The sequence below is a fragment of the Micrasema longulum genome, unplaced genomic scaffold (genome assembly GCF_059751315.1).
Source record: "Micrasema longulum isolate JH-2025_06_02 unplaced genomic scaffold, ASM5975131v1 h1tg000256l, whole genome shotgun sequence".
Classification (NCBI taxonomy): Eukaryota; Metazoa; Arthropoda; class Insecta; order Trichoptera; family Brachycentridae; genus Micrasema; species Micrasema longulum.
The window spans coordinates 1-241,998 of NW_028277461.1; the positions used below are offsets into that span (position 1 = coordinate 1).

Sequence of the window (241,998 nt, forward strand, 5' to 3'; positions counted from 1 at the left end):
TGAGGTTCGACACCCTCTCTATCATAACTTATGTTTTATTTTCAACCCAAAGAATCATAATACTACGTACGTACAAGGATCGCGCAGCGTTCGCGTTAGTTTTGGGAATGCGGTTTTGTGGCCTCAGCGCATTAAGAATATTTTTTTTGTAAAATTCATATATCTCACTCATATTTACTAAATTCAAATTATTGCACAGCAGAGAGTTTGAAAAAAACACTTTGGTAAATGTATTGAAAAGGGATTATCTAGTTATTTAAATCTTTGTTTTTACCACAGAAACTTGATGGTGTGAGGGAACGATCTTGAAAAAAATATATAAAATAAATTGTTATTTAATTCGTTAACCTATTTTTAATTTTTTTTCTGTCAATGCTTCAATAAATTAATAAAAATACTAACAGGTTTTTAATTAAAAAAATCAATGTTTCCTAATTCTTGTTCATGAATATTCTGGATTGCACCTTCAAAGGATTTAAAATATAACTACAGAAATTGGAGACATTCGAGATAAGAAAATTTGGAATTCTAGACATTGACATGGTTTATGATCTGTCATAGGCTGATTAGAGTGGCCTATTTACACCATACCGCCGATGTTTGAACATCCATATTTTTTCAGTTTTACCACCTACTGATTTTTGTAAAGTTTGTAGAAGGATTCGTTATTCAAAAATATCCTGATAAGAGTATTTTTATTTAATTATGATACTAACCCAAAGGTGCAATGTCCAGCGGTCAAGATGACAGTCGGGCTAATGATAGAGCCACCACAATATAAGCTATAGATGGCCACGGACTGGTACTCCAAAGCCACCTGCCAAGGAGCATCAGTGATGCTAGCCTGCTCACCTCCAACAATGGGAGCTTGGCCAATACCACGAACTGGGCCAAGGGTAGCCCCTAAAACAAATATTTTAATATTTCACAATCACTTAGTTTTTGATAAAATAAAACCAAAATGTATTACAAAAATGAATTTCACGTGGTGACGCGAGAGAGAGAGGCGCAAAAGTTAATTCCTCGATAGCTTAGAAAGCGCATGAACAGATCCAAGATGGTCCAACAAGGTCAACCAACACACACGTTACTAAAGACGTTTTCTGCCACTTAATATGCAATGGAAATCGACTCACCTGTGTTGAAGTGTTCCCTCTTGCTCCACCAGATATTAATGCGGGAATGATGCGGATGTTAGGTTCTTTCTTATTCTGCTTTGTGCATCAGTTTTTTTGGATATTGTGGATATTGGATGCGGTGAAAATAATAATGCTGACACTTAAGCGGTTACTTTATATAGCAAGATAGCGGTACGAATATTATTTGTTGTTGTTAGTTTATAGTGCGGATCACAGAAGACATTATTTGTTTTAAGAAAAAATACATCTGTCAGTTTATTTTTAAAATGGAATTTGTGAATTGTTGCAATGCGGTAGGTACTGCCAGGCTGCTCAGGTTCCTACTTCTCAAGAAAAAGCCGACAACCAAAACATATAAATGGCAGTAAATATTCACGCATAACCACCACGTACGTTTAAATACATAAATACAAACCCAGCTCTTTTTACATTGATTTCTTTTGTTATTCATGCCCTTGGGTTGTAGTAAAAATAATAATTCGGAAGTATCTACTAGTAAATAACATTATTTTTCCAAGGTTAATAGATAACAGAAAACTCCTTTGGGGAGTTTTCTTCATTTTACAATAAGCAATAAATTTATCCTTGGATTTAGACGCCGGCTCCGCGCCGCCAAGAAGAGACTTACCTACCTACGTAGAATGCGGTGTGCGGTATGATGACGTAATGGGTAAGATACTTTTAGATCGTGTTATAATATGTATTGTATATTTAATTTGATCTAATAATAATAACAAGTAATGCTTGAAGCATATCATATTTTGTACCTAATTTTCAGCTTAATAGGAAAACAATTGTGGAAATCATATTTTTTTTATTCGTTTATTATCAAATTATTTGACTCGAAAAAGATAAATAAACAATTAAAGGATTCTGAAAATATGTTTGACCTTTTTCAGTAGAAAGAGTCACAAGTATTTTGAATTCCTAATTCCTAATTTAGTATCTATATTAATGTACTGGTAAAAACTTTTTTTCAAATAATTTAGAACTTTAGAATGTTCTACTTTTTTGTAGTTTTTATTCACTCTTTCGATTAAAACACAACCTCAAGCAAAAACAAAAACAACAGTATTCTCAGCATGTCATAATCTTTGTAAACAAGTATGAGATGTTTCCTCCTTTATTATTATATGTATAATTTTTTGCACCACAACAGGCCCTGAGGCCCAATTGCAGCGGAAAATTACCGGAATTACGTTGGCTTGAGAAAAAAAAAATCGTTTTTATTGTCTTCTCTTCAGGAATCAAACCTGGAACCTTGAGTGGTAATTTAAAAGTAAACACAAGCAGAATAATGAATGTCACATGAATGTAAAGTGAAACAAACCCAAAAATACAATCCATAAACTCAAAATTTTTCTATTTTAATATTCTATTGATTTTTTTTTTCTTGTTTTATTATTTATCATTTAAAACCATAAAATCGATAAAATGAAAAAAAAAGTTTATTTCGCTGCGTTAGTTCTTGTATGTTCGATAGAACTTTTTTTAAATTGAGTTATGAATGCTTATATGTTAATTATTTTATTACGCGTTCATGTAGCTAAATAATGACTTTTTTTCCGTTATTAACCAAATAGTATTTTCAGCAGTTTTCGAGTGCTAATCTCCACTTGCTGATTATACTTATTTGAATTTTAAAACAAATAAAATGTCTTTTGTACAATTTGCGAAATGGTCTATTGAACATACAAGAACTAGGGCAGCGATTTGTATTCTAAAAAGTAAAAAAAAATTACCATAGGCTACAGCAAGGAATGAAACCAGAAGCACAGCACGGAACATTTTGTCAAGTGATGTAAGAAAACGATCTTAATTGACTATATATGGTGAATTTTCGTTAACTTTTATCTTACTAATTATCATCTTAATTATTTTAATCAGGGGGTTTTGCCAGAAAAAAATAATTGTTTTCAAAGAGCTGTATTTTGATAAGAATTATCTTGTATAATAAGATTTATCTCACTCAACTCAGGGATTTTTTTAAAGCTGATAAATCAAATGTTTCAATAATTTTTATATTGTTTCTGTGTAATTGATGGAATTAATTTTTCAATTTGAATATGATTTTAAATTTCCTCGTCTTTTGTTTTTTTTATAGTGTAAATAAATGTTTATTACCTTTTTTTTTGCATTTTCTTTTGCACCACAACAGGCCAGGAGGCCTAATTACAGTGGTGAATTACATCACAGGAGTACCCAGGCTTGAGAAAATTCACATTTTAATCTTTGAGTTCTCACCGGGAATCGAACCCGGAACCTTCCGTGCGTGAGTCAAGCATCTTAATGGCGTAACCTGCACTATTGAAATGCAAACTTCAATAGGCGTAACGACGCCGTGAAATATTTTTGCTGGGCCGTGAGTGAGTCTGATTCGTCGCGCTTTCTAAAGCGAATGTGAACTGAGCGCACTCTAGTGAATCCATCATTTTCTGGTCAAAATCAGGGAACGCAAAGATTTTTGTTTCAACTTGTTGTTATAACATTAACCAAAATTTGGTTAAATGGTGGCGTTTTCGACTCTGAATTGTTTGATAGTAATTTTAACAGTAGTAAGACGAGGTCGTGGTGGCCACAGGCAGGGTGGGGGTGTTTATTGGCTGTGAGAAATAGAGAAAACTTACAAGATGTCTGGGTAAAACTGACATACTATTTCGATATTAAGTTCATCTGTGTATTGTATTTCTCTCTGGAGAGTGAGATAAATAATAAATATCAACTGTTTAACTTCGATAAGGTATTATCCAGCTTATAGCTACTTCGGGACAAAAGTATCAATATATTGGGAGACTTTCACCTATAATCAGCAAAAAACATTAAGAGTATTTTATTTATTTTATTTACTTCATTTAGTTCATTCACTTCATTCATTTACTTCGTTTATTTCGTTTATTTTGTTTATTTTGTTTATTTTGTTTATTTATTTTATTTTATTTATTTTATTCATTTTATTAATTATATTTATTTTATTTATTTTATCTCTCTATTTTATCTATTTTATCTATGTTTATCTATTTTATTTATTCTGTTTATTCTGTTTATTCTGTTTATTCTGTTTATTCTGTTTATTCTGTTTATTCTGTTTATTCTGTTTATTCTGTTTATTCTGTTTATTCTGTTTATTCTGTTTATTCTGTTTATACTGTTTATTCTGTTTATTCTGTTTATTCTGTTTATTCTGTTTATTCTGTTTATTTTGTTTATTTTGTTTATTTTGTTTATTTTTTTTTATATTTTTTTTTCATTATTTTTATTTATTCATTTTATTCATTTTATTCATTTTATTCATGTTATTCATTTTATTCATTTTATTCATTTTATTCATTTTATTCATTTTATTCATTTTATTCATTTTATTCATTTTATTCATTTTATTTATTTTATTCGTTTTATTCGTTTTATTCGTTTTATTCGTTTTATTCGTTTTATTCGTTTTATTCGTTTTATTCGTTTTATTCGTTTTATTCGTTTTATTCGTTTTATTCCTTTTATTCGTTTTATTCGTTTTATTCGTTTTATTCGTTTTATTCGTTTTATTCGTTTTATTCGTTTTATTCGTTTTATTCGTTTTATTCGTTTTATTCGTTTTATTCGTTTTATTCGTTTTATTCGTTTTATTCCTTTTATTCGTTTTATTCGTTTTATTCGTTTTATTCGTTTTATTCGTTTTATTCGTTTTATTCGTTTTATTCGTTTTGTTCGTTTTGTTCGTTTTGTTCGTTTTGTTCGTTTTGTTCGTTTTGTTTTTTTGTTCGTTTTGTTCGTTTTGTTCGTTTTGTTCGTTTTGTTCGTTTTGTTCGTTTTGTTCGTTTTGTTCGTTTTGTTCGTTTTGTTCGTTTTGTTCGTTTTGTTCGTTTTGTTCGTTTTGTTCGTTTTGTTCGTTTTGTTCGTTTTGTTCGTTTTGTTCGTTTTGTTCATTTTGTTCATTTTGTTCATTTTGTTCATTTTGTTCATTTTGTTCATTTTGTTCATTTTGTTTATTTTATTTAGGCCAGGAGGCCCAACTTCTGTGGTGAATTACATCACAGAACACCCATGCTTAAGAAAAATCACATTCAATTTTTGTGTTCTCACCGAGAATCGAACCCAAAACCTTCCGTATGTGAATCAAGCGTCTTGACCACTACACGAATGGGAAACGTTAATGTAAATATAAGTATTTAATTAATGTTAAAAAATGTATTTGGTTGTAATATTGTATTGTATTTTCCGACATACAGGACCAACTTGCCAATGATTATGCCTGTTGGAAGGTCTACAGCTATGCTAAACAACGTCAATCTGAATGTTGATCTATTCCATGTATTCAAAGGGGTTTTTCGGAGCAGGATTGTCCTATTGCTTTGACAAAAGTCTTTTTAATGTATTTTTTTTATTGTTAAAATATGTACGCCTTAAATTTTAGTTTGTAATGTACATGCTATTTTTTAATTAAATTAATAAACTAAAAAAAAATACTTCTATTCTACCACCCAAAAACACAATTTGTAATGTATGATTAACAATTAAAAATAATACTTAAAAACAGGGAGGGGGGTTCCATTCCACGATTCAAACCAGAACATGTGTCGGCTATTTATCAGCTATCATCTACCTCTCAGACCCTTCGCGACAAATTTCAATGTATATATATATATATATATATAAATACGTATGTATATGGATGTGTGTGTGTATATATGTATGTGTAAATTTATTTGCATTTTTATTTCTTTTTTTATTGTTTCATATTTACTTACTATTTCTTCTTCTTCTCTTCCTTCCCCGTTTTCCTATCCCACTTCCTTTCACCCCTAGTGAACTGTACGTATTGTTTTTTTTAAATATTTAAATATTTTTTCCTACATAAAACTCATAATTATTGGTCTTGTTGTTTGTTGTTATTATTTAAGTTTTGTTTTTAACTTTGACTGTGTTGGTTTGAAAAATAAGAATAAAAAAATTTAAAAAAATAAAAATTTCACTAAAGAAAACAGCCATTAACCTCTCGAGGCTCTTACATCATTTTCACAGTTCTGGCATTATATGACATATTTTTTTGTATAATAGTTTGTATTTATTGCTCGTGCCGTTATGGTCAGCGCGTTTGCCTACCATGCAAGAGATTGCGGGTTCGATTCCCAACATAGTTGAAATGAGATATTTATTTATAGGGTGTTTTCACATCGAAATATTTCATAGTCCCTGGACTGGTACCTGAAGCGTAAGACTGATCATCTTACCTTCAAGTAACATTTTTTTATCAAGGTGCGCTGCGACTGGAGTACTAATGCAGTACCCTTTGCACTATTAGGTGCGAAAAGGGAATTACGATGATGATGATTTATGGCATGGCTGGATGTGTATTTTCTGCACCCGAGCGGATGCAGCAAGCAAACAGTTATGTGTGTGAAAATTGATCGTGGTTTCTTACTAGTAAAAATAAGTCGATTAGAGATAGCTCTATCTTGTTGCGAACTGATGTGCGCATTCGCCTGCCATACTTGAGTTTTTTTCGAAACGGCGCTATGTGAGTTATTAATTATAATAATAATAAATACAAGTTTTTGTAGTGAGTGTCCCGACGAAGAGACGGGTATGTCTCCAACCGGTAGGCATAAAAAGTCGATAAATGATCACTTACATTAATCTAAAGTTTATTGTCTATTAACTGGCCGAGCGCAGGCGAGTGGTAAAGCTGTAAACAATATTAGACGTAAAACAAGTCTAAATATTTTGTGAGGTGCTGTTTGCATTACTTTAAATGACAGACTCTTCAATATTATAATCTGACCGCTCACTAACCGAACTTTTTGCCTGGATATTTAATAAGTCTGAATATTTTGTGTGGTTCCGGAAGCATTACTTAAAATAACATTTCTTCTTTAACATACCTTATTATGGGTAGAAATAAATTTCCAGGCAAACACAACTAATAACACATTTTTCTTTATTTAAAACATTTTTAACTTTATTTACTTAATTCCCATAAATGCCCGGAGGGCTTTTACAGGTATGGAAGTAGATACAATATATAAATAAAAAAATTGACAAATCTGCTTTCCTTCCATACCTTTACTTTTATTTCCTTTTTATATGTCTTGATATTTTGATGTGTTTTTATTATGTGTTTTGTTCGATTTAATACTCACTCTTATTTAGCATATTATTTTTAACTCCTATTTCTCACTATAGTCTATCCTAGTGAGTTTCTAGAAACCATATCTCAATTATAATTTTAATTATGTTTTTATATACACATATTTATTATGCAAATATTTCAACAACCATTTCATGATATTTACAGCAGCTATTGAGACAAAAATACTTGTCCAGGATTATAATTATTTTACACACAGAGCTGTATTCGTAATCTGACCTGACACAAACCAATGAAAACGCGTTATCAAAATAAAATTTCAAATTATGTTTATTTGCGTTAATTTTTTTTTTTATTTCAATATTTTTTAATAAAAGCATTTTATTATGGATTTTATCATACTAACATATTAAGACAAATTTTTAGTAAGAGGTATTTGACAAACATAAGCCATATTTGCAATATAGAAAAGAAATGGAAATTAAATATAATTTATATCTTGACGTAATCACAATTCATTTTTAAAAAAACGTTTAAATATTTAGAAGCTTTTGGTATACGATAAATAAACAAAAAGTTATTTTTATGATTTTTTTATATCTACCAGTTTCAGGTTTCTACATATTCCCAGTATAAATAATGGAGTATGAGTTCACACACTAAAGACAAAAATATGTGATGGGCCGGGCCTATGATAAAAAATACATTATTACAGATAAATGTTTTTTAATTAAAAAAAAATATATATTAGTTGACACAATTATATTTGTATAAAACTTGTTCTTATTCATGAATTATTTTATTATAATCCATAATCAAATAACTGTATTGTGTATGACTTTTCTTCCAAATTAATTAAACATTTAATAATAATGTAAATTGGTGAATTCCTATTTTTAAAATAAAGGTTTTTGGCAATCTTCTAATAACCGTTTTAATTTTTTAACACTGGGAGATATTTTAAAAATTGTTTGGCAAATGAATTTCTAAAATTAAGTAAACACTAATTTTAACTGTAATTATATCAAAATATAAATACCGACTGTCAGCTGTATTGCCATTGTGATTTTTTTCGGTTTGATACAAGTATATACATATTGTAAAAAGAGTAACTTGTTCTCGTGGTGTGTAAAAGATAATATTTATGATATATTTAAATCATGATCAATTATATTATATCGTAATATGAATTTGTAATCCACTGATATGCTGATAAAAGTATTTTGATTCGTTAATTACATAAGAGAGCATTATACGTTAATCGTGAAAAAAACTAATTCTTTATTTGAGGTCTTTGCAGATAATTTATCATATAAGTAATTAAATCTTTATCATTATTTGAAAAAAAGTGATTTGTGACGTTTTTAAAAGTTTTCTGTTATCTAAATTTGGTAATGCTTTTATATTAAAAATAAAATTTGTATTTTTTCATATAAACAATTATACGCAATAAGAAAATACAATGTTTTCTTTTTTTATCAGATCGGGTTTTCCCTTAAAATATTACAAATATTAGATTGGAACTCTATCAAGATTTCGGACCACAAGAATGCTAAAAAACGGCTTAACACCCATAATTTATTTGTGTTGTTATATTTTCCTTTTATCATAACTTTTCATAAAATTAAAACAATGTAATAAATTCATCATTATCATTCCCTACCCGCACCTAATGGTGCATAGGGCACTGCATTGGTACACCAATCGCAGCGTATCTTGATCATTTTTGTAACATGAAGGTAAGATAATCAGTCTCACGCTTCAGGTACTAGCCCAGTAAAAAACCCTATTGAATCAATATTTCATATTAACCCTGTCGGGAATCGAACCCGATACCTCCTGCATGGTAGGAAAATGCGCTGACCATTACATCACGAGGCCGATAAAAAAATAATAAATTACTTGGCGTCTAACTTTCAACAAAGCAATTTGTTTCAACATACCAAAACCAAACCTAACAATAAATATTGAAAAAACATGTACGGTCAATAATAATCAACATGACACTCATTTCCAGTATAGATTAAAACAAATTTATATTATTCATTATAAAAAACATAGAATACTATCAATATTAGAATAATACCTTTTAAAAAATCGTGACACAAGCTATGATTTATGTGGAAGACGAATTGCATGAAAAGGGCTGAACGAGAGTAGTTGATATTTTATAATATTAACAATATTATATAATTCTATAAAATAATGAATGCTTAATGTTTTCAGAGATAAAAACGGCATAATGATCATTGTGCATTTTATTTAATTTAATTTGAGTGCAAAAATATCGAATGACATCGTAATTTTAGCTTTTACAGCCAATGCCGTTAATCGTGGAGGTAGAAAATATATTTAGGAATATTTTTGCATATTGGATATAAAAACGACAATTTAGGTCTTGTTCCATTGTTTTTACTCAGGTGCGATATGAAAAATTCAACTTCTTTAGAACAAGGTCTAAAAAAGAACAAATAAATATGTCTACTGCCTAACTAGGGTTGTCCCTATAAAAGCGTATAAAAATACGTTTTGCGTGTTGACTATAATTATTGTTTAACAAAGATTTTAATATGACGTACATTTACAATTGTACTTGAAGACAATTAAAAATAGTATTAATCCATTAAATAATTCCTAGGAATATTGGTTTATCATGCAAGAATAGATAACCTAATTGTATTTACATACTTTAAAGTTGATAAACAGCTTATCACAAGTAGCAAGAAAAATCTTAATAAGAGTAATGTTGACTAAAATTATCAAAAAGGATCTTTAAAAAGTGAAAAAAAACTACAAGGCGGTCCTTCAGATGAGGCCTGTAGGGCCATGTAACCGAATGTTATATATGAGATAATGTATTCGGGTTTGTTTTTCACTACGACTGATAAATACGAGGTTTCCGTTTCACGCGCTCAGTGAATACAAATAAAATTTATTTACAGTAGGGGCGTCGATTCAGGAGATGTAGAAAGGGAGGTAGAAAGCTTCCTCAATAGCCTCATACGTTATTCAGGGCGACAAGTGTGAACAGCGCCGGTCAGCGGAGGGTGCCAACCACCGCTAGTAGTCGCTGAGAGGTTTTCAATAAGTGGACAGGAAGACTTATGTAGATAGATCTCGGCCGGATACTGGAAGAGGTGAAATCCAATCCACTCCAGGCATAATTTAATATATATTGATGTTTTATTTACAACTAATAACGAAGATGCTTTTATTGAGCTTGATTTTTGAAGTAGAGATAAATAATTAGAATTAATTCAATTATTCTATTCATTTCTGAATTCAGAAACTTATTTTAATCAATGAAGTTGTTTTAAGAATGAACAATAACTATATACAAACAAATAAAGAAGTTTAGCTCTAAAAGTATTTTAAAAACAGTATTATGACATCAAAACAACATTTTGTCACTGAAATCTAAAATATGATATGTCCTTTACCCATAAATTTGTAAAATACATAGTATTTGTTCCTTATTATCAACCGTGGAGTTAAATTCAATTATTAAACTCTTGTATTGTAATGCCCGTACTCCTTTATGGATGTGAATCTTGGCACTTTACCAAAGTTTAAAATACGGAACTTTTGAGTTTTGAGGAACTTTTTTGCTTGGGAGAATATTGGGCATAATGTGTTTCAATTTCATAAATCATTGAAGTTCGAGAACGGACGCAGCAGCTTCCTATGACAAGCGTCCCGAGGATGCGGCGGTGTCCCTGGCTTAGAAACGTGCTACGCATGCCTCAGGACAACCTTAACCCAAGTTGCCTCTTATTTATACCTGCGGGCTCCCGATACTCTTGAAGGCCGCCGATGACGATCTTTCGGCTTTATTTGGTAGAACTTTAGGAACGCGGGATTGACGTGGGAGGAGGCGAAAGTTTGTGCTGGCGATAAAAGAAGGCGTCTGGTGATGTCCACATGGTAGGGATGTGCAAAAAATAAGAGTTAAATATGTAAAATTCTTGGAAAAAAACTAACCAGATTTAAACATGGGTATTTGAATTTAAAAAATATTACGGTAAATTTACCATATTTTCCCATAAAATTAAGGTAATATCCCCAGTTAAACAAATGCTAATATACGTTTTTTTTTGTGATAATAGGGAAACATCACATTTTTATAGTAATAAGGGTCTATAAAATACTGTCCTATAAAATAAAAAAAAACTACTTTTGATTATTTTGACTTAATTTTGAATTCTCGCAAAAATGGTCGTTGCATTGGCCACGCCCTTAATACCTTACGATTCATGATAATTTTTAACTTTGTTCCCAACTGTTCAAATTTCTATAAAACATCTTCACAAATCTTGACGTAACAACTATCTCAGCCAAATTGCCGTGTTTTTCTAGTGACATATTTATTCATTTTTTTTTTAAAGTTATAAATGAAAGAATTTCTCTACAATATCCATATTGATTTTAAAAATACGATTTATTATTTTAAATCCATTTCATATGTTTTTATTGGCATTCGTATTATGTTATATTTCCATGTTATTTTTATTTTTCCAAAAATTATTTTATGAGCAAGCGGGCATTATATTTTTTTGCATTATAGCATATGTACGTACGTGTATAAGGAATAAAAATTAATTGTGTCGGTTTATATTTTACTTCATTAAAAGCCTTTAAAATGGAATGTTAAATAAATGAATGTGATGATTCGCTCTGTTAGCGTTCAATCGAGGGAATAAAAAAAACAAATAGGGAGAATAAGTTATTGTCTAATTTGTTGCGATTTGTTCTCTTGTTCTTGCGATTGAAAAAAACCGATACAACTTATGCTAACACCCGTACTTGAAGGTTTTATAGTGAAACTTTAATAGCAGATTTCGAGAAAGACGTTCTTATTTTATACCGACCCCGACCATTCTCCTTCATTATTTTACAACAAATTAATCTTTAATGTATTTACTTATTCTTCTTACTTGCTTTCTTTTTTATTTTCTCATTTCATTCTGAATGCTTGTAATCAATTAAATAATACACGTAAAGTAAAACCTAATACAATGTCATTTAGAAAATAAAGTTTACTTTTTAATGACAAATAATCTTTTTTATTTTGTTTTAAATTTGGTGCTTATTTTAAAAATTGAAAAAAACATACAACTTATGGTACCCACTATATATATTTTTTTTAAATCGAATGTTTTATTACAAAGATGGTAATATAAAAAAGGATTACATTAATTGAATACACCAGTATCTAATAATGACATGTTCGAATACCTAATTAACATTTTTTAAATTTTATAATAAAAAAATAATCCGTTGATTAATATTTCAAGCGATAATTTTTTATCTTCAGATTTGAAAATAGATGCAGAAAAATCTGCTATAAATACCATCACAATGCAATTGTTGCTATCACTTCCAAGATGTTCAAAATCCTTGTATTGGCTTCGCTTCTTGCTTTGGTCCAAGGTAAATAAAAAATCTCTATGATTATGTGATAAAAATCTGTTCAATGCTTTACATTTTATTTTCTATTACAAGGTGGTGTCAGGCCCAGGATCATAAATCCTCGGTATCGGCAATGCTCCTATTGTAGGGGGGGAGACTGCTAGCATCACTGAAGCTCCATGGCAAGTGGCTCTCCAGTATTCTTCAACTGGAACTGCCTTCAGTCTTCGTTGTGGTGGTTCCATCATCAGCTCTACCGTCATCTTGACCGCTGGACATTGCACCACTGGGTATGAATCAATTTAATTAAATTGATACTACTGACACATGTTTACTGCTGCAAACCAGCCAGGTTAATATGATCTTACGAGACGACAATTGTTAGTTTTTCAAAAAGGTTGTTATTTTGATTTCACTACAAAATATTAGGAAGTATAATTATTATGAATAATAGAGGAACATCACATACTACAAATACCGATAAAAATATGTGAAATGAATTTAGAAAAAATAATTTTATTTCCATTGTGGAGAAATTTTTTCATGCACAATTATTTTGAAAATTAAAATTTATTGAGATTATGCCTTTACAAAAACGCGACATATTTAGCCTTGACAATTGTGATTCTAAGATTTGTGACGGTGTTTTACTTAAATTTAAGCGGTTACATACACAAAATTCAAAATTTAACCGAATCGTGAAGTGTTAAGATCAAGGCCGATGCAATAAACAGTTTTCGCGGGAATCTGAAATTATTAATTCAATAATATTTTTTATTTTATCAATTAGTGAAAAAAAAATTTGACGGTATTTCATATATCCTTATTTATTTAAAATTCTAAAGTGCTATTTCCCCATGAAATACGAACACAACTTGACAAATATCGCGAATATTTATTTATTCACTGGCTTTGAAAATAACATTTTTACTGAGTTGCATACATTTCAACTCTTTTGGTTAACACTGGCTGAGGTAAAATATTGAACAGTAATACTTTTTTACCAAAGTTACCTACGGATTTGATTGTAAATCATATCGAACGTTTAGTACCGAATTCATGTTGAGGAGGGGAGTTCATTTACTAGTTCACCATATTTATTTATTTATTTATACTTTTACATTGTTTGTATTCTTTTTTTATACAGAGCAATGTTCCCTCACTGGGGTGTTCCAAACCGGGGGAAACATTTTACAAAATGTGAAACATGCCTTAAATTAGTAATTAAACAAAGTTAACATAATAATAATAATAATAAAGCGTAATTAACCTAATTATCATTAACATTATAAACAATATAAACTAAAATAATAATACTAAACAAAACTAATGTATTAAGACCAGTAGACCAAATTTTACAAACAGTATAAATTATTAATTAATTGATAAGCTATTGATAGGCCGCCAATATAAATTATCATTAAATTGATTTATTTCTAATTACTGTGTACTAATGGTGTAAAAAAGACTGTTGTTTAGATATCGTTATTGCTATTTTTAGAACCACCGCTTCCCGCTGGCAGATTCGTGCTGGATCAAGCAACCATGCTTCTGGAGGTTCTACTCGTCTCGCTTCTAAAGTCGTTACACACGAGAGATACTCTTCAGCCACCACTGACTACGATGTTGCAGTGATCACCCTCGCTTCAGCTCTCAGTCTCGATAACACCAACATGAGGATCATCCCTCTCCCAAGTCAAGGAGAAAGTGTCGCTACAGGAGCTTCCGCCCTCGTCACTGGATGGGGAACTACTTCCGTAAGTATTTTAAAACTTAATCCTAGTTTATTAATTTAAAAAAAGGTTTTTGAAAGATCGCATTCATTGATATTAGAAACTACTACCTTAATCTAGCTTTGCTTTTGCTCAAAACTTCATCATCTACCATGAAAGATCAGTAACAGTTATAAATTCGATGAATAAAAAAAACGAATTGTAAAAGTAGAAAAAAAAAATATTAAAATATCCAGCCATAGTTACTAATAAATTGGAATTTTGGATTCGTTCATGATTAAAATAAAACGATGTACTAACCTAAAAAGATGTGTTAAGTTTATCAAAAACCAAGAATATTTTTACTCCTGTATGAATTTGCCTCATGAAAATTATTTAATTGTTTTATTATTTCTTTGTCCTTAGTCCGGAGGGTCTACCTCTTCAGTTCTTCGTAAGGTCACAGTCCCCGTTGTAAGCCAAAGCGCATGTGCCGCAGCATACGGCGGATCCAGCATCACCGACAGGATGATCTGTGGAGGTTTGGATGCGGGTGGTAAGGACGCCTGCCAGGGAGATTCAGGTGGCCCATTCGTTGTTTCTGGAAAAATCGTCGGAGTCACCTCCTGGGGTAATGGATGCGGCAAGCCAAAATACCCCGGAGTATACGCGAGGGTTCCATTCTTCGTTGATTGGATCAAAGGGAAGATGTAAACATTGATATTTAGACCCAGGCCCACTCCACAAAGTAATTTTCTCCCTTTAAATTTCCATAAAACGCAATAAATTATTGAACCTCTTACCAAAACCTGTATTTTTATTTTGATTTTTTTTTAGAGCTGTGCTCAAACCGAAAGCACCAATTAAAATTTTCATAATCAAATTTTAAAGTAATAACTGTAAATTGAAAAATGCTTTTTTTTTTTTAAATGAAAATATTTATCTATTTATAAATCTTAATTACTCTTTATTTTCACCTGAAGTTGTTTCATGGACATTTTTTAACACAAACAACGTGTAAAAATGTATAGCGAAACGTTGTTGGAATATTCATAAATTATTATAAGATGAAAAAGGATTTTGATATTTACGAGATAATTTGCGCATAAAATATTAATTATAATAAGGCCAACCAAAACAATATTAATTGGTACAAATAAAAAAACCACCTCTACTTATGAGTTTGTAAACTTTTATAAAAAAATATGTTTGTTTATGAATTAAGTAAAAAGGCATTTTTTATTATTATTTCCGTATGCGAGAGGTAAGTTCAGAAACACAACTTTACAAATTAGAGATAATTAATGCTTAATTAAACATCAGATATTTTTTGATAAGGGGCTTTAAAACAAATAAGTTGTTAATTGAAAAATAATTTATTTTTGTTCTTATTGCTATATCTTCGAGTCATGTTTATTTATCTATATATAATGGGCAATTTTTGTATGTGGGTCCTCAATAGACTGAAACTACTGGACCGATTAACTGCGGTTTTCAGCGAAATATAGATCTTTGACGTTGGCATATGTATAGCACTGCTTAATAAAATCTTCAATTTATTAAGTCGAAAAAAGTGAGAAGCGTATTTTTTTATATTGTTCGTACAAAAAACTTTGTTTTAGAATGTTTGTAAACAACAAGCATTTTTTATGGATCCCAATCAGATTATTTCCTTAAATCCCTTATAATTTCAACACATTTATTTCTTTTTACTAGATTTTTGGTAAAACTAAAATAATATTAACTGACATTCAATACATTTTTGAAAAAAGCATTCTTAAATATGGTGCACCCCTGTTGGTAAGAAGAACAGCGATTGATATTTGCAAAAAGAATTCTTCATTTGAATATTAAAAAAATTTTGTTTTGGAATTCAAACCTAAACAAGTACTTAGGTACCAACTTAAATTCAATGTTTCATTTAATTTTTCTAAGATTTTGAATTCAATCATAAACAAGTAACTAGGTTCATACTTATCAACGAAAAGTTTCACCATCTTTTTTACGTTTATCCAAACAATTTTTACACGTTTTCTTGCACAATCAGGTATTTGGATTTAAAATAAAATGTCCAGCCCACGTTAAAACCAGCTGGCCATTAAAAAACGGCTTAATTTGCTTTGACCATGACTGAAAGTTTGAGCATGACTAAGGTATCATAATTTAAGAGGGCCCAGAGTGCGTTTATGTGTACTAATAGGTCAATGGTTTTATTTAAAAAAACCGAACCCATTTCTTTGGTAGCGTAAAAGCATAACGAAGCAATCTTTGTAAGCAAACTTAAAAATGTTTTATCTTGAGGGGAAATGCTGTCTGACTTTTCTTCATACAAATAAATTCACGTATTTTTACCCTAGGTTATGGCACTAAACATTTTCACCATGAAGAGCTTATTTTATACAGATAAAATAAAATTTTACTATGTCTAAAGAAATTACAAAATCGGTTCAGTTTTGAGGTGCAGAAAACGGGACGGCGAATAACGGGACGGCGACACGTCATTTTTTATATTCTAACAAAAGTCTGACATGCAGTTGTCTTTTTCGCACAGTATCGGAGAGGCATCTGCAATACAGTGACAAGAAGACAGTAATAACTATTCCCTGTCCCCACAATTTATTTAAACCGAAACACAAAAATAATAATGAATATGTACATGTCTATTTAGACTAAATACAATAATTGATATCAAATTTTCGATAGTATTCATTTTTTATTATTACTATAACTTTATTTTTTGTTAATAGAAATATTTGCGTGTTTATGAATTACCCAAATATTTCATTTTGAGGGCAATTTTCAACGAGTTAGTAATGACTCACATTAGAAAATGGTAATCAAGTTGAGGTAGAGTGGGATTCGAACCACGGACTTTTGATCCGTGAATCCGAGACACTAGCACATGACCATTTATTTATTTAACTTTTTGTAGAAAATGTAATTTGTACATTGGCGGGCTTATTGCCAAATGGCAATTTCTTCAACCGACCATAACCCGATTCAAAATCTATATACGATTTATAAAATCTAAATACGAATATGTACTCAAAGTAGGAAAATATTGGCCATTCCGAATAAAATAAACTGCCCAACGAGCTGAAACACGAAAACTAATAAAAAGTCCAGAAGTGTCGCAATGAAAAAATATTACTTAAATATTTTGATAGTGATAGTAATTAATGTTATTTATATTAAAGTGTAAAGTCCTAGGTTTTATGTTTCTTATACAATAATGTTTTCTTACTATCTCGGATGTATTAATATGTATGGTACTATGTATTGTCAAAAAATGTTTTTTTTTATGTACGGTCCCAAATGAGATTCTTTAATCACTCCCGGGAGTATAATATGTAATTTTTGTATTTTATGTTTTATTAATAATAAAATATAAAAAGAAAAAAAAGAGTAAAATATTGCCGGATTCAGCTCGTTCATTATAAAGTTCACTGTATTTATACGTAAACAATTAACAGTTAGGATAGAATATGTCAAGCTTCCATATCCCATGTCAAGCTTCACTATTGGAATTTGCTTTTGCTACTGCGGTAAACACCTTAGCTTGTTGTAGATTGACTTGCAGTACTTTGATGATGTATTTTTAGGGGGTTGGGAAATTGGAAGGGTAAGAGTTAAACTGAATTAGTTACCATAAATTTGAATATTTTTTTTTTTTTTTTTGAATCGGCATTCACTTCGTATCACTTCATTTTAAATTATCATGAAAATAAAACTGTGTTATTGTGTTACACAATTTTATTATTTTACAAGAACACTACTATAGTTTCGGGAGAGCACTCCTCCCATCGACGTGTGATATAAAACTAAAACTAACACAGTGTCCACAATGTCATAGAATTTAAACAAAAAATAAACAAATTAATCAGTGAAACTTAGAGCAGGGGGGTTTTTTTCCCTTATCTAAGTGTTAGCATATGAATGGATGTTATCTAAAGTACAGATATGAAAACATGACCAATAAGGGACAGGACGTTGAGTAGAATTTATTTCTTAAAATTTATCACATAAGTGGACGTTACAATAATTAAGTCTTAGATGTAATGGGTGGGAAGACATCGCTCGGCTAAAGAGTGTTAACAGACGCGGAAAATTTTATTTTCATAAAAATTTAATATTTATATTAAAAATGGTGGGACGTAAACTATGTACAACGCATTAATTGTTGTTTACCTCTTATGTGGTATCGAGCTACAATTTTATATTATTTATTTATTTGGTCAAATTTGAAAAAAAAATACATTTCGCAACCAGTTGATAAAAATTAAATTCACTTTTTTTTCAATGTGTAAAACGAATGATATAGTATATAACATTATTTGCCGATTATTTTTTAGAGGTTTTTTATTTTATTTATAATCTACCCGCATATAGAATTAAGATACGATTTATCATTTTACATAAATGGCGATAATTGAAAATGGTATAAATTGATAAAATTAAAAGTAAGAATGGAATAATAAATTATAAAATGTGGAAACTTATAATATATCCGCTGTTGTCGCTCTTGCACAAAGTAAGTTTTTATTATTGAATAATTTTATATTAAGGTACAAATACTCATTGTTGCAAAAGTAAAATTGAAATAGTTATAATATATATTTATTTATATATTCAATCAAAAAAACTTCAATGGCCATCTTAATTTACCCTTATTCACAGCAGATTGTCCCATAGGGCACTGCATTTGTACACCAAATACAGTGTACTTTGATCCATGTTACATAAAGGTGAAGTTACTGTCAGTCTTATGCTTCAGGTACCAGTCCATGAACAATTAAACTATAGAAACAAAAAAAAAACATTTCATACCCTCCATGCTAGGAATCCAAATCAGAACCTTAAAAATGGCAAACTTATCTTCACTTCATTTCCTTTTTCAAAATTTTTATCTGACAGTAGCCATTGAGTCAAAAAACGCTAGTCAATGATTTTTGTTCTATTTTACACAAATAACTGTATTCTTCATCTGCTTGACACAGAACAGAAAAAAAAATAACCTTTCACAAGCAAAAACAGTTTTTAAGTTCAAGGCATCAACGGTTCATCATAATTTCAAATATATCATGTTTTTCGTTCAGGTTTTGATCATGGACCAGTTAAAGGGATTGGATCTTCCCCTATAATAGGAGGTGAAGACGCCAGTATCACTGATGCTCCATGGCAAGTTGCTCTCCTATATCAATCCGGATAGCCTTCAGTTTTCATTGTGGAGGCTCCATCATAGGACCAAGCGTCATTTTGACCGCTGGACACTGCGCAGCCGGGTATATATTTTCTAATTTCATTATAATATCTCACCTTGACATGTAAAATTCTTTCGTAAAGCCCACTAATGGTCTCAAACGATATTTTAGTGTTTCTGTTAGAAGTTTAAATAGTTTATGTATATGTGAGTAAAATTAGTATATTTGTACGGTATACAATTATTAAAATATATGTTTATCAATAAAACTTCCCCACCATTTTCTACTAAAGTACTCCCCTGAACAAAAGTATCTTTGGGACCGATAATTTTTATTTTTATTTATTTTATTTTTGCACCACAATAGGCCAGGAGGCCCAATCACAGTGGCGAATTACATCACAGAACACTCAAGCTTGAGAAAAATCACATTTTTAATTTTTGTGTTCTCACCGGGAATCGAACCCGGAACCTTCCGTGCGTTAGTCGAGCGTCTTGACCAATACACCACGAAGGCCGCCATAATCTGCCGTTTAATATTTTTTAATGTGAATCAGTTATTTTATTACCCACTAAAAAGACCTTCCTCATAAACCTGAATAAAATCTGGCAGTAGTAAAAAGTATTTGACGTATAAAAGAAAATTACTTAAAATTGTTAAGTGTTTTTTTATTTTTTTTATTTCTTACAGTTTATAAGTTATTGCTATGTTTGTTTAAAAATATGAAACATAAGGTCTCAAAGGGTGTTTTTTTTATAATTTTCGGAAATAAATATCAGTTCCAAATAGATACTTCAATAAATTTTATAGAATAAAAAATAACAATTATTTTGAAAACACACAGCAATTTAAACATATTAATGATGGATTAAGGTGTGTTCAGAAAATAACGGCAATTTTTAAATTTCACGGGTTTGGAGAGTTCAATTGTTAATTTTTATTTCTCATAAAAAGAGAGCTCATAAAAACACGTCTAATCTTAGAGGCTGCCACAGACAAAAAATGTAAAAAATGAGTACGTCTAAAAATTTAAGCATACTTTAGGGGCATGTACACTAACATAGTAAAAAAAAAAAAAAATCTAAGTCTCAAAACCCGTGAAATTAAAAACTTCTCTTTATTTTCAGAGCACACCCCGTAAGTCCAAATACTTGTAGATGGTTCAGATTTCCTCCCTAGAGAGATATTTAAATCAAAATGTTAAACATATTTATGAGAAGGGAATTAAGGTGTTAAGGCATTTGCAGGGCTTTAACTATAGTGACAAGCCCGGATATTAACCCTGTTAATCCCTAGACATCCATATTTCTTTCTCATAAAATATTACAAAGAAAAATAATCACTAAGAATACAGATACGCATCAATAAAAGATACACAATTTTAATCAACAATGTATGATTTAGGTATTTTAATTTGACGATAATGAATTGATGCACTGCCTTTTGATTTCCAAGAATTTAGTTCAATAATAATTTTATTGATGGCTTTTTATTTTTCAGTCTTGTAGCACATCGTTTTTCAATTCGCGTGGGTTCCGATATGCATGCATCAGGAGGAGAAGTATTCCAAGGATATAAAATTATTACCCATGAAAAATATAACTCCTTTACTGTTGACTATGATATTGCTCTGATTTCACTTTTTGGTGAAATCAAAATTGATAATATTAACACGAAGATCATTCCCCTTCCAACTCAAGATCAGAAAATTTCTACTGGATCTGCAGCATTAATTACTGGCTGGGGTAGCACTGTTGTAAGTCAGCTTAATTTGTGATTTTTTTTTAACTTTAACTTTTAGTCCATTTTCTAAAATTTCAATTACAGGTAAAATGGAATGAAAACAGTTTCAGGTCAATCATTCAAGTCAATCATCATTATCATTCCTTTTCCGCACCCAATAGTGCATAGGTGAATCATAAGAAAGCATAGATTTCTTTTTTTAAAATATATTTCAGAGTAAAAGTACTGTTGTAAAAATTGACAGAAATTGAACCCGAGACCTCTTGTATGGTAGGCAAACCGCTGACTACACTACGAGGAGGATAGTGATTCAAATAAAGTTATACTGGTAAGTGCATAAATGCACATTTGCTAAATAACTATGTTTATTGTTTTCAAACAAAAACACATAGAAACCTTAATATGTATAAGAGCAAAAAACATACTAAGAATGTTTTTTTTTTAATGTTAATTTCTGAGAAACCCACTTGCTTCAAAATGATAACTTCGTACTAACGTTTCATCGAAATAAAATTACATTCATCAAAAACTCTTAAAACCCGTTGGCTCATAAAAATACGTGCATTGTGGTGTTGTAAAATTAGACCCTGTTTTAAATGTCGCCTTTGAGGCATTATCGTGGGTTTCATAACATTATTCTTCCATCGCAATATGCTTTATATTATTGAAAGTCGTGTGGTAAAGTTTAGTATGCAATTTTTCATGATTTAGTTAAGAAAAATTATATTCGAAAAATACTTTTCACATAATCGGTTTTACAGTTTCGAATTACACAATGGGTCTAATCGGACCCATTTGCAGTAGGTATATGTTAAAAAATAATAATAACATTATTTTTTAGTCTGGAGGGAGTACTTCTGCAGTTCTTCGCAAAGTAATTGTACCCGTCGTTGATCAAGCAGAATGTGCCAAAGCCTACGAAGGAAAAAATCCCATAACCGACCGGATGCTTTGTGGTGGACTGTTGGGCGAAGGAGGCAAAGATGCTTGTCAAGGAGACTCTGGTGGACCATTCATCGTCAATGGAACTATCGTAGGAGTCACGTCTTGGGGAAATGGTTGTGCTTTAGCGGAATACCCAGGAGTCTGGACGAGAGTTCCTTATTTTGTTGACTGGATCGAGGCCAATTTGTAAATAAGTAACTCATGTCATATTATTTGCTTGTTTGAAATTTTTATAATTCACGTCATAAATATATGAAATAATTATTATTTTAATAAAATAAATCATTTGTTTAACTTTATTCGTACTTATACTTCAAAAAAAATTCTCCTTTATCTGAAAATTAATTTCTGCACATAATAAAGTATGTTCAAGAAGAACTGTTATTTTTAGTAATGCTACCGAAATCACACAAAATATTCAGAATTATTAATCCAGGCACAAAAATTCGGTTAATTAGCGGTCAAAATGTAATATTGAAGATTCAGTAATTTCAAATAATGCAAACAGCACCTCATAAAATATTTAGACTCGTTTTTATCATCATAATGTTCACAGCTTTACCACTTGCCTGGGCTTAGCCAATTAAAAGATAACAAAGTTGTATTTATTATTATTATAATTGACAACTTATAAAGCACCGTTTCGCGTACTTAATAATCTGAAATTTAATTGCCGGAAAAAGAACTTCAAGGATGGCAGGCAAATGCGCTTATCAATTCCCAACAGGGTAGAGTAATCTCCAATTGATTTATTTCTGCCTGTAAGTTACCATCACGTCGATTTCAAATGATAAATACAATGAGTGAAGAAAAATTCATGAAGAAGAAACTGCCAATAAGTGGATCAAGCAACTTTTAAGAAGCACAGACGAGGCTAAAACATTTTGGAAGCATGAATCGCCTACATATGAACTAACTCAGGCTCTTTCGGGGCATAGATGCATGAGGGAATATCTCCATTGTTTTGGACTGCGAGACGATAGTTGCTGCTCATGTGATGGAATCACTGAGCAGACTATAGAACATCTTCTTAAATACTAGCCAATGTTCGTTAGGCCGAGATGGGAGCTTGAATGCAAACTAAACACTCGGATTGCTGCGACAAATAACCTAGCTGAGCTCCTGAACTGTAATGATACACGAAGTTTGATTCATTATAGGGACGATCAAACAAGCTTAGTTATTTAATTGTCGTATTGAGGTCTTTTTGTTATTTTAGTGTCCAACCTTAACGACTATTTTTTATTTCTTGTTAATGTAATATTTCAAGTGTTGTTTTATTAATTCTGATTCTGCTTTTATTTTTACTACTGTCATTTTTGGTGGAAATAGTCAAAGTCAACTGAATATATCTTCAAGATAAATACAAAATTTAAAATATTCAATTATTACATAAATAATATTCAAGATAGATAAATATATTCTAAATAACCTTGGATATAACTAAAACAAGGTACAAATAAGTTTCAACTATAAAAAAATATAATTTTAAAAAACCATCTCGTCGAAACACTTTGTTTTGATTTTCACACACATAACTGTTTGCCCCTTCTGCCCGGATACAGAAAGTACCCAACTAGCCATGCAGTAAATAAAAACCAATGCCCAAAAAATATATAATATAATGCCAGAACCTTGAAAATGTTGTAAGACATTCAAGAGGTTAATGCGAAGAGTCTGAGAGATTGATGATACGCTAATACGTGTTCTTTTTTGAATTGTGTAATGTAACCCCTCTCTTTTTGAATATTTTTTTAAAATTTAATACATGAAAATAAAATCACTTTGTTTTTATGTACCACTTATGTTTTTATAATTTGACTACCAACTAGTTTTGGCAATACTATGCTTTCTTCAGGGTTAATTACAAACTAACATAAAATTTATATAATTTTTTCACGGTGACGGTAGAGTGCTCGTGGCTACGGAAGTAGAGAGGAGAGGGAGTTTGTGTGTGGATTTAGGTAGAGGAAACATTTTTAAAGAAAGGACTATTACTAAGATTTATTTGGTTGTAATAATATTTTTATTTTTGTTTACAGCCTTTCTCATCTACAATATTTCAAAATAATCAAGTGCATATCCTTTTTTTGTTTGTATGTAAGATTTTGATGCCATCTTCAAAGTTGAATGAGTGACTATTTGTTAGGATATGTTCAGAGAAATCAGTATTTTTTTTGTTTTTAAAACATCTTATTTATTCTTCAACTCTAGTTTTAAAAGTACGTGATGTTTTTTCTGTATAAAAGACTTACAGTCATGGCACATCAATTTGTAAATGCCTGATCGATCTAATTTATCAGTTATTTGTTTAGTGTTTTTTTATTATACTTCCTTTATTATTAGCTGTGTAAAATGCTGGATTTAGGTCATCCGGTAAATCTTTTAAAAAATTATTTAAATAATTCTTAATGTATGAAAATCCCCTCTACCGTCTATTAATGTTAAAATCCCTGTTGTTTGAAAACAGGAATTGATTTTGATTAATTTATTTTTGGTTTTTGATTAAAATATTACCTCTAATATTTGAATTGTAACCATTATTAATAGAACTTGCTTTTATTGTGTTTAGTTCAATATGAAAATGCAATTTTGACATCGGTATTCTTAATTGACGAATTTAATACAAAAACAAAGCGGCCTCTTTCAAAAATCTACGCATCCTTTAAAAAAGAACGTCGGTAAAAAATCTGAGCCAAGAGAGATGGTATTATTTAATTTGTCTATGATCAGAGCTACGTCTTTTTATTGATATTTGAAATAACGTACGTAGCCATACCAACGTAACGTACCAACGTAGCACACTGCTTAGCAGCTTTAACGTAGAGAAGTCAAGAAGCGTAGGTTCACTACGTTTTACAGTTTTGAAGTGACCTGCAAACGCTTCCTCAATATCAGATAAATCATAACCGAAAATAGAACATAATCTAAAAGATTGATTACGACAAAATTTATCAAGATAAAATTCTTATCAAAATGCAGCTCTATAAAAACAACGTGTTTGTTTTGGCAAAACCTTCCGATTAAAATAATTTTGATAATTCGTATGATGAAAAGTTACGAAAATTAACCATACATATATATGGTCAATAAGGATCGTTTTCTTACATCACGGTTTAAATGTTACGTGTTGTGTTTCTGGTTTCATTCCTTGCTGTGGCCTATGGTATTATTTTTTTTATATTGTAGAATACAAACAGACTTTATTTAGGCCAAGTTCCTTGGTCCACGCCTCCGTAGTAGGAATGATGTTTATAAACTGCAGGCCTTTGATCTCGTTGTTATGAGCAATACTGTTAGACTCACATAATATGTTGTGTTGGATTCAGTAGAAAACGCTGACTTGCTTTATCGGTCGTCGCACTATGTGAATCGGCGGCCTCCGTGGTGTAGTGGTCAAGACGCTTGACTCACGCATGGAAGGTTCCGGGTTCGATTCCCGGTGAGAACACAAAAATTTAAAAATGTGATTTTTCTCAAGCCTGGTTTTTCTGTAATGTAATTCACCACTGTAATTGGGCCTCCTGGCCTGTTGTGGTGCAAAAAAAAAATGAAATGAAATGAAAAAAAGTGAACATAACATTCACCTAAAGGTGAAATAATTTAGAACATGTGTGTGTCATTGACCGAAGGACTATGGACCCCACACATATAATTTGTTTGTTCATTTTAAACCAACGTTGGCATATTGTCTCACCTACCTTGTTTATTGTTAAAATTTAAAAATCATTTTAATACATCTTATGCACTGCATTTTGTAGTTGCCTACCGTATTTTATTTGACTTGTTGCACATTATTCATTCAAAATTTACAAATTAAATTTAAAATTAAAATGATTTATTCAGATTACGGTTTTGAAACTTACTATACTTGTTAAAAATACAATCGAAACATTCTAACATTTATAAAGAAAAATATTTTTTAAAAGGTTTCAGAAGTAGGTATAAACTATTTTTTTTATAGTCAAACTTCTTACCAAGTTCTCTTCTATACCCTTTTCAATATTATTACACGTTGTAAATGACTTTTTTTTTACTTACGCACCTCAACACATGTACCTTCACACATTCATTCACACTCCTTTCTATACACGCACATTAATATAAACGTCGCACACATATAATTTTGTAAACTATTTTTAACACATTATGTGTTAAAAGATTGACAGTGGGTTTTTAAAATTAGCTCTAGTATTTTTACTTTTTTTTCTTATTTTTTATATAATAACTGTAAAAATCCGGAACAAATAAAATTTATAACATTATTACCTTTAAATAATTTTATTTTATTTTTTTATTTTATTTCATTGGAAAGCCAACAGACATTTGTACATTTATAAGAATCAGTTATACCATAAATACATATCATAAAGTCCAATTAGAGGCTTCCACATAATATTGTTATTGTAAATATTGTCACATAAAAATTATACATAACATAAAATAACTAATCATACAAAACTTATAATATTACTAGAAATGTAAATGAATATAATAATACAACTATAGTTGACCATACAGTGTTCATTTATTATGTGCCTACATACAGAACTGCACATCACCTGCATAATATAGGCTGCGGATTCAAGGCGCAACATCATAACTTGAATTATTTTTGGAAATTTCACTTTTAAAGGAAGTTAAAGATAAATTATTAATATCAATACAATTTAATTTTTGATTACACATATGGCAGGTTCTATTTACAAATGAATTTTGAAAAGATTTAGTTTTACATTTAGAAATTTTAAAAAGAGATTGGTTTCTGGTCTGCGTTACTGGGACTCTAAAATTAATAAGTGACAGTATCTTAGGGCAATCTATCATGTTATTCAAAGTTTTATACATAAAAATGGCATCAGCCATGTTCCTTCGAGTTTGGAGAGTTTGGAGTTTAGGTAAGTTTATAGACTCATCTGGACCTGTATTCTGAGTCAACCGTCTAAAATTGCAATACGATAAAAATTTTGATTGTATAGATTCAATTCGGTTAATGTATTTTTTGTATTGAGGGCTCCAAGCGGGAGATGCGAATTCTAATTGACTTCGAACAAATGTGAAGTAAAGAGTTCTAAGAGTGCGCGCATGATTGAATTCTCTCCCTATACGGAAGAGGAAACCTAACATTTGGTATGATTTTTTCACAATTGAGTTGACATGTGCCTCAAACGTTAACTTATTGTCAAGTAGAACCCCGAGATCCCGCATCTCATTAACTTTAGTAAGTACTTGATAGTCAAGGCAATAATTATGGATGATTTTAAAGTTGTTCCTTGAAAATGTGAGCACAGAGCATTTTTTAATATTCAATTTTAGTAAGTTTTGTTTACAATATAAATTTAATCTATCGAGATCTTCTTGGAGTTTGACACAGTCTAAATTAGATTTTATTTTTAAATATATTTTCATGTCATCAGCAAAAAGTAAAAAATTTGCAAATTTAAAGCACTTACCAATGTCATTGATAAAAATTATAAATAGTAATGGCCCCAAATGCGATCCTTGTGGAACGCCTGAGGGTACATTTACAACATCGGAACTAAACCCGTTTACGACTACTGATTGTAGTCTATTATTAAGGTAAGACGTCAGCCACCTATGTAGATTACCGTGGATACCCAAATTCCATAATTTATTGAGTAATATACTATGCGTAACAGTGTCAAAAGCCTTTGAATAATCAGTATACACTACATCTACCTGAGTTCTTTCGTCCATTGCTTTTAAAACAGATTCCAAAAATACAACAAGATTAGAAGTGACGGATCTAAATTTAACAAAACCATGTTGGTTCTCGATGATAGTGTTTTTGACAGCATTATAAAGTTGACTGTAGACTATTTTTTCAAAAAGTTTGCTGATAATAGTTAATTTTGAGATTGGACGATAATTTTTTATATCATTTTTTGAACCAGATTTATATATGGGTGTTATAAGGGCGCTTTTCCACATATCAGGAAATATGCCTTCACTTAATGATAATTGAAATAATAGAAATAATGGTTTGGCGATTTCATAACAACACATTTTAATGAAATATGAAGATATGTTATCACTACCCCCGCTTGTACTATTTGACAAACTTTTAATATGACCAATAATCATCCTTTTTGAAATTGAAATAGAAGATATGTTGACATGATCATCAGTTTGTATGTTTGTATAAGGTAATTGTGTGTTGGGGGTGCAATGATTGAAGGAAGTAACAAAATGCTTTGAAAATAACTCACAAATATCACTGGGATTGTCCGCTGTAATATCATCAAGAACCATAGATTGCGGCAAACCATGATTTTTGTTTTTACTCTTAACAAAATTCCAAAATTGCTTTGGATCTTTACTAATTTTAATCTCAGAGTCATTTACAAAACTTTTAAGGCAATCTTTAGCCATTTGTTTTTGTCTTGCGCGCAGAATATTAAACTCAATCTTATCAAGGGGGTTATTAAATTTCTTCCATTTTTTGAAAATTTTGTATTTTTCTTTAGTGAGTTTAATTAATGCTGGACTATACCATACAGGATACGAGTTATTTGCTTTGCATTCTCTCGTGGGAATATTTACAGATATAATTTCCCTTAAGATGTGATAGAATCTATCCACAGCAGTGTTACAAGAAAGATTAAAAAATTCGCTATCCCAGTTGATATTCTGAAGGGAGTTATTAATTGTATTATAATTTGCCTTTTTAAATAATGTTATAGTACGGGAGTGATTAGGCATCGGTGTAAAAACGGATAATTCAAGTTTAATACATATAGCGATATGGTGCCGACACTCAGGGATGAGAGGCTGGCTAATCTTGGAGACTTCCAAATTATGAGAACTTACGACTAGATCGAGATATTTGTTGTTATTATTTGGTATACTGCAATACTGTGATAGACTAGTAAACGATAATACATCTGAAAATTTAGCTGTAGTAACAGTTTGATTACTATTTGCCATATACATGGTCCCATCGATACTCTTTTGCCAAGAGGCTTGGGGCAGATTAAAATCACCTATTATAATAAATTCATCATTGGGATGTTTAGTTCTAATATCACATAATTGGTCGAGAAAGATTACAGAATGAGATAATGTTATTTTGACTGTATAACTGTGGTTTGTAACACTATTCTAAGGCAGTCAAAAAATGAACAATATTATTATATTGATTATACTTCATATAGTAGTATATTTGTTATAACAATGGGTATTTAAATAGTACTTTTCGTTTGTCATTATAATTTTTATTGAAAGTTTGTTTTATTCAATGCAGTAAAACTAATAATCTTTATAAAGTTGATTCGGTTTATGTAAAATGATTAATTTTGAATATAACCGTTTTTATCATTGCTGTTTTTTGCGGGTGAATGAACTTCAGCCTGTTTTTGTTTACACTTTATATATATATATAAATAACTGTCACGTTTGAAATAGCATCAAGCATTTTTGACATCAGTACATACATGTTTACATACGTATTTTAATAGGCACAGGTTATGGAGAGTGTTAAAATGTTTAATACTGACACGATTGCTATGACAATTATAAAAAAAAGAACGAATCGCTTTGTTGTTACAGCGAAAGATTTTGTAATCTAGTGTTTGGATTATTTTTTGGTTAGATATTCACGCTTGTGGTGATTTATGACAAAAGAAGGAAGTTTGATATCAAAATACATTAAATATGAAATATTCGGATTGATATGTTTTGAAATGACTCACCACAAGGAAATATCTTGCCCCGGATGTCGACTTTGATTCTTTGCTTCAATTGTTTGTGCACTTGTTGAAATTGATTTTGTTCACTTCATATTTTTATATATGCACATTTATTTTGAGTTGATTTTGAGAAGGTACGATGTTTGAGAGAAATATTTTTACATGTGGATGTGATATTGTTGATTGCCGTTGAATTTTTTTTGTGTGGAATTTTTTTTTATTAAATATTAGGTGTAATCGTGTTATTGTTGTAATTAATAATGTATTGTTGCTCGTTATGAGAAGTGCTTTGACGTGTTTTTTTTACGCGCGTTTTTTTTTTCAATATGAAATTTGGAGTTTTTAAATTTAAATTTTGAGTATCGAAAAGACCATTTTGTATAATTTTAAAGTCCGTGAACATGACATTTAACGTATTTTTTTTTTACAATATATTGAGTTTGTCCAAACTTTTGTAAACAAGGATTGAATTCAACCACCTCTTGCTGTTTTTGTGTAGATATATTGTATTTGTGTGTTGTGTATGTGCAACAGATGGAATAATGAAAGACATATAGATGTTCAAATATAAGCAGAATGGTAAATGTTGCCCGGTGTGTAATGTGACCACTGAAACCAGCCGACGACAAGTCATAAGCCCTGTAGATGTCTAAACTTCCATCTTCCCTTATCTAAAACATTCATTTTCTCTGTTGTAATATGTAAATTATAATAATTACTTCCTAATCGATACGTATAGTGGAAATAAAAATGAATTGAACTAGATCTGATATATTCAATCTAAAAACATAATCGTTTGTGTTCATTTTAGTATGTTTATACTGAACTTATCTTGATTTTACCAACTTAGATGGATTTGGTGTCAAAATAATGTAAAGTTTTATATCTAACATTGAGCCTTAATAAATCAAGAAACATCAATTTGATATTTTAGATTAGGTAATCGCTTCAATCAATTATTAATAATCTTATCTTTATTTAAATAATCAAAGAGTATTTTTTTATCCTTATGATTTATGTTTATACGTTGAAATAATGTGCACACAAAGATAGGTGTGATTTAAATGATAAAAAACTTATGATGGTTGACATTTTATAATTTTGTCTTTTCAAAAAAAAAAAATGTCAAGTTTCTTCGTTTATGTAATACAGCTTGATAATTATTCAAAAAGCCTTAAGAGTATTTAAATTGACAAAATAAATAAGTTAAACATAATACAAAAAAAAAACATAAAAAAAGTACACAACTGAAAAAACTTAAGTTACTCATTAGGTAGAAAATCCAGCCTGTCTTAAAACATTTGGACATGCTCAAAACATTGTCCAAATTATAAATTTTTACGAATGTCTAAAATAATGACTTCAACCTGGCAGTAAAAGGTGAAAGCAATGTAAATGTCGAGACTTCAATACTCCCATATTAAAAACGTTCTCCATTTCTAAAGTAATATAATTTAATTTCATGAAATCCTTAAGGAATCAAATAATTACTTGTTCATAAACATTTTGCTATACGGTTTATTATTAGTACTGTAGAATAGGGTATTATTATAAACTGGGAATTTTAAATGCATTGAGTATTTTAAGAATATTTTTATGATTGCGAGCATTTAACTATTATACATCTGAAACTAATGTTTTCATTTATAATTTCCTATTTAAAGTATGGAGAAAATGAAACGGCCCGTAATTGGCCAAAAGGTTGATGACGTTACGCGTGACTTGTGGATTCTACGTTCACTCAAATTCTACATGGAGATCGTCTGACGCGGGACTTGCAGCTTTTTATTTGTTTTTTATAATTAAATTTCGTCTTTTTCTTCAATTTTTTTTTAGTTTTCATTTATAAACTTCCATAGCATTATGACCGACGTTGTTTTTTTATAAGGAAAATTTGATAACTTGCCCAAAATAGATATAATCACAATGAGTATTTTTGTCTCATCCAACACAAACGTTTTGCGTACATTTAGTGCAAAAGGGAAGGCGACGTTGACACAACATAACTTATAAAATACCATTGCTTGTAAACATTTATGTTGCGCAAGTGCGTGTTAATGCCTTTTTTTATTAAATTTAATTTACTTATTAACATAATAAGCTAGCAGGGGCGAATCGTCAAAGTAAGCGATTATGCACAGCTTACCATTATATTTGACTTTTAATAATAATAATTTATAGTAACCATGTTTATGCGAAAATAAATAAAGTTATTGTTATTTATTATAAATCACCGTTTATATATTTCAACAAAAAAAATTCTATAAAGTGCGCCCAGCCCATTCTTACTGAACGATGAAACTAGCCGATTACCTCAGCTTATTCTTCCATACAAAAAAGTACACTGTATTTTTCGTCTTTAACCCAAGTCGGCTTTTTTAGTACTAAAACAAACTTGCAGATTACAAATATAATTAGAAGATTCTCTATTTGGAAACTAGTATTTCGAACATTATTTTCGAAGTACTATTTTTCTTTGATGGGCTACCGTTGACATATTATGTATCACATAGGACAGGTGGCGTTCGCAGTGGCCGTTTTAGGCGTTATTCATTTAAAAAGAAATCGGCCAGTGCTCAAGTCTTGATAGTACTGTCAATGACAGAGCATAATAGAAATATCTGCGGAATGTCATTGTGGTATTTGTTAATAAACTTTTGAACAAGTATTGTATTAAAATAGTGTAGAATAAAGCCACGTTTATCGCGTGGTTAATAATAATTGTTGTTTGAGTTGATTTTCACAGAACCACAAAAAAATAGTCATTTATAATTACAGTACTTACATGTTATGTAAGTACTTATATGTAGTACAAATTAATGAATATTTTTAATAGATTACCTATAAAATAAAGCACGGCTCGCCACTGTAAGCTAGGGATAATTGCGGAGACAATGCCATGGGCTACATTCAAGTTAAATGAACGGGTGCTATTTGCATAGTAAAAGGTAGTCACCCCAGAACATAAAGTGAGAACCAAAGCGTGTTCGATGACGTCGATTTGCAAAGACCAGGAAACAATAGAGTCCTGCAAGTGTAAAGATTGTCGTCCTGCATCTCAAGGTCCGTTACCATTTTATTAATACAATAGGGCTATGTATAGCGTGTGAGCTCGCCAATATATGACAGTAAAAAAATTATTGTCTTTGAATTTCCTAGAGTTTTAACCATCGAAAAAAAAGAAGATTGCAAATAAAATCAACAGACAATGGAAATTTGATGTGTATTATTTCAATAGATTGTTTATAACAGAAAAATACATAGAGAAATATGCATTTTTATTTTTTGTAATAAAAACAGTCTAGTAAATTCGAATAAATAAAAATACGCTTTATATTAACAATATTAATTAAAATGCAAAAATAACATTGAATACTTGAAAAATAAATATTACTGAGTGTTACAAACATAATTTAAAAAAACGGATAGCGATTAAAAGTAAAAACTATCTTTAGTTTAATTCTTATAGCGATAAATACATAAACATTATAAAACAGGAGTTATACAAATACAAAAATAATATTGTAACTAGGCAGCTACCTACACGGTTAAATTTCGAAACACCACGCAATTTCTTATCTCGGCTACGCTATGTAAAATGAAAAAAAATATTTAAATTAATAATTTCATCACGTCATGAAGTCGCCCCTGGGTAGCGCCTGCTAACGTCAATCAACAAAAACATCCTCGTTTTAATTACAATATTTCGGCTACGCCATAAATCTCTTTTTTTAAATAATTTCTCACGTCACAAAGTCGCCCCTGGGTAGCGCCTGCTAACGTCAATCAACAAAAACATCCTCGTTTTTATAACAGTATTTCGGCTACGCCATGAATTTCTTATAAAAAATATCAAAACGTCACAAAGCCACTCTCTGAGTGTCGCTACTGACATCATTTACAAAAACATAATTATTTGTTATTTTTTCAGGTACGCAACATTTTTTTTAAATACACCTACCTAACCGATAAAATACTATTAGTAATTAAACCAAGGTGTGCTTTAAAGTAGTTCAAGCATTGCTGCATTCACGTTGCTTTACTTCTGAGAGCTCAACTGCTATGTTTTTCTATGGTTATGTTAATGTCATCTGTCATGTATTGGCGAGCTCACAGGCTATACTTACGCCATACAATAAATTTCACAAATAAATAAGTTGGGTTTTCATGTGGTAATTTTTTAGTAATTTTATTAATTATTTATTTAGAAAACCAATAATTCTACATATTTATGGTTTAAGAAATATTGCATATACTCAGAACCAATAATAGGTTTCCACTTATTTAACTTAGTAAAAAAAGTACAGAAATTTAATACAAATATAAACAATAATCAACTTTCAAAGAATAAATTATTTGCGTATTGTAGTACCTGTCAAGCTGAATAAGTGCGAATTTCAGTGCTGATAGTGTATATTTGTACAGTCTATATTCTACATCATTAAATTTAGTATTGTGTACTGAACAAGACCTTCGGAAAAAAATATAGTAGTTTGTTTTTTTTACTACCTCGGTTCATAACGTTCAACCATTTTTTCCGCATTTACATTATTGGAAATGGAAAAAAGCTTTATTTGGCGTCTTTACCGTAGTATTTATGCACATCGGAACTAAACAATACTTGTATCTTATAACTTTAGACATTTAATGCGCGTTAATTAGTTTAAACAGAGTAAAACAATCGATTTCAACAAAAACAGCACGCTGGCTATACACATTTGTATGAACCGGTCGGAATCGTAATGCGTGTCGTCACAAGCCCATTCGGCATTCATATGGTCGTTTTGGCGCCATTACAATATATACGTTTTTAAACCGCTCTAAAAAGTTAACGCCTAAAGATAAAATAATAAAAATTGTACACTCACCATCTAAATTTTTTTCTTTATTTTTTTTTAAATAAAAAAACGTGATAATACCCTATTGATTGATTGCGTCTGTTCCTTATACTCGCGCACATGAATTTGAGCCTTATTATCATGGTATCAAATTAAAGTCATTTTCGTCTGTTAAAATATAATGTTTGAACGAAACAATAATTCATATTTCTATTATCATTCTTTTTTTCCACATCTGCTCCTAAGTAGAACATGTGGACCAGTTGCCTCCAGGAGACCCTATCGCCAGCCAGCACTCTCGCTTCCACCCACGTCAATCTACCACCCCTAAAGCTAGGGTTTCCTAGGACAGCGGTGCCCGTATTTTAACGGCCGTAGTGAACGGTGATGCGGTGGATAACCGTCGTAACGGTGACTAGAGTGTGGTTTCCTAGGAAAACGGTGTTATCAACACCATTTAACACCGTTTCACTAGGAAACCACTCTCTAGTCGACGTTACGACGGCTGTCTACCGCATCACCGTTCACTACGGCCGTTAAAATACGGGCACTGCTGTTCTAGGAAACCCTAGCTTTAGTTCCACCGAATAAAGTCGAAAAATCGTCATCGACGGCCTTCCAGGACGGCATGAGTCTTTAAAAACAGGCAACATGGGTTTAGGTTCGGACAGTTTTACACACTTGTAAATTTTACATATTTATTTATTACCTTTAACAGACTTTACAAAGTATTAAGCTGAAATTTCTTCAGTTTTTTTTTCAATTGAAGACCTTTCACGTTTAATTATAGTTTTGCGGAAGATCATTGAACGACCTTAGAAGAACGCAATTTAATGTTTGTTCTCCGAAGTAATTCGGAAAATAACCAGACAATTTTTTAAATCTATCAGTTTTAAATCTAGTGTTGTGAGTGTGGGAAACTCTTTTTTTATATTCCAGAACAACAAAGTGATCTACAACTAGTTTCAAGTCACAAAGTTGTTTTGCCGTCAGGACATTGTAGAATTTTAAATATACACCTTCATCTGCAATTAATATAGTGTATCTGATATCCTAAGTTACCCTTTACATGACATCTGAAACGAGGTGGTTGATAAATATATCACCAGAATTGGGGTATTTATTTACAAATATTTTAAATATTATTATTCTATAAATGATTCATAGTGCCTGTCATGTACGGGCCCGTTTCACACGTTATTTTATTATTTTATTTTTTAGTTCTATTTATTTAGTTTCTACTCGCGGCTGAAAAAGAAATAAATTGGAGATTAGTCAGTCTCGTGGTGTACTGTTTCGTGTGTTTACCTACCTATTGTTTACCTACCAATGTTTTTTTAATAAATCCACCCAACGTTATTTCATTGTGCCTTGCTATGTTGAGTGATCGACTTAATTGGCGGATAGGAATATAAGCTCTATTCTTTAAATAATTTAGATTCATTTTCACCTGTACAAATTCAACCTTTAAAGCTTAGGTTGAAGTGATCCTAAACTATAAAAACACACATGTGCCCAAAAGCGCGGTCTCTCTTAGTAATTCATTAAATATTTTACACCAGACTGGTGCGACAGAGACAACGTTCTACAAAGTTGGAGCTTTTTTCATTCCTCATGTAATTTATCAACTGTCGACGCGTATACATACGGAACACACTATCCAATATTTTAAAGTTATATTTGTATTAGTGTTTTATAAGGATTATTTTGTTTTCTTTGAAAATTTTGAGAACTGTAGTGATATTTAAACAAAAAATTTTGTGACTTTGTAATGCTGAAATTATAAAAAGATACAAGGTTTGTCTTTTATATAAAACAGAATACTGTTTCACCCTTGAAATTTCACAGTGTCCGAGATTCTAATTAATCAACTGAGGTCCGAAACGGCCAAATTCCTTAGCATGGAACAGTCAGCGATAGCTGCTAATTTTGCTAATTTTGTATTGAAAAATAAGTTTTATTTTACAATAGAACCAGGTGAATAAGTCTTTTAATCAGTTTTTTCAAATGCAACAAATTTATTAAAATATAAAATAACACATTTTGTTAGGTTTTCAAGAGGCAAATCAACAAAAATAAGTATCCCATAAGAGTCCCAAGGCCCTAAAAGCCAATTAATATTTTGATAAGGCCATTATGACAAGTTTATTAAGGCCAATAGAGCCGATTTAGTAATATTTAAGATTAATATCCTTGAGAACCGTATTTAATAACGTGTAACAGTTGGCGACAGCTGTTTTTATTTTTAGTTACAGATTCTACGCCATAAAATTTAAATCGCTTACTCAACAAAATTTTATATGCTTTGATATGCAACGTAGTAATTATAATAACATTTGTATTGATATAACTGAGGCCCATAGGGCCAATTCAACGAGACCAAGAGGACAAATTTATTAAGGCTGACTAAATGAAGTCTATAAGTGCCGAATGTACCAGCATGTAATTGTCGGCCACAGCTGACTGTCAAACAAATTCTTAATATTTTTAATAAAAACAGCTTATTTACCAATCTAAAAAGGTTAATTAAATAACCTGTCGATTTATGCTGTAGTCTCTGTGAGCATTTTTTCCAATTCATGTTATAGCTTAATTTTAAGATGTATTTTTCTAAAGTGTATTTTTGTAATTATATTTCTATGTAAATAATATGTGTGGAAAAATAAACAAATAAATAAATAAAAAAATTAAATTAATATTTTAAAAACGGATACTTTTTTTTATTTTTTTTTTTATTTATTAATAAAACGTATAAGACATGAATATCATGATATTATATTCCCAGGAGTTGTACGAGAAAACTCATTTGGGACGGTACATAAAAAAAATAGTACATTTCTTGTAACAATACATAGTATACATTTAAACAATAAAAATTTAAACAAATTTTAACAATCTATGAACTTAATATTAAAAAAGGAAAGAAAACATTTAAACAATCTGTGAACTTAATATTAAAGAAGAAAATAACAACATTCAAACAATCTGTGAACTTAATATTAAAAAAGAAAAGAAAAACAGAAACTTTTTAAATGCAAATATTCAAACATGTCATTAAAACGGTCAGTATACGTTTGCGAACAAATTGTTTTATGTAACGAAGTTTCTAGTCTCAAAATAAAATGTCACAATTAATTTGTCCAACTTTTGTGTTTGTGGTATGTAACATTTATGTCCCGGGAAATTGCAGTTTCCCATTGAATTTATTATGCGTTTTTTCGGCTGTGGCTTCGCGCTCAGAGACAAATGGAAAATTTTATTATTCTTTCCTTTCATGATAAACGTGCTGACTGCAACCCTTTGTACAAAACAGAGAATAGGCGGCTATGAGTTTTATTTGTCACAAATTATTACGAACGAAAATTCGAAATACGCTATCTGTTATGAATAGTAAAGAGAAACTGGTGACAAATTATGCTGATTGGTACAATTTTATCTATATAAAAAAAATGAAATCGTGAATTTGAATGTCTCACAAACGAATTGGTACGATTGGTTTTTCTAGAAATAGTATTTACTAATGCAGGGTCCATTAATAATTAAAAAAAAAAATTCAAGTATTTATACAATACAAAAAAAATATTTTAATATTTTTATAATATTTGCATACTTGTAACACGTAATTGTTTTTATTTTTTAAATATCTATACTTTCTGAAGTCTTTTTTGTTTGTTTTAATATTATCAATATGTATAGTGCCTTTTCTGTGTCCGGGTGGATGAAAAATACAGTTCTGTGTTCGAAATAATATAACAAGAATCCTAGACGAGTATTTTCAACTCGACGACTATTCTCAAGTGAAAATCCTGAGAAGGAAATCAAGTGCGAGATAAGTCCGCCTCATAGTTAAGTGGTTAGTGCTTTCGCCCACAGTTCTCAAGGTCATCCTAGGTTCGATTCTTGGCAGGGTGAACCTACACCTTGCCTTCCATGTAACACATAAATGATCTGTAATTATAGAACCGAAACGGTGCCCTGTTCGCTCCTGGGTGCGGATAAGGAAAAATAAGTATTCCATAAGAAAATGCGTAATCAGAGCTATATTGTGTCAATTTTTTTTTTAAACTGAACATTTTCATTTTGATTTATTTATTTTTATATAGGTAAATGTTCAAAAATATAAATATGTACCTAAGTATTACATTAGTCTGCATAAAAATCGGCCCTGACAACATTTCTCCTGATTCCTATGCAAAATAATTTCTTGAATCCGAATATAACCCCAATTACCCACCATTTTTGATAAATTTCCCCTCCCGCTCCACCTATTTTGAGCACCAAACCCTCGGCTTTGAGCCACAGCCTGGACCATCAAATGATACGTCCACGGTCAAGGACCAATTATTTTATTTTATTTATATTGATTGGGTTGCAGTGTAGCTGACACTGGCAACTAAATAAATATTCTTACATTTTTTAACGTGTCAGTTCCTCTAGCGTTTCCGTGGTTCATAATTATATTATTTAACGCTCTCTTCACCATCCGAAAATACTACAGTCCACTGCTCTAAAAAGACTTATGACCTGCCGACGGCAGGTTTAAGTGGCCATTTTATGCATTGTGTATCTTTCACTATTTTGCCTATATTTTAAAATCCACATTTCTTCAATCTTTTGGTTTTCGAATAAGTAAAAAGCATCAATAATGATGCGGGTGAGATTCATCTTACTGAGTTATTTTATCTACACATTGCACTATGACAAATAAATTGACGTAGGTACTTTGTCACATATTTTTACACGGGTCACACCGGTTTTATCTCTGATGCGCGAGAAAGCGCGTCGTACTTTCTGTTCTATGGTTTTCGAATAAGCAGAAATGCGTTGTGCAAACGTCAGACACCGTCCGAAATTCCAAAATAAGTGAACCCACGTGTGGGTAAGTATATTTTAAAACATTGTTCTCAACCATTTAAGGTCATTCTTGTAACCAATTACTAAAATGATTTAAATTTGACAGGTTCCACTCATTTTCTCCATATATTTTATTCTTATTTATGTTCCGAAATGCGCGATGACGCGACTTGCCATGCAATCGCACATGTCTTTTGTTTAAATATGTCGCCTTTATTGAATATGGATCCTGGGCATATCTGATGACCTTTAAATTAACTTTTGGCTTGACAAAATGTCTCAGCCCAAGTCTGAACTGCCGCTTTCTTGACTCATTAGTCGATAGAAACGAATCAGCGGCGGATGATGACTCAATCACCTCGCAAAAGAACTTCTCAAGTCAACCGAATTTATTGTTCTTACTTGCAAGTTGATGCTTTTCCAGGCATTATTCATTTGTTCAATCAGACGGCAAGCTCATGACGGCAGAAATTTTATCACAGAAATATCAAATTGATTTCTCATTTCATGCCGATGTGTAAATTCAAAATCTCTGTCATGCGCGAACTTGTAAGATAGTTTGAACCGACCCCGCACGTAAGCCGCCACAGGAACATATACATAATGTCAAAATTTAAAGGTGATGAACTGGTATGACGATCGAGTCTTTTCTTTAATTTATCGCCTGTAATGCAATTTCTGAGTAGAAATTCTATTGTACGAACCAAACATTCATTCAATTTTTTGTTGTATTTAAAAAAAAGTCAAATTAATAATGGTCCAACATTGTTTATAAACTATTAATGTAAGTAATTTCTTTTTTCTGGAAAGTAACTTCAAATTTAGGATTAAAGAAAATAACTTACATAGAAATGCAATTTGAGTAATTTTTTTTTAATTCCCCAAAACACTTTATGTAGAATCAAGTTCTTGTGCAATTATGGTAATCGTACGAGTATCATATTTAAACATTTTCGATATAAATATTATTAATATATTTTTATCTTCGTTGAATTCATATAATGTTTCATATATGTTTACTTTTTTATGTTATTGTTTTATAGTATAGGACTACTTACGCTCTAAAGAAAAAAAATCTCCATCTTAGAACAGACTGTGCCATGTTAGATGGAGACTATCATAAACAGAGAACACTCCGTTTTCATTTTACATTAATTAGTTTTATATAGATTCCCTGTTATTAAGTATGTTTATTATTTTTTTGGAATAAATTTAAAAATAAAATAAAAAATAAAAAAGTCAGTGTTATACCTACTATATGCATTTTTTTCTTCGTTGAAATCTGAATTTTCAAGATGATTTTACGATAAATAAATATTTAATTAGGAAAAAGGTGTTTTATTTGAAGATTGACGTGGTGCATAGGACATATGTGATGAAGGGGGCATATTTTGGTAAAAGCCATTTTGGTATTATGTTTTACTTGATTAATGAGGTCGGTGGATGAGAAACTTCGGGTAGGTGCTTCGCCCCTCGAATTTTCACATCAAAATACCTACTGCCCAACGCTCAAAAACATTTTTCAATGTTTGTACTTCTTTTTGTGCTAGTTGGTTAAATCAACAAACAGGTCATGAGCATTTTAAATGCTTAGACTTCCATAATCTTTTCACTCAATTTTTAAAAATATGTTTATCTTAATAACTCCCTGGGGGGGTAAAACGATTAAAAAATTTGGACAAACTTTGATCACTGTTAATTTTTAAAGCACCAAAATCAGAATAGGGTTATGTTTTCAACATTTCAATAACCGATAGAGTTTGGGTGAATAGGGTAAAATAAATGCTTGATAAACGATCCTTCTCTTTAATTGAAAATGTTTTTCCAGGGCGGATTGAAGCGCTTCATACTAGACACATTTGCGAGCGTTTTTCCGATAAATTTAATTGTTTAGTGCCAGCAAATACCGTGTTCTCCAGGTCTATAGGTTGTTTACGTCACAAACTGTAAGGGTGTTTCATAAATCACGTCGAGAGGGAAAACCGACCCTTCTACTTCAGCAGACCGCGTGGCCCGGACGAATGCGGTACACCATGTATATACCTAGATTATTACTTGACTACGAGTTTTGGAAAGTTAATTCTTTGTGATTTATTCAGAAACACAATTGAATTTATTTGTTTCGATAACGTATTGTTATTGAAATAATTTAATACAGTGCAAACAGATAAAATTCGTGGTGTAATGGTAACTGACTAAAATCACGCATTGAAGGTTCCTGGTTCGTTTCTTGGTGAGAATGAAAGAATTAAAAAAAAATCATTTTTTTAACCCTGGATATTTTGTTTGCAATGGAACGTAGTGTTGCAGAAAGCGGTCACTCCACAAATCTGAAAAAAAATGGGATATTGATGTTATCGGGTGCAGTAAGGTCAATTCCATGATTTGCTAAAAACAGACAGGCCGGTTTCATACAGAAAACTGAAATTATCACCTTCTGAAAATAGTGTTGATCACAAAAACGGCATTTCTCAAATCGCAGAAAACAACTCACGGCACTAGAAAAATCTTTCGGTACTTTAAAAATCATTAAACCCCGTCAAATACGTAATAAGATTCTTGTTTGTAGAATAGAAAAAAAAAATATCATTAATTGTTTATCATTATTTGTCAAAAGTCGAAAACATTCCAACTGTTGTGTAGATTTGATTATTTACTCTTTTCACAAACGTGCTGTTATCTCAGAATTCATTTTTAGGAAGAAAACATAGAAGTCAAAGCATTTACAGAGCTAGTGAGCTGTCATTTGCTCTTATTAAGTGGCTTTTAAAATCCGCATTTCCTCAACTCTTTGAAATAATGCAGCCAGATGAATCTCACACGCATCAATTAAGGTTTGGAGAGTATTGCTTCACAAATGTCAACAGATATATGAGAATACGGCATTGTATTAGCAAACCAAATGTAGCATATTTATAATTTCTGTTACAGGAAGCTTAGGCGATAGTCTAACGCTTAAGGTGCCAGTCCAAGTTAATAACAATATTGGATATTTAACAACTTTAAAACAAGTATATAACGTTAACCCAGCCAGAAAATTAACGGGGCATCAAGCCTGGTAGGCAAACGTGCGAACCTCTATACTACGGGAGACTTGTCTCTATTCGTTTTCCTTATTGAGCATTTTTACATAAGAGTAGTTATCGAATCGAAAGCCCTCGTCTAGGATTCTGGTGCGATTTCACTCACAGAACCGTATTCTTAATCAACCCAGCCCAGACCAATAGTAAAATTTTTATTTATTTATTTATACATATTGTTCTAAGCAATTACATTTTTATGCATACTTTTTTTATTTTAATTTAAACGCCCTAGCCGGCATTTACATTATAAAAAATACCCTGATATGGTAATTATGAAGTACATGGTGATAGCGAGTATAAAATAAAATAATACAAATTCAATTAAAAGACATTGAAATAAATAAAACCATAAAAACAATAGGGATGCAAACACAAAATGACTTAATGACCCAGTAAATTATTTCATTAATAAAAGTCTTTCTTTAAATTTGGATATTGAACAGCTATCAATACAGTAAAAGATTTCAATAGAGCTAAATTCATTGCCAAGTTTATATAGTCTCTGAACAGGCGAGTGTATATAATACATATACTACTAGATTTGTTTATATAAAGTAGCGTTTTGTTAGTCTGACGGGTTCAATGTTATGAGGTTCATTAAATCAAGGACGTCCAAACAGCCATTTCAAATTATATACAAAATCATCAGTTCACTTACTGTCCGTCTACTAGATAATGTTTTTAAGTTAAGTTTACACATTAAAGAATTATAATCAATTTGCTCAAGAGGAATACATAGTTTAAAATTTATAAATCTTAAGAATTTACATTGTACTTTATCTAATTTATATTGGTGAGACATATAAAATGGAGACCAAATTGTAAAATTATTATCTTAATTATTATGAATTAATGCAACAAACAGCATTTTACATAAATTTAGTGAACTGAAATATTTTGTTGTTCGTAAGATAAAACCTAAACATTTTATGGCTTTATTGGTAATTTCATTACTATGTGAAATAAAAGTAAGACTTATCAAAGAAGATTCCAAGATCTTTAAAATGACAAATGAAATATAAACTTACTAGTATTGATATATACATATTACATATATATATATATAAATATATACATACACATATACATATATACATACATACACTGTCATACACACATACATACACATACACACATACATATCTCCATGCGCATACACATACATACGTAGATATAAAATTTAATGAATACATGCGAAATTTCATGATTGCCTTTTCCATTTCTTTCATTATTCTTTATTTTTATATTTCATTTTCAACATCCAGTAAAAAAATTAAATCCGCAGCATACACCAACCCTCTGACTCCTTACGACCAATCTTATGAAAGAGTGAGGTCAACACTTTCTTCGACAAGACAACATTCCTGCTTTTCCATAATTCCGGCAAAAAACTATGCACCTTCTTGCCAACATAATAGTGTTGCCTCGATGCCAGAACAGTGTTGACTCCTTCACATCCTTATTGGAGTGTCTTGTATTATGATTGTGATTGACGCTTAGGTATCTGTCGAGGTAGATTATTTTCAAAATACGTAATGCTTTAAGTGATGTCCTATCTCTATTGCAATCTATTTCTTTTTCATGTTCCCAATCATGTCACCAGTCATCAAAATCTGATATTTATCAAATCTTTTGAGAGCAACTTTTGTTTTTACGAGTATGCCTAGTCGAGAATGTGAAGATTAGTCAATTCGTCACACAATTTAGAATTCTTATAGATAGATCTTCCGGCTTTAAGTCATTTGTTTTGCCATCAACACAGTATACGAAGAATATGGATGGCATAGGTTGGCTCGAAGTCTTGTTTGTTGATCGTGTTTATTAATATATTGTTTGACCATTATTTTATTGCCTTTTGTTTTTGCTACATATTTTAAAGTTATTTGTGTTCAGTTTCTTGTACATATGTTTCTTCGTTTAAGTGTTGTTATTGGCTTAGGCCATGCATATAATAAATAAATTAATGGTAAAATATTTACTATCGCAAAAAAAATTCTAAGAGACCATCAATTTTTTTTTCATAAAATGATTTTATCCCAACCAGCTGATTGATTTTTGTTCCAAATTACACGTGTATCCAATTTGAACTGCAACGAAATGTTGTTGGATCGTTTCCGCTATTGTAGTCGATAGAGTGTTGCTATTATATCGATATGTATATTATGGAAGGATATCTGGGTCAGTTTGATTGCTTTGTAAAACACGTTCCGTTACTTTTTTAGTCGAGTTTTTGCTGTATTTGCTCGCCTTAATGACACAGAAAGAGAGTAGTGAATGATAAATGACAACAGAAAGTTTTCAAAAATGTAACCTTAAAAATGTCGATAACTATTTTTCACCAAGCGGTGAATGTTACGTAGTATTGTTGTAAACCAACATATGACAAACAATGTCAACTTTGTAAATGTCTTGGTTAGAAGTAAATACGGATATTTATTCATATGTACGCCCAATGGGCATTTTTAAGAACAAATTTATACATAGAAAATTATTATGAAGGAAAGTAGAAAGACACAATGGTATATAGTAGACTTGGTGGGAGTGGAAGCGGGAGAGAGGCGTTTACAATTGAATTTGATTCAGTGATCGTTTGAAAAAAGACAACTTGTTTTAAAAGAAATTAAGACTGGTTTGTTTGCTGGCAGACCTAAGAATTCTGGGCATAGAGGAATGATAACCATAGTTGTTAGTTCAATGGTTATCGGTATGAAAGAGTAAGTTTTGTCTGGGGTTTTTAGTTGGGATATTTAATTTTATTGAGCTCAGTAGTTCAGGTGCATCATAAAATGGATTGAGAATTTCAAGTAGGATTAGAAGGTCAGATTTATTTCAACGGTCTTGAAGAGAAGATATATTTAAGGTAGTTTCTAACTCAATAGGTATATTGGTCTCTGGATAAGCCCAACCTTCAGTCTATATGTCTTAAAAATCGATGTTGAAGTGATTCAATATAATGGATATAAGGCATATTTGTGAAATATATGCATCTTTAAAAGAATCATCATCATTCCATATCCGCTATCTAGTTCTTTTTATTTTATTTTTTTTTTTTTTTTCAATAAAAATAACATAAGTGATAAAACAGAGTACTCAATAAATAAAGCATAATAACACAGCACATATTAATAGTAAAAATAGTAAACAAAAATCGCACAAAGGCATGGCCTGTTCGTGGGTATACAAGAAAATGTTAATGAATTTTTGCTCCTATAATAAATAATGGACAGTTTTTTTGTGTAACATAAGAAAAAATAAAAAATTCCATACAAAATATTATGGTATTTTTTTTATAGTGATTAAAAGAGGAAATAAAAAATATTTTAAAAAAACACAAAAATTTTCTTATTATTGGTTTAAGCGTATCGTGTCAACAAAGATTCTCCAGTTTTGTCAACTGCCAGCTCATGTGCATCCTTTCAAGTCAAATTCACGTCCCGTAGTTCTGACACGAACTGCCGACGAACAGTCAGCAGTGGGCTTCCAGGACATCAAGATCCTAAAGCCTTGTAAAGTAAGCAAGCGTGGTTAAGCTCTCAAGAGGCATCCGCAGTACTTGGCCAAGCAAACCGTATCGCCTCCACTTGATGACAGTGTCATCAGAGTTCCGTCCGTTCTCTTATCACTTCATTTTTTTAAAAGTCAATAAAAAAAAGTTTGATAAATAATCGCACTGCACAAAGTCACACAATCAAAACTCCATAATGTAAAAATAAAATAAATCCGATGAACGCATTCCTACCGTTAGAGAAATAAAATATACTTATTATTCCGTGAACGTCATATCCCCTTTTTGTCTCTAACCACTTGTACGTGATTAGGGGTAAGTCCGACCAGACACAGCAACCAGCGTATTTATTGCATCTGAGATAAAATCAACCAAAAATCCAAACCTGCGAGTAGAATTTACTGCAATCCAGATAGCTCCTAAATACCGTCAAAGATAAACTTTATTTGTCACTTTAAAACGTTAACTTATATTTTATTATCCAGTTAAATTTAAGTATGGTTCTTGAATACTTAATCATTAAATTTTGGGGTCGGAAATGATATTAAAATTTACATTTATGTATCAAGTAAAACCATTCGCCTTATCATCTTTCATTTGAGAGCTTTATTTATTATTATCCATTGATGATTTTTATTTTAAAGCGTGCTCTTAAAAGTTAATCGATATTGCCATTTTGCGGTTAAATCAAGTCATTTTCTATATTTTTTTTAAAATCATCATCGTTTCCTCTTTCCACACCTATGATACACGAGGCACTGCGTTGTTACTGGGCAGATTATTCGGATTATTTGTGTTATGTGAAACCTAAGTTGTGATGTTAAAACTTTTAAAATACTGTGCTGAAAAATCAAACAGTGTTGAAATGTCATCTTACATTAAGCTGTAGGATTTGGTTGTTGAGGGTTGGTGGAGCTCCTACCCCAGTTAGAGATTGACAGGAAACACGAGTTTGCTTAATGCGTATTTATTACATGGCGAATAATAAATTATGTCAGGTGAATGTTACGGCGGTGAGGAGTTGAACTGGCTGCACTTGAACGACATGATGGAACTGAGTGACTGCGTTAAGCTAAGTCTTCGGTCTAGCCGAGCTAACTGGTTGTTGCTACGCCCTGTGGTCTCTTTATAGGCCACATTCCTTTGTTCATGTCTCTATGGTGTTAATGTACAGTAAGACATCGTTCTTATATCTTGCAGAATAAAATGTATTTTTTTTTAATGGAAAACGCTGAGTTTCTTCTTGGAGTCGTTACACTATACATTAGGTGAAACTATTAAGTACTTGTGAGTGTTATCGATCAATGAACTATAAACCCCACAAAAGAGAAGACAAGATATTTTGAAATACAGATATTTTTAAATAAAATTAAATATACATAATGTACTGTCTGATAACACTGTGGAGGATAAATTTTGTTGACTTAGATCTGACACTTGTTTTGACTGATTGTTGGCTTCTAAATCAAAAATGACCCCTGATTTTTTCTATCATGTTAGCTTTTTGGGCTACATGATACTCTCTCTTTGTCCCGAAAATCATTCAAATTTCGTCGAAATAGATCTGACACTTGTTTGTTATTAACTTTGGGCTCTTAAATTCAAAAATAACCCCAGCTATCAAGTCAACTTTTTAAGCCGCATAATACTCTCTGTAAGTTCAAAAAATCATACAAAATATGTATTCGTACAGATCAAATGAGAATTAATAAAAAAACATACTAAATTCACCGTTTACAAAAAATAATTTCATTCATATCATGCTATAATAAAGTAAAGTTCTTTCACCAAATAAAAAACAAATATAAATGTAAATATTTTTGCTTATAACTCCACTTTGATCTTTCGAAGAACAATAGTTTTTTGTTGGAATTCCCAACTTCTTAATTAAACCGTGCACGTTACGGCAATACACAAAGCGGCAATAACGTCACTTCGGAAATATTGCAGAAATGCACTTAATTTTGGTCGAAAATAAGACACCTTAGCTCTTTAGTTAGTTATTTAGTTTTTCTAGTGCATTCCTGATGCCAAGAATTTTGAAGTCTTTTTAGATAGTCTCACATCTCATGGCAAATCATTGAACTAATGCTAATCAAATCTCTTACGAACGGAGTCATCTTCAATTTCAAAATCTTTATCGTCGGTGTCACTTCAATCTACTCGTATTTTTGTGTATTTTGAAATAGAAAAATTCTTCACCGAGATAAATGAAACACTGGACTATGTTCAGCTGAAAGTGAACTAGGATAGTCTATTTTACTATGGTTTTCTTGTATCCCGACGTTTTCAGAAGACAAAAGTAGCACTGACATAAATTGATTACGTGTCTTCTTCATTCACATCTCTAGACACACTGCTTGTACATCTTATAAGGGCTCAATATGTATCTTAATCACCAATTTTGAATTTAAAATGTGCGAAATAGGTTCGCCTGATAAATGACGCTTTATGTTCTATTGCATAGACTTATAGCCACAAAAGAGTTGAGGTTGAGGTGCCAGTCCAGAAAAAAGGGAAATATTGCAGTGTGAAACGATTCCTAAAACGAATATTTTACATCCATCATGATAGGAATAGAGCCATAAGCATTGTAGATCAATGCGTCAATCAGCAGTGGTTGATAAAAACCATCCAGTAGAAGACACGTGTCTAGGATTCTGGTTTTATTATACTTACAGATTTAGATTAATCCTCCCGGATACAAAAATTACTATGGTGAATTGTGTAAATAAAGTGTACCTTTAAGTATTAAAATAAATTTTGTGATAGCTCACAGTAAGTTAATTCTCCAAACTGACAATATAAGCTAGTGGATGTAGCTAATAATCCATTAGAAATGTACTTAGACCAGAGAAAATCAACACTGACTAACCTGGTGTTGAGTCCTCTTCTTGTCGGCGATCAGCTCACGCTGTCAGGGAAATTGGTGTTCAGGAACACTGCACACACACAATTTCATCTGAAGAAGGCGGATGATAAAGAACGGCGATAGATAATGATAAATTTGCGGCTTTGCGCAAGTTTAATACCAGATATGTAATTAAGTTTTTGAATTGAGGTATAAAAAAGCCATTTTTTTCACTTGTTTCTTTTACAACTCAATTGAATTTCATCTTACTTCTTTTTAAACCACGTACTACTAAATCCTGTTTTTGCACAAAAAACTGTATAATTTGGTTTTAAACTCATTCCCCTACAGATCCGAGGCACTTCTCACTAGAATTTAGAACGGCAAAATAAATCATGAACAATTTTGGGTCTCAAAATAATTTTAAATGAGCCTGCGCATATTGATTTTTTCACTCTTCAATTAAGTCGTACCAAAATCGAATTGGCTTAACACACGTAAATTACATTTTCAAAAGGGGGATATGAAAGTCTGGGCCATCGAAGGGCTGTTATTGACTGTTTAAGTGATCACATACTCACTGTGAAACATTTATCATTCTTCCTAAGTTTGATCATTCATAATTATTTAATTGATCCATCTTTTGACATTTGTGAAGCAAAATGTCGTGTGTATTGTTTATTGTTTGTGAACCATAATAAATAAATCATTAAAATAACAACCTCCCATTAGAGGATTATTTGTCGTCATTACGGAAGAGTTAAAAAAAGAATACCAGAATGTTCTGATTAACGTAAATGATAAATTAAACCAGCATAATGCCATGCGTCCTGTAAATGCCTTGACTTATTACTCCCCTCAAAAAATATAAAATATCAGAATGCATTTATTTTTATTGAAAAAAAATAATCGGGTAACCAACATATTGTACAACAAGTCATGTCTTGTCTGATTAATAAGTGTATCATCAGCAAGCATTTCAGTATTAACATGTACTTCTTAATGTTGATTTAAAATTTGTCTCCAATATAATTTTTAGTAATCGGGTAAGTCATTATAGTGTTTAAATCCATTGTAAAGTATTGTTCTGCATTTTTTCTTGCTTTTTAATGTAGTATTGTTTTTTTTGTCTGGTATTATATTTGTGTATGTCAGTATTTTTAGTTAGTGTTATGTAATCATCTTGTACAATTGTGTGTTTAATTTTTTCAATTTTGTCAAGTGGCGTGTTTTTTCGTTCAGTTCAATCGTAGGGGTCAAGTAAAGTAAGTTGTATATTAGTGTTATGATTTTATTATTTTCTCTTCGTATCCTTGTATCCTTGTTATTTTTGTCTTATAACCGATTTCCCAGAAAGCGATCACAAAGCCCTTTTTTTTAACATAAGCTTGATACATTATGATTTTTCATCATGTTTGATATGTGGCCATTATTTTGGTGAGTCCATCCATGTATTTTATCTGCTTTTATTGTCAGTTCACGGTAACTCTAAAGTTCGTCACGTATTCTAGCTCTTTCAGAGTTTTCTTGTTTATTTTCATGTTCATGATATGGTCTTTTCTTTGTATTTCGAAGTGTATTATACAATAGTTTTGATATAATTTACATTATGTCAATCTTGAAATCTTCCAAAGGATTGTAATCTATTTCTTATTTACAGACATTTTGGACATCAAAAAAATACTGTCAAAAAATTATATTAACTGTTGATTTTTGAAACTGATTCAAAAGTTTATTTGCAAACTTAAACAATTTCCGAACTTACCAATGTTCTTGGTATTGTGCTGGTTTCTGACTACATTTCATCATTATTATGCCGCTATCCGCAACCGATTGTACACAGGGCACTACATCGGAACACCATATATAGAACTTGTTGATGCATCGAGCTATAAATTTATATTACAAAGAAATACCATTAGAAATAAGAGACCAATTTTTTAAACCTTTAAATATGATTTTAAAAAAACATGTGTGAAGCAGATTAGTTATCTCTTAAAAAGTAATCGTATTTGGGTTAGCTTTAAAATTGTTTTTTTTGTGTTTTTATTAGAGTTGATGATTTTGTGAACAAATAGCATTGTTTTGAATGGTTGCCTTGTTAACAATGCGTAAATTGTTTTGATTAATTCAATATCGACTGTACCCTTGTGTATTTGTTATTTTTTCTCGGGATTATTTTTGGAGATTTGTTTTGTAATATGGTTTATATGTTTCAAATGTCTCGTGGTTTGAGTAGATAATGTGCTGCTATGGTAGTAATTGTATGGTTCAGTGATTATGTTGTAGGTGCTTTTGCATAAACCTCAACAAATTGTTCTTTCCAGAATTTAAAATGTTTTGTTCTCTGCAATATTTTTCGTTATAACCTTAGTGGTGTGATGAAATATAAGTTCAAGTGTTTATATTATGTGGTTTAGAAGTAAGTGTTGATAATAATTATAATAAGATATAAGTTAATATTAAGATAACAATGTTTTGAGTATGTCCAAATGCTTGCATACTGGCTGGGTTTTCTCCCTTGGGAGAAATTATTAAAAATAATATTAAGATATTCATATATTCATTAATTAGAATATTTAGACTATATTAAGACCAAACAATAAAAAAGATGTCTTGATTATGACGGTGAGGTGGGATAGTGCAATATTGCAGTTTAAAAATAGCTTTAAAACTAATATTCCGCTTCGACCCTGCCAGGGATCGAACCCGGTACCTCAACATGGGTAAGCAAATACGCCAACCACTATCACCTATCACGTCAAAAACACTAGTCCTAAAAAACGTTATTTTCGAATAAACTAAATCCCATATACTGAATAGGTCAAGGAACTCGAATTCTGTTTCTTGTATCTGCCTGCCATACAAACAATTATATTTTAATGGATTTAGTTCATAGAAACAGGATACGAACATTTGTTCAGTTCTGATTGGGGACGAGATTATGTAAAGTGATTGAGTAAATTTACTGATTTTACCCTATTTTAGCGTTACAAAGCGCTTTCAATTAACTTGCATGTACTAAATCTATTAGGTATTGTTTTTCAACCACCTAATTTAATTTTCAATTTACATATCTGCAAAAGAAATATTCATATTTTCAACAGAGGTATGGATATCAGCAAATAATAATTAACATCTGTCTGGATATTATGCTGAAAAATATTTTATAAGATTTTATATTGAAAGAGTTTATTTCAGTGAGTATAACTGCATTGATTTCATTTCTGATCAAAACACTTTTTAGAAACACAGTGGAGTTTCAATATTCATATCAACCAATTTTGACGTAATTAGAGTAAAAGAAATAAATCACGTAAATAATGTCAACATTTTAAATATTAAAGTGAAAAAAAATAACAAATATTTTAACATAATTGCTATTTATCGTACTCATTTATCAATAATTTTATATTGTACAGATGAATTGAAAAATATACCAATTGGTTTTAGAAATAAAAATAACATTATTGTCGCCGATATAAACTTAAATATTTCAAATGACTATTCATCAAATGACAAAGATCATTATCTCAATATGCTCGCGGAACTAAATTATGTATATATCGTGCATAAATTCATTTACTCGGAATGTGCAAGGTCAACGACCCTCATGCTTAGACCACGTATTTACAAATATTTTTGATATACATAACATAGTAGCCGCAGTTATTCACACAGCAATTACCGATCATTACTCCTGCATATTTAAATACACATACAACAATTCAAACATTACTACTCCTAAATAAGATAATTTTTGCAACCCAAAAATAAAAATACAGATGGAAACATTAAAAAAGAAATTAGCAGATAAAAATTGGACAGATTTATACCTAAATAAAAATTTAAATGAGTGTTGCACAATGTTTGAAGAGATATTATCTAAAATCATTAATGAATCATCATCCGATTTTACACATCAAATTAAAAAATCTATAAGCCTATCAAACCGTGGATTACTCATGGTCTACTAGTATCTATAAGACACAAGGAAACGCTTTATAAATCAACTTCTAAAAAACCAAATGACGAAAATTTGTGCAAACATTTCAAAAAATATAAAAACAAACTATCTTGTTTAATAAAATATACAAAAGAAAACTATTACAAGAAAAAACTTGAATTGTCTGAAAATAATAGCAAAAATGTGTGGAATATCATTAACGAAATAATAGATAAAAAAATGCAAAAATAATGAAATCGAGACAATATTACATGAAAATTCTAAATTACATTCGAATGAACACCCACAAAAAGTTGCAAATATATTTAATAAATACTTTTCGAACGTTGGAAAAAATCTTGCACAAGACATCTCATCAAAATCAAATATAACTGATACAAATTTGTACACTAATAATGAACGGCGTAACACTCTTAATATATTTCAAAGCACCTCAGAGAGTGAAATAGAGGTAATTATCAAAAGTATGAAAGGAGGTTCATCTCCGGGTTTCGATGGGATTTCGGCTGACACATTAAAACACATTACTAAACAAATTTCGACACCTCTAAAACATATAATAAATATAAGTTTCAAAAGTGGTATATTCCCATCCAATTATAAGAAAACTATTATTACACCAATATTTAAAGCAGGGAATCCTGAAGAAATAACTAACTACCGTCCTATTTCAGTAATTTCAAACATAGCTAAAATATTTGAAAAAAATATTAAAAAAAGGTTGAATGAATTTATAAAAGACAATAAATTGATCCACCATAATCAATTTGGTTTTATGGAAAATAGAAGCACTCAGAATGCTATTGCAAAATCATCCTCATTTATTCATAATTTATTGGACAAATCATTAAAATGTATTGGTATATTTATTGACTTAAAAAAAGCATTTGATAGTGTATCACACAAAAAACTTGTTTCAAAATTAAAAGATGTGGGAATGGGTGAGAAAACCATTGAATGGCTAGCAAGTTATCTATTGCAACAACTACAAATGGTAAAAATAAAATTTGCGTATAGTCAAATTGAGACTTGCGATTTTGGAATACCTCAGGGTGCGGTGATAGGTCCGGTCCGCTTTTATTATTCTCTATGTCAATGACATATTTTGTTAAGATTTAAATTAAAAAATAATATCATATGCCGATGATACGGTTGTTTTAGTTGAGGGAGTTAACTGGAACTCAGTAAATTTAGTAGCTAATGACGTTATAAATAAATTGAAATTATGGTTTGACAAAAATATATTATCTTTAAATACGGAAAAGACAAAAATCATCCCATTTTTTATTAACAAAACACACTTAGTTTCAGTAGTAAAAATAATTATTCACCAACACAATTGTAACAAAACTAACTGCGATCTCACATGTTCAGTTCTTGATACAACAGATAAAATTAAATATCTTGGTGAATACATAGACCAAAACTTAAAATGGAAAAACCATATCAGTGAACTAGTTAAACGAATTAGAAAATGTATATAAATATTTATTAGATTAAGGAATGTTTTAAAAATCAATCATTTAAAAATAGCTTATTACTCAATTGTACAATTTTTGTTACAATATGGTATTGTAGGATGGGGTGGTGCATATGCCAATATATTAAACCCTCTTAAAATAGTACAAAGATTAATTATCAAAGTAATTTTAAAGAAACCCTGAACATTCAATACCCAAAGTCTATTTAAATATTTAAAGTTCATACAGTAGACACTCTTTATAAAATAATTTCTATTATACAAATATATAAAAAAGAAAAAATAAAAGAATTTGAAATGAATAAGTCACTCAGATACCAACATTAGGGTGTCCCAGACTATAAGGGCATTTTTTTTTTTACAGATTGAGACACGCATACCCTCTTATTTTGTTCCATTTGACCTAAATAACTGAAATAATAAATATTATTGCAATCGGATAGCGATAACCCGTGCCGACTTGATGTCAAACTTTGAATATAAAAGTTTGTATGGAAACCATAGTAAATTTGTTAATAAAACAATGGTACTTTGATTATTGTATCATATTTATTATGTATTATACATATTTATTATTTAAAGGACATTTATTATTAAATTTTCTTTTTAAGGTTTGTTTTTTTACAGTCAGGATATACTTTTTTGTGTTCTTGTACGCAACGTAATAAATATTGTTTTTGTTCCTCGTCCACTGTGATTAAGCCATGAAAGTCTTGCATCAACTTAACAGCTCTTTCAGCCGTATCATTAACTGCTTTCAGTGACTGCATTTTCATTTTAGCGTGTTGAAACGAAGCATTAGCAGGCCACAAAGTAGGACACTCCATGAGAAAACTGTCATCAATTTTAAGTCGCCTGAAAAAGGATCTGCTGTTCATGGAAACAAAGTCATCGATGTTTTTTTCGAAAAGAGGCCCCACACAGTTTTCCCTGAAGATGGCTCCTGCAATGGTAGCCGAAACGTCGGCCTGTAATACTCAAGTTTTTTATTTTAACTTTTCTTACAATTATTTCGTAAAAACTTGGTAAAACCTAAGAAATAAGGAATTTTATTTAAGCATATATAAAAATAATGAAAGAAGTAAAACAATGAATATTTCGTAAAAATTTAGTATCGTAATTTTATTCAATAAATTACATAGTAAAACATGTATTTTTACATTAACTAAATGTACACTGTTATGTTTCCACCTATTTATTATACATTTAATAGGTGTTTAATACAAACGTTTTTTTTTATCTCATATTTAACAATTTACCAACAGATAATTCGAGATTATGGAATTTAATCCATTTGCTATTTATGTTTTGATACAAAGTATTTTAATATATATAATTAAATCACATACCTTAATGTTATTATTTGATTAACGCTATTTATGTTTACATAATCGTACTATATCACAAAACGTCCTCAAAGGATAAGTTGTTTTTTTTTATATCAGTATTTATTATTTAAATTACAAATACATTATAAATTATAACACATGACTTATGTGTTTATAAAATTTACTTCATGAAATTAATTATGAACCAGTTATGTTAAAGTGGATGTTAAATAAATAACAAATACTTCCATATAACCAAATAATATTTTTAAGTACCATGAGATTTGTGTACAAAGTTGTCAATTCTTTTGAAACACAGCATTTCAGAAAAAAAAAAAATGAAAGTAAAATTTAACATTTAATACCAGATAAATAGTACATATCAGACTCCCAATTAGGAAAGGGGCAAAATTATATTTTAAGTAAGATGGTAAAAAAAAATTACGATGTGGAAAAAAAAAACATTATGCAAGAAAATTAAAACAATATTCAAAATTCAAAATAATGTTTGTTTAAATATGAGTTACAGATAAAAACACTTTGTAATATTTCACTTATTTATTTGATAAATTAGCGCTTTAACCATTTAATCATTGACAATATTATATTGGAATATTGTTTTTTTTTTAAACTTTATAGTAGCGCATTTTGGGTTATTTTTAAAGAACATCAAATAAACCTCCGTAAATAATAATGTAATTGCGTGTTGAAATATTTTTTCTATTAGTCAAACGGATATTTCTTGAATCTGGACTCTCTTTTTCTGTGGACGAAGAGTTCCAGTAATTTCACTGGTTAATATCTGTAAAAAAAAAACAGTTTATCAACCACCACATATTTACTAACAGCAGATGTATTTTGCCACCGTAAAAAAAAAAATATATATTCCAACCCAGTAGTCCCAGTCCAGTGACTAAGAGGTGAAAATAATTTTATTACTAGCAGGAAACAGTTAACATGCTAGAAATCTATCGTTGATAACAATCAGTAATACTTTTTGAAAAATCGGATATTCCGACTAAGATGATTTCCGAGTAAGGACAAAGCGTTTTATTTTTGAAAGCATACAATTTAAAATTTTATTTTGGAGCCTTAAATGTGTGCAACAAATATTAAAAGTCAACAAAATATTTAAAATGCATTTGTTGTATTAACGGCGTCAAAAAAATGTAGGTTATATTACTCGTTAAAGGAATCTTATGAAATAAATATGGTTAAAGAATATTATAAATAGAAAATTAGAACATAGAAGCAGCCCTAACAGCATTTAACAAAATGAACAATCTTCTATGTGATGATAATGTAAACCTTAAGCTGAGACAACGAATGGTCAAATGTTATATTATATGGTCTATCTTACTGAACGGTAAAGAGGCGTGGACTTTTAAAGTTAATATTATAAACCACCAAGTATTTGAAATGTGGATCCACCGTAGAATGTTAAGAATATCTTGGACCTATATGATAACTAACAATGAAGTATTACGTAGAGCCATACTAATAAAGAACTATTCACCACCATTGAGATCCCTAAGATTTCATATTTAAGCCATGTGCTGAGAGATAATAAATATGCCATATTTCAACTTGTTATCTTTGGGAAGATTGAAGGGTGAAAAGGGGTCCGAAAAAAACAGCTTTCCTGTCTTCGAAACATCCGAGCATGGACCAGGATTAGAACTGTGGAAGAGCTGTTTTGCACTGCTTAGGATAAGGAAGCTTCCTCCCAAGTGGTCGTCAACGGGGGACCTAACATGACACGTGAAGAAGAAGAAGAAAGAACATTAGAGCACATCATACCTTAAATGTTCAATATGTTACCAAATGATTTAAAAATGTTTCCAGAGTTAAACCAAATGTTTATGTTGCGCAATTGATTGGAAAAGAGATTTTTTTAATTGAAACGAACAAAGCATCACGCCGTTTCCGCATAGAGAGGATAGAATGCCATATTACTATTATTGTCTTTGCATACAGACCTCGTTTCATTTTAATTCATTTATCTTCTCATGCACGAACGCCGATTATTCACATTTTCGACATGTCCATCTTCAAGTATTTGTTGGATTTTATCGTGCCATGTCTTTCTCTATCATCCTCGTTTTCCAGATCCATCAATATTTGCATCATTATCCTTTTGGCTATTTTTTCGCTGTTTATTCGCTCTACATGTCAAAACCAACGCATCACCCCTTTCTTGATTTTGTCGATAATGTTTGTAATGATAATGCCTTATACAGTCCACGGATCTCGACATTCGTACGCCTATCTACTTTTTTTTATTATTGATTTACATATAAATTGTTTATTGTGCCGCTTGAACTTAGATGGTAATGATAAATAGCATATTAAGGCTAAATTTTCCTTTTAAACTTTTGATTTTATACACTTTCTTTTTACAATTTGTAATACCCTATCTAAAATGTTCTTTGTGTCTGTTGAGAAAAAAAACGAATTTTGATAAACCCCCTAGAACTGGAATCGATTATTATTCTAATAAAACTTGAGCATAATTAAAATATAACTATACAAATTTGTTTGCATCGCTGTTGTTTGTGATGTACGTAGGGAATGTATAAAATATACAAGGCATTGATTTATTACCCAGGTAAGTAAAAGTTTCTGCCCTCCCTAAAAGCATGACTTACAGTTTAAAGTTTCTTGAAATAAGCTTAAGTTGCGGATATGTACGGCTGATAGAACGGTTAGCTGCATTATCGACAAGCCACTCAACAGATTAATAATTCTCGGGCGAGTTTCCGCGCCCGCCTAATTTACCGAAAGTTGGCCAACGATCGGACGACGGCCGGTAGTGGCAAAACTTTGATTAACAGAAAACTTGCAGACTAATTATTTCAAAATTCTATATCAGAGAGAGACACATTTATCAAACAAAAACACAAATTTATTGTTCTAGATAACTTGAAATTATATTTTAAAACCAGGTGGATGGAGAATACAGCTCCGTGTGTGAAATAAAACCATAACGCTGGACGAGTGTCATTGACTGCATGTATAATCTCAGGTAAATATCATAGTTCATTTTAGTATATTATTTACATATAATTCATTAAATCACTTATAAACGTCAATAAATTACAATTATATATATATATATATATATATACATATAATTCAACAACTAGTAAATTAAACTCAACAATCGAATAAATTCAAATCAACAAAATAAAATCAATAAACACAAATCTAATGCCAAGCTGGTTTGTCTTGTTAATATTCTTTGACTTAATATTAGCCCTTTCCAAATAGCCTGTGCTTGAAAAGAAAAAAAAATTGTTGGCAAAGCCTGAACTTCAATAAATAACTTGTTTTTAAATTGTATGCAGTTTAAGGCAAAATAATTTTTAAAATTGCAGTCTCGTAGCAGGCACAACTAGCAGATCTTTATTTCTCGTGTTGAACCTATGTAAATCTCTGTTCCTTTCAAAATCATCAATATTTTTACACACATACATCAAGTTTTCATAAATATATTGACATGTGACTATCAATATATTGATTTCTTTCATGAAAAAAAATTGAATAGGCTTCGAAGTATAGTGGTTGGACAAATCACCTACCCTGTTTGAGGTTCCTGGTTTTATTGCGGCAAGGATGACGTAAAATGTTTATTTGAAAAGTGATTAAATATATTTAACAATATTTTGAGTTTGTCCAAATACTGGATTCAACTCCCTGGGGAGCTGTTAACATTAACATATTACCATAGAGATGAAGAACATTTTAGATAAGGTAATATAGAAGTCTAGGCATCTACAGGGCTTACGACCTGTCATTGGCTGGTTCCAGTGACCACTTTACACACTGTGTATCATTCACCATTCTACCCATATTTGAACATCTATATTGATTAATACAAATCAGGAAAACAAATGTACAATAGTGTAAGAATAAGTACAGATGTAAATATGGTGCTTAAAAATATATTTTATTTCTTATATACACCCAGAGGGCTTTTACATGATAGATACAAACGTTTGTTTTTTTTTAACGGATTATTTTATATTTTTTAGAAAGATATCGGCGGCTTCGTGGCGTAGTGGTCAGCGTCTTTGCCTACCATGCAAAAGGTCTCGGTTTTGATTTCCAACATGGTTGACACGAAATATTTATTCCAAAATTATGTTATTGCACTTTAGTATTTTACAGAACCTTGAATTGCACCTGAAGCATAAGACTGATCATCTTACCTTCATTTGTAAAAAATGATCAAGAAACGCTGCAATTTTTATATCAAAACAGTGCCTTATGCACCGTTAGGCGCAGAGAGGAAATGATCACAATGAAATACAGAAAGATAATATGTTACATAAAAGTAGGTAGTAGGTACATAATTAAATATTGTCTAAATTTAAAACAATTTAAGGCAAAACAAAAAAGGAAACAGTAGGTATTATTTTAATGTAGGTAGGTAAAATACGGAAGTCGGTGACTTTTACAACATTCGAATAGTGTAAGTTATTTTGGTTTTATCGCCGTAAGAAATCTAAAAACCGATAATGGAAATCAAAACATATCAATTTCTCCTTACTCGTTTTAGAGCCGGTGTAGTCTGACGATTGGAGAATTAAAAAATAATTCTGTCTACTACGCGCCACAACAAAGGTAGACTGCAAACTATTACATCTGTTTGGTATTTTGATACTTATCATTCTCGTCAAATCAGGGACGTCCAGTGTGCCGTTCGCCATTTTATAAAAATTGATTCTATCATTAAGAATTATTTACTTATAAAGGGATGACAAGTTTAAAGGGCTAAGCAAAAAGTTAAAATTAATCTTTTCAGCAGGAAAATTAAGTTTATAGTTGATGAATCTAAGAAATTTATTTTGGATTTTTTGCAACTTCATTACATGGATATTGTAAAAAGGTGCCCGTATTGTTGAATAATATTCTAAGTTACTCCTAACTAAGACAGTTAACGATGTTTTAAAGGAGTGGATGGAGTTTAAAATGTTAACAGTTCAAAGCGAATATCCAAGTCATTTTATCGGTTTGTTAGTAATATCATCAATGTGAGGAGCAACGACAATTGAACGTAGTTATGCAGAAAGCAGCCAGCCACACAAAAGTGAAACTGAGATAACAGCACCTTTATGAAACGAGTGAAAAATCAAATCTACACAACAGTTAGAATGTTTTTGACTTTCACAACAATGATAAACAATGAATAGATTAGTTTTTTTTGTATTACAAACAAGAATCGAATTTTGTCTTTGACCAGTTTTAATGATTTTTACAGCACCATCAGATTTTTTCATTGCTGTGGGGTTTTTTGCAGATTGAAAAATGCCGTTTTTGTGATTGACCCTATTTTCAGAAGGTGATTATTACAGTTTTTTGTATGAAACCGGTCTGGCTGTCTTTAGCAGAACATAAAATTAACCTTACTGCACTCGAAAACACAGAATCCTATTTTTGTAAAATTGTGGACTGGCTGCTTTCTGCATAGCTATGTTCAATTTATCATCAAACGGTTTTATTATTGTTTTTAATCGTTGTAGGCAGGCAGCTTTTGCTGATGCGCCTATATCTCTTTTGTACTGCTTTTCGCCTGCTTTATTCTTCCTTCAAAAAAGCATACCAACGATTTTTGAACTGTTTAACCGAAATGGAATGGACAGCTAGGCAAGGCAATTTATTCCAGTCTGAAACTACCCCGCTGGAAAGGAAGCTGTTTTGGGGATTGAGGTGGAAATGGGGACAACAGATCTTCCTGTTGTGACCCCGTTAATTTGCGTCGGGATGTAATTGATTCATCTCATGCAGGGGGCGGTCAAAATTGGATGCAAAAAATGTTTTCTTACACGCGGTAAAAATTAGGACATTTAAATGCGCAATTATTCCCAAATTATTTGTGTAGCACTTACACTAGTAAGCTGAACTATCAATAAAATGATTGTTACAGGAAAAAAAAGGTTTTTTGTTTCGAGTAAATATTTATCGTAGAACTTCATTAATAAAAATAAAATAATTAACTTATTTAAAATACGCACATTGTTTGACCAAAAAACACTGAATTATTGACATTTTTGAAATTAAATTCGAAATTTACGCAACTGAAATTTTACCAACCACTCTTTGCTTGTAAAATTATTCTCCTTAAATTGCTTTTTCAAATTTTAAAAATAACTTGCTAAACCTGTTATTCTTTCTTAATTCTGTCTTTTTTCTCTGCTTCATTAACATGTTTTTATACTTTTAAACTACTTTTAATTACTTACATTATTTATGAATATAAAATCAATATATTGCTGCTCTTACTATAATGTGTCATAACTTTTTGAAAATGTTATTAAAATTGATTTAAATTTATCGTCTGATATTTCACTAAAAGATTCTTCACATCGTTTCTTTTAAACCATTAAAATATGTATGTGTATATTTATGTTTTTCTTTTTTTTTTAATTTTATTTCTATTTGATTTTATTTTTACATCTGAGCATGTTTTTTATTTTTTATTTTAATTTGTAACTTTTAATTTCTTTTACAAATTTTCTTCATTTTTAATATGAGTTCCATTTGTAAATACTAACTACACATCTACAGGGCTTATGACCTGTCAATGGCTGGTTTAAGTGGCCACTTTATACACTGTGTAACATTCACCATTCTGCCTAAATTTGTACATCTATATTCCTTCAATTCTTTCATCTGTTTATGTTTGTGAAGTCAAAGAATGGTGAATGTTACACAGTGTGTAAAGTGGCCACTTAAACCAGCCATTGACAGGTCATAAGCTCTGTAGATGTCTGGACTTCTATATTACCTTCTCTTAAATGTTCTTCATCTCTGTTGTAATATGTTAATACAAACAGCTCCCAAGGGAGTTGAATCCAGTCATTGTCTACAAAAATTTGGACAAACTCAAAATATTGTTACTAACTACAACCTACAAACATTTAAATAACTTTTTTTACTATAAATTTTAAATTTTAATAATCTTATATTTTTGTTTTTTTATCCTTCTTTTTTTTGTACTTTCATTGATAACCTTACATATAATTACTTCATAATATGGAAACTTCACTGGTCCATTAGAGTAAAGACTATTTGTGTAAAATATAAAACTAGGTAACTGGACTGTATGTTTCCTAAATAAAAAATTAAATTAATTAATAAAACTACGCATAATGCGAAACTTTTAACATGTTTTTCAAATGCGCTCGACAAATTTATTCACATTTCTGACAAAATTTGGAAATTTTAACAATTATTTAAAACCTAGGTTGCGATAAACTCCCTTTAAAATTCGGCAAACATAACACAAAACTTAAATTTAACGGGAAAACATTTTATGTCGAAACTACGAACCTCCGCGAAGTTTAACAACTCGCTATGAAATATGTTGCAGAAATGCGACGTTTTAGTGGGATTACACGAGTATGACTTTGTTGAATCCCGGGATAGATTTCCCGGAAAGGGAAAAAGTTTATTCTGAAAAAGAAATGACCAATCGTGATTGTGCCCGGAAAATAAATTGACGCAGTTTATTTACGTTGGAGATATGATGGTCAAATGAAAGAAATAAATTTTGAAGAATTTTAAGCAATAAAACTTGTTTATTATATTTTGGCCGAAATTTTTTTTCTTTTTAAAAAAAATATTCACGTATTACATAAAGGTAACCCTTTAGGTTCCAGTCCAGAAGCAATGAAATATTGCAGTCTAGAACCACCACCTTTAAAATCAATATTTAACGTCCACCTAGGAATTTAATCTATAACTTCAAAAGTGATAGGCGAATGCGCCAATCAGTACGAGGCCCACTTTTCTTTAAACGATTTCTTTTTTCAGATTTTTACCAAAGGGGTCATCAGGTCACAAAGAATGGTATTTTTTTTCCACTAGAACACACAATTATTTGGTTAACCCTTTGTTTCCTGACGGAACAAATTTGTCGTAAAGTAAAATAACGCACAAAACTCTTATATGATAATGCATTTCATGGGTATTCTGTAAAAAATCACTAAGTCAAAATTTTGCTTTTTCGACTTAATGCTGAGGTTATATTGTTAAAAAAATACTCTACAATCTGCAAAAATACATTTCTGTGTGTGAAATAGAACCAGAACCCTTCAACTTTTGATTTCGACTGTTTTTAGGTAAAAATCACGAAAAAGGAAATCGAGTGGAAATGAAGGCGCCTTGTAGTTTAGTGGTTGGCGAGTTCACCTACCATGCTCTAGATCGATCCGGTTCCTGTCTAGGTGGGTGTGAAATATTAATTTGCAGTATTTTACTATCCTCTCTCCCCTTGCGAAATTTGTCTTTGGATTCATTGTCTCTATTTCTCCAGGGACTCTTTTTTTATTCAAGGCTGATCTCTTATTGTAAATAATTGTGTTTTCAATTCTGTTTCTTAAAATGTGTACGTACTCGTACCTTCATTTCGTTTCTTTGTGAATATGTAATATGTTTTCTTTCTTGTTTACGTATTCGTATTTTTGTATGTTTTCTTCCAATATATTAGAGTGGGCTGACGATGTATGAAGTTTTTTATTTTTTTAGATATCAATGTGAAACGGATCTAAAAAGATGCATTTTGAATCACATTGAACATACAAAAATTATTTAAAAAAATATTCCATATTATTTTTGGCCCTCAACCGAGGTTTGAAGTTTATAACTGCCTGAATATTTGGTTATTAACTTTATTGATAGAATTATTTTTTTGTTAGTAAAGATAAAACTTAATCACATAGCGAATTCGAACACGTTTTAAAACTACCGAAATGCAAAAAGTTTTCACTCCGCGCAATATTGACGAAAACAATGGCTCATTAAAACAAAGCTACTCATTTTTTACAAAGCAAAGTGCAACTCACGCCCTTAGATGCTTATTTAATAAGATTTAATGCACATTATAAAATTCATTTGGACTGATTTTCTTACTTAAATATGAAATAACAGTCGGTTTAGCGCATAAAATTGACTGTTTCTAAAATTTCAAGCTCTGGTTGAGGGCCAAAAGTAGAATCAAATATTTTTTTTGCATTCCGAGAAATTGAAAAGGCAACTTTTTAGACCCCTTTCATTTCAAAATTCCGAAAAAAAATATCAGCCCACCCTAATGTATATGTCACCACCAAATAGTTTAATCAGCCTCTTAACTGAGCAGCTAGGCTGTTGATTTAAATGCCGGTATTCACCTGAATGGCTACGCCGTTCGTTAAATGAATCAAGGTAACTCAATCATCAACGCGTTGGCTGGTTGAAAGCTAGCCCTTTGAAACGTTCGAACTAAAAGCCGCCGGATTGGGTTAAGTTTGGTTGGGTTGGGTTAGGTTAGGACAGACAACACCAACTTGGAATATTCCAGAAGAAGATATAATTCTAGTTACTCAAGCTGAAGTCACAGGAGCCCTGAAAAGTGAAGTCCCTAGGGCTTGATCGAATTCCAAATAAAGTGCTCTAAAGAGTGATCGAAATTTGTCCGGAAGCACTCACGCTATTTTGCCTATGTTTAAACATCCGTATTCGAACCCAAATTGAAGGAATACGGATGTTTAAACACAAGCAAAATTGCAAATGTTACGCAGTGTGTAAAGCCCCTACTGAAACCAGCTAAGCGCAGATCATAAGCCCTGTAAATGTCTTGACTTTCACGTTCCCATTTCTAAAATGGCATTTACCTCAATTGTAATGTATTAAAAAATTTAATGTGTATTATTTTTGTTTTTGTAGGTTTTTTAAAAATTTTGTACATGTTTTATTACTGATCTTCCCCCTCTTCCCTCCTTATTCTGCATAAATTTTGTTTTTCCAAGCAATATTTTTGCTAACTTTTCTCTATGAGCAGCTAACAGAGTCCCCCAAGACTAAACCAGCTACAGGTGGATGGTGGACTTTAGTACCCTCTCAATGCAAAATTTTATTGTTATTGTACTAGAACCTGAAGCGTGGGACTGACAAACCTTACCTTCACGTAACAAATGATCGAAATACGCTGTTGGTGGAGAAAGACACGTATAATTATTCAATAAATACAATAGTTTGCCTTTTATTTTGTCAAACTCTAAAAAAACTTAGGAATTTATCCGTACGAGTACGAGCGAGACCATATAGTCACAGTGGACGCTGTTGCAAAAAACTAGTTTTATTTCTCCTGTCAAGTCAATATGGTAGCGTTAACTTTATTTCAGCCCCTTTGCATTCACACTATCACTTCACGACAATATTTTCCCACTTCGCCTGTTTATCTGAAAGAGCTTTTCAAACCTCTATCACAGGATGAACTGTGTCTGTGTTATAATAACGAGATAACCCTTTTAATACCGATTCACTGCTTATTTTTTTTCTTCCTATTTTACAATAGTGGCTGCGTAATTATAGAATAATCTACCCACTAAAGTGGGTGACGCTCGTTCTTATATACATTTAAATTGTGATTGAAATATCACTCTCTAAAAAAAATAAGTAATTCATTTCTACTCCTCAATTTCTTTTCCTCTAGAGAAGAGAGACTTTACAGTAAAATGAAGATTTTTAGTTTATTTTTTTATATTTATATAACAAAATATAAATACATGAAAATATTTGTATGAACATTTATGTTCTGTTTTGTATAAATTATTAGATTCAATATTATTCGTATTATTTTTTATGTAATCGAGTAAATGTTTTGCTTAATCAATAGCTATGTATGAAGTATCTTGATGTATGGCTGCAAGACATGGTGCCTATCCGAAAGAGATAAACGGAGACTAGAGGCTTTTGAGATGTGGTCCTATAGAAAACTACTAGGAATTTCCTGCAGAGATCACATTACAAATGAGGAGGTTCTCCAAAGAATCGAAGGTGGAAGACACCTGCTCAGGAACTTGTCCGAAAGGTGAGCGAGATGGATCGGCCATGTTATACGTCAAGAAGGCCTCTTGCATGTCATATTGGAGGGGATGACCGAGGGGACAAATTTTAGGGGACGCCCATGCCGAGAGTACCTGAAGGACCTATTAGAGGACGTGCGCTGCTCATCATATGTTGACTTTAAAAGAGCCGCACAAGACAGGGGGGAATGGAGGAGAAGAATGAATGTAATTGCTGCCAGCCAATCCCAGGATTGAGACCAGAGAAGAAGAATCAGAGATTGATTGAATTTATTAAGTCTCCCACCAGTCTGACGACGTTGGTCACGACAAAACCGAGTCACTGATGAAAATTATAAATAAAAGTGGAAAAACAGCAAACTATCTGACTTAAATCAGTAAATTAATTAAGTAACAACAATATTTTTATGTAACAATAATATTATTATGAACATTTAAATTTTTTTTTAAAAGACAACCGCTGTTATGTATATAGTAGTAAAAGTAAAAAAAACATATACCTTAAACCTTCTCTGTAAATCCGCCTTCAGGCGCTTTTCCCCATTGTTTTCAGTAAAAAAAATAAAACCGTTACGCAAATCAAACGAAGAACTATTTATTTGCGAATCAACCTCAAATTGTAACCCATAAATCCCTGAGTAGTAGTGAAATGGTTTTCAAGTTAGCCGTAAAAATCTTTGCCAATTTCCGCAGCTAACTTCGATATGGATAAAATTTACACCATAAATCAGCTAAGATAAAAATCTCTAATACCAAATATACTCGTACACTCAAAAACGGTTCTCACGGAATTTCTCCCAATATTATTCACAACTCAGATCTTATTAATTTCTAGCAGAAAAAACTTATAGCACTAAAAAGTTTTACGACAAAATGAAAAATTGCTTAGAACAGTTATTTTTGGATGTTTTAGTTGTCTTCCTTAAAACCATGTTTTCTTCAAAGCATTAATTTTTTTATGGTGTCAAACTTATTGCGAAGTATGTTATCAAATACTTATGATACTTTTTTATGGTAGTTTACAATTAATTGTAAAGAAAAAACATTATATAAATAATCACCATTTTACTTAACGGTACATTCAAATATAATTAATCTTTAATTATTACTTTTTAGTTATTTTCTGCAATTTACACAAGTTATAACAATTATAAACATGTTCTTTTCTGCACCCTTTTCTGTACATAAGGTACTAAATTGGTGCACCAAATATCAATTATTTGTTACATATAGTTAGATGATCAGACTGACGCGACAGGTGCTGGTCCAGAGACGGAGAAATATTACGGTAAACTACCTTAAAAATTAATATTGTAAGCGTAATTGGTAAACGCACCAACCGATTCACGATGGGACAAACGTATCTGCACTCGATTTGTTTTTTCAGAATTTTCACCAGAGAGTAGCCACCATGTCGAAAACGCTAGTCTACGGTTCTGGTTCTTTTTCACTCACAGACCTGTATTCGGTTACGCCACATTTGCTTTGTTGGATGTATTTGCTGCATGCTGGGCCCTGGTTAAAATGTTGCGTTTTTACTGTGGGTAGGTACCTCATTTTTGTCTCCGGCCCAACATATTCCATATTCAAATGTTTAGAAAAAAAAAACAATTGTTAATATAACTAAACTGTCTGTGTTTATGTGCTCAGATAACTTTTCTTCTTCTTACCGCGATCGCGAACCAGTTACTTTATCCACTGTATCGTGAAATAGGTTATAATCAAGAAACAATCTCAAGTGCCTCTTCTTCATGACCCACGTTCTGATTTGATCCTGACTGCCGCGAGACAAATCACAAACAATAAGGTACCAGAATCTCAGTGCAAGGTAGGAATTGCATTCATCAAATAAGTTTTCAGTAGCAAAGCATAAAGATACACAGCCCGCGAACCAGATAATTACGAGCGTTCATCTGCCAACAGGCAAGTGGCGCGATCAGTATTCTTTATCCGCCTGGACACGGAATGAATTTAAGCAGAATAATATTTACTAGGTTTATAGGCAGTATAAGTTTTATTAGGTCTGTTTGTGATTTATCTAATAGGGACTTCGTTATACGGAATAAGTTCTTGATGTTTCTCGAGAGATGGTGTTATCTTACCTACTCAGTTTTTTTATATCGGGCAATAATATAGCCAACTGTAAATAATATGAGAAGTTTTCCATATAGGTTTAAATTGAGGAATAATTACTATTGTCCATGCAATGATATTTCTTCACAGAGTATCGAAGATCTGTTATTTCAGTGCTCATTTTTCAGTTTACAACGCCTTAATATTGTAGCAGAATGCAGAGAAGATAGAATATTCTTAACAGATATTCACACTCTCGTTAAGAGTAGTTTTCACCATCATCTTCTTTGTCATCATCATCTCTGCTCTGCACCATGACCAGCTGGGTGTAGTATATCATGAGCTCTTCAAACGCAACTAAATCATCGCGAGAGATCGCTATCGACTACAATGTGGAAGTATAGTGGTTTTGTCAATGTTTTATTTGTTAATTTACTATTAAACTAAACCAAAATAAAAAAAATTGTGTATCGTATTATCAGCGCAATTATATTTTAAAGTTTTATATTTCTGAAATTACTCCGCGTGTGACGTCTCAAGTTCTCTTCCGCTTCTTCTTGGTCAGTTTTGCCAATTAGTCCGTTGACGGTTAGTAAACCGGAAATCTTTCACAACTCTCTTATCATCAGTTGATTCATATGAACTAGTGACATTGTTTGAAGTAGTTCGCTTTTATTAAAATAGTTTTTTCGTACGTTTTCAGAAACTTTGTCGTATAATTTAATGCTCTGATTTTTACCGCGCGTAAGAAAACATTTTTTGTCTCCAATTTCCCGTAGGGTTGAAGTTCCTTATCGTCATTCTTTGTCCTACGTTACTATTCATTCTCTAAATATGTTTCAATTTTATTATTATTTTACAATTTTATATAAACGCAAGTCCGTAAAATTTCCCTTAAGATTATGGCATTTTAGGTGGCAGACAATTTTATTTTAGTTATCGAAATACTTTTTTATTTACATTATTACTAACACCTTACATATTTCACTTCTTAATTCTGTAGTAAAATCATTTGTTTTTTATCTAGGAAGTAAGGTAATGAGATATATCGAATAATAGAGTTTGTGAAATAACCATATTTTTTTGTTTACCTGGTTTTGATTTTGCTGCACTTTTGCTCGATATAGAGGAGGGAGATCCTGTGTGGGGGTGGTAGAAACGATGGTGTTTTCAGATCCTCCATCCCTTAGCTGAATGCTTGCTGTGAACAAAAATCATATATAATATCCTGAAACTTATACCAATGGTATTTCAAGGGTACAAAATATAAAGGATGAATGTAAAAAATATATAATGTTTGAGATGGAACGTATTTAAGTTTTTAAATATCTTGGATATTTAAATAAACTTACAAACATTTTTAAAAGATCAACTAAATGTAATTAGCCTTTGTTGTTTCTGATTATCGAAAACGGTTTTCATTAATTTAAAATTATCGATTTATTCCCAGTATTAAACTGACATCCTGACATTATTCCCTGAGCCCTTTTTTTTGTTCTGGTCTCTTGGAAAATGAAGGCCTTTGTGTCAAATTTGATGTAACAGAAATCTAGATCATATAATTTGCCGTTTGATGCAACTTTTAGTTTAAAACATATAAAAGTTGACGTGCATCCTTTATATACTGTATCCTTCATTTATTTGACTTAAATATCGTCAAATGTGTTAGTTTTGTTATAGAATAGCTAACACGCTAGCATACAATACATAAGGCCCGCTTTTTCTCGCTTCGAAAGCGAAGCTTTCGTTCCTGAGAAAGTTCGCTTCCTGACAATGTGTTTAGGCAATCAGGCGTTTTTCAACTATTGATTGAATCGTCATTAACTTAGTAACACTTTGTGACGAAATATTTTTTTTTGTTTTACACGTTTATTTTATTGAAATAACACAACTATAGTTTCAGGAAAGCACTCTTTCCATCAACAGGTGATACAAAATTATTATTATAAATAAAAAATATAGATATGGAAAATAGTTCAGAGTCATCATTAACTATCATACCCACACTAGAATATAGTTATAGTTTCCATTACTGATTAACCGGATATTTTTTTTAGAATGATAAACGTGTAAAAAAAAACCAAAAAAGGTAAAAACAAAAAACCCGATCATCTTTATACCATTGTAACAATATCTGTCCGTCTTGTGGTCAGCGCATTTGCCTTGCACGCAGGAGGTCTCGGGTTCGATTAGTTACATGAAATATTTAAATGAAAATGTGTTTTTACACAATTATATTACATATATATATAGCAATATACGAGTACAAGAACCTACTGACGAGTTGTTTGCTTACAATTCGGCAAGGTTTTAATTTTGAGATGATTGTGTAAATGTAAGATCATGGAGTTGATTATTTAGAATAGTTGCTAGAATAGTACATCTTGAGTGGTTTATAATATACAAATGTACTGCACGTAATGTGTGTTTGTGTGTTTTATTATATACATGTAGACGTGAAAACGCAAGCGTGTATACGTTCATTTATGTGTGCATGGATGATTCACAGTGTGCATTCGGTATTTTTATTTATTCTTTTCTCAAATAAGTATTTTGTTTATTTATTTTTTGTCACATTTGAAGTTTACATTTAATATTTTACTTAATTTATGAAAACTTATTGGTCTTTTTATGTTCAAAAAAACTCCTTATTTTTAATATTTATTTTGTATTTCTTTTAGTTTTCTGAATAAAATAAAAAATAAAAATTTTGGAAAAATTTAACAAAAAATCAAATAAGTTATTTCTGGACTGGCACCTGAAGCGTTAGATTGACCATCTTACCTTTATGAGACAAATAATCAAAATATGGTTTATTTGATTTGTACATTATTGTTTTGTATTGTGTTTATTTAAGATAGTTGGACAAATAAAATTTAAATATCTAGTTATCCTTAACTAATAAACAATAAATACGTTAATATAAAAATAATTTTAAAAACAAAACATTTTGGTAAAATCCAGACGCTTTCCAATGACACTCTACCCATATGATAGACTTAGCATCCCTCATCTATTTTGGCAACTCATTCAACATCTTAAATCCTTTATGGTACAGATTGTTTTGAGTTGCCTGGATTCGTGTTTTGGGGAATCTGAAACCCTCACCTCCCTTCGGAGAATAGCGATGAATGATGAATTATGTTTCCTGTGCACCACTGAATGTGAAATAGGAGAAGGAATGAGTAAAGATATGTTTTATTATTAATAAAGCATTACATTTCAATTCGTTTCAAATCTATTTTTTCTTGATATGCCTCTATTTCACCTTCACACCATAGATTTCCTAATATATTCTAGATTTAGTACACCCATGAACAAGCCAATCTTGGATTTCGTTTGGTAACTATAGTCACATATGTTAATATAAATGTACTTTAATCTTAACAAAAATAAAATAAATAAATAATGTATTATTGTGTTCTTAAATACAACTTCGTTTAAAATATTAAGGGATGTAACGTGACTTTATTTCCAATATTTTTACATGTTAATCTTCTCAAACACAGCCATTTAATTATTTTTTCCTCAAAAATATAATATTTATATTAACGTTGAGTCGGGTTTATGCTCCTAAATAAATGTTTCGGACTTCAGATCAAAAGTTAGGGGCTTAATTTTTCACTTCAACAACAGTTTACCTGTATTTTTCGGTACGCATTAAAATATAAATTTGAACACTTGGGTTGGTAAACAAAAAAGCCTAGTGGAAAAATGCCTAAGCACATTTTTATTCTTCCAGCCCTTATCCACCTTTAGTGGTGCATAGCGCACTGCATTAGTATAACACATCGCGGTATGATTCAAACTTTGGTCAAGTAAAAGTTTCGTATCCCCGTTGTTTTTCGTTAATCGCTATAACTCCCTGGGTGGTGAAATCCAGTATTTTCTCTTCAAACATTTGGACAAACTCAACATATTCTAATTAAAATAACTGGTCCAAGAAAAAGTTTAAAAAAAAGGAAAATTTCAGCTCTTAGAAGGATTGAAGAAATTCAAATGTTTAAACATAGGCCAAATTATGATTATTACAGTGTGAAAAATCGCTACTTAAACCACCAAATGATAGGCCATAGGCCCTTTATATGCATTGACTTTCATATTTTCTTCTCTGAAATATTTTCCATCTCTGTTGTTATTTGTTAACAAATATTAAATATTTGGACGTGACATAAAAGCACGTCCAAATATATAATATCCACAAAAAGCGGATTGAATCTATTCAACGCAAAATTGTCAGAACAATTGTCTACCCACTAAAACGGCTTAATCAATACTTTGGATAATTACATGGATTTATTGGAATATTTTCATATTTTATGCTTGAAATTTAGATCTTAAGATTGATAAATGATTTGATTCTCTCCGTGTCTAGGCTTTTTGACTCGAAGGCTACTATCAGGTAAAAAATCCTGAAAATAAAATAGATTTTTCAAAAATCCGTCTCTTAGTGTAGTACTTGGCGCGTTCGTCTACCGTGCTTCAGGTCCTGGGTTCGATTCCCGAGGGGTTGACATGAAGTATTTATAAACATATTACGTTTACATATGTGGTTTTACACTGCAATATCTCGCTGTCCCTGGACTGGCACCTGAAGCGTGGGACTGATCACCTAATCTTCCTGAACAGATGATTAAGATATCATCAGTTTATGTATTTGTAAAACGTTCTAAATCCAGGTAGCAAAAATGTTCAGGAAACACTTAAAAAACTCAAAAACTTTTAATGTTAACCAAAAAAAAATTCTAACATTGAATTAATTATAAATTTCCATTTGGTTCCTTAACATACATAAAGTTGAGTTTTTGTTTTTTTTCCTTTTTGAATTATGTTATTTATAGCTTAAAAACGTTTTTGTATTTTTCTTGTTTTTTTTGTTTTTTAATTTCTTTTTTTTTTGCACCACAACAGGCCAGGAGGCCCAATTACAGTGGTGAATTAAATCACAGAACGCCCAGGCTTGAGAAAATACACATTTTAATTTTTGTGTTCTCACCGGGAATCGAACCCGGAAACTTTCGTGTGTGAGTCAAGCGTCTTGACCACTACACCACGGAGGCCGCCAAATTTAAGGAAATAGTGGTACAAATTTGTACCGTCAGGAAATAGCAAAATTAAAAGTCGATGTTTTTTCAGTACATTATATTTACAAAAATAAAGAGCTGAACGCAAAACTGATCCCCTGGAATAATTTTATGTAATAAATTATTTCAAAATGGCCGAAACTATTGAAAAATGAAACTATTTGAAATAAATAAAAAATATAGTGAAATGGCCAAAACTATTTAAAATCATCCGAATATATGTTAATTGGGTACATTTGCATCAAATGCATTCTCATATAAGAGATATATGAGTCATTTTTTACGATTGGTTGCGGATATGGAAATGATGACCGTCTAACGTTCCAGATCTTGAAATTACAAAACATCGTTATGTATACCCACCATAAAAATCGGGTTTTTTGTTTTACGTCCACCCAACAAGAAATCGAACCCAAGACATCAAATCATGGAAAGCAAACGCGCCAGCCAGTACGCAACGAGGCAAACTTATCTTCACTTGATTTCCTTTTTAAGATTTATACCTGAGAGTTCCCATCTAATCAAAGACTCTCGTCCAGGGTTTTAGTTTTATTTCACAGCCTTTTAGTTTTTTTTCTTCACCCGCCCGGACACAGTAACAACATGATGAATATTCCTATTTTTTAATTATCGATTTCACTTTTATTACCTTATTTTCAAATCTCAAAGCTTTCTGCATTCCGCTTCCAATTACGAAAAAGGAAATTCAACGACAATCAACTGAAAGACAATCGCTTATGGAACAAAATTGTCACTTACTGTCCGAAGTATCGGAGTGGGGAGAGGCGTGCTCCGCCCCTTCGCCCTCTCCGTCCCGCTGCGACCCCTGGCTTCGCCTCCTTCCCCTCTGGTAGTAAATTCCAGCGAATATTATCAGGTTCAGTACCAAAAGGAAACAACCGATTCCGACGGTTATTCCAAGAGCAGCGGTGTAACTAGGGACAAATTAATTACACAACAAAATTAGTATTTAGTTACCTTTACGTACCCTTTTTTATAAATTGCCTTTTTTTATTTAACGTCAAATTGATTATTCTATTTATTTTAATTATATAAGAAAAAAATTATTTAAATTTATAGTTTTAAAATACACTTATATACACAGGTTGGCCAGACACTCGAGGTAAAAAAAAAATGTATGATGGAACTCAATTAGACCTGCAAAACAAAGATAATTAATCATATTCGGTAAAATGTTTACTATATTTATGTTTTTTGTTGATATTTCTTGATAAAACTCCATAGTTAATGATTATGATAAAATTATAAATTAACTTATCAATGAAACTTCATGGTTTAGTTTTACTTTTTATTATTTTGACCAACGAGCGCTTTCACCTAAGTAGGCATCTTCAAGACTGGTTGCAAGCGCTCGTTGGTCAAAATAATAAAAAGTAAAACTAAACCAAGAAGTTTCATTGATAAGTTTATTTATAATTTTATCATAATAATTAAAACGTTTACCATTTTCAAAATATTAAATTCTTATTCTTTTTTCCCTTGATTAGCTTAAGTTACCTACAATTATATTTTAGTGGATAAATTATTTCTTTTTCGGAAAAAAACGGACACAATTTATGTGGACACCTAAAACAGTACATAACCAAGTTTTTAAAAACATTGTTCTTTTTGCTTTCCATATGGAATTATAATATACCAGATGGCAGGTAGAATCAAGTTTGCATACATCACACTGTGTCCAAAAATTGCCAAATGTCTTTATTTAATTGATTTTTAGATAAACTAATTTATTACAAGCACGCCCGTGCAAAACGTACTGAACTATACCACCTCACACTATAGAAAGTAGTACGTCCTCACCTCAGTGAGAAGTTCATCCTCACCTCACAATTTAAAAATAGGTAAACGAGTAGTTTCATCATCGCGGAGTTAGTTCGTCTGGGTAAGGCGAGTTCGCTGTGATGCGAAAGCAATATCCGGATCGGCACCGGAACAACAAGACGAAACTAAACAAATGTTGGTAGAAGCCCCGCGGAACTAGCGTGTAGTTGGTTCAAGCAGACTCGGAGACACACAATGATGATATTATATAAAGTTTCTACGTAAATTTTGGAGTATTGCAGGGAATGCAACTCTATACAAAATGCAGAACTCATATGTACCTTATAGGATAAACCATGGGAATCACATTGAACGAATTGTTCACGAAACAAGATTTAGCGATTTCGCGATTTCTAAAACATCATAACTTTTTAATCAAATGAGATTATTTCTACCTATAAAGAATTCGCAATGTAAAATAATGATTTTTGTAACAAAAAAAGAACATATTAAAGTAGCGTATCTGAGATTACTGATATATTTTGCATTTGACTTCAGATTTGTGATTCGGAAAGTGGATTTTGGTATTTTATTTACGTATAAAAAAGCTTATTGCGATAATTTATGCATCTTTAACTTCAAAATGGCAAAAAAGTGGACTCCCGTGTTTTGTCTTTTAAGGTATGTTTTCGGAAATAGTCAAATGATTTATAACAATTATTTCAATAAATTACAACAGAGGTGAATACCATTTTACATAAGGGAATATAAAAGTTTAGGCATCTACAGGACTTAGCTCTGTAAATGTTTAGACTTTTACAAAATGTTTTTTATCTCTGTTGTAATTTATCAAAATCAATAACTTCCTAGAGGGTTGAATCCAGTTCTTGTCTGCAAAAAATTGGCTCAAAATATTATCAAAATTAATATATATATATATTTATACATATTTTAACATAGTAAAGTAGTAATTTTTAGAAGACACATGACTTTACTGAAATATTAATGTGCTAGCACAAAGTATAAGATAACAATTTTTTCATGATTAATTAAGTTTTTTGTTTATTATATTGTGAATTAGAACTATTCTTCTAAAATAAAACAAAATACAAAAAGACAGGCGCTTTAGTGCAGTTGGTAAGATAGCTTACTGCAAAATTTGCGTAGCGGGTTCGATTCCCGCCAGATGGAAGAAAAAAATCCTAGAAAGATTATTTCTCTATTGGTCAGGGTATTGCGGTGTATTGTCAAAACCTCTTTCCACGTTCCCTTTTTTTCCATCTTCTAACAAGCCACTACAATAGAAGCTACGCGGGTTGTTCTTTAAAATAAAAAAAACTGTAAATTCTCACAGCCTAGACTTATATTATTTACGAAAACTTCCTTCGTCTTGTGGCGGGCAACACCAACAGCCGTGAAGTTGGCAGGTCTGAACCCTGCTTTAGCCCACAACGTGTAGTCCGCTGCAACGTCAGCCTGGACGACGCGACTACTTAACACCGCACATCGAAATAACTTGACACATTTCATTTTGACAACTGGTGTTGTCTGGCCGCAAGCTTTCCACCAGTGGTCGCTATTGTAAATTCCTTCTGTACGAAATAATAGGATGTGACCCGTGTGTAACTATTTAATAAATAACTTCAATTATAACCCATCTCTCTTATTTAACCTCAAATATTCATATGAAGAAGGTGAGCAAGTGGATAAGGGGTAGACCTTTTTTATCCTGTAATTATTTTCATGACTAAAAATTGTGACGCTTTTAATTGCCAAATACTCCTTATTGTTTTTATGCATATTTTATTTTTACTTTTTATGTTTATTCATTTACATAATTTTAAGTTTTTTTATTAATACTAGTGTTTACACGTATCTTTAATTTTCTAATTATAAATTGTATTTTCTGTAATTTATTTTTGTTCTTCAATTTTTAATTATTAACGATATATTTTCAAATATGCTTATTTTTATAATTATCGGTATGTTTTCCAATTTATATTTTTCTTTAATTTTTTTATTATTAATGTTAAATTTAATAATGTGTATTTATGCTTAAATAATTATTATTATCGGTATGTTTTCTAATTTACAATAATTATGTCTTATTTCTTCACTATTAATGGTATATTTTCTAATTTATTTTTATGATTCAATTTTTATTATTATTATCTGCATGATTTTTAATTTACATTTATGTTGTTTATTTCGAATGTAATTATTATTCTTTCAATTTATTAAGCTTCATTTAATGAAAAAAAAAAAAAAACACATGTAAAAAATATGGTCTTTCCTAAACACAGAAATTTTCTAGCTAGTCGGGACCTGAAACAAAGAAACTCTGTACATTTTAAAACTGTGAAATACATAAATTTTTAAAAAATCAGTCCACGCGCACCCATCATATAGTCTGTTAAATATATATTTACTAGATTAAACCCTCGGCTTCGCTCGCGGTGTATTAGGAAGAATGTAGTTTGTTAATGAGTTTTGTCGTTTAACAAAAACGATTTTTCCGATCAAATGATATATTTTTCAGGATAAATAAAGCCTTCACTGACCGTTGGTTTTCCAACTATTGCTACGCAAAAAAACGACGATCCGTTAGTCTTTGACGACGAAGAATCGTTATTTTGTTTCAGTTTCAATTCATTTTCCAGTAAGAATTCCCTTTTCCACTAAAATTATTTCCGAGGGAGTGTTTTTTTCTTGGGTGAATCGTTACACTTGTTAACTATCCGGCTATTTTTTTATAAAAATCATCTCAATTGGTCGCTCTGTTGTGACGTGAAAGACGATTTTTTCCGTGGAAGTGATATTTTTTTAGGAATGAACAGTAGCCTTTGACACGTTTCACCTCTCCGGCTATTCCTTTGCAAAAAATCACGTTGATCGTTTGCTCCATTGCAATGTTAAAAAAACACAAGCAAGTAGCCAAACATACTTTCACGTTTAAAATATAAGTACGCATTTTATATTACATCAAAATACAAATCGGGTCGTGGTCCCGAGGTAGTATTGTGGACTCACGGACGAAAGGTCCTAGGTTCAAATCCCACTCTACCATAACTCAATTTCCATCTTTCCAACTCAAGTTATTTACGACATTTAGGAAATGGTCTGAAAATTTAAATATTTGAGTAAATAATAAGAATTCTAGTATTTTTCTTTTTTTTTTAAATTTTCAAAAATACATTTCGTCCAAATAATATATACATTCAAACGTTAACTCTTGTAGACCTGAATCAAGTCCTGTGGTTATAAAATATTTTTTTTTATTCTGTATGTATCAATCTTATGGTCCGCCTCGTGGTCTAATAGTCAGCGCATTTGCCTGACTCAAGAGGTCTCGGGTTCAATTTCCGACATAAATGTCCTGAAATGTTAATTTAAAAATTTATTTTTAGACTAGAATATTTCAGTCCCTCGAATGGTATCTACAGCGTAAGACTGATCATATTATCTTATCTTCATAAATCTCGAGATACGCTGTTGTTGGTATACCAATAAAATGCCCAACGCATCATTGATTGCCGATGAAGAACGAAGAAGAGACAAATGACGAAGAAAACGATGATAATGATGTTCTAAAGCAGTGGTTCCCAAACTCTTTTGACCCACGGACCCCTTTTCATAGTCAAAACTTGCCCACGGACCCTGAGTGAAAATCTACATGAATGGCTTATAAAAAATTACAAACTTAACTTTGATGTCTTGAATGGTAAACGGTGGCGTAAAAATAAAAATACAAATAAAAATAATGACTTGGGTAAACCTGATGGGATATTATGAGTGTACTTATGTCCGGCTTTATGTTTGTGAGTAGCAACCGCAAATCCCCACGAGGACAAATTTCTAGTCGGTTTCTTTGTTTTGTGATGGGGCTCGTCGAAAAATCTTTTTAATTCAGTAAATAACGTTTTACCTTAAGTATTGGTTTCCAAACATTTAGCAAATAACATTTCTTGGAAATTTTTTTCTTCTTTTTTTAAAGCTTAGATTTGCTTTAAGTAAAGCTTTGTTTCCTGGTAATGCTGACTCGGCAAGCTGTTTAAAGAATTCAGATGTTTTTAAGTAGTCACGTTAAGAGTTTTCTACTCACTGAGCATTTTATTTTATATTAATCTTTGCGTTGACCCCTTGAATGATCCCGGAAACCCCTGGGGGTCCGTAAGGACCACTTTGGGAAGCACTGTTACAAAAAAACCGTTTGAAAAAGGTAAAGTTTTTATTTATTTATATTTAACATTTATGGATAAGATGTATTATACTGTACTGATACTGTAGTAGCATTTTATTTTTATCAAACAAAGAAAACATAGATAAACTAACTGTATTACAAAATAAAGCCTTTAGAATCATTTTGAAAAAAAACAGATATACGAGGGTAAAGTCGATGGTAAATGAAATGAAATTATTTACATATAAACAAAGAATATTTTACAATACAATGATATTTGTTCATAAAATTGTAAACTCTAATAAAAAAACAGAATTTTGGAAAAAAAATTATCGGAACCAGCATGAACACGATCACAATACTAGAGAAAATAACAAAATTAGATTTCCATTTAGGAAAAAGGCAAAGTCACAAAATTCAATTTTATTTAAAGCAATTAAAAAGTATTACGAAATGGAAAAAAATATTTATGAAGAAAAAAACATATCAAAATTTAAAATAATGATCAAGACATATGTGATAAACAATTTATAAATTAAATATATTTGCAATGTTATTATTAGAACACACATAACAATATGTATGATATGTGTGCCCTACTTTAAGATTTATATAAAAAAAAAAAAATTATATATATAATAATAATAATCATAGTGTTTTTTACAAAAATAGCAATGACTTTGTCTACTACATACATACTTAGGTAATAAATTTCTCTGGATCATGTCTAGTCTGCCTAACTAGGTACAACCTGTTTTAAGGCAGACATTTTTATGCAAAAAATAATCAATTACATTTCTACCTACTTGTTAATTTACTATACAGTTAAACAATATTAATTTATTATTAAAGAATGTATTTTAAGTAAATTTTCCGATTTTTCTCGATCTAAACCCAGTTACCAATTTTCACAAATTTATTCATTGAATCCGGGTCATGGTTTTGCAATATTTGGGTAAGATATTGAATATTTTGGGGCCCAGAAACCTGACATTTCTTTCCCCGAATTCAGAGTTTGTGATATACCCCATGAACCATCCTCTAGTTGGGCTTCTGGTAGTATGTTCCTTTAGGAATTTGATATGATAATTTACTTTCACAAATATTATTTTTCTAAAAATATTTGATAGCCTTCTATCTAAGATCTCAAATTCCTCAAATTACTTGACGCTGGGGTACCTAAAGGGCTTTTTAAAAATTATTTTAATGATTGATTTTTGAGCAGATTCGAGAGGTTTTAATATCGATTTGTTAGTTCCTCACCATTCTATTAGGCCATAAGTTATAATTGGGTTACATAAAATAAAATATAGTTGTTTGAGTTTAATTCGGGATAAGATGTTACGTATCGACTTGAAGATATGGGAAAGTTTTCTAATTTTTTGTGTTATATATTATATGTGTTCTGTCCATTTAAAATATTTATCAATAATTATTCCTTAATATTTTATATGGTGTACTGATTCGAGTATTTCAGAGCATATTTTTAATTGAAGATTTTGTTTAGGCTGTCTCACTGTGGTTTAACTAAATGTTGTATATTTTGTTTTGTCAATATTTAAAGGTAAGAGATTGTTATCCAGACACATTTTTATTATATTGACACCGTTTTGAGCCGCAGAATAAGTTTCATTCCATTTGTCGCAAGTATTATACATACATGAATGATATTATACATGAAAAACTGCGTCTCAGACTGATGACAAACTGACGAAGTTTATGGAACATGTATTTATTTATTATTATTTTTTTATTATTTATTTCTTAAGTTAGCTTATATTAAAACTTATTTAAACTATTATGTACATTTACATCATCTATATATATTTACATTTCCTTACAGTAATTTATACATTTATTTTTAAATTCTTTCAGACACTTTTCATTCTTCATACATTCAGGCATCTCATCATACATTTTTAAACCCTTATACATCAAACAATTTTGCGACTCAGCTCTTTTCAATAATGGTAGTCTTATTTTATCCTTTTGTCTAGTAGCATATTCATGACAATTTTTGTTTAAGACAACTTTATCCTTAAAATATTTTGGTAATTGATCGTGAAAAAATTTATGTATAAATATCAACATATTAAATTTAAGTCTCCTTCTATGTAACAAAACATATTTATTCGCTCGTATTCATTTTGTTTTCTACATCCGGTCTTAAGCAGAGCATGTAGATATAACCAGACGCCTTTGGGAGACCCTATTGCAAGCCTGCACTCGAGTATCATCCCACGTCAATCCTGCGTCCCTTGGTTATCGATGGCTTTCAAGGACGTCGGGAGCCCGCAGGCGTAGGTGTGAAAAAATGGCACCGAGGATCCAGGCTCTCTTGAGGCATCCGCAGCGCGTGTGCAAGTCAGGTCCACCGCAGCCAAAAGGCGCTCGTTATGGGAGCCTGCTGCATCCGTTCTCGGTCTTCAATGTTGGTTATGAAATCGAACCACTTTATGTCTAATATTCTTCTCAAGCACAAACTCGTACAATTCAGAAGTGTGGGGTTTTGATTCGGGATTTGCACCCATATTAAAATACTGGCGCTATACCAAAGTCGAATAATCGCCATTTCGTTTTGACTAAATATAGACTAGAGTTCCAGACTATACTCACCGTGTCAAGTAAAATTCAATATTCCGACTCATAGATTGAGAAACAATGAAGTACAGTTCATCGATCAGCATAGAACAAATCCTGGCCTAAATTCACCAATGACCCGCTTTTGTCGTATTGTTAACTCAAGACAAGATCTGGACTTTTTTGGTTTAAGTTTACAACGATTTAAACGAGCACTAAATAAATAGTCCAGATCTTGTCTCGATGTCCCTTATGTTTGTCAATGCTTCTTTGCTTTTTTAAAAAATGTTTTGAACTATTCTTTTATTGTCATATTTAAACCTTTTAAATTGTAAACATGTACAATGTCCGTTAATAAATAAATGAATAAAAGTAGAAATTTATTTTTAAATTTCAGAAGAACGAAAAAAATTCCCCCCAAAACAAACAAACCCGTCAGAAACCAGCTGTCAAACTAAAACATGATTTTTTCTGAATGATGCTGCCTTATTTAGTGATACCAAATATAAAAATTAACTCGCAGTTTTTATATTTCGGTAGGTGCACGGGCAAAAAAATAATGAATTTCGATATTTTTAATTGATTTGGTATTTACTTCGTAACACTACAATTTAAAACCACGGACCTTTGATCCGTAAGTCTGAGACACTAGCCACAGGACCACAACTTGGTTCATTATATCAAATAAAACATTAGTGTGAGACGATTTTGTGATTTGGAATGAACAGTACTAATGCTTCAGAAAAGCACTCCTCTCATTGATGGGTGATATAAAACTATTATAGTACATACAGAATATTCTTCACAGTGTACAAAAAACAAACAAAAAATCAGAGGTAGAACCAAAATCAGGGCAATTATTCGACATATCTAAGGTGTTATTGAATGCATATCGAGCTATAATCGGTAGAACAACGTAAGCGACATTTTTGGCGAATTGCAATTTTTTAATTAAAAATGTTCCTTATTGCCCCTTGCACAAGTGTTTAAAACATCATAGCTCTATAAAATTCACCTTCCAAATTTAAGGATATTTATTTATTTTTATTTAATTTATTAAAAGAAAATAACAGCCATTAAAAAAAAAAACATATTTACAAATAAACCAAGATTAGATGCCATATATAGTTTTCTATGTATTATTTCACTGTTAAAAATAATAAAAAAATAAATAATATGTTGGCATATTATTTTTAAGCTAAGAAAAAAAACGTAACCGACGTCAATGTAGGCGGTTACGCTAGCTCGCGCCAGTGTTAGAGTTATAGGCAAAACAGCGTTTCCGCCACTTTCTTAAAAGCGGAAGGTATTTAAACAATTTGGCAATAATCATTATAAATACCATTTACCAAACAATTTTTAAAAATATATTTGGAACAAAAATTTATTAAAACCTTCTCCTGCACAATTCACTATTTGTCGCCTGCGTTGTTCTGCCTATTATGGCTCGATATATATGAATACTTGTCTGCAGGTCATATAAGGAAACATGATCAATGAGGGAAATGACTGTTGAGTGTAATTTAGTTCGTAAAATCTAGCACACGAGTAGATGCTACAATGACAATTATTAAACTTAAGATTTGGTACGTGGGAAGACATTCACTTGGCTAATAAGGTTTCATCAGACGCGAGTCTATGTCTACGGAGGGAGTAAGGGAAGTGAAGAAGGTATCACATTGCAAAGGGAACATTGTTAATAAAAGCGAGAGGTGGTAAACTTGTGTGACACTTATAACAAAGATTTATTTTTCATAACAAGTTAATTCATTTTAAGTTTATTTAAATAAACTTCCGGGCTGATAGAGTTAAAGAAAAATGTTCCTGCAAGGATAGATTTTCTTTTGCAAGGTAAATATTTGCTTCCCTTGTTCGTTTGTTTAGCATTCTGAATTTCTCTAAGCTTTTTATGCTAGAAAAACATTGCTTCTACGTTATCAAATACATAATATTTGAACAATGAACAGTTTTCCTTCCATTAATTCCAATAACACCGGTGTTTGTTAGTAAACAAGTGACGGATAAAAAATAAATTAGTTTTTTTCTCAATTAATTTAAACCAAGCAACGAATTCTACCGTTACGTATATATATTGGTTGGTTGGAAGATATTGCCATTTGGCAATAAGCCCGCCAATGTACAAATAACATTATGTACAAAAAGTTAAATAAATAAATATATATATGTAATATTTCCATTCATATATTTCTCGATACAATGTTTATCAGATATGTTTATAGACAAAATATCGATATTGCAAAAAAAAAAACAAAGTTCCTAAGCGACATGTAGCAGCTTTACAAAGCCAAATAAAGTTTTTTGGTTATTATTAACTTAAATTAAAAAGACCTATACCTTTTTTTTTTATTTTGGCGAAACTCATACGTATTTGATTTTTTTTTCAATATATGACGATTTTTTTTAATAAAAAAAAAATAGAAAAATACATGACTTCTGTAAAATTGGCTACATGTTGCTTAGGAACTTTCTCTTTATTTTTTTTATTTTTTTAGTGCTAAGCTACAGTACACTTTTTTAGTGCAGGGCCGCTATGTAGCAGTCATAATATACCATGATGTGGTGGGCGTGACAGGACCAGAGATGTTGTGATGAGTGGTGTCGTAATCTAGGAGCTGTGTGCACCTAATTTTACCTACGCATTTTTTAAAACTGAAGGCAGGATAACGTTGTTACGTCGTGTTGTGGAGTAGTGTGTTCGGGAGCTATCTCACGCATATCGCTTTTATGTAGTTTATATGGTCAAAATTACATTGCAATAAATAAATTAATCGAAACGAAAGCATGTATTTATTTTTTCTAAATTTAAGGGATAAATTTGTGAATTATATGATATTATGTTTGACATCCATATAAAATTTGAGTTTTTATTGAGTTGAGGTTGATAAAAACTTTACTCGAAAATAGCAACGTTAACCATAAAATTGTATCTAAAATGACGTGTCCAAATTACAGGCCTCCACGACTCATCGTTTCGGAAATGTGACGGACAAACAAACAAACTCAAAACAGGACTTTGGTTCCATGGAGTTGGGTTTATTGTCTCAATAAATGTAACATTAGTTTATTGTGAATAAAATGAATATATGAATAAAAAAATAAACACACACACGTATTTTCAGTTTTATAAAATAAATATAGGCGAATTATAGAAAAATAAATGGGAATAACCCTACAATAATAAATACACAGGTACATATTTAAAAGTATATAAAATGCAAATTAATATCCATTTGGCAATTCTCGACCTGAGTATGGCTCATTGTTTTTCTGCGAACTGTAGCTAACTTAATATCCAATAGTCATAGAATGATTTTCCTACGTTTGGGCTCCTTTCTGGGTTACGCATTATTACTCTGAGACTTTTGTACATAAATATCTATATTAGTTTATACCGTCTCAGTATATACCGATGAAGATAGCCGTTCATAATCGCGGTTCTGGTTTATGGTACATATTGTTCTGATATTCTGGTATTGTGTCTATGTTTACAATTCTTTTAAAGTTTTAGTTTTTTGTCAATTTATTTAAAAAGTTTTTTTATGGTTGACAGCAAAGTTAATGCTTTCAAAATCAGTAATAATTTAAGATAAACTTAATTTAAGCATCTTTTTGAAAAAAAATCGCCCGTTTATATAAGGAATTGTAATTAAAACTCAAAGATACTTTGTGCTTCTTCTATACTACTTAAGCCGTAAACAAACATTTTTAGTGAGCAAAGGCTAATTTAACCAGATTGCGGATGTTTGTTTTCTTGTAAATATGCTACACGACAAGATGTTCTCAGCCTAAAAGCTTCCAGGTAATTTGTATATGGCATTTACAGCCCGTGTTTGCCCCAGTTCTAGAGTAAGTATGTAATCCCGGAGAGAAAGGCGCTCTTTTCATTTAAAAGCATTACAAATCAAACGGTTAGACAAGAATCGAGATAGAAGAATAAAATCTCTTCGTAGTTTTGTAAATGTTTTGTTTGGCCTTAGTTTTAAACCCCGAGAGACTTTCGAAACAGTGTTTACACCACGCGAGTTTAGGCTTGTAGAGAACCAAAGCGTTATTCTTTTCAAATATAATTATAATTCTTTAGCGGCTACCGTCATTAAGTGGTCACGACGCTTGACCCACACACGAAAGGTTCCGGGCTCAATTCCCGGTGAGAATAAAAATTAAATGCAATTTTTCTCAAGCCTGGGTGATCTGTAATGTAATTCACCACTGTTATTGGGTCTCCTGGCCTGTTGTGGTGCAAAAAAAATGATCCAAAATCTTTTATCAAATCTTTATTTCTTTTAGAAAATTATTGATTAAAAAAATTCATACACATGAACATTATTTTTGAAGTTGTATTGACAGAGTCTGACACATATTGTAAATAATTTTGTATGTATATTTTTTCTAAAAAAAATAATAGTAATAAAAATTTATTCGAATAATGACGATTTATATTATAAACGCATTAAGCCCAAAGACACAAACTACCCGGCCGCTGACGCTAGGTGCTTTATATGTACTCACACAGTTCTACAGCTCAACTTATATTTTTCAAAATTTTAACAATTCAACTGGCATGCGCCCAGCTGAAAGTATTTTTCCAAACTGACTAATAAATTAAAATATTGGGTTTTTTTTGAGGACACCGTGTGCAAATATTCCAATACAAATTTCTATGAAGACAGAAGATTCTAGTATTTCTAAATATTTCCTGTGTTTGATTGAATAATAGTGAAAATAAAATTCGTTTGAAGTGATTTCAATGCATTTATAATGTTATTTAACACATTCCCTTCTTAAAAATGTTTTCTCTCTATGTTGCAATAAGTTAAGATTATTTTATCAAATGCAGTGGTGGCCAGCATTTTGTATACCATGCGCCAATTTTTTCACATACAAGGTCAGATGCGCCATACAACTCGAACTTTTTTTACCATATTACGTTCACGTTTGGGGTTGTAAAATAGAGATAGGAGTAGGAACTGCTTCGCTTATGAGAGGAAAATGAATTTCTCAATTACTGAATTCAATTAATTAATTAACGTCATGGCGCCTATTTTAAAATAGTGGCCACAAGAATGCAATGCGCCACCAGTGATTGTTCAATGCGCCACGTTTTGCGCATGCGCCACTGTTTGGCTACCACTGATCTAAGGTTATAAAAGGATTTTTTAATAAAATGTCTAAAAAGGCGCACGGATCATGACAGAAAAGGCTTTTTGCGAGTTTTTAAGTAAGATGTGTTTATTTCTAATATGATTTTAAACAGTTTATTTTGATGTTTTAATAACTCTACGATTTTTACGATTTACTTACATATCTGTACAGAATAATCAGTTTTATCATCATTTATATTACTTTTGTTGAAATTGTACAAAGTTGGGTTTCTAATATCGGTTGCTTAAGATGTGAAGATTTGTCTTATGATAAAATTAATTGAATCACAAATTATTATGTTTTCATTTTGCCATGAAGGTAACGCTTAAATATAACAAAATTGTACACGTTTTTCAGGGCCAGACCGTAAAACTTTAGAGGAACATTTCTCATAGTAAGCTTTAAAAAAATTCTAACATTTTTTTTCCAAAAAGTCATTTAAATTTTTTTTTATCTTGAAATGTAGTAAATCATTAATTTTTCCTTCAAATAGTCCCTCCACAAACCCCTACCTCTCTCCTACCCAGCTGTTTCCCTTGTCTGGTGCGTATTGCTTCGTTGGTAAAGTACGTTTTTACCCCATTTTTTTTCGTCGGGAAAGATAGGGGTTCGTGGAAGGGATTCTAGTCTGAGAGATTAAAGATATACTCAATTTTGAAATCAAAAAAAAAAAAAAAAATTAAATGATTTTCTAGAAAAAATTTAATGGGATTTTTTTGAAAATTTACAATGAGGAAAGTTCCTCTGAAATTTCGCGGTCTGGCCCTGTAAAACCGTGTATATGTACAAAAACCCGTAATTTAACTCCGGTTCAACCTACCGGATTTATCTTTCGGAAAAAGGATTGGCTTATAGTACCAACAGAATATAAATTATAATTGACCCTTATACCTAGAGATAGCTAGTGTAGTTACCCTTTATCTATCTTAATACCTATTTTCCTCACAATAATCTTTCCATAATGTAATCAAAAATTTAAATAAAATATTTTAGTTCCCAAACACCCCTATCCGTAGTGCGTTAGCCACTGGTCTGGTACGACAAATGTGGCGCATTTCGACCGTCTGTTACGTGATGTCAAGGTAATCTATCTTTCGTTTTAGATGCCAGTCTAAGGAGAGTAAAATACTGTAGTGATAGCATTTCCTTTACATGTCTAAAAACCGTTATAATACCGTTATATACCGATCTCAATTATATGTCTTCCTGCAAAAAACACCCCTTGCTTACTTTAAAAGATCGCCGTCTACTGTTGGACATGGGGGTGCTTCATGACATACTCAGTGGACGCCTTGATAGTCCGGCTCTTTTGTCAGAGTTATCATTAAATGTCCCCGGCTACCGCACCCGTCACACGTCGAGCTCTCTATTTCATGTGCCAGCAGTTCGTACGAACTATGCCTAGAACTCTCCACTTATACGTTTTGCTAGTGAATATAATTTGAACTTTCCCCTTATTGATCCATTTGATTGTAAAAAAATAACATTTAAAATGCGCGTCTTAAAACATACTTTTTTGTCTTATACTTAGTTTCAATAATAAAGTTTTATTTTATTTTATTAAATTTTATCTCTTATTCTTAATATTTTATATATATTTATATTTTCGATACCTGACACCCTCTTTCCAATATAACACCCACACACCCACCCTCTCACTCACTTAAACTCACACAAACACACTAGTATGTATTGTACGTGTATTTAATGTATTTCTGTGGATATCTGTCATTGGTTTTATTATCTGTATATGTTATTTGTTATATTTTTATTACATGTATTACTGTTGATATCCCCAATAAATAAAATGAAAAAATAAAATAAAATAAAAAGACAATCCAACCAAACCCAAAATTATATTTTGACAGTTTTATTTTTGTTATCAAATTCAAATATGCACGAAATTTAATATTTATATACTCATGTACCTACCGATATTAAAAAGCGGGAGTTTGATTTAAAATTACTGATATCTTCAGGTGCGTCTCTATTTTTTTTCTGCTTGTGTTGACAATCAAGATTACTCATAATAGTAAGTTGTTGTTTTGCTTGTCAGCTGACTGGTTTGTTCGTTTTGCAGAAAATTAATGTTGTTCTTCTGAATTATGTTTCAAACAAGTTTTAATTATATTTTTATTAACTAAATATAATTTGTTTTCTGTAACATATTTTTAGATAATAACACATGTTTTAATGACTTTATCGATCAGTTTGTTTGCCATTTTTATTAAAAATAAATAAAAATAATTTCCTTACTACGAAATATAAAAAAAAGAAAACACCAATAAAATTTATTGGCTTACTTTTTATCTAAAAATGTTTCCATAAAGTCATTTAAAATACCAGTGATTAAAAAAAAATTAACTTTATGTTCATTCTTGTTATTTAATCAATACTTTTTTATTTACATATGTTTTATTTAATACTAGTTTTTATACGTGACTTTGCTCGCGTGGTAATAGAAAAAAAATATTTTCGTCATTTAACAATAAAAATTTTCCCGGTGAAACGATATATTTTTTCATGAAAAAAGTAGCCTGTATTGAATAACGACCCTTTAATTATTGCTAAGCAAAAAAAAACAACTGCTTGTAAATCTATGACAACGTGGCATCGATATTCTATTTTTAAAATGTTAATTTATTTTCCACTAAGAGTTCGTTTTCCTCAAAGAGTTTTCTCAAAAGAGTGACATTTTCCAGGGTAAAAAGTAACTTTTGACACTTGTCAGCTCTTTGACAATCTCTATGCAAAAAAAAAAAAGATCTGTTGCTCTGTAGCGACGTAAAAAAAACAAAGGAAACAAACGCATGTACAAGTATACAAAAGTATGGATGTTACAATTCCAAAAACAGCATAAAATATTAGATTGATATAGATAAAAAAATTGAAAATTAACAGATAAAACATTGATTTCATTAAAATTTGTCTGCTGGTTGATATTTATTTAGAAATATGCTTTTACTTTAGAATATTTCATAGCGCATAGATTGGCACCTGAAGCTTCTGATTGATAGAATTCAAGATACGCTGCGGTTGGTGTACCAATGCAGTGCCCTAAGCACCATTAAATGCGAAATGGAAAAAGGAAATAATAATTAGTAAAAATAAATATTTAAGACGGGTTGTAACTCCGTGGATAGTATCGTGGACTCAGAATCAGAAAGTCAGAGGTTGTTTCCCATTTTCCAACACGGTAATTTTTGACGACAAAAATTCAATGGTCTGAAAATGGAAATATTTGGGTAAATCATAAAAACGCAATTATTTTTTTTTCTTTAAGAAAAACGTTCAAAAACATTTGTAAAAACATTTTGAATTGCTTGCCGATTTTATTTCGTGCTTTCAAATTTTTTTTTTTTTTTGTGTTTTTCTTTCAATGCACGAACATGGTCAAATCTACGAGTATTACCAAGATAAAACAGTGTTTGAAAATATCTCACCTATAATAATGTTTATTGGCAAGCTTGAGAAGCAGATCAGCCTCCCTAGCAGTTGGCCCATTCGCCCCCCCGACCCCTCTCCCCACCGACCCGACCACCACTCCATCGTCCTCTTCCTCCTCGCCCCCCTCTTCGCCCTCTTCGTCTCCCGTGACGTCACTCCCCCCCACCCCGGCACTGGTCTGGCACTCGGTAGGCGCAGGGCGATTCGCAGCGGCGGCCCTGTGTCCGTACACGAGAGTGAAGGACTCGGGACGAACAGGACCTGAAAGAAAAGAGACGGTAATTGTAGTTTTGAAATTGAGTGGATACATAATAACGAAAGTACTTTTTGTTAGAATCGCTTCATTTTATTTGTGCGTACAGTATTTATAACATGCATGTAGCATTTTTTAGAATATTTGTGCTTGTGTTATTTAGGCAAATATTAATAACTGTGATAGAAATCACAAAAATAAAGTTATATTAGAGCGGGATTCGAACCAAGAACCCCCTGATTTGAAGTCCACGACACTACCCTCGCCACCACGACCCGTCAAAGTTGGTTTCATTTAACACAAAAATAAGAATTTCAAAATAAATAGCAGGTACAGTAAAATTTCAATAATCCAAATTAACGAGTGCCAGACGTCATCACAAAAAACCTTATTTAAACAGTATTAAACATGTCCAGCCAAGTTTTGCTTTGACTAAGAAACGCGCTGGCTGCCAATGCCCTATTTTGTTTGTTATTATTACTTCTTTATTTATATTTTTTGATGATAATGATCATGATATTAAGCAATCCGGATGACTGAACTGCGAATAAACGGACTTCTAATGTATTTATTTAAAAGGTGTTTCTTTTTCATACATCTTTGAACTACTCACATAACTTAGAAGTTTTTGAGACATCAATTTACTAAATGTTATTAAATATTTGTATATAACCACTTACCGACTTTTCTATGTCTACCGGTTTAGAGACGTACTCGTCTCTTCGTCAGGACACCAATTAAACCAACATGCAAACCAACATGCAAAACTCACTATACACCTTCACCATAGTTTTTACACAAAAATATAAAACCAACACGACATGCATTTTAAAAAGCACTTGCACTGATTAGAACAAACATGCACTGATTACATAATGAAAATTATTGGTGTCCTGACAAAGAGACGGGTACGTCTCGAAACCGGTAGACACAGAAAAGTCGGTAAGTGGTTATAAACAAATATTTAATAACATTAAGTGTAATGTTTGACCACGAACATTAATGCTTTAAATATAAATAATATTACATCAATTTAACTCTCAAAATTGCGATTTAATCATTTTATTTTCTTTGTAAAAAATATTGTAAAATACTATGTATTTGGTACACTAGTGTAATGTTCAACATCATAATTCAGTCCAATCCAACACCAACACCAATACGCCGAATTTAAAAAAAAAAATACAAGTCTTCTGCTTATCGCCCGATGATGGGTTTGATTTAGTTTATATACTTGCATAATCTTGAATTGTTTAAACTTTGAATACTGTAATTGAAATATTTAAATTTTGTTACCAGTTGCAGAGTAAAAAGGTTAGATAGAAAAAAAAGGTGCCAAAGAGAACACATATACGTGTATTTTTAAACCCGGTTTCCCCGAAAGCGATTATGTAGCTCAATTTTCTTTTAAAATAAGCTTCTTACATCATGTTTTTTTTTTCCGTTTTTGGTATGAGGTCTTTAATTTTGTAGAAGAGGCTATGTATTGATACCATTACTTGGTGAGTCCGTCTATACTTTTCGTATATTTTAGTCGTCTGTCCATGGCAAGTCCTAAGATTATCACGTGTTTTAGTTTTTCGAGAGTTTTGTTGTTTATTTTTATGATCTTGTCATGGTTCTTTTTTATGTTGCTATGTAAAGTGCATATAATTTTTTTGGCATAGTGTTAGGTAGGTTTTCCATTCTAATAGTTTTTGTTCGTCTTTGTTAGTGGTTTTAGTTATAAAATTATATTAAACAGTATCGTTTATGTTTTAACAGAACAGTTCTAAGCATTAATTGCCCTTTTGCCAGTTGAATTGCTGAGTATTTTGTCATTTATGTATATTAAATAAAACAAGGGTCCCATTATTTACCCCTGGGGTACTCCAAACTCCATTGTTCTTATTTAATTTTTGTGTCTTTCGATGCTTTTTGTACGCTGTTTTCTTCCTTGTAAATAGTTATTAAACATTTTAAGCACTTGTTCTTTAACTTCACATGTTTAAATTTATTAAAATCTCTTATTTATACTGCGTGTAAGAAAACAGTTTTTATAAGTATCTTATTTCTTTAGCACTGAATTTTCTCATTATTTTATCTTTTTGACAAAAAAACAACATAATGTCGATGGAAAAAATTAAGAATGAAGTAAAAAAAGAGGTATAAATGTTCAAAAGAAAAAATAAAAAGTTGAAAATAAATCATATTTCAAGTATTTGTGAAAACATGAGAACAACAACTTCTCTTTATCAACGAAATTTTGTATTTGTATTATAAAAAAAATATCAATGTTATATTTTTCTTCTTTTGAGCAATTCATGGGTATATGATCTTACAGCATTTTGAATTACCATCAGTTGATGTTTTCATTTCAATTCAACTTTTTATATGCAACTGAGCCAAAGGAAACGTTTTTTTAATTCGTAAGACATATTATCTTACCCGTATAGAAGTGAGGATCCCTCTCCCTGAAGTGATGGTGCCTCATGGAAACATCAGAAGCCCCCGGCTGATGAAGTTGCGGGATAAGATTAAGCCAGAGTGCCATTTTGTGGCCGCGGTAGTGACTTTTCATCTTCGGTTTGAGACCTATAAAAGAAAAATCAAATGAAAAAATATTTCAAGGAGAGGCAGTAGGCAAGCGACTACGCATGAGTTGGGCATTTTATACGATGAACAAAAACACGTTTTTTGAAGGTAGATGTGTAAAAAATACCTCAAGCGACGTACTTCTGTCCAGCTCCAAAGTTCATTTCAAACAAAAATTTACTAATTATTCATTCGGTTGAATCTATCAATTTATATGAAAATCAATGAAAATTAATAAATAACAAGATAAATAATACACATTTCTTTATTGGCTTTGTAATAATTTCCTTATTATTAGCTTGAACATTTAGATACAACTTTGAAGTTGACATCCTTAAAAAACTTAATTGGGCCTACAGCTCAGGTATTTTTTGCGGTTTTACCCATAGATGTAATTTTCTTTATTCGAAAATAATTAAAAACTCTTAGGGATTAAAACATTCTTTAATAAAATATATTTATTCAAACTCTATTATTAATGATAATATTTTTAACATCTTTTGTAATTTTGTTTATTGTACAATTTCAGTTCCTGATTTATAAGTCTCGGTTGTCCTTGTTTCGTTTTAGAATATTTTTTGTGATATTTTTCTATTCTGTCCGTGTTTATTACATTTTTTTCAAGTTTTAGTTCTTTATCTACAATTACATTTATGAGTAATTTATAAATTAGTCTTAACGATTCTAGTAGAAAAAGTCCAGTTACATTTAATTATAAACTTTTTTAAAAAAGTTCTTTAGTTGGTGTTAGATAACAGAGGTCATACACTTACATTGATATTTTATTTTGCTGTTGTTGAAGTCTGTTTATGTTCTTTGTATTTCATGTTTTCCATAGTTTAAATTCACCGTTTATATAAATTATTGAATAATAAAGAAGACTCTTTTAACTACTCTCCAAAATTAATATTTATTTCAAGAATAAAGTATTTATTCCATCTGCCAGTCTGTAGCACTAAATATGTACAACACTCTTTCCTCTATCGTTCTTGCTCAAACTATAATGCTTTTCTTTCATCTATTGATATATTTAACATGCCTTTTAATTTATTTTCAAATTAATGATGACTCATTCTTTCTGGCTGTGACGCGCTCCCACTTGCTATTTAATGATACTTACGCTTACACACACCTGAACACTAACTCCCACACAAACATTTATACAAATATACACAAACACACCCTTTTGTTGTACCACAATTTAATACACGTAATTTTTTTATTTGGAAACTTCGCTGGTTTGTCTTTAAACCGTATCTTCTTTATGTTATTATAATATAATTGTTGATCGTTTGTTTCTGTAAAATAAATAAATGGCGGTTGCGTAATAGATATTTAATATTTAACATAGGCTTCCTACATTAAATTTTATTTCCGTTTTAGGAAAAATGTTTTTCAATGCAATTTTCTGTAATCACGTATAACACTTATATACATATTTTTTAAAAAAATTACTGCTTTTTCATAGCATAAATACATATTTATTAAATAACTAACTATATGTCAATAGGTATGCGCACAATATACCTTGTTTACCTATTTGGCGCCCTTTAACATCCAAAATAGCTTTTGGTAGACAATTTGCCTAACCATACGGATAAAAATAAATTTTGTTCGTTATTAAAGTAATAAGCCGAAGAACAAAGTTTATGTGAAATATGTTAAGTTTACGTGTAAGAACGTAAATTTACGATCTTGAATGAATTATATTTGTTAACTGGTTTTACTTTATTTATTTTTTCTGATCGGGTTCATATTCATACAAAAATAAACGTAGAATTACTTAATGAACAGATAACACATGTGCATTCTCCATTACTTTACCCATTGTAATATAATTTCACCAATGACTTTTTACCCTTTGTTTTTCAGAAATCATTATTTAGAAAACCACACTCACGAAGGATGGTACACTTAAAATAAAATAAAATACTTAAACTCATTAAAATAACATTATATCAACTCATTAATTAACCCAAAGAAAATTTGTTGATACTGATCCTTAAGATAAAAATAACTTTATTTAATTTACTTTCATATAACTTTGAATTATCTATCCTTACCTCTGTTTTGTATAAATACATTTAACTATTTAATAAAGATACCAGTCTCGAAGATGTCGCGAAAGCGATGAAACCGGTCACTGGATATTCCAAATTTGTGGATTAAAGTACCACTCGTGTTTTATTTATATAATAAATTACAATGAACTTCCATTAAGAATTTTCAATTACAAACTTTAATGTTTTTTATCAATAATGGCATGAACGAAAAACATATAAATATTATATTATATTCCTACATTATAATATTCCAGAGCTAAAATTTGCTATTTTGTTGGATTGACAGTATTTTAGTTGTCATTTATTTTTTCTTATCATTCTTGGTTTTAAATAAGATTTTATAATATTGTTATTTCAACTTGGATTTTATTTCATTAAATTGTATTTTTTAAAAAAATTACAAGATTCCGTTTACCAATGTTATTTTGTTGCGTTTACTCAATACCCATGCCGTGTTGTCACGTGGTTTAATTTGTTCTGTGTTTTGACGTTTTCAAAGTCACATTCCACAGTGTAACATAACCATTTGTAAAAAATGAATAAAGTACAGTATTAAATTTTTGAGCTTTGGAATCGAAAAACCACTGGTTACATTTTAGTATAGTCAAAATGCGGGTGAAACAACGCACTGATAGTAGAACGATAGTAAAACCAAAATCGTTGGTAAATTAAACTATGGTAAAACTCTACTTTTACTAACGATCAAACAACCGGGCCTAAGTTACTAATGTATATTATGAGACATTTGTAACGGAATTAGTTAATCTTAAAAAGAGAAATAGCAGTCAGATTTTTTTTTTAAATGAAATAAGAAGACTCAAATTAGTGTTTGATTTAAATATTTAAATGAATATGGTTAGAGGAAAGTTCCAAGATTGTATATAATTATATAAAAAAAATAAAATATTTTTCAATTTATAAATAAGATTTCCTATGAGGCACTGAACCAAACAAACGAGTATATAAATAAGCCAATACTTAAGAAAAAAAACACAAATAAGCTAAAAACCTATAAAGAAGGTACTCATTAACTAAGTTTCTATAGGCATCGTTTAGTTATGTTCTGGAACAACGGTCGCTAATTAATTCTGGTTGCTAGCCGTATGAATACGTCAAATCTTTAAGGGCTACGAGACCGTCGGTGCCACTCGTATGCACGCCAACATGACTAATTTAAAACCAAATTGATTTGAATTAGGAAAAAAACAGATATTTTAAAAAAAAAACAGTACATACTCAAACATCCAGTTAAAATTTCTGGAGGAGTGGAAGGGTGGAGGAATTGAGGAGTGGAGGAGTGGAGGAGTGGAGGAGTGGAGGAGTGGAGGAGTGGAGGAGTGGAAGAGTGGAGGAGTGGAGGAGTGGAGGAGTGGAGGAGTGGAGGAGTGGAGGAGTGGAGGAGTGGAGGAGTGGAGGAGTGGAGGAGTGGAGGAGTGGAGGAGTGGAGGAGTGGAGGAGTGGAGGAGTGGAGGAGTGGAGGAGTGGAGGAGTGGAGGAGTGGAGGAGTGGAGGAGTGGAGGAGTGGAGGAGTGGAGGAGTGGAGGAGTGGAGGAGTGGAGGAGTGGAGGAGTGGAGGAGTGGAGGAGTGGAGGAGTGGAGGAGTGGAGGAGTGGAGGAGTGGAGGAGTGGAGGAGTGGAGGAGTGGAGGAGTGGAGGAGTGGAGGAGTGGAGGAGTGGAGGAGTGGAGGAGTGGAGGAGTGGAGGAGTGGAGGAGTGGAGGAGTGGAGGAGTGGAGGAGTGGAGGAGTGGAGGAGTGGAGGAGTGGAGGAGTGGAGGAGTGGAGGAGTGGAGGAGTGGAGGATTTTATAAAAATTATACTGTGACGAAAGATAATACGAATTGAAACGGCATTTTAATACAGAACCTGCTGACTACAATACTCGTTTCCGTGAATTTTCTGATTTACGAAAAAAATAATGTGAAATCCTTGATTAATGGTCAGGCTGTATGTACTAAAGTGGGCCGTTCAGAATCTGAACAGGAAACCGCATGGCCAGAAGTGAGCACTTCGAGGGCCAGATCTGGCCCGCGGGCCTCAAATTTCCGATTGCTATTCTAGAAGATACTCGCAATTCAGTTTGAGTTACATAGTTTTGAATACTCAGAATGATGATCCTATTACTGTCTTTACTTGCATACTGTAACTACTAGCAAATCAACAGACCCATCGCAAACAATTATGTTAACACAAGATATTTACAGTTAGACCAGCAGTTGCAGAGTTTCATCTTATGGTGATACTCGGTTTGAGATCTGACTTCTGCTTACGTGGTCCAGATTACTTGGGGTAAACAATTTCCCTGAATTATTCATGACACCCGCCAGTCAACCATCGCATTGGTTAGTTTGGGACCAAACTGGCTAAGATGTGATTGGAGGCCAGATTTTCAAAAGAGTACGTTATTATTATATGTTCCTGCAACATACCTAAAGGAACAAAATTAAAACTTTAAATGCGAAGCGAGCAAATCCACATTTTTGTTTATTTAGGCCTCTCTTCCAAAACATTATCATGCCGATGGAAAAAAAAGAAAAATATTAATAATGTTGATGAAAATATCGATAAAAGTCATTGGGAAAGTTTTCCTTTTTTTTTCAATTGAAAACATAGCATACATAATATTCCCAAGAAAAATATTTCATGTAATATTTATTTGACCCACTAGCGGTTTTGCCTAAGTAGGCATTTTCAGGACTGGTAAATCGTTTCAAACATTTATTTTTTGACAAGGTTTGGGAGTTAATTTGAATCAATTCTTAGCATGTGATGGAAAAGTAATATGAAAAAGTACATTATTTTTCTTAAATTAAAAAGTTAAATTAATTTTATGTCTTTATATAATCACTTTGTAAAGCGCCCTTGAGATATTATATTACGAAAATGGGGCTATTTAAGTTATCCATAATTATTATTAATAAGACCATCAGGTTAGTACTTTATATTATTATTATCGTATAATTAGAATTACAAGACAAAACAGTTCATTTTTACCATAGAAAAGTTTGTTATTGTGTTTAAATTGGGATGAAACAATATTTATAAAATAACTATATTGTGTATTGAATAAACGCAAGAAAATGGAAAAAAAAATATGGTGTAAATAGAAACAAATTTTACATTCAAATGTCTGTTTTTTTTTTGTTTATTAACAAATTTTATAACATCTAAATTCTAAGACGTAGACTGACGATTTTATTCAGCATGTCGCTCTTACATGGGCCTTTCAAAATGTTTTACGATAAAACACGGCTAACATAACTCAAAATAAAACTCTTGTGAATGTTATGAAAATAAACAAGAATTTTAAATTTCAATAAAAAAAATAACAAGTTTTATGTAAAAATTATTAATTATTTTCTTCCCGCATGTCGTTTTAGTGAACACAACTAGTCGCTTTTATTCTTCCTAAAATCTGACATCACCTCACATTATCTAGTGTAAATCTTGTTTTATCATTTGTTAAGTTTTTATTTGTGATTTATTTGGAAGAAAATTAAAAGACTAATAAATGTATTCAAGAAATAGTTTGTCACATTACCTTGGATAATCCTATTGAATTATTCAAAGTTTTTTCACTAGCGTAAAACCACATACTTTTAAAGATATACAATGATAGCGTAAAGAGCAGAAAAGTGCTTAAGAAGTATTGATGTTTGCAGTCCGCAGAAAAAATATTTTTATGCTTTCAGGTGCTGACAAGAAATTTTGCAATTATCTTGACGTGAGTTGCCGAAATAAACAGTATTAGTTTTAACAAAATTTCCTCTTTATAATCCCTTAGTTGCGATTCACTCCATATAAGGATAGTTTTTTTTTAACTGCTTTAAACACATAAAATTATTTAATTTAAAGTTCATGATCAAATTCATAATGATAAAACAGAAATTTAAATCATTTTGAAAAAAATTATCTTTTAAAGATTTTTTGATGTTCATTGCGAATAACTGGACTCCAATAGAAAAACCCAGTTGATAGTACCTACCTACGAGGAATTACAACACCCTAATAAGGTTATCCTTTTCGAGATCTCCCCATTTTACGAAGTCGTTTCCTATCGTCAGCATTTTCGTTTAGGATTAAAATCTTTCAAAAAGTCGAAGAAAGTAGATTAAGCTCACATTTTTCAATAAATCAGAGAGCCAATGAAATTAGAATTTTATATGAAAACAAATCTTTGAATAGCGAAAACATTGTTTGAAGTTTTATCGCGATTCCTTACTTTAAAAGTTCGAATTAAATTTATTGTTTCCAGAGCAAATACAATCAGTTAATTAATATTTTAACTAATTTATAACCTACATTACTTTCTTGATTAAATGTTTTTGTTCTGATTGATTATTTCTTTTTTATAGATCTTCAATTCGCATTAAAAATACGTTGCTTATCTTATGCAGTTTATTAGATTTTCTGTGAATTTTCCAGTTGATATAAATTACTTACAGTATTTTAAGAACGTTCAAAGCTTTGTAGATAAGCACTGGTTTGAAGTCTTAAGTTATTTGAAATGAATCAATAAAGATGAGTTTATGTTTACAAATTTCAACAAAGAAGAAAATATTTTAGAGGAAGAAATATGGAAATCAAGGCATTTACAGAGTTTATGACTTGTATAAATATTACACGTGTGTAAAGTAGCCACTCAAACCAGCCAATGACAGGTCATAAGCCCTATATATGTCTTGACTTTTATATTTCCTTATCTAAAATGTTCTCTATCTCTGTTGAAATTTGTTAATTTAAATGACTTTCTAGGGGATAAATCCGGTCCTTTATCTACAAACATTCTGACAAACTCAAAATATTGTGACAAAACCAACTGATCCAAGAAGTCTGAAATTGTGAAATTGTTTTCTGGCGTTGCATTGTATGTAAAATAATTCAATCATTTGAATCTTTCTAAAAGAACCAAGCATTCAGCTTTTTTTAGATTTAAGAAATTTGGATGTTCAAACATAGGCAAATTGAATAGAATGTTTAGTTGTGTTCAAAGTCACCACTTAAATCAGCCAATGACAGGTCATAAGTCTTGTTAATGACTAGACTTTCATATTTCCTTTTCTAAAATGTTCTTCATTCCTGTTGAAATTTGTTAATATTACTAGGAGCATAAATAATTCAGCCAGATGTATATCACCATCATCAATAAATATTTCAGCCCTTTTACTAGACAAAAGTTGAAATATGGATGGGTTGAGGAAATGTGAATGTTTGAACAGAGGAAAAAGAGTAAAAGTTCTCCAGGGTATGCTTGGCTACAACAGTTTAGAGAATAGAAGGTAGGTGTATTTAACTACACATTTTTATCAATTGTTGCGCGGTATGATCGATAATTCTGATATTATGATGAGCAGTGGTTTGTGTGTTCCTGATTATTACCTAAGACAGCGTCGGCATAGATTGTTTCATATTCCGATAAACAGGACAAACCTGCCGATGGTTATGCCTGTTGGAAGGGCTATCTCTATGCTGAACAACATCGCTCTGGCTGTTGAAGGGGTTTCCGGAGCAGGATTCTCCTACTATTTTGACAAGAGTTTCTTTTTGTATTTTTTGTCTTTTTATAATATGTACGTATTCAATTATAGTTTGTAATGTATGTAAATTAATTGAATTAAAAAAGGTTACACAACTTGTTAAGGAGGAAGGTTGCGCAACTCCACCAACCTGCTGATGCTGATGCGTGACTAAGATGTACTATACAATCCGCGTGGATGAATAGTTTATATTCTAATAACTCAGGTTGGAGTTCGATTCCCCACGAGGTCCATTTTTTTCGAAATAATATTTTTTTATTCTTACATTAATTTGTTAATCAAATAGTCATTTTAAATTCAAAAATATGTTTACTGTAGTTACTAGCCGCTAGAGCTATTTGCTATGAATTATTAATTAAATATAAAATAGACTCTCTTTAGGATGTACAATACCGATGCTATGGTCATTTTATCAGAATTTTTGCACCTTACCAATCTAAAAACTCACTGCTCGCTACTGAAACATAGTGTGCAGAGTGGCCATTTTACCCAGCCAATAAAAAGTTTTAGGCCATTTAAATGCCTAGATTTTCGTATTCCATTCTCAAAAAGGTTTTTCCTCTCGGTTGCAAAAAAATTCAATCATAGGCAGAATAGTGAATGTTTCACTCTAAAGTGGCTACATAAACCAGTCAAAAAGGTATCATCAGCCCTGTAAATGCCTAGGCTTTTATATTTCTTGCTAAAAATGATTTTTTTTCTCTGTTGCAATGAATTTAAATCTTGACAATTCCCCAGGGAGTGAAATCGAGCCTTGTCAAAAATATTTTTGTTCATAAATATAAATTGAAATAGCTGCTTCGGAAAAAACTCATTTTAACTGCAAGAAAAACATAGTTGAGTCTGTATTTTTTTCATTGATGTCTGTCATAATGTTACTAATGATTTTTAATACATGAAAGTTAATGAAATCACTATGTTAATTTCGGTCCAATTGAATCGTCACTGTTTGTTCAATGATTTAATTGTTAGTCTCGGTAATTTGGGATGATTACACCTTGTTAAAATATTGGTACATGAACAGCGCGTGAAATAATACAATTTCAAATTTATCATTATGAGAAACTTTATTTTTTTATTTTTTATTTTATCAAAAAAAACGTACAAAATTTAAAATACAAATTATCAAGTCCTGCTGAACTGCATAAAATGCAGTTCGTCAGCAGATGCTTATAGTTAAATTTTAATTTATATATACAGTTTACCCTGAAGATGGCTCCTGCAATGGTAGCCGAAACGTTGTAACAAATCTAATGCACACGGTATTACCCAAAAAACAAACATATTGAAAACAGTGATCGTGAAAACCTTTGCACCTATTTTATACTTCTCTTTCTACCATTTAGTTGAATCAACAACATTTTGAGTATGTCCAAATGTTTTCAGACATGGCTGAATTTCTCTCCCTGGGGAGTTATTAAGATTGCAATATGGAGGGAAAACATTGTAAATAAGAAAATATATATGTCTAGGCATTTACAAGACCTAGAATCTTAGACTCACGGGTCAAAGGTCCGTGGTTCGAATCTCAGTCTATCGCAACTTAATTCCCCTTTTCTAATAGTGAGTTATATACAACTCGTTGAAAATGGCCCAAAAATGAAATATTTGGGTTTATCTGAAGAACGCTAGTATTTACATTTTCTCAAAAAAGAATAATTAACGAATTAAAAAAAAAATATTTTTCACGCAACTGTGTGATATTTTTAAAGCTGTGAAACGTTGAGTCGTTTCCGGGTGGTTTCACAATCGGATTTCTCCAAAGTTTATTTCTTATTTCTGTAAACTAATCCAACTTTCGCAAAACTCCTGGGAAAGGGGATTCAGTTGTTTGTATTGACCAACAAACGAAAGTATTTCTTTGTTTGATAACTAATCACTTTAATACGGATCGTTCTAAAAGACACAGAAAAACAAGTTCTAGAAAACGGAATATTTCATGTTAACTCACTTTAAATAAATTCGCCCATTTCAAAGTGGAAAAATTATGAAACATTTTTATTTATCTTGATTCGACGTTCTTTTTTAAATTTGATGTGACAAGGGTATGAAAGGGGTTAATTAAAAGCAAAACAAAACTGATATTTGTATGTATCAACTTTTATAAAACTCAATTAGGAGAATCATGATAGCTTAATTTGAAAACACAATACTCATTTTGAAAAATTTACCTTTGATTTACAGTATCATTGCGCCATTTAACGACAAGTCTACAGCAAAAAAGATTTACAAGATATTTGTTTGCTTACTATCATGACATGATTATTCTTAAACTTTTCTTTTTATTTAAAAATGTTTTTTCCTTTTTTGTTTTTTCATATTTATGTATTTATTTCGTTATTATTTTTGGTTGCTTTTATGTATTTACCTGCTTGTTACTATTGTTATAGTTATGCAATTTTTATAATTTTTTGTTATGTTTCTATATATGTATTTTTTTAATTTTTTTTTTCATATTTATGTTCAATATATATTAAAGGCAATTTCTGCCGTTTATGTAAAAAAATAAATAAAAATAAATAAATGACCGTGTCTACTTAAACTCCGAACACCTAACGTTCTTACGAACCTCATTAAACCTTGCCATCCTTCGATTCAACAAACAATTTTAGAGGTGGTTATTTATAGTTAAAAATATTTATTTTTGTTATATTTATTAGATACATTTATGAAGCAATGATGATATTGAGATAAAAAATAATTTATTTAAATTTAGTCAAAAACGGATTTTTATTATGGTACCAAATTTTAGAGCTTGGAAAATATTAACGTAATAAGTATTTGTGAAACTGCAATAACTGACATATACCATATTGATTTATATACGTTACAGACATTATAATATACATTAGTAATGCAAACCGAAAAAAACGGGAGGTGAAATATTATTTTATGTTAAAAATAATCTTGAATAAATAAAAACAAAAATTGATTGCGCTGATAATGTTTGTTAATATGTGTGTGTTTTTAATATGTTTTTTTATAAATTAAATCGAAAACGAAAGGGATATAAATTTTAATCCTCTGGAGTGCAATGATGCAACAATTTTACAATATAAAAATATGTATTTACCTACGCGTTTTCGTCTATTCGACAAAGGTTACCTAACCTGTCTAAGGTTAATAATATTTTGTTGAACCATATTATTTTTCCCAACTCAACACAGAACCAATGGAATTAGAACGTTTCTACCAATAAATGTAAAAAAATCAGTTGTTTTTAAATGAACAGCGCATAGAATTAAAAAAATAGTACAAAAACTGCATACGCGCATCAAACAGAAGACGACTAAACTACTCTTAAACGAGTAGTTTTATGTTTTGACCCATTAGTTTCTTTGTAGACGTCTCTCAAAACGCAACTCCCGATTTTAATTCAACTGTACCGTGCTATGTCGTTTTAAAGTATAAAAATGCTAATGAGATCAACAAGAAACAGGATGGGATTACATTTCATGTATAAGTAGGTAGCGAATGCATGTGTAAGTAGCTAATGCACTCAAAATGTTTATTATTTTCCCACCTGTTAGATTGTCAAAGAAAACAAAATGGACATATTGTTAGTGTTGTCAGGGAAGTCAATTTTTTTACGCTTCTTTTTATTAAAAAGAACATCAAATATTATTTTAAATTAAGTGAAAATATCCGCATTATGTAAAATAAAATTTGTTTTATATTTAAAGTTCATTAATTCAATTACTCTTATTATATGATCCTTTATTTATCTACTCTGTTGTGTCAATCAATGTTTCCGCGTGTACTTTAAAATTTTAGAGAAATTAACAAACTGCTTTTTTTAAATATATCTATCTTACATTTGTGTTTTGGTTATATTTTTCTCAATTTGGCAACATAACGCGGCGACTTCACGCATGCGCGCGGCGAAAGTGGGGCAAAGTGGGGGAATTTTCGAACACAGTCCGATGTATTCAAATATGATTTTCCGCTCCTTCTGGACTATTCTTAATTATATTGAACAGGGTTTTCAATTGAGGGCGCATAAACTTTAAATTGATGTTTTTTTTATATTATTCGATCGGCCCATGATCCCGTCAGACCAAAATCCACACCGTACGGCATTTTCCGGATGCATTTGCCATTGATGGATCTCATATGGTCGTGATTTAATCAAAAGTGCCAATTTTACTTGTTAACATAGATAGCCATTCATCCAAAAATGGTCCTCGTCGCTGAAGATGATTTTCCGTCTGAAACCTACTTAGCGAACTGAGCACATATTTTAATAGTAAAATTAAATGATTTGCACTTCCTGCACAACACTGTAACTTTATAACTTGTTCAACGTTAATTATTAAAACCTTCAAATTTGACAGCTGTAGCTCTACCACCATGGCCGCTTACCACTGACAAAGGTCAACCGTCCCTATTGAAAAATCCTATATAAATAAGAAATAGTTTCTTTGTTTGGTTAATCAATAACACTTAATTTTAATTTTAAATTTAATCAAATTGTATTTTTTCAAATGTAAAAACAAACAAATGAAGGTATTTGAAAAGTACAAAAATTGAAAACAAAAAAATATTGAAAATTTTGGCATGAAAATTAAATTCGTATTTACTTTTTTCGTTAGACGACCATGGTATCATTTGATAAATAAAGGTGTTTAATGGGTTTTTTTTTTACATAAAACTGAAAAAAAGTTTACTCTTTCAAATAACTTTTATAACAGCTTCAAATCTAGGAAACCGATGGAAAAATATTTTAAAAGTTTACTGTTAGTAAAATCGTCGATGAAGACTGTTTGAGTTTTATATCAATCTATTGAAAGCAAATCTAAAACAATATAAAGAATTGTAAGTCGAAAGAAAAACTAAAAGATCTTTTTTTTTCTTTACCAACTCTTTGGATATTTTATAAAATTCATACAAAGTTTTGACATTATTTGAATAAAATAATATAATTCATCTGAAAAAGAACTAAAATAATACTGACGTTTAAACATAGACAGAACGATAGTGTAAAAGTGCTAATTTTAACCAGCCAACAACAGGTCATATGTCTAAGATAATATGTATTTATGCGTTTTAAGACATTTAAAGATGTATTGATTCGGCTAACCACTGTTGATTTCAACTTTTAATGTAGCTCTTTGAGATGAAAATATGGAAGTAGTGGCATTTACAAAGCTTTTGACCTGACGTTGGCTGGTTTAAATGATCACATAACACTTATTTGTTTATAAATTTGTATAAACCACTTAATTTTTTTTTAAATTACACTTCGACCGGTTTCGAGGTTACTACCTCATCGTCAGGAATTTAACTAACTTATAATTACACGCGTTGCTATTTATATAATAAAATATTGTATGAAAGAGACAGAAAATTGAAAGAAAGAGAGAGAAAGAAGATAAAATAAATCATAACGGGAATAGTTTTAAAAGAGGACTCGAAGTTAAATTTAATTGATTATTTATTATCTGAAGTTTTTGATTAATGGCTTTACTAATTTCTAATCGTTCTAAATTATCTAAACGAAAACCATACATGTCTCTTTCATACAATATTTTATTATATAAATAGCAACGCGTGTAATTATAAGTTAGTTAAATTCCTGACGATGAGGTAGTAACCTCGAAACCGGTCGAAGTGTAATTTTTAAAAAAATTAAGTGGTTTATACAAATTAATAAACAAATAAGTGTAAAATGTCATACCACAAAGTGAAAAATATTTTTGATAACAATAATAGATCACATAACAAACTGATGAACTTTACATTTATTACAAAAGAGATACAAAGCATTTTTGAGATGGTGAAATGGGAGTCTAGGCATTCATAGAGCTTATGATTCGTGATTGACTTGTTTCACGAATCACTTTGTACACTGTGTAACATGCACCATTCTGCCTATGTTTGAACATACATATTTCAAGCATTTCATTAATCGGAAGAAAAAAAAGGTTGCCCTCAGGTAAAAATCCTGAATATGGAAGATGGAGATAGGTCTGCCTAGTTGTGCAGTGGTTGATGTATCCGCTTACCATTCTTGAGGTTTTGGGTTCTAATTCTGGCTGCGTGACGAGAAATACTGATTTTGAAGATTGTTTAAACTACACAACACTATTGTTCATCAACTGGCACCTGAAGCGTATAACTGATCACCTTGGCTTCATGTAACCGATAATTAAAATACGCTGCATTTGGTCTACCAATGCAGTACCCTGTGCAGTTACGATGATGATTTAATATGTTGACATTTTTTTTCTTTATTTCACTTACTATGCAACAAACCGTTTAAAAATACCTAATACTACCAATATGATAACCAACAATGAAGTATTGCGTAGAACCACTACGAATAAAGAACTATTCACCACCATTAAGCTCCGTAAGATGTCATATTTTGGCTTTGAGTTGAGAAGGTGATGAATATGCCACACTTCAACTTGTGATGAAGAGAAAGATCAAGGGACGTAGAGGGATGAAAAGAAAACAGCTATCCTGGCTTCTAAACATCCGAGGATGGATGGACTAGGATAAAAATTGTGGAAGACCTGTTTTGCACTGATCGGGATAGGGAAACTTTCTCCTAAGTGGTCGTCAACGTCAGGGGGACCCGAAAAAACACGCGAAGAAGATGGAAACATAATTATTTAACAGCATGTCCCTATGTTTTTTTTTCAAATGTCTGAACTTCAGAATATTATGTCTTTTGCTTGAAATAACATTATCTTACGTCATCGAGTGTAAAGGTATTTAGCCTTTTAAGAGTTAAAAACCGAATATGTAGATTCAAACTATGTATACACTTTTATAAAGGCACTAAGGTTGGTCCCGCGTGTGGTCATAAATTCACGCCTATCTACATTGCGAATAAAATATTAAACACACGAATCATAAAAACCTTAATAAACAATCGGCAACCTATAAATGTGAAAAAAATAAAATTCCTTCATTACACGCCGCTCTGCGCCAAGTTTCCCGAAATTATACTTAAGCCATGTCTTTTTCTCATTTGTCATTAATGGCATTCCAAAACTCACGTTTTGGTTCGGTATTACTAAAAGAATTACGTTTATTCCCGTTCTTTGTTTAGATCTGTATGATTTCCCTTTTTTGGTATTGAAATTTCCTCACGTGTAGATATGTTATGTTCTAATTTTTATTTTTTAATTTTTATAAGAAACCATGTTTGTAACATACCCTAAAATAAACAAATAGGTAGTATAACTACAAATATTTAAATAGAAGTAATAATTGTTGCCAATAATAATGGTAGGTAACGCCGAGTAGTAACAAGGAAATACATGGATACTGTAAAGCCTTTCGATAACATATTCTGGTATCGACAAACTTTCTCTTCTTCTTTTCCACATCCGTTCCTAATCGTAGCATGTGGACCAATTGCCTTCAGCAGACCCTATCGCCAGCCAGCAATCTTGCCTCCTCCAACATCAATCCAGCGTCTCTTCGTTTTGCCGAATAAAGTCGAAAGATCATCATCGACGGCCTTCCAGGACGACCGCAGGTTTAAAGAACAGGAAATTTGAATTAAGGTTCTTTTGAGTTATAAATATATTATGTATACTTTTGTTGAAAAACGACATCCGTTATTGTTTCTACTAATAATGAAGTTCATGCAAAAACGTTCTACAAATCAATTAAAATATGTGTGAGTTATTACAAAATAACGAAAAGCCCCACCATTTACCATCAAATACCTACGAGTATGTTGGAAATAGATTAAATAAGATAAATATTACAAGTGTATGACTTACCAAAGGATAAATAACGCTGCGAGCTTGGTTCATATAGTGCCCAAGGAACCCCTTTATATTGAGTCCTTTCTCTTCCATAGTCTGCATACTGAGGAGGGGCTGGGTCACCAGGTTTGGGATTTGGGTCTCCAGTCTTAGCGTAAGTGACTAGCAGAGAAAGCAGAGCCTCAGCAACAGCACCGTCTTGGCGACTATAGTTAGCGGGGAAGTATGGCAAACCCCCAACAAGAGGAAGTCCAAGAGCGTAAGGTATCTGTTCACCTCTTACGCTCCCAAGTCGCTAAGAAAAGAATAAACACAAATAAACTTTTTTTTCGATGTTTCATTGTGAATTCGAAATATACAATCATACATGATTTTTTACATAATCAATTGTTGATTTTTAGGGTAATAAAAAACAAAGTTTTCACCAGTTATATCACAAAACTCGAAAATGAATAAATGATAGAGTAATTTGCTTTTACGTTTGTAAGATAAAAGAAAATAAAGCGAAAGTCGGAACGTTAACGTTTGAATGAAAACATTTCTGTTAAATTAATAATCATTGTGTTTTTGTCAAAATTAATAAATTGGTTGCCTTAAATGATAAGTTCTTTATTTTAACAAAAATGCAACAATTGTGCCCAACATTCTTGCTACTTTATTATAATGTCCTCATATTCAAGATATGTTCTTTTTATTAAATTAGAATAGGAATATATTTCTCATATTACGTTTTCTATATACATTTATTTACTTTTACATAAACGATATAAATTGCCATTAACATAAACGTAGAATAATGAAAAAAAAACGTACGTACGTATATATACATATATATAAATACATCATCAAAATGATAAAATTGAATAACTATAATAGTAGTCACAAGTAAATACACATAAGTAATCAAAAATATTTACGAAATATATACACAAATATGAAAAAGCAAAAAAGAAAAAAAAGATACAGAAAAAAGTTTTAAAAAATTTATAGCGAGAGAAAAAAAGAAATCAAACTAGTTTTATAACTGTCAAGTCCAGAACCAAATATATCAGCCTTATCCTTACACTGATAACCATATCTGTGGAGCCTAGGGATAGGTGAGTGCATGGGATAGTTGGTCTTGGAACTTGCAGAAAAAAAGGAGATCTGTGGAGGGTATGACGCCTAGGTACACGGAAACAGACCAACTATAGCCAATCTGGACAGTCAATTAATGAATTTATCACTTTACAAAGTAATATTACGCCTGTTCAAATTCTTCCGAGAAAAAGTTTAAAATATTTGCCAAAGATAACAATTGATTGTTATTCAATAAAGCAGCTAGAATATTTAGTTAAATATGCATATATTTGATCAATTTCTTCCGGACGCCCTCAAGTAAATCAGAAGGTATACTGTAATAGGGCAACCAGACTAGAGGAATATATCCATGTATATATATTCTAACCGGAAAGCAATAAAATGACATTATTTTTTAGCTTTTTTCGCGCCAGTGGTTCTTAGTAAAAAAGGTTAAAAATATATATTTTGATACTTTTCGCTGCGTATAAATGAGTGAAAAGATAAATAAATTTGTTTAAGATGAAAAATAATTTAAAAAAGAGATACAAGAGAAAAAAAAATCTTGCCGTTTTTGACACTTACCTGTGGATAATCGCCATCTTTTGACTGATAAGCGAAATGAAAGAGATAAGTTGTAGCTCCTCGCCGCGCGTGCAGACCAGCCACTCTCAGTAACGGGGCAGCCGTATGGCCATCACTGAGGGCCTCCATAGTCGAATCTCTGATGTTGATAGGATGCTGAATCGGCTTCTCCCAGTCCGTGTACTCATTTCTCACAGCCGCGTAAATTTCATTTAGATGATAAACAAAGGAATTTCTAACGAAAGTTCTTAACACTCTATTTCTATAGTCTTCTTCAAAACCATATTGTATATCCGTAGCACTGAAATCGTAGTAACTTTCAGTAGTCGTTACACCTAGAATTAAACTACACGTTATAAAACTGTCACTCGCCACTTCCATGGCATAAACTGGGTCGGGCATATCTTGCTCAACTGGGTGAAATGGACCCCATCGTGGAATAAAACTGGCTTCGTCGATTCTAACATCTAATAATGCTTCTAACGGTTTATCTTCAAGGCATGTCGTGATATCTTCATCTTCGGGCGTAGAACCTTTGGCTTCCAATTCTATATTACATCCTAATTGTTCGGCGACTGCAGCTCGTTGGGAGTCTGGATCTTGAACGAGAGCCCAAGGGCTCAGAGCACTTCCACTAAGCAAAACGAGCCGATGGATGAGACCTAAAATAAAATAAATAAAGACAATTGATTTCAACATGACGTATTATGTTCATGTAATATTTATTTAAACGTTTAACAAACGGTATTGGTAAAGTTCATATACATAAAATTACCTCTGGCTTCATTAGTGAGTAAAAGCAGATTTGCTAGAGCTGCTCCGTGGGCATGTCCCACGAGAGTAAGACGAGAAGGATCTCCTCCGAAACTTTCTAGATTATGTTTAGCCCAACGCAAAGCTGCAGAAAGATCCCGTAAGGCTAGATTACCCCCAGTGTTGCCAGGTCGGTTACCCGGTCGAGTTTTCAAAAATCCTAGCAAAAAAGAAAACGTATAAAACTTAAATAAAAGAAACATGTTTGAATTACAAATATTTTATTTTTGGTAATATTTTACCTAATAAACCTAATCTAAAATTTAGAGTCAGAACGATGACGTGTCCATGCGATGCCAAAACAGAGCCATCGTAAGGATTACCGGAGCCCCACTCGTAGGAGTCTCCGTGCACCCACACTAACACAGCATAAGGAGCTTCCACTCCTCGGTTACCTGTGAAAAAAATAATTAAATTAATTAAAATATTTTTACAAGTGATGGAAAACCTTTTTAAGTATACAATATGAAAGTCTGAGTACTTATAAAACTCATGTGACCTGTAATTGGCTTTAATATTACCTTGAAACAATTTTATAACTCTGTTGAAAATGTTGAATTTGAACTGAATAAATATTTGCACAAACTCAAATATTTCTCCTTTTCATTTAATATTGTTACCAATGGCAATTTTTTTTCCTCTTTTTTTCAAATTAAACCCCAATTTAAACTATTTTGGATAAAATCTTGTAATTGATTTTGTTTGCTATGATGTTATATTAATTCTTATTAATTAACCGAGCAGCAATTAATTTATTGAACAATTTGAGTATTTTATCCGAACTTTTTCGTGAATGCCGTACATAAGATCTTATATAAGTATTTATAAAAACACTGCCTATCCGCACCTAATTATGTATAGAACACTGTATTGGTATACCAACCGCAGCATATCTGATATTATTTGTAACATGAAGGTAAGATGACCAGTCTAACGCTTCACTTTCCAGTTCATTGACTGTAAAATATGAAAACAGGTTTTTAAATATATGTTTTATGTGAACCATGTTTGAAATCAAACTCGATATATCTTGCATGAAAGTCAAATGCACTGACCAGATAACATATTTTTAACAATGTTTTAAGTATGTCCAATTGCTTGCAGACTGGCTGAATTTTCTCCCTAGGGAGTTGTTCATATTTAAATTTGTTGTAACAGAGAGGGAAAACATTTTTGAGGAGGGAATATGGGAGTCTAGGCATTTTCAGGGCTTATGACATGTCATTGGCTGGTTTAGGTTTCAGCTCTTTTACTTCACAAAAGCCAACAGATGGAAGAGTTAAGAAAATATAATAATCGGGTTGTGGTCCCGTGGCTAGTGATGCGGACTCACGGGCCGGAGGTTCGAGGTTCAAACCCCACTCTACCGCAAATTGATTTACATTTTCTAATAGTGAGTTATTTACAACTCGTTGAAAATGGCCATCAAAATTGAAATACTAGGGTAAATTATTAGAACGCTAATATTTCTTTTATAAAGAAAAAAACATATGGATTTTCAAACATAGGCAGAATGGCGAATGTTACACAGTGTGTAAAGTTGCCATTTAAACCAGCCAATGACAGGTCATAAGCCCTGTAAATGCCTAGACTCCCATATTCCCTTCTCAAAATGTTTTACCTCTCTGTTGCAACAAATTAAAATATTATTAGTTTAAAAAAATTACAGAAGTTTTTTAAAAGTTTCAATAGGTTTAATTTTCCGTTAAGTAACTTGGTTTTTTTTCTTTGTTTATGATTGGTTATTTTTTAATCAAGCGTTCTGCTGACAACACTTGATTATTTTTATTAAAATATTTAAAGCATAATCTATGTCAACAATGTTTTGTAGTTTGAATTTCAAATATTTTTGACCTAATGGATCAAATTTCACCCCTTAGTTTCGCCTACAATTGTTACGTAAATTTTCATTTGTTGGCGTAATTATGACGCAAGTATATAATTGGATTTTTTTGTATGGTTGTATGATCAAACTTTTGTTTCATTTAGACTCGCTGGAAAGGGATTCGTCTATTCAATGCCCAATACGTTCATAGTTCACCTTTCACACTTTCGTCCAAAATTAATTGATTTCAGCCATAGGTCTATTCAATAAGTTTGATCATTACGAATTGAAAGGTGAACCGTTACATGAAATACGACAAAGGCTGATTTAATCAGAGTTAGCTAACCTGTTACGGAAACTTAGTCTACCGCAACGGAACAGAATTCTACTGAATCAATAAATTACACGTACAGTAGAAGTCAGACATTCAGAATAACACGTGTTATAGGTGTATTTATTGAAATCATTAATTAATATTTTTAATCAAGCATTCTGCCATAAGAATAGTCCAGAAACCAAATACGCACATCAAACAGAAGGCGACTTAACTTTTCATAAATGAGTAGGTTTACGTTTTAACCCATTAGTTTTTTTGTAGACGTCGCTCAGTATGCAACTCCTGATTTGAATTAAACTATGCCCATTAACTATGTTCTTTTAAAGTGTAGAAATACTGCTAGGATCTAAAAGAAACAGGTTGGAATCACATTTCATGTGTAATTAGTAAATGAATGTGTACGTAGCAAATGCATTTCTTAAAAATGGAATCATTTTTCCATCTGTCAGATTGCCGAAGAAACAAAATGAACATTTCGTTAGTGTTGCCAGGGTAGTAACTTTTTTACCCTACTTTGCTTATGTAATGAGAGAACTAATGAAAATTGTGTCTAGGATTAAACAACTCCATCGTGGACATTCGACCAACAGTATCTTTAAAACATCAAATATTATTTAACATGATATAAAAATATCCGTTTGATGTAAAATATAATTTGTTTTATATTTTAAGTTTAATGTCTATTAATTCAATTACTCTTATTAAATGACCCTTTACTTATCTACGCTGTTGTTTTGATGTCCGCGTGCACAAAAAAATTTTAGAAAAAAATTAACAGATTGATTTTTTTAACTTTCATTTGTGTTATTATTATATTTTTCCCCATCGTGCAACATTATGCGGCGACCATCACGAATACGCGCGGCAAAAGTGGGCATAGTGGGGGCATTTTTGAACACAGTCCGATGTATTCAAATATGATTCTACGCTTCTTCTGGACTATTCTTAATTCTATGCATTCTGCAATCAACGCTTCTTTACATTTTTGTATATTTAAAGCATTAACTATATAAATTCAATTAATTTCAAAACATTAATGATAATTTATTTATTTATTATTTTATTTAAATTTTTATTCCAGTAAAATGGCTATAAAGTGCAGAGCCAATTCTACCATATGAAGATATAAACATGAACATAAATATAAATATATACAAAAATATAACAATAAACATAAATATAACAATAAACATAAATATAACAATAAACATAAATATAAACATAAAATAAAATTTTATATTGCAGCACTTATAATGATAATAATTATAATAAATCTTTATTATCCATAACATAGAATGTGATAATTACAAAAAAAAACAAAGGTATGTATGGTTGAATGTTGGACTTTTTGTCACTTGCAATTTCTTACAGCCTGACATACAATAATTAAAATAAAAAAGAATTTTTAAATATAAAAAAAAAGAAATTAAAAAAATAAAAGAGATGAGAAAATTTAAAATGTGTCATTATTGACACAATTGACTGAATTTCACCTCCTAGAAAATGATTAAGATGGGGACCTAGAAATATTCCAATAATTTAGACACGACTGATAGAAAATCGGGTTGTGGTCCCGGGGCTAGTGTTGCTGACTCATGAATCAGAAGTTCGAGGTTCTGAACCCCATTCTACCCTAACTTGGGTTTATTTTCTAATAGTACGTTTTTTACAACTTGTTGAATATGGTCACCAAAATTGAAATATTTGGGTAAATGATGAGAACGCATAAAGGTATTTCTTTAACAAAAAAAAATAGAATGAGTACAGGTATACAATTTTGGATACTTAACGACAATCGTCTTAATAAATTGGTATGATATTTGCTATCTTTAATTTTTCTCGAAAAACATCCCGTGGGAAGGATTGATTAACAATTACAACAAGATGAAGAACATTCATTCTTACTATTTTTAATAAAGATGAGGTAAGAGTATCTGGTCCAGGAGCTGCTTTAGTTTTCAGGAAAGAAGTTCATTTAGTGATTTCGTTTCTTTTTGTTTGTGCCATAAAGAGTGATTTATACAGCTTTCGGTTACATTTAGATGGTGTTTTAGTCAAACGACGTACTATTAACTCAAAAACACTGTGTTAGAAAATTTCTTTACACGCGGTGATGTAACATCGTGTTACTTCAGTGTTACCTCAGGCAAAAGACAGAATATTCTAGAGTTCAGATTTTTTACATTAAAAAAATATGGGGACATACTGTTAAATATTTCTAAATCTGATGTGAAAATGTCAATTTAAAAATTACAAAAAAATACAACTTCATAATTTAAATAAATAAGAGAGATTTATAGTCTTGTATCTTATTTAGACTCGAGTTACACCATAGCTAGACGAGAGTAAAAACCAGCGTTTTTTTTCACATATTGACAGAAAAAACTTATTGGGAGTTGTAGCCATTTGTTAAAAATCAGTATATATTTTTCCATTTGCATTGAGACAGTTACATACATATTTAAATTAAAACCTATCATTGCAGAAAATGGGATTGATTTTTATCTAAGTTTTTCGTGGATTGTACATATTTTACTGAAATTGTTGAGTGTAGCAATTAACGTATCTTATTAGATGATATAAAGTTGTTTAGGTAATTTTTGACATCATTGCGACATCCAGTATGGTTATAAAACTCTCAAATATTTAGATCCTAGCACTAACAGCTCTGTTTTCAAAATCACTAAAACTAGTATTATAAGAATTGATTGTACGTGCAGAATATTGTTTTGTTTTATAAGTAGGCTTAGTTTATTGTTAAAGCAAAAAATATTACTAAGGTGTTTTTCTCTCCATTTCTAGATTAAATTGAGCGTTTGTTGAAGACAAAAGCTTGTCTGACGTATTCATCAAAATTATTATAATTTTCTTTGATATTATTTTTACGGTTAAATCCAGGGCTTTAAAAACAGGTTTTAAGTTTTTGTTAGTCAAACCATGTACTATCAAAATGTTTATACTCGGTGTTTTAGGGCTAACTGTGATACTTTGAGGTAACATTTGTCATGGTAAATTTAAAAAAGATTAAATCTTTTTTTTTTCCCCTACAAAAAAAGGGGTAAAAAACCTATTTGACCAACGAAGCTGTTCGCACCTGGCGCTGACAACAGCGGTGGTAGGAGAGGAGTAGGGGTTTGTGGAACAGATGCTTGTCCGAGAAATCAGAGATTTGCTGCACTTTCAAATTACAAAAAAAAATAACATGAAAAAAAAATTTTATGTTTTTTTTTTAAAGTTTACTATTAGGAATGTTCCTCTAAAGTTTCATGGTCTGGCCAATAAACACGTGTATGTTCTGTTGTTTGGGAAAATTTTTAGAGAGGTTGAATTTATTTATTATCTTAATACGCCCAGTGGGCTTTTTCATGAAGGGTATAAAATAAAAAATAAAAGTTCTATTGTAATACAAGTAATATGTATGTTCATTAGGGTTGGCCGATATTTTTTTTCTAAATTTTGAAAAAAAAAGTGTCCTTTTGGATTACTCGATATGGATATTTTTTAGTTAGTTCTTTAAATATTTGATATAACTTTTAGCTATCGACCAGAGCTTGAGTTTGTCGAAAAAGTCAATTTTTATACTCTAAACCAGCTGTCATTTCGTATTTAAGTAAGAAAATCAGTCCAATTAAAATGTTTATTGTGCATTCAACCTTATTAAATAGGCATCTGAGGGCGTGAGTTGTACTTTGTTTTGTAGTAAATGTGACATTGTTTTAATGAGCCATTGTTTTCATCAATATTAGCCGGTTGCTTAACGGAATTAGTTCCGCGGAGTGTAAACTTTTTCCATTTCGGTAGTTTTAAAACCTGTTCAAATTTGTAATGTGATTAAGTAATATCTTGTAATATAAAACCAACAAAAAAAAGATTTATCAATATGGATAATTAACAAAATGTTCAGACAGTTATAAACTTCAAACCTCGGTTGAGGGGAAAAAGTAGTATGGAACATTTTTTCAAATAATTTTTACGTTCAATGTTATCAAAAATCCAACTTTTTAGACCTCTTTCCCTTTGATGTATAAAAAATAAAAAACTTTATACATCATGGGCCCAATATAATGTACATATCTAATTAACAACAAATTTAAATAAAAAAGTGTCGCATGACGTAACATAAAAAATATGACTATAGAAATAGACATAAAGATGAAATGCTGCGTAAAACTAAGTAACTTAAGTATATAATTAAATGTGAATGAAAAATTAAAACGGTTTAAGGAAAAAAGTAAGTTAACTCTAAATATTATATAAGTGTAGATAGGTAAGTAAAATATAAAAAGTCACGGTGATTTTTAAAACATTTAAATAATGTAAATTATTTTGATTTTATAGCTGCAAGAATTTTTATCTAAAAACTGAGAAAAAAAAACGACACATATCAATTTCTCCATACTCATTTCCTGTCTGACAATTGGATAATTTACAATCGTATATGGTCGCATAATTGTTTGTTTAAACAACTAACTAATATTTGCGATAACTCCAAATATGTTTTTTGTTTTTGATATAATGTGAAGAATCAAAGAAGAGCGGTTTCGATAAGTGTGTCATGATTGTTTTTTGCAAAATACTTAAATATTCATCATCATTTTCCTACCCAGTGGTGCATAGAGCATTGTTCTGATACTTCAACCAAGTTTGATCATTTTTGTTACATTGTTTCTAAGGTGATCAGTTATACGCTTCAAATGCTAGTCTATAAACAACGAAATGTTGCGGTAAAGAACCACATCTAATGCACCCTTCAAAAAAATCAAACCTAGCACCCCAAGCATGTTAGGCAACGCGCAAACCTCTACGGCTTCTTAAAAAAAAACAAATTTAACTTATTGTAAATACAAATACAAGAAAAAAACAATTAAGTACTTTGTTTGTACAATGTTTCGAGTTTGTCTATTTTTTTGTAGACAAGGACTGAATTCAATCCCCTAGGGAGCTGTTAATATTAAAATATTACAAAAGAGATGATGAGTTTTAGACAAGAGAATATAGAAGTCAAGGCATCCACAAGGTTTATGACATGTCATTCACTGGTTTAAGTGGCCACTTTACACACTGTGTAACATTCACCATTTTGCCTATATTTGAACATCCATATTCCTTCTTCTTCCCAAGAAGTATAAAAATTGAAAAATATATTCAAGCGTTGCCTATTATGTAGGTTAAAATAAATCAATCCTATGAATCTCACCCGCAACAATAAAGGTTTCAGCTTTTTAAGTTCACAAACGTCGCTAGATGGAAAATTCGAAAGAATATAGATTTTCAAATATAGGCAGAATAATGAATGTTACACAGTGTGTAAAATGGCCACCTAAACCAGCTTAAAAAAGGGCATTCCTGTAAATGCCTGTAAATGGCTAGACTTCTATATTCCTTCTCTAAAAATTTCTTCATCTCTGTGGTAATATGTTACTATAAATAAGCAAAAAAGTCTATCTTTATTAGTACATCACATATTTGATGAAAAAAAAATATCTTTAAAAATATATAATACAAATTCGCGGGATAACTACAACAGGTAGATAACTTCAAAATTTTCGCTAAGCATTTATGGCTAATCTAATAAAACACTTTTTTATTCCCCTCAACGAATGCTACAAATAGACGCCCATGCATTTAAAGCATCGTGATACGATTTTAAGCTAGGGTTTCCTAGGACAGCGGTGCCCGTATCATAACGGCCGTAGTGGACGCTGGTGCGGCGGACAGCCGTCGTAGAGGTGGCTAGAGAGTGCTTTTATTTTTTAACGGTGTTATCAACGCCGTTTTCCTAGGAAACAACTCTCTAGTCACCGTTACGGCGGCTGTCCACCGCATCACCGTTCACTACGGCCGTTAAGATACGGGCACCGCTGTCCTAGGAAACCCTAGCTTTGCTGAATCATGACTTGCCCATTTATAACATTCACGGTGGAAAATATAAATATGTAGTTTAGTGATAATTCAAAAATGCTGATTTTGAAGTAACCCAGTTGTAGCATTTACCAGACGAATAATTTTTATTTTAATCATAATTCCAAGTAAAACTTATCAATCTCATAAGTATTAAAATGTTAATTTTTTGGTTGTACCTTCTAGAATTTTCATTCTAGTTTTAACCAATTTACATTACATACAATATACAAAGTGTAAGCTTCCTTGAATCTAATTCTTTCAATATATTTTCCATCTACGCTTAACAAGCCCACTCAGTCTCATGCGAAGAATTATGCGTAGGTAGGTGTTTGTCATATCACCGAGTACACGTTATTTAATCTGTTGCAAAGTAACAAAACATGTAATGAAAGGCTAAAACAACACGCAAATTTACCTAACTACCAACACGATGTGTTGAGAATTTCTCGGGAGGAAATTGTGTTAAAAGATAATGACACAGAGCCGAAATTTTTTTAATTTGCGAAGACAAAAGGTTTGAATGCCATAAAATATTCAATAAATAAAATAACATTACCTATAAAAACATTTTATCGACACGCAGATAGAGCAGACTGTCAAAATTTCTTTGAATTGAATTTTTCAAATACTTTCTTATTAATTTTATTATTGTACTTATGCTCAGTAAGTGAATTGAAAACCTTCAAAACTCTAGGTCAATCAAAGAAATTGTATACAAGAAACAAAGGTATTCCCAAAAATACGAAATTATGTAAAGTATTGGCATAAAAATGAAGCTTATAAAATTCATAAAATAAGAAAAGGAATATTGCCAAATTAATCTGAAAATAATGAGTTCTTACATTATTTTTCAACAAAATAATCTTTAAATAGAAGACTCAAGATAAAATCAAAAGCAATATCACATAGAAAAAGTATGTGACTGATAAATTTTGATAATTTTTTTTTAAATATTATTAAAAAGTTTATATTAGTTTTCAGGATGTTATGAACTAACTTAATGCGGAATAAATAAATAAATAGCTGCCTTATTTATAAATGAATAAAGTGGTTTTAAGGTATGCAAAAAAATATATATAATAAATTATAATAACGTTTGTAAAGTAACATAAAATTAGTTTTTTTATTTTATAAGTGACAGTAATGTATAAAAAAATTCATAATTAATTTTTAAAAATTGATAAAAGATTGCATATACACCTACATAACACGATGGTGTAAATATTTCAAAAAATTAGGACAATTAGTGCGTGTATACAACTATATTAATGTAAATATTGGGTTGTTTATGTAAATATTGTAAAAAACTTTGATTATTACAATAGAACTAAACTAAAAATATAAAAAATTAACCTACCGCTTTTTACTGCGTTCTTTTTTAAGAGGTGTTTTACTTTATTTGTAGTTTCAAATTTATTAAGCGGACAAGACCGATGTTTTTTTTTTCATTATTATGGCCTCTACCATTCTTGGTAATACTAGCCAGAAACAGTCAGTGTTTACATATGTTAAATAGGAGCAAAACAATATTACAAACAAGCCAGAAAAAACAGATAAACCTTTTACATTTTTAAAATACATGGAACATAATGGATCTTGAAATTAAAATTATAACAATTGGAAATAAAACAAAAATCACAATTATAATAAAATATGCCAAGGACGGTTAGGTTTGCTGGTTTTTAGTTGTTTTAAATTCAAATCTCTATTTATCTTTGAAAAATGGAAATTTTAATTTAAAATTTTGAAATTAATATCGGTGGTACTTTTTTATTTTATTTATTTATTTATTTATTAATGAAATCATACAGTCTTTATATAAAACAAGGTACAAATTAACAATTTTAAAAAGTAAGACCAATTACAGATTTCACACTAATGAATGCAGGAGGAGAGGGGAAAAATAATTTAATTCTAAAAAAGTAAAAATAAAAATATTACATAAAAAGTTCATTAAAAGGAGAAGACATTGTAAAGCTACTCTACTTTCCTCCCTCTCTCTCTGTTTCCATGAACATTTCAATTTAATTGTTAAAAAAATCACAACTAACTATAAATTATTTGATGCAGGTAGTAGATGTAGGTAAGTATAAATTAAGAGTTGAAATCAAATGATTAAAATTAAAAGTAAAAGTTAAAATTAAAATGAAAAGTTTAAATTTAAATTAAGTTTAAAGTTTAAATTAATAGTTAAAATTAAGAATTAAAATTAAAAAGTTAAAATTGAAAGACAAAATAAAGAATCAATTTTCCAGATTTTCCTAAATTATTTGCCATATTTGTATACCGTACACCCAAAAACAGCAGAGAAAACTAAGCACATTTTTTTTTGTTTTTGGTTGGTTTCTTATCCTATTAGAAACAATTTATCTAAAAAGCAAAACAATAACGACACGCCAATAGTAAATATCTATAATGTGCAAAAAATCACGGCCATTGTGCAACAATCCAGGTAGAAAATGCGTAAAAACGTTTGTATGAATAAAAATCAGACCGTTTCTTCTTAAAACTTTACTCTCGTATGATCAGCAGAAAGTTAAGCGTACATTATAAGTAATTACCCTAGGCGTAGACATAGTCCTGAGCAAAAAACAACTGACGGAAAATTTGCAGGTCTATTCTGTTCCGATTGATTATAGAATTTAAATACTATTTGCAATTGAAATAAATGAGAAGGTTAAATAATTCCACATTTAAAACCCTTTTAGTTTTTATATTTATTAGGGGTGTGAAAATAGACGGTTTCCGAATCGGTACTTACTTTCAAGGCCTTCGGTCAATAGCCCCGTCTATGGGCAATAAAACAAATAATAGGTATTCAAGAAACGGTGGGCGTAAAGGTCACCCCTATAACCAATTATATTCGTATATATTATTTCAATGGTACCTAGAATTAACATATTACAACAGAGATGAAGAACATTTTAAAGAAGGTTATATAGAAGTCTCGGCATCTACAGGGCTTATGACCTGTCATTGGCTGGTTTAAGTGGCCACTTTACACACTGTGTAACATTCACCATTCTGCCCATATTTGAACATCTTTATTCCTTTAATTATTTCATATGTTGATGTTTGTTTTTTTTTTAACATTTTTTTTGTTTATGAGTAGGTACTTATAATACAAAATTTGTCATGAGTATATTTTTATATGACCAAATTGTTTCTGAAATAATGTAGGATTTAAACTGTATTTGTCATATTTATGTAATGTCCTAGAAAAAAAAATCTTTTTTTTTTATTATTTATTTATTTATCTATAAAAATATAATAGCGTATCCCTAACTTCATGAAACAAATAGCCCTGTTTTGAGTTGGGAAACAACATAATTGAAAGAGGAGGCATACATATTATTTAAAAGTACAAAAATAAAACACCATGAACAACAGTTTTATGCGCTTTAAACTTTAACATTGAAATCCTTATAATCTAACATTTTTTTAAAAAATGTTAGGACGTGAAAAGTTTTTTTAACTTGTTATAAACTAGTTTTTTTCTGAGAGCAAACTATTTATCTTAGAAAGCTGATTTTTAAAGAGTTTTTAATCAAGACTTTATATTAAATTTAAAGAATTATATTAAAATCTGAAAAGAAACAAGCATTTCAAAAGTAATTACCACTTCCGGGAACGTAGATATTCAAGTACAGGCAATCCTCGCTTTGGTTCGTTAATAAAGGCGTCATCTTTTTCAGTTGCTGAAAGCGCCCTTTAGGCATTTTCAGGAGAGCAGAAGTCCTGAAACAACACGTGTAGTAAGGTTGTGTGTACTTAAAGTGCCTAGTTCACAAAATTTATATCCCACTATAAAATGGGTCGTTAACCGTGTTACCCTTTGATGTTATTATGCATGCGTTCGAAAAATAAATATCAATTTAGAAACATGTGCAAATTTCGGCGAAATAACACATAAAATAACACACTAAAAAGGCTCTTAATCAATAAACACACAGATGTGATTTTCTACTAATATTGATGGTACCTACTGATATCATTTGTTCTTATAGTACCTTTAAATCAATTAGATTTTGTTAAAAAATAATATGAGAAAAGGGTAAAAAAGGTATGTTCCCAAACACACAATATTCAAAAATCAAACGTTTAAATATATACACGTTGATCACAAAGCAATGTTCTTTGCTAGGTATGGAAATCATTGTTTTGACTTGTTTATTGTCTAGAAGGTTCTTTAAGAGAGTATTTTTTTTTAAAGAGAGCACATCTTGGTATGCGCCAATAACGATTTTTGAGTGTTTAGAAAAATGCCCAAGTATTTTACATCCTGGTACCATATATTACACTCACCTGTACTGATTGTGATTAATTTTTTTTCGCTTAGAATCAATCCACTTGAGTTTCTACAACTTAATTCTTCTTCTTATGGTTTCTCTCCCCGATGGAGGTTGGAAATCATCATTGCGATTCTTACTTTATTGGCAGCTGCCCTGAACAAGGACTGAGTGCTGCAATGGAACCAGTCGCGCAAGTTCTTAAGCCAAGAGATGCGCCTTCTACCTGCACTGCGTCTCCCTTAAATCCTTCCCTGTAGAATGACTTGTAAAATTTTATATTTTTTGCCTCTCATCACATGCCCAAAATACTCAAGTTTTCTTTTCTTTATGGTCTTCAGTACCTCTTTATCTTTTTCCATCCGTCGGAGAACATCATCGTTTCGGACTCTATCCACCCAGGAGATTTTTAATATCCTCCTGTAACACCACATTTCAAAGGCTTCGATCTTTTTTGAAGTGTTTTGGGTGAATTTCTACGTTTCGACGCCGTAAAAAAGTACCGAGAAGACGTAACATCGAGTAATGCGCATTCGGAGGTCTAAATTAAAGTCTCTACTGCAAAGAAGGTCACGCATCCTGAAAAAGCAGTCTCGCGCCACCTCTATTCTGACTTTGATCTCTTGCGAGTGATCCCATTTATCATTCAGCCAGCATCCTAAATATTTGTATTGATGAACTTGCTCAATAAACTGCGCTCCAAGTTTTAAAGTCATTGGGAAAGTTTGTGGCTTTTTCCGAATACATTTAGTCCTGGAAATATTCATCTCTAGCCCTTTATTCAAACTTGCCGTGTAAACTTTGTCCAATAATAGTTGCAGCCTTTCCATACTATCTGCTAGAAGGACAGTATTATCCGCGTATCGGATATTGTTTATAATTTGTCCATTTATGCTAATGCCGTTTGTTAGTTCATTTAGTGCATTTCTAAAAATGGCTTCCGAGTACATATTAAAAAGGAGAGGAGACATAATGCATCCTTGCCGGACTCCTCGACATATGTCTATATCCGATGTCAATTCATCATCCACTTTCACTGCAGTTTTTGATGCCAGTATAGGTTACCAATTATCCTTATATCTCTAGAATCTACGTTGTTTATTTTTAAAATTTCTAGAAGTTCTTGGTGACGTAATTTGTCAAAAGCGTTGGCATATTCTATGAAACATGCATATACATCAACGTTCATGTCGCGGCATCTTTAAACAAGCAATTGAATACAACAGAGAGCTTTTCTTCTCTAGTTATCCATTCCTAAAACCAAATTGTGTTTTGCTAAAATTTTCCTCACACTTTTCATATATTCTTCCGTGAATGATTTTCAAAAAATTTTCAGAATGTGGCTCACAAGACGTATTGTTCTATATTCACTTCACCTTTTTGCGTTCACTTTTTTCGGTAAGGTAATAAATGTCGATTTAAGCCATTAAGTCACAACTTAATTGTACAATTAAATTTAAATAAGTGTAACTCACTTGTTTGAGACATCAGGGTACCGCTGAGGACAGACGGGCCCAAAGGCGTCGGCCAGGCGGGTGCCGTGCCAGGGCGTTGGCGCGCGAGGGGGCTTCAAGCGCCCCGCGGCGCCATACGGCACTCCTAAAAAGGCCTCCACAGGCTCCAGGTGACGCGAGTGGGGCTCCAGGATTATGCCGCGGATGGCCCCTAAAAAGAGAGCAGAGAGTTTTTTTAATTAAAATGAATTTACAATAACACAAATATAACTAAACTAATTTTTACGTCATAATTGATCTTTACCGGTCGCAGTAACGTCAGGAGCTTGCACAGCACTGACCTCCACTTCTAAGAAACTATATTTATCTACACAATAAACAAATTATTTATTCTTACACCTAATACAAAAAAAAACATTTTGCACGAAAAGCGGAGACGCTTTCAGCTTCCCTGAGACTTTCTGGCAACTCATTATACATTTTTAAACCATTATAGGAAAGAAGGTTCTGAGTTCTAGTCAGTCTTACTTTAGAAAGCCTGAAATCATCTCCACTTCTCGGTCCATTTTTGCGAAAATTTTTATAGCATTGAACCCATTTTGACAGATACCCTAAAAGCAGTCCGTTTTTCAACTTGTAAATAAAATTCAACATATTTAACAGAATTCTCTTTTTAATTCGGCGACAAACCCCGTCCTGGTTGGAGCAACGGAAGCGCTTAGCGAGATTTAAGCAAAAACCTTAATATTTGTTCTGTATGAATATGAATAGATACATTCGGGTCGTTTGACCCCCTTTTGGATCATGTGCAATTTTTTGATGCTTAGTTATTCACGAATATATTATAAAGGCCTTATTTTTATCGAAACTCAACGGGGCAGCTTTAAAACATATAACCGCATTCCTCCAAACCCTTGAATGTAGACCCCGACTATAGATCCATTGTAACGGGTCCCGTAAATTAGTACTCGCCCTCCAAGCCATTGTCTTTAAAAGGCTCTCGAGTACTGAGTAGATGGCGAGTGTTTGTTTATTTTTTTATTTTAAAAGCCTCGGTTGGCACTTACATTTTTGAAAAAATATATATTAAGTAAATATATATGTTATATTTAAACATATATTTTAATTCATATTAAAATAAGTACCTTGATTTATTTTTGTCAACTGCTAAGTGAAGTTTACAAAATAATCAATTAAATAAATAAAAGTTGAAATAAAGTTACCTAATTTAAAAAAATATATATTTAAATAAATATTCGCGATCTTATAATACACCCAAACATGTCAATATTGAGAGCCATTTTCAAAGTTGTAATTCAAACTACTTACATGCTCAAAGTTGTAAATAATACACAATTAGAAAATGGGAATCCAGTTAGTATTAAGTATTATTTTTATATTTTTTAATATTTTTTATTCCCTTTTTTAATTACTTTAAATAAATACCATATTATTTAGAATATTTTCTTTTCTTTTTCTTATGTCAAACAAAAATATTATAACTGTCTATTTATTATGAGAGCAAAAATTCATTAACATTTTCTTATATACCCACAAACCGTCCATGCCCTTTGTGGGATTTTTTCGTGTACTATTTTTACTATTAATATGTATTTCTTTGCTATGTAATATTCCTTTATTTTTTTAATACTCTATTTTACCTCTTATGTATATTGTAAAAAAACTTAAAAATTAAAAAAAAACAAAAGTTGTAGTGTCTGAACCTCAGACGATTAGTGAATGAATGAAATCAATAACGGGATCCATGTGTCTTTTGTTGGTAGTCAGTAGGTGAAAAATATTCTGAATTGATTTAAGAATCAACATCATAAGGGTTCTGTTCTTTCACGTGTCTTTTCATTTATTTTTTCAACCATTTTTTCTTTTTACTGTTGGAAAGTTACCATTTATTCTTAAACATAGATTGGTAAACTTAAAGTTGATTGACATGAATATGAATCTATTTTTAATCAAAATTTATATCACTTATTGCTCCTAGATTTTCTAAATATTAATTTTATTTATATGCAATGATTTGTTTCTTTGCAATATTGTTTAGATTTTTAAAAACAACTTTTTAAATAAATAAACCCCGCTTAACATCGGATCTTGAAATACGTATTGCTGTTTTAATCCGCAATACGAAAGAGGATATTACTATTTCAGTTTATTTGACTTAATTAAAGTTCAAACCCTAAATATTTTGTTAAGGACATGGATTAAATTAAATATTTATTTACTTTTATAACGGCTAAAGTTTTTAACAGAAGAAGTAAAATAAAACAAAATACGAGCAAAGAAACTAAATGTGGAAAAAATATAAATATCTAAAAACAGTGGCAAATATACATAGATACCAGGGCGTGCGGTGAGGTTTTTGACTGGGGAAGCAGTCACATGGTACTAGGTATTTTAATACGAAGATAAAATTTGTGCTGACTAATAACACAGAAATAAAGTGCTTTGAAATAAATTAAAATGCAATTTGTGCCTTAATTTCAGCATAAAAAGTCATAGTTGAATATTGTCATATTATTATGTCAACCGATTTGAGTGCTAAAATTACTATAAAACCATCACAATATATAAAAAATAAACCTTAATTAGTTTGTAAGAATTTCTTTCACAGATATACTAAAGATCTCAATGTTCGCATGCGCGGACTTTTGAATTTCAGTACTAGGCGACCACCTTAAAGGAGCCAAAAGACTTACGTAGTTCCACATTGAAGAACCAAACGGAGCTTAGTGTATTTAACTACAGTCCACACATCTTGATATACTGAACATGCCCTTTAATTAAAAAAATTAAGACTCATTCTATCTAGCTGCGATACGCTCCCACACCTAAACACTTGCTCTCAAATAAATACACACACCCTCGCATCTACACTTACTCTCATACAAATACACACAAACACCCTCTTTTGTTGAACCATAATTTAATACGTACGATTTTTATTTAGAAATTTTGGTGGTCTGTCTTTAAACCCTTATCTTTATTATGTCATTTAATAATTGTTGTCGGCCTCGTGGTGTAATGGTCAGCGCGTTAGCTTGCTATGCAAGACGTCTCGGGTTCGATTCCCGACATGGTTAATATGAAATATTTATTTAAAGGGGTGTTTTCACACTAGAATATTTCATGGTCCCTGGACTGGTACCTGAAGCGTAAGACAATAATCTCACCTTCATGAAACAACAATGATCAAGATACGCTGCGATTGGTGTACCAATGCAGTGCCCTGTGCACTATTATGTGCAGAATGGGAATGATGACGATGATAATGATCATTGTTGGCTGTATTTTTCTGTAAAATTAATAAAACAAAATAAATAATGATAAATAATACTAAATAACCGCAAAGTCGAAAGGTTTTGTAGGGGGTTGCCGAATTTTTTTAGAATTGATTAATAAATAAACATTTAACCCATCTCAGATCGCTACAATTAACAAAAAATGAATTAAAAAGTATTCGTTGTACTAACCTAAAAGATAAGTTTATAAAGCTGCTTTTATTAAAAATAAATAATTTCGATACTGATTGAAGGTCAAATATTTAATACATAAATATTCATAATTGCAACTAAAGCATACACAAAATTAGAAATAAAAATAGACGTTCCTATCTTATGGGTTTTTTCTAAAAAAAAATATTTTTCTTTTCCTCTTCATTTTTTTTTTTTCCCATTAAAGACTATTATCGATATTAATGTATTTATAAAACATATTGTTTGTTAGATTTTAAGTAGCAATTTAATTTTGCTTTTTTCATATATGTATTGAAACATAAAATAAATACGCTTTTTATTTAATTGATTGGTTCAAAAAAATTGTCATTTGGTAATAAGCCCGCCAATGTAAAATTATTGTTATTTATTTTATATATTGTTTAAAAAGTTAAATGATTTAATAAATGTGTCAACAATCTTAAAGTATGTCCAAATGCTTACAGACTGGCATGATTTCCCTCCTAGGCCTGTCTGCAAACATTTGTACATACTTAAAACATTGGCGAATCTAAGTGCAGTATTCCAAATTAAATAAACACTAACAATTTTTTGAGCACATCAAATTTTTTGTAAACTGGCAGGATTTCATCCCTAGGGAGTTATTAAGATCTGTCTCTGAATCTCACCCTCATAATAATAGTTTCCGCTCTTTTACTTCACAAAGTATGCAAATGGGAGAGTTAAAGAAATTTGTCTATTTTTATAAAGTCAAATAGGTGAATATTTGTCAGTCTGTAAAGTGCCACTTAAACCAACCAGGTCATAAACCCTGTAAATGCCTAGATTTCTATTTTTAAGTCTTAATAATAAATTTCATTTGCTTAAATTTTATTAACAAAACGTTACAGTAGGTATTGTTTTCTTTGTTTTTTCTTATTATTTTTAATGTAAACAATTTTTTTATTTTTTTTTTATTTTGATGTGCCTTGTTATTAATTACTGTAAACAATAACGGCATCAAAATAAAAAATTCAAATTTGTATATTACCTCTCTTATCTAACTCCAACTGAAAAACTCTTTGAAAATACTAAACAATTAAATTTAACTGAACTTTTCGAACTAGAATCTTTAAAATTTATTCATAAATTTGCCACTAATTTAACTATACAATAAACTACCAGACAAAACCAAACAAAAGACAACTTTTACGAAAGATGTTAAAAATATTATCATTTATAATAAGTCAGATTTTTTTAAAATACATTATTTTATTAGACTAATGTTATAATAATCCATAAGGGTTTTTAAATAAAATTAATACAAAAATCTCATTTAAAAAATAAATTGATTGTCCAAGCTCAATACAGGACATTGGTCTTATTAAGTTGGGACATAAGTTTCGAAAGATGTTTTATTTTTTTTTTTAAAGTAATGTCAATAAATTTTACATACATTATATTAATTTTGAAAACCATCAAATATACAGGTTAAATGAATATAACTAAAAACTAAAAAAAAGGCATACATTGTCATCATTATCGTTCCCTTTTTGCATGTAATGGTGCATAGTGCATAGGTCATTTTTGTTATTTGAAGGTAAGATGATCAGTCTTACGCTTCAGGTACCAGTCCAGGTACAATGAAATATTCTTGTGTAAAAACACCCATTTAAATAAATATTTCACATCAACCATATCAAGAATCGAACCCGAAACCTCTCGCATGGCAGGCTAACGCGCTGACCATTACACCACGAGGCGAAGTAGGGCTTGCTATCTGATAATATGTGTATTCACTTAATTATACTATAGTAAAGTGACCACGGTTTAAACTATATAAAGAATAAATGTACTTTGTATTAAAACAAAAAAAATATAGACAAGACGAGGAGATTGTGGAAAGAAAAAGAAGGAAATCAATATGGAGTGGTGAAGAATAAATGAAGGAAAGTAGGAGTGGAAAATTGCATTTGATTTAATGATTAAGAGTAAGAAAAGAGACTACACGTCTATTCCCTGTTATTCTGAATCAAGCCTTTTAGTTCTCTTCTGTACCTACTATATGGAGAGTTAAATATATCCAGACCATTAAAACTTTTGTTAAATGCTTCACATATACGAGGGATGGTAGAATGTTTCCAATGATTAGTTTTATTATTACGAATATAGAAAATATCAAACAGTCTAGTTGGTCTGGGGGAGACACGGTAAGTAAGTAAATGAATTAGTTCTGGGGAATCAAATTTATTTATTTATAATTTTGTAAAGCAGGATCTGATCAAAAATATCTTTTCTGTGTGCTAATTAATAAATAAAGGTTATGAAATTTTAAAGAAGCTGTATAATTTGGAAAATGCAAATAAAATTTGTATTTATTTTATTTCTAGAGTTTTTTTTATACTTTCGATTCTAAACATATTTAATTTATAAACAGGGGGCTAGATAGCAGAAATATTCAATTATAAAATAAAAACATGTATATTACACTTCTTTATGTTGTATAGCAGAAACCAATAAATTATCGGTTTGGTTCAGTCTCCATAATATGTTTATTGTTTAAATGTACTCTATATGGGAGAGCCAGTTAATCGTGAATTGGAATATTGAATGGGTTCATGCTACTCAAACGATAGAAATAACAGGGACCTCCCGAGCAATAAGCCGCTTAAGAAGCTTATAGTTAGTTTGAAATGGCTAGATTTTAGCTGTTTCAATATATAAATTAAACGTTACGTCAACATAATCTGGTTTAATACCAATACATTTGGTACTCCGACTCCATTATTTAGGGATTATCAAGCTAACAACGAAAAAGATAAACATATTACTCATTCAACTTATGTAAGTTAATATAATTCTTCTCCTTTTTCCGCATGAACTACGCATTCCAGATTAACTAGCTGTCAGACGTCTTAGATCAGTTACATCCACGCCGAAAGGCAAAGTTATTATACCCGCATCCCGGTCGTAGATCTTATGGCATAGAATGCTCTCCCAGCAGAAGTACGAAACTGTGCGAGTGGAGTGATGTTCCCGAAAAAAAACTTTAATCCTACCTGTTCTGCAAATAATTTATAAAAATCAGTAGCATATGATGATAACATGTGTTTTTTAGATACTACTCACTTGTAAAAAAAATCTATTTTATTTTAAGTCAAATTAACGTCAATATTCATAATATCACTTTGTAAAGCGCCCTTGAGGATTGTTACAAAACCATCACAAAAATGGCGGAATGTAAATTATCCATAATAATGATTTTGGGCTCCTTATTAAAGCATGTAGACATCACCAAACGCCTCCGGAAAACCCTCTCACTAGTCAGCACTCTCGCCTCCTCCCACGTCAATCCGACGTCCCCTAGTTTTTCTGAATAAGGCCGACAGATCTTCATCGACGGCCCTCCAGAATGGCGGGAGCCAGCAGGTATGAAGAATGGGCTACTTAGGTTAGGGTTCTTCTGAGGAATCCGCAGAGTGTTTTTAAGCCCGATCTTATTTCCGACTCCAATGCTGGTAATAAAATCGAACCACTTTATAACTTATATTCACTTTAAGCATTTACTCTCAAAACTCGGAAGTTTGTTGTTTTGAGTTGTGGTAAGGTGCTGAGATTCGCAACCAAATATTAGCATACTGAAAACACTCAAAACTAAATAGTATTGAAATATTATAAAGAGATGACACTCCATACAAATCCGAGCTAAAAAGTCAACCCCTGAGAAAAGGGAATAACCAGCGGAGGGCGCAAGTGTCATTAAGTCATATCACGTCGACTTTGGCAAGCAAAACAAGTAGTACAGTAAAAAGCATGGACTTTTTACATCGGTCTACTGTAAGTTCTATTCAGTATGTTGCTCTCTTCCGCATAAGCGTCGCCTTTGTTTGTTGTTTCTATAGTTTAGTCTAAATTTGAAATTGCGTAGTCTGCCAGTTTAAAAGTAATTATTTTTATTAACATAAAAAAGTACATTTTTCAGTTTAAATACCCTTAAAAGACATTGTTTTTATCTAATAAATGTTTTTTTATTTTTGCGCGATAAAAAAAAACATTCTTTTAAAATGGCAAAATCGTATAATAACCTCATTTTGCGTGCGTTTTACCAGACTATAGCCTAAAAATCTAATCTCAACTTTAATAAAAAAACTTTCATGTCACTTACATATACGTGGATTAATAAAACATAATTAATACTAGTTTTCGATGCATTGATATCTTTAAAATTCGTATTAAGCACCTGGGTTGGTAAGGTGCATGAGATGGCATACCTCACACTGAGATTGAATACTAATTACGTCATCAATTAGGGATGTAACAACTTGGTGTTCAGCGTACAGAACTGTCATCAAAATTCTCATTGATTTCCGGAACTCCAATTAGAAGGGCAGTCGCTATAGATATTTACCAAACAAAATGTTTACAGTAAACTTCTTGAAATGCTAACATTCAAATTCAATAAAAATTGAAAAATATTTAACCATCAGAGCAATATAATTTGTAATATTAGAAATGTATTATGGTAATCTGTTTATACATTTACGGTGTCATAAACTAGGCCCCGAAAACAATGCGAAGTAAATACCGAAATTTCGTCTATAAAGTAAAATCGATTTTTTTTACGAAAAGGTGTAGGTTTAAGAGCAATAGTAATTGGACATGCTATGTCGGCCTCGTGGTGTAACGGTCAGCGCATTTTGCCTACCATGCAAGAGGTCTCGGGTTCGATCTCCGACATGGTTGATGTGAAATATTATTTAAAAATGTGTCTTTATACTAGAATATTTCATAGTCCCTAGACTGGTACTGGAAGCGTTAGACTGATCACTTTACTTTCATGTAGCAAAAATTATCAAGATACGATGCGATCGGTAAAAATAGGTAAACATAGATATTTATCTCCACCATGAAATAAACACTTTTTTGTGTGTTTTTTTTCAAATGAACTCTTTTTCATTCATTTGTTTTAAATTATTAGATTAAGAAAGTCCAATTTCTAAGGCACCCATCCTATATTTTTATGTTTTTTTCCGAAACGTGTTCAGGTACACGTTACTAGCAAAGATGTGTTTAAATTTTATACAAATCTTAACATTTTTTGCGGAAAATTTATTTTTATTTATCGACAATTAAATACTCGTTTAACTCTGTAAACTTCATATTGAAATCGAAGCCTTGTGAAAATTTATTTACGGTGTAATATTAAAAATGTTTTGTCAATTAAACCTTAACATATTTTCATCTAGTATTTTAATATGAGCTTTGTATGAAAAATACCAACTTAGGTCGTAATTTCTTATTATCCATATATATATATATATATATATATAATAGATTATTAAGACTACAGCAATTTTATCGTTTAATTGAATACCAAAATAATGGACATTGAATAATATATTCTGCGGTCTCCATGGTGTAGCGGTTAAGACGCTTGACTCATACACGGAAGGTTTCGGGTTCGAGAACACAAAAATTAAATATGATTTTTCTCAAGCCTGGGTATTTTGTGATGTAATTCACCACTGTTGTTAGGCCTCCTGGTCTGTTGTGGTGCAAATTAATAAATAAAAAGTATATTAATTAAAAAGACGCTTATATTCTATTACGTTCGTATTAAACAATGAAATTTTCTTAGAAAAGAAAGATCGGTTTTCTAAGACTCCTTTCTTGTTCTAATTATAATTCCGTTCGCCACCATCTGGATATTGAGTGTATCAAGGAGTTCGGGGAAGGGTAGAATCAATAGGCTATAATAACCGTGCCAGGATAGCAGGATAAACAATACACATTGTTATTATCTATTAACATTAAGTGTGTGGTGCCTATCCGCAGTGGTGATGTTGTAGCTACACGTGTACACACACTCCGCAGGTTCAATAGGCTTGTGGAAATTAATTTCGGTACGTGATCTCGACGCCTGTTTACCCAACCACTTGGTAGAATCTAACGGCAAATACATACTATATCTGGTATGCAAGGGGTCAGCTCTAGGGAGCTAAATTATTAGATATCAGTAAACAAATTGTAGAACAACAGTCATACCACAAATGTACCCATGTTTCTGATAATTATGTGTGAGTAAGGTATGTTAGTACGCTTATGGACCGAGACCATTACATATCTGGATAATAAACTACCTTTTCTTCTTTTTCTTAATTAACAAGACATACAAAATGACTAGGTTTATCATGCGGCTATGTTTACACAATGATTTATCTTTTAAAAACTTTGGAAAATTTATAACGCTATCCATAACTCTGTCTAACTTAAAAAATAAAGTGACCAACATATTTTTATCAAAAAGAGCAAATCATCTTCAGGAGATTGTGTTGGAATAGTTATTATTTGATTGATTAATGTATTTTGTTACTGTGTTATTTCTTTAAAATATAAATGTATTTCAAGTAATTAATAATGTGTACAGTACGAGTATATTAATATTTCATTCTGGATTTTTTATTTTTTATTATTTTTAAGCACTCTTTATACCACATATATGTAAATGGCAGAAATGCCGTATATAAATAAATGAATAAATAAATAATTATAAATAAATAAATAACATACATACGCCTTCATCTTGAATATTGCCTTGCTATCTGGTTTCTTGTTTATAAAATGAATATTAATAGAATCGAGAATGTTAAAAAAAAATCGTGAAACAAGAAGAAAACAAATTTCGTTTGCATTTTCAAATTATACAGTTTTTTTTAAATTTCATAACCTTGATTTGTAAGCACACAGAAGAGATGTTTTCGATTAGATTCTGTTTGACAAAATTGTAAATAATAAATTTGATTCAATAGAACCAATTTATTTACTTGCTTATCACCAACTATACAGTCTGAAATTTTCTATATTCGTAATAATAAAACTAATCATCGGAAACATTCTAACATCCCTTGAATATGTAAAGCATTTAACAAAGGTTTAAATAGTCTCTTTATATTTAACACTCCATATAATAGGTACAGAAGAGAACTTAAAGGCATGATTCAGAATAACAGAGAATAGTATTTTTGTCTCTTTTCTTGCTCTTAATCATTAAATCAAATGCAATTTTCCACTCCTACTTTCCTTCATTCATTCTCCACCACTCCTTATTAATTTCCTTCTTTTTCTTCCCACTATCTTCCTGTTTTGTCCATATGTTTTAGTATATTTATTATTTATATAGTTAAAACCATCGTCGCTTTATTAAAGTATAAATTTGTGAATACATATTATTGGCTGGCAAACCCTAATATGTATAAATTTTTGTATGGTTTTAATTAATATTCATTTAACCCACAGGTTACATTTGTTTGTATTCGAAAAAAATGTAATAAAATAACATTATATTACCAAAAACAATTCAGATTTATGATAGAACGGATATTTTGATATTTATTTTAGATAGGAGTACCATGCCGCAATCATCACGCCTCTTGCCCTCTCCTCACCTGCCCATAGAGTGCGGGGACCCCTCTTAACAGCCCACTGCAGACTGCAGACTGCGCCCTGCCCTCCTGCCCTGCCTGTACTGACCTGACTGCGTGTCCACGATGCGCGAGCTGTAGCGGGGTCCTGCAGCGGCGCGCGGCAGCAACAGAGGCACCAGCACCAGCGGCCACAGCAGCCAGCACAGCGCGCCCGCCATGCCGCCATCCTCACGCCTCAGGCCCACTTCTTACATGACCATCTGAAATAACAAGAAAACCCTATTTCAATAACTTTGATTATCGTTAAATTAGGTACAGAAAAATATAGATTTGACATATTTTCTGTTTTTCTTTTTTTCTGGTACCTATAGATTTGACTGATGATTTTCAATTGAACATGAAACTAGGATTATTATTAAAACGCCCTTGTTTGGGGCTAGTTTGATTTCTGTAACAAAATTTAAGAATATAAGAACTTACATTGTTCTTCTGTTTTTTAAATCATCATCATCCATATTCTATTTCCTCACCTAATGGTGCATAAGGCATTGGTTTGATACACCAAGCGCAGTGTATCTTGATAATTTTTATTACATTTAGGTAAGTTGATCAGTTCTGCGCTTCGGGTCCAGGAACTATGAAATATTTTTTATTTATTTATTTAACATAAACAAACACACGACAATGATATAATAACATAAATAAGATACGGCTTATGGACAGACCAGCGAAGTTTCTAAATAAAAAGCATACATACTAAATTGTGGTACAACAGAAGGGCGTATTTATGTGTATTTGTATGAGAGTAAGTGTATAGTGTATTAAGTGTAGTGTGTATTTTTTAATAAATATTTCATGTCAACCATTTTGGGTATCAAACCCGAGGTCTCTTGCATGGTAGGCAAATGCGCTGACCACTTCACCACGAGGCTGACCATTTTTTAAAATTAGCAAAAAATATATTTATTTTGTTAGAATCTGTACACGTTTAAAATGAAAAAAAAAAGAGTTTTTGTTCATAGATAAATGCAACGATTATAATATGTGAAATACAAAAAAATTACGTTATCAGATTAAAATACCTAGTAATCTCTAAATATGAAAAGCATTTATTTCAATTTTAATATGTATTTTCACTAAAAAAACACACAAAAATTCTCAGCCTTTAATAAAAATACAATGTACACCACATCCCATACATTAATGCTATGTGTTTATGGAAGATTGATGGCGGTGTCCTCCATCATAGTACTACCAACAGATTTACAAGTTTTTATTTTCCCGTTATTTATTTCGAAAATATAAAGCGGATAAATTTAATTTTATCTTGAATGATTTTTTACGTAAGCGAACTCTTTTTATTCACAGTTGAAGCAAAAAAAATTATATTCGTCAATCAATAATTCCAACTATCTTTTTAAACCATATTTTTATTCACATGTATCGTTTTTTTTTTGTAATCCCGAGTAAGCTGGATTCGTTCCGCCATTGCAGCTACCATTGCACGAGCCCACTTTAAGGTAATTTTTTTGTTGTGTAGAAAAATGAAATGTTCGTGTACTTGAAGTTTGTACCATGTAGCAGTCGGCAAGGTTCATTTGGTTGTTTACCGTATGTAATGCCGGGAACCATGTTGGGTTTAATTTAAGCCTGTTCTCCCAGTTTAGGTTATTTGGGTGTCTGTGTATTTCAATCGCCTCTTTTATTATTTTTACTGCGTTGTTTCTAAGTTTATGAAGAATTTCTGGTTCAAAGGCAAAAAAAAATACCTGTTTCGATTAAGTGCTCCGCTATAGCTGATATTTCACTTGGGCGACCTCAGGACCTGCTGACTGTGACATGGTACAAATTACTAGTAATAGAAATTGTACAGTTATTGACCTATTTGCTACTTTTAGCGTTCTTTGTTCTTTGTTTACTCAATTGGCCTCTTTTGTCTTTAAAATAAATCAATAAAAAATTAGAATTCCCGTAGGTACCTTAAAAGATGTTCTATGCAAATATGTAAGATTTATTGAACTAAAGTAAAAATAACATGATCAAACACCCACAGCACTAGAAAAATCTTATGGTTCTTTAAAAATCATTAGAATTGGTCAAATACATAATTATATTATTTTTTGTAATATAAAAAAGTACTAATGCATTCATTGTTTATCAATTGTTAAAGTCAAAAATATTCCAACTGTTGCGTAGACTTGACTTTATTTTTTTATTTATTCATATTTTTTGCTGACAAACTATAATTAATATTAAAAATAATGTGACCTCACTGGGGTTTCCCGTGCCGAGGACACTTAACAATATACTTTTTTAAAATTACATTTGAGAATTTTCGAAGAAGACTAACTTTAAAAAACGAAGATAATTAACAAATATTCAGACAGTTTTAAAAACAAGGTATCTATGTACATCTTTATTATTTATATTACAAAACACAATGAAAATAACAAAAACCTAACATTAGCTATACATTTGTGGATTATTCACTCTTCTCATAAAAGTGCTATCTCTATCTCTATTTCACTTTTCTCTGGCTGGCTGCTTTCTATATAATTACGTTCAATTATGTTTTGGAAAATCAAAACATATATTTTTAATAGCTGATACTCATTATTTACCATGAAACTCTTATTTATTTATTATATACATACGGCCTAAGCCAATTACAACAGTTACATGAAGAAACATAAATGCAAGAAACTGAACAAAAAGAACATAAAACTATTTAGCAAAGACAAACAAGGGCAAATTATTGTTTTAAGTTTATAGTATTTTCACCTTTTATCCGAATGGACGACAATAACTGTAACACATACATGCTAATAACTGTGACTTTTTTTTACTTGAGTTCAATAAATTCTAAATATTTTTATAGAGCTCTAAAAAAATTGCGATATCACAATTATTAGCATACATGTGTTATAGTTATTGTCCACCATCCAGATAAGGGGTTAAAATACATTAAAATTGAACCAAGAAGAGTTTTATGGTAAATAGTGAGTATTGACTATTTGAAATATATCTCTTATTGTTTTTCTAAATCATAATTGAACGTATTTATGCAGAAAGCAGCCAGCAAAAAAAAAGTGAAATTGAGATAATAGCACTTTTGTAAAAAGAGTAAATGATCAAGTCTACACAACAATCAAGTATTTTTTTCATTTTTTACAATTTTATTATAATCAAATATACACTCATTAATGCCAATCTGTTAGGGCTTCCATAAGTCTGTTGATATGCTAAAAAAAATATATATATATATTACAAAAAAATGTTTAAAGGTCGACATGAACTTCAATCGAGTCTTCATTTTGTTGATATTATACATAAAATAATAAAAATATACAACGGACAAACATATAAATCGCTCTCGCAATGAGCACTCGCTAGAAATTGACAACGCTCTATTCTTCGTTTTCCGTTAAACTCTCTAAGGGCATATTATATCTCCCGGGATCTAATCTTTTCAACGAAAAGTAATTGATTTGACGAATCGCTGTATCCTGTAATCGTCTCCTTCCAAGTATTCAGCGTATCCAGAACTATAGCACGAGCGCGTCGCGTTGAATTCCCTAAAGGATGACCGTCCTTCCTCGTATGGCTGTGTAGGTTTCCCGGAATAAGATATTTACCCCAATTTTTCGGTTAGAAATTTTCTCTCTAGAGGATTCCCCGTCATTATTCAAAACTTTTTCAGTCGTGCAAAACCGATCTCCGGTTTATATAGAAACCGATAAAAAATGTATTTTTTGCTTTTGGTAATATTATTTGTGTAAATATTTTTTTATAACGTACTTGGTGAATATTTCTGTTAGTTACTATCTATGTAATAAGACCGTTTTAATTTTTTTGTTTTACGATATTTATGAAAATAATATTTTTTTAAATGACGTGCTATAAACAACAAAATAAGATAATGAACCATAATTTATAGTTATTTATTAATATGTTCAATATTTAACGTTTTATGCTAGAAATCTAACTAATTTAAGATTATATTGATCTTAATATAACAATATCTCAACATAGATGAAATAATACATCAATGACAGCTTTTAAAATATTTTTGACTAGTCTCAGTTATCACTCTTCACAGTGTGTAAAGTGTTTTGCTTAATATTTTTGCAGAAATGTAGTAATTTAATGTGCTTAGACTTCCAAAATTCCTTAATCGCTTCATAGTTGAGACATAGTATTTCAGAGATTATTTATATGTCCCTTCTATGTAATCAGAATATTAAGATTACTAAAAAGGTAAGTATTTTTTCAAATAAAAATATGACACACATAGCAGTTTATAGCTTAGAAAGGGGCATTTTAAAATTACTAACTAATAATATGGTGCATATTTATTAAATATTTATGCTAAGAAAAGTAATATGACTGATTGGCCTCGAGAAGGGAGACTGCATTTACGGAGAAAGAGTCGATGTTAAAAATCTCAAGTCTACAAAAAGTAGAAATAGCAGTGATTCCATAATTATGTTTAATTTACTAAATGACTTAATTGATATACCATTATTTCTCAGACAAGTGACATTCAATGTTCCGATACGCCGGTTGCGAAATAGTAATGTGCTGTTCCTTGATCAGCACAGTACAAAGTACAAACTATGGTCGCATGCACCAATGTCCAGATTATGACGCATTGTAAACTCGGGGCAGGATCTGGACTTTTTTCGCTTCGTTATTTGTTTTTATTTAACACTCTAAAAAGTTTATTCATAGTACAGCTTTAGTCGACTTTTATTTCTTAAAAAATATATTAATTTTTAACAATATTTTATTTTATAATCAAACAAAATAGAATAATATACCTACAATATGTTCATATGCCATTTATTTTCTCAAATTGAACAGTTAGGGTAGGTAGGTAGAAATCGACAATATGCCCACACTTATGCAAATGTATGTAAACTGTCTGTGTATATAAAGTGTTTAAATAAATAACAATTCACAAAATAAAACATGTATTGCGGTTGAATCATTTAAAATTAACTTATAGTAACTACCATCAGTTATATTCCCGATCAAATTATTTAAATTTCAAACAAATGTATTTTCACAACAATTGAATTTTTTTATGGATAAACCAAAACTAATTCCTTGTCAAAGTTGACGAATTAAAAATAATATTATAGGTTTAATACCAACAAATCTAATCACGGCGTGAATGTTATCCACGTGGTTCGGTAACGAAATTAGCAATCCAATTAGCAAGCAATTGCCAAGAAGTCTAAAGGTTATCCTACATTTCTTAACTTATGGAATACGGTTTATGTGTTGGTTAATTATTCAGCAAAAATGTAGCAAAAGCGGTCAAGATTTACAACATTAAGCAGAAGAGTAAAGCATTGTACATAAAAATGACTAAAAAAAATTTTAATAACAAATTGTGTGTTTTTATTGTAGTGATTTTAGTTCTTGATGTTTGGATATTGATTTGTCTTAAATCGCTGACTTTTTTCTATAAAGTACTCAATATTTGCCATTATGTCGGTGTGAATTAATAAAATTAAATTCAGATTAATTGCTGCAAAAGGTATAAAAACAATGACGACCATAAATCATAATTAACAGATAGAACAAACGCTTTGGTTCCATCCTTGAATCGATAATCGAAAAAGGGAAATCACAATGGACGACCGTTCATTTTCGAAATGATAATTTATTACCGTAGTATTTTAGACTCGACCAAACGACGGTACTCGGCCTTTGTCAAAATCGTATCATTATAACACCCTTTTTACGGGTAGGTTCGTTATAAAAAATTGGTTTTACTGCTTAGTAGCTTAACAAATATTTTTTTCCCTTATATGAATTCAACGATCATTAATGAGTTTTTAATTCATTGGGACAGTGTTGTCCATTGCCACCTTTTTTATTTGTAAGTAACCAGCTTTTTTTTACAGTATTACAAAATGCGCTCGAATAAAGCAATTATTTGTTACAACATCAGATCGTTTTCTGAGATATATTATCATACAATTATATCTTAATTATTATTTAAACTCAACAAAACATCACTTACTTATTACATGATCTTTTCACGTTATTTTATTGTTAGTATTTTTGAAAGAACAATAATTACAATAGTACCGGAATTAATATTTTCTACAAAGGTTTAAAATATGCATATTTTGAAATCCACGAAACAAGACATTTTGTGCCCCGTGGGAAAAACGGCACGCATGACGTTTCGGCGCCAAACTTGTATGCAATGTTTTTAATAAGCGCAGTTGGCAGTCATAATGCGTGACGTCAAAATGACGCGTGTCAACTGCGAGCCGTTTTGTATATACTCATTTTTAAATAAAAAAATAAAAATGAAAACTTATTTTGAAAACATTGATAGTTATATCATTAAAATCGTGTAAATCCGCTTTAAATATATATTCTAAGTTATTCTCGACTTGAGAAAATACTCTTTTATAATAATATTTAATTAAAGCATTTTGAAATACAGACGGATAACATTTTAGAGAAGAGAAAATAGATTACTAGACATTTACAGTTTACAGGGCCTATAATTTGTCACTGACTGGTTTAAGTGGCTACAAACTTTTACCATTTTGCCCATGATTGAAGATTCATATTTCTTTAATTTTCCAACAGTCGATTTTTATGAAAAAAAATATTAAACCTTTATTGGTGCATGTAAAGTTTATCTAACTTAATCATTTCACCTGGATACAATACAACGCCTGAAAATTTAATTTTTTTATACTTATTCTAGGACCAGTTGGTTTAATCCACAATGTTTAATGCTTTAATCTTAATAACTCCTTAGCGGTTAAATCCTCTCTTTGTGAGAAAAGATTTGGACAAACTCAAAATATGATTAATATTTCACTAATGCTTTATCGAAATTCCATTTTCAACAGAAGCAGGTTGTAGTTCCATGTCTGTCTTGTGTCACAAACTTACGGATCGAAGGTCCAAGGTTAGATATCAGTCCAGCCACAATTAGAATCCTATTTTCTGATGGTGATTTGGGTATTTACAACTCGTTTAAAATGGCTTCTAAAATGAATATTTCAGTAAATTATATACAACGCAAATATATATTTTCAGAAAAAAATACGATTGTTGGATTATTTAAATTTACTCACTATCTTCAACTATTTGTATGGAATTGCATTTTTCTTTTTTTGAAAATTTTTTTAATTGTGAGTTTTTGATTTGTACGCTGCGTTTTTAGCAAAATATAAATGCTCTATCATCCGTCAAATGAGATTTAAATTTTGCAAAAAACACAGTGTAGAAATGAGATATCATATTATGAAGATTTTTTAAATAGAAAAAGCTTAAAAGTTTATTTGGTTTTATCTTACGCATGTTTACCTAATTATTTTAACTGTCCGATTAAAAAAAAACATCGTTTTAAAATTGCGGAATCGTATGATTTCTTTATTTTTAATGAGACTACATCCTTATATCTAATATTTGATCTGTTTTTGCGATACTATCTCAAAATTAGATATTGAGTATCTTTTGTTTTTATTTGACCTTTTGATAACATTTAATTAAATTACTGAAGATGTTTTAAAGGCGGACAAGTATACATGAGTTATTTAAGATTGTTGTTTTTATCATCATCATGCCAACATTTCATCACCGAGTGTACTTTTACATAATTAAGTGCTGCGAACGGTATGAAAAAGTATGGTAACAATAACAATTTAACTCTTCAAGCACATTTCCTTAATACAGAAGTTACCGATTTTATATAATTGAAAGGTACAGCAAATAAAGGAATGGGGAGCAATTTAATTGGTATTGAATTTGTCAATTATTTAGACGACAGACTTACCCTTTTCAATCAGTTCTGCCAACCTCGTTTTCATGAATCATTAATTTCCATAATTTCAGCAAATTCAAACCGTTCTTGAAACTCGTCTAGAGAAACTGCTTCGACAAAAAATGTCGAATGAAATAAAATAATAATTATTTTTTTGCAACAGAGAGAAAAACATTTTTGAGAAGGGAATATGGAAGTCAACGCAATTACAGGGCTCATAACCTGTCATTGGCTGGTTAAAATGGCCACTTTACACACTGTTCTACCTATGTTTTAACATCCACATATCCTTAACTCTTCAATCTGTTGTCTTTTGTGAAGTATAAGAGCTGAAATCTTTATCGTGTGGGTGACATTTACCCAGCTGAACCAATTCACCTACCAAGCAACGCCTGAAAACAATTTTTCCAATTTTCATACTTTTTATTTACCAGTTGGTAAATTCAACAATGTTTTGAGTATGTCCAAATGTTTGCAGACAGGCTTGACAAAAATAAATTTCAAACACAATCTGGAGGAAATCAAGCATGTGTGTAAACATTTGAACATACTGAAAACATTGTTAAAATAATTTCTTTTATATTTTACAACTCATACAAAAGTCTGTCTTGATCTTGTTAATGTTATGACAAACTTTTTGTCTTACAAATATCTATTTAGTCTTTATATTCAATCGGTGTTCACTTGTACACATAAACTTGTTATTACTACTACTATTACAACTACCATCACGCCATTTCCCCGTAGTAGTAAGCAGAGAGAATAGACCGCCCTATCCTGGCATATATTCCTAGCTTCTTCCACATTAATACATCTTGTCATTCATGCCCTTTGGTTCTGTCTACTTTTGACATGACCAGACTTAAGATTTTGGTTTATCTGATCATGTCACGTCTTCCTTGGTCGTTTTACTTGTTTTACCATTATTTCGTCGCCTATTCGTTCTACGTGGCCAAACCATCTCAGAGATCCTCTCTTAATTTTATCAATTATACTTGACTCAGATTTACCCTCTCTCTTGATTTCATCATTTGTAACCCTGTCATACATTGATTTCCCACACATCAGTCTAAGAGATTGCATTTTAACCGCGTTCTCTCGGCTTTCATCTTTCTTCTGCCAGTTCCATGATTCACTTCCATACATAAGTGTTTGGACTAAAACTCCGTTGTGCACTGCCAATTTAGCTTCGATTGACGTGTTTTATTAGCAATTACTGTGTTTGGTGCTCCGTTTATTTTGTTGTCCGCATTCACTCTCCTTTCAGCATCTTTTTCTACTCTTCCATCTCTTGAAAACATGCTTCCCGGATACACAAATTCTTCTTCCTATTCAAGACATTCGTTGTTTACATTTATTATGCAGTCAGTAACCTCACTTCCCCTTTCAAATACCATCGCTTTTGACTTACTTTCGTTCATCATTAATTCGCTCTCCAGACATACATCATACATTCTACAGACTATTTGTTGCAAATCATCCTTGCTGTTTGGTAAGAGAACTGCATAATCATCGTTATTATGTATGCTCTAATAGAAACGATGTAATTTTTTTTAATTTATAAGTTTTTTGACAAATATTTCTTAACCTTCTGTCTGAATGTTGATATCTTTTTTTTCATAAATGTTTTTCCCACTTCATAATATTTTTTTACTCCCTTACTATAGAATTGAATTTTGTGACTTCGCCTTTTTTACTAAATATCCCTTTATTTTTCTTATTTAACTGTCTTATTATTACCTTTTCTCTGATATTGTGATCAAGTTTATTTTTGGCTTTGATCAACTCATTTTTATAAAACTGTTTTTTTTTTAGTATCTGGAAATAAAATAATTTGTTAAATGTGTTTTCCACTTATTTTTTTTTAAATACACAATTTTAGTTTTGTGGAGAACTATTGATGTTTATTTGTCCCGTCTCTCGCCTTAGTCACAAACCTTAGGAAACATACCTAGTTAATAAATATTATTTCAGGTCAACCTCGCTAGAAATCGAACCGAGAATCTTAGGCATGCCAAGCAAAAGTTGGTAGTCCACAACGTAAGTTTATCCGTACTCAATTTTATTTTTCAGCATGTCAATGTAATTATAACGAGTCGAAAACACCCGTCTCGAGTTCCGGTTCCATTTCGCAAGCGGAACTGTTTTATTTCGCCCGGATGCATATTCGTAAATACAAGACGTGTTATTCATTCGGAATGCTTTGGTATGACTCAAAATACGTCTCCTATTTTAAAATGTTTTTAAATCAGCACTGTTCAATTTCGGAACGCTACCAAATCACTTCTAAATACCACCCACTAACGTCACTCAACATGAAAATTGTTTTACATTTACAAAAGAATTTGTTTAGTTCCGGTTATCACTGGAGTGGATAACGCGTCAGGTATCTCCATCTTTATTTGAGTGAGACTACCAGAAGTGTAACTTAAATGTTTTTCCCTACAATTTTTCATGCCAATGATTTCAGGAGAATGCTGAATTCTGGCTACGAACTCACCCAAATGCTTATGGGTCATGGTGGGTTCATGAGCTACCTGCATCACTTCAAGCTCTCCGAGATTGACACCTGCCTATGGGATGGTAAAACTCCTTAAGATGTCCCTCACCTAATGCTGCATTGCCCCTTTCCAGCTTTCAAAGACAACAGTTTGAGGCGCGATGCAGAATCCTGGGTGAAGATCTACGCGGCATCCCATCGGTGATAGGTAATAAAGAACTCACACGAGAGGTAGTATTATACATGGTTAAAATTGTGCAGACAGTTAGTAAAATAAACCGAAGTAGGGAACAAAATGCCGAACATTCTTCTAGTAGAACGGTAGGCCTGTTGACTACTGTCAACAGGCCGGCTTCTCCTGAAGAGTTTTAAGTGGTTTCCTCTTCACATGACCAAATGCTAAGAAGCTCCTGATTGTCCCACTTTAGTATATCTTTTCTGATCCCAACAGTTTAAAAAACATTTTATGATTGCAGAAAATTTCTCTTTTGAAATATAAACCTGGTTTAAAAGCAAGACAAAAAATAATGCAACTCTCATATTAAAATTTTTAAAAAGGTATTTCCATCCGACAAGTCTGTTATTCGTAAAGTCACTTCGGGTGGATTTTGAAACATCCCAAACTGATAATGCTTCGGGTTTGCAGCCCGAAATTGGGATAAATTAGGATGTAACGACCATTTATTTTTTACTAATATTCATGATCAAACTTTGCTTTAAGCTGAAGTAAAAACATAAAATTAAATATGTTTGAATAAGACTTATCTGCGTATATCAAATACCTATTCCAGATTATGAGTTATGAAAGGAAACCTAGCAACCTCATGATATCAAAGAACTTTTGCTTGCCCAGCTTAGAACTACAAGTTCATTACAAACAAAAACTTACTAAGTTCTACTTATACACCGAAAACAAACCCCTCATAAACTTTGCAAGAGACCGTACATGTGTCTTGAAGCGGTGAGTACCTTTTGAAAACGTATTTTTCAATGAGAGGCTTCACGTTAGTGTTGTGTTTTATAAATTCACTTACTGAATTATGCGATAATGTTTACAACGTTCGCTTAGCGCAATTTTTTTTACATAAAATACGTCATAGTGGTAAATGTTAGAAAAAAAAATGTGGTTTATATTTGAAGAAATTATATTAGTAATATAGTTAGTAGATAAAATAATTTGATCCAATAAAAGTATCAGCTCTTTGAGTTCACAAAAATCAACATTATGGAAGGATCGAAGGAATGTGGATGTTCAAACATTTTTTTTTGTACCACAACAGGCCAAGAGGCCCAATTACAGTGGTAATATACATCACAGAACACCCAGGCTTTAGGAAAATCACATTTTATTTTTTGTGTTCTCACCGGGAATCGAACCCGGAACCTTTCGTGTGTGAGTCAAGCGTCTTGACCACTACACCACGGAGGCCGCATGCAGGCAGACAGAAAAGTAAACGTTACATAGTGCGTGAAAGGACCACTAAATCATCATCATCATTCATTTTCCGCACCTAATGGAGCATAGAATACTGAATCGGTACACCAATCACAGCGTATCCTGATAATTTTTTGCTACGTGAAAGTTAAATGATCTAGTGTGAAAAGACCTTTTTAAATCAATATTTCATATCAACCATGTCGGGAATCAAACCCGAGACCACTTGAATGTTAGACAAACGAGCTGACCATTATACCACAAGGTCGACAAAACCCATTGAAAACAGCCAGTAACAGACGTCCGTTCGAGTATATTGTTAAGTGTCCTCAACACGGGTGGCCTCAGTGAGGTTACATTGTTTTTATTATTAATCATTCTTTATAATGAAAAAAAAAAGAATAAATATGTATTATTTATCTCCAAAATGTTTTTATTCTCAGTTATAATATGTTACTCGTAATAAATTCTCTGGTCAGGTCTGGGCAAGCTGCAGCCAGATTCACATTTTATTGCGAGCCATAATCGAATTTCTGAAAAATTAATATTTTCCGGCCTTTTTAACATTAAAAATAAAAAATCAATATTGTTTAATGTATTAACTTTTTATTTAAATACGCTGTAAGGGAAAATAGTTAACGGCGAAATTATAAATTACATCAATAATGCTAGCAATACTGTTATCCTGAGTAACAGTGCATGCGAATTCCTTAATAAAATTAATGAAGCTAATGGAATACTGGGTTTAAACATCAATTTAGCTAAAACAAAAAAAAATGTGTTTAGCCGAAACCCTCACAATAGTTTTTTATTATAACTAAATAGTCAAATTTGAAAGATCTTGGCAGTCAAATCACTGGATCACATCTGGACCCAGATAGAGATATAAGATGCAAAATAGAGATAGCACGATCAGCATTTAACGGCATAAAATCATTATGCTGCAGTGGTAGTCATATTTGAAACTAAGACAGGGGTTGGTCAAGTGCTATGTGTAGTCAATGCTGCTTTACGGGGTTGAAACATGGACTCTCTAAGTGAACTCCATGAACCAATTAGAGGCTGTTAAAATGTGGCTTCACCGGAGATCACATAGAATCCAGTGGACAGATATAATGACCACAAGGAGGTGCTGAGACGAGCTTATGCCGAAAAAGAAATACTGTTGCCAACAAAACATATACAATTCGCATATCTGGGCCATATCATGCGCGAAAGCAAATATGCGCTTTTGCAGCTGATTATGATGGAGCAAATTGAAAAGCGTAGAGTTGAAAGACGACAGATGTCCTGTCTGAGGAACACCCGCGACTAGATGGGAGATCGTGGGGTTGTGGAGCTGTAAACAACATTCGTTTTGGAGTTTCATGAAGCGCGGTGTTTCTGTATAAAAATGTGGATAAGCGAATTTTATACGGGCAGATAGTTCAATAAAACAGTTATTAGAAATCATTTAGTCTGAAGGATTTGCACACGCGGTACCTTGACGCAAATGATTGACGTAGAAATATTTATCAACAGAAAGTTCAACCGTAAGTTAGTTTTTTTGTTTTTTCATTTTCATTTTTAATTCTCAATGGAGTATTTTCTTGTAAAAGTTTACCCAGACCTGCTTTATGGAGTGAAATGTAGCCCTTGTCAACAAAAATTTGGACAAACTCAAAAAATTATTGAATATAAATAAGTTTAAATAATATTTCAAAGAAATGTTCCTTGAGAATTTAATGTCAAACAATTTGGATTAAAAACACGATTAAAGCGTGACTAGGAAAAATAATGCTTTAAAAAGAAATCAACTAGATGTACGGCATTGTGGGGTAATTTTGGTAGAATTTTGATTAATTTACGAAATGTTACTCATTAAGGCGAGTAATTTATATTCCGATGATTCAGCACAAAACTTACTTATGGGTTTGACGTCAAGATATTCTAATTACGACAAAAAAGAGAATGTTATCTTTCTGTTGCCAAAAAATATTTGGAGTTACGTTTTACAAATTATCTATCTAACGTATATATAGGTACAGTATTGTGCGAATTAATGGAATAAGAGTATTTTTTGCGTATAGCAACACTCATATGTTTATTTGACAGTTGTTTAGATCCAAAAACTATGATTTACAGTTCATTAGTTCTTTAAAAGCTCATATTGGTGTATATCTGTTGTTTTTTTTCCGTTCTCAATAATGGACTAATTTTACAAATTGCTTGTATGTTTAAGAGTGTTTAATATGCACTTTGAGTTAGTTTAAATCATAGATATCACGCTAAGGAAAGGGGAAATGATTACAACCTTAAGCGAACATACATCGATGACTCAGAAGGAGATTGCAAATTATTTTTTTGTGAGTCAGGAAGGAGTCAGCAAGATTATTAAGCAGAAAAGAGAAACAGAGTCACTTGAAGCAAAGAAAATTTGTAAATGTGGAAAAAACCGGAAAATTAGTGTCCAAGATGTAATATTTTTAATTAAAAATAGTAAGTTAAGCCCGAAAAAAACAAATTATCAACTTTAATGAGATTTGGCAGCCACTGGGTGATGATACATGACTCAACAGAACAAAGAAAACTCATTAAATCTGGAAGTAAAGCAATTCGACCACAGAAAAGACAACTCCTGATGGAACGTATGATGAAACAAAGGCTCATTTAGGCTAGAAAATATACCAAATGGACCGAGAAGACTGAAAAAATGTGCTGTTTGCAGGCGAGACTCACTTTCTCGTGCAGGAATATTGCACAAAATTTGTTAGAAAAAGTGTGGATAAAAAACTTATTGTAGCTCATATTGACCAAACGGTGAAATATCCTGTGAAGAAGATGTTTTGGGGCTGTTTTTCGTATATGAAGACTGAATTTTTGATACCAACAGAAGCAATGATAAATAGTCTAAAGTATAAAGTTCTATTGAAACAACACTTATGCACAAAACTGAGTAAATGTTGTCCTAATGGTGGGGCGGTATTTTAACAAGATTCAGCTCCTTGTCACGTATCGAAGTTTATGCTTAAGTATTTCAATGATAAAAAATAACTCTTTTAGACTGGCCTGCAAACTTACCTTACCTTAACCCTATAGAAAGTTTCTGAGTGATTTGTTTATGTAAAATACAAAAATTGGACTTTGCCACTAAGATAAAGATGATTGAAGCTGTTATTCAGATGTGGTTTCAAGATGACAGAATTAAAGAAAATTGCCGAAATTTAATTAATTCCATGCCCAAACGTGTTCCGGCTGTTATAAAAACAAAAAAGACATACATCCTATTAAATAAAATATAGTTTATGTTTCTACGTTACCTGTAACTCAAAATATTAATACAAAACGTGTTTTATTATTACAAGGAAATTTATTCCATGAATTCGCACAATACTGTATTTTCGTGCATTAACTAAATTTTTAGTTAACCAGTCATTATTTCTCATTATATAATAAGTTTTACAACAATACTATTAAAAAATGTAAAAATATATCCAACCCGCAGGTTTACTCTGTTACAATTTGGTTTCGTTCGTTCGTTTGTTCGTTCGTGATACATCCATCTCACACTAACGCAATCAAAATTGTATTTGACACTTGTTCCTTCTCATACGATACGAATAAATTTACAAAACTAATTAGTTACAGAATAAGGCCACTGCTTTATTTTGAATACTATTACATAAAACAATTAGAATTCCGTAACCTTAAAATCTTTTTAAATTTTTTTATTTGGGAAAAAAAACAACATTTTTTACAATGCTTGTATACAAAAAATAATAATAAATATAAACGACAATTATGAAAACAGTCCATATAATTTTTCCACAATGGTATAAACTATTGATTAAGTACATTATCAAAATATAATAAATTAAACAATCAAGAAATGTTAGGCACTTAGAACTTGCAAATAAAATATATATATATTTATATATAAATATATTTATACGCAGTAATAAAAATAAAAGTAAACATAAATAAGATAAATGTAAATTAAAAGAATAAGACAAGAAAACAGTTATATAAAAATAATGTTAAAGTTACTAAATATAATGATTTTTTTTTCATTTTCATTTCATTTCATTTTTTTTGCACCACAACAGGCCAGGAGGCCCAATTACAGTGGTGAATTACATCACAGAGCACCCAGGCTTGAGAAAAATCACATTTTAATTTTTGTGTTCTCACCGGGAATCGAACCCGGAACCTTCCGTGCTCAGCAGTGTTACTATTTAATTCCATTATACCTTGTTTTATTTACCCAAATATTGAAGAAAATTTTACCGTCTCCTTATTTTCCGAGATTTTAATTTTGTTTACGGGGTCATTCACTGTGAATGTTTCATATTAAGAGAAGAGACTTCAGAGATACAATGATGATTGAATTATTCAATGTGAACGGGTCCCTTGTCTCTTCGCCGTTTTAGGGGAAAAGAAAATATAAATAATTTGAAATTTAAAATGAAATCCTTAGATTACTCGTCGTATTAAACTGAGGAAAAATACTTCTTTATTTCCCTTTTTACAACTAACACAATCTTTCTTTTTTCATTTCGCTAGTAGATACCCAAGTTGGTATTTTACTACTTTTAAAAAATAAATAAATGTAATGATGTTTTATTGTTGTTGGTAAAGAGTTTGTAATATGCATTCAATCAAATATTGTATTATTCTGTCTTAGATTGTAATACGTAAAACAATTAATAGATGGATTGATTTTCATTATACACTTGAAGTGTTACCAGTTAAAAACTCGGATTGTCGAAAATTTGGATTGTTTTAATTTAAATGAATCATTTTATCGTACAAACATTTTCTTTTTTTAAAAATATGTTATTGTTTTATGCAGCCACCTTTAGCGCGCATAAAAGCATCGATTCTGTCCAAAAAAGGCTTCACACGCTCCACAAATGTGGACTGATGGTATTTTGTCCCACTTTCAGCGAAAAGCAATATTTAAGGCGTTGACCGTCTCAATTTTTTTAGCTGATACTTTGGCCTCTAAAATGGACTACATGGAAAAGTCAATTGGTTCAAAATGTTTTAACACCTTTGCTCTTAATTGAACTACGTTTTGTCGTGGATTACGTTGAATTCTGAATTTCCCCTTTCGAAATATTTCTGTCGATGTTGCTGTTTTTGGATGTCCACCCCCATGGCGTTTTTTTATGCTACCAGTATCACCACCAGATTACAGAGACCTCTTTTGGGCAGTTTTCTCGTTTAACAACGAGTAAGTTTTCCGTGTATGTGGGCACCGCCAATGAGACTTATGATCTCAGATGCGGAGTGCATTATGTGGTGGGTAAGCTGCTACCAGTATCACAGTAACGTAAAATGGTCCAATACACAAACCTTTTTTTAACATATAATGTCATAGTTCATTAAAAATGGCTGGTTGCAATTTTCCAGCCAAATACAGAGCAATAACATAGTTGAGTTTGAATTCCATTTCGATAACTCTTTTTAACTGTGACGCAAAACAATATGCTTCCGTAGAATTACTAACAACATAACAGAATGACACGTGTCAAAACATGAGCGAACTCTCATTAACCGTTTGGTTGCTGCAGCAGCGTAAAGTTGGTAACACTTTCAGCGCCTACCCCAATAATTTATTTTAATCTATTTTCGATTCAATTTTTTTTTTAAATAAATAACTATGGGCAAGCGGTGAACATCAGCACAATTTTTTTTGTGCTAGTTTTTTTGTTGTTTGTTAACAGAGATAGATTTTTTTTGTTTTTGTTTCAGATTTATAAATTTGTTGCATATGGCTTACTTATTTATAACATGCCAGAAATGACGTCCGTGGTATTTTATAGTGATTTTTACAAAAGTTACGTTTTTGTCTACAGGTACTGACATATAAGTATTTTTGGACTCCATTTCTTCCTAAAATATTTCAGCTAGTCTTTTGCAGAATTCAGAATGGAGGAACATTCTTCTTTTATCAATTGCCAATTGATATTGGAATTTATAATAATACCCGGCTAATATTTAGCCAGGTATTCGCGAAGCAGTTTTTCATGTTCCCAACTCAAAATTTTATTGCTTGCATAATTGGAAGCCTCGATATGTTTTGAGCGTATGTTTAAGGCGTATATTTTAGGCGTATGTTTTGTGCCTTTTTAACACAACTAAAAAGTCGGCCTCGTAGTGTAATGGTAAGTGCGTTTGTCTACCTCGGGTTCGATTCCCGACAAAGTTAACATGAAATATATATTTCAAAGGGTGTTTTCCTCCCAGAATATTTCACAGTCCCTGGACTGGTACCTGAAGCGTAAGTCTGATCATTTTACCTTCATGTAACAAAAATTAGTGTACCAATGCAGTGCCCTATGCCCCATTAGGTGCAGAAAAGGAATGATGATTATGATGAAAAAGAGTTTACTTGGAAACCTTCCATTTCACTATCGTTATGCTCATGCTCTTTCCATTAATAAATCTGTTCATAGGTATACAAAAAAATCTAAAACTTTTTTAAATTTTAAATTAAAATAATCTTAAATTTAAACAGTCTTTTGAATTTAAGATCTGAAGTGTAACAAACAAATACTTGAACAAATAAAGAAAACTTTCAAGTATTGATATGTAATATATCTTCTTTCTACTTGCGGTGCCTTGTCAGGTCCCCCCGACGTTGGCGATCACTTCAGCAAAATCATCTTAGTCCTGCGCTACTCTTGTATTCTGCAGCCAGGACAACTGCTTATTGGATGTACTTACAGTTATTCCTGGGAAAAGATGACCAGAGTGGTTTCCTATTGTCAGGGTTTGCGACGTGGACGCTAACGAGTAATATATAAATAGTATAAATTGACTTCACGTATTAAAAAAGTATCAAATAAAGCATACTTTTTGTTGCAAATAATTTCATTTCACAATAACAAACACGTTTTGTAAGAAATAACAAGTTTAACAGAAACGTGTTCCGAGCTGATAAAATGTAATACCAATATATTTTTGGAGAATTTTTATATGCTCTGTCGCCAGAGATACAATGATTGTCTAAAGGTACACTCGTCCAAAGGTACACAACTTGCTCCCATATTTTATTTGGAATTTTATATTTTAAGGCAATATTACCAATAATCACTAGAGACATAAGGCTCCAAAAAATAAATAATTATTTAGTAACTGTTCATTAAAACAATAATGTACATCAGGCACAATGACGTATAATAAAACAAACACGTTACAAGCGCGAAGAAATATCTTACAATTGTCTTGCAATTTCTGGGTAATTTTTTTCCGTACCTTTATTTTTAATCGGACTTTCAGCATAATCAGACGTGATGCTACGAAGAAATATGCCATTTTTTCATCGTACTGATTTTAACAAAACGTTTTTTTAGCAAACATAATACTTCATTTATGTAAATAAAATTTATATTCCTTCAAGCATTAAATTAAGGTGGACACTTTTCATAGAATAAAAAAGGATTTATTTAATTTGTTAATGATGTATTGATAAAGAAAAGCATAAGATCTTACAAATCAGTCGGTAGTAAAATAAGTTATAATTGGTTAAATACAAAGTTTTTTTGTTTGTATTTCATTTACATAAAATGATTATTCATGTAACATAAACGCCAACAACTAAGTTTGATAATTTTTTTCAATAAGGTTACATATTTTCTAGTTTATTAATTTTAAGAAAATTATATGAGCCTTAAAAGTTTCACAAATTTCACATCGAGCAGCCTGAGAAAATTTACCATAAAACCGAGGGATTATTGTTGGGTTCAAGTAAATTCTAAGTAATGGTTCATGAATTCCTATTTTATCAAAACTTTAGGTGTAAACTAATAAATAAATGAGGTTTACTAATTCCACCGTCAGATATTTCAGCAGCCTGGGGTTAATAAATTGTATTTCGTAGACAGCTACGTTCTTCAAAGCATTTGATTAATGGATTAAGACAATGCACAAACGAAAATGTTGGACAATGTTATTAAATATACAGTTTGGCTAAGATTTTAGACAACAATTTACAGATTGGTGCATTTTCTATGCAACAATATAAACAATTAGCACTTTTAATACACAATCGATCATAAAAAACAAAGATTTATGCCATCTCATCGTATGTTAGATGAAAGTAAGGTTATCAGTTTTACGCTTCGAGTGCCAGTCCAGAAAACAGTGAAATATAACATTTATAGCCCCTTCCATTTACACGGAGCCGTTCTTAAGGACTCACACATTGCAAAAACTTTAAACTTTTATAAAAGTTTGGTCTTTTTAAAAAAAAAACTAAAAGATTCGCTTTACTTACAATTAAGGTTTATTGATTTCAATTCCCTATCTCCGTCAGTGCACCTTAGTATAAATAGCAAATGTGTTCGTTACTATCAATCTAATTTTTTAAATTTTGACGGTGAAAGGGTGGGTATAATGTAAGTTCAAAAGGTTTTTAATATATCGGAAGAACCAAGTCTGTTAGGGCAAACCAAAGTCATCGCCGACCTTTTATTGATCGTACTATGACAATACGTACAGAGCAACCCTTTTAAGACACTTTGCAGTTTTAAAGATTCATACATCCATAAAAAATAAATAAATTATCAAGCCCAAGAGAAAATCGTAATTTATAAATTAATCATATTCCCCTATTCAAGAGAAGAACCTAGATTTAACGTATTTAAAACCTGACGTTATCTTAGTTAAGACTTATCAACCATCCTTCATACAAGGACAATGTCCTTGTTGGTGTATTAGCAGCCGAACCGTGGCTTAATATACATGTCTTGAGTTCGATTCTTCTTTAAGCAAAGTATTGCAGAGTAAGTGAAGTATTTTCTCTGTGTGCAAGCGGATGAAGCAGTTAAGTGTGTGAAATAGAACCAGAACCCTAGACGAGTGTTTTCGACTCGACGGCTGCTCTCAGGCAAAAATCTTAAATAAGGAAATCTAGTGGAGATATTACAAGTCCGCCTCATTGCGCGGTAGTTGGCGCTTTTTTTTACTATTCTAGAGATTCTGGATTCGATTTCTTGTAGAAGGGACGTAAAATATTGATTTTTGAGGCTAATATTTAATTCTTGGTGAACTGGCACCTGACGGATAAAAATCACCTGACTTTCTTGTAATATATGATCGAAATACGTTGCATTTGGTTTTAAAATTAATGAGTATTGTAGTGCCTATGATTCACTGGGTGCGGAAAAGGATGTGATGGTTAAAACGATTGCAGTGTAAAACCACATTTAAAACAAATATTTCACGTTTACTCTATCGGGAATCAAACCTAGGACCTCGAGCATTTTATAGGTGCTGTTAAGCACTGAATTTACATTTTTTATACTGGCAACTTATATAAGTCTGTAAATATCCCATTTCTACCTAAATCCTTCATATTTTATATTTTTGTTGTTCTACCGTCCTGTGAACAAGTATTGTGAAAAGAGTTTCTCTGATAAATCCTGATCAGATCCTTCAATTGCGTATTTTGGACAAAGTGCAATTATTGTTATATAAACAGCCTAAAATAAACCTTTCATCATCATTTACACAATACCGGTACCCGTGCAATGGCATAAGTGAAATGCTTCATACAAGAAACAGTTAGAACAACCTAAAAGTGAATAAACTATTTCTATACAGTCCACAACATTCTAATTCCCGTTGTTATCAGTGTACAATGTGTGAAAGATATTAAACTGACCATACAAGTGCACTTATTTACCGCATTATGTGTAGAAAAATCGTTGTTGTCAACACCCTGACGGGTAAAAATCATTTTTCTCTCAAGAGTAAAGCTTGAACCGGTTCATCGCACGCAAGATAATAGTATCGCTAATCCATCCCTTCGTTAGTAATCACGGGGTGAAGCGCTCTTGGTCGCTAAATTAATCGGGAATAATTAATTAGACGGCATGCCTTCGGTATCTCTAACGCCACCCCTAACCTGGTGTGGCGCGTAGTTTGCAATAGAACTTTACAGGGTAATTTTACACCGGTCCACACTGTATCGCCTAGAACAAGCTAGGATAACAAAATTATTTTTGTTTATTTTATCAACCCTAACCAATAATAGTATGCTGATATATCAACTTTTAAATTAGTAAATAGTCAAATAAGGGGTGTAAGGTTTAGGTTAAGGCTTAGGTACAATAAATTATACGAAAAATTTGAACCTTTTTTTTTTAAAGGTAATTAAATGAAACCTTACAAATACACAAATATTATGAAATAAACACATGTCAGGGGTATATTTTTCAAACAAAAAATTTTTTTTTGACATCAAAAGTAATGTTAATGTTACATTGTTATTAGGAAAAATACATCGTTTGAATTTTTTGGGTTAGTAAACTTAGATTATATTAAGTTTGAAACTTCATTCCATACAGCGAGCCTGTGCGCCTCTATCTACCAAAATGATTACTACTGGATTACTCAAGTTTTTGCGGCTTAAGATAAAATATTAATTTTGATACGTCTTTAAACCTCAAATTGTGAATTTATGTTGGAAAAAATACTGTTAGATTACTGGTAAATCTTGCAGCTTTCCTAAATGCTACCCAGTCTTTCAACACTTCTTCATAAGGGCTATTATTCTTTAAAATTAAACCATTTAATTTAAGACCGTACAAGAGAGGTAGCGTTATACGCAACAGTTATATGTGAGAAAGAGATAACGAGTATATTATGTCTTAACTTTATTTATCATAAACTTATTAGAATAATATTTAGTCAGTCCTGTTCAGTGGTTTGAAAGTTAATTTATTGCAAAATAAATAATATTACAAATTGACGACTTAACCCTTTATATCACCGTGAAATAAATCAATTAGATGAATCTCACCCGCATAAACAAAAGTTTCTGCCCTTTGACTTCACAAAAATCAACAAATGAAAGAATTGAAGAAATATAGATGTTCAAATATGGGCAGAATGATGAATGTTACACAGTGTGTAAAGTGGCCACTTAAACCATCCAATGATAGCTCATAAGCTCTTTAGATGCTTAGAATATATTACCTTCTCCGAAATGTTCTTCATCTCTGTTGTAATATGTAAATATTAACAGCTCCCCAGGGAGGTGAATCCAGTCCTTTTCTACAAAAATTTGGACAAACTCAAAATATTGTTGATGAATGTCAGTGTTTTATTTTCTTTATAAACTTTTAATTTGTTCTCGTATTTTTTCCTAACTAAATTATTATCACTTTTAATTTAATATTTTTTCTCTAGATGTATTCTTCATCTTTTATATTTTTTGTATTCAGATTCCAAACCCTTACTTATATATATTTTTAAAAACAACTTTGATTTAAAATTTCGTTTTTATTTTTTATTTTTTTTATATCACATTTATTTATTATGCATCTACACCATAGTTTTACGTATTTAAGATTTATTATACCTACGCATAGACTATGCCTATGTGTGTTTATGTAATATATCGTGCCCTGCGAATTTTTACGGTTGACTATAATTGGCCAGTAAGTTGTGCATAAATGGATAGGTAATCATTATTTTTTTTCATAAAGCGTTGTCTTGTAAACAGTAGTCATAACAATTTTGTTAACATATTTACATGTATGCGTTAACTTTGCAATAACTCTTGGGCGAAAATCCTGGAAGGCAAAGAAAATGGAATTTGGATAATTGTGCTTTGTAGTATAGTTGTTGGTGCATTCGCCTTTCATGCTTGGAGTCCTCAGTTTAATTGCAAGTAGGGTGAAGGAAGGTGGATTTTAACTTTAAAATACACACCCTATCGCATAAACGAGTATAGCACTATTTAAGTGTTTGTGATATGGAGTTTAGGTGATCAATCTTACACTTCAGGGCCCGTGATACAATGGAAAGTTCAAATGTATCTTCAATTTTATTTTCAAAACAAAATTAAGTTATGAAAAATAGAATAGAATCGTAATTAAGATTTTATTTGTTTTATTTATTTTAAACTTCAAGTCCAAAAAATAAGTTTTTTGGCGAACTTATTGCTAAAAACAATATCTTCCAGCCAACCAAAAAACAAACTGGTCAAAAGAAGAGATTAGTAATTTTTTTTTACTAAAAACCATAAATATATATTAAAAGACATATACATAATGTTAAAAAAAAAAAACTAATGAATAAAAAATAACAGATGATTTTATATTGGGAGATAAGGTTTTATTTTAATGTTTGACGTTAAAGTATATAAAAAAAGGTTTCAGTTCTTTTAATTCACAAAAGTCAACGAATGAAAGAGTTAAGAAAATGTGGATGGCAGAATGAGACATGTTTTGCCATGTGTAAAGTGGTCACTTAAACTAGCCTATACAGGGCACACGCCCTGCCTAGACCCTAAACTTCCATTTTCCCTTCTCAAAAATATTTTCTATCTCGGTTGCTATACATGTAGATCTTAATAACTCTCCAGAGACTGAAATCCAGCCTGTCTACAAACATTTAGACATATAACATAATTCATTAAAAACAAAATATATAACTCTAGCGTAATTTACATCACAGAAAACCACGCAACTTCTAATTTCAATGGTTTTGTAATAAAATTATTTATGTATACGCCTGTGATTACTTAAACTTGCCAACCACATCTTGTTATATTAAAATATGATTAAGAGATGCGTAAAAGATCAAAGCAGTGAAACTAAGGAAACTTACGAAGCACTTTAAATATATTTTGAACAGTAATATTACCACCGAAGCAAAAGTTATCGTATTAAAAAGGTAAGGGGGTAAAGGGGTAATTATATAGAGGGTGTACCAAGTTATGTTGCAGAATCAGGAAGAATTATTGGCTTAAATTTGTTTGCAAACTACGTGTTATCTAGATAAACGCAAAGTTTTCCGAATTCGCATAACACTAAATTAAGTTGGTTGAGCCAAATCAAGGGTTTTAAAAAATCTTTGGTTGTATTATTGATAAGTACGCATCTCAAATATCCAGTAGAAACCTTTTGAATTGACTTTTTCTACTGACATTTCCTGGTGGAACCACATTTAAATCATAATATTAAATACGTATTTATTTTAATTCTCCTTTCATTTCAGTGACCGAGTTTTTTCATGACTGATATCGTCAGACAGCAAGAGCATTTTTATTTTAATTTTAATATTAAGTTTTCTTCATTTAAAGCATTCACTTCGTAGTCAAACATTTTAGTAAAAGTTATTAAACATTTGTATATAACCACTTACCGACTTTTCTATGTCTACCGGTTTCGAGATGTATCTGTCTTTTCGTCAGTACACCAAATAAATCAACTTGCAAAACCCACTATATGTCTTCACATTACTTATTTCTGCGAGCTTTAAAAAATAATGTTCCTTTGATCAAAAATCAAATGAATTTGTAATAGATCCCATTATACGATATTTCAATGTAATGGTTACCGTTTACGTATCAAACTCACACCCCACCTCTTCACCCCCCCCCAACCCATTTTAGACTATCTCGTGGGAACAACATATAATATTTTCGTAACCTAATCAGTGCGTGTAAGGGCTGCTTAATACAACACATATGATGGAAGTGTAAAAAAATAATACAAATATGTAAATACAAGCTTTGCTGGACCGTATTCAAATCCCTTCATTAAATGTCTCCATGACACCTTTCGAACATTTGTATTAAGAAAATACACACCAGAAAAAATCTTCTCTTAAGTCACCATTTGATTCAGGCAGAGGAATACTCCTCCCCAAACATCCACCCCACCTAAAACCCCAAACACTAGATTCGGAGATCGTGCTTTTGCCGTTGCCGGCCCTTCTGTCTGGAACCAATTGCCTTCAAACTTACAAATCATTGACAGTCCCAGTAGTTCTAATCCCAACTAAAATTTCACTTCTTTAGTTTACAAACCCTCAATTTTAAATCTGAAAATATAATATGTCACTTTAGCTAAGTTAAAATGTAAGTTTAAATTTACGATTGTAAAGCGCCCTTGAGGTGATTTTTTTACAAAAATAGCGCTTTACAAATTAGCCAAATATTATTATCATCATTATTATTAGGGGGTTTCGCATAAAATTTAATTGATGTCCTGACGAAGAGACAGAAACGTCTCGAAACCAGTAGACATAGAAAATTCGGTAAATGTAATAACATTTAAAAAATTAGTAGATAGACATTTGATAGATAAATTGCAAGAACGAAGAACATCGACCGAAGTTACGACTATATATAAAATAATAAAACAAATGTTTGATACCGCTGATCTACTGAAGTTGATTTCATTCTATGTACCACTTAGGTTAAGCAGAACATCTACAATATTTTATTGTCCAAATTCTCAAACGGTAGCTCAATATAACTCACCTATTGTTAGATTACAGAATACCGGGAATAAATATGCATCATATTTAGTTTATCTCTGCCTAACTTAAAAAATAAAGTGACCAACATATTTTTATCAAAAAGAGCAAATTAACTTCTGGAGATTGGGTTAAAATAGTTATAATTTGATTGATTTAAGTATAATGTTATTGTATAATTACTTTTAATAATGCATGTATTTCAAGTAAATTATAATATGTATAGTACGAGTATATTAATATATCATAGTAGATTTTTTTTAATATTTTTATTTTTAAGCGCTCTTTAAACCACATATATGTAAATGGCTGAAAAACCGTGTGTTAATAAATAAATGAATAAAATTAAGGCTTATAATATTGGACTACGCTGGTCTTTTATATTCCTTTAAATAAATATATTAAATATTTATGAACGCAATCAATCATTACAACATGTTCTAAATTATTTATTTTCTTTAAATATAAACAGTAGTTACTACTGTTTTACAGGCATTTTCAAAACGTAAGTGTACAAAAAATTATTTTTCAAGTAGAAATGAATTTGAAAACAAATTACAGGATATTGTTCTTGCTCTATCGCGGTTAAGGCTGTGTGGCTGTGCGGCTGTGCGGCGGTGTGGCGCCCTTGGGCTCATCTTGGGCATAGTTGGAAAGTTTTGAACTATCCCCGTATTACCCTGACTTGACGCCTTAAGATAATCATCTTTTCACCTCCCTGGTGGCACACGAGCTGGTGCAGAAAGGGCCACGAAGGGAGGGAAGGCGGAAGAGTTCTTCGAGGAGGGCATAAAGAAGCTTGCGTCACGGCTCACCACATGCATTGAACAAAACAAACAAACAAACAAACAAACCATCATGCCGTTTCCTTGTAGGGGTAGGCAGAGCGGATAGAACGCCATATCATTATATCTTGACATACAGACCTCGCTTCCTCTACATTCATACATCTTCTCATGCAAGCACGCCGATTATTCCTACTTTTGACATGTTCATATTCAAGTATTTGATGGACTTGATCGTGCTATGGCTTTCTCAGTCTTCCTCGTTTTCTGCATCCATCAACATCGTAGATCCTTTCAGCCGTTCTTTTGCTGTCCATTCGCTCTACATGTCCAAACCAACGCAGCACCCCTTTCTTGATTCTGTCGATAATGCATGTCTTAGCCGTACAAACTTGAGACGGATCTCGACATTAGTGCACCTATCATACATCGTTTTACCATACATTCGCCTGAGGGATTGCATTTTGACAGCATTCAACCTACATTCATCATCATTTTTCCAATTCCATACTTCGCTCCCATACATTATAGTTGGCACTAAAACTCCGTTGTGAACTGCTAGTTTGGCCTCCTGCGATAAACATTGAACAGGATGGCGATAATGTGGAAAAATAACAAATCAAGTGTATCAATTACTCACTGGTTTATTTTTCAAATCCACTTCCTCTAATAAATATAAAAATCTAGTACACACTTTCTAAACATGCCTAGTATCAACATTTATATTTAAAATAAACAATATACAACGAAATCGTACCATGAAAGTTTGTACGTTTGAATAAATGTATGATTCGACTTTTTTAGCAGATTCATACTGACGAGATTGATTGAGAAGAAAATATTGACGTTAAGGCTTTACAAGACTTACGTCAAATCTGTATTGACTGTTTTAGAGATCACTGAATGGTCCATCACTTAAACCTTTCAATAAAAGATCACAGGTTGAAATATCACTATTTCTCTTCCATTTCTATTGAAATAATTATGTAACACTACATATTTTTAATTTACTTTCATTTTATTTAATTTTCTCATAAAAATAAAACACATTATAGAGTTTATACAATGGTTTCAATATTTCGGTAGAAATATACCTATTTATAAAATGTGTCTTAATTACACTATGAGTATAACTTTTATTAAACCATAATAATATTTATGCTAAGTACTTGTTTTAGTGTATCAGTGTTATTATTGTTAATGTTAGTGAGGATGGGAATATGTATATACATTATGTGAGAGGGTGCGTTATATGTGTATGGGTGTGTAAGTATTGTGTGTATGTATGTGATAATGAGTAGTGAATATGAGTAGACGTATTGACTTGTTTAGTTTACTGGAGCCTTTTTTTCTATGAAAAACTACAAAAAAAACTAACCAAAAGATAGTAAAAAATCAACAACGTTTCGTTATAACATTGACAAATGAGTATGCACAAATTTATTCTTTAATTTTAGTTTTTCAATTTTTTTCTCATGTATATTAAAAATAGTATTTTTTTAAAAGGAGTAACCCGCTAAGCTTCTATTTTAAAGGTTGTCAGTAGGTGGGATAGAGGGTATATGGAAGGAGGTAATGAAAAATACACCACAACACCCAGACAAATTGGGAAAAAAATATTTCTTGGATTTTTTTCTTGCAACTGATGGGCATCGAACCCGCGACGCAAGTTTCAAAGTTAGCTGTCTAACCAACTGCGCCACGGCGCCTGTCTTGACTTCGAAAAACTTAATAAATATAACAATGTTCTAACATATTACAACAGAGATAAAGAGCTTTTTTTCTGTTAGTCCTAGGCTGTTCGTAAATTAAATTATTTGATGTTCTTTTTTTTTTCATACAGTCTTTATTCAATAAAATATACACATTATTACAATATGAATACGTTATAAAGAAAACAAAAATAAAAATACGTTTTGTATGTTTTGTATACGTATTAAATAATGAACATATATTATTTTGTTTTTGATGCTTTGAAAAATATTATTTAGAAGAAAAAAGGAGAAGGTTATATGGAAGTCTAGGCATCTACTAGGCTAATGACCTGTCCTTGACTGGTTTAAGTAGCCCTTTTACAAACTGTGTAAATCATTATTCCCATATTTGAACATCTATATTATTTCAATTCTTTCATCTGTTGATGTCTGAAATATTGTTGATAAATCCACCTGGTCCATAAAAGAGTATAGAAATTGAAAAACAATAAAAATTTAGGCGTTGCCTTGTATGTGGGTGAAACAATTCAATTTGATTAATCTCACCCGCATAAATTAAGGTTTCAGCTCTTTAACTTCATAAACATCAACAGATGAAAGAATTGAAGGAATGTAAATGTTTAAATTTGGGAAAAATAGTGAATGTTACACAGTGTGTAAAGTAGCTACTTATACTAGCCAATGACAGGTCGTAAGCCCTGTAGATGCCAAGACTTCTGTATAACATTCTATAAAATGTTCTTCATCTGTGTTGTTATATTCTTATATAAACAGCTCTCCAAGGAGTTGAATCCAGTCCTTGTCTACAAGAATTGGGACAAACTCAAAATATTGTTGATAAAAGTGTACGTCACTCTCCGAGCACAAGAGCTCGTCTCTTTTTTGGATAGTTACAGTTATAACATTAAAAAATTATTAAAGTAGATAGTTATAGAACAAAATAAATGCATTATTTATGCAACTTCTGTGTCAATTAGTAAAATTGTTTTTTTTAAATAATGGTTAGTATTTTTACTAGAAGCGAAGAAAAAAAGGAAAATCTCAAAAGATCTAAGAAGTTAGAAATAAGCTTAAAAAAAAACAGCCATATTTGTATCATTAATTTACGTTTTTAATGTTTTAACTTATATTGAAAATAAGTAAGACCTCATTATCCAAATTTCTCTTTAATTAATTTCACATTCAAAATGATACTTTGTTTCTACTAAAATTTGTATTGGACATAAGGCATCCAGAAAGAAAATACTGAAAATTCAAATAACATTTTCCTCCAAAAATTTCTCTAGTTTTCTCAGACAAATTAAACCACAAAAGAGATCATTTCAGTTTTGTTGGCTTTAGCGTTCGGTTCGTTTGTTTTCTTGGATAAACGTGGGCAACAATTAAATATTGTTTGACATGAGTCTTATTTTTATTCAAATAATTATTTTTCTTTCAGCATAAATTTATTAACATATTTACGCCACAATTTCAATCGGTTTTAATTTACTAGTTATTTAACCCATTACATAATTGCAGATATAAACTAGAAAAAATAACATTTCAAACGCATCTCATGACAGTTAATGAATACACAAACATGTGCATTGTCAAACCTATTTTTAAAACGGTAGGTAGAAGAAGACAGAGTGTTAACGTTGTTGTAAATTGATTAATTACCTTTACCTCAAATAATGACGGAATCTACTCCACAACTCTATGAGGGTGGCGGCTCTCCGTATTTGGTGTGACAAAATTTTTCCTGAGACTGGTTTCATATATAATATTACTGAAAACATTTAGCATCAAAAAACGATACATAAAACAAATATTTTGGATGTTTGTAGCACTAATTTTGTAGTTCATTGGTATATTTTAAAGGTGTGCATAAAATTACATTGTTTTATGAACCACTTTTTTTTGTCACAACCGACTAGTTTCGGCAGTTCACGTTGCCTTGTTTAGTGTTATATAACAACCAAATATACATACGTAAAAGAAACAGTATACAATGGGTGCCAATAAGGATAGAAAAGGAAGTAATTGTGATTATTGTGGGGTACTGTTCACTGTTTCTTTTACGTGTGTATATTTAGTTCTTATATAACCCTGAAGACGGCAACGTTAGTTGCCGAAACTAGTCGGTTGTGAAAATAAAAGAGTGGTTCATAAAACAAAGTAATTGTATTTATACCTTTAAAAGAAAAATAAATAAATCACCTGAAAATATTTTTTTTCTTTTTTGGTATGTCAGTGGCGGCCGCCGAAAGGATATAATATTTAATGTCCCACACAAAAGATAAACGGTTTAAATATTCAACAAAGGATTTTCAGAGGTGTTGCGTGCGTAGAGATAGAGGAGAGGAGGTCGGGAGAAGAATAGCGACAGGCAGTGCGAACGAAGCAGCGGGAGGTAGAAAGAGGAAGAATTGATGCCATGAATGGAATTTATGGAGAATAAATAACTGTTTGAATTATGGTGGTTGAACCTAAGTCCCCACGGTAAATATTGTTATAGGCACAATACCAGTATTATTTATTGTAATCTCGATATTCATAGCTCCAGCATGAAATATATTTAGCTTTATCCAATATTTGCCTAAACGTACTCGTGAAATAAAAACGCTGCGCCAATAGAAATGTGTACAAAACTACCTATTGAAATTGGCTCTTACCCTATTCCATTATTTATTTGCTCGGTACTGGGTTTCTCAAACAACAATCATTCATGGCTTTATTATGGTTGTTTGAACCAAATCTATACCTACCTGTCCTTCCCAGTTTCTAGCGCACTCTATGCAACAATAATACTACGTGTGAGTGCCGATAACAACATTAAAAATCAGTACAAAATCTAACATTATCGAGTCAAGTGCTTTACTAATATTTCCACAAGCGAGCAGTGCCTGCGTCATTTTAGACCGCCAGATCCATCCAAACGAGCTGTGCCAGAGTCTTCCGACCGCCAGCTTCACCAGGGTTCCAGCTCTTGTCACGCCTCATCCATCAGCAGGTTAGTTAAATTGCGCAACCTTCCTTCCCTAACAATAGTCCACTTACTAAATTTTCCTCCTCCTATGACGAGGTATTCTTCACACCTCGTCCACTTCTCAACAATGACAAACCATCAAATGGAATTCGCCGCCATATCTTCAAATATCTTGGTAAAATAATAAACTTAAATTCGACCCCTATGCAAAGACATTATTTCCGTGCGCTTGATAAGTTTTGACCGTTTAATATTTTTCGGAATTGACACCATTTTTAATTTAAACACCAGTTACTTTTGATTTTCTTTATTTTTAATTTTATTTATTCAAATATAAAAAAACAGCCATTGTATGAAAAAAAAAATTCATAAATAAACCAAAATAATAAGCCAATTGTATTTCAATTATGTCTTTAAAAAATCCCTTTGTCAGCGGATGCACACGAAGAAACCCCAGATCAGCCTTTCTTCCTTTCTTCTTTCGAACAAGAGAAAATGAATATTTTATGAAAGTATACCAAAAAAGTAAAGCATGTCAAATATTTTTAAATATGTACAGTTAGATTAAATTTGAATTATTTTTTCAATCAATGTTGTAGCATATTCTTTATAGTTGGATCGTGTGACAAAATATATGTCGATTTCAGAAAAAAAAATGTTTGAATAATTCTGGATTCTGTGAAAAGGTGCATTCTTATTGTTATTTGTGCTTGAAATACCAACATTAAACAATTGCTGCAGTCGAGTTGTAAGTACATTTATATCTTAATTTGTTGCAACAACATAAACATTTATTTATGTTATTTATTAATTTATTTCACATAAAACATTATATTTTTTCTTTTCTATATGAACACCTCACTGGGCATAACCCGCGTCGAGGCATTCATTAACATTATTTTTATATTTTATATTTTTATATTTTACAAACACTTGGATATACTTAAAACTTATTTTTGTTCGTTTCAGTTTGAAATGTTTATCTGATATCACTAATCAAATAAATTATTATCTTGAACACAAATAATAACTTTGTTTCAAATGAAGTAAATGTCGTTTTTGCTTAGTTAAAGATAAAGAAAGGAGTATTCTTTTAGATCCTTACAACATGATGGTAGAGAAGTTAGAAAAGATACGCCTTTTGCAGTGAACATTATTGTTAGAACATCAAAAAATAACCAATATCTGTCTAAAAAAACATCTGTTAAAACATGAATTCTTTTGATACGTTATTTTTTACAAAAGAGTCAAGCAGGAATTTGTGATGTCACTATGGCTGTTAAACGTGTTGTATATCGATAAATGCATAAAGAACTGAAAGGCTTAAGAATGATAGCAAAAATGGGTGATTTGAACGTCAATTGTATTTTGTATGCTGATGATGCCGTGCTTCTCGCTAACAACAAAGAGGAACTGCAATTCTTAGTAACCAAGGTCTACGATGTACCCAAGGGAAGCAAATTTGCTGATGAATGTCAATAAATCGAATGTGGTGGTTGAATTGTGGTGGAATTATACTAAAACAGGTAGAGGAATTTGTGTACCTAGGAAGTATGTTTACTTGGGATGAAATGACTGAGAAATATATAAAGAGGGTGAGTGCTGGGAACAGAGTGAACGGTGCACTTAAATCAACCTTGGCAAATAAATGTTTGTTGCAAGAGGCAAAATTAGCAGTTCACAATCGAGTTCTGGTCCCGATCCTGATGTATTATATATTAGTTGGTTTTAGTGACCACTTTACACACTGTGTAACATTCACCATTTTGCCTATATTTGAACATCTATATTACGTTCGACTTCACGAACGTCAACAGATTGATGAATCGAAGGAATAAGGATGTTCAAATATAGGCAAAATGGTGAATGTTACACAGTGTGTAAAATAGCCACTTAAGTCAGTCAATAACAGGTCATAGTAACAGGATACCTAGACTTTCTCATTTCTTTCTTTAAAATGTTATTCATCTCTTTTTTAATATAATATGTCAATAATAATAACTCTCTAGGAGGTTGAATCCAATCCTTGTTTGCAAAAATTTGGACAAACTCAAAACTTTTCGAAAATTATAACTTTTCGCTATTTTTACTTTTCTAATTTATTAAGGGCTCATTTTAATAAAATTTTAAATATCATTAACTTTTTTCGATGCCGGCACCTGCCTGAATGATAAATTACCTTTTCTGTGCGAAAAACCCTTTTTTGAGTCGAGATTTATTGAAATCATTCTTGTGAAAGTAAAATAATAATCAGACGGTTTTCTAAAGAGTTTCATTACTAATAAAATCCTTTGTAAAAATCATTAGTTAGTGCTTTTTCGTTTGACCTTTTAAAGTACAAAATAAAAATGATTGTTTTTACTTACAACAATGTTTTTCTTATCCACTCCAAATTATACATAGCGCACTGCATTGATACTTCGATGAAGAAGTTCAGCGGTTTTTTTTTTTGTTAAAATATTGTCAAACTTAGCAATAAAATCTATCTTTTTTATAACTCCGAGCGTGACGTCACTAGTTCTCTTCAGTAAGTTGTCCTGATTGGTGGATTAGCTTCTGGTAATCTATCACAACACTATCATTGGTTATTTAAAAAAAAACTTTTGACGTAATTTAATGTAGTTCATAAGTTATAAAATCATTTTGTTTATACATTTTAAAGAAACTTCACAGAAAAAGTAAATTCCGTAATTTTTGCTGAAGAATACACGTTTTATACAAAATTTCCCGCAGCACTGAACTTTATTATTACAGCAAATATTGATAAATTAAAATGCTTGGCAAAATGTTAACACTTCAGATCAATTCCAGGAACTATAAAAAATTACATGGCAAATCACCTTTAAAATATTTTTTTTGCAAAACGCGCTGTACACAACGATTTGGACAAATCTGCTGATTTCATTTTTCGGAGTTCTTACCTGAAAGAAGCATGAATTAAAAAAAAAATACATCTACAGTTCTTTTTCTATATTTCACACAGAACTCTTTACTTTGTTCTGTCATGGTAAAGCTATAACACCACATACCGCATCTGAAAACTTAAGTTTCTTTGGCAATGACAACATACAAGGAAAAAATACCGTTGCCGATTGAAGAAAAATGCCTAAAAGAGCTCTCAGTAATCTGGTAGCCTTGGCATTTTTGTGCTGAAAGAAGGTTATCCAGAAATACACGATAGTACATAATATGCACTTTATTAGATTAAGAAAAAGTGAATTATTTACTATAAGTCGGATTAATTCGTCGAAATGATAACAAAACTTTTTTAAATCCTTAAAAAAATATTATTGGAAGGCACCAGATCTGTATATTCGACAGAACCTATAACAGGGCCATGGATAGTTGTGATAAACTCAATTCAGTGACCATATAGAGGGTGAAAGGTAAAAGACCACAGGATGTGTTCAGAAGATTGATTAGGATATCCGCAGCAGCACGAAAGGGGATTGAAAATATTTTTAAAAAAATATCTTTCATTGAATTCATCATAACCTGATAAAAACTGCGTAGTCCAGTGATCTGATATAAAACAAGAAGATTTTAAGCATTGACATATTGAAGGAAAAAGAAATGGCAACATCGCGATTGCCAAGCGTCAAAAGAGCATTTCAAGTCATTTTTTATAATATAAGATTTTTTAGTGCCCAGGAACAGAACATATTCTCTTCTTTAATCTCTCATCCTTTCCTCTTTCCTCATTTTTTCTTTTTCACATTGAGTAATGTTATTGATTTAATGTAATTTATACACAAATACCTTTATTTCTATTTTTAAATATCTTTAGCTTTTTTTTATCTTTATTTTGAATTGAATATGTTTTAACTTGAATTATAAAAATAAAACATTTAATTAATTGGTTGGTTGGAAGAAATTGCCATTTGGCAATAAGCCCGCCAATGTTCAATAAACATTATGTACAAAAAATTTAATAAATAAAACAATAACGCTAGACAATCATGGTATGAAAAATGTTTAGTGTAAGTATCGATCAGTGGCCCAAAGTTCAATCAATTTGAGTTTGATTTCCAGCACAATTTACATGGAGTATTTTAACAAAATGTATTGAATCGGGTTGTGGTCCCGTGGCTAGTGTTGCAGACTCACGAGCCAGAGGTCCGAGGTTCAAACCCAACTCCACCCCAACTTGATTTTCATTTTCCAATAATGAGTTATTTGCAACTTCTTGAAATAGCCACCAAAATTGTAATAGTTAGATAAATTATAAAAACGCTTTCTTTTCTAAAAAAAATGTTTTGACTCAAAAATATTTCACAGTATCAAAACTAGCACATGAAGCTCATGACTCACCTTACATTTATGTAACAAAAATGGTGAAGATACGCTGCGAATGGTATACCGATGCAGTGCCTTATGCACCATCAAGTGCGGAAAGGGAATGATAAAAATCCCTTAACCGCTTACCCCCCTTACCGGTATTTAAGTGTTTTATGATCATGGCGCACAAATTAAACATATCGTTTATTATGTATCGTCTTTTTTGGATGACCGTAAAAATCTTCGTACCTATTTCAAACATTATGACAATTGATAAGAAGTTTTTTTTAAATGGGAATTTTTTTCAAGTCCTACATATATAAATAAATATTACTTCAAATAGGAATATAACATCTATTTTCCACTTATCAATTATAATTGATTGATACATAATAACTAAATGTATTACTTAATTAATAAAAAATATTATATTTAATAATCCCTCACCATTAAAAACAATATTCCTGTTATATGAACTCCACTTCCTTTATAAGCTCCTTTCACCCCTGTCAGTACATATATTTTTTATTTCTATACATTTATGTTTAGTTTATAATAACACCTGAAGATAGAAGGAACTGTGCGTTCTGAAACTAGCAGTACATTGAAATAAACTCATCGTCATCATTCCCTTTCCGCACCTAATGATGCATAAGGCACTGCACTCGTACACCAATCGCAGCGTATCTTGATCATTTTTGTTACATGAAGGTAAGATGATCAGTCTTACGCTTCAGGTACCAGGCCAAGGACTATGAAATATTCTAGTATTAAAACACCCTTTTTAAATAAATATTTCATGTCAACTATGTCGGGAATCGAACCCGAGACCTCTTGCGCGGCAGGCTAACGCGCTGACCATTACACCACGAGGCCGAATTAAAAACATACATTACAAAAATCTCAAACTCAAATGGTCTAAAAACAAAGTGTTTTTTTTTAATAACACGTTTTATTTGTTACCTTTGTTTAACAATAGAATAATATTATTTGATTTCAATAGTTAATAATAAAGCAATAAAATGCTTGTTTTTGGTTTTCAGAAGTCAATGATACTAAAAGGTGATTTAAGCATTTATTGTTCTGGGGTAGGTAAAAATCTATATTAAGAATATAAAAAAACGTAAGAATACTATTATTAAGGAAAACTAACTCCGATTTTTTTTTAAGCATAGTTCATTTAAGGAACCCACCCCCACACGAAATAATATGAGACTACCTTCGAAAATAGTTTTCACAAAAGAAGGACGAAGCCATGCGGGAAAATTAAGTTTTCTTGGCAAAATATTTGTTGTCCTCGTCCTTTGTTGAGAACAAATCATTTCAGGAGTGTCGCACATGGACGGTATATGAGAAACCAATTTATTTGAGGAACTCATCACTTCTCTAATTCAAGATACGATTTAAGGAATGTATCCTCTCTTGAGATATGTCTTTAGTCGGTATATTGTATGTTTGCTCTATAAATTTTTGTCATAGGTCTGAGATAACATTGATTATAACCCTTTGAAAGTTTGTAAGAAATTAAGAGCTTAATAAATAGGTACAAGATAGTTGGATTTCTCCGTTGTCCAGTTTTTCAATCCTTTTATTTAGGAAAAAAGTTAAATTGTACATATTTTTGAGGGCAATTTTTAGAAAAAATCTTACAATTGAGGATGGTTCAACAACTAAAAACTTATAACATTAGCACAGAGAATATGTGTGAAAATGTCCAAAAAAAAATCAAATTAAGGTGACCATTTACCAGAAAAGAATTACTGTTTGGTCAGCCTGTCACCTTTAATTTTTTTTACACTGCAAACAGAAGGAAATGGTGGACTCTATCTGGTGATAATATGAAAGTCTAGACATTTACTGGGCTTATTTCCTGTCATTGGCTGGTTAAAGTGGCTACTTTACACACACTGTAAGATTTATTTATTTATTTAATACTTGACATACTTAAATAATCTATTTACATATAAGGAGGGGCATATTGCTTTAAGGCAATTTCTTCCTACCTACCAAAACCGTTCAATTTGAGAAAATTACAAGTCCATGGACATATTGAATCTTACGGTGTTATACAAAATTAAAAACGAAGATTAACAAAATAAAAAAATAAACACTTTACTATGCAGAGAGGAACAGGGCTGGCAAGGAAAGAAGAAAGACAAAGGAAGAACTTAATTATTTTGATTTTGACATTTTAATCTTGACTTTAATGTAAATAAAATAAGGGGCGTTTCTAACATTAGTGGGTAGATTATTCCACAATTGAGCCGCTAATACTGTGAAAGAGAAGACTAGAAAATTAGAGCGATGAAAGGATGTTGAAAGGGTTCTCTCGTAACTAGAGCGAAGAGATATACAGTGTTATGATAGAGGTTGGAAGAGCTTTTTCAGATAAATAAGAAAAGTGGAATTATTTAAAATATTGCGAAGAAGTTTTAGTTCTTTCTGTGCCTGATACTGAGCCAGTGTAGTTGCGTGCAATATTCGGCTATGTGGTCGAATTTGCAATGATCAAAGATATAACGTATACAAACATTCTGCAATTTACCTTTCTGCCTATATTTGAACAGTTGGTTTTATTCGGTTAGTAAAACGGCCACTTAAACCAGCCTACGAAAGTTCCTAAGGCCGGTAAATGCCTAGATTTTCATATTATCTTCTCTAAATTTCTCCATCTCTGTTGTAATTTGTTAATCTTAATGACTCTCCAGGTGGTGTAATCCGGTATTTTGTCCACAAACATTTAGACAAACACAAAATATTGTAATTGTACAGGTAATGTTTTTTTTAGAAAAACAACAAAATTGCCATATTAGAATCAGTTGTTCTTTTTCAATTGAATAAAATACAAACACCCAAAAACATTTGTCGTGTTTGTTCAAATATTTTTGCGTCATTTCAGATGAGTTATGTCGTTGGAGGTGTTAACGCGATTTGCTGGTGTTTTAAAGATTTTCCTTTGTTTTCCCCAGGATCACGTTATTCATTGACTCACTGAAACATATCGGCAATAAGTGTCGCCACAAGTCTCGTTTAGCCGCCGACTGGACAATAAAACCAAGGTGTAACGAATTACAACGATTGCTTAGGGAATATTCTCGAATCGGGCTGGATACACATAAATGAATTTTTTTTAGGACCTTGGTATATTTTTTCGAGAAAGAAGTTTAATAACATAAAATCAATTGACGGGTTATACCAATGCGAACCTATTTTAAATTAAATTTTCAGTTTTTACAAATGAGATTTTCGATCATTTATTATAATATTAAACTAATAAAAAATACGAATATATTATTTTGTAGCTTTACAAAAATGTGATTATGTGTGTTGCATGCGAAGCTGTGCATAATATGATCGAGTGTGGTGCATGAACAAAATCCATTTTAATACTGTTGACATCATTATTATACACATCAAAAATAATAAACTTGAATAATGAGGAAATTTAGTAGTTTTTTGTTTGTTTTTTTCGTTGAATGATTTTTTAATTTTTTAATTGTTTTTAATTATTCCGTGTTTGATGTCTTAGATTCTCTTCCCCTTCTTCTCGGTGAGTTTTGCTGATTGGTCAGATAACTTACAGTAGACTGGAAATTTATCACAGATATTTTATTATTTGTTGATTTTGAAAAACGAGTGACCTCATTTAAAGTAAAAAAGTTTTTAATTTTTAATTTTTATCTTTGTATTTTTTTTCATTTTTATTATAATAAAGTAATATTCTTCTTATTTTTATGCATAAAAATATATATGTAGGTTTAGAAGAGGTATTTTTGTTTCTAGCGAAGCTGCTAGAAATGGTTTTTGCAATTGCTTATTTTTATTTTTGTATTGCAAGTACGTATCTTATTTTTTTTAGTCAATAAACGCAGCATGCCTTTCTGTTCATCGCTTTTTTTATAATCGAATTTTACAGATTTAAAGCATACACAATCTGGATTGAAATCGTGTTTATATTTCAAAACCTTTTTTTGTTATCTGAGGCACTTTGGATTTAACTTAAATATCATTCAAAGGGTTTTATGAAACTAAGACATGCGTGGACTGGATTAAAATACTTCGCGGGACGGGAGTTGCCCACATACGACGTAGAGTGGAGAGTATAAACACATAATATTATTATGGCAGCCATATCTACATTTCATAGCATTTCCAGATGTTCCATAATTTATAGAGCCTGCCGCCATATGCAATGAACTCCACTGCCTGCATTATTGTATTACATATAATATAAAATGTTGATATTTAGCCACGCCATTTACAAACAGCGTAATGTACATCTAAAGCTTCGCAAAGCTAAATAGTGCTTGAGCAATTAATTTATATTTCAAAGCTGAACGCCAATAATTATTTTCTTTCCATCAAACGAATGCGGTAACTTAAGTATTTGTTTAATAATGGTTTGAGCACAACATATATGCAATTCGACTTGCTTATTGCTAAAAATAATATCTTTCAGGCAACCAAAAAACAGAGTGGTAAAAAAAAGGAAAGTGTAGTTTTTAAAAAATATTTAAATCATTATCATCCAATGGTGTATAGGATACTGCATTGTCAAATCAAATGCAGTGTATCTCGATTATTTGCTAGTGGAAGATACGGTGATTAGTCTTACGCTTCAAATTCAATTCTAGGGACAGTAAAATAGTTCAGTGTAAAATCACCTTTGTAAACATTTGTTTTCAAAATACTTGTGATCAAATAGAGCTCTTATGAACAAAATTATTGATAATAATTCGTTTGTAATACACATCACATGAGGAAAAATGTGTGATCGGGTCAGTTTAGAAAGGGAAAGACGATGCAGAAAAAGAAGGAATAACAATCAATCAATAATTGGCTGATTTATATAGCGCCATTTTTGTGAAAAATCTCCTTAGGGGTGCTTTACAATTGTATACTAAAACTTATATTCTAACCAAGCTAAACTGAGATATTGTATTTTTTTATTAAAAATTGAAGGTATGATAAACTAAAGAAGTGAGATTTTAGTTGGGATCTGAACTGACTGGAACTGTCAATGATTCGGAAGTTTGAAGGAAATTGGTTCCAGGCAGAGGGGCCGGCAACGGCAAAAGCATGATCTCCGAACCTAGTATTTGGGAAGCGCCGGATTTAGACAAGTTTTCCTCTGCCTAAATCAAATGCTGACCTAAGAGTTGGTTTTCGTTGACATGTATTATCTCTAATACAAAGGTCCGCTATGTATTTTGGAGCCATTCATTTATATGGCGCCATTTTTCTGAAAATCACCCCATTTACTAAATTTAGATATTTAATAGTTGATAACATTTACCTATTGAAGCAGCTATTATTATTGTGGATAATGTATTTAGCGCCATTTTTGTGAAAATCACCATCTTGAAGGGATTTGAATACTGTCCAGCAAACCTTGTATTTTATTCTCTCTTGGCTATTTAACCGGTGCAAATCTCGAAGATGTTGTGAAATGTGAGAATATTTTTCCACTCCCGTAATAAGCTAATATATAATATAATATATTATTATATATTCTAAGAATATAATACAAATATATTTTAATGTTTCCGTCGTTTCTTAAATGTGGTCTAGGAAGGTGCATTTTGTTCTGGAATTGAATTTAGTTATGCAAAAAACAGCCAGCTCACAATTTTTTTTTTAAAATTGTGTTATCGGTTGCACTAAGGTCAATTCTATGTTTTTTAAAAACAGCCAGGCCGCTTTTATACAAAAAAACTGTAATATTCACCCTCGAAAATAGTGTTGATCACAAAAGCAGAAAATACCCACAGCACTAGAAACATCTGACGATATAGATGCTTATGGGAAAATTGATGTCTCCAGAAATCTAGTTCTCTTAAATAATTCAAAGTGGATAAATACGTACCGACGTATATTAATTTAAATAATTTATTAATTTAACAACAAATGTAACAAACAAACACGTTTTAAAACTGGATTTCACTTCAAACATTCAAAGTTAGAATGAGGAATCATCAAGTAAAATCTGGCTGCTTTCTGCTCAAGTCATTTTTTAGGTTATGTGGTCAGCCAGACTTTAAAAAGTCATCAAAATTTATTTTACACACAATAAAATTATTTAAAAAAAGAAAGAAAAAGTTATTCTTAATGATTAAGAACCCTTACATAAATATAAAATGATTTCCAAACCTTAAATCAGGATACAATTAAAGCTTATTTTTAAGTTGCTCCAATTAACCTTTTTTGTGTTTTTTAGTACATTTTAACAAAAACCTAAAATTCATTTAATTAACCTTTTTATGTGCAACTAGCTCTTAATATTGGATTTTGTTAAATATTCGCCTTAAGATATTTTCATTGTTATGTGAAAAGAGCACCCTTATTCTTTCTGCAGTATTTTTTCTCCGCCATAATTAGTGGAAAAAAACAACCAACGTTCCGGGATGGGGTGGTTGAAAATGAAAATTAAAGCCCCCGCTGACTGTGATTTTTTGTCACCGAGACTTTTTGTCTCTTTGTATCTGTGGAAGTGTGCACTACACTGACACCGGGTGACAAAAATGTTAATTTAACCTTTTCGAGCCTGAAAACGAAAAAAAAAATACGAGTTCCTAAGGGAAGTACCAAGAATACTTGACCTGAAATGCTATAAAAATTAAAAATGTATTTTTTTCATATAAAACTGTTTAAGTGCGTAAAGAGTGTTGATAAAACTTTTTTATAATATTTTGAGTTTTTAACGAAATCCATAATTGTTTTATAAAATACTGTTGCGAAAAAATTCCATACGGTATCGCGTTGCTTTCTCCGCCCCACGTTAAACAACACTGATAAAAAATCTCGCTACGTGTTAGCGCGGTGGTACGCGAGGAATTGTAAGCGCGAATTTATGTAAAACGAAAAGCTCGAAATCCGTTTTTTTGTGGTTATCGCTGGAAATTTTTATTGTTAACTGAAAAATACATATTAGATTATTGAACTGCAAAGCGATTTATCATTTTTTTATTTGAAAATTTATTTATTACTCTTACGGATTATTACATTCATTTTACATAACATAATATATACATTTTTCATTTATACTCTGTTGTTCAAAATAATATTTTTTACATCTTTTGAAAAGTTTGTCTGAGTCCTTTGTTTAATTTTGTCTGGTAGTTTATTGTATAATTTCAGTCCCTGGTTCATTAGTCTTGACTGTCCTTGTCTTGTTTTAGAAAGTTGTGTATGGTTTTTGTATGATATTCTCGTATAATGTCCATGTTGACTAAAATTTTTTACAAGTTTTAGTTCTTCGTCTACAATTACATTGGTGGCTAATTTATGGATAAATTTTAATGATTCTAGTTGAAAGAGTTCAGTTATATTTAATTGCTTAGTTTGATTAAAAAGTTCTCTAGTTGCAGTGAAATAGGAAAAGTCATTTACTAACTTTAATATTTTATTTTGTTGTCTTTGTAGTCTGTTTATGTCATTTTGATATCCTGCTCCCCATAGTAGTTGCGTATAACATATTTTAGTTTTTACATAGGTTTCATACATTAGAATTTTTTCCGTTTTTGGAATAAAATTTTTGATTTAAAAAAAAAGACTCGATAATGTCGCCACTTTGCTAATTAAACTGTTGATATGAATTGTCCATGTTAATTGTCTGTCTATTGTTAGTCCTAAGTATTTAACATGTTAAATTCAGTAAGTCGTTCATTATTTATGTAAGCATCTACTTTATGACATTTTTTTCTACATTCAAAATGGATAATATTGCATTTTTTTTCAATAAGTGTAAGTATGTAAGTTTGTGTTTGTCCATTTAGTCAACATAGTTAGGCCTTTGTTTATGTCATTGTTTGTTAATATAATATTTGCTGTTTAAACGGGGTGAAAACAAAAATAAATGTGAATTATAATGGAAACAATTCGACAGCAAAACATTTGAATCATTTTATTACATTTTTCTTATAGGATGGGATTTAAAAAAACTTATGAAAAAAATATGCTAAATGGGAAACCCTAGATACCCTTCTTAGACCTAGAAGGGTTAAGCGGTGGATTCCAAAGAGGTCGCGGGGATTTGTGTCCTTGAAATACGCAGAAGGATAATGTAATGAAGAATTTCTTTGTATTATAATACTTAACTTGCTATATTATTTCAGTTTTATGTACATATTACCTGTTCCTATATTATTATTATTACCATATATTACTGTTAATGTTATTTTGTCCCAAAATGAGTTTTTTGTAACTCTTGGGAGTACAAAAAAATGTGTATGATTAAATAAAATAAAAATGAAAGGAAAAAATAATACCATGTACCTAAATATTAATATTATTGTTTTTCAATTTAGTTTTATACTTTGTCAAAGGCGTTAGCCGTTGAAATAAATAAACATACAATTAAATATTATTAACAGGAACATTTTCACCGTATATTCTGAACAACGTCAGTATTTTCTAAAATGTTCTAAAGTTATTTTACATTTGTTTGTGAATAAACTGTATCCCAAAGGTCAGGGTGCTGACAGTGGATCGCTCTTTTTTTGGAGGGCTGTAATTTTGTAATGGTTTGAACACGAAAGCTAAAATTTGGCATCACTGTAGCTTAATCATCGTATTTTTGGACTGCAATATTAGAAGTTACAACGATTTTATTAAAAAATGTTAAATGATCCACTGTGTACTCTAGTTCGGATACAGTGAATCACGAATAAACCAACGGGGATCATTCTAGTACACGGTTAATCAATATGTCTGCGGATTTTTGTGAATATGTGGGTAGCATTAAAATACTTTTAATAACTTAGGTATACAGTGGATCATAATAAACTGTGTTTTTGGACTATGGTATTTGAACCACTGTACTTTATGACGCGATTTTGATTTTCTAGTCAAACAAACACAAATTACTAAGTTTGTTCATGATAGTAATACTGTTAAATTATGTAACCAGAAGTAGTTCACAGTAAAATCTATGCCATATGAAAATTTTACATGAAAATCAAACAAAAAACGAACAATCAAGTCTCTAAAATTTAGTTTTGAAGCATACGAAAATTAAAATGGACGCTTCACGTGTACGCACTGTCACAGCTACCAGCCCGCTTGCGAGGATGTTGCCCTATGAGACCTTTTTACTGTGAGTAAAATTAAGTTAAAGTGCTTATACTTTTTTGTGCAGGGTACTTGATTTATTACCCTCACTTGAGCTACAGTCGGCACTTTGACCCTGTACATTTTTTATTTTATTATTAAATTTTTAAAAAGTTTAATTTATGTCCATAAATACTTTTGATAGTTTGGTATTTATTCATTATATATTTGATATTTAAAAGGTTTTTTAATCACATTTTAAGATAAAACATTTTGCGAAACTATTCACACTGTGGTAAGTATTATGAACGCCGGCCGATCGACAAAAAGTCACCCAGTGAACGCACTCCCATAGCAATTTATTAGCTTGGTGAGAGTCGCGTCGCCCTCATAGCCGGCTGATGGAATTTTTGTCACCGTATTGTCACGTCACTGCAGTGAACGCACTCTTATAGGAGAACATTGTTTGAAGCTTAATTATTTGGGACGCTTTGCTGAAATTAAAACGTGATATTTTGTTTAGCTCTATAAACAATACTTTATAACTTTTACCTCATAAAAAACTGAAGAATATGTTAGACTGTGTGTTATTAAATGAGATCAATATTTGTGTACTGAATTGCCACACTAGCAACTGCAATATATTGCATTCTAACAATTTCTTTCATTATATTTTAGACTTCATAAAAAAAAACGTATTTTCTTACATTAAAAGTTATTATCGTTTCTTTATGTGCATTAAGTGGTGCATAAAACACTGAATTAGCATCATAACCGCAACCTATCAAGGTATTTTTTGTTAAAAGGATGGTTAGGTTATCAGTCTAATGCTTCAAGTGCCAGTCCAGAAACAATAAAATATTATATTGTAGAACCATCTTTAAAACTAATATTTTATCTCCACCCTGCCAGGATCTCAAGATCTTGTAAATTGTATTTATACATATTTTTATTTTTTTTAATTTTTGTATTTTTTTTTCGGTTTTAATTCAAAATCACCAAAACCACACATACTGGAACCTCATTTTTCACTGGGTAAAAGTTCCACACAGTACCGTGTAAAAAAATGTGTACTAAAAAATTACAATGCTGAATAGGTAGGTTTCCTTGTATAAAAATAAATTCGTAATACCAAAAAAAAAAAATTGTTTACAATCTATTAAGCCATATATTTTCCTTAAAATAACATAATCTCGAAACATTTCTTAACATATATTCTTAACTATGATTACCATCTATAATATCATATGTCAGGTAAGTAATTGAGCTATGTAAAGCATTAAAATAACGAATAATTAAGTAATAAAAAATAAGCATTAAAATAACGAGTATCGATCAGGAATTTTCCGTACGAAAATACTTTTTTCTTCAACATATTTTTTTGATGTTAATAAGATTAAGTCGATGGATTAAATCTATAGCATTGAAAAATACGGGAACCTGATTGCACAGTTGAGTCTGAAAATATATTTGAGGTCAAGAAACTGTAGGTCTCAGATATCATAGGCTTTTAAAAATGGAGGCCTTCTGATTAAAAAAAATAAAAATCCCTTGATTCACCGGGAAGAAAAGAAGAAAAAAAGTAGTAAGAGAAAGGGTCTTTCAATGTCTCTAAATTAACTTTGAAAATAGTAAAACTTTTCCTGGATAACTCAAACATTCGATGGACCATTGTCCTATACTTTTCAATTAAACAGAAAAAAATACCATTCTTCTACCAGAATAAAAAGCTTATGCTGGTCCTCCAGAAATCAATGTAAAAAATACAAAAAAGAGAATCAATGTAAAATTGCATATCCCTGACAATTATTCGATGTTTTATGAAGAGCTTTATAACTTTATAAATGGCCAACCTCAGCAGCAAATGATAAAACATTCAACATAATTTTATTTTTTTAACAAATAATTTAACCAGATAAAATGATAATTGGCTACCTAAAACATCTTCTTTTGTGTTAATTTGTAAATTTATTTAAATTACTGTTCCAATTTTAATACTGAAAACTATTAATAACCCAGAATTTTGAAATAAAATTGATTAAAACTAGCGTGAACATGATCACTATACCAGAGAAAAGGTGAAAATCAAACTCCCATTTTGAGAAAAGGCCGCGAAATTCAGTATTATATAAGGCAGTAAAAAAATATTATGATATGATAAAAATATTTTCAAAGAAAAAAAAACAAAATTCAAACTAAAGGTTAAGAAATATGTATTAAACAACGTATTAATAAAATATATGTACATTGTTAATATTAGAGCACAAATAAATATATGTTTATGCGTGCTCCACTTCAAGATTCAAAATAATAGTAAAACAATAATAATTACCTTTGAATAATTGGACTATTACAATATCAAATTAAAGTTTTTTTTATTATATGTTAAATAAAAATATATCAAGTAAAAACATTATTTTTTATTTGAAACCTCCTAAGTTCATTAATAAGAAATAATTTTATCCAAATCACGCTGTGTTTTATATACAATTATTAAAAAACGACGCTTGTTTATCTTTATTTGATAAAAAAAACACTTGCCCATCAACATATAAATTTCTGAACTTGCAAAAAAATACTTGTCATATAAAATTGATAATAGTTTTCTACATAAATCATCATTAAGCATCATAACATTTTTTATTTTTTTTTAATTTTATTATAGAAATTACCCGTAAGCCTCTATTTTAAAAACTTGTAAACAGGTAGGGAAGAAAGGATGCGAAAGCAATTTATTAATGATATACCACAACACACAATTTGGAAAAAAAAATGGATTCTATTATAAACAAAGATAAAAAGTTTTTATGGTGGTCAGGTGGATAAGTGAGGTTTGTCAAATAAATTATTTAATAACTTTCTTACAACTACGCATTGTTTTAATTTTTTTTTAAATGAATTTTTGGACCGTGTTATTTCGTAACCGTGTAAAACGAGGATTCAGTGCATGTGTATTTTGCTTGTATACAATATTATGTTATCAGCCCTTACTTTATACTATTTCCATTTTGGCATGAGCGCCCGATAACAAACAAAATAGTATTGAATTTTGATATGTTTAATTTTGGAAACATAAACTTTAAAAAAATAATTCAACCAATATTTTGACATTCTTTAATATCATGATGAACTTCGTCTCAATTCTTCTTACAAGTATATATATTTAACCACGTAAGATCTTATTTTACTTACAAAATTTAACTAACTATCAACATTTGAATACTTCTATAAATAAAAATATTTTGCAATTATGTAAATCAATATTGTTCATGTTTTATTCATGACGTCACAAGTTAGTCTAATAAAATATTGCATTGTTAAATTATTAAAAATAAGAAATAGCAATTTACTTTATTTACATATTTATAGACGTACGTCTACGGCGTTCATAAATCACAAAATTGACAAAAAACTGTTAGCATATTAAAAACCGGGTTGTGGTCCCTTGGTAGTGTTGTGGACTCACGGGCCAAAGGTCCGAATTTCAAATCCCACTCTACCACAACTCGATTTCCATTTTTCTTAATCTTATTTAAATCCCGATTGAAATGTCACTATCTGAATATTAAACTTTTTCTTATCCTTCTTCTTTCCTTCCTACTTTAACCGTGTCCCGTCTTTACAGTAGTATCAATATTAAGTTTTTTTCTGTTTCTAAATAAAATTGAAATAATCTATGTTTTGTTTAATAATTAAAATATTATATTTCACTTACAAAAGCTAGTATTATTTATTTATTAAAGAACATGAAACATTCATTAATTATTTACATAAACGCAGTTTATAAGGACACAACCAGGAACCATATATGCCTAAAACCTACTTTACCACTGATTTTCACAAATTGGACGGTTTGTTTTGAAAAGGATGAATTTTTTTAAATACAATATGCCTATCCTCATATGTATATTAACTGCATGCGTATATAATTTTTTTAATTAAAATAAATCAACATTAGTTTTATGAAAAACATTATTTAATAATTAAACATATTTCCTCAAATGATTCCATGTATTTATAAAAAAACGAAAATATTAATTTGTTTAAGAAAAACAATCGTTGTAATTGTATGTATGAACTATTTTTTTATATTAAAAAAAAAAAAAATAGTTCAATAAAGTTACAGTAAAGGTTTTTCACAAGTATAATCAGAGATAATGAGAGTGTATTTTATAAGACAATGTATTATATAAGACAACAATATGAAGGATGAAGAAATAGAGTGGAGGAGAGAAATTTTCATAATTAAGCTGACCGATTGAAAATTTTTATATGAAAATAACATGAACACAAAAAGTACATACACTTATTACACCCAGACAAATGTATCATTTTAAGTGTTTTAAATTTGTTTATTTTTAAGTTACAAAATTTTGCATTAAAATATCTAAATGAGGACAAAGTAAGTTATGTTTGGAGCAGCTACGATAAATAAACGAGTTTTAACATTTTTTTTTGGAAAATGGATTATAAATAAAATCAACTTATCTTATTGACTTTACGGGACAATTATTGATTGAAACACACTCAAAGAGATAAGAACTATCGATAAAATTCTTTAAATTTTGAAGAAAAAAGACTGATCAGGAATGCTTCAACGTTTAGTAAGGGTAGTCAAACTATGAAAAGATGAAGAAGATGAGATTAAAGATCCAGAAGTTTAAAAAATCTTTTCTGTATCCTATCTTGGTGTCCAATAATAGCGAACTTAAACGAAAAAACAAAAAACTGGTGGATTTTATTATTAGGACGTAAATCAGATTATATCAGAAACCCAAAAAAAGGAAATATTCAGAACCATTCTGAAGAAATGTTATACAATTGAATTGAAGAAAAATTTCGTTTTTTCTAGGGAAAAACTAGTCTGTTTAAATAAACGAGGGTCCAGATTTGATTTTGCGTTATGTTCTTTTGGGTTGAAGGCATTACCCCCGTTTAACGAATACTGATGAACGCGTTATATAACGTGCGTCGGGAATAGGGGAATATTTATGGGTTGAAGAAACCAAAACAATTGCTGAGAGAAACCAGGTTTTCCATAATTTGAAAATAATAGTTAGAAAGCTGTTCTGATGCAAACAATTATCTTACATGTTTTTACATGATTAAACACATTAATTTATTAAGCTTATATAATTATAGAAATCTTCATTATTATTGAATTCTTTATCACAATAAATTGTTTCGAAAAGGACAACTCGGAAAACCCACCTATACTATGGCAACAATACTTCAATTTCATTCTGTAAAAATTCAGACTTCAATAGACTTCTCACTTTGGGAATAAGTACCAAGCCATCGGTGATTTACTATACGTAAAGTTTTATACCTACAAGGCAGACTTTATTTTGTATTACATTATTTTTTATTGTTTTAATTACCATGTAAATGTGTTAATAGCTTTCGGGATGTGGTGTTGGCGGCGAGTGCTGCGGATTCCGTGGACGGCCAGACGTACGAATGCATCTATTCTCCAGGAACTGGACAAAGGAGAAAGATTGATATCCATGTGCGAGAAAAGAGTCCTGAAGTTCTTTGGGCATATTTCCAGGGGAGATTCTGATAGTTTGGAGAAAACTATTTTCCTGGGAAGTGTCGAAGGGACAAGGTCGCGTGGACGTCAACCGACAAGATGGAGCGGTACAGTCACTGAGTTATCAGAATCATCACTGACGAATGCCTATAGAAGAGCACAAGACCGTTCCAGATGGAGGGAGACTGTCCACAGACGAGCCATGCCTGGAGTCAGGCGTGATCACCATCCTCAGACATGAGGCACGGATTGAAGAGATAATACGTTATTTTTCAAATTTAATAAGGTTCAAAACATTTCATTATTTGATTATTTAATTTAAAAAAATATGACTGTTTACATAAAAATAATTGATTACTGTAATAAAAATCTCTTGTACAATAATATCTCAAAAATGTATTCAATGATATCGACTAAAAGTAAAAATTTTATTTCGCACAATTAGATAATTCCATATCACAGTAAAGCGAGATTAGAGACGAGGAGTTATTCAGGTCTCACATTAATTCTTTTGTTGTTAAAGCTTACCAAACGCTGGGCTTTACTTTAAAAATTTCCAAATCCTTTAAAAATCCAAATACATTAGACTTTATAAAACACTTCTGTACGCAGTCACTTGGAGTTTGCATCCGCTGTGAAGAACATAACAAACATTGAAAGAATTGAAAATATTCAACGAAAATTGTTTAAATACCTAGTTTTAAACAATAAAACGCTTTGCGCTTACAGACAATCTGCTTAAAAAAAATTCTTCCTTTGAAAATTGACTCACTTTATCTGAATAATGCTTTTTAAATAAATAATTGAATACAATGAAAGCATCCACCCCTTTCCCGAAACTGTTCATAAAGACTTGAGTCTTTCTTCAGTTTCGCATACCAATATCAATTTATTTTTTTTTAAACTAATTAAGCCAAAATTTAATATTTCTTTTCAATCAAACTCCGAAAATAACAAAACAAATAAACTTTAAAAACTTTCATTGTACCCCTCACTGCAGTTTTGTCAGTTTGTGATCAATCAAATACACATGGTCAGCACAATCACCTTTTTCTAATTTCCCAGTATGACAATTGAGGAATACAGTGTAATTAAATAATTGAATAATAAAGTAGACTCTATGAACATACTCTCTAAAATTAATCTTAATATCCCCTTTCGCGTGACAAGAAATAAGTATTTATTCCATCTACCAGTCTGTAGCACTAACTATGCACAACACTCTTTCCTCAATCGTTCTTGCTCAAACTATAATGCTTTTTATCATCTATTGATGTATTTAACATGCCTCTTAATCTATTTAAGAATAAATTAATACTCATTTTTTCTGGCTGCAATACGCTCCCACTTGCTATTTAATGCCACTCACGCTTACACACACCTCTACACTTACTCTCATACAAATACACACAAACACTCCCTTTTGTTTTACCACAATTTTATATGCATAATTTGTATTTAGAAACATCGTTGGTCTGTCTTTAATTTTTTTTTATGTATCTTTTTATTGTTGACTGTTTGTTTCTGTAAAATAAATAAATATTTTTGTTATACTTTTTATTTTTTCATGCGACTACACTTTGCTTTTCATTGATATTTAAACGTCAAATATGGCCTCATTGATATTTAAACGTCAAATTAGGCTTTTTAAACGGAAAAAAAATAATGCGTTCGGTTAATTTAACCCAATTACGTGTTTTGGGTAATGCTTAAGGTCGCACAAATGTTCCAAATAAACATCATCGTGTTTGGAGTTAGGTGTTTGCATTTATTTTGCGCATTTTGAGGTTGAATCACCAGTCTGGCATAGATGGAAATTGAAGTCGCATGCAAAAAATAAAAATGCCTAAGGAGAAATCTTTTCTACCCCCGTAAGAAGACTCATAATAGCATCTCTGGATGATATTGATGCGTTTGATATTTACGTTTATTCCGTCAATTTTTCATGATATATGGGTACTATTTTTATTTTCTTCTATATCGCTGTTTTTTTTATTAATATTTTCAGAATTTTTCTTTTATTTTAATTTAACGTATTTTGGCGTATAAAATAATACTCTGAAAGGAGTGGAAGACTGAAATTTAAACAAAAAATATCCAGTAAATGGTTAGAAAAATTATATTTACGACTTGAGTAGTTGATACGGATTTGAATAAACAACCACGCTTTTTGGATACTTTCGAAAAAAACATTCAGCTCTGATGTCAGAATATTCATGTTTATTAATAGAAAATTCAATATTTTTTCGTACGGCGAAAAAGCATGTTTTTCTGATTGCGTGAATCAAATTATATATTTTATCGTATTCATACAAAATCTACATTTTACCATTTTTGAAACGAATACTGATATTATGTTATACTCACTAATAATTTACAGATGTGAGCTGGATTATCGTACGTTTTGCTGCTACATTACGCATGAACGGACAGAATGGTTAACCCTGTTCATTTATTTTATATTATTTTATTTTAAATAAAAAATATGTGTCCTTACTGGGGTAACACGTGCTGAGAACACAAAATGTTATACACCCTTCAGCTGAGATGATAGGATATATTGATTGAATTTTCAATTTTCAATTTTTCTAAAAGACGTTTGAAAAATTCAAACCTAATTGTAATATTTATCTTAAAAGATTTCAATGTTTTAATTATAAAAAAGAAAATATTGCTAAATATTTTTATAAAACTATATTTTTGTAAATATTTATATGACTTTTCTATGCTTACCCGTCTCTGTTACGATGGTAATTACTCTTATATGCTAATTCTTCTATGCACTTCCACCATAGAAGGTGCAAAAAAATATAAAACCAACATGCTGACAGGACGCATGTCATTCGAAGCTGACACTTCACGTTGATGTTAGCTTCTAATAGCATGTGTCCTATCAACATGTCGCTTTTATATTTTTGTGCAACTAATTTGCATGTTAAAGTAACTAGTGTCCTTACTTTGAGACTGGTATGTCTCGAAGCCGGTAGGCACAGAAAAGTCGATACATACAATTATTTAATAAAATAAAAATAAAATATTCTTGAAGACGGACATGTCAAAAGTCGGAATAAAAGGCGCGCGTGCATGCAAAGATGTATGAATATTGAAAAAGCAACGCCTGTATGCAAAAACAAAGTGATATGGCGATCTATTCCTTCTCTAAACTCTACGGGGAAATAGAGGGATGATTTATTTGTTTTGGTTTCTATTAAGGTATTTTAATTAAAATGTTCGAGTTAATGCTTTACATATCAAAAAAAAATTAACTAGTTTTCATTTGATAAATAGTTTTATTTATTATACCAATTATCAATTTTATTTATATTTTGGTTTTTTTACATTTAAATAAAGTAGTGGTTAGAAAAAAAAAAACAATGGAAAATTCAAGTAGAAATTGCTATACCAGTATACAGCAAAAATCTTCCATGTACTTATTATTTTAAAAATGTGAAGGTTAATGAACCGTGAATTAATACATAAATAAATATGAGAGAAACATTCTGTGGGTTATAAGCCGTATTGAAGCTGGCTTTGTCTCATTAAGTATCAAGTTTCCATGGTTTATTTTCATACTACGAAAATAAAAACAATGTTTTCGCTAAAACTGACCATTCAAGTACAAAAGACTACCCTTTAATGTAAATATACATCAAATATAAAGCATCAACTCGTTTTATCGTAACAAAGAAATGTCAAGCCTTTTAGCTACGTATCGATTTCTACCAGTTGTTTTAAGGACTCCGAAAATTATATTATAAAAGGTATTTTTTAATATTAAATAAAGAACCAGTCTCTTTTATTTACACATAATACGAGTTTATCTAATTTCTTAATATAATAAGTATTGTTATTGAAATTCGTATGTTTTGAGAATGTATATAGAACCGGCTTGTGGTCATCATCACGGACTCACGGATCAAAGGTTCAAGGTTCGCATCCCGCTCTAACACAACTTGATTCCCATTTTTTAATAGTGAGTTACTACAACTCGTTGAAAATGACTACTCAAACATTTGAGTTAATCATAAGAATCGAAATATTTATTTTTTAAATAAAAAAAATAAATAGTTGTGGTCCCGAGGTAGTATTAAGAACTCATAGGCCAAAAGATCGAGGTTCATATCCCACTCTATTTAAGAAATGGACCAAAAAAAATATTATTGAGTATGTTGGTAAGAACTCAAGTCTTTCTCTTTTTAAAAAAAAATGTTTTTTTTTTTTGTTATTCATTAAAACTGTAAAATTTAAAAAAAGAAACTAGCTCACGACTCACGAGTCAGTCTCCAAGCACGCGTAAGTATTTTTAAGTAATTTGAAGTTATATTTTTTGAAATATTAATGAGAATAAAAAAAGTAATTATCTGAAATTAAGGAATAGAACAAAATAATAATACTGTAATACTAATTATAATAGAATGTTGTTTTTACCCGGGTTCAAAAAATTGCTTTAAATTAACTTTAAATTTATTTTGCGATAAAATAATTATATAATACGATGTTTTGGCCTATTGTCCTACACTTGAAATTATTGTTCTCACCAAGGCAATAGGTCTAAAGCAGGAACAAGGCAATATTGTCTTATCCTCATGTGAACTACGCATTAAAAAGACACTATACAAGCGCATACAAAATGTCATTTCAATTTGTGGGTAATTGCCTTACTTGATTTAGTTCTCTAACGAATATTCACCATAGAAATAAAATGTTTTAAACATAAATGTACATTGTACATACAGACAGAGGGAGAGGAGAGAAGAAAATTTCATCATTATTTTATAATGACTAATGGGTACTTTACAATGGCCGCGATTACAATGGGAAGCTAAGGGCATACCTTCTCCATGACGATAATTTATAAGAAGATAAATTCTCCCGAGTGATTACAAAGATACACTACCGACCCTTCTCTTCGTGTTTTTGGTAGATACATGAATATTTAACAAGGGGATGCGTATGCCTATAGGACACATATCTACGCACTAAAGTGACATACCTTTATTATGAAGCCATAGTTGAAGATAAATTCTTCCGATCAATTACAAAGATACACTACCAACCCCTTCTTGCAACGAGCAAACATACTTCTTCGTCAAGGTTTACGTAATTAATGACGAAAAATCTTGTTTGCTTTGAAAACGGTAGGTGGAATAAAAATTGTGGTTAAAAACAAAGTTGTTTTATTTATTTAATCAAATTTAATTATAGATTGTCATCGGGTGTTTAGATGCAAACAAAAGTAAAATAATACAGTCGTAGTTTTGTACACAGATAAAATAATATTATTTTGTTTTAGATGCTTTAAAAAAAATTAAGAAGATAGACAAAAATAAAATAATAAAAACAAGTAAATCAAAAAAAAAAATTTTTTCTAAAAAACAAAAATTGAAAATCAAATTAAAGTCTTAATCATGTTAATAAAATAAGAAAGAAAATAATAAAAAAGTGTTTAATAAGAGTTAAAAATACTGAGTTTTTTAAATTATTATTTATTCTTATATATATAGTAATAATACTTTTTTATTCGATGTTTCTTTTTATATTTTGATTGTCATGTATTTTTGACAATGTTTTTGTTTTACGAGTTTGCAGTAAATACGGTAATATTAACTGTAAAAGTTTTATACACACATTTGCCCCAACTCAACACAAGACTTTGATTTCATGGAGTTGAGTATCTCAATAAATGTTTAAATTAATTTAGTGTAAATAAATAAAATTAAATAATTAAATAATAGAATAAAATAAAATTAGAGTTTTCCGCCAATAATAAATCAAAATCAAAATGTCTACTAACCACCTTCGTAATAAAAACATAATTTCGTTTTTAATATTACATGTTTTCAAGTCAAGTGGCAACATATTAATTAGTTTTGGAACAATGTAATCCAACGTACGCTGTCGATATTTATTTTTAATTTTTGTTCAACTAGACCATCAACAGATGTATGGCTTCTTAGATAAATGTTACACATTGTGTAAAAAGACCACTTAAACCAGCCGATGATAGGTAATAAGCACTACAAATGCCTATACTTCCATATTTCTTTTTCTAAAATGTTTGTCATCTCTGCTTTAATACTTATGTTAATCAAATAATGTTGATAGTATCCAAGCAAACCAACAATCACGCCATTTCTCCGTAGCTGAAGAAAAAATGGATGGAGCGACATATGACTCTGTCTCAGCAGAAAAACCTCGCTTCTTCTACATTCATACATCTTTTTACTCACGTACCCCTATTATTACGACTTTTTACATGTCAATCTAAGAGTGTTAGTAGGATTTGATCACGCCGTATCTTTCTCGGTCTTTTATCGTTTTCTGGTAATATCTAACATATTGAAAAAGATTAATTTTATGAACAAACATTAGATGTGGTTGCTAAATAAGGAAGTTGAGCCCTACAAGAAATTGGGTATAAAAAATATTTGCTTAAATGCTGTAAAAATTAGAGCATCAAATTGAAGGGAAACGTTTCTTGAAAACGTATGATTTTTTTTTGATAAAAATGAACTGCTTTGAACGACGTCAGTAATTCATAAAAATTAACCAATGACTAGAGCGTTGAGAAAGATTTCCAGGTAAGTCAATGGTCCAATAAGCAGAACTGACTGAGAAGAAGTGGAAGAGAACTTGAAATGTCACACGCTCAATAATTTCAGAAATACAAAACATTGAAAAATCATAGCGCTGACAATACGATACACAAAACTCTTAATATTTGGCTTTATTTAAAAGCATATTAACAATGAAAAAAAAAACTAAAACTACTGAACTTTTTCGTTGCTGACAAACACAAGTTTTATAGAATCCTTTATTTCCGAGCATCGTTATATATCTTTAGTCTTACAATTTATTTTAGGCGTATGAAAAGAACAAAGTCCGAACTTCTTATATTTGTTTTTTTCCCACACAACCTTAAGGATTAAAGGGTACATTAGCTCCCCTTCTGTACTTTGTACTAATAGATAAAAGGGTGAGCTTGGATCTCCCGGTTATGTTATTTTTATGGGTCAGATCCGGCAGCCTTCCACCCCTTAGTGGCTAGGGGTATATTTTTATTCAATATGTTGTATTAATATGATCCCAATATGAGAGTTCTTACAATAATTATGCCATTAAAAAGGTAATTGAGATGTAAGATGAAAGTATTGAACGGGTTAATTAATTTCAGGATTCGCATTGGCACGTGCCAGAAACATACTTATTTGATTCTACCCCTTTCTAGGTGGTATTTTATTCTTGCCGTGCAGATAAAAAATATGGTTATGTACGAGAAATAGATCCAAAATGGCGGACAAGTGTTTTCGACCGATGGCCACTCTCAGGAATAAATTCTGAAAAAAAATCGACTGTATATAGGTCCGCCTCGTGGTGTAGTAGTTTGAGTGTTTGTCTGCCATGTTTTAGGTACCGAGATCGATTCATGGAAGGGTTTTCATACCGTGTAGTTAAAAAGTTGGTTAGTAAGTCTTGACTAGGGTGATACCAGGTTTTGAATAGGTTGATACTAGGCTTTTGTCTTGAATAGGATGATTATGGAAATTGAGTAAATTTAAGCATTTTTATTTTCTTTTGGGCTATCAAGGTTTCATTTTTTATTTATTTATTAGATGTCTAAATCAGAGTGTCTTTAAAACAGGCAAAATAACATGAAACGGTTGCTCTGTACGAACTGATACAGAATGACAGATGGCGGGGTGGTGACGGCTTTGCTTCTACCTTTCAGACTTGTTTCTTCCGGTTTACTAACAAGCTAATGAACTTCTTCATATTTTGTAAATAAGGAATATTTTTAAAACAATTCAAAAAAATAAATTAACTGGTCATTAAAAATTTAAAAAATTGCAACGTGTGAATTTGAAAAAATACCACAAGACCTCTAAAGTTCTATTGTTTCTGGATCGACACGTAAAGCGCCGGATTGATCGCCTTACCTTCATTCGACATACAAATAAAATCAGCATTTCGTGTACGTTTGCAGTGCTATATTCAGCACCAGGAGTGAATAGGGACACGGTGATGATGATTAACTGAACGCAGTTATGCAGAAAGCAGCCAGTCCACAATTTGAAAATATATATATATTGATGTTATCGGGTGCAGTAAAGTCAATTATACGTACTTCTAAAAACAACTACACCGCTTTCATACAAAAACTGTATTAGTCACCTTCTGGAAATGGTGTCGATCACAAAAATTGCATTTCCTGATTTGCAGAAAACACCCACAGCACTAGAAAAATCTTACGGTACTTCAAAAATCATTAAAACCGGTCAAATACGTAATTAGATTCTTGTTCGTAATATCAAAAAAAATTGAATGTATTCATTGTTTATCATTTATTAAAGTCAAAAACATTCCGACTGTTGTGTAGATTTTATTATTCACTCTTCATACAAAAATGCAATTATTTCAGTTTCACTTTTCTTTGTCTGGCTGCTTTCTGCATAACCACGTTTAATTATTCATATTGGTTTTTTTAAATGTGTATAAATATTTATTGATCGATACGCAATTAATTAAAATATATCCCTTTTTGACCTGATAGGTCACTGTACTGTAAAAAAAATGCAGCGTATTTTGATCATCTTTAAAAAGAAGCTAAGCTCAGTCTCACGCATTAGGCGCCAGTTTAGGCACAGTATAATATTGCACTGTTAAACAAGTTTATTAGCAAAAGTTATTCATTTATCTAAACAAAAGTACATAACACAGAAAAATAAAAATGTAAGTCCCTGTAAATAAATATTTGTCAATAACACTGTAATATTTCAATGTACTGGTTCTTAAAGCCTAAGATTGATCAATTTACCTTCCTGTTACACATTATCAAGATACGTTGAATGTACTTCATTGACGCAGTGCTCTATGCACCGGTGCGGAATAAGGTTTGATGATAAATATAAAAAATCTATAACAAATCCAAATCGATAATCAAAAAAACTTGGACAGTGATAATTGGAACCCAAAACACCGAAATATATGTTTGGAATAAAAATATTAGAGTCTTAAAAATGTATATCACTATGCCTGGGCATAACTTTATATCAGATTTATAAGTGATACCCTTAAAATCCCAAATTTCGTATTTTACACATATTATACAGGTATGAAATAAAAAAACAGATCGCTTTGTTCCAGTAAAAATAATGGGTCTTACTTATAAATCTGATATAGAATTACGCCTGGGCAAAGTTGTCGACGTTTCTACCATTATGTCTAGGCATAACTTTAAACTGGGTTTATAATTAAGATCCACATTGTCCTTTTTAGTATCTGCCAATTATATATCAAAATGCGTGCATTAACCACTAAAACAGTTAACTTTTTACAAGAAAATATTCTGAAAGTGAGGTTAGGTCATACGAGGTCACGTGGGGTTATGTGAGGTTATGTGAGGTTATATTACCTTTCATCTTTAGTGTTGTGTCTTCAATCCAAAATCCTTTCTTAGATTTTTGATACCGTAACATCTCTGACGAGCACTTTAGCGTTTGGCTGCATTTAATATAAATTTAAAACAACCGAGAATAAACAAATTAAAAATAATTGGTACCAATTATAAGTGTAAACAAAACCTAACCTCAAAAGTCACAGTTTTTGACACAGATTTTTTTTAGGCTTATCATAAAAACATGAATAGTTACAGTTTACTTTTTAAATAAATGGAAAAACATATTAACATGAAATGTCAACATCCCTTTTTACACGTGTACATAAATAAACATGAAGCTAAGCACAGATTACCACCTGTTTTTTAAATATATTTTAAACCTTTGCGAGTACTCTAAACGAAGTCACCGTTTTATTTAATGGTATTTTACTATTTTTTCACGTTTATTTAGTGGTTATCGGTGGAAAAGTAAAACAAACTCTGAATACGTAGTAACGTCGCCTCGGAGCGAGGACTCTCAAATACTAAATGTGTCTAGCGTGGAAACCCACCATTGGAGGCTGCGTGAGGGGGATAAAGCTATGGCAATGTAGGTCCATCCTTCTCCTTCACTAGCGGGATTTTGCACCCAATAGTATATAGGGGTGGAATGAGAGAGTGAACCAGGCGACGACACGATGCACGGGTTTTCAAATCCAGCTCAAATTTAAAAAGCATTTTTTTTTAATTTACACCAGAAAACCTATTTTAAGGGATGAAGTTAGATGCGGTATTGAAATATTTGTTAATTAGATACTCACACTTAAGATGAATCGCGGTCTGACTTTACTTCATGCAAACCTATTCCCATATTTTCTCCCTGGATTATGGCAGTAAATTAGTGATTTGACCAGACACACAATGTCACCCATTGGCGTATCTTTATTGTTCAGTTTTATCTATATATTGTTTGTTATGGGACCTAGGATCATCTAAAAACTCATATTTTTATTTGCCGTCTTCGAACAATAGGGATGTCAGCTTATTAGTTCAGTTTGTTAGCTCTTGAGCTGTGAAATAGATTTTCATAGGTGCCCCATAATATAGTGACCGATACCTGTGAATTTTTAGTATTTGAGAGAATATTCAGAATGGTTGGTTACTTAAATTATGTATACATAATAAAGTAATTGAATTATACATAATAAAGAAATTGTCAAACGTTATGTCTACCTACTAACAGTGTGACTTGATTAAATTGGTGTAGTTAATAACCTTTAAAAAAGTGGTTCTACACGCATAATTATGGTTTTTGTGACTTATATGAAGTGCTTTGGAGTTAGAAAATGTTGTAAATTGACGTTATAAAAATTATTTATTTAGTTAATAGACATGGGCTTTTGTGATACAGTTTTAACTACCGTTCGTGTTTGTTTGACAAAGGCCCTCTATATAATTTGCGGAACACAGAGAAATGGGCTTTGAAAGTAGTAGAATTAAATTTAATTAAAATCCCGGTACTTAAAAAGAGTAACACGTTTATTGAAAAAAAATCGGTTTTGGGTATGTGGAGGATTGTACTTCTACTGCCGTTTTCGAACGTACGGTACACGAAAATGATAAATAATATTGAAAAACCGAAAAAATCCTAGAAAATGTAATTTTGACATTCCTTTACAAAAAAAAATTGGTTCAGTTTTGGAGTGTGGAAAACGGTATAACGAAACCGCGATTATAATTATACATAATCAATCCGAAATGCATTTACCTTTTTGCACAATATTGGGGAGCCATCTGCAAGAGAGTGACAGAAAAACTAAGTTCAAATACTCATTTATCAAATTACTCTGACATCACATATTCTCTTAATACTTTGTATTTCAAACTTTGAATCAAAGTAATCTTTGAATTACTTTGATAATTAGTTTATGTATGTTCGGGTGGATAAAAAATACAGTTTTCTGAAATAGAACCCTGGACGACCGTTTTTTATTAGATAGCCCCCTCAGCTAAAAATCCTAAAAACAAATTGAGTGGAGAAAAGTCCGCCTCGTAGTTGATGCGTTCGCCTACTGTGATTGAAATCCCGAGTTCGGTTCCCGGGAGGGTTCGCATAAAATGTTTGTTAATAAGGTGGTTTTATACTGTAACATTTCACTGTCCTTATGCTTTAGCATAAGACTGATCACCTTAGCTTTACGTAACATGTGATAGGAATACGTTGCATTTAATGTTTAAATGCAGTACCATATGCACCACAGAAGTCGTTTTTAATTATTCGAAAGAATTTAACACGCATTTGCAATAGTTTTTACCACATCTTTATACATGTTCTTATGACTGATTTAAGCTGTGAGCTACTCGATAAACTTGAACGACTTTAAAATACGTGCATAAAGTATATCTTTGGTATGAGGAAATATGACCACATTTTTTACTATTGTAAACCACTGAAATGGCTCAAAATTAGACAGCAGAGAGACTATCACTCCCTCTTACTTTTGTTCAATGTACTTCATAGTCCTTATGCTCCTATAAAGCTGCGTGAAAAATTTCAACGCTTGTCAGTTCATGGTTAACCTCTTCGCTTTAATTCTCAAGACACTTTCTTAATATCCACCAACGAATCCTTATTCTTCTCTAGCTCATACAGTGTCCTTGCGCTTGACTGTGGAATCATCTCCCATCCACCATCAAAAATGTTACTACAGTATCTCTGTTTAAATCACGTCTGAAGAAACATCTCCTTTATCTTCCTTAATCTCTCCTTCTTTCCTCTTGTTTTTCTTTTTCTCATTGAGTAGTATTATTGATTAAAGGTCACATATTTACAAATGTTTTATTATTTATATATCTTTAGCTTTATTATTATTTTTATTTTCTATTGAATATGTTTTAACTTAAATTTTAAAAATAAAATATTTTTTTATAGGTTGGTTGGAAGCAATTGCCATTTGGCAATAAATCTGCCAATGTACAGTTCAAATTATGTACAAAAAGTTAAACAAATAAATATGATTACACAATTAAATTTAAATCAAAAACTTCTTCTTCATTTTTTATTTCCTGATGACGAACTTTATATTGACGAATGACTGGAGTTTGGATTAACTGAGTACTACTTTACTGATTAACTGAGTTCTTTTGTCGGCCTTGTGGTGTAATGGTCAGCATGTTTTCCTACCATGCAAGAGGTCTCGGGCTCGATTCCCAACATGGTTGATATAAATGATTTATTTATACGGCTGTTTTCACACTAAAATATTTCGTAGTCCCTGGACTGGCACTTGAAGCATAAGACTGATAATCTTACCTACATGTTACAAAAATAATCAAGATATGCTGTGATTGGTGCACCAATGCAGTGCCCTATACACCAATAGGTGCGAAAAGAGTTATGATGAGTTCTTTTGTACATATTAATTTATATTTATTAGTTTAATAAGTTCGCGATTTTATTTATTTATCTATTAAAAACTTCAAGAATAAAGAATAAGTACTTTGGCGGACTTTTTACTAAAAACAATATCATCCAGCTAACCAAAAAACGGATTGGTCAAAATGAAGAGATTGGTCAAAAATTTGTACTAATCGAAACATAAATATATACCTAAAGATAGTTACATACATAAAATTAAAATAAAACCTAAGTAATTAAAAATAACAGCTTTTTCTTTAATTGGGAGATAAGGCTTGCTTATATTAACTTTAATAAAATAAAAAAGTATATCATTTTATAGATGTTATATGATGAGGAATGTGCGATCAGATAATTTGTTTGGAAGGAGAAAGAAAGAGGAACCAAGGAAAGAAATAAAGGGATAAAAATACATATTTATTTATTATATATACGGCCTAAGCCAATTACAACAGTTACATAAAGAAACATAAATGCAAGAAACTAAACAAAAAGAACATAAAACTATTTAGCAAAGACAAACAAGGGCAAAACAATAATAGCATGCAATATATTAAAAAACGAAAGACCAAAAACGACAGACAGACAGACAGACTCGATACGGTCAATATGAGTCCTGTAGAATGGAGACCAAATAGGAGAAGCGTATTCTAGATGGGGTCGAACTAGTGAGCAATAAAGAGTTTTGATGGCATTAATATTTTTGAAGTCCGCCGTCACTCTATTGATAAAACCGAGAAGTTCGAGAGATTTGTTTACAATATTATCAATTAGTTCACGATAGGAGAATTTACTATCTAAAGTAATGCCAAGATCTTTTATTGACGAAATCATTGAAAGGGAAATATTTTTTCGTTTGTAGTTGAATTGTATAGGTTTTATTGGTCGCAAAAAAGATATTATTTTACATTTGTCAATGTTAAGTTGAAGACAATTGATGTCACACCATTCATTAAAACAATTAATATCATGTCGAAAAAAAAGACAATCATTGGGAGATTCAATCAGTTTAAGTACCTTGTTGTCATCAGCAAAAAGCCAAAATTTTGTGTTTCGAAAAACATTGATAATATAATTTATAAAAATATTAAATAATAATGGAGCAAGGTGGGCTCCTTGAGGTACTCCAGAAGTAACAGTGATTGGAGAAGACAAGGAATAATTCATTTGAATCAACTGTTTTCTTTCACTTAGGTAAGACCTGAAAAATGACAATAAAGGATCTCTTGTACCAATGGCTTGTAATTTAGCCAGAAAAATTGTGTCGTTGACTTTATCGAAAGCTTTAGAAAAGTCTGAATAAAGCACATCAGCCTGAAGATTGTCTTCGAGAGCACAAATAATAGCAGTAGTATAAGCAAACAGATTGGTTGTAGTGGATTTGGCAGCTCGAAATCCATGTTGTTGATCTATCAACACATTTTTTAATACAGGTGCTATTTTTTTTGTTATAATAGATTCAAATATTTTCGGAACAATAGATAACATTGATATAGGTCTATAATTTTTTGACATCAAACTTGTCACCTGACTTAAATATTGGCTTGATATATGAAGTTTTCCAAGAATCAGGAAATGTGCCACAGGAAAGAGACATATTAAACAATATACAAATGGGCGAGGACAGTATAAATTTGCATTCATCTAACAACAGTTCAGGAATACCATCAGGACCTATACATTTTTTCCTGCCTAATCTTTTTAAACAATAAAATACTTCACTAATAGATATTTCACACTTGCTAAGATCTAAAGTATCTATATAATTCAGGGAAGAGTTATTTAAAGCATAGGAAATATTGTTAACAGAATATACAGAAGAAAAATGATCAGCAAAAAGTTCTGTAATATCTTGACTACTAGTAATGTGAATAGCATTAGATATCATACTGGAAGGAATATCACTTTCAGAACGTTCTTTGCGACAAATTGACAGAATTTTTAAGGATTATGGGTAAGTTTTGATTCCGTATTTTCTATATGTGTTTTGTAATTTTTGCCACATTCGATTTTTTTACAATTCTCTAAGGTGAGAAAATTGACGATAGTACAACAAATTAGCTGTCTCTTTATATAGCTTATGAATTATTTTTTTTGTTGAAAATCAATTGTTTCAGTTCAACACTGAACCAATGGGGGAATTTAGGTTTAAAAAACTTCCCTTTTGGGATAAACAGATCAATGGCTTAAGGACAATAGATCATTAAATTTACTTACAGCTTCATTTATATTCATGTTACTAAAAAGAGATGTCCAGTCAATCTGAGAGAGAAATTCATTAATTCTTGGATAGTCTAATTTATCAAATTTATGGTGATAAGAGGTAATGGGTGGTGATTGATCAATATTGAATGAACTTGACATAATTTGTATCGATAGTAGAGGGTGATAGTTGTCAATTGGTAATAAATGGTTACTAGATTTTTGAACAAGAATATTCTGTCTACGGCTGAAGATAAGGTCCAAACAACTTCCAAAACAATTAGTGACTGCATTTAACTGAAACATGTTCATGTATGCAAAAAAGTTTGCAATTATGACAGCTTGCGAGGATAGAAAGCCTGAAGTCTGAACACCTCGGTTATCATTTGACCATAACAATTTTGGTAAGTTGTAATCTCCACAAACTAAAAACAGATCACCTTCTTCAGAGATGTTTTCAAGTAAATCCGTATGTGCCTTATAAATATTATTTGAGGAAGAAGGGGGAATGTATATAAAACCAATTATATGTTCCTTTCCATCGAGGATAATGGTCAAGAAAATCTGATCGGAAACATTACTATGTGATTTCAAAATATGACATATAATTTGTTTTTTGACACAAATCATCACTCCGCCACCTTTAGACTTATATGAAGCAGAACGATCACAACGAAAAATGTTAAATTCCGTTTGACCAAGTTTAGCAGATGAGACCTTATCGTTTAGCCAAGTTTCGGTAAAAAATAAAATATCAAAATCACATACAGATAAATTACACATTAGAACATTCAATTTAGTGTTCATGCCTCTGACGTTTTGATAGTAGGAATAAATGTCATTATAGCACGATCTTGTGTTGGTATTTAGTCTAAAAAATTGATTCGGGATTGTTCACGTCTTTCAGCGGTTAGGCGAGCTGGGCAGTCCTGGGATCCAGTAGAGTGAGAGGCAGATTTTTTGAAGAATGTACATGTAGCACAAATGGGAACCTTATCCTTTTTATTACATGCATCACGGTTGTGACCAGTTTTAGCGCAGTGAGAACGGGTGGGTGTTTTGACATGAAATTTTGAAGGAAAAAGAAGAAAAAAACAGTAAAACTTGGGGAGTTCAGAATTCTGGGGGTATATAATAATGTTTCAGGCGTTTCTTGATTAATAATTGTTTACTAGTTATTGTGAATATTTTATGTAAAATAGTGTTATTATAGTGCAGTATTAATTATTTCGCATGTGTATTGTTTTAAAATCTGCTAAATTTATAAAAATATTTCAATTAAAACCCAAAACATTATATTTTACATAGTTTACATGAATAAAATTAGCTTAAAAGCCGCTTTAAAATATTTTTGGTTCCTTGTTTAATAAACTGCTTGGAAAAACTCAAAAAAATTGAACACACTTGTACTCTTAGTTTGAAATAATAGTACATATTATTTATTTTTTAAATAGTTTAGTGTAATTCAAAATTGTTTTTTTAGTTTATTTACAAGTATTTCTAATACCAAATAATCATTTTTTATCGATAGTTCTATAACTGGTAATATTATTTTTTTTATTTAGTTAATCTTTTTTAGACTTTCTTAATTTGTTAATTATAATAATCTTTTATATGCTCTGTATTACTTATAATTATACTTACATTAATAAATATTTAACGGTTTTTGTAACTAATATGTAAAAAGCACTGAGTGCCGTTTATTTCAATAAAATAAAATAAAATACATAAGTGTACAAAATATTAAATGAACATATTCATAAACATAAAAATTGAAAAGTTAGAAAAAAGTTTGTCCATTGAACAAAAAAGGTACAAAAATATAATGAAACCGAGTGAAAGAGAGACAATTTTATTTTATTTTATTTGGGAAGCCAACAGTACATACATATTTATAGTAAACAAACAGATATAGTGTATAAACTCAAAACCAATAACAGATTTCCACAAAGTTAGTAAAGAAAATATATTACATATTACTTAAATACATTTAAGTTTAAGCATTTAAAAATGTTACTTTCATGTACTAGTATATATTTTTCATTAATCAAAGAATTTTTTTTTTTTAAAGAATTGTAAGTTTAAAATATTGCAATGGTAACAAATTACTTAGTCCAAATAAAAAGTTATTATTAATATCATTTTCGTATGTAGCGAAGTTTCATCAAATTTATGTGGCTTTCTAATTTGTAACAAAATGGATCCCATTTCATTTTTTCAATTCTCTTCTTCCTTGTTTTTATCACTTTTCCTTATCATTATACTTCCTCGTCCTAATTCCACCCCTTTTATTGCATATTATTTGTATTTTATTTGACGTTTATTGACTATTTGCGTAAATCTGTTATTTTGTATGCAATATTTTTGAATAATAAATATAATATGATGTTGCTGAACTGCTGTTTTCCCCAAAATTAAAAATTTATTTATGCTTTAAAAAAGGCGGCCTTCGTGGTGAAGGGGTTGGTACGTTTAATTTAGGCACGGTAGGTTGCGGGATCGATTCCCGGTGAGAACATAAATATTTAATGTGTTTTTTCTTTTGCTTAGGTATTCCGTACTTTAATTCACTACTATTATTCGGCCTCCTTGCATATTAGTAAAAAAATAAAAAAGTAAATAAGAAAATACTTTTAAAATACGAGAATAAAAGATTTTAAATTACTTTCGATATTAAAATTCAATTTTGGAAAAATGCATTATTTGGAAAGTCCGAATAGGGAAATATCACATACTACGAAACCGATAAAAACATCTGAAATGGATTTAGAAAAAAAAATTGTATTCTCAATATCGATATTGGGGAGAAATGTTTTCATGGATAATTTTTTAAATGAAATTGTTTAAACATAATTGTGTGACGTCAAAATTCATGACGATGTTCTATTTAAATTGAAACGGTCACAAACAATATTCGAAACTAGACCAAATCGTGACGTATTAAAGGCGTGGCCAAGGCAATGAAACATTTTCGTGGGAACTCAACATTATAATCTTAAACATATTTCAATAAATGTATTTTTTTTTGCTTGACAGTATTTCATAGACCCTTATTGATTTAAAATTGTAAAAAAAAGCCTGGTATTTCCCTGGTTGAATTATTTAAAAGAGTTGAGGAAATGTGGAGTTTTAAACAATGGCAGAATGTTACACAGTGCGTAAAGTGGCCACTTATACCAATACCAGCCGATGACAGTCATAAGCTCTGTAAACGTCTTGGCTTTCATGTTTTTTTATCTTAAAAGTTTTCCATCTCTGTTATAATAGGTTTATTGAAGTCCAGGTGCCAGTCCAGTAACAATAAAATATTGCCGATGAACGACCTTTAAAGTCAATATTTCAATTCCATTCTGCTAGGAATCGAATTCAGGAAATTAAGAACGATAGGCGATCACGCCAACCATTAGACAACAAAGCTGAAATGTCTCTCCTTATTATCCTTATTCAAGATTTTTACCTGAGGGCTGACATTGAGTCGAAAACACTCGTCTATGGTTTTGGTTGTATTTTGCACATTGAACTGTATTCTTGGACATTTTTATATTCCGTTTTAAGTCCCTATTTTGAAAAGAGGAAGTGTGGAAAAATTAATATGAAAAATTACTTAAAATAAATGAAATTTCAATTTTGTTTAACAGTAACCGATGATTAAGATGCGTGCTGTATACACCATCAAGTGTGCATAGGGAATGATGATGTTTTATTTATTTTTTACGGATAAAAGTTACGTTTAAACGCAGAATTGTCATTTTTCTAGAAGAATTCGAAATGTTGCTGTAGTATGTAGGTTTACTCGTATTGATCTCTCTCAGACATCCTCGCTTAGCGTTCAAGCGGTTCAAAATTTCTGTCAATTGAGCTTGACCTACCTACAGCAACGGTGGTGGGTGTTAGGGGCGGTGAAGTAACCTTCCTTTCCTCCCACCCCTCTCAGGGGGCTGTATTATGACAAAGTACTGACGTCACCTGTAAACTTGGAGATTAACAGTAATAACAAATTCGTTTAATCCGTCTGAATGGATAAACATTTCAAATCAAATTAAATTTCGAATTGAGATTGGAAATTTATTGTCAACCTGTCAAATACATTTAGAAAATGATGAAAGTACACTAATTTAAAAAAAGAAAGGACCGTAAATTCTTATTTCTTAACTCAGAAAAAATATGCTAGCGGGGATAATAAATTATTAGTTGTTTTATCGAATTTTCATTTGTTTTGTTTCTTAGTCTGTTCTTCCTTCATCACGTTTTGCTGTAGTTTGCTTCGACGAGCGTATTCTGGTAATGAATTTTTGTAAACCTTTATGTACAAAAGCATTTGTTTATGTGTGTTTTTAAGCATGATATAAAAGGTGTCTCAGAACTAACTCAGAACTAACTAACCTGAATTATTATTTTTATTTAAACAAGCAGTTAAATTTTGAGAATAATTTATTTTCAACGTAAAATATGGACATGGAGATTACGTGTAAAACACAACATCTGACAAATACCGGCCTTGAAATTATTGGCAAACGTTCACCCTTTTCACGAAATTCTCGATCACATTTTACATTGTTGTGCATGAATGTGGAATGACCGTTTTTTCGAAATTACTTTTCTCTTAAGAAACCCTCAAAGAAAAAAGTTCAGAGGTGTCTGATCACACGATCTTGGTGGTCAGTCAACTTCTGCTCGCCGTGAAATAACTCGTTCTAGAAATTTAGTTTGCAATAACTGCATTGTATCTGCCGCAGTGTAGTAAGGAGCACCGCACCATCTTGCCGTAACCAAATGGCATCAACATCAATTTCATCCAACACAGGTCACAAAAAAATTGGTTACATGTCGCAATAACGAAGAACACTGACGGTAACTGCATTGCCGGTTGCATTTTCCAAAAAATAAGGGCCAATGTTTGCGCCAGTCCAAAATCCACACCACACGGTCACACGCGGTGGGTGCATAGGCTGTTGATGGACCACTCGTGGGTTTTTGGTCCCCCGAATTCAAAAGTTCTATTTATCGACATACCTATCAAGTTTGAAATGCGCCTTATCGCTTAAAGGAGATTCTTTTTTAAATCACGAACGACTTATTGATGCTCCATTATCCAATTGACAAATGTTCGGCGCTGCGCACGGTCCATTGACTTAAGGTGTTGTTTTTATTGGATTTATCAAGAGTGCATGAGCAGGTTTTTGGAAAAAAATAATTTTAAAGAGCCTTTGAAGACAGTTAATTGTTGACAACGATGACGAAAAGAGGTGAATTTCGTGTACACTTCTTCTAACTGCCGCACTGTTTTCAAGCGATCGACCTGTATGAAGACGGCCACCTGTTTTAATATCCTGACCATTCAGGCTCCATAGCCAGCAGTTTCAAATATATTAATTGAGTTCTCCACAGTAACTCGAGACGGTGCGTAATGATGACCAAAAAATGTGCGACATTTTCGAACCGTCTGCGTCTCTGTTAAGTTCTCACCACTTTGGTTATGAATTTTCACAATTTCTATGCATTGCTAAAAAACGCTGTAAGACTTAACCTCTTGGTTGATGATAACTGCAAGTACCTGTATTCTTGTTCGAAATTTTTAAAAATTCGAAAATTATTCGAAATCCAAAATTCAATTGGGTTTTGAGACACCCAATTGCACCCAATAATATTAAATTAGAATAAAGAAAAATTTTTTTTTTTGAATAAGTGTTGTAAAAAACTTAGTTCCAAAAAATAAAATACACATTTATTTATTGATAACTATATCCAAAAAACATCTTTAGCTATTAACAATTACGTAGCGCATTTTGTCTGCATAATTTTTTGGCCACTTTTTTCAACGAATTCGGGGTTATTTCCAAAATGGTGAGTGTTATTTAAATTGGCTTTCAGTTCTTGATGAGATTTTAATATGTCTCCATAGACCATACACCTAACTTTGCCTCGTAACGTCCACGCATAAATAATATCTTACGTTTTAATATTAGTACAAAAATTAAATATATTTTTTAAGGATGCAAATAGGCAAAGCATATTATGGGCCTTACTAACATACAATCAAGTATTAAAATAATGAAAACGTAGAGGCCAATTTTCAGGACCATTAATTTCTGGAAATATTGTTGTCGCCAAACAAGCCACGTAGTAAATTCAGTTTTACGAAGACCCCATTGTGTTTGGCAAACTGAACACTGATTTTTCGAGAATTTCCACAATACAAGCATTGTTTGATTGTCAGGCGTTCCATTATTTATTTGAGTAGTGTTGCAGATTAAAAAAAAAAAATGATATCATCTATTTGTCAAAATACAGTTTTACCAATCAAAAGTTATAAAAAGATAAAAATAACACACGTTATATTTACAAAAGATAATGGGCCAAATAATGCCAACGTTAAAATTAAATTCAGAATGATTAAATTAATGTCCGCGCACAAATAAGATCTCTCATTCGAATTTCAGTACAAAAATTAAAATATTATTTCTTAAGGATGTAAATAGGAAAGTATACTATGGGCTTAATGACATATGATACAGCACTAAAATAATTTAAATATACACGCTAAAAAAATAAAGTAAATAAAAAATTGCTTGGCTGTCGGCACAATTCAAAGTATTACAAGCATGTTTACTTCAAAGATTTATAAAAATTGTACCATTATAAAGCCAATGAAAAATTATTAAATACGTGTATTTGCTCTGTCGTTTACTTAATAATCATTAATTTTCATTGATTTTGCCGGGCGCGGTTTTCATATGAATTTGTATGGAGTAAACCGGGTGAATAATTTTCCATAGAATGTAAACTTAATCTTTAGCCTGTGATAAACATCAGGTCCAGATGGAAAAAAATAAAATTTTATGTAAGTGTGTGAGTCAAACGTCTTGACAACTACACCACGGAGGCCGCCAATCTATATCGCCGCATATCTAATTAGTAACTTATGCGTGCTCGTCAGCCTCTCCTTAACGTGGCGTCAGTGTTCAAATATTAGGCGGTACAAAATAAATTGTCTTTGTCCACATCCTCCTCTCCGTTGCTATCTATCCCTGAATAAATATAAGTTTTAAAGTGAGAATATCTTTTAATATAATTATGTATCCCCGTACTGCGGGCCAACTGTTTGTGACACCTGATTTTTATGATTCGAATTATTTCTATCAAACTTATATGTTATTCTTATTTATATATTATGTAGGTGCATTTAATATATATTTGTACGTTTGTTTTGAATCAACGTTCGAGTATTGTCAAACCTTGTTTTATTTTTGGCATTATATCGTATTAACTGCATTTTGTGGTTACCTACCGTATTGTATGGGACTCGTCGCACATTATTCATTCAGTGTGTATCAGTTAATTTTTAAAATAAAGTGCTTTATTTTCAGAATACGGTTTTGAAATTTTACATACTTTTAAAAAATACAATTTATAACATTTCTTGATTTAAATTTCGACAAAAATGTTTCAAACTTTTTAGCAAGTTCTTTCTTCTACCATTTTTAGTATAATTACAAGTTTTAAACAACAAAAAAAATATTTTCACGCACCCACACACACGTACCCTCTCCCTCATTCATTCCTACACGCACATGTACCCTCTCCTTCATTTATTTACGCATACACACATTCACATACACATGAATACAAACGTCATACACATTCAACAACGTAAACTATTTTCTTATATATAAGATTTACAGTGGATTTTTTTTATTTGGCTCTAGTATTGTTAATATTTTTCTAATTATTTTGTTTATGTAATAGCTGTAAAAATCCCAAATAAAATAAATGAATAAAAGAAGCGTCTATTGACTAAATATCAGCGCACAAATTTAGTACAATTAAATGACATCCTAATGTTATACACACATTGGCTAATTGCCGGTGTACAAATTTCCCGTAAAAATTTCTTGCAGAGCTGAGGATAAAGAATTACTGTTCGAATCGTTTATTTCACTATTTGTTCCTTGAGTCTCTTCTCTGACACTCGAGTCTCTATCCTAAGACTATGCACTAGACTTCTACTACTGTCCTATACTTTTAGTCTGTAGAGTTGAGAGCTTAAGCTTGCTGAAGATCCTCAAAGATCATGTGTTCTTCTTAAAGGTATTAGAGACAAACTCGACTGTTTGTAGGATATGCACTGTGCATCTCACTAGTTTTTTTTAACTCGGGATTTGCTCTTTAAGTTTGTCGATCAAGAAGTTTATTGTAGTTTGTTCAAGCGTTTAGACATAATTAAATTCTGTACTGGCTGCATGAATTAAATTATTTTATAAATTTGACATTTCAGTTATACGATGTCAGTAATTATGTATGTTCATTTCTAGGTTTTGTACTTTCTACAATAATTTAACAAAACTGTTTATTTTTCTACGTCTTTAAATTTACTTAATTATTTTTATTTTATATGTACACATATAAACATTTTTTATTTTTTATTTGCAATTTCTAAATTACTTATATTTCCTAAATTGATTCAATTATGATACCTAAAATGTACTTAATCAATAACTTACATCACTATGGAAAAATTATGTAGGCTGTTTTTACAATTTCAACTTGAATTGAAAGATATTCCCATTTTCTGTATGCAATATATGAAAACACTGTTAAATAGGTGCGAAAGTTTTCACGGTGACTGTTATCAATATATTTATTTTTTGGGTAAACAGTTTACCCTGAAGATGGCTCCTGCAATGGAAGCCAAAACGTTGGAACAAATCCAACACACACGGTATCACGCAAAAAAGAAACATACTGAAATCACTGTTGTTTTTTTCTCAAATAAATAATATTTGTGTCAAAATTAGTCATCAAAACGGTGTAAAGCGAAGAATATGAATGCAATAAGAAAATAATAAAGTAAATGTGACTGTATTGAATGCGTAAGTACAATAAATGTCAATAAATATTAGTTAACCACATATTGACTTTTCAATATCTACTGGTTTTGAGACGTACCCGTCTCTTCTTAAGGACACTTATTTCAATAACATGTAAATACGTAAATTCAGACGCATGCAAATATGTCATTATTGTCCTGACTAAGCCGGTAGATAGAAAAAATATTTAGTAGTTATAAATAAATATTTAAAAACATTTATCAAAACTTTGACCGCAAAGTTAATATCCATCATCATCGATGCACCCGATGGTGCAAAGGGCACTACATAGGAGCATTAAATGGGCGTACCTCGATCTTTTTTACATTAAAGTAAGGTGATCAGTCTTATGATTCAGGTACCAATCAAGGGACAGTAAAATATTGCAGTATTACACCACTTTAAAAAAATATACTTCACGCCGACTCTGTCAGAATTCGAATTTGCGACCTCAAGCGAATGCGCCAACCACTACGCTCGATTCCCGTTTTCCATATATTCACCTAGTAGTAGCCATCGAATCTAAAATACTCGTCCAGATTCAGGAACCAGGATCCTTTTTCTGACACATAACTGTATTTTTCATCTTCCTTGACACAGAGTAAATTTAAATGAAGAGAATACATTTTTTTATTCGATGAGAAATAAAGTTAAAACATCGTTAACTTCACAAAACGTGAAGTTTATTATGTTTTCATTTTCTTCGATATTTATAACACTTCGAGCTTAAATTCAAGAATGCGCACGTCAAAGCTCTTGTATAGAAAATTTATTGTATTTTTCGCTATATTCAGTACGTTAGTACACACAAAAAAATGAGCTTAAGCCTTTAGAGAGGAAACCTCCCAGTTTATTTATTTTATATATACGGTAAGTCTAATATCCAATTATGAAAGGAGATTACCTACTGTATGGAGATATACCTACCCATTATATAAAGCCTTACGACCAGAATACGAGGAATGTTAAACCGCAAATACTCTTGATACACAACTCAATTATTGCGACGTGCCAACGTGCCCCACTGAAAACACGTCATAAATTATTTAATAATCTATATGAGTAGGAGTATATTACTTATCGGATTATGAATTTGAATACGTAACATCACGTTACATTTAATATTTGTCATATAAAGAATACTTGGGTTGCGGTTCTCTTGAGGCATCCACAACCCGAGTAAAAAAACAAAAGAAATATATCATTATGTTTCAGTAGTTTACTAACTAATTCATTTTAATATCGCTTAAACATTGTAATAAAGAGTTTTGAACTATTCTTATGCTTTATGTGTATTTTTGTAAGCAGTTTTCTCAATGGTACAACTCAATAAATTTAAAAATGTCTTCATTGCCTATATTTTGGCGGCCATTTTGTCGAAAACCAAAGAAATTGGGAGAAAAATTACAAAAAAACTCGTGTACTCTTTTCGGCAGTTTGTGGAGTACTGAAAACTCGGCAAACAAATGGTCTCATTCATCCTTAGAGCAATAACGTGATTCTGGTTTATATAGTCACCCATATGGAAAAAATGATTATCAGCCATAAAGTTAAGAGATTACAGCAATTTAACGAGCCGACGAGGTCGAGAATTGCAAGAGCAAACCAAAACCGTCTGTTTCACGTTTGTTGTTAAACTAAAAACTAAACCAAAAATTTGGAACGCTTTTCTATGCGACTGTCCTGATTCACTTTCTCCAATTAACCTTTATGTACCATTACGCCGTACTAGGCATACGCCCTTGTTTCTAATTAAGAAATATAAAACAAATACTGCGAAAAATTCACTAATTAATCAAACAATTACTTACTATACAGAAAATGAGCAACGATTTGATATCGATATATTTCACGACTCGGTATGGCAGTACGAAAAGAAGTGAAAGGTAGTTTTGTAAAAAATAATTATAGTTCAATTTATCAAACATTTTTTTTTTTCATGTAACTTTACTGTTTTATTATTATATGAACAAATAACTTCATTATTGGTGTTTCAAAAGAATCCTCATCGGCAGCACGCATCGCGTTCACAGTTGCTCCAGCCAATACCTAGGCGGGTTGTGAGTTCTTTGTGCGCGCCACATTCCTCAGTTATGTGGAATCCAAAGTATTTAGGACTGTCAACATTGTTGATCCTCTGTCCTTTTCTAAAGAAGATAATCAAGCTCAGGAGAGGATTCGATGCACGTAATGTGAGTCTTTTTGGTATTAATATTAAGACCCAGACAAGCGCAGTTTTCTCGCAGTCTGCCAACAATTTCCTGACGATCACAAATAGATTTTTCAAGACGAACTGCATCGTCTGCGTACTCTAAGACTCACAACTTTAGAAGAGAGTTTACATCTATACCTCGGTCAGATGGTATTGATTTGCAAAAGATAAAATCAATCAATATTATAAAAAAGTACAGTGCAAGGACGAAGCCTTGCCTAACTCATATGCAGCAATAACCTTCCCATCTTAAAATTATATACAGATATAAGTCGTGAAAATTTACTTATATTTTTATTATAATTACTGAATTTTCATTGCATCAGCAAGCCAGAATAAACCGTGATTAATATTCTTACGCGATGTTAAGCGAAAAGACATCTTAAAGTAATAAAAGAAAATTATATTCAGAAAGTTGTATGAGTTGCTCATTCACTTAGCAGAGTATCGTTATCAAGCATCAGGTTAAACACCATGACAGTTTATCACGCGATACGTCAATCACTTTTATGAGTTACAATGTCTAGAGAGAGGCTTTCAACATTTATTCTTAGAACAAGAACGAAAATTTCCTTAAAAGCTCTGCGGAGCTTTTGTCGAGCAGATCTGTCATATATATAATATTTAAGTATGCAGCTATTTTACATAGAACACACATTTTTGTTTTTAAAATTGTTATTTATTGTATTTTCAGACTCTGCCTAGTAGGTTAAAGGGTTCAGCCGGATGAATTTCGCCCACATGATAAAGGTTTTAGCTCTTTTACTTTACAAAAGTCAACGGTTGGAAGGGTTCAGGAAATGTGGATAAACATAAACATAATGGCAAATGTTACACAGTGTGTAAAATGGCCACTTCAAGCAGCCAATGACAGGTCATAAGCTCCTTAAATGCCTCCTTTTCCATATTTCTTTCTCAAAATGTTTTTTATCTCTGTGGCAACAAATTTAGATCAGTATAGACTATTTTTTGTACATAGTAGGTTCCTATATATTATACGTTTATTTTAACGTCCATAAGCTTCTATCTCAAAACTTTTTTTTTTATATTCATCCTTTAAATCCTGTATCCTTTATTTTTTTTTGTACGATACTTGCGAAATTAATTATTTATCCTGAGTATTTATTTTTCAAAACTCCGTAAGTGATTTCTCTATATTTGTTTAAGTTTATTTGATTAATAAGAAAGCACCCTTATTTATCGAGATAAAACTTTTTCCATGAGATATTATTTTCAAGAAGTCCTATTTAAACAGCCACCGAGCACATCGCTGCTCAAATAACTCGGAAAAAATTCTGCACGAAAAAACTTTTTCAACTTTCTCGAAAATTCATTGAAAAAATAAAACAAAATACCGCCACTGATTGCCTGTCATCATCTCCGACGGTCAAATATATCAAATAAATACAGCAAGTATAAGTAATTGAACGTATGTAGGTTGTATTTAATTTTCCATAAGTACTTTATACTCTTTCCAATGCGTCGTTCAGTTCGGATAGAAAAATCACACTCATAATTAAATAGAGATGATTCTTCATGGAATGATTGGTTCACATTACGTATTAAGAATAAGCGTTGTCGAGTCATGCTACATCAACATTACTATAGTTAACGCTTAGTAGAGTTAAAAAGACTACTGTTTACTTTGAATTCAAAGCTGTATGTCGCGCCCTTTTACGCTGCTTCATATTGACTGACAGTCGCGAGTAAAACACTCTTACCCACCAAATACAAGACTAGTTCCGAAACCACATTATTCATTCAATATGCACCAATAAAAAAACTATTTTCAAAATAAGATTTTTAAAATTACCATAGTTTTTAAAAATGTAATCATAGCATCATAAGATTACTTAACACTTTGTATCCCGGAGCCGTGTAAACACGTGATTATATAACCATGCGTTGTTTCCCGGTCCCGTGTTTTCACGTGGTTTACCAGCGGTCTAAAGAAGTGACTTTTATTAATATTTTTTCGCTGCTGGTAAACCACTTAAAAACACGGGACCGAAAAACAACGCGTGGTTATTATAATCAAGTGTTTACACGACTCCGGGATACAAAGCACAAAAAAAAAGTGAGACCTGTATATGTGCGAACATTGCAATGTCGCTCTCCATAAAGACCAATGTTGGCAAAACTATCATACAAAAATGACTTATTTAATTGTTTCAAATAATATTGAGAAGTTTCAATTGATTTAACCCAGTGTTTCTTTATAATTATGAAACTTTTAAGAAACCCTTCACAAAGCATGACATTTCACAAAAATGGGCCGGGCCCAGGGTAAATTCTATGAGTATTCGGCCGGTGATCAAAGTGTTAACAAAAATATTTTTAAAAAGGTTTCGAAAGTAGTTATGATCTATACATTTAATTTTTCTCTCAAGCCTTTCACTTAGCTCTCTCTTATACCCTCTTCAATATAAATACACCTTTTAATTTAATTTTTTTTTACTTACGCACCCACACACACGCAACCATGCTGAGAAGTTCCTGATTGGCCCACATTAGTATATCCCTCCTTATCCCAACAGTTTAGATAAATTTAAAGAAATTTTATTGCAGATAAATTCACTTTTAAAATATAAACCTTGTATATTATAAGCAAGGTAAATATTATAGCAGCTCCCATATAAAATAATTAAATCTTAAAACACCCGCAACCATCCTTTTACGTACACACACATGAATATAAACGTAGCGCACATACAATTATGTCAACTCTTTTCTTATATACCAAGGCTATACTGGCAGAATGCATTAAGTCAACAGTCTTTATATACTTTAAATATTTTTAAATGTGGGTGCAGGATGTTGATTTCTAATTTTACGTTTTGCCTAGAATAAAAATTATTTTTTCAAATCTGTAAAAAAAATCAAAATAAAAGAAGTAATAATGCGTTGAAAGAATGAAAAGCTTTAAATGCGATTATTTCGGAACTAGTTTTAATGACTTAATACTTTCTGTTAGTAAACCATCTAAATAATGTATTATAACAGCGGATTTTTAAAATTGGCTCTAGTATTGTAAATTTATATTTCTGATTATGTTTATGTAATAGATGAAAAACTCAATTCATAAACAAGATAAATAATCGGATTTGCAACCGAAGCAACGAATATAATGATGTAAAAACGATTGATTTATTAAGGTCAAAATGATTATGATTCGAATAATAATAACAATCATCGTAGTTTTCAAATTATATGCATAATCATTGTTTGGAAACTCTATTTTACCTTCGATCTTGTAATTCTGTTTTATTTTAAATAAAAAAAAATGCTAAAAAAATAAATTGACCTACTCGTACATCTATTTTACAATACAGATTTATTCAGTTGAGTTTTTAAGTTGCCCGAAAAAAATAGAAACTCGAATAATGATTATCTCATAAATATTAATAAAGGCTTAATTTTTTTTAATAAATCAACAGATAATAAAATAATTCTTACCAGAGCGATAATGGAACAAGTCCGAAATTGACAATTTCAGATGATTTTGCAGTTTTAATGAATAACCATACATATTTCCAATCCTCACAAAAATTAATGATATTGTCTAGTTAAAAGAAAGTTATTTTGTGGTTTAATATCGAGGTTCTTTTTTTCTTCTTCTAGTGCCTTTCCGGATCCCCCCGACGTTGGCGATCACTACAGCAAAAGCATATGTATCTGTTTTACATTTCGTAGCCAGGACGACTGCTTATTGATGTACTCGCCGCAGTGATTCCTGGGAAAAAATGTCCAGAGTGATTTCCCGTTGCCTTCTCTGGTGAATTTTCTGTCAGGGTTACCTTCCCAGCTGGTTGGTTTAGGTTTTGAGGCACCAAAAACTCGCCTTTCATCCTCTCGTTATTTGCTGTGATGACACCGTTATGCGTGTTACATATACGCGACGCTAACAAGTTGGACTAGTCAGTAGTGTTGCTGGTGAAAAAATTAAGGATATTAACATTTTTCACGAGCAATGTATTTCTGATAAAAAAATAACTGAAAGTTTAATAAACTGAAATTAATTAACAAATTACAACAGTGATAGAGCATTTCAGAGACGGAAATGTGGGGGTTACACCATAGGGGCTAAAGTTCATTTTTTTCTACAAACATTTGGACAAAGTAAAAATATTATAATAAATTTACTAAAATTACATATGGTTAGATGTATAAATAAAACAAACATTTTTTTTAACTGGCTTTATTACGTCTCTTGAAATTAAGACTGAGCTTTGGTATGTTAGTACTCATATAAAATCAAAATACAAATAACTATTTAGGATGAATTCGTTGTTTTGATTTAAAGGTAGTAAATTGAGCAGGTTAGTTATTAAAGAAAACATTTTGATGTGTTGATGTTTTTTGTTGATATTTCTTGATGAAACTTCATAAATAATGGTTATGATAAAATTATAAATAAATGCTCGTTGGTCAAAATAATAAAAAGTAAAACAAAACCAAGAAGTTTCGTTGATAAGTTTATTTATAAATTTATCATAATCATTAACTTTAATGTTTGTGTTTGAAATAAATCAATGCATTTTTAATCGCAAATTTCATGGTATTTGTCTTAAATTCAAGAATTAACTATGATTTCAAAATCGTTTTAAATAAAAAGATTAAATTGTTTAGTTCGAACCATGGATTTTTCAACGTTTTTTTTATAAAAAATTATATTTGGTAGTCAGTACTTAATTTCTTAATTACGAGTAGTTTTACAATTTTTAAAACTTTCATCAAAAATGTTCTCAAATGTGAAACACGTTTTCTCAATTGCGTATTTTTGTAAAGAACGCTCACTGCATACCAAAACAATAACAATCTTCTTTTTCGTTATGTCTTTCTTGTGTATTATTTATTCATGTAATGCGTTCCTTTGGTTGGGTTGATCCGTGCTCAGACCTGGACTTAGCTTCATCATCCGTCAGGATTACTCTGGAAGTAAGGCTTCCTTTGCCATCATTTCATACTAAGGACAATTATGAAAGATTTATTACCTGCTAGGCAGGACCATTTTAATACATTTTCTTAAGGACAGTCTTGTCATATGACATAAAGGATGACTTGAGCATAAAAAACATTAGATTATTTTCACAATACTAACATCAAATGCATGTAAACTAGCATGTACCTGTGGGTTGAAGTATGTTGGAAAATAAAATAAAACATCATGTATTCAATTATTTATCAGTTTTTTAGTTACCGACCTATTTTAAAGCTTCCACGTGCTGCATTATCAAGGAATGTTTCAGAAACTAATATTATCCTGTTTTATAATTTTAACAGTATCTACATAATATATATAATACGTATGGATGAAATAAACTAAGTCTCCGTGTCGATTAGTATTTTGTGATTGTGGATGTATGGAGTGATGGGCGAGTGGGTTGAAATTTGATCATTTGCCCTTGATAAGTTTTGAATTAAACCACATTTTCATAGTAGAGAATATACAAAAGCGATTATCGAGATACCTATATCTATTTTTTTTAAAACATATTTTTTTGTATACATCATTATTCCTAGCAGGGATGCTGTATTACAAGACCCTCGAATCTCGTCGTCAATTTTTTCTTGGGAAACATATTTTTAGCTGATTTCTAAAAGTATATGTAATCCAAATAAACTGAAAGAGATCAGTTTGTATGTTCCCAATAATTGAACGTAGTTTTGCAGAAAGCAGCCAGCCATAGAAAAGTGAAACTGAGATAATAGCACTTTTGTGAAGATACTGAATAATCAAATCTATACACCTGTTAGAATGTTTTTGACTTAAACAATCAAAACATTAGTTTTTTTCTAATATTTCAAACAAAAATCTTATTACGTATTTGACCAGTTTTAATGATTTTTAAACAGCCGTAAGATTTTTCTAGTGCTTTGGGTGCTTTCTGCTAATTAAGAAATTCCGTTTTCGTGATCGATACCATTTTTAGAAGGTGTCCAGTTCAGTTTTTGTATAAAAGCGATCAGGCTGTTTTTGGAAAAACATAAAATTGACCTTACTGCACCCAATAACATAAATATCTTTTTTTTTCAAAATTGTTGACTGGCTGCTTTCTGCATAACTTCAGAAACAGGGTCAGTTGAAGCAAAAATAATAAGGATATGTGGAAGAAACCGGAAAAATAGTGTCCTGAATAAAATCAAACAGAAAAAAAAAAGATTTCAAAGAATACTAAAAAATATAAGTATTAGAATCACTAACAAACTTTTTAATATCTACTGGTTTCGAGACGTATCTGTCTCTTTGTAAGGATTTTAAAAATATTAAAAATGAAAAGTATGGACACAAAGCGAATTAAAAGTATATATAGATATATATTTCCAAAATATTTACACAATAGTCTTAGTATGTACAGATTTTTTTTATTTTTAATGATAGTTGAAATCCGAAAAGAGATATTTCAACATAAATGAGAAAATTTGAAAAGACACTATTAAATTTTTATTTGGCTAAAAAATTTAGAAACTAGAATATTTTATTTTGGTGTTTTATATTTTTATAAATCAACTGATTATATAATAATTCACAACACAGCAATAATGGACCGAGTCCAAAATTGACAATTTCAGATTATTCTGCAGTTTTGCTGAACAAAAATACATATTCAATATTTGAGTTTGTCCAAATTGTAGACACAAATGACTCCCGAGGTGGTGAAATTCAGTCTTTTGTCTATAAACATAGATACAAACTCAAAAATTTAATTTATCGTACCACACTAGGCCAGGACACCCAATTACGGTGGTAAATTAGAGCACATAACAAACAGGCATGAGTAAAATCACATTATTTTGTTGTGATTCACGGGAAATTGAACCTCGAACCTTCCGTGCGTTTTTTTTAAATCTCCTCAGGAGATATTCTGTTTTTAAAATAATAATAGTAGTAACATATTTATTCTAGCTCAATGAGGAAGTTCAGTGTTTTTTTTTTCGTTAATAGACTAATAAACTTAGTCAAAAAGTTTTTTAAAGTTTTTTATTTCTGAAATAACTCCGCGTGTGACGTCAGAGGTTCTTTTCCGATTATTCTCGATCAATTCTTCCCATTGACTTATTCACGGCAAGCAAACCAAAAGTTTTTCATAACTCTCATATCATTGGTTCGTTCATATGAACCAGTGACATCATTCAAAGTAGTTCGTTTTTGTTAAAATGTTTTTTTTTTGTACATTTTTAGGAAACTTTGCGGTACAATTTAATGCTCCAATTTTTACCGCGCACAAGAAAAGATTTATTGAATCCAATTTCCCGTAGGGCTGAAGTTCCTCATTTTGCGGGTAGTGTAGTACCCAACCAGCCACATAACCAGTACGAAGTATAAATAATAAGAAAAAACAAGATAAAGATTTGCAAAACACAGATTAGTTAAAAACATATAAAACGAATAAAATGTTGTGGAGAAAACTGAAAAGGATTTAAAGATAATAACTTAAAAGAAATAAACTTTTTTTTTTAAAAACTAGTACAATGGGTAGCAAAATTAAGAAGGTCAGCTAAACGTCCTGCTCCAATGCTGCCACAACCTCAATTTCCACCAATTGGGTCATTATGATGTTAGGGTTTTTCCCCAGCCATTCTCTGAGGCCTTCTATCTGGTGCCGCAGCAGTCCATCCCAGTGCGGATCAGCAGCAAACATTCTACTCGCGCTACAATGTACTGTAATGTAAAACAATCAAAGAAATTGATTTTTGTAACTGGATTCGGGAATTTTTTGGTGACTGTTCGTGTAACTGCAATTTAATCATGAAGAAAAATGATAATATCCTACACAAGCCCTCCATATAATTTGCCACTACTCACAGTAAAAGAGGCAACGAAAACAGTTGAATGCAATCAAATTAAGTTGCTGTGAAATTTAAAAAATATATATCATATTTTGAGGATAAAAATATTTTTTTTAATATCAGCGAAACCAATAAGAAGACCCTCGGTTTTGAAACGGTTTTCAGGTATGTGGAGAGAGTTCCTTTACTAGAAATATTCTTCGTTCCTGTCAAAAGACAACCTAGTCTTAAAAAATATGCGACAGGTAAAAAAATTGACAAATAGATATTTGAACATTGACTTTCTTTATTTTTATCCTGTTTTTGGCACCTGAAAAGTGAACAGATTTTTCTTTGTTCGACTACATCTTATCTAAAAAATAAACAATTAAAAAAATTACCAATTAAGTTATAGTAAACTACTTACATATATACTTATAAAAAACACAATTAAAAATAGAGTTATGAGCCATATAAAAATATTTAAAATAGAGCAATCTCTTAATCTGTCTTCATTGGAGAGACGTGGAACTGATATGGACCTTATATGCATTTTCAAAATACTCAATGCTTTAAGTGATGTCCCATCTCTGTTGCAATCAATTTCTTTTCATGTTCTCAACCGTGTCACCAGAAGTCAAAATCTGCTATTTATAAAATCTTCTAAGAGCAACTTTGGTTTTTATGCCCCAATGTCCTGAATGTGTAGATCAGTCAATTCATCACACGACTTGGAATTTTTTGGGATAGATCTTCCGGCTTTTCGTAGATCTCTTCGTGACTAAACAGTGTGGGATGAAGTTGGATTGGCATGGTTTAGCTCAAAGTTTTTGGGCTTTCGTTTTTTTTAATATATTTATTTATTTATTTATTAATGAAATCATACAGTTTTTATATAAAACAAGGTACAAAAGAACAATTTTAAAAAGAAAGACCAATTACAGATTTCACACTAATGAATGCAGGAGGAGAGGGAAAAAATAATTTTATTCTAAAAAAGTAAAAATAAAAATATAAAAAGTTCATAAAAAGGAGAAGACATTAATATTGCGTACTATTATTGTTTTGCCCTTGTTTGTCTTTGCTGAATAGTTTTATGTTCTTTTTGTTCAGTTTCTTGCATTTATGTTTCTTCATGTAACTGTTGTAATTGGCTTAGGCCGTATATATATAATAAATAAATGTGAATAAGCATACATATGTATTTTTTTAATGGAATGTATAAACCTCTTACATGCACGCATGCTACTGCTAAAAATGTCTATTTCTTGGTAATGGTTATGATGGTTGTATATTACTAAAAAAAAAAATTGTAAGATCCGTAAGTCCTAAAAATAAATTACACGTGATTTTATAGAAGCAGATAGGCGTAATATTCTTCGAAATTGAGCAAAACCTCGATAAAACGATACAACGAAAGTAAGATTGCGTTCCTTGAAAGACGTTTCGAACTAACAATGTCTATATATGTAGATACGGTATAGAGATATTCCGATACAGACATGAAATTCTTGTTAGGATTTACTTATTAAATTCAGCAAACGTGCGCAGTTTCCAATTTAACTAACGTAGGTACCAAAGAGTAGAAAATGAATTCTCATCTCATTACTTATTTATCTCTTGTCGCTGTTGGCTATATTAGTTATATAAGTACATTTTTTGGAGCACACCTGTTTTACTGGTAAAATAATACTTGTATCGCACATATAAAATAATTTACCAACATTATATTATGATATTAACATTGTACATTATTCTATGTACCCTCATAGAAAAACACAGCTCAGGTGGTTAAATATAAAATTTTGACAAGTCTGATAGAATTACCGGCAGATGGATGATTGTTAGTATTTTTATTGAATTTTGTAATGGTGTACAAAACCATCAAATGAGATGAAACTTTTGACCATTTATTTTTATTTTATTAATATGTACGGAAAAATTTTGTTTTACGAAATTCACAATTAGACATATAAGGTTCATTCGTTTTTTTTATAAAAAACGAAAATGACTCTTAAGCCAAAATTTAGAAACAAAAATTAAACTTAAAAAATATATACACATTCACTTGAAATAACAATTTGAACATTAATGCAATTATCAAATTAAAAAATTAAATATATTAAACGATTAATATAACAACAAAACCATAAAATATTATTTTATATAATAAATATACAAAAGGTTTATTTATCATGAATTGTAATAATATTTGAAAAAGTTCAAAAAGTTTGTTTTGTAGGAAAAATACCCTACGCTTAATATATCTGATACGTGTAAATAACTGTTGTCGAGTTCATGGAGTCTGTTTTATACGACATAACAAGTATACACAGTCCATGAATTGTTGCCACAAATCGGTGGCATATGTCTAGTAATTGTTCCAGGCATCCTGAAAGATAACAGTTCTAAGCAATCCTATATTAAATCAATTTTTAATAGATTTAATAGGATTGTACAAAATATTTTATTAGTTTTAATGTAGCTTCTTGTATCGGGTTGTAATCACGTGGCCACGCCTGTTAGTGCTGTGAACTTTGGATCAAAGGTCTAAGATTCGGTTCCGCTTCATCGCTATATAATTCCCATTAAAAAAAAAAAAACAAACTTTCATTTGAAAGGCCGTTTCCTTTTTTTTATTTCTTTAGTAATTTTCCCTATTCCCAGATTATCCAGAATGTATAATGGTGTTAATTTTTATATTTAAAATATTCATTATAAAGATTATGTTGCATCATCGTCAAATATGTCACTTTTCATTTTTTTCTTTTTATCGACGATTAATTTATTTGACGTGTTTATTTTACCACATCTTATTTTTCTCTGATATGAAGTAAAAATTTTAATTATAAATTACGATTTTTATTTTTTTTCAGTGGTGAAATTGGCATTAATTCGCGTATTTTCATTTTTATAGGAAAAAATTACAGAAGTTTTATCAATGAGGAGAAAAACATAATCTTAAAACTCATTTTACAGGGAATTAAAGCTGTAAAATGGGTTACCTGAAGAAATATAAAGCAAAGCCATATTTCAAATTAATAAAAAAATAAAAAAAGTTCTTGAGAAATTTTGATAAAAAATTGATATGTCATAAGAAGTTTATACTTGTTCTTAAGATGTAATGAAATAACTTAATAAAGCATTAATAAATAAATAAAACGTATTAAAAGTAAACATTCAGTTTTTAAAAAGTTTTAAATATGATAATACAACATTTTTACACACTAAGGATAAATTATAAAATATTATTAAAGAAAAGGCCATGCTTTGTGGGATTATTTTGTTTACTATTCTTACTTTTAATATGTATTTCATTGCTTTGTAATTATCCCTTTTTTTAAATACTCTATTTTACCTCTTATGTATATTAAAAATGAAGAAATAAAGTAGTGACTTTTTATAATATGAATCATTTATTTGGAATTCACTTACTTTAAACACATTCAAATGAGCATAAATTATTTGTACTTGAAAAATATGTCTCACATATCAGTCTTATTTATATTCATTGGAGCTTTCCTCTTTTTTTTCTCTTTTCATTTCATGTACGTGTTTTAAAAATTCATTTCCTTATTTATCAATGCAAAAGTACTGTTCTGCATTTAATAAATAATACACCGACAGTCCGAAACGGGTATATCAATGAAGTGGCTACATACACAAATAAAAAAAAACAAATTTAAATGTATTGCATACGCATATTCATAAGTTTTGTAAACAATATCATTTATTTTGATAGATAGTTGAAATAAAATAACAATAAAAAAAAATGTAATAGGTTAATGTAGGCTTTAATTCATTACTCAAAAAAATTTTAGGTTATTCTTATGTAACATTGCTCAAAATAGAAATTTGGTTTGTAATTTGCATAAAACAAACTGTATATTCAAATATGTATGAGAACAATAATTTTTAGTTGACGGTCCTGTAGACTTTTATTGAAAATCCTTAACGGGGCACTGTGTATTGCTATTTGATTAAATATAAAGCTATTGTTTTGACTTTTGTAATTGATTTCTCTGATATAATCCGTTAACCGCGTTAATTTTATAAGTTGAAAAATATGATTCTCTTAGTAAAAACACACTGTCTAATTTGGTCAGTTTTTGTAAGCTCCGTGAAATATTAATATTCGGGAACAGTCCCGACGTACTTCTGGGCTGGAAAAGGTACGCTAAATCCCGACTTCTGAAAATCACGTAGGTTCCATGTTACGGGAGAAATTACAATGAGACTGTGTAAGCTGAAATACAATTGTTATGCTAGAATACCATTATCTTTTGTTGCGCCATTAGAACTTACGATTTATGTTTCAGTATTTTGTATCCAGGAAGTTTTATTATAGTCTGCATCGGCTTTAATTTCCTATTATTAAAAAGATTACATACATCTTCCAAATTTCAACCTAGTTGTGGTGTAAAAGCTCGAGTATTTAAATAATTTAATTAATGCTGGCGATAGCAGCTATAGCAGCTATATTCCAAACAGGTTGTTGAGAAATCAAACGATAGAAAATATAAAGGTAGCCCATGCCTGACCCGAGCCTTAATCATCTGTTCCATATTATTATTGAAAATTAGAAAATAAAATTAACATCATCATAATTTACCTGTCTGCGCCCAGTGGCACAACAATCGCAGGGTATCTTGATCATTTTTGTAAGATGGAATGTGAGGTGATCAATCTCACGTTTCAGGTGCCCGTCCACGAACTAAAACACATTACAGTATAGAACCAGCTTAATTAATATTTCGCTTCAATTGAACCCCCAACTCATCTCTACGTAATTTGCATTTTGAGGATTTTTATCTGAGAGCAGCCATCGAGTCGAAAACGCTCGTCCAAAATTCTGATTTTATTTTAAATGCAAAAATGTATTTTTCGTCCGTCTAGACATGATATATATATAAGATCGTAGAGTACACTATACGATCTTAACCGCCAACTGGGAACATTCAGAGGTGCATTCTCTAAACAAAATGTAAAACCAATATTATCATCATTGAGATATAATATATAGAAATAACACTCCATACAAATCCGAGCTAAAAAGCCGTCCCTAAAAGAAAAGAAATTACCAGCGGAGGGAGCAAGTAACGTCGGGTCATATCATGTCGACTTTGTTAAGCAAAAGAAGTAGTACAGAAAAAAACACGGATATTTTACATCAGTCTACTGTAAGTTCTATTCAGTGTGTCGCTCCTTTCCGCATACGCGTCACCTTTGTTTATCGTCGCAAGGCAGAGGCAGGAGATAGCTTACGACTAATGACATCTTAATAAAACGTTTTTAACATAAAAATAGCTATTTTAAACTTGTTTTGATAAAGATAAAAACATTGCTTACAGGAGAAAGGTTATACCATCGCTTTCTCCATATTTTCTAGATTTCAGAAATGCTCGTAACAGACTAAAGTCCATTCCATCAAACATATGCCGATTGGCCGCAAGTTGAGAAAACATATTTTGAATGCTTTTGTTTTCTCTTGTTATTTACCTCAATGATTATCATTATTTATATTGTAATGATTCATTAAGTCTACAATCTTTATCCCTATACCAAACTTATCCACAACTAAATGTTCAAGGCGCTGATCATCAGACTGGAGGGTTCTGCCAGGATTACGTTTAAACGTCAAATGTATTAATCCGTAAAAAAACAGAAAAAAGTCATAAGGACTTGAAATAATTTCATACATGGTAAAAAATAGTAAAATTGAAATAAATAACAATAGGACAAAAAATGCCGAACACTGTCATAGTGGAACGGAAAGTCTTTTAATATCCGTCAGTAGTCCGGCTTCTCTTAAATGAGCTTATTGTGGTTTCCTGTTCTTAAAGCGCGTGTGGAAAAGTTCCTTAACAAGACTACAGGCAATTATTCCACCAGATCCATATGCTATTCTTATTCCTATTGGTGAGGGTCAGTGCTATGCAAGCTCCTGACGTCACTGCGACCTGTGAAGATCTATTATGACGGGTTCTCGTGAATAGTTCTTGCCCTCCAAACCTAGATCTTTAAAGAAACTGGCTACTGTGTGGAAGGCGAGAGTTTACATTTTGCGAAATCTCCCCCTCTAAGCTCAGATCCGTAAATTATCGGGCTATTAGGTAGGGGCCAAGCTCTTTAACATCCTCAGGTTTAACCAGTAGTCCAACGAGGAAAGGGTTCATTTTATGATGTCACATTCACATGGAATGCGTATAGGTGTTTCCTCATCTGCATTGCAGAACCTAAATCTAGAAGTTTCGGAAAGGTTCATTCTAGCAAGGTGTGTGTTTTGCAGTGCCCTGTAAGGGCTCTAGTGATATCCCTTACTTGATTTTATGCAGTTAGTAGTATAGTGAATATAGTACTTATAAGAAATAAAGAAGAAACGTATACTCGTATTTTTATAAAAATGTTTTATTTTAGACATCAAAGACACCTTATTTGTCCTTTTATTTTTATCATAATCCTCATTCCATGTCCGCACCCTAGATGGAGCATATGGTGTCCACGAAGATCTTCCAGGCAACTTTGTCGGTTGCCAGCGCCTTTGCATCCTTCCAAATCAGGTTCGCGTCCCATAGTTTTGACATGTATTGCCAACAATCAGTAAGCAGTGGACGTCCAGGACATCAAGAACCTGATGCATTGTAAAGTAGGCAAGCTGGTTAAGGCTCTCAGAAGAAATCCGCAGTATATAACCAAGCCAACCGTATCGCCTCCGCTTGATGACAGTTGTCACCGGAATTTTCCGCGTCCGTTCTCTTAGTATTTCTTAACACGCAAAGTCAAACAACTGCACACCCAAGATTCTTCTGAAACACTTATTCTCAAAACTCAGAATTTTGCTGTTTTGGCCCCTAGTGAGATGCCACGACTCGCATCCATGGAGGAGAAGAAGTGTTATGCAGGCGTTATACAGGCGGAGTTTAGTTTTCACTGAGTAATAACTAATTTATTTTTTTTTACAATGTGCTAACATACACAGAACAATTAAATAACCACCGATTTCGATTAATAAAACGCAACGAAAATACGAAACAGTTACCTATTTAGAAAATGTTAATTTCAAAAATAGAAAAAAAAATGGAATAATTATTAATATCGATAAATTTTACGAGCAGGATAAATGAATATTTCTGATTAAAGTAAATCCATTCGTCCAATAAAACAACCCGAAATTTCTGGATGCACTCGACTATGGAGGAAACGTTTACTTTGTTATTGGGTGGGTACATTTGGTCCCCTGCAGCATGTGCTAAATATTGGAAATTCGTCAGAGCGATGTGGGTGGCCATTGGTGCGTTATGATCGAAAAAGGTCCAAAAATGGAAGAATGGGTAGCAATTTCATTTACTTGCTATGCATTCGGAAAATTCAATCGACATATTCAAAGTTACTTATAAAAACATGAAATATTAACAAAAAAATTATTAATTAAGTAAGAAAAACAAAAAATCGCTCATGGCGGTAGGAACCCATTCGATTTTTATCAAAGTGCATTTAATATCTTAAGTTATTGCAACAGAGAGGCAAAACATTGTTTGAAAGGAATATGAAAGTTAAGGCATTTACAGGGCTTATGACCTGTCATTGGCTGGTTTATTTATTTATTTATTCATATTTTTTTTCCATTATAAACTATGAGTTATAATAAAAATAATGCGACCTCACTGGGGTTACCCGTGCCGAGGGCACTCAACAATATTATTTTTAAAAGATTTTTACATTTAAAAATAAAAAAATAAGACTCAATAAACAGATAATATAATAAATATAAATTTACAAAATATTCAGATAGTTAAAAAAAACTACGTATTTATGTTAATAATAAATTTATGTAAATCTTTATTATTTATATTACAAAACGCTCTATGAAAGAACAAAAATATAATATAAGCTATACATTTGTGGAGCAGTTGATTCAATATTGGTTTGGGAGAATGAGACAATCCATTTTACTTCTACCTAGCTCCTTTATCCATTTTTTAAAGCCTTTTTGAACATTTTCTCGTTACTAATTGTTTTGATAGATATTGGAAGTAAGTTATAAATTTAAATTAAAAAAACAAAATCCCTTTGTCTGAAAGTGGTAATAGTGACCTCTTTACACACTGTGTAACATTCAACATTCAGCCTTTTGAACATCCTTATTTCCTCAACTCTGTCATCTGTTGACTTTCGTTAAAAAAAAAGAGCTGAAATCTTTATCACGTGGGTGAGATTCATCCGACTGAACCAATTCACCTACTAGGCAACGCCAGAAAACAATTTTCCTTTTATTTTAATTCTAGGTCATAAACCATGCCATGTAAATGCCTAAACATCCGTATTTCCTTCTCATAAATGTGTTCTCTCTCTGTTACAACAAATTTAAATCTGAGTAGCTCCCTATTGAGGAGATCCTGCCGGTCTGCAAGCATTTGGACATACTCAAAACATAGTTGCTTTTTATATATTTGTAAATGTTTAATGTTAATGTGTTTTCATTATCTTTGAATAACGCATCAATCATTCAAATTGTACGATATGTATTTAAAAAAACAACATTTACATATTTCTTGTAAATTGTAATTTATAATATGAATCTTATGAAATGCAATATTTTTTTTTATACCCGTATTTTTATTACCTTGAGTTCGAATCCTATTTTTTATAAAACTTATAAATATGTTAACACACAATGACAAAAAAGGTCATAATTTCTTATTAAAATATGCTTACTCGAAAATAATTACACTTAAATGTGATTTAAAAAAAAAACACGTTAAAATTAAACAGTAACCTTTAGACTTAAGGAAATTTTAAATGTCTTTATTAAAAAAAAATGATCGGTTGATTTCTGTACATGCGAGCGATCATAAATTATTCATACTGATTTAATCAGTCTTACGTCAAACAATCGTTTTCACCTATGTTTGATACACGCCAGTACTCGAATCTCAGCTAAGAGTATTTTTAATGAGACATGGTTTTGTTTTTCTTGTCTTTCTACAAAAAGTTTTAGAAACGGATTATTTGGATTAATGGATAGATTTAGAAGTGACGTTTAAAGTTTATTAACGTTTTCTTTTCGTTAACGTTAGTATGACACGATTTGCCAAGGTTTTATTGTTAGTTGTACTGTCGCTGTCATCTTGTTGTTGGTGTGATGATGTGGACTTGAAGCGAAGTTCGGTGTATTACGGTTTAGCAGAAACGGCCGCCTCTAGAAATGGAAGCCAATGCCAGAAAAACTTAGCAAGGACTGCAGAAGGAATCAGGAGCAGAGATGCATGGGCAATAAAAAGTAAGTTTTGTTTATTTTCAAACCAAATTCTAATTTTAGTTTGGAATAGAAAAGAACAATCTTTGGATAAAAAGACAAACTGAGAAAAAGTTAACACTATTTCCATTAAAGTAAATTACATCAACTCTTTACATTCCGAGGCTTTACTGGCAAAATGCATTAAGTCATTAAAATAAGTTCTGAGATAATCGCCTTTAAAGCTTTTTTGTTCGTTTAACGCATTATTTCTCCCAAAACTTTATTTTATTTCAATTTTTTCAAAGCTTTTAAAGTGTAATCTTTATTCTAGAAAAAGCATAACATTTTAAATCAACATCTTGCACTTATAATTAAAAATATATCTTGGCTATACTGACGGAATGCGTTAAGTCAACAGTATTTGAAATTTTTTTAATATGGGTGCAAGCAGTTGATTTAAAATTTTATGATATGCCTAGAATAAAGATTACTATTTTAAGGCTTCAAAAAAATAATAAAATACTGTGGGAGAAATGATGCTTTGAAAGAATAAAAAAGCCTTAAGTGGGAATATCCCGCAATTATTATTCAGTCAGTAAAGCCTCAAATTACGTAGAATGTTTTATAAAGTTTTCTGCTATGTAATTTTCATCTACTGGATCAAAATCATTTTCAAAAAATTGACTTAATTCCACTGTTGACTGTTTTGGTTCAAGAACATAGAGAAAAATCTTCATTTTGCCCTAAATTGACTGAATATATAATAGAGTTATCGTCTGGTTATTGAGTAATACTTTTTTTATCCAAAATAAACAGCTTTTGTAAGAAATATTTTTATTTTTCTTTCAGTCTTAGTTATTAAAGAATTTACCTTACGACAATCAAAATTCAAATTTTCAACAGAAAAATTACGAATTCAGTTTGTTTTGACGCTTCACAATAATTTAAAAAGCTCAGGTCAGCATTATATTCAGGAAGGAGAAAACAAAACCTATTTAGATGTTGACATTAATTATAATAACAGTCAAAAACACTCAGGCAACAAGATAAAGGTATTCTGTGCTGTAACTTACTACTATATTTGGGTCGCCTGACCTATTGTGATGAAAAAAAAAACAGCTGATCGTGAGCAGAGAGATTAATTAAATCAACGATATTTGAAGTCTAATCTTTATGGAAAAGTTATGGAAATATAGATGTTTAAATTGGCCATTGATAAGATCATAAGTCCTGTAAATTCCTCTTTTTCCATATTCTCTGTACCATATTAAAGGAAAAACATAACACATATTTAAAATATAAATATTAAGACTGTCTCATGGGGGTCAGCCATGAGGCCAAAGAGGGCGAAAGGTAATGGAAAAGCATGAGACTTCTTCAGGAATTCACTTCCTTACATCCCTTCTCAAAAATGTTTTTACAATATGTTGCAATGAATTTCAATTGAAATTAGTTTGATTAAATTAAGCAAAAACAAATACTTGCACACATTTTTTAATATTTCATCGGTCGGCGTGCATTACCGCCAATCCACAATTTTAACAAAAATGTTATTTTCGTATTAGGGGATTCATAACGCTTATTGGATGATCCCTAATCATAGGATATGCGTAGCACCAATAGGAGGCAAGTTAACTAAATAAGAACAGTACTGCAGATTAGAATAAATAATGTGTTAGATTTCATTTTAAGAACAGATTTTTCTGTCTCCTGTAAAAAGTTAATATTGTAGATTTGCGGTAATGCACGCCAACCAATGATATTTGGAGGTTAAGTCAAATTTTCAATCCGTTACGCTTTCAAAAATGTCGACAAAAAGCACTTTTATTACATGCCGTAATAACGGAAAAACTAACTGTAGCAAAAAATGTTACAACTTATCAATTTATGATCAATTTTAGTGTTGGATGCTTCTGGTACACCTGCCTCTACATTGTTTTGGGGAAACGTATTTTGGATTGGATCTCAGGCACAATGCCAATCTTACGCGAGACCGTATAAAGATGGCACAAGATTGACTCCTCGTATGAGCACTCTTATCTATCCATCAGCTAATCCACCATTTCCTGTACAGTTCTATGGGGCCTATTTCAAACATGAATCTGTAATGATGTCACCCACAAACGTCCAAGATGAGGTAATGCATCCCACTTTTCCTATTTATCTTGTATTCGCAAAAGTATAGATATATAAAGAAGGAGAACTCACCTTCTTTACATATTTTTATATTTCTTCTGTACGTGTGATGTCACTAAACTCCTCCTAAACCGCTGAACCAATTTACGTGTAGTTTTTTTGCATTATAATGAGCTTTGCGCTGCGCATGTTTGTAGATATTAAAACCTTCAATCCAATCTGTAAAAAAAAGTAAGGAGCCTAAATATTGTATTTATCGATCTACTAAGGTTGCGTTCGACGAGAATGCATGTACTAAAAAATTGGGAAGATATTATTTTTTTGCAAAAAAATAAATGTATTTGAATGTTTATTTATTTATTAATGAAATCATACAGTCTTTATATAAAACAAGGTACAAAAGAACAATTTTAAAAAAGGAAGACCAATTACAGATTTCACACTAATGAATGCAGGAGGAGAGAGGAAGAATAATTTAATTCTAAAAAAGTAAAAATAAAAATATTACATAATAAGTTCATAAAAAGGAGAAGACATTGTAAAGCTACTCTACTTTCCTCCCTCTCTCTCTGCTTCCATGAACATTTCAATTTAATTGTAAAAAATCACAACCAACAATAAATTATTCGATGCAGGTAGTAGATGTAGGTAAGTATAAATTAAAAGTTGAAATCAAATGTTTAAAATTAAAATTTAAAGATAAAATTAAAATAAAAAGTTTAAATTAAAATTAAGTTAAAAGTACAAACAGTATTAGTTTTTGTGGAGCCCAATCAGATTCTTCCGTTAAATTCTTTATAATTTCCACCCATTTCTTTCTTTTGATTAGATTTTTGGTAAAACTATAATAATATTAGGCCGATAGGAATATTTCTCTCAAATTTAAATTTTATTATTTGAAAATTTAAAAACTTTAACATTTATAATAATTTTACAAATTAAACTGACATTCAATGTGCTTTAAAAAACCGCAATCCTTTATTAAATGCACCCTTGTTGTTAGAAGAGTAGAGTTTGACATTTGCAAAAACAATTTAGTATTTAAAAAATATTACTATTTTTCATTTTTAAATTTTTATTTTTTTATTTGTAAATCATATAACACAAAGTATTTTACAGGTAAAATACATTGAAATACATTTCTTGAAGTTACAACAACTCAATTCGGACATAAATAATATTAACATTTAATAAAATACACACATATTGAGAACAACAAAGAAACAGAGCAAGTTGAGTACCTTTATAACTGAATATAGCACAATATATACGCCAAAAATTCAACCATAAAAAAATATTAAAGTACCTACTTAAATTCAATATTTGAAAATTAAAAAATTATCACATGTACAAAAGAAATGTGCATTTGGCTGGTTATTTTTCACTTTTATTTCATTTTGCTTTGAGCAACAACAAATATCACAATGAATGACGAAACGAAAGGATTTAAATGTCGAAGTCAATGTCGAATGTCACTTAGTATATAGTTTATCGAAAATTCGAATACCAAAAAAACGTTTGGTTAACCAGCTAATAGCAGGCAAGTCAACGCTTGGTCCAGACAACGCCTGTTAGGTTTGCTATTTTATTATAGAATATAAAATATTTTCCGCAAAAAAGTCTAACAAACGTTACCACCATTTAGACAGTCTTTGAAATTTAAATACACACACGCGACAAACTTATTTACAACTGATAAAAATCAAACCAATCAGACGATTGATTGATCAGAGGATAGCTAGGTCGTTCGTTTAATGAATTGGTGAGTCATGTTATTAATATATATATACGTATTGTAGATGATTAGTCTTACGCTTCAGGTACCGGTCCAGGGACTATGAAATATTCTAGTGTGAAAAAACCTTTTTAAATAAATATTTAATATCAACCATGTCGGGAATCGAACCCGAAACCTCTTGCATAGTAGGAAAACGACTCTGACTACTAGAGTACGAGGCCGAGCTTACATAATAAAATAAACGAATAAATAACGTTTTTAGTTTAAGGACATCGGTAAGTAAAATAAATATGAACGCATTAAAAACCCTAGTCTATAAATGAATGGTAGAAAAAAAGTAAGGGATATGTTTCATGTCTTAATCCATTAAATAAATTTGTAAAAAAATTATGACTGGATTTGGGTAGAGAAAATTCGGAAAACATTCTAAAATAATAAATGGCATATTTCAAAATTGTAAAACTAAATAACAAATTAACTTGTGGGTAGTCATGTTACTGTTTATTTTTGTATAAAAGTGTCCGCCTTAAAACAGATTGTACCTAGTTAGGCAAACTAGACAAAATCCAGAGAAATCTATTACCTAAGTATGTATGTAATAGATAGGCAAATTGTTTTTTTTTTTAATAAACCATGATCATTATTATTATTTTTATTCAAATTCTTATCGTTTTTTTTTTCTTTTTTTTATTGCTATTTTTTTCAAGTTCTTTAATAAAAATTAGAAAGCATTGTAATAAGCACAATGTACCAATATTTTAATCAGCATTTGACTTTTTTATTGAACGAATCGCTCAATTAACAAATAAAAACTTCATAAATAATACGGGTATTATAAAAAAATATATCGAAACATAATTATTGAACGACTTTTTTTTATGTACAAAACGTAAAAAAACGTACTTCTAAACATACGGGAATTTTCAATATATCACAATCATGTAAACTTGTTGTTTTATTGTAAAAATATAGTATTTTATTGTAATTTACAAGTATAATACTTTTAAATTATAGTAATGATTGTAAATTTATATGCAATGTTTTACAGCACATGTGGAGTATTTAAATCACTATTAAAATAAATATGGGTACATTAAAAAAAATATTTTTACTTAATGTTGTGCACACAATGCTATTTTGATAAATACATTTAAAAAAAAATCAAAAAATTACCAACATAATAAACTATACAAAATTCTAACCAAGACAAGATGTTATGTGGATAAAGATGATTTTACGGTAAAATTCCGTTTATCCGAATTCCAACAATTAGAAATGCCAATTATCCAGATCGTTATCAGGAAATGAAAAATAACGGAGGTGGTTTTAGTTTTAATTTAATTGTGTTATTAATTTTGCTAGACCTCTTAAAGTTTTTTATGTTTTCGGTGCATTATCACAAAAACAATAAAATCCGGCACTCATTTATCCAAATAACTAGAGTTTCACTGTATTTATGTTTGTGTTGCTATAGTTTTGTGTGCTTAGAGTGAAGTGTGTGCAGATGAGGTCGGGTTGATAATTTTTTTTTCGAATTTTGAAATGAATGGGGTCTAAAAAGTTGCCCTTTGAATTACTCGGAATGCAAAAAATATCAAAAAAATATTTGATACTACTTTTAGCCCTCTACCAGAGATTGAAATTTTCTAAAAAGTCAATTATTTGCTCCGAACCGGCTGTCATTTCGTATTTAAGCCAGAAAATTAGTCTAATTAAATTTTATAATGAGCAGAAAAGCCTTATCAAATAAAGATCTAAGGGCGTGAGTTGCACTTTGTTTCGTAATAAATGGGTAGCATTGTTTTAATGAGCCATTGTTTTCGTCAATATTAGCCAGGCACTCAACGGAATCAGTTCCGTGAAGTGTAAACTTTTTGCATTTCGATAGTTTTAAAACGTGTTTGAATTTGTAATGTGATTAAATTATCTAGATCTTTAGGAACAAAAAAATATTTTTTCGATATAGATAACTAACAAAATATTCTGACAGTTATATACTTTAAACATTGGTTAAGGGCCAAAAGTAGTATGGATTTTTTTTTAAATAATTTTTACGTTCAATGTGATCCAAAATGCAACTTAAAAGACTCCTTTTACGCTGATGTCTAAAAAAAAACTTTATACTTCATCAGCACACTCTAGTGCAGATGGATATGGAATGTAGAGTCTGTGTTACAAGCGTAGATATAGTTTATTAAACTAGTGTTCGCGTACTTTTTTAATGTTTTTTTTTATTACATCATTTTTTAGTACATAATTACATTGGGTTTGTGCCTACCTGACGTTTGCTCAGAAACAGAGATTTCTGATCTTCTCCAGGAATACTTTGATAGTAACGAATTGTACTTCCAAACTCTCTATAACACCTCCCTGAAGATGGAAAGCGTAAAAAAGACAGGAATCGAGTATTCTTGGATGCAATCTAGACGATTTATATTGTTTTCGTAAGTATTTTTTTAAGCAAATAAAATAACTTAATATTTCATATGCGTTGTGAGTCTATGTATGTTACATATTGTGCATATTATACAAACAACGCAGACAGTAAGATGTGTACGACTTACGTCTATTTTACAAAAATCAAACTGACGCATTTACTAACAAAGACACAAACAATAACCTTACTTTGTTGACTAAATAAACAAACATAAACTTACTTACACCTTATGAAAAAAAAAAAAGGATATAATCAATTAAACTCATGCCCCTTCTTTCACCCTCCCCCCTCTTTTTTCAACTATTTCTCCCACAACATCCAACATTTAATAACCTTATCATTGTACGAAAGGGTAACCTACAAAAATCATGTATTTTCAAAGTGGCATATTAGTTTTATATTTTTGTGCAACAACTATGGTGAAAGTTCTGCGGGCTTTGCATGTTGGTTAAATTGGTGTCCCAACAAAGAAACGGGTAGGTCTCGGAACCGGTAGACATTGAAAAGTCGGTAAGTTGTTATATATGAATATTTAAAAATATTTTGTCTAAAATATATGTTTATTCTTTGATTTAATTGTAATTCTTTTCTATTTTATGCTTTTTAATTATTGAAAACTATTTTATCATATTTTGATTTTTTTTGTATTTTAAAAGAATCAAAACTATAACATATAAATAAATGTATTTATAATTCAATATTTATATAATATTATGTGTGTTCTTTTATTGGTTGGTTTGTATGAAATATTTCTTTATAAGGGTATTTTCACACTAGAATATTTCATAGTCCAACGATGTTTGAGTATGTCCAAATGCTTGCAGACTGGCTGGATTTTCTCCCTAGGGAGTTATTCATAAACATCAACAGATGGAAGAGTTAAGGAAATGTGGATGTTCAAACATGAGCAGAATGGTGAATGTTATACAGTGTGTAAAGTGGCCACTTAAACCAGCCAATGACAGGTCATAAGCCCTGTAAATGCCTAGGCTTCCATATTCCCGTCTCAAAAATGTTTTTCCTTTCTGTTGAAATAAATTTCAATATTTCATAGTACCTGGCCTGAAGCGTAAGACTGATCATCTAACCTTCACGTAACAAAAATAATCAAGATACACTGCGATTGTAGTACTAATGCAGTGCCCTATGCACCATTAGATCAGAAAAGGAATGATGATGACTTATTTAAATTATGATTAACCCTTATGTCTGCGCACCCGATTATAAACTGACTATCAATAAATTAATAGGAGATAAATCATCAAGACGAATTTTGTTTGTAACTTTAATGTGAACCTTAGACTACATTACGCAGAAATGTTAAAGTTTATTTTATCCCTTCGAGTACAAGTTATTATAATGTACAGGATACTTTATCCCTGCTTGTGTTGACAATATAAGTACAAAAAAATGTAAAAGTAAAAAAAAAAGTTAATAAGACACATTCATTAAATTTCACAATTTAAAAGCAAATATTAAAAAATAAATATTTGGATTCTCCTGATTTACTCAAAAATTTCAATTTTAGCGGCCATTTTCAACGAGCTGTTAATAATTTACTATTAGAATTGGCAATCAAGTTATGACAGAGTGAAATCGAACTTTGGACCTCTGATCCGTGAGTCCGCGACACTAACCATGGGACTTAACGCTATTTATTTATTTTGAACTTGTTTCGATAAACTTTTTGGTATAAACTTTGGTATTATCTTTGGCCATGGACAAAACCATAGAGCATAACAGCAACAGTGATATTTTCTTTTGTGTGTATCTTTAAAAAAGATCGCATTAGTAAGAAGAAAAAAAAATTTTTAAATGTAAATAACTGTATTTTTCCTTACAGCATCACAGTTTCAACGATATTCGTATTGTGTTGTTGGGCCACTATTCAGGACATCATATCAGAAAGAAACACCAAAAAGGCGGCACACAACATAGAAAAACCACAATATTCAAGAAATGGTATTTATTATTAAAAGTTTTTTTTAGAAATAATATTCTGAACATACATAAATAAAATTTGTTTGAAGACAAGTTGTTTAAATTTGGTAAATTGTATGATTTAGTTTAATTTTTAGATTTCAAGAATAATACAAGCGTCGAAGAGATAAAACAAGATCAACCATTTTTCAAAAAGTTACTTCAATGTTTTAATTATAAAACTAATTCTAAATCGATCTTTAGTACAAGTATTAAAGATGATACGCATATAACGTTCCGCCCAATTTTCGGATTAAGGTAACTTTTTTGCGAGTTGATCATTTGAATGAAAATAAAAGAATCCATTCGATTACTAAATTTATTCTAATGAAAGTCCAAATCCAGAAGTTCATTACAATAAATTAGTAATTGAATGAATGAATTAATCAACTTAAAGTGACTATTTATTTATTTATACTTTTACAATGTTTGTAATCTTTTTTTATACAGAATAATGTTCTTCACTGGGGTGTCTCATGCCGAACGCCGAATAACCTAACGCCCCTTCTCTATTATATTTTAGAATTTAATAATTCATTGAATGAATTCATTCGATTATTTCATTCTTTCTTTTACTTATTATTCGATTAGTAAACTAATTAGATTATTTTCATCTCTTAATTTTATTATCTAAAATACCTGCAAAATGATTTTATGATTTTGAAACTCTTTAAAAGATAAAAGCAAAATTATTTATGTAGAAACACAGCATAAAGAAATAAACCTTTTCCTAGTAAAGTAACAAATCTATACATCCTTACTAATATATTGTTATAAAAGACGAGGTGTTTGTCTGTTTGTTTGTGTTTCTTTCGCGTCACAACGAAGCAACCAATTGACGTGATTTTTTTGCATTGGGATAGCTGAAGGGCCGACTGGTGTCATAAGATACTCTTCATCCAGAAAAAAATATCTCACTCGACTATTTTTCTCTATGGCTCGTAGTAGACGTGTCAATTTTTTTTGTAAGACATTTATGGCGTAGTCGAGATACTACAATGAAAACAAGGATGTTTAAGTTCAGTGACGTTAGCAAGCGTTACGCAGAGGTGGTTTTTTGGCTTTACAAAATAGAACAGTGCTAATTAATAACGAGCGTCCAAGTTATTCTGAAACGTCTTGAATGAATAACGCGTCGGGTATTTACAAATATGTACACTACATATTAGCATATTAAAAAAAATATTAAGGAAGAAGAAAATTAAAAAAAATATATATCTAAATAAAAGCAAATGGTTGCTTACTTCTGCAGGGGAGAAGCGAGGGGGGCGCAGCCGTGCGGTTGACGGTATATCAGACTCCCCTCCCCCTCCTCGTTTCTCCACAAAGAAGTAAGCAAAAATTAGTTTTTTTCTATATTTTATTTTTTAAGATTTTGGTCGTCCTAAAAAAATATTTTGCTCATACTTCTTGCTCATACTGATCATCGTAGTTTTGGGTGTGACGGGGTTTAAAGAACATCTTGTATAAATTATTTTGTCATATTGCTTCATTATTCCGTTTTTTTTTTTTAATAAGTTTTATTCGCAAAAGAATATTGCCCGTTCGACCAACATAACATTATAAAACAACTAAAATAAAATTAACAGAACAAACATCATTAACAACTCAGCTTTATTGACATAATATGCATGACTGTATGTGCTAACATAGAAGTGGATACAAAATTGTCAGATCATTCTACCGGAACCAGCTCATTGTGTTCGTTAATAATAATTATGGAAATTTTTCGAGTTACATTTTCTTTTACTTTATCATATTTTACTATCGTTTCAGGTTCATATTATCAATTTGGATTATTATAAATCACGTTGCGCTGTTTGGTTATGATGTATTTGATCAAAAAGCCTTTGGTTTTTATTTTTTCGATACTGTTATAGCACAAATATTTGTTAATACACCATACCAAGCAGATTCTTTCATAATTCTGAGGTAAATATACATGTTTTAAAAATATATATATACCGATTCATACGCAGTTAGGACACTGCAAAAGTTACAATTCTAAAATAAATATGGATTTATGTGAGCCAAATCCCAAAAATGTTTATGTCTATTGGTAACAAATATATTATGCCATCTAATAGCTGAACGGCTCTGCTGTTGAAAATAGTTTAACTCATAATTTATTTACGATGTTTGTATGGGCCGGAATTTTTTTTTTCGGTTTTTCTTATTTTTGAATATCGAAATTTGAAAAAAAAACCACCTGCCAAATAGATTAAAAACTTCATGTGTCAAAATTTATTCAAATTGAAAGTCGTCCACAGACTCCGGATTGGCTTTGAAATTTAAAAAAATGACGTTTTACCCATTTTCTATTTTGTTGACATTAATGTTTTATATTTATTTTCGTAGTTTTATGGACTTTATAGAGTCCTTAACTATACATGCACCTTTGTTATGAGTATGAGTTGTGGTAAGGGGGCAGGAACCTCAAATTGTGGTCGGGCGCTTCAAATCGTGCCCCAGCAGTTTAAAAGTATTCGCGTTTAGGCATATCATCGGTATGTATCGAAATAGGAATTCATTCAAATGCTTGTGCTCGATGCTATTCACGATATAAAAGACAATTTGCTGTCAACTCGTGGCGAAGTAATTGAGTTTTAACACTGAGTACCAGCCTAATACGCATTAAACTTACCCTATGCCTGGCCAATTTTTGTGAAATTTTGTAATTTGTGAAGGGGTTCTAAAAAGTGTTAAAAATTTAAAAATTCTCCGATAAATCAACTGAAACTTAATTTAAATCTCAATCTTTAAAATCAAACATTAACTGCAACGAAACTTAGCGAAACCGTAATGGCAAATAGCAATATGGCAAATGCCCACAATAAGGCGTGAAGAAAAAAATATTTTAATCGATAAAGAAGATCCCTTTATTTATTGATATTGCAAATCAGGTGACAGTTTTCGAAAGGTTCGAGTATTTGCTATTTATAAAACGACCAAAAAAAATCGGGTTGTAAATATATTTTAATGCCGTATGTTTTTTTTACTGTATTAATACGTATATATATACGTATTTTATTGATTACAAAAATTTTAAAAAATCAAATTCAAAATAGGTTTAACCTTTTTTTCAGGCAGCTTATTTTAACGTTGTTAACTAAAATAATAATATTTTCTCATTGATCACTGATGAAAATCAACGTCTGTTAAATTTGTTTAAAAAACATAAAAATATGATTAAGAATATAATAGTGAACAAATATTCAAAATAAATATTTTAAATGCTTTGTATGTAAAGGAACCTGAATATTTATGAAGATTATTAAGTAACTCATAGATAAGTAAAGCAACATGAACATTAATAAATCAACTTCGGTATTTTCGAAGATACATAAAGCAATCCGGTTGTGGTCCTGTGGCTAGAGCCTCGGGCTCATGGACCAAAGGATCGTGGTTCGAATCCCACTCTACCTCAACCTGATTTCCATTTTCTAATAGTGAGTTATTTACTCGTTGAAAATGGCCATTAAAATAATATATTTGGGTAAATCATACGAACGCAAATACTTCTTTAAAAAAAAAAACATTATTATAAAATAATAGATGTCACTCCATGTCAATAAAATGCACATTTTTATTCGGCTAGTAAACCACGTGAAAACACGGGACCGGGATACAACGCGTGGTTAAACAATAACGTGTTTACACGGCTCCGGGATACAATGTGCTAAGAGTTAACAATAAATGTCTCAATAATCGCGCTAAATATTCATAATTTTCGAAAATACCTGACGATTCGATTGTACCAAACAAAATAGATTACATAAAAAAAATAGTATCCGTTCCGAGTATGTAATAATATACTATAAAAGAGCAGCAGCTATTGCTCCTACAGTTCTTCACAAATCTGACGTTTATATTTTATTAAACGATCTTATCATCAATCTAGACTGAAGTTAAGACAAAAAAAAAATAGGCAACTTATGTTGTTTTTATATGCTCCAACGTGGATTGCAATGAAGTGTCATCTTACTTATAAAGATGATTC

The 241,998-nt window shown here is 31.0% G+C and overlaps 3 protein-coding genes across 3 annotated transcripts; 2 read left to right on the forward strand and 1 right to left on the reverse strand.

Moving 5' to 3' along the window:
• The first annotated feature begins 11,213 nt into the window (after positions 1-11,213).
• On the forward strand, positions 11,214-22,466 carry LOC148283167 (transmembrane protease serine 9-like). The gene is made up of 9 exons (XM_088223922.1): positions 11,214-11,217; positions 12,536-12,651; positions 12,748-12,920; positions 14,132-14,387; positions 14,769-15,052; positions 17,945-17,964; positions 19,439-19,520; positions 21,044-21,299; positions 22,128-22,466. Exons 1-9 carry the CDS (start codon positions 11,214-11,216, stop codon positions 22,419-22,421), a joined length of 1,485 nt encoding a protein of 494 aa, XP_088080048.1. The 3' UTR covers positions 22,422-22,466.
• Positions 22,467-56,267: 33,801 nt separating this feature from the next.
• Positions 56,268-196,528, reverse strand: LOC148283168 (neuroligin-1-like). Its single transcript, XM_088223918.1, has 13 exons — positions 196,037-196,528; positions 136,403-136,556; positions 125,445-125,634; positions 123,300-123,418; positions 111,857-112,009; positions 111,577-111,774; positions 110,802-111,463; positions 109,173-109,452; positions 93,686-93,832; positions 91,002-91,266; positions 74,613-74,788; positions 69,861-69,970; positions 56,268-56,648 (listed from the first exon to the last, which is right to left on the reverse strand). Exons 2-13 carry the CDS (start codon positions 136,512-136,514, stop codon positions 56,574-56,576), a joined length of 2,487 nt encoding a protein of 828 aa, XP_088080044.1. The 5' UTR covers positions 136,515-136,556; positions 196,037-196,528; the 3' UTR covers positions 56,268-56,573.
• Positions 196,529-229,362: 32,834 nt separating this feature from the next.
• LOC148283169 (uncharacterized) lies at positions 229,363-237,994 on the forward strand. Its single transcript, XM_088223923.1, has 4 exons — positions 229,363-229,749; positions 231,609-231,844; positions 235,832-236,025; positions 237,862-237,994. The coding sequence occupies exons 1-4, from the start codon at positions 229,548-229,550 to the stop codon at positions 237,992-237,994; spliced, it is 765 nt and encodes a 254-aa protein (XP_088080049.1). The 5' UTR covers positions 229,363-229,547.
• Positions 237,995-241,998: the final 4,004 nt, after the last annotated feature.

What these genes read in the sequence shown, in the direction of transcription:
- LOC148283167 (XM_088223922.1), top strand. An exon ending in GCTTCTTGCTTTGGTCCAAG is followed by an intron (nt 12,652 to 12,747) that starts GTAAATAAAAAA and finishes CCAGGATCATAA; the next exon opens with ATCCTCGGTATCGGCAATGC. An exon ending in GGGGTTGGGAAATTGGAAGG is followed by an intron (nt 17,965 to 19,438) that starts GTAAGAGTTAAA and finishes TTTTTCGTTCAG; the next exon opens with GTTTTGATCATGGACCAGTT.
- LOC148283168 (XM_088223918.1), bottom strand. Translation starts at nt 136,514, where the DNA reads ATGGCGGGCGCGCTGTGCTGGCTGCTGTGGCCGCTGGTGCTGGTGCCT. An exon ending in CATCGTGGACACGCAGTCAG is followed by an intron (nt 125,635 to 136,402) that starts GTCAGTACAGGC and finishes CTCTCTTTTTAG; the next exon opens with GGGCCATCCGCGGCATAATC. An exon ending in ACTCACTAATGAAGCCAGAG is followed by an intron (nt 111,464 to 111,576) that starts GTAATTTTATGT and finishes ATTTTATTTTAG; the next exon opens with GTCTCATCCATCGGCTCGTT.
- LOC148283169 (XM_088223923.1), top strand. Translation starts at nt 229,548, where the DNA reads ATGACACGATTTGCCAAGGTTTTATTGTTAGTTGTACTGTCGCTGTCA. An exon ending in AGATGCATGGGCAATAAAAA is followed by an intron (nt 229,750 to 231,608) that starts GTAAGTTTTGTT and finishes GATCAATTTTAG; the next exon opens with TGTTGGATGCTTCTGGTACA. An exon ending in CCACAAACGTCCAAGATGAG is followed by an intron (nt 231,845 to 235,831) that starts GTAATGCATCCC and finishes ATCATTTTTTAG; the next exon opens with TACATAATTACATTGGGTTT.